Source organism: Wyeomyia smithii, chromosome 2 (assembly GCF_029784165.1).
Source record: "Wyeomyia smithii strain HCP4-BCI-WySm-NY-G18 chromosome 2, ASM2978416v1, whole genome shotgun sequence".
Lineage (NCBI taxonomy): Eukaryota > Metazoa > Arthropoda > Insecta > Diptera > Culicidae > Wyeomyia > Wyeomyia smithii.
Window position 1 is genome coordinate 118,530,442 of NC_073695.1, and position 288,358 is coordinate 118,818,799.

Below are 288,358 nucleotides of genomic sequence, written 5' to 3' on the forward strand. Positions count from 1 at the left end.
ATAAATGAATGAGTAGAGTGATGTTTTAGGTATGTATGTTTTTGGGCTTTTCTATACAAAAATGCACAAACTATCTGATTAATGAACGATGATTTGTGAAGTTATGAAACAGATAACTCGCAATGCTTTCAAAATTAGTCTTCTAGACTTTTGCGCTTCTTCTGATAATCGGCCTGATGGAATATTGAAATAGTTAATAATGTCCGCACCGTGAAATAATACTTCATGGCAAGTAAAGCCAAGGATATATGGACATCAACAAACGAGCAGTTTCCAACAATAGTGTTTGAATTATGATGCGGTAATTTTCCGGCCAGATAAAATGATCTGTAGTATTGTAGCGCAACGTTGAATTGCATGCAGATCATTTGCTGGTTTCCATATATCCTTGGTTACTTACCAGCTACAGTCCATATGTTATAATACATAACTGGAATGGTCAGTGGATTAAGACTGTATTTTCCTATTGAAATTTCGCTAGTGAGCGAGAGAGCACCATTCCAATCAAAAGGAAGACAGTGGCACTTCGATCCCGCGGATAAAATAAATAAACCTAAGAAGTGTTCTCACTAATTTTGAAAGTATTGCGAGTTATCTGTTTCATAAATTCACAAATCATCGTTCATTTTATAGGGAGTTTGTGCATTTTTGTATAGAAAACCCCAAAAACATACATTCTTAAAACATCACTCTACTCATTCATTTATGAATTGTCAGGTATCAAAGTTTAACTAGCTTATAGTACAAGGTCTAAGCTCTAAAAAAAATATTCGATGATGTGCACCGGTTCGCCTCTTTCTCCCCTATACGCATTTAAATCTGGGAAATAATTTAATGAAAAAACGCTCTAACTCAGTATAGAACGATTGTAGCAACATGCTGTTTTCGAAAGAAACCTGTGTTTTTATGTTGGTCATATTTGTCTAGAACATTATGTTCTTGAAAAACAATTTTTAAAAAGTTATGCTAGAAAAACTAAATTTGAGGGGGTTACTAGTGAAAATGCTTTGTATTTCAGTAAATAGACGTCATAGAAATTCGATATCTTCTGCAAAGTTTCAAAATTTGTAAAGTTCTACAACTTTGCCAGAGAAACTATTCATCTTCGCTGTATCAAAAGTTAGATTTTTGATTTTTATGATAGTAGGCCATGATAAAAAAAAATTTCTTATCAAGATTTCCGTTATATTTTTGTGAACAATTCTTTTGAACATTGTCTTTGGCTAACATCAACCGTTTAAGCACAAATGAATTAAGTTCGTCAAATTGCCTTTTCCGACCACTGTGGAATGGAGTTCCGGTTATCGTACAAGCCACAGGAGCATTTTGAAGAACAAGCACAAGGTCTAGATTGAATTTTCGCCACACCAAGAACTTTGATAAATTGCAATGCGCTTGAAATTATGACAACTTTGGTTATACTTTTTCGATTCAGATAATAATTGAATTTTTATGAAAACATTCCTAGAAGTATCTATTTTCAATCCAAGCTAAATAACTTTTGTTATTCGTGTAAGTAATTGTTTTCGTTTGTTTAACCAAAACAGATCAAAGTGGTCCAAATCTTACAAAACACAAGCAATAAATATAGCGATATGACTATTTACAAATTAAAAAGTTAGCGATTAGCGATTAGCGAAAGTTCCGCTAATGTGGGTTTAGCGTTTAGCGTTTAGCGTTTAGCGATTATCGAGCTAAATTTTCCGGTTAGCGACTTACCGGTTAGCGTCGCTAAATTTTCGGTTAGCGGTGCCCACCACTGTTTATTTTGAAGTTATGGGCATGTAATACTTCAGAAAGTAAAGGTTTTTTTATGGACGTATTCATGGCCTAAACGCAGTCATTACTGCTATTTAGTAAATTCAATTGGTACACTCAAAATATTTTTCACGTTATTGTTACATGAAATTTCCTGTACATATTCGTTTTCTGTCATTTTGCATGATTTATGTGACAAACAAAACATCTACGTGAAAATCACATGCATAGAGGAAGGGGTGATAAAATGGACACCCTAAGCCATTTCCCAATTTCCACCACTGTTTCACACTGCAACTATGAGTCGATAGCGCACATTAACTGAGCCACTAACGGTTTATACAAAAAATAAGAAGAAGTAATCAAATATACACTCAAAATATTTTTCACGTTATTGTTACGTGAAATTTCCTGTACTTATTCATTTTCTGTCATTTTGCATGATTTATGTGACAAACATAACATCTACGTGAAAATCACATGCATACTATGTTTTATCACGTATCATCTACGTCAATTTGGCAACGTCAAACAGAATGAAGTATCGCGTGAACTCTCCGTGCGAAAATACACAGAAATCAAAATGGCGAAGCTGTTGTTTGATTCAGTCTTTAAACATGAAAGAAATTCCTCGATGACTTCCCAATAAGTGAGCTTTAGAAAAACCATAAGAATCTGGCATCGAGATTTCACACAGATTTAGTTCAAATTGCGAGAAATTTCCTGAACATAAACAGTTGTAGCTAACAGTGATGATCGCCAACGAATGTCGCAATATCATTTTGCCATTTTGTATGTCGCTTAATTCATTTACGAATTGGCGATTTTGCATGCCCGTGCGACTTATCAAGCAACATATTCAGATAATTTCTGAAAACTATTCCTAGTCTCTAAAGAATTTGGGAAACCACAATTGAAAATTATACGTTGTATAAAACGTGGAACCTATCAGACAATCAAATGCTTTTCACTTTATAGGTAGTTAAATTCTACGTGAAACTCACATGAAATGCATATGTCAACTGCATAAGATTCATAGGATAAATCATCTCACCAGTTCATGATGAAATTAAATGACAATCACGTAAAATCTACGTGAAAATGACAGTGGAAAATATTCACATAACTTTTCCGGTAATTATAACGTGAAAAACGTCATTCGAAAACAGTCGCATCATAATGGTGCCGCATTAGGAAATTAGTTGTTTTTTTTCGTATTGTGCAAATGTTACACACTGCAGAAAGGTAGTATTCAGGATTTTCTTAGAATTCGATGAGACCTTTCTTGGCATATGTTGGTATGTGAAATTGGTGCATTCGACTCAAAGTTACAATAGGGTCAAAGTTATGGTGTCGCGTTACAAAAGTTTTATGTGTTTTTATAAAGTTACGGACAGTGAGTATCTAAATTAACCTATTTTTTGATTTTGCGGTAAACGGAATAAATTGGTAGAAAAATTTAAATATTTTTTGTATCAATTCCTTTTGTGAAAAAAAAAAAAACTGCCCAGTCATTTTCATTGGGGGCCCACATTTTTGTTACCGCTACGCCACTGCAAAAAATTACTTCAACAGGACAATTCTATTTTGGTTGTATTAATGATATGAACCCGAAACGGTCGTGGTTTCATGAAAATTCATGGGGACCGATATTGGTCTGATGATAAAAAAAAGGAATAAATAAAATAAAAATAAATAATAAAATAAAAATGCATATTCATGTTTGCATGATTTTGTTCAAAGTTGTACAAAATGCCTCATCTTCGGATCACATTTACGGAGAACAGGATTTCAGGCAATTAGGAAAATCTATCGTGTTACTGTTGAAGCTGATTTGAAAACAGATACAGTAAAGTCTTTTTTTACACGGTTTTTTTTACACAGTTTTATTTTACACGATTCTTTTTTACGAAGATGTTCAAAATAACGCGATTTTTTTTTCACGTCGTTTTCTCAAATAACGCGGTTTTATTTTACACGGTTTTTTTAGCACGATTTTTCGTCTTCGCGTAAAATTGTTACAGTAAGTAACAGTAACGGTAACAGACTATAGTAGGCTGGTTTTACACAGTTTCATTTTTACACGGATTTATTTATCACGGTTCTTTTTTTCGAACGTTTTTCCAAATAACGCGGTTTTTTTACGACGTTTTTCCAAATAACGCGGTTTTTTTTTACACGGTTTCTTTTTGCACGGTACGTAAAATCGTGTAAAAAAGAACTTTACTGTATGATACTAAATGCTGTGATTACCGAAACCGAAAATTTACCGAATTACCGAAATCGGATAAAAAAATTATAATGCTACATTTGATTTGAAGCAGAAGTCGATTCAGCGTTTATGTTACTTATTTCATACCTGTTTCAAGTAGCATTCAAATAAAATATTGTTTGTAACCAAAATGGCTTTAAAATACGTTGAAATTTAATATTTTTGAATGCATTTTAGCGTACATTTCATACAAAGCCTTTGTAGCTCCGAAACCTTTCTTCGTGTAAAAAGCTGTTGTTTCAGTTGCAGGAAATTTATAGAGCTTTGTAAAATCAAAATAAACATAAAATGTGTTGGACTTTTCCATCAATTTTGTGTGTGGAAACTTAAAGTTATTTTAGTAAATAAATATCATTTGGTGTCCGTACGAAAGCGTACCACACGAGATAAAGTGAGCGGATTTTAATAATTCCTTTTGTGTTTGCTTTGCTTTATTCTGTGTGGGGTCATCATACCATAAAAATAATGAAAATCAACCGAAAAAAATGAAAAATCTTAAAAATCAATTTTCATGCTTTCCGCCATTTACTGCAAGACCAACGCCATCGGATTACTATGATTCGATTGTAAGCTTTATGCGGTAGCCAAAAAATTCAAGCTTTTGTAGCGTCGTTGTAAGGGCGGTTGTTAAGCAAACAAACACGGGTTTATAACTTTGAATAACTTGGTGTAAAAGTGTTGTTACACATCACCGTATAAACGAACTCAACATACCTACGTTTGGATTAAGGATGTAACAAATATCCGCATCCGCATCCGCATGAAAATTGACATCCGCATCAACATCTACATCCGTAATCACATATCCGCATCAGCATCCGCATCATACCATGCGAATATTGAAAAACAATATCGCTTCATAAAATATTGCAGAAAAATTTTCCTTGGTGTATTTATTGCTCGCCCAAATAACTTTTGCACTGGGGAGGGGCATGGTTATGTGAAAAAAAGCAAAATATAACACAAGGGATGCTACGGATATCCGCATCCGCGAATGCGGAACATCCGCATGAAAATTGACATCCGCATCAACATCTGCATCCGTAATCACATATCCGCATCCGCATCCGCATCTGCAGATGTCTGAAAAATCACATCCGTAACATCCCTGGTTTGGATATTCACAACGCAGCTTTGATTTTGAATAGAGTATATATTCGAAGATGTCTACCGAAACTGTTGTCTCAATCAGTTTAATTAAAAGATAGATCAAAGTTATGGTTGCGATGATGTGAATCATGCTGTACATATGAATGTTTTACCGGTTTTACTATTAAATCTCTATTGAAGATATGTGTATGATACCTTGGTAAAAATCGGTGGTGATCGAATTGATGGAATTTATTTCTTGGATGCAGTCATAGAAACTGTGAAAATAAGTTTGATATCTTTGCAAGAATATTTTTGCAGTATACAGTCATACCTCGATGTAAGGCAACTTTATTTTTATTTTCGTTTTTTTTTTCCTGTATGGGCTTCCTCACTGCGACCAGAATCGTAGATCTATTGTGAGATATGCCCGGGTGTCTGCTGTATCCCGCACTTCTGTTAATAGCAATACCTCTATTGAGAAAGTGGCATACTTATAATTATTGTTCATCAGTGCTTGTGTGTAATGTGCTACTCTTCCTTACACGCTTACTGTTCTGCTATACCGATACTCGTTCCTCTTGCCAAATATCACCAATTATAATTCCCTGGAGAAGTTTCGTCGTGCGTCCTTCTGGCTAGTTTTATTGATAAAAGGGACTTATTTTTTGTTAAGAGGAAGTCACGCAAAGGTATTTGTAGATTTCAGCGTAAAGGAAGGGTAACTGGTGGGGAGCCTGAGAATAAACCCATGGCTTAAGTCCTTTTTGACATCGGATATCCTGATTCTACTAAGATTCGAACCCATGACCATCCGCTTGACAAAGCGGACTCTGTAACCTTGCGGCTACGCAGCTCCCCATTATTTTCGTTACGTTATACAGAGTGGCCACTCAATCGGGAAAACGGGGAATGCGGGAAAAAGCCGGAAATCAAAATACATCGGGAAAAATGCGGGAAAACGTCGGGAATTTTTTTATTTTATCGGGATTTTGTTACCAAGATTTTTTCAAAGTATTGTGTATAATGAAATTAAAAATATTGGGGAAGTTACAGGACTGCAAGTTGGTCCCTCAAAAGTCACATTTTTCTTCAGCAGTCAAATTTTTAACCAAAAAGTCACTGAATATACTTTTTTTGACCCGCTGACCAGCTGACTACTTTTATCAGTCCTGCTTTTCAAATGAAATAAATATTGACATCAAATGTCGTAGAATAGCATAAAACGTCGAAATCTGGTGTTATCTAAAGAAAATTGAAGGGATACTCATATACACACATTCTCATTTCTACAATAAAAACTGTTTCAATTTTCTAAGAGCAATGCAAAATAAGTTCCACTGTACAATCTTACTAACATTGCTAGTTATTTGAATAAACAATTTGAGGATAAAATAAGTGGCACACAGTTCTGATTCTCCAGTTTTTCGAATAGATTTTTATTTCAGTTAGTCTTTTAGAAGAGATATTTGGCGAACTCTAGCGAAACTAGCTACCATTTTCGCTTAGGCACTCAATGCAGGGGAAAATTTGGGTTTGGGACGAACTTGCTATGTGGAGCAGTTAATTGAAAAAACATTTGAAACTTGCCACAAAATAAAGCAAACATTATTTTGGAATTTTTCGAAAAACTAACTTTTGTACATATTTCAAATTCGTATTTTTTCTGTACATTATACAATTTGACTGTAAAAAAAAACTATTTTTGATGTAAATACATTTTTCAAGAAAACATTTAATTTTTTTTTTTTTGTTTCTGCATACAACTTTTTACATGCTTTTTGTTTTGTAACTGGTCTTAGGATACGTTGCTGGCCTAACTAGTCAGTCGTCGTAGGTTCGTGTCTCGGCTCGAGAGAGACTGTTAGCAAAAACATCATATCAAGAAGACTGGCATCTCTGGATCTATCCCATATAAACGACAAGCGTCAAATCAAACAGCGCACTCCATCTATTAAAGGTGGAAGGTTGCTATGAAAGTGCTGTTAATTACATCGCTGCGAAGACAGAGTGTGCGTATGTGGTGGTCCAGTCTGTGGGTTCGGCTTGCGCTCGCATCGCCAGCACACACACTAGCATGCGTCAGTTCCACTTTTACTCAACAGACTGCACTGCCGAAAACGTCGCTCAATCGCAGGCAGAGTTCCCAGTCTTCTTGATATGATGTTTTTGCTGTTAGTGTCTGCACGATCGTAGCGCTCAATGAGGTATACAAAGGTGAGGAAGAAGAAGACATTTATCTGTATTAGTAACGAAAAAGAGGTAAACAGAAGCACGTGTTGGGGTTGTGACGTAGATCTCCAAAAACATGAAAATGCCCTTTGGAATTGTGTTCCGCATCGTTTAACGACGCAGGTAGGCATCTTCAGCCTTCAGTAAACTGTCATAACTTGTGACAATTTCTTGAAAAAAAATCTACCGGGCATTGTTTTTTGACTTCTACGTCATCACTGTTAACAAAAAAGGAGCCCTTTAAACCCGAGACTCAAACCATCTCCGTACCTTTCTATATTCCATTGCGTAGCGCTAGCCCTGAAAGCGCCCTTTGCATTGAACAGTTGGCTGCTGAATCTGGCCACAGATAAACAAAAATACTTGAAATATTTTTAAAGCCAAAATAATTAACTTGATTGGTGAGATGTTTCCGGCAAAGCTGTAGATAGTAATCCTGTTAAAAAATTGATTGAATATCTTAAAAAGGTTAATTTTTGAATTCTAAGTTGCCAAATGTTACAACGTTGATTATATGAACACGAAAGAAGTTAAAATTTCTGAAGGTTTTTTTTCGAAGCCAGAACGATTTGTTTGATTGATGCGATGTTTCCGGCAAAGTTGTTGGCAGTAGTTGAGTATTAAAAATATTCTAACTAAAACATTTCAAAGAGCTGATTTTTGAAAATACTAATATATTTTTTAAAAACTGCATAATGTAAACTGAACATTGATTATCATGGAGAAATAAAAACTAAAAATTCTTTAAAAAAAAATCCTAATAAAAAGGATTTGGGAAAATTTCAGAAAACTTTTTTTCTTGAAAAGTTTAAAAGAGAAATAAATTTGTTTCCTTTTGAACGGTTTCTGCAAGACATGTTCGTGCAGTAAAAACCTTTCAATTTGAAAACTAAAAATTTAAAGTCATTTTTCTAATTTTAGGTTATTTTTTAAGTTTCGAAATCTGGAATTCTGGTCCCTAATATCATTTTTTTTATCAACTTGACCATTTTGAGCGCTGGATGCAAACAAGTTGAAAATGTTGGCAGATGACCAGAGAGATGCAACTTTGATGGACTAGCAAATCGAAATGCTGAAAAAGTTGTGAATTCACTTCTGAAAAGTTTTCAAAATCTTTGTAACGCGTGATAAACGAAATACAGTTAAATCGCAGTATTTTTCCTGAACGTGAAATAATAATATCTTTAATTTGAGAAAAAAAAATGCAAATCCATGTCACAAGGTTGTTCCTTTAATAATCAGTTCAATCAAAAGATTCGTTACTCTTAGATTAAGTATTTTTATGTTTACCCTTAACTTCGCATGACTTTTACCGATGATTTGAACAACGGAAAAAAAAAACTTTTGAACGAAGAGTGTTGTTTTTTGTTGTTGTTCCCCTCATAGGTTGTTATGCGTTAAAAAAGGGTGCTTATATCATATTTTAAGAAGACAGATAGACAAACATAATGAATGCACAAAATAGCTAACACGACTATTGAGTGCTTAATGGAAGATTTGCAAATTTGAGAAAATCGCAAAAATCGCATTTAACCCGTCTAAATTTTTAAATTGATGCAAGACTGTTGACGGTTACTCAAAGATGCGCGAAAACCTATTCCCCATCACCTATCAGTATTTTTAAACCTTTCTTATGCCCATTTAGAGAAAATTTCAACAAGCAAAAAAAAATTTTTCTAATTGATGCAAGACTGTGAATTGTTACTGAAGAATGCGTGAAAACCTATTTTCCATCACCTATTAGTATTTTTAAACCCTTTTTATGTCCATTTAGGACAATTTTCGCATTAGTTTCATTAGTTTTAAAACTTAGTACAAACACTTTTTTGAAGCAATTTATACCCCGAAAACAGTTGCTGTGTTATTTATTTTCAATTTCAATACATTTTCAAAGTTACGTTATATCGAGGTAAAAGTTACGTTATATCGAGTTACGTTATATCGAGGTTGCCTTATATCGAGGTTGCCTTATATCGAGGTATGACTGTATTTGATGGTGCAGTGATTCTGTTAAACGGTTTTGGTGAGTGACTTTGACTGCAATAAAAAAAAAATTCATAATGCGAAGTGAAATTGAAGAACTATTGTTTTGTATTTGTAACTATTGTATTGATTTGCAATGGAATATAATGTTGCGCAGTATCCAATATATTTCGGTTGTGCAAAAACACGCGATGATTCGCAAACATAAAATAGCTTATCTATACCAATGAAGCGATAATTTACGAAGAAAAAAACCAAAAAGAGACGTAAGATTTCAGCGTATCCCGATACTTCCCACCAACTTGCCAAAAGTACCCATGTACATCATATAAAGGAACAACGGGCAACACGGACAAAGCGGGCAAGATGGACCGTTACTCATTTTTATATAAACCAGTTACATACCAACAGGATTCTGGAAGTTTCGTAATGTTATGTAGATTGAAACAATAGTTATTATTTTAGAAATAATCACCTAAAAGTCTTTTCTAAATTACTGGAAATTATTATATAAATTATTACAATTTTGAGGTGGTGAACTCATTTCTGATGTCAGAAAATGTTGAAAATAGCAATTTACGCCCCTAAAGTGCCGTTAGGCCTTTTTCATGGTCAGATTTTTTTCTTTGATCCGATCATGCTTAAAACTCTAACAGAACAATTGCTCTTGTATATTAATCTCAACACCTATATTTGGGCTGACCAGACGTACCGTTTTGAATGGGACAGTACCGTTTTTTTGACTATTTTAAACCGTCCCGTCTTTTTGCCATTTTGTACCGTTTTCGGATACTGCTTGAAAAAATCTTAAATAGAGCTTTGCATTGAAATTTTCCTAAATGCCAAGCAGTAAAGATTTTTTTTCTATTACTGAGCACTTTTTGTGCCTTCCTGACAGTACCGCACCACTGGAAGGGCATCCCCTATCGTGAACTGACGAAAAAGCCGCGATTGAAAGCTGAGGCCATGATAATTGTTAGTCAAAATCAAATTTCAGGAACTCATTGCAAAAAATCACACTCTTCAGGATCGGGTAAGTTTATCAAAGCAATAAATAACTGTTTGCATGATTTGGTTGGTAAAAATTTCCACAAATCAAATTTATCATGTGTCCCGTTTTTTTTAACCCATTTGTCCCGTTTTCATCCCGAGAAAATCTGGTCAGCCTACCTATATCCATCTCATTATCTTATTTGTCCAATTTTAATAATAATACCTCTCAATTCAGTTGAGTAGTCGGAAGCTAAGATCGAAATGAGAGCGATGAGAAGAATATATATGCTAAGATGATTATCAAAGTGGTTCCCTTACTTTTTCTTCTTCGAAAAATGTTAGACTCGTATTTTTTTGTTTGGTTTTTGGAGTACTCCTTCATGAATTAGTGTGATGCAGAAATCGACATGCGGTTTTTTCACGCGGTTTCCTTTTGAGCGGGACGTATCCCCCGCGTAGAAAGCGACTTAAGTGTATTTCAAATTATTTTATTTCGAAAAATTTGCAGCTTCTAAGCCGCTTGAACAAATTAAGATCTTTCTACGACAAACTATAGGTCTCTCAAGAAAAAATTTTATATCGCACGGTAGTTATTTTGATGTCATTGAAAATATATAAACAGCGATATATTTTTTTCTCTTCAATTCATTTTTTTTTTGTTTCTCAAACAACTTGTAGTAGTGGAAGCGGTTTACAAGTTTATATAAAAATGCTTGAGACTACTGAAAAAACTGTTTAACCATACTAAATATTTTACATACCATAATTTTTATTTTTCGAAATATCTTACTGTGAGCAACAATGTGCAAAACGGGACCCAAAAATCTGAAAAGTACAATAAATTTCCTGTTGGTTATCCGCTCGTTCCGAACAGTTTCACAAGATTATATGGAAGGAATGAAATTAGAAATACATGTTTTTTTTTTTTTTTTTGGCAAGTCTTGAAAATCAACAAAAAAGTACATAAATTCGCCTTCAAAATGAAACTTGTCGAGTCAAAATCGGATTAAGACTAAGGTATTCGAAGTTAAGCTAAAAATTGTGGTTTTCAAAGATGAAAATCATCGAAATTCTATATTTGGGAATTTCAAATTGCGACGATATCTCAGCCGATTGTCATAAAACTTTGGAAAAAGGTTTAAAACTATATCGCGTTGCACAGTGATATATAGAATCTTCGGAGAAATGCAAAACATCAAAATATTGACATGAAAAATCAAGGGTTTTCCGGCTTCCGACCACTGTGCAACGCGATATAGTTTTCGCCGGTTCGAATTTAAGCTTCTGTTACGGTAAAACTTCAGAAAAATATAGTTTTAAATGACATTGAAATAATTAAGCATATTTAGAACATGTGGGGTTGGTGAAGATAGTTTAGTGAAATTTTTTTTTTTTGGAAATCATAGTGATACAAAAAATGTTTGCCTTTTGGGCAAAACGGTCAAATGTTGTGTTTTGAGCAGAATAATGAATGATTTCCTTAGGGTGACCGTCATGCCCGTTGTTCCCCTACATTTGATCAGGAAAAAAAACGAAAAATCGTTGACCGTAAGATGCTGCAATAATTTTCTATAAATTTTCATTCGAAATAAATAGAAAAGTTTCTAATTTGGTCGTGAATCATATTTGGAGTAGGGAACATATTCTAAGCAGCTTTAGGAACCGCCTGTGTATTGAGACGAAATACTCGAAAAGTATTGGGTGAAATTCAAACAGAAGTATATAAAGCTGTTATCCATCTTTTTTCTGTCAGAACTTGTTTTCAGATTGTGAAACTAAGTTAGCAAACTTTAACAATAACCAATTAAAGTTACCAATTGAGGGGCACTATTCCAATCACCCAGAACCTATTTTAGGCAGTTTCCATCTGTTTTGCAGGCGTTTTTTTCAGCACCCGAAGTGGCTCCTGAATGGCTGCAATATAGATCGATTCGTTTCGAATGGTGTTTGTTCAGAAATTTCTTTGTGATTAACGGTATTTCTTATATTCGTAAGACAGCCAGACAACCAAAGTTTTCGTTTCCATCATTGAAATTGTCGATATTGGCAAAATCCAGGAGTTTAAGGCCTGTTTTCTTCGACTGATTCAAATAGGCGCCACTGCTTAAACCGTTCCTTACCCTACTTTAATTCTTTTTACCCACACTGAAAGAAATCGACACGATATTATAAAGTGTTTTGCCCTATTGGCCAAAACATATAGAATTCATATGCGAAACACTTTAGAATTATTTATCGTGCAACACCTCATTTTCAAAAGGAAAACACTTTCAATTCTCGTGTTATGACATATGAACATAAAGTGTTTGGATTTTGAATCTCAAAAGAATGTTATCGAGCTTCGAATGATTTTTATTCGATACTTAAATGAAAACAGTTTTACATGGAAATTATTGCATATAATGCAACTTTTGTTTTATTTATAAAATTGGAACTTTACTATAAAAATTCATCACAAAATAAAAACTATCCTTTTCTGTTGAAGAAGCCTGTAATGTAAACAAAGAATTAAATTAATTTAATTTAAATAATTGATGTTTTAGTAAACAAATACTTGCCTCTAGCGTAAAGATGTTTCCATCAGAATCTCTATGATCTTGTGCTGGAAGGACGAAAAAAGATTAGAATTCGATTCTTTTACGTGACATAAATCACTTACCTTGCAAAAATTTACAGATTTAGTCCGGAAAATCGTCGAACTTCTAAGTCGTATGACACTCGCTGACATCTGTCGCCATATTTCTACTTTTCAGCACAAACGGCACTTCATTTGACATATAAAAACAAAACAAATCATCTGAAAGTGTTTCGCACATGATAATCACTGTGATGATGCTGTGATTTTTAGTAAAATCGACGTAGCATTTTTTTTTTGAAAGACTGATTCTTTTGCAGGAAAAATGTATACTAGAAATACACATTGCACAAAGTTTTGCCGCGATTGCTGTCGAAATGTTTTTTTCTGTGGCATTCTGAAATCTTCTAAAAGCTCTGCTACATAAACAATCACTTGGTTTTCCATACACACAGTCCGTTTTGAAAAGAAAAATCGTTTCTTCGTTGTGTGGAAAATTACAAGATACTAGTTTCATTTCCGGAATAGTCTCTGTGTTTTCTGTAGACGTGGATCATAGTAAGTTGTTCAAAAATCTTTACTTCACGTACCAAAACACAAACTTTTCGAAGCAAATTTTTAACAGATGCTTTGCACTAGCATATTTTCCTACGAAATGGAAAAATGCCAAAGCCACTCTAATTTTAAAACCCGAAAAGAATCCAGCTGTGGCATCAAGTTATCGACCAATTAGTTTACTTTCCTCTATTAGCAAAGTTTTTGAAAGAATAATTCTTAATAGAATGATAACACATATTAATGAGAACTCAATTTTTGCAAATGAGCAGTTTGGTTTTCGCCATGGGCATTCCACTACTCATCAGTTACTTAGAGTAACAAATATGATTCGAACTAATAAATCTGAAGGCTATTCGACTGGAGCTGCTCTTCTAGATATAGAAAAGGCATTCGACAGTGTTTGGCGTAAAGCTTTAATAGCTAAAATGTCAAATTTCAGTTTTCCGCTTTACCTCACAAAAATGATACAAAGTTATTTAACTGACCGCACTCTTCAGGTTAACTATCTAAATGGTAAATCTAATAGATTGCCTGTTAGAGCTGGTGTGCCTCAGGGGAGTATCTTGGGCCCAATCTTATATAACATTTTTACTTCTGATCATCCTGATTTACCACCAGGTTGTGAGAAATCTCTGTTTTGTGACGATACAAGCATTTCCGCAAAAGGAAAAATGACTTCGTGTTATATGCAGTCGGCCTCAAAAAAGTTTAGATATATTTTCCTCACACTTACAAAAATGGAAGATTTTCCCTAATGCTTCTAAAACTCAGGTAATTATTTTTCCTCATAAGCCAAGAGTTTCATTTCTCAAACCCACCCATAACCACGTTATTAAGATGAACGGTGTGGTCTTAACTTGGTCTGACCAAGTTAAATACTTAGGGCTTATTTATGGGGGAAAGGAAGTTCTAAAGAAAATTTGTAAATATTTAGGAGTAAAATTATTTGATAACGATTGGATTATGCAATCAAATAGCCAAAAAAATAAATGCCATGTGTTCTGCAATATTTATACTAAACAAAATAAAATTAAACCAAATATTTTTAAATATATTGTTTATTCTGTGGAGCAGTAATTGTCTCAGTTCAACCGGAATTTAGAATATAACATTACGTTCAATTTGGGGCAGTACGAAGTTTGCCGGGTCAACTAGTAACAAAATGAAGTTCTAGGATGGTACCACGGTGAGATTTTTTCAAGGTTGAAATTTGAAGCTTTTTTTAATTTGAAAGTTTTTTAGTAGATTATTTGAAATCATAAAGCGCACAGCAAGCTCGCGTCACCGTTAGTTTCACTCATGAGGTAATTAATGTTTACGGAAATACACCAAGATTTCGGCGTCAACGGAAATGTATATGATAGACAGTGTCGTGGGTGTGTGGTTTTGGAAGTGCAACCTTATTACATGTATAAGTCACCTAATGAAATTACATGTATGAGCCAACGGCTTGGGTTAACTTTGAGAACAGAGATGAAGAAGCTTGCATACCAGCATCGTTGTGGGTTTATTTGGTATATAGAAACTAAATAAAACGCACGTTTTCATTTTTTTTTCAATTTTTTTGCAGATTTAATCCATTTTTTGTTTGTTTTCGTAAATCAATTACAGTATGCTGTTCTGATGTTAGATTAGCGTGGTCTTAATTCGGCAGATGGTTAATAGGTCTCTTGCGTTTCGTTATTCTTGTACAGATGTATGCACTCTCAGCGTTTATTTTCAAATGTACTGTAACCTTATTTCTTATGTATGTTTTTTTTCGTGGAGCAATCATCAAACGTGTTTTATCTTTATTACTAGTTCAAGTTTTTTCTTTCTTATTAAAGTAGTTTACTTGTATCATTCCTTACAGTTTATAGCATTGTTTATAGAACTGGTTTTATTTTCACTCCTTAAATCGTGTTGCTTGTTATTCATTTATTATTTCATGTTGCATCTATCCATATCGACAAGTACATTCAATGTTGTTTTAAAGGATTTGTCCCTAGCATATGTTTGCCGTTGTTAAATATTTTTGGTTGAAAGAGGGGTTAGATAATTTTCTTAAAAATGATATTTCTACGCATCAAAGAACATCGATAAAAATGCTTTACTTTATGTCTGTAGTGATAGTGTGACGTGTGTAGCTATGTAAAAATGTTTTAGACTGCTTAAAATAAAAATACGGAGCGGGTTTAGCGCCCCGATTTCAAATACTAAAAATATCCTGCTCGTGACTGTGTGGTAAAGCAAACACAAAACAGAAAAGTAACACGAACGATACTAGAGTTCACGATAAGAAAAAGAAATTTGGTGGCTTGACCCGGCGGCGGTGGCGGTAAAGATTGCATCTTTTTTACCAGCTTCCTAACTAGCCTGACGATGCTTTAATGTTCTCTCTTTCTCTTTTTGCGAGTTTATGTACCTTACCTTAAACATTCTCCACTACTTTTGCTGTTTGGTTAGTTTTTATTTTCGTTTCAATGGATATTGTAAGTTTTTATTATTGTAAATTTCTGCTTCTCGGTATTACTTTAATTACTTTTTAATAGTATCAAATCAGAACCTTTATTTTGAACCAAACCGAATATTGGTTGTTTCGATATTTTATGTTTCACAGTTTCAGTTATTAACTTAACGCTAATTTAAACCACTCGGACTTTAATGACAATCCAAGGCAACAAAACTGTTTGAAATTTTGGAAAACGATACGAAAAAACAGAATTTATTAACGATTGTACGGGGGGTGTTTGCGTCGTTTGACTACCGTGGACTGAGTTAACCGGTACTCCTAACTGTGTGACAAGGTTTAAACCTAATATCGCCGCTAAACAGTTATTCTGACAAGAAAATCCATTCTTAGTGCAAGGATATTAAAGTCCTATGATGTCGAAAGGCCTTAAAAACTAGACTTTCTTGTTTGAGATGTTTTAGGTACGTAGATGGTTTAATGATGGTATCATGCTATATAGGGCATTAAATGCCAAAGGACAATCCGTCCGAATTACTGTTTTTTTTCAACTATTTCAGCGATACTTTTGCGCATGGTTAGAGAACAGCCTAATCAGCCAGCGTTAATAGTAAAATTCGACCTAACCCGACGTGCTTCGTCGCACTCCTCTTCCAACGAGCTGCTTTTGCTTTGTTGATATTACAGTGTTTTTATTTGCTTTTCCGATTCGATTCAAAATTTAAACTTTTCTTTCACAACACGATCCAATATTCAATTTGGTTGTCAATTGAATAGTTACATTTAAAATAGTATAGGTTGTTACACTTCTCTATATTCTATATAGTTTGTTCCATTTACGCTTCAAGAGCCTTTCTAAAGACACCAATCTCACCAGCAGGCAAAATTGCTGCTTGCTTCTTTTTGCGAATTCTGATTGTTCGCATGTGAGATGGTGAAATTTGTATTGATGATGTTAATTACCAATCTGCTATGTTCTCATCTTGCTTATGCCATCGATCTAAGCGGAACTCTCCGTAGTGGTGTTTTGCACAGCATTATTGTTACCACCACCTGCTCCGTCATTTCGTGGTCTTTGCGTGTTTCGTGCTCCACGGCGTGGATAACGGGGACGTCCACCGCCGCGTCCCGGTGGCATACGACGTGGTTGTTCTGGCCCATTCTGATGATAATCATTTTGGTAGTCTCCACGGTATCCACCTCTGCGAGGAGGGCCGCCTGGACCACCCATTGCTCTACCTCCATTACGATAGTTACGACGGAAGAAACGTCTTGAACCACCACCACGTCCACCCCGAGGACCGTTCTGACCATCAACCAATTGATTTTGATCAACTAATCCGTTGTCATTCATCGGGTTACCATCTCTACGTGGACCTCTAGGAGGAGGACCCCGATAATAGGAGTAACCACCGCGGCCTCGAGGCGGAAAACGTCGCTGTTGTTGCGGTGCTTGATGTTTCACTTGTAGTTGCTGAGGTTGCATTGGGGGTGGGGGCGCTAAATTTTCTAATGGTTCATCTGTAAAGTCTTCATCATTTGATCTTGGTGGCCCGGGGCGACGTTGGCCACGTTTTTGCCACCATTGCCGATAACCGCGGCGTTTCTCTGCGGCATAAGGGCTTCCCTTCACCGCTTCACCCTGCGGACCAGTTACATTGGCAGCCTCATTACCTTTTTCACCAATGACAACATCGAATTCGACAACCTCTCCATCGCCAACGGAACGGACGGCTTTTTTAGGATTGTTACGTGCAATTGCCGACTGATGGACAAACACATCTTCTTGAGTATCACCCCGATTGATGAAACCGTATCCGCTTTTGACGTTAAACCATTTAACCACACCGCTTACCTTGACAGCAATAACTTCTTTTTGCTGCTGTGGGACCACTACCTTGTTATTGGCCGGAACTTGTTCCGGAGGTGATTGCTGCTGTTGTTGAGGAATTTGCTGCTGCTGTTGTTGTGGCGGTGCTGGCTGTTGCTGTTCTGGCGCATTTACTGCCTGTTGGTCAGCCATGTTGTTATACCTCTGCCTGCTGATTATATGAATAGACCGCACTGCAATTTTTCAAATTGGAAAAACTGAGATGTTAAGATTCACTGTTCTGTGACTATTTGATGTTGGTTGCTAGTTGTTATGATGCAGGAATTGACGTAATAGTCATGCTAGTTTGGATCGTATTTTCGGCAAATTTATGGATTTTATTCTCCCATCTAGAAGCACAGTCACATTTTTACTTTTTCACCAAGGCAGCTGCTGGTACCGCATGTCGAGACACACGACTAGGGCAAAACGGAGCGAAAAAATTTAAGCTAATATGTGATGCTATCTCGTCTATGCACACAAGCGCCGAATGAAAGTGAAAATGAAATGGAAAATCATGCGAACGTATGTCGGGTAGAGACACACCGGTGTGGTGACTATAGCGCTCATATATACAATAAAATTTAGATGTATGGTGCGGCAATGCAAACAATTTTCAAGCAAAAATTAGGATTCGATTATTCCTATATACCAAAAATAACCTCAAAATGAAAGCATCAAACTCATTGTAGTTTATTCAATCGTTGATGATTTTGTAATCAACATTCGAGAATTAAATAATGCATTATTCCATTTTCAAATTATTTAACCAACAAGCACGTTACTCCGCACCTTCCAAATATGCCACTGCTCTATGTTGATATGGACTTGGCATGCGTGTAAGCAGTTGTCATTTGTACTTTTGACACTTGTTTAGACCGAGGCGAATAGTTGCTTTAGAACTACACGCCTTTAAAAAGTAGTTCATAGACAGAATTGTTATTACCTTGTAAAAATGTTGTGGTGGCTAACAATACTTCTAAAAACCGAGAAACAATTAGTTTTGAATATCGTTAAAATGCAGAAATCCCATATCATTCCAGCCTAATACGAACATTAGGACACACAAATAAGAACATTGAATCATAAAATACGAACTTAAATATACATACCCGAACATGGATACACACGTTCGAACACATACACATATACGAGCATACATATACACATACGAACACACTTAGCCTTCGTACACAAATAAGCCAACGCTAAAAATTTAGATTTCAGACCAAATCCGTACAACTAGTACTAGTTCAATAGAAATATCCGATGAAATAGTAGTTTGATAACTTTCTAGAAGAAAGACAAAAATGTTTTGCTTGTCTATATCAGTTTTATAATCCTTCACCGGGTTTGTACGCAGCTGTTGTTCATATCGCTTACGACTTGGTTAGCGAAGAAGGATAGTTTGTTCAATAACACAGTGCAACAATTTTTTTGCCTTGGCTTCTATGTATGATTTTGTTATGAAGTTTGATGCGAAACAAGTTTCCCCGAGCTTGAACATATTTTAACTTAAGGGGCAATAATGGCGCCATTTTGAATTTTTGAGAAATCAGAAATTTTCGATGTTTTTTCGACGCCATTTTGTTATAAGATCAAACATCAAAATTCTATGAGTTAGTCCACATATTAGCATCTTCCTCCTATCTTAAAAAAAACAGATCTTAAATCGGATAAAAACTGAGCTCAAAACAGTGATTCTACGAAACCGGTTTTGGCATGGTTTTAGTATATTTCACAGAGCAAAATAATATCGAGTATGTATGAGCATTATTGGTAATGCGCTAATATCTAAAAGTGGTAGTCAAATTATATCTCATATGTATTGAGTAAAAAAGTCTCAGAAATCGATTGGTATGTGTCTGATCTACGTAAAATGTCAGCAACATGTCGATTTTGCCCCCAATTCCCCTACAACACTAAATTAGGTTAATCTCGACGTTAAATTAACCTATTTGAAATCTGTTTAATGTAATATCAAGAGTGTAAGCGATACTAAAAGATACAATAACAATTTGGCATCACATGATCCTCGCTATTTTGCGAGGAGGAGGTCGCATTTGACTTTATCGAAGACGCGATGATTCCGTCTCATAGCTGAAGCGAGATTTTTATGTTTGGACCTGTCCTGGCCAAAAATACAATTGTATACTAAAACCATGCTAAAACCGGTTTCGTAGAATCACCGTTTTGAGCTCAGTTTTCGTCCGATTTAAGATCTGTTTTTTTTTTAAGATTTAAGATGTTGCTAATATGTGGGCAAACTCATGAATTTTGATATTTGGTCTTAAAACAAAATGGCGTCTAAAAAACCTCAAAAATTTTCGATTTCTCAAAAATTCAAAATGGCGATGTTGTTGCCCCTTAAGTTGAAATATGTTCAAGCTCGGGGATATTTGGTTTTGCATCAAAACACACAAAAAATTAGGTATAGAAACCAAGGCAGAAAAAAAGTTAATTTTCGTTGCACTGTGTAATTGAGATATGATGAGTAGATATGACATATCTGCTTAAATATGTTAATACGTTGGACCAAACCAAGCTAGCTTTTTAAAATTTTCGTTTGACCAGAATGAACTGAATGCATGGCTTCAAGAATAGACATTTCTTTACGAGTAATTCGTCTGATTTAAAATACATGGTCGAGTAGAGTTGATTTGTCTTCTGTAATAGGGCCCCCACATAATCAATAACCATAAAACGTGCCTAACAACTAGTTCGGGATATAGTACCGATTGTATGGGGTATTGTTGAACCATATGGATTATCATCCGTTTATGCTTATTGATTATGCGGGGCCTATGATATTAGAACATCAAGTTCTATTCATTACGTGTCAGCGTTAAAATTATTAATTACTAGAATTCATAAAAATTTTATTTCTAGCGCTTGGTTCATTTTGGGTTGCACGCCGATCAATTAAACGACGAAACGAAATTCATGCTCTTCTTAACAAAACATTCCAATAGGTAATATGAACTTTTACATGTCGTTTTCGTTTATTTGCACTGAAAAAAAACGAAAATTTTTAATGTAGTTGATTACTGTGCCATTGGCTATTGTTATTGACACAATAGCAAACCCTTGTTTGAGTTTTCTCTTGTAGCCAATTCATAAACAGTTGAGTTGTTTAGGTAAAATCTAATTTTTTTTTGGATTTTCTCACGCAATTTTTCAATTTAATTTGAAATTTGTCGTCTATTTTTGTAAGAAACATACCACAAATACACTATAATTTTAAAAGTATGTTCAATTCCGAATCAAATGAAAGTAGTTTTGATTCAAAATCGGTTGATATTTGGCTGTGTTATATATTTTTCAAGAAAATCAGAATTTTTGGCTTCTACCGCACAATTATTTCACGGTGCTACAAATGATGAAAAAATGCAAGAACTTTTGATGTGACTTAATGTGGGTTGTAGCTTTAGCCAAGTGTTACTTGCACGTTCACTTGAAGTTTTTCAAATACCCCGAAAATTATAAGTTATGGTCAAAACCCTGTTTTTACCTTAGCTCACATTTTTATGTTTAATACGGTTATTTTTCAACCGATTTTTTTTATTTTGGCTGTTCTGGAAAGACGAAAAATAGAGCTTTATTTTTTTTTTTATGAATAGCACCCAGCTGGTCTCGAGGTACGATGCTGGCCTAACAAGCCAGCCGTCGTAGGTTCGAGTCTCGGCTCGGGAGAGGCTGTTAGTGTCCAGTAGGATCGTAGCGCTAGCCCCGAATTGTCCTGTACACTTAACAGTTGGCTGCGAAGTCTGTGTATAATAAACAGAAGGTCGAGTTCCGATACGGAATGTAGCACCAAGGCTTTGCTTTGCTAGCTCCGTGAAATAATTTTGCGATAGAAGCCAAAAATTCTGATTTCCTAAAAAATATATAACTTAGCCAAATATCAACCGATTTCCACAAAACTTCTTTCATTTGATTCATTATTGAATATACTTTCAAAATTATAGTATATTTGTGGTATATTTCCAACAAAAATAGACGGCAAATTTCAAATTAAATTGAAAAATTGCGTGAAAATATCTAAAAAAATAGATTTAAACTCAAATAACTCAACATCTTTTATTGATATTAATGAAAACCTGTATATATTTTGAAAGCTCTATTTGTCCCCTTTCTAAAACTGCTTAAATATTTAAAATCGGTTGGTAAATATTATATGCGCTGAGGTCCAAAAAACCGTATTTTGACTATAACTTTAGATTTTTGGGGGTGTTTGTAAAATTTCTAGTATGAGGGAATGTTATACTCAACAAGACCTACAACCTACACTTAGTCACTTCAGAAGTTCTAAATCGCTGTGTTAGAAATTGAGCAGCACTTCCACTACGGACACGATTGCTCCACCAGAAAAGAGTACAGAGTCCAAAATGTTAACAAAGTTACCACTAACTGTCAGAAAAGTGAGGTTAAAGAGGTTCAGTGAGATGGTTCATAGCACCTGTGACACTTATGCTTCCAGCGGCAGTATACCCACAGTGATTAGAACTCAGAACTGAAATTCTAATCAGACTTTCTTTAATACAATTGTGAAACCGAAGTGAATAATATCGTTTCAAAATATATTTTAGCAAACAATATAAACAACGTATTAGTGTTATAACAGAATATTTGAAGGCAAATTCAAAATTCTAAACTGTTTATTTGAAATGGTGGACAGATAATCGAGTGAGAATTGGGTGATACGTTTTTCAGTATATTTTAGTTTTTCTTCGTATCTACTACTTCTATTCGGTTGGTTGATTGACGTGTATATTGGATATGTTTCTGTTCTGTTGCAACAATAAACTTTTTTCCGGCTTCATTAGATTTATATGCTTTTATTCACTGTTTTTCATGTGATTTTCTTACTTTCGCACAAAGATTCTTAAAAACTTTCGGAACCTTTACTTGGTTTATCATTGCATTATGCTTTTGCTTAGCGAACTAGATGATCATAATTTATAATTAGGATAAATTCATAAATTAAACATAACATATTACTAGTAAGTATTATCACACAAATTTTTACAGAACGCTGATCTGTGAACATTTTCCCTGCTATATTCTTTTCGATTTTACTACCAACCACGCAATGTTTTTTTAACCGATTAAACTCTTGCTTTCGATACATTCTTGCTTACGATAAACGCAGTTGTGAATAGAAAACAATGTTCTGTTCATTAAATTTTGAATAATTTACTGACAGATATTTCTCGCTTAGCATAACAAACAAAAAAATACGAAAAAAGTAGGTATAACACTTCGAAGAAAAAAATAAAATTTCTTCAATCTGATTTCTGTTTTTAATCACAGTTCGATAAAAAGGTGAAATCATATGTTTGTCGATTGAGTTTATTGGTGAAAAGGGTGAAAAGGGTTGTAGGGTTGCTCAAACCCAGCATACATTTTATTAATATATACGCGTAGAAATTTTAAAAGTGTTTTATCGAGCAGTACATTCATTGTTTAAACCATTACGATAGAACATTTGTTTAGGATAAGAAAACAATACCTCGGTGGTAAATTCGTTAGAAGAGCTGTAAAATTCTTCTTCACTTTTACTCAATCGCAAACCGATTTCATTTGAGTGATTGTGAAATTAAACATACACACACATCCACAGACACGCATACGAAACATACAAGCTCTGTGCGAATCTTGAGATCATCTGAAATTATGGTAAAAAATTGCTTCGTTCACGTCCGAAATGAACTGCATATCATTATTTAAGAGTTCAAAATTTTTTTGGAATAAATCTATAAAACAATTTGAAAGTATCTGATCCCAAGTAACATCGCTACAGTGCATTGCTTCTTACATACAAATGCTTATCGTTTTTTATATGCACAAGCGTATGGGCTCTAGAAAATCTTTAGCTGTGCCTACCGCACCTCTTGCATAGAAAAAGTGGCGGTTCAGAATGGGAGCAATTTGTTGGTAAACTAAAAATATATCAGCAAACGTCATGTATATCGTAACCCACCAGAAGTTGTGTACTAATTTTCATGACAGGTGTTAAAAATATAGAGCCCGAAATAAACAGTTGATTCGTTCTATCATTTCTTATTTCTTGGACGTTTTGCAAAAAATGTTAGTATCATATGCTCGTATGGAAGAGAAATTTTATATTTTGAAGTGAAGAAAAGCAAAATCTAAAGCGTGTAATTACTTTAATCAAAATCATCCAAAAATAAGCTGCTCTTTTGTCTTTGCAATCTATGGGAGCGCACAGTCCATCATTTTCATCACCGATTAGTTTTCAACTTCTTCATCTTCAGCCATTTTAGGGATCCGGCTGGGAGAGATTGTACTTTCTATTCTAGTACTGTATGTTCTACTTTATATTTTATGTTAATCCTTGTTTGCTTTGTTCTGATTTTTACAATACTTAAACTTCTGAATATAGCCATGTTAGTAAAATATATCTTGTTGTCCACGATTGAAGTTTTCTTTTATTGCAGCAATATCCTAGCTGTTGTTGTTTTTGATGTTTTAATGCTGACATTCGCGAATGTATCATTATGTATATTTTACGCTAGCTTTTATGTTTTATTTGTTCAAGTGTCACAAACCGTAATTTTTGGTAAGCGTTCTCATTTGTTATTTGCAGTTTTGATCATTATTTCAATCTTCATAGAACAATACTTTTGTCTATTTTGTCATCATTGGATTTTATGTATATATATATATATATATATATATATATATATATATATATATATATATATATATATATATATATATATATATATATATATATATATATATATATATATATATATATATATATATATATATATATATATATATATATATATTTAATATATATATATATTTAATTACAAATTATTTATATTTATTGGATTACCTAAAATTTACTGGTTTCCGTACATAAAACTGATTTGATTTTCACAATGTGATGTCATCGACATGAGCTGTAACCAGAAATTGAAGTCTACATACTGTTGAATTAAGACATGGTTTCACCATTGTCGCCATCCAAAATAAGTATAAGATTTTGCTTCAACGTAAAAAAAAAAATTAAGCACTTTTTCCAGCATGTGCTTCTAACCAGTTCGGCGACTTGATTCCGTTCGTTTATGAGTCTTTTGTCAACTCCTTTTGGTAGGCGATGGGACTTTGTATTGCTTTCAGAAAATCGTTCTGCGTCTGCAGAATGTTGCGTATGGTATTGAGCCACTCGTTGTGCAGCTCGATCGTTGGTGCAGTGCAAATGAAACTGAGACTGGACCGTTGCGGATCGATTGAGCAAAGCGAAAACCGATTTCCATTGGTTTGGTCTGACAAATCCTGCAGAGTCATTTTGTTGACCTAAGAAGAGAAATCAAAGTTACAATGAACTCCTTATTAATCAAAAATAAGTTGGTGTCCGTAAATCACGGCATCACTCGCTGCATTTGAGAGTACCTATCTACATTTATTGTTGTTTTTTCCGTATTATTCACGTGCTATACTTTTTCAGGTGCAGGTCTGGCGTAGCTTGATAACCAAAAACGAACAACTTCAGTGCAAAAGTCCTATACCAATGCAATGTAGCACTGCCGCGAAAATGGTATCGGAATTAGTGTGAATATCACGAGGATTTGATCGCAAAAAATATATTTACTTGATGATGTCAAGCAAAATTGCTAATACAATTGAGCAATGAATAATCGTCCAATACACAAAGAATTTAACCCTTTCTCTACCATGGTTACTCTAGAGCACCACAGGTTTGGATGCAAAAAGCCCTTCGAAATATTTACTAATGCAACGGATATATTTATACACTTGAGTAGGATTGGTAAATACACTACCCGTCATAAGTTCGGAATCGCTTTACTGAGTATTGCAACACCCAGTTTGAATATTGCAACACCACGAAAAGTTTAGCATCACTTAAACTGGGTAGATTTATGTAACTATATCTTTTGATTCTGGAAACCTAGCGAGTTGCGGTCTTTAGCAAAGTTGCTCAGGAGTTCAAAAGCTTGTAATTGGCAGACAGTATAGTGCGGAATTCAGCCGCAACCACGCTAGTATGCATGTAGTTTCGCGTGTTTCGAACGTTATTTAGCTCAATAATCCCGCCATTTAGAGACTTGCGATTTTCAGCAAAGTTACTCAGGAGGTCAAGGGCTTGTAATTGGCGGACAGTATAGTGCGGAATTCAGCCGCATGCGTTGCGCTAGTGTGCATTTAGTTTTGAGCGTTTCGAATTCAGTTTAGCTCAATAATCCCATCGTATAGAGAGTTGCGATTTTCAGCAAAGTTACTCAAAAGATCAAGAGTTTCTGGTTGGCTAACAGTTTAGTTCGGATTTTTTTAATGTGCTGCTAGTGTGCATAAAGTGTTTAGTGTTTTTAACTTACTCTATCTTAAATACTGTTTAGATAGTTGCAATATACTCTCCCAGCTGGTCTCGAGGTACGATGCTGGCCTAACAAGCAAGCCGTCGTAGGTTCGAGTCTCGGCTCGGGAGAGACTGTTAGTGTCAGTAAGATCGTAGCGCTAGCCCCGAATTGTCCTGTACGCTTAACAGTTGGCTGCGAAGTCTGTGTATAATAAACAGAAAGTCGAGTTCCGATACGGAATGTAGCACCAAGGCTTTGCTTTTAGATAGTTGCAATATTCAGTAACACAGTAACACTTTTATTTATGCAATTCTATAAGCATTGAATGTTTATCAGGGATGTTACGGATGTGATTTTTCAGACATCTGCAGATGCGGATGGGGATGCGGATATGTGATTACGGATGCAGATGTAGATGCGGATGTCAATTTACATGCATATGTTCCGCATCTACGGATGCGGATGCGGATATTCGTAGCATCCCTTGTGTTTTATTTTGCTTGTTTCGCTTGACCATGTCCCTCTTCAATGCAAAAGTTATTGAAGCGGGCAGCAAATACACCAAGGAAAATTTTTCTACAAAATTTTATTAAGTGATATTTTTCCTCAATAACCGCATGGTATGATGCGGATGCGGATGCGAATGCGGATGTCAATTTTCATGTGGATGTTCAGCATTTGCGGATGCGGATATCCGTAACATTCCTAATGTTCACACATGACGAAGTGAAATCAATTTGACAGTTTGATCACTTCACACAATACATAAGCTTGTGTGTGTTTATTATATAGAAGTGCTTTAATTTGAGGAGGTTACAACATGTAGCATGCGACTGTGTTGGTATGTTAATAGTTTGATCACCAACATTCACAACCCGTTCTACAATAGGGAAAATTGACGATATCGCGACTAAATTGATTACCTCGGCTGCAAACAGTTGCAGTAGACATGCCTCTAATCCGATGATGAAGGATTTGAACACCAAAGAGTGCATTTCGTATTACCGTAAGGCGCCCTAATTCTGCGCGGTTCTTAATTCTGCGCACTTCGTAATAAAATGTTAAAAAATATTAATTAAAAGCAGATTTTCAAAAATGAAGTTTGGAAGTGATTTCCTATATGGTCGGCGTGCGACCAGACCGAACCAAACGCCAAAAACTTTAATTCGAGTAATCGGCGATCAAAGTTTAACCACCCCGTATGTTTCCTGCAAACTGCTGCAAAGTAATTTTGTTATAATACCATTATAAACTGTTCAAATGATTTCGTTTCAGCATAAAATATAGATTATCAAATTTAACATCCACTGGTGTTAAAAACTCAATTTTTGAAAAAAATGGCGCTTGGTTCGGTCTGGTCGCACACCGACCATATATTACCTGTTAACTTTCTGCTTATATTTCCTTTCTTACTAAAAGGCATCAACATTTTGGTACGAAATGCGCAGAGTTAGAAGCCGCGCAGAATTAGGACATCTCACGGTACTTTCCGCTGCAAGCTGAAGACCGAACACGCAACGCCGTCGGCTTATATGCAAGCTGAGTGGTTGTGACTTCAGTACAAGGCGCGTTCGAGAAGGCGCGTGTAAGCCCCATCCAATGAGCAGACACCCGAAATGTATACACCGCAATGAAAACCGCAACTTTCTAGGTTGTCAAAAGCACGAGATATCCGCCTATTCCAGGTGATGCTAAACATTTCGGGAGGTGTTGCAATATTCAAACTGGGTGTTGCAATACTCAGTAAAGCGATTCCAAACTTATGACGGGTAGTGTACATATTTCGAAAGGTTTTGCTACATCTAAACTTGTGATTCTCTAGAGAGGGGTAATAAAATGATGAAACAAGTACAACACTGTAACCGCGATGCTTTGAGTCCAGTGCATATGAATGTCCCACCGAAAACCAGTAAAATATTTGTATGACAAAGCCGTGGATGATAGAAAAGATAGAATTTATTTCTTAGATGAATCCGCAGGAACTGGGAAAACGAATTTGTTATCTTTGATTCTGGCATTGAATCGCTCTTAAAATAAAATTGCACTGGCTCTCACATCAACTTGCATTACGGAACTTACGTATTTTTGTTGGAAAATGATAAAACGCATATAACAAGTTGCAAAAGATTCCACCTTCTCGTGGTGCAACTTGGGTTACGCTCAATGGACTCAACAATCGTTTGCTTATGCGAATCTTATCTAATCCCACAATTTCCTTCGATTTCTTAGTATTTACGGGAGTGTCGATGAGTCGATGGCCTCCTATTAAATCGATCGGAAACCCGACATTTGATCTGAGCCATGATGGCATTTCATACATCATTTGATTCAGTTTGACGAAACCGGAACATGTCTGCAGTTATTTTTCAATTTATTTAATTTATCAATTAACCCAACGGCAGATAAAAATAATATTAAGAGGAAAGCCCAAAAATTTTGGTGCTCATCATACGACAACTCGAATAACTAAGAGCTCAGATCTAATCTACTCTAGTAAGTCAAATTAGGTGCTCATGACCCCATTGACCATATGCACACGTGCTCCGGATATCCTGAGTTTTCCACTTGAACCATCATCATCATTCATCATGCGACACCTCAAATTACCCCGCAGAGGGTTAAAAAACCGTTTAAGCTTATTTCCAAGAAACGCAATCGAATAACTATGTATGGTTTTATAAATTTACCTGTATATGTGCCTTGTAGATGTAACTCGGACTAGTGAACTGAGTTTTTTTGCCGACAATCTCCGCAAAAATTATATTTTGCTCAAACAGAAACACATGAAGTTCCTTCGGTTTTTGCGTGTTGTAAGAGTTTTTATCACTACTGCTGGCACCTTCGACACAGTGAAGCGGACCGTGTAGCAATAGTTTCCCCTGTGCAGTAATCTTACCCTGAAATAGCTTTTTCGTGTGAATAAAAATAAGTGAATAATTTCATTAAAACCCTTCTCTTCACCTACCTCGAATTTTTGCAACCGCCCAACATCCATCATGTCATTGGCAGCCTTAGGAACTACGCGCATTATATGCATTGCATCTTTCAATCCAGGTATCTCCTCGGTGAGACCGGCCCTCTGAGTATGTTTGAGGATATCTTTCAACAGTAACTCGTACTTCATTATTCTTTGGACAGGTTTAATGAGCATATCTCCTAACTAGAATGATTTAAAGAATAATTGTAATTACATTCAAAAACCAAGCCAACTATATACTTACACATAATTTGTATTTCAATTTTAAGCGTAATTCATCAAAATAATTCATATGTTCTTGTACAATATGCTCTGAAACTGGTTTATTCTGACAGTATACAACATACATGTGCAACTTGCGTTCGCTACGCTTTATCAATGGGCCTAGCTCATGAGGGTTTAACAGACACTTCTGTAGCGACTTTAAAAAATGGCTAAATAAAAAAAAAGAGAAAACAATTGATTAGTATGTCGTTAAATTACAGCAACAAAACAATCATAATCGCCAGTCAATACGACGTGTCTTTTTGTATACTGATTTTTGATTGTAAATAAATGTGACCTTTCGTGTAGTGATTTGAAATTGTAAATAAATAAAACATTTGCTCACTCTCTGTGCCATTCGTAGATTGCCTCTATGTTGCCAAACACCATTCGCTCTTTGCCTCCTTTAAGGTCCTCTGGGATTGGAACAACACTATTTGGATTTCGTATCTCTGCAATGTAGCTGAAGTATTACAAAAATATCATTAGAAACGAAAAGTTCACTCAATATATATATATATATATATATATATATATATATGTATATATATATATATATATATATATATATATATATATATATATATATATATATATATATATATATATATATATATATATATATATATATATATATATATATATGTATATATATATATATATATATATATATATATATATATATATATATATATATATATATATATATATATATATATATATATATATATATATATATATATATATATATATATATATATATATATATATATATATATATATATATATATATATATATATATATATATATATATATATATATATATATATATATATATATATATATATATATATATATATATAAGGATAAACACAAACCGACAATACAACCCGGTTCTTGAAATAACTGGAAGTACTTAAGTGGAGTACCATAAAAATAATGAGATAGGTACGCGTAAGTCTCTGTACGTGTTATCAACTTGATGCACAGCCACACTTGTGCAATACAATGATGTCGGTTTGCATGCAACTATTAAAACTTTACTCCTGGTGTTGGATCATAAAATAGCTTGCACGTGGCCAGTTGCCTATGACTTCTTTCTAATTCTCGGGTTTAAACAGACTCAATTCTAACTGCTCTCCATTTTCCAAAAAATAAAAATGAAAATATCCAGCACATAGGTCCTCATCATAAAATCATAAAAATCATCATAAAACATCATAAAATAATGTGCTCTAAACAAGTTTTGCAGAACACTATTTTGCCTTTGTGTTGCCTTATGTTTGATCAAAAGTGGTTCGAACGTTCGAATTAATTAGTACGAAAATGGGAATGCAAATTTTCAATATTGGCGCACGAATGTGGTATGACCATAGCTGGATTCAGGGGGGGAGGGTCCAGTTGGATACACACAAAATTTTACTTCTCATGACTCCTTACTTAATACAACAAACTAAAAATCCAAAAAAAAAATCGTGACATTCTAAAACAACTGAAATTTTAATAAAATCAATACCAACCTTCTATAACCTTCTTTTAACCTATATTTTTGCATGACATACTGCTTTATTGAAATTTTGACAACTGAACAGGGCCCACCACAAAGCTAAATACGACTCTAGATACGGTCGCTTTTATCTCAGTTGAGTACAGTTAAAAACATTGCTCACATTTTGTAATGTTCAAATAAACAACTCATCATTTCGAGAAGAATGTTAGGATAAACTCTTGCTTCGTAACGTTTAATAGATAAAACAACTTACCCATTAACGATTTGTGAGAGATCATTCACGTAAGCCTCCTCGGTGGCGATTAATTCCCGCAGAGCAAACATTCGTTTTCGTAAAATGTCGTCAAGGCCCTGCTCGTCAGTCAGATTCTCGTCATTGTTCTCACTTTCAGAAAATTGCGGAGAAATCGCCGGCTTCCCGAAAGCTAAGCCGCTCATCATGACTGTACTGCTACTGCTTCCTCCGTTGCTTACTAGTGACATACCTATAGTAGTATTATCTAGTTGACCTATGCCGACTCCTGCATTGCTCTGTCCCTCTCCAACACTGTTGAGTGCGCTAGGGTCATTTTCCAAATATCGGAAACTTTGAACTTTCTCCTTTACTATTCGCTCAATTTCGGCCATATCTGCCGTCTGATTCACTGCGGTAGACGGTTCTTCTAGTGACTTCAGGGATAAAGCCTTGGTTATTTTGGTGCTGGCACAAGACTGGTCTTCTGTAGCAGCTAGAGTGGAGGATGGTGAACCAGTTAGTGCAGTTGCTGCATCCTGGATTGGTTTCATTGGTGGTGGTAGTTCAATAGTTGGCTCTTCATCGGCTTCGAACTCATTCTGTGAGATGGTGGTAGATGGTTCCACTTCTTCTGGCGGTTTATCCTGCAAATAAAATGATAAATGATAAATAGATTACAATATCATAAACTAACAATTTTGTTTGTAGCATTGCAGTTCTTAAGTGGCAATGTCAAATTTGTTAGTAAATTGTATTTATTTTACCTTAGGCTTTTTATCAGACCCTTTCTTGCTGATTAGTGATTTGTCCACTGGTGGAAGTTTATCCGATTTGCCGTGAGACAGTTTCCTCAGTTGAGTCGGTAACCATTTTTTCCTGCAATAAGAGTTTTTATTTCAATAAACTGTTTAAAATATAAACATGTAAACCATTATTATAGCACATGAACAAATTACAATGTTCGCAATTTTTAAGAATGAAAACAGGTAAATAAACTGGTGAACCTTCAGAATGATAAGATTACGCGACCTACAAAAGAGCCCCAATACAGAAAACTCCAACATGAACATTTATCTATGCAACTCGGACTTTGACAGAAAATTCATTAATAGCGTATATCCTCTTATTCCACAGTAACTGCTAGGTTAGTGGACGATTTTGAAACCCACATCTAGAATAATAGGGGTCTTCACATCGAGCTCGTATACAAATACTCAGCCGTAAACTGTGTATCTTCCATTACTCGTCAATGGAGGTGAGTATTTTTACGGCTGGGTATTTGTATACGAGCTCGACATGAATACCCATAATGTCTCGCTGTTTATCATTGGATTACCTCGATCTATCGTTGTGGTTACGTGGTCGCCGAACTTCACAGTGGCAACTTTTGAAACAGCATAAATATTGAATTAGACACATTATATCGCATTTTGAAGCGTTGGTTAGTCAGCGCGAAAATATCTTTTTTTCTTATCAATACCGGGCAATAGCATTGAACAACAAGTAAGCACGTACACTGTTACCAGAACGAAACCAATACAAATTTTGCAACACTAGTACTAACGCGGCATTCTATAGGAAATTTATTCGGATCTCCTGAGCCATGCGGTAATAAAAAATGCTGTATAATAGTTTTATTAAATATGTAATAATCAATCATCTCTTGGACATTTTGAATATTCGCTGTCCCGTATCATTAAACTAACAGTTATGGCGTTCACAAAGACTTTTACATCTAAAGCTGAGCAACACGTTAAACATGACGACTATTCCACGCTTTATCGTTCGAATGAACCGAATTGCTAAATAAACACGTGTATAGGCGTGCTACTAAAGTGTATATATAAGTTGATAACACCTACTCTATAAGTTGCCCAGGTTTTCAAGTAGCCTACAACTTGAGCTTGTGACTAACAAAATTACAATTTATTGTTTTTAATAAGAAGCAAGACTGTTTACCCAAAAAAAAAAGACGAACAGGAAAATAGATATTTTTGTGGCAAGGATACATCGGAGGCTTGGTCTAGCAATCGGCTGATATAGCAAAGTTGACAGAACATCTTTTTTTTAAATCAAGTTGATTACTGAATTGCTATTAGCAAAGTCACATTCCGTGTCACAACGACACACACTTCACAGTCAACTATACAACAGGACAAATACGGGGCTACGATCCGATTGACACTAACAGTCTCTTACAACCGAGATTTGAACACGATGACTGATTCGTCAGATTATTTCGAGATCACCTTACAGTTGATGTAAATGTTCTTCATTTAAAATGTTTCTTTTGCTATCATGCTATTCATAGTCACCCTACATAGTGAGAAGCAAATTTACAATGTGCAGTCCTTAGGGTCCTTAGGGTGACCGCAAGTGAATAAGTTTTTTTATTATCGCTTATTTTCCGTCGATCTAGTTCCCCGCACGGTGCTCCCACAGACCGTTTAGTTTAGTCAAAATTGGCTCGAAACTCATCCAAATACTTGAATTTATTATGAAATGACTTTTCAGTACACTTTTCATAGTTTGAAAAAGTTTTATTTTTGTAACCTGGCTTCAACTGTCCAAAAAGTGAAAAAATAGGAATTTCTTGATTATTTTCACAGAGCGATAAAGCACGAAACCTGAAGCATCCGGAAGGTTTTTCTTCACCACTGTAATCAAAAATATTAGCACTTTTACGTAATACAAACTGTTCAACCGGATGTTACCGGAAACATAACTTATCCCATTTTAAGTTAACTTATAAAAACAAATATTTTTGGTTTTATTATATTGATTTTGACAAACCCCTGGGTGTTTGGAGAAACTACCTTACATAATAAGTACGCATTCCTGTTCGATTTACCTTCCTTGACAATCACCATGGTTGTTTTATTTTAAAATCACTTGTTTATAACCGAAACGTTATATATTAGCTCACGGTAACAAAGCGTCACTATCATCCACACAAAAAAACTGTTGAATTGCGGTCGGTTCAAACCTCTCGTTACGACCGTAAACATAACTTTTGGATGTTTACAAGCTGTCAAATGATCGAGCATACATCACACTTCAAAATGAAGCACTACACAACAAAGTTAACTTACTTTGAGTTTTTCACTTTTGATCAGGTTTGAAACATATTTACTCCTATGTGTGACGTCCAGAATCTCTGGTCAAATTTTCAAAAGCATCGTACGGTACATTTTTGAGTAATGCCCTTTTGAAGGTCGTAAAGTACATAAAAGTAATATAAAAACGACGAAATGCTTATTATAACGCACGTTTTTAACCACCATTTTATGAAATAACTTCCAAAATAGTTTCTACACATTCCAAGGGTTATATTTCAAGACATTAACAATTGGTGGAACGATTTATTTGAAAATCCCACAGTGCACAGTAATCTAAACTCGAAAAATCGTGATTGTTCTAGATTTGACTGTGAAAAATTGATTTTATGTACTCAATGTCTTCAGGGAAATTATTTCATAGAACAAGGCCTTACTTTTGACGTTTTCGGTTTTTCGATCAATCCACCTAACAGTTAGATAAAAAATATATTTTTCTAATTTTCAATATATCAGATTGCTTCCTTCAGCAAAGTTGTGGAAACTTTTAAAAGAAAAACAATTGTTGAATACTGCGATGCCCTATCTGTACGTTGGACACGACAAAATAGTTTTTTGTGGAACACTCCTCCTTAAAATCAGTTGTTTGGCTATAACTTTTTCTGTGATTATCAAAACAATAAATTTTTCAAAGTCTTGAGGGAAGCTTAGTTGAATGAGTAAAATCTTAGAACATTTTGCATTGTTTTGACCATTACAGACAACAAATTGCACTAGTGGGTTGTATCAAAACCGTTCACAAGCAGACTATATCTTAACCGCGTCGCACGCAAGAATTGTATTCATTTTACACAAACCAGAGAAAGAGAGTACCGTGGAATGGGGTGAAATTGATGGATAGATTGATTGATAGATAATTCTCGGGTTTTGTTTTTCATAGCGCAAATTATATAAATTTCACTCATAGTCGTAGCGGTTTTTTTTTGGTACATACATTTTAAATTTAAATTGTTTTGGAAAAAATCAACATGAATATGAGTTATTCGGAAAATAATATATAAAGTGATTAATTTCACCCCATTCATGATACTTTATATTACAGCAACGCCATGATGCATTCGTAGGGCGTCGCTGAGTAATTCGACTTGCAGCGATTAGATGCGCAAACCTTTTAAGGGCCGCATATCTGAGTGGATTCAGCACAGTTGAGTACATTATGGTAACAGGTTAATATCGAATCCATTTTTACTGCGGTCTACTCTCAAAATTTATATTGATTTTTAAAAGGCGCTGTTAAAAGGTATGCTTATGGAATCCGTTGCATCTAAATTCGTTCAGATATCTCTGAATTAAATAAATTTTTATTATTATTATTATTATTATAGGTACTTTAAAAACGTAGCTTTTTTAAGGGGGGAAGGGGTTCGACCCTCGACGTTGTGACCGATTATGTACAAGGCATAGATAAACTGGCGACGAAGGTGAGAAAAGAGTCTAGAATTATTCAAAAATAATCTGTCATTTAAGTATGCCACTTTGAAACTTTTCCTACACCTCCTACATTGAGTCCCTCTCTCTCTCTTACTACGTTCATGTTTGCTCAAATAATCATATTTTTAGCTTAGTTCTGCTTGTACTGTTGCTCTACTCCGTGATCCTAAATACTGTGCATAGCATAGCATAGCATAGCATAGCATAGCATATTTGATCGCCCGTGTGTTTCCCGCGATTGAATCCTAAATACTGTGGTTGATGAAGTATTAATATGAAGTACTATTGACCAAATAGTAGTTTTTTAGCAATAAAATCTAAAAAATATTTGTTAAAAAAAACCAAAAAAAAAAAGAGAAAATAATACTACGGGTAATCGAGTTTGAAATTTCGTTTAACCGAACCCTGGATAATCGGATGTACAACCTGGATGTCTTAACTTAACATTCATTAATTCAGTTAACATAGAGCGCAAAAATTAGTAAAATACCTTAAATATATTGTTTGATGCAGCTAGAGCATGGTGATGACTATTGAATAAAAATCCGAATTATTTTTGACACTTCATGTTCGGTTTACTAACTACTACATGTTCAAAGCAGATGATAAATTAGCGCAAGAAGCTTTATAGCTAACTACCTTAATTTCACATGACTAAACCATATTTTTTCATTGTTATCATAAAGTAAAGTCATTTTTACTGCTGATGAACAGGTACCAAGCATTCCCATCATTGCGCAGCATATACGAGGTTGATAGTCACAATTATTCAAGAGAGATTTGATAAGCCGTTCAGCATATGCTAGTTGAACATCATATAATAAACACTATGCAAGACACTGAAGAGCATCCATAATTTCTTTAGGTCAACCAGTTCCGCTGAAACCCGAAACGATCCTTTTATGGAAACTGATTCAATTCAAACCTTCAACTTCCGAATTGAAGAATTGCTTACTAACACGTACGGAAGCAATAACTTATATCATTTGAATATGAGAGAAGAAAAAATATCCGATACACCAAGTTAAAGCTTGCAGTTTGACCAGCTAACACTGAAGTGTGTTGCGGTTTCTTCGTAGATACGCGATATACTGATCTCTATTCTAGAATTAGTACAATATTACATCTACGAACCATCGGATGCTAATGGATATAGGGTGTCTGATAGTAGGAAGGAGAGTAATTGTATAACTATTATATAAATGAACTAAAACATTTATCTCAAAAAAACAAAGATTTACCTAATATTTAAGGATTAATTTCATATTGCAATACAACTACATTATATCATAGTTGGTGGTGCTAGTATTATCATCGATATAATAAATCCGCTCTGAACAAAAAACCTTTGCAATTTGAGCTGAAAATCTGTTCCACATTTTTTTTAGAGCGGAGATAGAACACCACCCTATGACAAATACCTGTATAAGTAACAAGCGTGTCAGGTAAAATTATCTCATCGGCGCTTATTGTGCTGGAGCTGGATCTGACGCGACGGCCATGACTGTCTGTATGTGTACATGGAGACAATCGATGATTGCAATGAAGCAGTTTAACAGATTAGCCGCACACTACTGATATTTCCAATTCATCTCAACTAAATGAACTGTTGTATACATCACATGGATAAAAGAAACGAGATTCTGTTTTTAACAGATAATGAGTGGTCAATTCAATAACTGGCACAGGTTGGAAACGATTATATTGTGCGGTAAACCACATTTTATTTTGATCTTTTATTTGATATCGAATATAACCAGCAATTTAATACTGCCTACACAACATTTTTTCGGATTGGTTTATTTAATAAGTTACATTATCTGGTGAGTCACATGCTTGATTGACTGAAGCTAGAAATATTTGAATACTTTATAATTTTCGTCTATGTATCTGACAACAGTAAAATTTTAAATGTCTTAAAATTTTAGAAAATTTATACTAATAAATATTGCTATTAATTTATAAAAATATGTTGAGATTTACTGTCCGCTATTGAGAGTATATAGATTCGATCATGTTGGTTTCAGGTAAATGTTTTACCGGTTCGAGCATTCCGTAGTTCAGCGGTTCTCAACCTTTTTTTGTCCGCGTACTCCTTGGTTTTATTTTTCATATCGATTGTACCCTCTGGCTTGGAATGTTGGAATGTCCAGTTCAGGTTTCTAATTAAACTATGGTTTGTTTGATTGCTACAGTCATGTTTTAAGAGCAACATTGAACAACAAGTTAAGCATTATAAAGAAAAATGGCTTTGTCCGCCACTTTCGCTTACCTCCTGTAGGCTTTCGAGTACCCTAGGGGTACGCTTACCCCAGGTTGAGAACCGCTACCGTAGTTAGTTCTGAAACTGACTATATTGAGAAACATATGAGACTGAAGAGCTAGTCCGCGGGTGTTCCCATGCAAATGACTAAGAAACTCGGAGCAATCAATATTGTATGTTAATAAATCTCTGATAAAGCAGGCTTGAGTGATATCTCTTATAACTTTGAGTGAACCCAGATAGATTAACCTGCAACGTTCTCAATAACTGTTGTCGTGTGACGGCAAATGATGAGGCACAAAACGGATGAACTTGCTTTGGACCTCCTCTATTCCGTGAATTCCGTTTTTGTAATACGACGCCTATAAAAGGACTGAATAGTCGAGCGTTGACACACTTGATTTTAGAATGTTATCGACTAACGTCGACAAACGTCGAGTAAGAATTCTGATTCTGAATGTTGATCTGATTAAATCTAAATGCTCGCATTTTTGTTGTGAAAAGTTCGGGACAATCCGATCGAGATGCCTCGACGAGGCAAAGGTAAAAAATCTCAATAACTTGAACTGGTATGCTTGTATACTTGTAAAAAAAACAAGAGCTCTTCCAGTAGGTCATAAACACCAGTTTAATTAATTTACAAGGAATCGAAAAACATCGTTAACCCTTTCTCGCTCATGGTGACTCTATAGCACCAGGAATTGTATAATGACCATATGTTGCCAGGAAATAGTTCGCCTTGATTATCTTTTTCTACAAAATGTTACATTTAAAATACACCTTCAACTTGGCAAATGAAATGACAGCTAGATTCAATATTTAAATTGTTATCAAGAAAAATGTAAAAGAATGTTTCGAAAACCGTTTTCAAACAACATTCATTTATCGATATCAGAATAAAGCAAATTTTAGGTAGATCTATTGTTTATTGCGTGTGACGATCCAAAAATTTGCATTTTTTTATTATTTTTCGCTTGTGCCATAGACTTTTATATGGTGCTTCGGGCACCGCTGGGCACACAGAGAACAAAAAATTACAACGTGTACCTGCTAAATATATTCGTTATGATTAAATATCAGTGGCCAGCATTTGGAGACACACAGAGATGTTTCGTCATCATCGTGATCACTTCACCACGCACTCTAGGTGTTCGAAGTGCAATGTTTGTCTTTGTATAACAAAAGAGAGAAATTGTTTTTTTTTCATATTCCATCATAAATAATCAACAAAATGGTCGCAAACTTGGTTTTTCTTCGAAAACTACATTATGTATTTCTTTTTTAATAAAATTTGAGTAAATACTTCAAATAGTTAAATATTGCAGAAGAAAATTTTTAGCGTGTCTTTAGCATCATGTCAAATTTCCCTTTTTTCCTCAAATTTAACATTAATTTTAATTTGTGTACAAAGCGTTTTGCCTAAATTAAATTAGTCAGTTTATAATTTGTAACACGATGCATTTTTTCATTTCCTTCACAACTGAATAATGTATCAATGGTTTTTTTTATTGGCATATGGGAGGCTTTTAAGCATGATGCATTTCATTTTCTAAAACTTTGGAACCGATGTTAAACTTTTGTTGATATCTAAACATACAAAAATGCAGTTTTGTCTTTCTGTCTGCTTGTCCGATTCATATAGAAACTATGGAAACTACTGAACCGGCTGAAAAAGGATGATGGTTCGAGACCCCTTCCTCCTCTGGAATGGGGGAAGGGGCGGTTCTCATGCAAATGAAACACAAATTTCTGCATAACGTGAGAACTAATCAAGTAAATAAAACTAAATTTGGCATGTGGAGGTTTTTAGGAGCAAGAAATATTTTGTGCTAGTTTGACACCCCTCCCTCTTCTGGGAGGGAGCGCGCTCATACAAATGACGTAGCATTTAAAGGTTTTTTTTTTGACAATCCCGAAGAACCTATAAGAATTTTCCCGGTTCACTCGCACCCAATTATTCCAGAAGTTCTCCTGAACAGTACATACAATCAATATTATTTTCTGAACAACTCGTGCTCGTCACTTCTAGATTGTATAGACTGCAACTAAAGAGTGACAAAAAACACTTAATTTTACCCTCTCACTTCTAAATACGAAAGATAAATTTTAAAATATTCTGGAAATTCATTTGCTGAATTTTTTCAGCTTCTCGAAACTCTACTACGTTGATACTGCTACTGCTATCATTCCCAAAGTTGATAAGATAACAATTTGTTGTAAACTTACACCTACGCTTGAATATTCTAGATATTATTTAATCAAGTAGTAAGTCAAACTTTGTTTGTTTGACTGTTCCAGATCAGAAATTTAACAAATGAATAAGCGAAGTAAGCTGGTCGATATCTAATACAGGTCGGACGCGATTATCCGGAATATCAAAAAAATTTTTATTCCGGATAATCAAGTTTTTCGGATAATCGAATCACACAAAAAATACTGAAATTTTGCGATTAACGAACATAAAATAAACATTTCTTTTCTTTATTTTACTTGTATGATGCAGTGGTGTAACCAGAAGTTATTTCTGAGGCGACAAGGGGTAAAATCTTGAGAAGCAAAAAAATTAATTGGACATTGATTATTTTCACTCAGTTCGAACGTTTCCCAAACATGCCGGAAGTGACTTAAATGGCAACAAATATGCCAAAAAGGATGGCAAAGGCAACATTTCGGAATAAAAATTGAAAACGGACACCAAAAAAACATAAAATTCCGGATAATCGAGTCTAAAATTCCGAAAATTCCGGATAATCGAGTCTCCGGATAATCGAGTCCGACTTGTATAGGAGTGGAGATATAAGAGTTTTTGAAGTCATGTGTTCTGTTTAACTTTGAACGGTGTTCATTTCATAAAATTTGAACCAGTAGAAGATGTAAAGCACCAAATTTAGTAAAATAACAAATATAATCAAAAATGTTGAAAATTGGAAGGGGGAAGAAAAAAAAACTTTCAAGCCGTTTTGTTACTATTTTTGGTTTTTTGACCGCGTATATGATCAATTTGGCAACAAACAAGTCCAGTGACAGTGAGAGTGTCGTTAAAAAGCAAGCCAAATACTTAATAATAATGATAAAGTGTGAATTTTCGCCACGTCGTAACTTGCATATAAATTTTCATTGAAGATATTCCTTTTTTTCCCGGGGTTATTTATTTATCACCCCTCCTTGGCTAACTTTGGTTACCTTGGACATAAACAAATTTCAAAATTTGTATCAGCCTAACTAATGTTCAAAAATTATAATTACAAACAAAGGTAAACCCTTCAGCTGGTCTCGAAACCTTGTCTGAAAAAACAATCGGTATGTCTTCGTATTCTTGCTATTTTCCTCTAATAATTGGTTGAAAAATCAATGTCTAAAAAAAAGAAAGATCAAATTTCGAAAGCGTATATAGCTAAACTTTGCTCTTTACAAACAAATTTTATTTTACGCAGAATATTCAACAGTTCTAAGAGAAAGTGAAATATTCAAGCATTTTATTTAAAAAAAAAAACCTAAATTTATCCACCTAGCAGTCAGCCTCAGCTTTCTCATTCAACCTGATTATTTGTTTAAATACGAACACTTCAATGTTCAGAAAAAAATACACCTCGATAATATTTGCTGGACTTATTTATCACTCTAAATAACAAAATTTTGGTAGTAAACAGTGAAACTATACCGAACATTTAAAACAACATTCAAACACATATGGACATACATAACCACATGCAAATATTTAGGTTGGACTCGATTATATATCATTCGATAGAATATCATTTTAAATTCGATTATTTATAGTAGGATTTTTTTCCATTTCAAATATGACTTTCTTTTCACAACTTTTGACCCACGTTTTCAATTGTTCAATCATAACAATTCATTATTGTATTGTTCAAATCGGTTGTGTAGTTTCTGTGATATTGAAGTTTCGTGATTTTCACATTTTGATACATCACAGACGAAGCTACAGTCCGATTACAGTAAAGTTCAATCAGCCATCTCTGAGGAAAGTGAGTGAGTTTAAGTAGTCTTCGGAATGTGTTTCTCTTCAAAACTGGATTTCACATTTAAAACATGGTCGGTAAAGTAAAAGTCCGATTGCAAAAAAAATCAATAGGGTCTCACCTATGGGGCAATTAGACCTTCCATATGACGCTGATTTTATGAAAATCGTTCCAGCCAACTCTGAGAAACATGAGTAAGATTAAACAGTCTCTAAAACACGTTTCTGTAAATAACTTTTGAACCACATGACCGTTCCATACGCTCGGTGGCAGATGATACGTGTTAATAAGGCTTGATTTTTCTCTCACGTTGTCGATTCGTGCCTACATTAAAACGTTTAATTTAAATTACTGTCTCTGAAAAAAAAATGATAAGAAATTAAAGTGTTGCAAACTATTTCATTTGCGCTGAGAGCTGTGCTCGTCAAATATCTTTGAAATAGTGACTTTAGTGACTGTTTGGTGAAAAATAGTGACTTTTGTGACATTCTGATTAAAAAGGTAACTTCTAAGTGACTGGCCTTAAAATAGTGACCAAGTCACTATTAAGTGACCCACTTCGAGCCCTGCTATGAAAATAGAGAACTGCCTTAGTGTACCAACTTAGGGTTGCCCTATGTGTTGTTTTGAATCCTTTAATTGAACTGATCTCCAGAAATCTTGAACACTGTGACAAATGAGATTTGTCAACAGCGTTGCTACTATGCCAGGTAAATGTGGATTTTACCAGATTCATTGGGTGCCGAACAAACACATAAACCTCAAAATCTTTCAGATATTTGACAAACAGTCAGTATTGTGACAGATTTCGCCCGCGTTGTCTCGCAAAAAGCACTACTTCAAAGTTTGCAAATTTGTTATTTGAAATATTGTATACCTTCACGATTTTTTTTCCAAAAAATGACATATTATCACACTAAAGTGCTGCCCGAGTATTGCCAGACTTTTCATTTGCATTTTGATAGATTTTTTTGAAACCAAGTGACAACCCTGTTTGCTAGAAAGCAGGGATGGTCTTCTAAAAAGATGTAAAATTGAAAACCTGTTTTTATTTTTATTTTTTTTTTGAGGTGGCGACTTGTAGTTTTTGGATAACAGCCTGAAATGGTTAAATAACACTCGATCTGGGTGTCTTCAGAGCCTGAATAGGTCGTCTTTTAAAATCCAAGATGTTTTTAAAATCCAAGATGAGCAATGAAATATAATTTTATCATATTTCACTATATTTTTAATCAAATTTTAGCATAGGTCATTTTAGGATGGAATCTCATCTCAAGTATATTTAATTTTTTTTTATTGGGCCATATACATTCGCACAAACATAACGAATCGTTTTTCAATATACTCATATAAAAAGCAAAGCAAAGCCTTGGTGCTACATTCTGATTCGGAACTCGACATTCTGTTTATTATACTACACAGACTTAGCAGCCAGCTATTAAGTGTACAGGACAATTGCGGGGCTAGCGCTACGATCTTGCTGACACTAACAGTCTCTTCCGAGCCAAGACTCAAACCTACGACGACTGGCTTGTTAGGCCAGCATCGTACCTCGAGACCAGCTGGGAGGTCAAATAATACATTCATATACTTGAGCTTAAATTACCTTCGACAGAAACGTTTAGTACTTTTCAAATTACAAAAACTATTCAAAAAAATATGACATTCAACGTCACGTTTTTTCAATAAAAATAAGCAACAACTGTTTTATTCAGTAGATACACCTTATGATTTATGGTTTCTTAACCTTCATTGAACCCTTATGTGGAAAACCACACAAATGAATTTTGATTTGATTTTTTTTCGAAAACTTCTCGATCGATTTTGATGAAATTTCTAGACAATTCCTAAACCATCAATCTTACACAAAATACATTTTCTCCAAAGAAAAAATATTTTTGGTTGATGAGATATTTAAAAACTTACGTTGTTCACCCTGGTGTGTGGATTTCCCCACATACAACATTCGAATTTATTTTGGACAAGAAACAACTTAGTTTTGCCCCAAACATATTTTTTGAGTGCTTTCATACCTGAAGCTATAGGTACCAATTAATCCTGTTTCAAAAATCGAATAAGGTGTGTATGTGTGCGGAAGTATGTGTATGTGTGTTTATTTTCATTCTTACGACCAATGTATCTCGATTTTCTCAGCAACGGCTGAACCGATTCGATTGTTCTTAGTCGCGTTCGAAAGAGCTAAAAGTCTAGTTAGTTGATGGAAAATATCGTTTTGATCCGAAGGTTCATTCAAAAATGACGTAACAAAAGGTGATCTTTACATGGGAACTGATAAACTAATTGATTTTTTTCATCGGTTTGACTGATTTTAGAAATGTATAAAGGTGCATTCTTGTAATTCGCATCAAAATCAAATCAATCAAAAGGCTACGTGGGACATGTGTAAAAGTATGTGTTTATTTGTTTCATCCCAGTGTGAGAATTTTCACACATATGGGTTACGAATACGCTAATGCTAAAAGTACCTATTTAGTGTTTGCACAGCCTGGTTGAGCAGTGTTCAACATTTACACAGTTTTATGTCTACTGCAAGACAAGTATACTCGCACTTTTAGGTATATTGAAATAAATTTAGAATGGATCTCCCGAGATGGTCTAACAAGCCAGTCGTCGTGGGTTCGAATCTCGGCTCGGGAGAAACTGTTAGTGTTAGTAGGATCGTAGCGCTAACCCTGCAATTGTCCTCTACACTAAACATTTGACTGCGAAGTCTGTGTATAATGAACGAATCGGAGTGTAGCACCAAGGGTTTGCTTACTTTGCTTAGCATAGATTTCAGAATATTCTTACGAACATTTGCTTCATTTGGTCAAACCGATTTTAGGATTTTTTTTGTTCAATTGCTATCATAGCATGTTTAATTGGTCTCATATCATGTAAACACGTTTTGTTTTGTAACTTTTGCATGAACCATCGGATCAAACAAATGTCCGATGATGACCTAATGGCCTTCAACAAGCCCTTCCAATTCATTGCTTATTCGGCAGCCGAACAGATAAGTCGAGATTTCTGTTTGCTCTGCAGTTTACCGTATTAAATTTCCGCTTTATTTTAGCGTTCGCGTCGCAGTGCAGTGTTGTGGTGGTGATACGCTGTGGGTGCTAACGAGTGCGCTACGATCAGCGTTTGTGTTAATTTTCCCCCCAGCAGCTGAGGAGTGCTGTAGTGGTGCTGCGCGTGTGCTGGTACGTGTCGTGCCGGTCCGAGTGTGGATATTCCGTCTCGCAGCAGTGAAGGTCAACTCGATTGGTGGAGGATCCCCACAGGGGAAAAAGCAAGCGGTTTCGCTGCTTTGCTGTTGGAGCGACAGCGTAACCGGTGCTGGTTCACATCTACATATAAAAGATAAGTGTCAACCATTCTTTTCTCTGTTCCTTTCCTATATATATATACATACATATTTCGGTTTTGGATTCGCTTAGTCATTTTTTTTTTTCTTATATATAGTCGCTTTCTTTACATTTAGGAATATAAGTATTCAACTGCATATATCTTATAACTCTTAACGACAGATAGTTCACAGCCGCTCCATGGCGGCGGGTGGATTGTCTATCCCTCCGGACCTCTCATCCGGTTCAGGGGGTGAAGAGTCCGAAATGGATTTCTCTGACATCCCGAAAAACGATGTAGATGGCTTCTTTGACGTTATAAAAAAACGAAAAAGAGCGCGCAAAACTGTCTCGCCTGTGCCACCCACTAATGATGAAACAGTTCGGGTGAAGAAATATAAGGAAGACCAACTTGGACTTCGTTGGGTAGTTTTCTTCCGGCCCAGAAACAAACCCCTAAAGGTCGTTCAGATTTGTAAACTTCTGCGAAAAAGATATACCAGCTTGGTAGAGGTTTGTAAAGTTAAAGCCGATAAACTGAAGGCCACATTTTCTGATCTTCAACATGCAAATGCAGTTGTTGAAGATCAAAACTTCACGATCGAGTACCGGGTGTATATTCCGGCTCGAGCAACTGAGATCGAGGGCGTCATAACGGAACCCGATCTCACAGAGAAAGAAGTTATGGAAGGAGCGGGTCGTTTCAAAAACCCGAACCTCCCAGAAATTAAAGTCTTAGAGTGCCGGAGAATGTACTCTAAGGACAACATGGGCAGCTACTCTCCGAACGATTCGTTTCGAGTCACCTTCGAAGGGAAAGTGCTCCCAGATTTCTTCGAGCTGTACAAGCTCAGACTACCGGTACGACTTTTTATCCCAAAAGTCATGTCGTGTACAAATTGTCTGCAGCTAGGGCACACGAAAACCTACTGCAGCAATAAAACCAAATGCTGCAAGTGTGGGGAAATCATGGAGAGTAACCATGCTTGTAGTGAACAGGAAGCAAAATGCTCCCTATGTGGCGGTAGCCCACACAAAGTCGAGACGTGCGAAAAATATAAGCTACGGTTTGACGCACTGAAAAAATCGACAAAACAACGTAGTAAGCAGTCTTTCGCACAGATGCTAAAGACTGCCCTACAGCAGGAAGAAAATCGTTACTCCAGTTTGGAGAACGATGATTCGAATGATGTTGAGGAGGATTATCAACCACTCCCGTCAACCGGAGCTGTGCGAAAACGGCCAAGTGCATCTTCTCCTAAACTCCCCAGAAAGGAGCAGAAGAAGACGCTAACTGATACTCCACAAGGTTCCGCTCCAAAGCAAAATGCTAAAGCGACTCCTCCTGGTTTCAGAGTTAACTACGATCAGGAGTTTCCTAAACCTCCAGGGAAACAATCTGCTACCACCCCTAAACTGTCAACGGAGTCTGAAATACCGTCTACTGATGGGCGTATTTCATTCAAAATGATCGTTGAATGGATATTCACCACTTTTGGTTTATCCGATGCTCTTAAAAGTATGATTTCGGCTTGGCTTCCAACAATTTGCATGTTGGGTAAGCAACTAAGCACCAAATGGCCCCTCCTCGCGTTCGTATCCTTCGATGTCTAAATCAGACAGCCGAAGTGACGAATCGACAACAAGGATCATACAATGGAACTGTAGAAGCTTGATCCCCAAATTAGATAAATTTAAACTCCTGCTTCACGATAGCAAATGCGATATTTTCGCGCTATCTGAAACATGGTTATCAACGGATACGACAGTAGCCGTTCATGATTTCAATATAATTCGTTTAGACCGAGGAAACTCTTATGGCGGAGTGCTCCTTGGTATAAAAAAATGCTACCCATTCTTCCGAATTCCTCTCCCAACAATTGATGGCATAGAAATTGTTGCTTGCCATATAACAGTTGCTGGTGAGAGCCTTACGGTCGCATCAGTCTACATTCCACCTAGAGCTATTATAAACCGGTTGCAGCTAACACAAATAACGGAACTGCTGCCGACTCCACGCCTTATCCTGGGAGATTTCAATTCTCACGGTATAGCGTGGGGAGCACCTGGAGATGATAACCGGGCTATTCTTATTGAAAGCTTACTAGACGAGTTCGATATGACCCTATTGAACATACCTGGGTTAGCTACAAGAATAGCAAGGCCTCCAGTACGAGAGAGCACTTTAGATTTATCTATGGGTTCCTCCTCAATAGCTTTGGATTGTAAATGGGAGATTATTCAAGATCCCCATGGTAGTGATCATTTGCCAATAAGTATTTCGATTATGAGCAGGCTCCAGTCTGTTACCACAGTCGAAGTAGAGTATGATCTCACCCGGAATATTGATTGGGAAAAATTCTCGAACATGATATCCCAGGAGCTCGAAACAACCGACGAGCTTTCTCCATCAGACGAATACAACTTCCTTGCGACATTAGTTTTAGATAGCGCGTTGCAATCTCAGACGAGGCCCGCCCCTGAGAACAAGTTGAAAATTCGCCCTAACAAACAATGGTGGGACAAAGAATGCACCGAGATGAAAAAAACTCTGAAAAAAGCATACCTAGCATTCAGGAAAGATCATTCCATTCAACTTTTTGATCAGTTTAGAGAGCTGGAACTGGAACAGGCTAAACTGCACAAACTGAAAAAAAGATCATACTGGCAAAATTTCATAAGCACGTTACCCAGAGATGCTTCTATGAGCTATCTCTGGAATACGGCTCGAAAAATGCGCAATAGGTCCGACAGTAATGAGGCTAATGAATACTCTGAACGTTGGATCTATGATTTCGCGAAAAAGGTATGCCCAGACGCTGTCCCACCACAGCAAAAATTTAGCGATACAACGGCTATTGAAGAACCAGAATTTACCATGTTGGAGTTTTCAATTGCCCTCGCGTCTTGCAAGAATAAGGCTCCAGGTCCGGACAGGATCAAATTTAATTTGATGAAAAACCTGCCGGACTCGGCCAAGCTACGATTTCTTAAACTGTTTAATAAGCTAATCAGGAACAATATGATTCCGGAAGCTTGGAGACAGGTTAAGATTATCGCAATCAAAAAGCCAGACAAACCTGCCGCAGATCACCGCTCGTACAGGCCGATTGCGATGCTCTCATGCATACGCAAATTGCTTGAAAAAATGATCCTGCGTAGACTTGACAACTGGGCAGAAACAACTGACCAACTTTCAGAGACCCAGTTCGGCTTCCGTAGGGGCAAGGGCCCTAACGATTGCCTGGCATTGCTAGCCACAGAAGCGGAAATGGCTCTTGGCAGCAAACAACAAATGACCTCGGTTTTCCTGGATATCACAGGCGCATTTGACTCAGTTTCAATCGAAATTCTTTCCGAGAAACTGCATCAGAGAAGATTCTCCCCTATATTAACAAACTTTTTGATCAACCTGCTGTCTGAAAAGCATTTACTTTTCAACCACGGTTCTTCAACAATAACACGAACAAGCTACATGGGTCTCCCCCAAGGCTCTTGTCTGAGTCCGCTGTTGTACAACTTCTACATCAGTGACATCGACACATGCTTGACGGACGGCTGTACAATGCGCCAGTTAGCTGACGACTGCGTTGTATCAGTCACGGCGACTCTAGCTGTAGACATGAAAAACAGCCTGCAAAATACGCTAGATAATCTGACCGGTTGGGCCAGTTGTCTTGGAATCGAATTCTCGCTTGAAAAAACGGAGATGGTAGTCTTTTCAAAAAAGCGACCACCACCTCGCTTCGAGCTAGTTCTGTCCGGAATACCCATCACTCAGTCACCTAGCTTCAAGTATCTAGGAGTATGGTATGACTCTAAGTGCACATGGGAAAAACATATCAATTACCTGAAGCAAAGATGCCAACCGAGAATTAATTTTCTTCGGATGGTAACAGGAACACCATGGGGAGCGCATCCAGAGGATTTAATACGACTCTACCAAACCACTATTCTGCCCGTAATAGAATACGGCAGCATATGCTTCAGAGGAGTCGCAGCCTCACACATGCTGAAGCTAGAGAGGATACAATACCGTTGTTTGCGTATCGCTCTAGGCTGCATGCAATCGACACATACCATGTCTCTAGAGGTCATTGCGGGAGTACTACCACTCAAAGAGAGGCTATTCGAGTTGGCTCTTCGTTTCCTCATCAGATCGGAGATAGCAAACCCAATGATAATCGAGAACTATGAGAGGTGTTTGGAAGTTGTTCAGAAACCCTGTATGTCAGTATACCAGCGGTTCATGACCATGGAGATAAACCCTTCGGTTGTTGCTCCATCCCGTGAGATTTCAACATCGCTCAACAATTCTTCTGTTGTATTTGATTTGACGATGAAACTAGAAATCCATGGAATTCCCGAACACCTTAAACCAACAGTTGTGCCATTAATATTTTCGGCAAAATTCGGCCACCTCCCAGAACAGAACTCCTTTTTCACGGACGGATCTGTGATGGATGGACAATCCGGATATGGCGTTTTTAACACAGATCATCACATATCCCGCAAACTGGCACAGCCTTGCTCCATATATGTAGCTGAATTAGCTGCCATACACAATTCGCTGCGAATTATCGAGCTCAAGACACCAGGCAATTATTTCATCTTCTCGGACAGCCTCAGTTCTATCGAAGCTCTCCGATCGATTAAACCGGTCAAGCACCCGTCCTATTTCCTTCCGGAAATTAGACGGATATTAGAAGTGCTGGTTGATCGGTCTTTCATTATCCGCTTTGTGTGGGTCCCCTCTCATTGCTCAATCCCAGGCAATGAAGAAGCTGATTTATTAGCGAAAAGGGGTGCCATAGAAGGAGATATATTTGATAGACCGATCATCTATACCGAGTATTTTCACTTGCCTCGACAACTGGCCCTGGCAAACTGGCAGGAAAAATGGGATAAAGACGATCTTGGGCGATGGATGCACTCGATTTCGCCCAAAGTGTCTACAAAAGCTTGGTTCAAAGGGTTAGATTTAACTCGAGATTTCATTCGAGTTATTTCGCGCCTAATGTCCAATCACTATGTTGCAAACGCACACCTTTATCGAATAAACTTAGTCGATAGTAATCTGTGCGAATGTGGAGGGTACGAAGATATAGATCATATAGTCTTCGTATGCCCTAAGTACCACAGAGCAAGGACCAAGCTTATTGATTCTCTCCGAAAACAGAAAGTGACATTTACAATGCAAGTACGGGATGCACTTGCTAGCCGCAACCCAGCGCTTGTAATACCTATTTATGACTTTTTAAGAGATATCAAGTATCGAATTTGATTATCTCCTTGCTTCTTCTTCTTATTTTTCCAACACAACCTCCATAAAAAAGTTTCACACTAATTCTGTTCCTTTTTTTTTCTTTTATTGATCTTTTTAGAGACACATGAATCATCGCTTCTTTCTGAGAGACATGATCCACCAAACATAGATATAAGTTTTGATTTCTAAAGATATAAGGAACCATCACACCTTAACGAATAGTATTAAGAATTGATATTTACTCATACAGAGAAGAACTTCATTTATTATTGTTATTGTTAGCCGTAGGTTTAAATGATATGTATTTTTAAATTGTATTTATAAAAGAGAAAAGATGAGAGGGTTTTTATGCCTGTTTGAGGAGGAGCAGTCGGGATACAGGCTCTACTCAAGCTGGCTTTTCCCTACTCCAAAAGATATTCGGCCCCATTATGCTTTGCGGTTGGGCCTAAATAAATATTAGAGTTATAAAAAAAAAAAGCCCTTCCAATTGCAGCCAAGGAAATCAAATCAATACATCCATTGCTGAGATAATCCAAATGTATTTTTCAAGATTGCTTTTGTACACTACGCATAATATTCTTCAATTGGTTACCTCCAAAATACTGCAATGTACTAGGCGTTTCCACAAGTTTTGTTTTGTTTTTTTTTTAACGTACCTTTGGAAATTATCATTTAATTATAAGTATATCTTTGAATAAAAATCTACCCTCCAAATCCTAACAAACGCATCTAGCACCAACAGGACTCAAATCAGTCAAACCGCTGAAAGAAAATATCGGTTAGTTTATCAGTTCCTATATCAGGGCTGAAAGTGGTCAAACTGGTAAGAAAAAGTGACTTTAGTGACCAAAATTTCGAAAAAAGTGACCAAAAAGTGACTTCAAAGCTTGAAAAAAGTGACCAAAAAGTGACCTAAAAACTTGAAAAAAAAGTGACCAAGAGGTTTTTTCTGATTGTCTTGCATAAATCTTTCAAAAGGGAATATTTTTTTCCAAAAATCATGTGGATTTTTCAAGAAATTAAACTAAATATTTGCATAACAGAACGTTACGCTAAAATATGAAAAACGTTGATAAATCGATAAAACTAAAAGCGGTGATGACAATTCAACAATTCAGGAGGCCTCTCAGTATAAAAAAAGCAGAAATAAAAGACACTAGAGAGCATTTCCAATTTAAAGCAAAAAGAATCGAATCCAACACAAAGGAAAGAATGTTTTTGCTCTGCCAATCAAAAATTTAAAAAATATCCGCTAAAGCGAAGTTTTATACTGTTATCCGATGAGTTACTTATTGTTTCACGAGAAAAAAATATGAACTAATGAACTAATGAACACTTTCCAGATTTTCTAATGTTATCTAAGGACCCTAACCCTGTAAAACATTGAATAGGGAAATTGCAAAGCTAACACTTGCATAAACTTGCACATACAACCAACTCTTCATGATGCAGCCGATCGATTACGGTGCCAATGGAATGTATAGGAACGAATCGAGCTTCGAATTTTTTCATCGGCCAAAAAAAATAAACCTTTGATCACTACGAGCGTGAAAAAATCCAATTGAGCTGAAATTTTGCATCCAAAGGTGAGAACACGAAACTTTTAGCTCTACCGCTAAACGATACTCGAAGGACTATATTTTTTCAGACATTCCATTGGCCTCAGCTAAAAAGTTCCCAGAAAGTCAATTTTTTTCAAAAAAATAAAAAAACTCATAGACTTTTTAATAATTTTATTATTTTAATGCAAGACATTTAGCATAAAAAATATATTTCGACACATTCATGCAAATTTTCTACTTCGGAAAGTCGATTTTCGTCTTTAATGTTTGGTTCTGAAATGAATTGACTTGGTACTTAGAAAATTATCGAGCTTGGAGAGTGAATGGAGGATTTGATTGCAATTGCTGAGATTTTTTTTTCTTCATCTAAAATTGCTGAGATATTCATGACAATCAGTGGCAAAACCCGGGCGGAAAATTTGCAAGTCAACAAGTAAAATCATCTTGTAACCAGTAATTGTAATTTATTATATTTTCAAATGAACAGCATTTAAAGCAAAGCAAAGCCTTGGTGCTACATTCCGTATCGGAACTCGACCTTCTGTTTATTTTACATAGACATTGCAGCCAACTGGTTTAGTGTACAAGACGATAGCATTTTTCAAACGGGTCGCAAGTGTCAATCCGAACGTTTCCGGATGAGAAATTAACAAGAATATGCTCGTGATGAACTTTCATTCCCACGAAGATTATATAATAGGATTCCACGGAATTTTTACCTTTTTGCCTTTCTCCTAGAAAGGTATAGCAATCACTTGCAAAACCGAAAGTATAAAAGTGCTCCAAAGGGCCGAATGGCATATATCACTCGACTCAGCTCGACGAGCTGAGCATTTTCTGTATGTGTGTGTGTATGTGTGTATTGTGTGTATGTGCAGATTTTTATTCTCACTCACTTTTCTCAAAGATGGCTGGACCGATTTTCATGAAATTAATTGCAAATGAAAGGTCTTGTTGCCCTATAAGACCCTATTGAATTTTACTGTAATCGAACTGTAACTCCATTTGTGCCGACTTGTGAAAATCACGAAACTTCATTATCTCGGAAACTACACAACCGATTTGATTATTATTATCAGATGAGCGGGCTAGTTAAGGGTTAACTGATGAATTATGATTGAACACGTGGTTTCAAAGTTTGGCTGCCCTATACGTCCCCATTTCATTTGATTATAATCGAACTTAAGCAACCGTTATGTATTAAATTGTTAATAAAACAACGAAAGCCTATTATTTCAAAGATTACATGACTTATTTGAACATAACTAGTGTCATACGAACGAGTCATCTCTCAAACTTACAAATAACAAACTTCATAACAATTTGATATGTGGCTCAAAAGTTATGGAAAGAAGAGAAATTCAAAGACTATTTAAAACTATACCTGCTTTGATCGATATATGTGGCCTCAACATAATTTAAATGTGGTGTCGTACTATTTGAACGTTCCAAGTTCATTGATTCCTTGCGGTTTGTTTGAAGTCTGCAAATGCACGACGAATCGGCCATAGGATATGATCAAAGTCAAATAACAAATCGTTTGAAATGATTGGTTTTATCGAAATGACAACATCCTCGTCTTTTGGCTTCTGTACATCGCCTTAATCCTGAATATATTCATATTGGGTAGTATTCTGTCATTATCAGCAGACTTTCTGGCATCAATCTGACACCGGAAATACCCATATTGGGAGGTATTTTTCACATAAGCACTGAGGAAGACTGTATGTCACAGTCGAAATATATATTTGCGGACTGAATTTCAATATTTATTTCCAAAAAATTTAGTAGAGTATAACGGAAACCGATAACTATTTCTTTGATTGATCTCAATCACTCTGCTAAGACGCTCGTTATAGATTTTCTAAATTTGAGGTATTTTTGGTTGTTTTCCAGAAACTAAAAGTGGTCGTCTTCAAATTCAAAATAGTGTCCAGGGTCAATGTTTGGTTTCTATCCATCATCACGTTTACGGAAATATCCATATTGAGTATTATTCGGTCATTTCCGACTGTTGCCTATAAGTTGCCATTTAGCAATTCAAAATGGTGCCTGAGGTCAATTGTTAGCTCCTTGCATCATTCTGGTTCCAGAGATACTCATATTGGATAGTGTTTGTTTATTTTAGGCTGTTTTACACAACCCAGTAGTCGTCATCTTGGATTTCAAAATGGTATTTAGGATACTGGTTAAAGAAAAACTCATATTGGGTGATATTTGGTCACTTTTGACTGTTTTTCAGAAGCCGAAAGTCGTCATTTTGGACTTTAAAATTGCCTGTGAAATCAATTTCTGTCATCTGGGCGTAATTCTGGTTCCGAAAACATTCATATTGAATGGTATTTGGTCATTTCCGGCTGTTTGCCAGACACCGGAAGTCACCATCTTAAAATTCAAGATTGTGTCTGTGATCAATTTTTAGCTTCTGTGCATCTTTCTGGTTCCAGAAATACTCATATTTAATTGGAATAGTCCATTTCAGGCTGTTTTCCAGAAACCGGAAGTTGTCATCTTACAATTCAAAATGTTGTCTGAAGTCGATTTGTGGCTCCAGTGCATCATTACGGTTCCGGAAATAGGGGTACCTGGGGTAATAAGCACCGTTGAGGCAAGATGCACCCCCTCTGATTTACAATGGAGAAACATTTTAATAACAAAATAATAATTCTATTATTTGAATCTATGTTTTCTATAGTCACCCTGTCAATTTGGCAGCACTAAAATGTCAGAAAATGTGAATAAATACAAAAAAAAAGGTTTTCGTTGCATACGGTCTATTTTTTTTTTTCAGCTGAATTAAGTGTTTTTAGCTCTTACATTGATGTTTTCCACCAACGAAAAGTGTTATTGCATCGAATATACGTCGAGCAACATATTTCTGATGAAATATCGATAAGTTTCAATGAGAATTACCGTTATGCAGCCAGAAACATTTTTTTGTTACGTTCGGGGCATAACGCTTCCCTTAGCTCGGGGCAAAAGGACTCTTTGTAAACAATTCTTTTGTTTACATTTCATCTCGTTTCCAGCATTGTCCAGGAGTCCAATCGGCGGTCATGGATCGTTAAACAGCTACGATCGGTGCTAAGGGCAATCGAAAACGGTGTTTCCCAAAACCATGTCGCTCGAGTGTATGGAATTCCATAGAAAACCTTTTTGCCTTTATTTATTAGATGACAAAATGAGTCGTACTGCCCCAATATTGTAGTGCGTTCTGCCCCGTAGACGGGGTGCATTTTACCTCATTCGCATGGTGCTTCTTGCCCCTTTGTTGCAGTGCATTTTACCCCAGAAAGAGTGCATTTTGCCCCGATTGACGAATTTTATAAATATATTACACTCTCTTAAAAAATGTGTATTATGCATTTTCTATAATGTTTTAGCATCAGATGCGAGTTTTAACGAATAAATAAGGGTTTTTATATATTGATCAGTATAAAACATTGGTTTTATCTCTCAGCTTTAACAAGAATATACTCTGCTTTCGTTAACTGGTGCGTTTCACCCCAGGAACCCCTACCCATATTGGGTGGTATTTGGTCATTTGCCCCTGTTTTTCCAACACCGGAAGTCGCCATTTTGGATTTCATAATGGCATTTGGAGACAATTTCTGGATTTTAGACGGCATGCTGGTTAAAGAAAAACTCATATTGGGTGGTATTTGGTCATTTTCTGCTGTTTTCAGAAACCGGAAATCGCCATCTTAAATTATTCTATTATTCTAGATCCGGATATTATTATATTGGGTGGAAATCGGCCATTTTCGGCTGTTTTCCAGAAACCGGAAGTTGCCATCTTACAATCCAAAATGTTGTCTGAGGTCGATTATGGAACATATTTGTTACCACTAAAAACATTCACCTGCCAATATGGTTCCATTTAGTTGATTAGTTCGCGAGATGTGCAAAAATTTGTGAAGAAACATGTACTTCCAGAAGAGGGAGGGGCGTCAAACCATTATGGAATTATTTGTTACCTCTAAAAAAATTCACATACCAAATTTGGTTGTATTTTCTTGATTGGTTCTTGAGCTGTACGAAATTTGTGTTTCATTTTCATGGGATCCCTCCCTTATAGAAGAGGGAGTCGGATTTCAAACCATTATGTACATATTTGTTACCACTAAAAACATTTACCTGCCAAATTTTGTTCCATCTGGTTGATTAGTTCTCGAGATGTGCACAAATTTGTGTTTCATCCAACTATTATGGACATATTAGTTACCCCTTAAAACATCCACATGCCAAATTCGGTTTCATTTGCTTGGTTTGTTCTTGAGTTGTGCAGAAATTTATGTTTCTTTTGTATGGGACCCCTCCCTACCAGAAGAGGGAGGGATCTCAAACTATCATAGGAACCTTTATCGGCACCAAAAACCCCTACATACAAATTTTCACGTCGATCGGTTCGGTAGTTTTCGGGCCTATATGGATCAGAGAGACAGACAGACTTGTCTGCATTTTTAGATGTAAAGATTACAACATCAATATTTTAGAACCTAAAGAGTGAATATACATTTATTGGATTGAAGCGTTCATGTAAATCTATTTTTACAAATAAAAAATTGAATGAGAAAGGCTGGGTCTGACCGCTAGGTGGATTAATTTAGGTTTTTGATATTGCAAAAGCTTGAAAATACAGAAAAATCACTAATTTCGAAAAGTTTCTAAGAGTAGTTATAATTTTTTAGTGCCGGAATTTCCAACAACCGGTTTACTGGAATTGAACATAGAGAACTCATTTACTGCAAAATATTGATCAAATGTCTTTTTTTGACGCCTGGCACAAGTTGTTAGTATAAATGATTCGATTCCCAAAAAAGAAGCTTGAAAATTTGTCAATGTTTAAAGCACTCTCAGCATATGTAAATGCAGTTAAAACTTAATCGAGTGATTCCATTTCGTAAAGCATTTATTCAAGCTGCAAAAAAAATATAGCGGCACCAAAAAGGCTAGAAAAACTTTTTTCTTATTTTGGCCAGCTTTTTGTTCTAGGCACTCCTCTGATCGTTCCTAAAAGTTTTGAGGCCCCTAGTAAATGTAGAAGTGCGTCAAAACGCCGCAGAATAATTGCGCGCCGGGTTCGTCGCTTCTACGTTCGTTGCTTACGGGAAAACTTATTTAATTCTCTAAAAAAGTTATCTTTGCTAGGAGCATCAAAATTCAAAGGAATGGTTGAAAAGCTAGAATCTTTCATTTTTTCCAATTTTGGACAAAACCTGAGTTTACCAGTTTAATTATTCTCCCTGATGGCACCCATGAAGATGACACTCATGAAAAATATTCTCATTGATTTCACGCAATTGACCTTCTTTTTTCAAAAATTGAGAATTGGGCAAGGCAAATATTTGTCGAAAAAGAGGAAAAAATAAAAAATTGTCGACATTTAAAATTTTATCATGATGGTTAACTTATTGTACATAATGAACCATTATTAAATTCGATTGAGATATTGAAGTCAATAGCATAAACCCATTGCCTATATCGTCGTAGGACGTGATATTTCTTTGAAACGATTCCCTTATTTTTCTCCGAGGTGGTCCTTTAGGTTGAAAATTACAAAAATATGTGTTTAGCAAGTGTAAACAGTCAACATTTCCGTATAGCTTGAACATTACGTTTGGAATGCGACACGACTTCAACTGAGGCGTATTTGCAGTCTTTTTTTTTTTTTTTGAAGAAATAAATCTTATCTACAACTTAGCCAAAACCGTTCTGGCTTTCAAAATATTTTTAATCATCCATTACCATTTACCAATTTTACTAATTTTTTTTCGAAAGTTAGTCGTGACTCAAAAAAAATAATACCGCAGAATAATATGTTTAGCCTATAGGAAGATCTGTGCAAAGTTCCAGCCAGATCAAAAATGACAATTGAAAAAATATTAAAATTTTCCTATGTTGCTAGTATTCCTCAACAGCAATATCAATATCACAGAAATATACCTCTTGTATGAGTATCCTTGCATACGAATCGGCACGGTGATCCTAACTGGATGTTTAGAAAGAACAAAGTCAATGATCCTTGCGCACTCTAATAAGATGGATGAAAATTGAAATCATTCAGCACAAGCTACTACAGAGCCCTAATGTACAAGATTCAGTGGTAATTGATTCAGCAATTTGAAAGCAAATAAAGTTTGCGACCGCTTTCCTTAACCACGCCTCTGGAATGCAGCAAAGTCAATGTCACAGAAACACGCTCCATCTTCGAACTGAGAACAAATTTAGTTGACACGACAAGAACTGTACAAAAATGACCTGGATTGCATAGTTGAACGCAAGATCAGTTCCAGTCGCTTATCAAGTCCATATTTCGTCAAGCTTTTATTTTATTTTTTTTTTAATAAGGGGATTGTTAGTAGTTTAGGTATTTATGATAAATATTAGTAAAATGAGTATGTGTTCCCAATAGGCTGTCCCAAAAAAAATCGATGTTGAAAAAGTCAAGGTGTTCAGCCCTAAATTGAAAGATAATGTTATTTATAGCAATTCTGTAGAACATTTCGACTTTCTTAAAGGTCGTTTTCAGATTGCCCAAACGTGATTTATGAAAAAATTACTTCTTTAAGCTACAAAACCACTCTTTTGCACTTTTTTCAAATCTATTCGATTCCTTAATTTTTCCATATATTTTTTTATTTTTGTGGGGTTGTTTTTGAATATTTTGCATGGTTTGGTTCAGCATCGTATTCAATTATTTGACTCACAGAGCCCACTGAACATCACAAAAAAGTGAATTTTCCTTATAATTTTCAGATAAAACCCTTCAAATCACATATAAAAAATTTTTTTGATCAAGAACTGAAATTTTTACTGCAAAGCGGAATTCAAGACGAAAATTTACATGAAAAAAGATCCTTGATATCTTATCGGGGGGCTGAGATATCGGCGTTTTTACATGTGATGGAAAACTATGCATTTTGTCAAAAATGCCACTAAAGCTCAATATCTCCATTGCACAGTGTTTTATTTTGCCGTTTGTGTGTATGATTTCCTAAATAGTGATTCAAATGTTGATTATAGCCATGAGGTATGTTCGGAGAAGTTTCAGGATATTCAAAAATGCATTTTTTTATGTAGAAAGAAGGGTGATCAATCCACCAATGAGTGAGATAAAAACCTAAATTAATCCACCTAGCGGTCAGACCCAGCCTTTCTCATTCAAACTTATTATTTGGAAAAATAGATTTACATGAACGCTTCAATCCAATAAATGTATATTCACTTTAGGGGTTCTAAAAATTGATGTTGTAATCTATACATATAAAAATTCAGTCCGGTCTGTCTGTCTGTCTGATCCATATAGGCTCGAAAACTACCGAACCGATCGGCGTGAAACTTTGTATGTAGGGGTTTTTGGTGCCGATAAAGGTTCCTATGATAGTTTGAGACCCCTCCCTCTTCTGGAAGGGAGGGGTCCCATACAAATGAAACACAAATTTCTGCCCATCTCGACAACTAATCAACTAAATGGAACCAATTTTGGCAGGTAAATGTTTTTAGTGGTAAAAAATATGTTCATAATGTTTTGACACCCCTCCTTCTTTTGGAAGGGAAGGATGCCATACAAATGAAACACAGATTTCTACACATCCTGAGAACTAACCAACTGAATGGAACCAAATTTGGCAGGTGAATCAGGCACCATTTTGAATTGCTTATTGGCAACTTCTAGGAAACAGTCGAAAATGACCAAATAATACTCAGTATGGATATCGAGATGTTGCATAGAAACCAAACATTGATCCTGGACACCATTTTGAATTTAAAGACGACCACTTTTAGTTCCTGGAAAACAACCAAAATAACTAAATACCTCCCAATATGAGTATTTCCGGTGTCAGATTGATGTCAGAAAATCTGCTGAAAATGACCGAATACCACCCAATATGAATATATTCAGAATTAAGGCGATGTACAGAAGCCAAAAGTCGAGAATGTTGTCATTTCGATAAAACCAATCATTTCAAACGATTTGTTATTTGACTTTGACCATATCCTATGGCCGATTCTCCGTGCATTTGCAGACTTTAAACACATCGCAAGGAATCAACGAATTTGGAACGTTCAAATAGTACGATACCACATTTAAATTATATAAAAACAATATCGCACGCTAGCCTGGGGGCTAAGGCGGTCTCGATCAACTAGATTAGTTGAGAGAATTCGTTATCGATATTGTTTTCGGCACATTATGCATGTGTAGGATAAGTACAACGATACACCGTGCCCCAGTGCTGAGTCGAGAAAATTTTCAGCTCGAAAAGATCCTCGACATGATCGGGAATCGAACCTGATATCACAACCGTGTGGGAGAGCTAGCCGACCGACATAGCTAACCACGGGGACCACTTTAAATTATATTGAGGTCACAAATATCGATCAAAGCAGGTATCGTTTTAAATAGTCTTTGAATTTCTTTTCTTTCCATAACTTTTGAGCCACATAACAAATTGTTATGGAATTTGTTATTTGTAAGTTTGAGAGATGACTCGTTCGTATGACACTAGTTATGTTCAAATAAGTCATGTAATCTTTGAGATAATAGACTTACGTTGTTTTATTAACAATTTCATAACGATTCCTCAAGTTCGATTATAATCAAATGAAATGGGAACGTATAGGGCAGCCAAACTTTGAAACCACGTGTTCAATCATAATTCATCAGTTAACGCTTAACTAGTCCACTTGTCTGATAATAATGTTGATCAATTCGGTTGTGTAGTTTCTGAGATAATGAAGTTTCGTGATTTTCACATTTCGGTACATTACAGACGAAGTTACAGTTCGATTACAGTAAAAGTCAATAGGGTGTTATGAGACAGGTATACTTATCAATTGACACTAATTTTGTGGAAATCGGTTCTGCCATCTCTGAGAAAAGTGAGTGAGTCCAAGTAGTCGTCGGAGTATGTTCCTTTTCATAGCTGGATTTCACATTTTTAAACATAACAGTCAAAGTAATATTCCGATTGCAAAACAAATCAATAGGGTCTTAAGGGGCAACAACGGTCCAGCCATCTCTGAGAAACATGAGTGAGATTAAACAGTCTTCAGAACACGTTTCTTTTCGTAACTTTTGAACCACAAGTTCAATCTTTATAAAATTCAAAAGTTAAGGGTTTTTCAGGGAGCCCGTTCATTTGTTCAAATCGGTTGTGTGGTTTTAGAGATAATGATGTTTCATGATTTTTACATTTTGATACATAACCTCCAAACTATAAATCCGATTACAATAAAATTTAATAGGGTCTTATGGGACAACAAGACCTTTCATTTGCAATTAATTTCATGAAAATCGGTCCAGCCATCTCTGAGAAAAGTGAGTGAGAATAAAAATCTGCACATACACACACACACACACACACACACACACATACATACAGAAAATGCTCAGCTCGTCGAGCTGAGTCGTGTGATATATGCCATTCGGTCCTTTGGAGCACTTTTATATCTTCGGTTTTGCAAGTGATTGCTATACCTTTCTAGGAGAAAGGCAAAAATTTACTTTTTAATCAGAATAAGATAGACGCAAGGTGTCTTCGACAAAGTTTTAGGTTATCTTAAAACAAGAAACTTTACCGAAGACATTATGTTTCTATCTCTTACATATTACGAGCAACATTAAGTTTTCTATTAGAAGGCACGAAAAATTATAATTTTCGTTCTAACTTTTTTCGCAGATTTTTCCAAATTTTGAAACCTTCTATTAAGTTATCAGCCATCAAAAAATGCATTTGTTTACCGAACATTGTTATTTTTTATCTCCCAAAATAAAACAGTTGTTTAACATGTTTGTTAAAATGCATAGTTTTCCATCACATAGAAGAATGCCAATATTCCAGCTCCCCGATAAGATATCAAGGATCTTTTTTCGTGTAAATTTTCGTGGTAAATCCCGCTCTGCAATGGAAATTTCAGTTCTTGCTCAAATTTTTTTTTATTTGTTTTGAAGAATTTTATCTAAAAATTATTAGAAAAATTAATTTTTTTGTGATGTATAATGGGCTCTGGGAGTCAAAAAACTGAATACAATGCTGAACCAAATCAGGCAAAATATTCAAAAACAACCCCACAAAAATAAAAAAAATGTACGAAAAAAGGTAGGACTCGAACAGAATTGAAAAAAGTGCAAAAAAGTGGGTTTGTAGCTTAAAAAAGTCATTTTTTCATAAATCACGTTTGGGCAATCTGAAAACAATTTTTTAGAAAGTCGAAATGTACTACAAAAATGCTATAAATAACATCATCTTTTAATTTAGGGCTGAGCATCTTGAATTTTTCAACATCGATTTTTTTTTGGGACTCCCTAGTGTCCAATCACAAATGAAACTGTTAAGTCAGCCTTGTGTGTCACTATTTAGTCCTCAATTTGTTTATTAAAAAAATACATCAAATTAAAAATAGTTATAAATAGTAAAATAAATAGTGAAACTTGTATTGAATTGTTCTTTTTGAATCAAACAGTTTCTAACATGCATATATGAATTTATGATTGATTCTTTCACTAAAATAACGTTTTATTGAAATCATTGGCAACATTCGTTCCCATATTATAGACCGTACCGGACTTGGAGCCGAACCGGAACGAAACCAAACGAACTGCACCCTAAACGGACCGCAACAGAACAATAAACAATATCGCACGCTAGCCTGGAGGGCTAATGCCGTCTCGATCAACTAGATTATGAGTTGAGAGAATTCGTTATCGATATTGTTTTTGCAACATTTTGCATGTTGTAGGATAAGTACAACGATACACCGTGCCCCAGTGCTGAGTTGAGAAAATTTCCAGCTCGAAAAGATCCTTGACCTGATCGGGATCGAACCCGACAGCACAACCGTGTGGGAGAGCTAGCCGACCGACATCGCTAACCACAGAACCACGAGGACCAGGCTCGTTCCGATTTTCAATCAGACCAGACAACAACAAAATCCAGACCTAAGTTTTCGTTCCGATGTCGAGCGCTTTAACACTTGCGTACTCCGCAGCCGAAAAAATGAAAATTCTTTTACCTGCCATTCCACGAGGTTTGAACCGATTTTGATCGAACCTTTTTCAAAAGATCACAAATTTATCATAGTTTTTAGGACAGTAGAAGATATTTCGAAATTTCCCGTTGTTCCGGATTTATCGAGGGGAACCGTGGGGTAAGTACCCTTCCAGAGACACAGGCTAGAATAAAAATGGTAGCGAAACCTTGCTTGCGACTTATCAAAGTTTAAGTTTTGCAAAGCAACACTATTGGCGATCGGTATTTGGCTGTATAAGGAATTGCATTCAAATCTTTTATGTTTCAATTCACTCACTCACTGTCAATTCACTCTCCCGTTTCGAAAATTTTCTTTTAGTTTAGTTTAGTATTTTTTTTTGAGAGAACAGATCTCGACGTATCATGCATATCTGAGATATTTGGCATCAGAAATTTTATTCAAAAAAACAGGGCTGATGAGGGCTGGTCAAGTTGGTAAAAAAGTGACTTTAGTGACTATTTTTCGGAAAAAAGTAACTTTAGTGACCTTTTGATGAATAAAGTGACTTTTGAGTGACCAGCTTAAAAAAAGTGACCAAGTCACTAAAAAGTGACCAACTTGCAGCCCTGCTATATAAGCTGACTACATTTCGTTAAGTCATTTCTGAATGAACCTTCGATCAAAACGATATTTTTCGTCAAATAACTAGACTTTTAGCTCTTTCAAACGCGACTAAGAACAATCGAATCGGTTCAGCCGATGCTGAGAAAATCGAGATATGATGGTCGTAAGAATGAAAATATTCACACATACACATACTTCCGCACACATACATACCTCATTCGATTTTCGAAACAGGATTATTTGGTACCTATAGCTTCAGGTATGTACGCACTCAATGAAAAAAATAAGTTTGGGGCAAAATTAAGTTGTTTCTTGTCCAAAACCTGTTGGCCTAAAGTACAAGTTGTGTCTCCAGTCATATTGTAGCGTCAGCGCGGACAACGAGGACAACTGCCCATATAAATTCTAAAAATTTTGTATGGACCGTGGACATTACGAAGAACCACCCCCACACCCCCAAAGCTGTCCACGTGGTATGTGGATGGCCCCTAAAGAAAATCGTTTTGAAATTATTTGCTTGTACGCCTGCAGTTCATCTTGCCACATCGATTTTATGGCTGCACACCTTGGAGTTCCATCATGCAAGCCATCAATCGCGGAAACTTACGAACCGCTCGAATAAATTTAAATCCAGACTGAAAAATTGAAATGTTTAAAATAAAATAGCGGCCTTTCGCGGTTTTTTGTAAATTTTGCGAAATTTGCGGCTTTCGCGAAATCGCGATTTTCTGCTGTCTCTAAATTGGTTCGGTATACTGCTATACTTCTCTATTGAAAAGCATCAGTTGAATCAAAGATTTTAGGAGTTTTTGATTCCAATATTGCACTATTCTTTTACTTACCCACTGAAACCCTTTCGTTTATTGACAGGTGATGTATGTTGATTTGATAAAATGCAGTCATTTTCCTGAGGAACCTCTGCAAATAAAAAACAAGAGTAATTTATTTGATAAGCGTTTAACAAAAACATAGTTTTTTTTTTAATGTGAGATGTTTACTTATATTTTTTAGCCTTGAACCCTCCAAAGCGACAACATACGGTTTGTATCGTGATTTTCGTATAGCTATTGTTATTGAAAGCACAATTTCGTATTTGTTCTTGAAAGGCACATATTTCCATCAATTTGAAACTATAGCTATAGTAATTTTGAACATGATCGGAGCAAAAAAACGGAGAGGACTTTTTCGCATGGAATTTTCATTCCAAAGAAAATGTAACTAGTTTTGCCTTTTCTATACAAAAACTAACTGCATTTCGTTTTTTTTTTCAATCAGAGGCAATCTCATTTCAGTCGTCTTAATGCATGCTAACAAACTCTATTTTTGCAAAGTTTCCCACTTCTATTAAAATGTACTGAAAATAATTCTAAAAAATGTACTAAAAGTTACAATAACCGAGAACAACCTAACTAAACAGGAAACCACAAAAACGACCACATTCTTGCTGCGATGAATCCTCCTATACTAGAAATTTCTAAAACGCAGTGAACAAACTTTCTACCTTGAGACGATTCAGGCGAGAACGATCGCTGTAGGCATCTATATATGAGGCTACATATTATGGGTATTCATGTCGAGCTCGTATACAAATACCCAGCCGTAAAAATACTCACCTCCATTGACGAGTAATGGAAGATACACAGTTTACGGCTGAGTATTTGTATACGAGCTCGATGTGAAGACCCCTATTGTGTTGTTTTATTCTGACGACAAAATAACTTCCATCGTATTTCAATGCCGCTTGGCTAGGCAGAAATCAAATGCAATTTATCAATCCAATTTCAATCCCCTTCTATTGAATGCATTCATTCAATTATAGAAAGATATCTGAAATGGATCACATTCTCTGACCTAGTTTTAAATTCGCGTATTCTGTATATGTCAACTCCGGGTTACGCTCTTACAAACGGACATTATTATTTTGCTATGGTAGTTCTGCTTGACTATTTCTGAAGATACGACCTGCTAAAAAAGTGAAATATATATTATTAAATAGTTTTGCGGGTTTCTTTTCGTAAAAAAATCAGGCATAACTACGCTTGAGCTCATGGTAGCGTAGTATAGCATGAAGGCTTTCAAAGTATTGTATCACATATTTCAATTTCACAAACTGAACGAAACATCAACATTACCACTATACATTTTGTAATACTCTTCAAGACTCTCTTCAAACTCAATTTGCTGTGCGCATTAATTGAACTGTACGTTGTTAAACTGAAAAGGTTTTACTCTAACGTCAATTATGCACTAAAATCTGATCACATTTTAATACTTGTACAATTTTGAGGACAAGTTGAAGAATAGATCAGTTTGAAACGTCTTTATATGCCTTAAACAAATAGCATAAGAGATAAGAACGATCACACTCCAAAACATTTGACCTAATTTTCTACTTTTTGTCAAAGATTGTATAGCTGTTTTGACACTTGCGCAAATTTTAACATGTTCACTTAGTCATGTAGTACCAAATAGGAGAAATCCTTTCAAGGCGTGGCATCAACATGCCAATATGTACAAAGACGGTAAATGAAGTTTACAACTGTTGTGTTGTACTTGTTTGTTTTTTTTTTTCATTTTGCTGGCAAATAATAATCGCCACTTTATATACTGCATTGTATTTATCTATATACACTTATTTGTCCTTCGTAAATTGAACTCAAAGTTGACTTTGCATACAAAACGTAGCTCCGTATATCTTGCGGTCAGTAACACTTACACCAGAATTCTTTCAGCATTGTTTACTGATTTCAGCGCTTTCTTTATTTAGCTCAACTTAGCTGATAATAAAGGATGCAAAATATGGTCATGCATAAATTCACTTATACCTTAACCTTGACACTTTCAACGAACGCGTCTACTAAGGGTGCAAACAGCTTTTACAACTGATCCATTCACATGTTCGACCAACGTATCAACTGTGAAACTGCACTTCGTGTTTCGTCTAACTCATACGGAGAGTAAATATATCTGCTGAACTGCTACACAAATAATACGATCGTGAATAAGGTGTGTTTCCGCTGAATTTTGACGACCACAGAAAAATCTACGCTTTGCTATAACTCATGTCACAAAGAACAAATGTTTGAACATAGTTTAGCCGATGGATGAGCACAGTTCAACCAGTGTTAATTAACGAGAAGCGTTTGTTGGTAGTTGATAGTACCGTATATACCAATCAATTGTTTTGATCTTTGTTTTGCATAATTGATCGTTCAACGAACTAAGTTTTATTAAATTAAAAGTTTCATATACGTTTGATGACTTTCCTCCACCTACACATTAATATGCGTGTTAAAATTCATCAGCAAGCAGCATCATAACCTTGAAATACTTTTGTTTTTTGGTATCTTTTCGCTACAACACCATCATTTTTTTCGAATGAAATAGCATTTATTTTTGGAATTTATGTGTTTCTTCCTCCGTGCCACCCAGATCTCTATTCACAACATAAGACTCTTGCCACTTTCAGGTCAACCCCAATAGCAAGATATATAGTGAGCGTGGGAAATTCATTAGAAGTGGTAAACGCGTGATTTGAATGTTTCTTTACGGTTTATTAGACTATTGAATTATTATATTCAATATTGAAGATTCATTGAATTCTTTAATCTTCGCATTTTATTTATCGGAATGTATATAGTTTCGTAAGCTGTCAGTGGTCACGCACACGCCAAACGCAAGTTACTAAAACTGTCTTCTTTCCTAGCAAACTATGAACCTGAGGTACACAAATGTTTGTTATTTTTTTTATGTGTAGCAACTACAAGCTACCATTGATTGCGTTTAGTCCTCTACACACCTCCTCTCGCCTGATACGGACCCAATTGAAGCGTGAGAAAATCAGAGTGAACTAAGTTTTAACTTTCATCCAAAAACCAGGGAAACCAGCTTCTAATCACAACTCTTATAGGCCGATTGCAATGCTATCCTGTATCCGGAAATTGATGGAAAAAATGATACTCCGTCGCTTAGACCACTGGGTCGAATCAAATGGTCTACTATCAGAAACTCAATTTGGCTTCCGCCGTGCCAAAGGGACGAATGATTGTCTTGCGTTGCTTTCAACAGATATTCAGCTGGCGTATGCTCGTAAAGAACAAATGGCGTCTGCGTTCTTGGACATTAAGGGGGCTTTTGATTCCGTTTCTATTGACATTCTTTCGGGTAAACTTCACCGACAAGGATTTTCTCCAATTTTGAACAATTTTTTGCACAATTTGTTGTCCGAAAAGCACATGCATTTTACGCATGGCGATTTGGCAACTTTTCGCATTAGCTACATGGGTCTTCCCCAGGGCTCATGTTTAAGCCCCCTTCTTTACAACTTTTATGTAAATGACATCGACGAATGTCTGGCAAATTCATGCACGATAAGACAACTTGCAGACGACAGTGTAATCTCTGTAACAGGAGCCAAAGCTGCCGATTTGCAAGGACCATTGCAAGATACCTTGGACAATTTGTCTGCTTGGGCTTTACAGCTAGGTATCGAATTCTCTCCGGAGAAGACTGAGATAGTAGTTTTTTCTAGGAAGCATGAACCTGCTCAGCTCCAAACACAATTAATGGGTAAAACGATTTCTCAGGTTTTGGTACACAAATATCTTGGTGTCTGGTTCGACTCTAAAGGCACCTGGGGTTGTCACGTGAGGTTTCTGATGAAAAAATGTCAACTAAGAGTGAATTTTCTTCGTACAATAACCGGACAATGGTGGGGAGCCCACCCAGGAGACCTTATAAGGCTTTACCGAACAACGATATTGTCTGTCATTGAGTACGGGTGTTTCTGCTTCCGCTTCGCAGCAAACACACATTTGATCAAACTGGAGCGAATACAATATCGTTGTTTGCGTATCGCCTTGGGTTGCATGCAGTCGACCCATACGATGAGTTTGGAGGTCTTAGCTGGAGTACTACCATTGAAAAACCGCTTCTGGAGCCTGTCTTCTCGCAGCCTTATCAAATGTGAGGTCTTGAACCGTCCTGTGATTGAAAATTTTGAAAGGTTAATCGAACTTAATTCTCAAAACCGTTTTATGACATTGTATTTCAATCACATGTCCCAAAATATTAACCCTTCTTCGAATATTCCAAATCGTGTCAACTTATCAAATACTTCGGATTCTACTGTGTTTTTCGATACATCCATGATAGAAGAAACTCGTGGAATCCCGGATCATTTACGCGTGCAGCAGATCCCCAAAATTTTTTCCAATAAATATCGAAACATCAACTGCGACAATATGTACTACACTGACGGATCACTTCTTGATGGGTCCACTGGCTTCGGTATCTTCAATAACAATTTAACCGTCTCCCATAAGCTCGATAATCCTGCTTCTGTTTACGTCGCAGAATTAGCTGCAATTCAGTACACCCTAGGGATTATCGAAAAAATGCCCACGGACCATTATTTCATCTTTACGGACAGTCTCAGTTCCATTGAGGCTCTCCGATCGATGAAAGATGTTAAGCACTCTCCGTATTTCCTGGGGAAAATACGGGAACATCTGAGTGCTTTATCCGAAAAATCTACTCAGATTACCTTAGCGTGGGTCCCTTCTCACTGCTCGATACCGGGTAATGAGAAAGCGGACTCTTTGGCTAAGGTGGGCGCAACAAACGGTGATATTTATGAAAGACCAATTGCCTTTAATGAATTTTTCGCACTTGTACGTCAGAATACGATCATCAGTTGGCAAAATGCTTGGACCAGAGGGGAATTGGGAAGGTGGTTACATTCCATAATCCCCAAAGTATCGACGAACCCGTGGTTCGAGGGGTTGGATGTAGGTCGGGATTTCATTTGCGTGATGTCCCGGCTTATTTCCAATCACTATAGATTTGACGCGCTCCTCCGTCGTGTTGGGCTCGGGGAAAGTGGTATCTGTGCCTGTGGTGAAGGTTATCACGACATAGAGCATGTGGTTTGGTCATGCCCTGTACACCGTGACGCCAGGTCTAAATTGATAGCTTCCCTGCAGGCCGAGGGTAGACAGCCGGCTGTTCCTGTTCATGATGTCTTGGCGAGCCGTGACCTATCCTACATGTCCCTTATATACGTTTTCCTGAAATCCATCCATGCCCCAGTCTAGTCCCGTTCCCCTCCGTCTACACCTAACAAAACGACAAGAACACGTTTGAACCTTAAGCACAAAACCAGCAACCAGACCCCGCACAATACAACCAGGACCCAAGGACTACGAGCCTCTGTCCCAACTCACGACATCGTGGCTCAGCAGAACGAATCCATACATGCCATTCGACGATTATCAGACGACCATTGAACAACAAAACACTGATTGGAAATCCCATGCTAGTTTTAAGTTAGACTTAATTTCAGCTCGTAGTCGGCAGCGAGGATAAAAAATTTGCTTTAGTTTTTAAGTCATCAGATATAATTGGCGCCGGTAAACATTAAATTGTATTTGTGCCGTGTCAAATAAATGTTATGTGAAGAAAAAAAAAAAAAGTTTTAACTTTCTTAGGCACACGTGTTATTATTCGCACATGGCTAAATTTTCTGATCCAGTTGCATCGACAAAACCGCCAAAAATATAATGCTTCGCTGAAGACAGAGGAGGATGATTTCGGAATGTAAAAGTAACGTAGTGTCATAAATATTCAGCATGTCCCAGAGATTCGAAATTAACCAAACCACTATCAGTTGATTATGAACTGTCGTTCATCTATGGTAACATATCCAATAATCAAAATTAGATTGTTAAGCGATGGCATAAGACAGTACCCGACTATGAAAAAGTCAAATACATGATGGGTTATTTGAAACAAGAGCTCCAACGTAATCCTTTAACTATACTCCGACGTTCAAACTGTATGGTGAAACCGACAATTCATTTACCGATATGTAAAAATATCACCATTTACTTTATTAAATAATAAGATATTATGGCAATGCTTTATAAATACAGATACAATAAAAGCTTACACTATTTGTCATTACTTTGAAACATGATGTCAAATTTGATTAACGTTTTTTATTTTAGATGTTTAAAATATCGCTATATAGTTTTCGATTTTTCTAAAATCCAGTATAGGTACTATCCTACAAAAACCAAGCATTTGATTTGATGTTCTGACTTTCTGTCACCTTAACTTTCGCTCTACCTACTTCTACCTACCTACACGCATATAAAAAGGGGGTTACTCAGTTATGCTCTTCAACAGCCCACATAAGCACTAATGATGGTTGTATGTAGCAACCGAAATACGTATCTGCGGACGGTATTCGATTAAAGGGTATTCGATTTTTTGTAGTAGAATTGAATGGAAACATAACCTATTCTCAACATTCATATTCCTTTGATTTGTTAAATACTACAAGGTATACAGCCCTAGGGTTGTATGAAATGGTGACGTGGGACTAAACACAGTAATTAGGGGATTCTTTGTTACAAAATATACAGAGTCTGCAGACAGGACCAATGTGTTTGCTCAGCGACTATACGTATTTTAATTTTCAGCCTCCCCTGGAAATCAATTTTCGGAAAATATTCAACAACACCCGAAAGAATGTCATTTATATTTGGCGATATTATGCCTGTAGTTTTCTTTGTGCGAAAAATATGTATTTAACAAGGCACAAGCATATCGTGCCTGTTAGAGAAGCACCAAGAATTTCTCGTAATGCGTCAACGTCAGAATTAACCCTATATCCTCAAAAACCAAATCCAATAATACTTACGTTATCATAATGAATGGGTTTGTCTTATTTAACTCTAATTAAATCAAATCTATAGTATGGATCTTACTTATAATACTTAAAATAATATGGAAGCCCCCACAAAGGTTCATCAATTGGCAAACAGAAGAAAATATTTTAAACAAAATTATTAACAAGTTCCAGCAAAAAATCGTAGCAAACCACAATTACATTTTTATTTTTTGCTTGACAATTTTTTTCATTTGCCTACAACTACATTCGCTGTATTACGAAAACAGGAAATATACGTTTATTATGGTAAAGCTTAGAATAATCATATATCATCTAACAATTTTGAAATGTAAAAAGAGATTATGTACGAATCTTACTATATAAACAAAAAAACACAAGCATTCGCAGGCTCTTACTCTTCTATAAATGTATATATTTAGGAATTTACTCTTTCGATTTATCCGGTCACGATTATTTAGTGAATATCGAAGACAAAATTAAATAAATATCCGTTGCAAAAATTTACAATTCTTGTTGAGTAATTTATGGTAATCATATTTATGAGATAAACTTTCAATTACCATCAACAGCAGCATTGCAGTTTTTCCTCAATTGCATACGAATAGAAATGTACGAACAAAAGTGTACCGCTGCAGCTGGAATGTACGAATAGAAGAGTACCAAAAAACTTATTTTCAAAGAGCACATTGAGAGTATACAAGCCAAGTGCATCAAATATACGAGATGTTTATATCCTCTCATTAACAGGAATTCTAAACTTTGTTTAAAGAACAAACTTTTGATTTACAAACAAATTTTTAGACCAGCAATGCTTTATGCTGTACCGATCTGGTCAAGTTGCTGTTCAACAAGGAAGAAAACGCTCCAAAGGATTCAGAATAAAATTCTGAAAATGATTTTGAAGCGTCCTCCTTGGTTTGGTACACTCGAATTACACAGACTTACTGGTGTTGAACCATTAGAAGCTATGTCAAATAAAATTATTAACAATTTTCGACAAAAATCGTTGCAATCCTCAATTGCTACGATAAGCTCTCTTTATAGCCAATAAGTTAGCAATTAAGTTAGTTGTAAGTTTACTTCCCCTTTTCTGACAAGTAGGTTTAAATCCCTACGAATGATAAGTCCTAATTGCGAAAGCAAACAAATCCTAACAATTAAAATTACAAATTTCTAACAGTGTTGAGAAGTCACCATTTGTGATTGGACACACATACTCATTATTTACTAATATTTATCATAAATACTTAAGCTACTAACAAATCCCCCCTTTAAAAAAAAATGAATCGTTACCTCCCCGAAGTTCCCTTAAAGAAAAAAAAAGAAGAAGAGTACCACTGCAATCATAGAAGACGAGAGACCTGCGGTTCTTTACTCCACTGGTACTCTTGCTTTTACCTGCATGTTTTCTTTCAAGACATCAGTTTTTATTAGGTTCTTCAGAACCTAACACGCAGGTTTAGAAATTGTTCAAGGTTGGGTATTGTTTCAAACTTTTAGGAAAACTTTTACCTTCGAGACATCATATTAGTCTAAGCTCATGGAAGCAAAAATAAATTGACCTATTGGGACGGGGAGACTCTGTCAATTTTTATTTCGAAATTGATACAGGGAATATCACATGGAACGGATGGTGTCCATTCACGTCGTCTGTGCTAGGAATGCTTGCATGTAATTGGTTCATTATTCGCGTAAATTTGTTATTGAATTTTTTTATCAATTTCACCGCTTAGCAATGAAATTAGAGTGATAATTAGCATATTACAAAATTGTTATACATTTTATCTATCCAACAACATATTGGTTATTATTATCTATCATGTGGTTATGCTGTTATTAACGTTTGAAATCTGACGCAACATTTGCCAGTTTCATTTCCAATTTTACAAAATGCATCCCAGTATAGTAAACAAAGACGTGTCCCACGTCAAAAAAAGAACAAGACAAATTCCAAAATCGACGTAAAAAACCGCTTAAATTCCGTAATTCGCGTAGAAAACTTAATTTTCTTAAGATTTTTAAACATTTCTGCTAAATACTTAAAAAAAAATGAATAAACAGCAGAGTTATTTTCATTTACGAACTGAGCTGAACATCAAGGAAAAATGTAAAACGAACGATCCTCAGACATTCTAAATAAGCGATTTTAAAATGAAATGCCAATAAAAAAACGGCGACAAAAACGACTATTCTGAAAAATCTGCGCAGAATCCGAAATGCGCATAATAAACGCGTTAATTTCTAAATCTGCGTAAAAAGACCTTAGTGTATTTCCCGGTAAAAACCTTATACACATTCAAGGCTTACACCACACATTTTAGGTTCAAAACCAGGAACAAGGGAACGCGGGGGACAGGCTTATCATATGTGAGGTTATACCGGAGTATCACAGAGTGATTTGAACTGCCCAATAATGATTAGGAGACGTCAGTACACAGTTATTCTAGGCTTTGCCATGACTATTATAAAGTACGGAGGCAAACTTTTGCACGAATGAATGATTTCTGGAGTAGTTCAGTATCGTAGGCAACTATTTTGCAAATTGGTATGTTTTTCTCAATCACATTTGTTTTTGTTTGTTTTGTAAGTTTTACTTGAAATGTAACATCATACAATTGAAAAATTTAACTCTTATTAAAAATATACAACTTAAACGAAAATTAATAAATCATTAGAATTTTTTTTCGAAAATCGTTAAATAATGGAAAAAAATGTTCTGTGCAGTGGTTCCGTATGGGAGGCAAGATCGTCTTCGTCTTCGTCTTCAAATGAACGATCAATCCAAGCATTTTCATGATACACCGAAAGAAGGTTGTTTCTCACAGTTAAGGTTAACATTTGAGTTTCAAATTAGCGTTGATCATCTGCATCGAATTGTCGAATTGTCATAGTTGAATCTTGCTTTCAAACTAGATTTTTTGAAGATGCATCATCATTTTAGAATAAATACAGTATTTGTAGTGAGTCAAAGAATAAGTTCAACTTGCATTTTAAAAGTGGCTAGGCACTACGGGTCAACTAGTTATATATAAAAAGTAACTTACTAAATAAATTATTTTGCCGTTTATTCAGAAAGTGCGGGGCAAAAGTACTCACCTAATTGCTTTAGCGACATAACTATTGCAAGAACACTATCATAAGATTCGGTTTAGTTACCAAGTGGTAGAGTAGTGAGGGGCAAAAGTACGCACTTAATTGTTTTTGCAACGGAACTATTGCAAACAATTATTATGAAATTCGATTTTGTTTCCAAGCGGTTCATGAACCTTTTGTCTTTGAAATATATTACCAGAGTTTTTCGAATTTTGTTTGTAACATGAGAATTTCACTTTTTATAAAAAAATCAAATGCGAAGTTTTACCCAGCATGCGGGGCAAAAGTACGAGTTTACGGGGCAAAAGTTCGCACTGCATGAACAGTGTATTTATTACACTCCTCAATAAAGTCAATTGTTTTTTGCTAGTTTTGCACTGATTATTTTTAGCTGCGTTAGAGCGGGGCCCCGAAACAATTTTCTTATTTCCGGAAATCCGGTTTTCTGGGGAAATGTTTCGAATCATAAAAACTTTATGAATATTTGAACAGAATCTTACTATTATTGATTCAAAGGTCATAAAATTACTTCCACAGGCCGGTTTTTGGGTGTTTTGGTGATATGCCCCGAAAATGGACCATCCGGAATAAATTCCACTGGGGCTTCTAGAGAGCCGAATACTACACCAGATGCCATGCTAGATTCCAAAATAGCGACTTCCTGGTTTCCGCAAAACAACCATAAATGATTGAATACCACCCGATATGGGTATTTCTAGAATCGGATTGATGCTCTGAGGTCAAAAATCAATTTGAGACGCTAATTTTAAATTAAAGATGGTGACCTCCGGTTTGCGGTAAACAGTGAAAATTGACCAAATACCACCCCATATGAGTTATTTCGGATTCGGAATGATGTCAAGAGACCTGAAAACGATTCCAGACGCCATTTTGAATTCCAATATAGTGACTTCCGGTTTCCGGAACACAACCCAAAATGGCCGAATACCGATGTGTGTATTTCACGGATCGGGATGATGCGCAGACACCAAAAATCACCTTTAAACGCGATTTTTAAATTCAAGATGGTGACTTCTGGTTTTAGAAAAAACATCCGAAATTGACCAAATACCATCTCATAAGAACACTTTTGGATTCGGAATGATGCCAAGAGACCTGAACACGACACCAGACAAACCGAAAGCCACTATCTAGAATTTTAAAATGGCGTCTGAAGTCGATTTCCAGTCTCAGGGTATCATTTTATTTCCAGCAATACACATATTGAGGGATTCTCGACCATTTGGGGTTGTTTCCTAGAAACCGGAGTGGACATCTTGGAACCCAAAATGGCGTCTGGTGTCATTAAATAGTCTCAGAGCATCATCCCAATTCCGAAAATACCCATATTATTTTCCAGAAACCGGAAGTCGAGTCTTGGAATCCAAAATGTCGTTATCCACGCTCTGGACATTATCTCGATTACGAAAATACACATATTGGAGGGTATTTGACCATCTTAGGTTGTTTTCTAGAGACCGAAAGTTGACACCTTGAAATTCAAATTGGCGTCTTGGCCATTCTCCGATCTGTGGGCGGTTGCGAAAATAAATATTGAATGGTATTTGACCTTGTTTTTCATTGCTTTTATGGCTTCAAGAAGCCCCAATCTATCGCGGAAGGACCATTTCAAAGGCATACCAACAAAACCATTAAAATGGTTGTAAGATTCTATTGATTAAATCATAAAGCCTTAGTTTCGGAGCATATTCGCATATCACTGATTATTCTTGAGTAATTTCTGTACAAAAACATTGTTATTAAACGCATTTTTTTCATTACGGTTAATGTCATTTAGTGGGTACTTTTGCCCCACGCACTATGCGTACTTTTGCCCCACAATGAGTTTTCCAGCTGGTTTGAGTTTTATGACAAACTTCAAAATATTTTCGGCAAAACAAATTCACACTACAAACCACAATTATACAAGAATTTTTTGGGTTTCTGCTAATTTCGAGTTTCTGTAGTTTTCCAATAAGTCAATCATGGTTCCCAAAACTAAGAAAATTAGATCAAAACAGCTCAAAACACAACTTTCTTAATAGCTTTGCACCATTGTTTAAATGTGTGATTACCTGACGTTATAATACTGGGGGATATCGGGAGTGTTAGTTCAATACTTGTTGCTACTAGAGACCGAGGAATCCTCTGCATCATCCACAAGTATCAAAGGAAGGAATTAGTGTTAGTGGAAAGGAATTGATCTCGATCCATTGAGGTTGATGGTGCGAACTTTTCTACACAAATTCGGTTACTTCTCGGTCTCTGGGCAACCGGCCACCAGGAGACAATTTAAATAGAACCGCGCCTCGATCGCTGTATCGGCATACAGAAGATTCGAAGTTACTAGTTATTTTCGGCGACCTACCAATCGTTAACAATCTACATCACACCAAACTTCGCGTTTCATCCCGTGAACTTTTTAAATTTATATAAAAACGGATGGATTTCGTAAAACGCAACAACCGCACGCCGAACACAAACTACGCAAACTACTGGTACCAGGGGCAAATATCATACCGCGTTGTTTTGTGACATGTTGGATAACGCGCTCAAATAACCGATAGAGCGAGTAAGGAAAAAAACCGCGAGTAAAGTTTCTGACCAGAGAGCCACCACGAGGCACATCTGATCTGTGCATTGTACGATGTAATGGTCATTGATGCGTGGTCATTGAACTTCGAAACCGCTGTATTATGATAGTCACACTAAGCGCAGTCGAAGTACCGCGCGCGAAACTGAACTGCCCTCTCCGAAAGCAAACAAGGGCGTGCCGACTACTGGCATAACGAAAAAGTCAAAACACCCGCTTTATCAAAAAAAGGAACCGACAAAATTCTATGCATCTAAAGTCTTGTGGTCTTTGCCTTGTTAGAGACCTAGTACACCTCTCCATCCCTACAAAGACCACGGAAGGGAGTCCCTGCTAGTGTGGTGGGCCCCCGATCAGGACTCACCCTGACAAGTGATATGACCACGATTCAATTGGAATAATGTAACAATATGTAACATGTAACATGTTAGTGGTCCCCGTGGTTCTGTGGTTAGCGATGTAGATCGGCTAGCTCTCCCACACGGTTGTGATATCGGGTTCGATTCCCGATCAGATCGAGAAACTTTCGAGCTGGAAATTTTCTCGACTCAGCACTGGGGCACGGTGTATCGTTGTACTTATCCTACAACATGCAAAATGTGCCGAAAACAATATCGATAACGAATTCTCTCAACTAATCTAGTTGATCGAGACCGCATTAGCCCCCAGGCTAGCGTGCGATAATGTTGTTTGTTGTTGTATGTAACATGTAACAATATATGACCATGCGCACACAATGTGAAAACAATAGAAATGAATTTTACAAAAACCCCACGAGGAGGATTAGGGCATGCAAAGAAAATTTCGATTGATAGCTGAAGTTTTTAAATTTTTAGCGCAGAAAACGCAAAAAATTAATAAAAGCGATTGGAAAAACATACAAAAGTGTTGTATTATGTTCCCAAGAAAAAGTGACGACCTTTTTTGAGACTAGTTCACGACATATCAATAGGTTATTGTACTTCTTTCGGCGGCAAACCTGCTGAATTGCCGTTGAAACATGAATTAAAATAAGTTATTACAACAACATTGCAGCGCCCGAACAGACGAATCGCTCTCCTCCATAATCACATTCACCGCACAAAGCCATCCAAACAAACCATCCACACGCTCACGCAAAAAAATTGCTATTCATTTCGTTTATTGGCATTCATATGTAAAAATTTGATATGAGCGTGTATTTTTTTTAGTGTATGATGAATATCGTAAAAAAACGATATTGCAATCCACGCATGCAAAATTTTCTTGCACTTACAGGGCGGTGTAAGATAGGCGTCGTTTTTTACTGGGTATGAGCTCGATATCAACACAAAATAAAATCGAAACGAAAATTTGTACTTATCTTGCTGAATCCATTGAAATTATTGCCGATTCGAGCGCCTCTACAGCCTGCAGCAACTACTCACACCAAACACACTAGTTTTAGCAATAAAACTGATGGAAAATACTTAAAATGTGAACTTGTACTAGGCAGAGAATTCACACGTACTGACAATAGCCGTGCTGTCAGCTCTCCTCACTAGTTATTCTCTGTTAATTCCTGTACAAATTAAATATATTTTTTCTTTGCAGCTGTAGCAAATTAGTGCGTACTTTTGACCCACAATAAGTTTTTCAGCTGGCTTGATTACTATGACAATCGCCAAAAAACTTACTTAGTTTTATGAAATTGAGTTTGTTAAAACTATATTTACTGTTTTTTGTCCAAAATCACAAATTTTAAGTCCAAAAACTTTATTTTAATGTTTATTCATATTGAAATCTGCGAAAAACATATTTCAGGGTGCCAGATCAGCGGCATTAATTTAGTGGGAGTTTGGGTCCGTTTTTTTCCCAGTGTACAACGCTTTAAATTTATCAATTGATTATTGTTTCTATTCGAATCAATCTAAATTTATCAATTTCATTTTTTTAATTTTTCTTAAATCTCTTTCTGTAATCTTAGTTGATGATTGAAAACTCATATGAATCTGCCAAGGAAATACACAGTTATGAGCTTCTCAAATCTGGCCACTGTTTGTGACGATCGCGTTTTCATTTTTCGGTTTCACACGCTTATTTTCCCGCAAGCCGTAGTAGCCCCGCGTCGAAAAAAATTAAGTTTGTTTGATATCTCACTTACCTCCCAGTGCGTCGGCGTCGCGCTGTTTACTGTTTAGCTTGCTTTGTGATGAAGGCAGCGGTTTAAGAACCGAAACTGGTACTAGACCCTCTTGACTATCGGTCGAGTTGATCGGTAGCCGTACTAAACAAAACTCGGGTGCTGCAGTACAGTTCATATCGACAATCTCCACTTGGGCTCCCTTAGTAACAGTCAGTTCTGATGTTCCTTGGGTTGCAGCATAATCAGCTATCACCCACGTTACTTCTGCCAAGCCACCCTGAAACAAATAAAAATAAATTGCTACATGAAATATATATATATATATATATTTTTTGTTCACACAAATTTTTTTCGATGCAGGTAATTATTTTGAAAATTTTGTATAATTATGTGATTTGCATTCAATGAACGATTTTGCCGCGGGTTCGTTCAAATAAACAATTAATTACTAAATTGTTGGTTTTCGGCACGGGATTACATAAGAGAGTACAATTCATTACATTTAACTGGAACTTATCACAATTCAGAAGGAATCTTTCAAAGGGTATATTTCTAAAAAAAATATTGCATTGGCCACCCCCGGAACAACCTGGGTTCCCCGAAGGACTCCGTAAGGGGACAATTGCATATCTGCATCAAAATTTACCATGCGACACCCTGATGAAAAATTCTGAAGATAAAGGTGTTCCGGGAGTAGCCAATGCAGCCTCTTTTAGAAATATATCTTTTGAAAAATTCCTGATGTAAGATCCTGAGATGTCGCACGCTTATTTTTTCAAATGTAAATGTCCCTACTACAGGTTCCTTCGGAGCATCCAGATTGTTCCTGGGTGGCCAATGCAGCCTATATACAGGAATATGTCTTTTGGTAGATTCCTGATAAAAAACCTGAAGATAGAGGTGTCGTATGCTGAATTGGAATGCAAAAATGTAAATGTCCCCTACTACAGGTTCCTCTGGGGACTTCCGGATACAAAATAGCCATTTATTGATGAGTTTTGGGCCGATTCCTGATCTTAATGAACCATTCGCTTCAGGAATGGTTCTCTCATCTATGCCCATTATAGAAATATGTATCTTTATCAGAAAATCCATTACCCAAGCCATCGGAAAATTAGCAGGTTTGCCGGGCCTATTGGAACCCAGGAATATTTCCTACATCCGGTGGCTTAGACCACATGTGTCGTCAGCAAATGAGAATATAAAAGTTTCCCAGTTAAATGATGTTCGAATTATTAAAACCGGAAATCGGTTTAATAATAGTTACAGCATTTCAAAGTTTTGCCTATCCTACTTATTTTGGCTATTCCCTGTAGTTGTGCTCACTTAGAAGAGTTGCATCAACGGCGGGCATCTGACAGTAAATAAGTAATTCACGCATATATATATATATATATATATATATATATATATATATATATATATATATATATATATATATATATATATATATATATATATATATATATATATATATATATATATATATATATATATATATATATATATATATATATATATATATATATATATATATATATATACATATATGAACCAGAAATAAAAATCCAACGACATTTTTTAAATTCAATATGGCGACTTCCGGTTACAGAATTTTTTGAAAAACGAATATATGCTCAGCAATATACATATTTTCTATATCAAGATGACGTCCAGAATCCAAATATTTACGTCCGGCGCAAATTTTCAAATCGTACACGGCGGATTACATGTTCTGGAAAGGTTACTAGAATACAGAAGAAGGCTTGGACGTAATATTTAAACGTTGTTTTGAAATCAATTTCGCGATTTCTGCTTTCTGAAAACCTGTGAAGCTGAGTAAAATGGTGAAATCATGTCGATATCTCTAAAAAGAGAACTATGTTCAGAAAATGACAACGGGTGTCCAACGCTATTTTCAAATGCAAGAAGAAAAATATCCATAGGTCAGAGCTGACTCCCCAAAACCGAAAATTGGTCTTCGAACGTTTGGTATAGTGAGGGTTGTTTTTCTGCATTGGAAGTGATTCAAAACTTGCGGCAAATGTGGAGATAGTCTCCCTATCTCTAAATTGTTTATCAATTCATGAAGACTGATGTTTAACTATAGGGATGATATTGATATTGTTTACACAAAAAGCAAAACAAGAAGACAAAACAAGCAATAATTTTCTCTATCAGAGGTGAGCTTAGGCCATTGATTATGTAATTTTAGTGTAATTTGAGTTCATTGTAAGGTAATCGATACCCTCGAATATGCTGATAAGGCAATCCATTTTTCAACAGAATTTTTGAACTCACTCGACCCAGCTGGAATGCCTCCGCATCGATTGTTAATCATAAAAGGATCTTCAATCATATTGCACAGGAATATAATATGGGTTAGAAAAAATATATGAAAATATAGGAAATTATAGAAAAAGCAGAAATTTTTACACGAGCAAGGCCGGGTACATTCAGCTAGTATATATATATATATATATATATATATATATATATATATATATATATATATATATATATATATATATATATATATATATATATTTTTTTTTTTTTTTTTTTTTTTTTTTCAGGTGGAGGGGAAATTTGCATCCAAACCCCTGAGGTGACCAACCTCAGGGAGTGTGGGGTTGGTTTGAATCAGTGACCGGACCCACTAAAACCCCTCCAGTCTCCAGCCCATAATACTCCCCGGGACCACCGCTAGGTATTGCTTCGGGGAGCGGCTTTTGTGCTCTGTGCACCCTCTTGGTTCTATAGATCTCTTTGCTAACTTAGCTAACTAACCTGGAGACTGGCCGTTAGCTAACACTGGCGTGTCGGTGGTCAACCTGTCGCCTGTTTTGCAATTCTAAAACTATTTGAGAGGCGGCTGTACAAACCGCCCTCCAAATGTTTGGGTCTTTACACATCCTCCGAACTAGGTTGTCCGGAGTGGTGTCTGGCCCGCTCACTACCATCATGTCGCTCCGCGCATGCACAAAACGAGGGCAAAGAAGACATGCTCAGCAGTTTCTTCCGCATCCGCGCACTCGGGACACATGGGGGACCCCGCATGCCCGAATCTGTGTAGATACTGCCTGAAGCAACCATGACCTGACAGAATCTGTGTCAAGTGGAAGTTAACTTCTCCATGGCGCCTCCCGACCCATCCGGATACGTCCGGAATAAGTCGATGCGTCCATCTACCCTTTGCGGAATTGGACCATTCCTGCTGCCATCTGATCATCGAGAATGACCTTCTGGTGCCTCGTATACCCCTTGTCACGTTGATCGAAGCATTCTACGTCCTCCTTAATGGCTATGCTGATAGGCATCATGCCGGACAGGACGCAGATTGCGTCGTATGACACTGTACGGTACGCGCTCACAACCCTCAGGCACATGAGCCTGTAGGTACTTTCCAGTTTTCGACGATGACTGTTGGTACCTAACGCTTTGGACCACGCTGGCCCACCATACCCAAGTATGGACGAAACCACGCTGGCAAGAAGTTTACGCTTGCTGCCATATACCGCTGAGCTATTGGACATCATTCGAGATAGTCCTGCAGCGGTCGTTGAAGCCCTCTTACAGGCATAGTCGACGTGACTCTTAAATGTGAGCTTATCGTCAACCATAACCCCCAAGAGCTTCAAGGAACGCCTTGAGGTAATGGTGCAGTCACCGACTCTGACCACCGCCTGTTGCTCTAATTTGCGGTTGTTCACAACCGTAACCTCCGTTTTATGGTGCGCTAACTCCAGTTTCCTAGAGTGCATCCAGTCTTCGACCTTGCGTATGCAGTGCGCGGCCGTCAACTCGACCTCTTCGATCGACTCGCCGTAGACCTCTAGCGTGATGTCGTCTGCGAAACCGACGATCACAACCCCTACAGGGAACTTTAGTTTCAACACCCCGTCATACATGACATTCCACAACACCGGGCCCAGGATGGAACCTTGCGGTACCCCTGCGGTGATTGGGACGCACTTCTGACCCTCCTCCGTGTTGTAAACTAGTACCCGATTCTGGAAATAATTTTCCAAAATCTTGTACAACGACACCGGTACGTGGATGCTCCTAAGCGCGAGCGCTATGGAGTCCCAACTGGCGCTATTGAATGCATTCTTCACGTCAAGCGTGACGATTGCGCAATAGCGAATGCCCCAACTCTTACGCTGGAGTGCTACCTCTGCCGTCTTGGTGACAGAGAGAATAGCATCCAGCGTGGATCTACCTTTCCGGAAGCCGAACTGGTTACTTGCCAGACCGTTTACACCCTCTGTGTACTTCACCAGTCTGTTGAGGATAATCCTCTCAAGCACCTTGCCCGTAGTGTCCAGCAGACAGATAGGTCTGTATGCCGATGGGTCCCCTGGCGGTTTCCCAGCCTTCGGCAACAGCACCAATCTCTGTCGCTTCCACCTGTCCGGAAAGAGGCAGTCATCCAGGCACTTCTGCATGACTGCTCGAAATAGATCGGGGGCCACTTTCATGGCCGTCCTGATGGCCAAGTTCGGGATTCCATCCGGTCCCGGTGCCTTGCTTACCTTTAGGGAGTTGGCGATCACGATGAGTTCCTCATTCGTAACCCTTACCTCCTCCACAACCTCTGCACGGCTGCCGTCTCTCACGGATTGGATGCCCGGCAGGTTGGCCGACCATCCCTGGTCTGTGTCTGAGATACTGGAACGTCGGACGTGAGACTCAGCAACCGGAGGCCAAGGATTTGGCTCGTGTCGTGGAAAGAGTCCCTCGATGATACGCTCCAGCATCGCTGGTGATCGCTCTGCAGGCGCCAACACGCCTTTGGTCTTCGCCATTACGACTCTGTAGGCGTTGCCCCACGGATTCGTATTGGCACTCGCGCATAGCCTATCGAAGCAGGCCCTTTTGCTCGCCTTTATCGCACTTTTAAGCGCCGATTTCGCTGATCCGAATACTACACGGCGCTCTACCCTCTGTGCATCGGTACGTGCACGTTGCAACATCCGTCTTGCACGGAGGCACGCGCTACGGAGGTCCGCTATCGCGTCGGTCCACCAGTATACCGGTGACTTACCATTCCTAGGTTGGCGGGTCCTAGGCATGGTGGCGTCGCACGCCCGCGATAATGTAGCAACTAATTGGTCAGCACTCGGGCGGAGCCAACTGCCCCCCTCGCGCTCTCTTCTCATTGCTTCTGCAAATACCTCGGCATCGAAATGCGATGTCTTCCACCCGCGGACGGTCGGAGTATTGGCTCTACCCGTCGCCTGCCGCCTCACGTTCTGGACTACGCTATAGCAGACCGACTGGTGGTCACTATAGGTGTAGCCATCGTCTACCCTCCAGTTCACGATCAGTCCTGGGCTGGAGAACGTCACGTCGATGATCGACTCCGCACCATTTCTGCTGAATGTACACTTGGTTCCAACGTTGGCCAGATCTAGGTTGAGCTTTGCCAAAGCTTCCAACAAGATCTGACCCCTCTGGTTCGTGCGGCGGCTTCCCCACTCAACAGCCCAAGCGTTGAAGTCGCCCGCCACTACTAAGGGTGTTAGTCCCGTCAGCTCCATAGATAACAAATCGACCATCTGGGTGAACCTTTCGATAGACCAACGCGGCGGAGCATAACAACTGCAGTAGAACACTCCGTCCACCTTGGCAACCGCGTATCCTTCATTTGAGGTTGACACAACCTCCTGAACCGGGAACTTGCTGGTCGTGCATATGGCCGCCGTACTGGGCTTATCTGCAACCCAATTACCGTTTCCGGGAGGAATGCAGTAGGGGTCCGATACGATTGCGATGTCCGACCGCGACTCAGACGCTGCTTGGTATAGCAGCTGCTGTGCCGCATAGCAATGATTCAGGTTCAATTGTGTCACCCTCACGCCCGTGGTTTCGTGGCCGCCTTACCGGCTGGGCACCGTGGGCCTCCCATAAAGTGCTTGGCGTCCCGTTTTCCAGTACATACCAAGCACTTGGGAGGCTCCCCGCAGTCTTTAGCTTTATGGCCAGCACCACCACAACGCCTACATAACTGGCTCCTATCGGGCCCCTTGCAGGTCCAGGACTTGTGTCCTTCCTCGAAACACCTGAAGCAAACGTCCGGCTGCTGGAGTATGCTCAGGGGACATACTGACCAGCCAACCTTAAGTTTGGCTGTCTTCAGGGCCAGAGTTGCATCGGCCGATGCAAGCCGGAAAGTGGCCACCTGGGTCCCCGCTGGACCCTTTCGGAGGCGAATTACCTCAGTGGCTACTTCCACTCCGCACTTCTCCTTGAGGGCCTGTGCAATATCGCACCTCTCGGTGATTTCATCCAGGTTTTTGAGCTGGAGAGTCACCTCTGAGGTGAGTGCCCGAATTTGCACATCTTTCCCGAGGACCTGCTCGGCTACCATCTTGTAGGCAGCGCCCTTGTTTTTAGCATCCTTACGGAGCTCAAGGATCATCTCGCCGGTGCGAGAACAACGGATGGTCCGCACATCCGCTCCCAGATCCTTGAGCTGGGTTTCGCCTCTCATTTTCTTCAAGACTTCGGAGTACTTGGACCCCTCCGTCTTGAGTATGAGGGCGTCGCCCCTGCTTCGCGCCTTCTTTCCCATTTTTGGACGATTTGTCGCCTTCTCGTCGTTGCGCTTGCTGTCTTTTTGGCGCTTCCTTCCTCCCACGGTAACCCAAGGGTTTCCCGTAGCTGCCACTTCGGCAGACTTTTCGGCGGACTTGGAGGCCGTTGGTGTGCTATCTCGCGGGCTTAGCACAACCAACCGTTTCTTGCTGTTCTCGGGGGCTTCCCCCGGAGACTGCCTTGCTCTTTTTGCGGCTGACCCGGAGGCGCAAACCGCTGCAAACATGCAGGTGTCCGTTTGGACCGACTTCGTCGCCCTTCCGGTCACCTCCGTTGCATTCTTCTCTGCAGCCACCGCTCTTGCCTTGAGCTCGGCGTGCTCCTTCTTCGCAGCATCGACGGAGGACCGAAGCATGTAGAGAGCCTGCTTCAGGTACTTCGTCGTGTTGGTGCGACTTTTCGCAAACTCGATTATGGCATCGAGCTGCTCCGACAGCGCTACTACCTTCGGTAGCGTGTCTCGCTGTCTTCCGACCGCCTTTATCAACAGTGGACCAGCCACTGCGATGTCTTGCGTCGATCCGGTAGGCGTACTGCCTTTGCCGTCTTCGCAGGCGTCCTTTACTGCATCCATCTCCGCCTTTCTCGGCGGAGACCTCTGGATGCCTCCTCGTGCAAACGGGTTTTTCAACCCATCTGCGCCCATTTGTTGATTATTTTCAGTTGAATCCATTTTTGTTTAGTGGGTCCCCCTTCCAGCCGCTATCCTTATCCATACTGGAGTGGTCGCCTATCTGGTCCCATGGTAGTCTATGCCGAAGCAGTGAGGCCATGGCTAGGGGCGGCTGCCATAGCGCCTTATGAGCAACTATGACACCCCCGACCGGCGCAAGTCAGGAAAGGACATCTGATCCCACTCCTGCCCGGTTCCCACCGGGCAATGAATTTGGAACGTACTGGAAGGCCTGCCAGGTTTTACGGGACGGAGACCCCTGCACCGGTTGTTGTCTCGCCGTTTCAAGCCGTTGTCACACGACCTTACTAAGGGAGCTCGGCGCAGGTGCCAGCCCAGAATCGTGGTACGAAAACGAAATCCGACTCTTATCATATGGCGTTGCGACCAGTTACCGTAATTGGGAACTTACTGGCATCAATCCCAATGGGCGAATTAGTGCATTTGGGTGGTGGGAGCGGCACTATTCGCTCCGTCAGAGCTGCTTCCGGATAATGTGGCTTTTGTGAGAATTCGGCGGCCCAATGCCTGAGTCTCACCACAACCTAGGCTAGCTCTCGCTGATGGTCCGGGACTGCGTTCTTGCAGTTAGCACTTCCGTGGCCTACGGTAATCGCCAAATACCGACCCGTGGTGGCATACAGCTCTGCCATATATATATATATATATATATATATATATATATATATATATATATATATATATATATATATATATAGGAAAGAGGAAGGAAATATTGATCGGAACTTGCGTAACGTATTTATTGGATGAAGAAAGAGGGAAAGAGAGAAAGAAGTGATTCGTTGATATTAGCCGAAAGGAATCAAGTGAAAATAAAACTGTTCGAATCGAAAGCGCGAGTATATCAGTTTCATTGTTTTGTTTCGAAAATGTAGAGCCCTGATTCGCATAACAGTCCTATATAGGATTTTGTGTTTTCTTGTTTTTTTTGTGTGGGAATGGCTTCAGAAATAGCCGTTGAAATCGAGGTTGTGGGAATCAAACCTTACTTTTTCAGTGGTTATTCTTGAGGGACATGTCAGGATGGACCCATTCTTGCGGAAAACAGAAAGACACCCAAATTTTATATACTACTGTTATGCAAATGGCGGCAGTATATAATATTGCTGTTTTCGTAATACAGTGAATGTAATTGTTGCAAATTGCAAATTTACAAATGAAACAAACTTGTGAAGCCAAAAACAAAAATGAATCTTTTAAACTTTAACTTCGCCGTAATTGTTAAATGTTGTTTGCACAATAAAAAACACTACAGGCGCAACATCACCAAGTGTAAATGAAGTTCTTTCGAGTGTAATTAAATATATTTCTAAAAAATGAAGGGCTGAGAATTAAAATACGTAAATTTTTAAACAAACGAACTCATTGTGTCTGTAATTACAGTAAATGCAATGTTTAGTCCCACGTCACCATTTCATACAACCCTAGGGCTGTATACCTTGTAGTATTTTTATCACAACTAATGTGTGGGGCTAAAAGGTTCACGTAAAAAGGGTATTAATGATTACAAATATTTTCAGAACCTTTTTCTTTCCGACAAAAATATACATCGCGAGAAAATATACGCCGTGAACAAAAACAAAATAAAAAAATTGAGCATAATTCGCTCAAGTTTTTTAAATATTTTTGTACATAAAATCTATGAAAAGTAGCTAAACATTGATTGAAACATTGGTACTCCATACCTGGTATGGAGTCGAGAGGTAACTTTCGAAGAAATTGAACAAAAGCCTCGCAAAAGCACTGCAAATGCACTGAGTTCTAAGATTCAGCGTTGCAAGAGCGATATATGTCTATTATGACTTTGCCGATTTTCTTTAAATGATGAAGAGCAAGGTTGTGTCCAGTGAGGAGTCCCGCGATGATGCGTAGATCATCACGAGTTAAACTAAGTAGCCTTTTGATAATCGCAGAGTTTGGATAGATAAAGTGTTTTGCTTGCACCCTGCACATGCTTTATGCAGAAATGCAGAAATGAGAAACGCGAAAGTTAAAATTTTCAAGAAGAGAGGAAAAAGATTAAAGTCAGAACGGCTTGTTTGATTGGTATAACGGCTCCAGCGATGTTGTAGACAATAATTTGTTTTTCTAGAAAGTACACCGTGAGCCAGAAAAACTAATTTTAGAAATTAAAACTCTAAAGTATAATTGTAAATTAAACATCTCCAAAATCTAACTTTTTAGGAATATAATTGGTTTCTGCAAAAACTGTACAAACACTACAAGCTTTGAGTTTTTAAATAGTTTATTTGACACGGCACGATACAATTTATGTTTAACTGAGTCTTCATCGATCGCAGAGCCTCAATGGCACTGAGACTGTCTGTAAAGATGAAGTAGTGGTCTATGGGCAGGGTTTCGATGATCCCAAGAGAGCATTGAATGACAGCAAGTTCTGCGACGTACACGGAAGCAGGAGCATCGAGTTTGTAGGAGGCGGTAAAATTTTCGTGGAAAACACCGAAGCCAGTGGACTCATCTAGATTAGATCCGTCAGTGTAAAACCTTTTATCATAGCTAACATGTTTAAACTTATTGGAAAAAATCTTAGGGATCTCTTGGGGTCGTAATTGATCCGGGATACCAGAAATGTCTTGTTTCATGGTGGTGTCGAAGAATATAGCATTATTAGAAGTATCTAACAGTGCGACATTGGAGGAATCGTATGAAGAAGGATTAATATCTTGAGCCATATAGTCAAAATATAAAGTCATAAATCTGGATTGAGATTGAAGGTCGACCAACCTCTCGAAATTTTCAATTACTAATGGCTTCATAACTGTGCATCGAATTAGCAACCGGTAAGAGAGATTCCAAAAACGATGTTTCAACGGAAAAATACCCGCTAGCACTTCAAGACTCATCGTATGGGTCGACTGCATGCAACCTAAGGCAATACGCAAACAACGATACTGTATTCGTTCCAGTTTGATCAAATGTGTGTTTGCTGCGGAGCGGAAGCAGAAACACCCGTACTCAATTACAGACAATATCGTTGTTTGGTAAAGCCTTAGAAGGTCTCCTGGGTGGGCTGACCACCAGGTTCCGGTAATCGTACGAAGAAAATTAATCCTCTGTTGGCATTTTTGTGTCAGATACCTAATATGACAAGCCCAGGTGCATTAAGAGTCGAACCAGACTCCGAGATATTTAGCGACTAAAACCTAAGAGATCGTTTTACCCGTTATTAGGAGCTGCAGCTGAGCTGGATTATGCTTCCTAGAAAAAACGACCAGCTCAGTTTTCTCCGGAGAGAATTCGATACCCAGCTTAAGAGCCCATTCAGACAAATTATCTAAGGTATCTTGCAATGGTCCTTGCAGATCACTAGCCTCGCTACCAGTAATGGATACAACGCTATCGTCTGCAAGTTGCCTTAGCGTGCATGAATTTGCAAGACATTCATCGATGTCATTGACGTAAAAATTATATAAGAGAGGACTTAAACATGAACCCTGGGGAAGACCCATGTAACTAATTCGGGAAGTTGTCGAATCGCCATGTGAGAAATACATATACTTTTCTGACAACAAATTGAGCAAAAAGTTATTCAAATTTGGTGAAAGTCCCTGCGAATGAAGTTTCGCGCTTAAAACTTCTACAGAGACAGAGTCAAAAGCCCCCTTAATATCCATGAACGCAGAAGCCATTTGCTCTTTTCGAGCAAAGGCAAGTTGAATTTCAGTAGAAAGCAACGCTAGGCAATCGTTCGTCCCTTTGTCCCGGCGAAAGCCAAATTGAGTATCTGAAAGTAACCCGTTTGTTTCGACCCATTTGTCTAACCGTAAGAGGATCATTTTCTCCATTAATTTCCGGAGGCAAGAGAGCATCGCAATCGGCCTATATGAATTGTGATTAGAGGCAGGTTTTCCGGGTTTCCGAATAGCAATGACTTTTACCTCCCTCCAGTCATGCGGAACAATATTTAGCTCAAGAAACTTGTTGAACAAATTCAACAAGCGTCTTTTTGCATAGTCGGGTAGATTCTTCAACAGGTTGAATTTTATTCTATCTAACCCTGGAGCCTTATTGTTGCACGACAGGAGAGCCATTGAAAATTCCAACATGGAAAATGGAGGCTCTTCCGTAGTTACTAATAACGCGTCGCGAAAGGTTTTCTGTTCCAGTACAGAGTCCGGACAGACCTTTTTGGCAAAATCGAGTATCCAGCGATCTGAATACTCCTCGCTTTCATTCGAAGCGTCACGGTTCCGCATGCGCCTGGCGGTATCCCAAAGAGTGCTCATCGCTGTTTCCCTCGACAACGCGTTTACGAACCGCCGCCAGTACCCGCGTTTTTTCGCCTTAACTAAGCTCTTCATCTGCCTGCTCAGTGCCTCGTACTTTCGAAGCAGGTTGACAGTGCCGTACTCCCGGTAGTCCTTATACGCCGCGGACCTTCGCACGTACAGCTCAGAGCACTCTTTGTCCCACCATTTGTTGGGAGGGCGCTGTCTAATCGTTACCCCGGGTATCGGGGTCGATTATCAAGCCAGCTAAGAACGCGTATTCTTCCTCCGGAGGAAGTTCCTCGTGAGTCTCGATAGATTGCGCTATAATAGACTCATAACACTTCCAATCAATATTACGTGTAAGGTCGTAGGAAATATTGATTGGGTTCGGGGGAGTTGAACCATTAGCAATTTATATAACGATTGGAAGATGATCACTACCGTGGGGATCGTTGATTACTTTCCACTGGCAATCTAACGCTAGTGATGTCGAGCAGAGGGATAGGTCAAGCACGCTTCCACGTGCTGGAGGATTAGGTACGCGTGTCGCTTCTCCAGTATTCAAAACTGTCATATTGAAGTCGTCGATCAAGTTACAGATTAAAGAAGATCGGTTGTCGTCGTACAGCGACCCCCATAGCGAACAGTGAGAGTTAAAATTTCCCAAAATCAAAAAAGGTGCGGGAAGCAATTCTGCTATATCAAGGAGTTGCTTCTGTTCAATCCGCCCGGATGGGGGAATATATAACGAAACAAGGCAAAGGTCTTTTCCTTTCATATTCGTTTGAATGGCAACAACTTCAATATTCGAGGTCGAGGGGAGGTCGATTCTGAAAAAAGAATAGCACTTTTTGATCCCTAAAAGTAGTGAGTCTCGATCTCGACGAATGATGTTGAAATCGTGGAAATTAAGTTGGTCATTTGAATTGAGAAAAGTTTCACAGAGCGCGAACGCATCACAATTGTATGTGTTTATCCAATGTGAAAATAAATCGAATTTGGGGATGATACTTCTGCAGTTCCACTGTAACACAATGACAAAATTCCTAACCTCTTTCGACGTATTAGTCATTGAAAGATACGATAGCTGAAATGAGGGGCCAAGTTGCTGTGAGTTGCTTCAAATAGGTTTTCACTGTAGGGAGAAGGGCAAGAAGAATATTTTGAAGGGGATCTGGTATGTTGAATGTTTTAAATATCCAGTCCACAATATCAGAGAATTTTATGAACCCTGTTTCTTTTATGTCTTCTGATCGAGAAATGGGTGCACGAGGGGTTTTTGGTTCCCTAGGAAGCGGTGGGTACTCCTGGTTTGATTTGAAATTAAAACCGGGGGGCACTTGCTTCGGTTTTTCTTCACCGCTTCCTTTTTGTGTTGTCTTATTGGTCATTCCACTAGGGGTTATCTTACGACCTTTGCGAGAAAGATTAGGAGAGTTGAGCATTCTCCTCTTCCTAGATCCCTCTGGCAAGGCATAAGAACACCCTTCGACGGGATCGTCAGATGTACCCTGTCGTTTCCTGTCGAGGGTGGCTCAGCCCTCTTAAGCATTTCTGCAAAAGAGCGCTTTGATCGTTCCTTAAGGGAACGCTTATTTTTTTCCTCGCGCTGTTTGTACGCGGGACACGCCGAAAGGTCATGCCGGGTTCCCTCGCAGTAAAGACACTTTTCAGTATCCTCACTGCAAGCGGTCTCAGCATGATTGCCTCCGCACTTGCTGCAGCGTGCCTTGTTGCAGCAGTAGGTGGCTGTATGACCTAACTGCTTGCAGTTTTGGCAATGAATGACCCGCGGTACAAACAGGCGTACAGGCAGACGAACCCTGTCCAAAGAGATGTAGTTCGGCAGTGCAGATCCGGCGAATGTTACACGGAAGGAATCCGAAGGGAGGAATTTCTTCTTCCCTTCTTCGATGGATACTGAATGCAATTGCTTGACATCCAGTATCTTTACATTTTGAATCAGGGGGTTCTTGAAACAGCCAACCCCGTGACGCAAAATGTCATCGACCGTGAGGCTTCCTTCGGTAACCACACCGTCGATCTCCACGTCCTTGGCAGGGATGTACACGCGGTACTCCCTTGTAAAGAGCTCGTAGCTAGCAATTTCGTTTGCTTGCTTCAAGCTACTCACGACAACTCGCAGTTTGTTCGGCCTCACCTTCGTAATCTCGGTTACGGCCGAAAACTGTTTTGCCAGGTCCTTGCCTATTTGTATAATGTTAAGAGACTTCTTATGGGCCTAAAGTAAACTACGAACGGACCTTTCGAAGCATCTGGGTAAGCTTTCACCCGTGTTGCCGGTACCCTTGGTACGGGGCTAGGTAGCGGGGAAGGTAGAGGGGAATTGATGGGGGAGATCTCAATCTCTTCCCCAGGAATCTCTCCACATCCAGGAATAGTTGCACCTGCATGTCGTCCATTTTGCAGGAGCGTTACGCTCTACCGCACACAAACGATAAATATATTAAATATTCGAATGTGGGGGGGGGGGGGGGGGGTGGGGGGATCAAGTAGTTGTTATTAAATTTTAAAAACAATTTTTCAAACTACAATGGATCAAAATAAAAAAAGACAGTAATAACAATACTAATAACAATAGTAATAATAGTAATAATAGTAATAATAATAATAATAATAATAACAATAATAATAATAATAATAATTATAATAATAACAATAATAATAATATTAATAATAATGATAAAAATTCTAAAGTAAATACTTCACCGAACGTCTAAGTCACGTCCTCACGGCTGATAGTTGGATTAATCGAGTGTCTCCGCAGAACAAACAATGACGATCCAGCTTCGTGTTGTGACACAGTGGCCGTATCTTACACTCGACCTTGTAGATGCCACTTGTAGTTGACTTCCACTCGCTCGGTCGTATGATGGTCCGTGCTGCTAGCGGGGTAACAGCGGTGCGGGAGAATTATTCTTGCTGATATATCAGCTGCGTATCGGATCACTGGCGGGGTAGCCTGCCCCTACCAGTGTGCAGAAGATGTTTCTGCCGATAAACTACCGGCTATTGTTATCGCGCAGCAAAAGAACTAATCGACAAAAAAAAAAACACCCGTACGATAACTCGTGTATTGTTATTTTGCGAATCAAACGGAGATGAACAATTTGCGTCTAATCGAGACGAAAGCAAAACAACGAATCGGCACTACAAGCTAACTAAACATGAAAAATAAAAAAAAAATGAAATTTATCAGAAAAAAAAACAATTTTTTTTTCTAGGAAAGAAAAATGTTTATGTAGCACTTCGCCGATCAAACAAACCGTTTTATTCTATCGATAAAATTGCTCTGTAGTTTAGAAATTATACTGAAACATCATGAATGACAAAATGCATGCTTTGCTCTGGTAAACTATTTTCTCCGGGCAGATTGCATTTATAGTCATTTATGTTAATAATAATCTTCAGTTTGTGCATGAAGCTTTCCCTCTGAAGAACGATGCTATTGCATCGGCGGCTTTAGGCATTTAGAGTATGCAATCTCAAAGGCAAACAACGCTCTTTGGGCTTGCAGCAATACATTTAGCAAGAAGTGGGGACTCAAGCCGAGGATGATCCACTGGATATACTCAGCAATAGTGAGACCCAGAATAACATATGCTTCGCTAGTGTGGTGGCCCAAAACCACACAAATATCAGCTCAGAAGAAGCTAGATCAACTACAACGTCTGGCATGCTTATCAACAACAGGAGCAATGGCCAGTGCACCATCCAAAGCCTTAGAAGCTCTTTTATATCTTCTACCCTTGCATCAATATGTACAACTTGAAGCCGAAAATGGTGCTCTTAGGCTCAAACGTGTTAAATTTTTTCAGGAAGGAGATCTACAGGGACATTTACGAATCCTCAAAAGTTTCCAACTGAACACCTTAGTAACCATGAATGAGGATCGGATGGACTCTAGGACTAACTTCAGCAGAGCCGGATTTACGATTTTGGGGGCCCGGGACCCAGTTTTCAGTGGGGGCCCCAAAATAAAACAAACCCGTTTTTTTATCGTACGAGTTAAAAACATTTATTTGTTATTGAAAAGTTACCAAAAATTTGCTAGAATTTTTTTACGAGTTTTTTTTGCAGAGAACTTATTCAATCAGAATAATAATTATTCAATCAGAATAATCAACATTCAGCTCCTTCATAATATAGTACTCTCAACTCAACAATGCTAAGTTTGACAGCCTTCCACTCTTCATAGTCGTACGCAATCTATTTTCAATCGGTTTCATCTTCGAAAAAGACCTTTCTCCAGTTGCGTTCGAGATCATTAGGCTCAAATAAATCCTTAAATAAAATAATTTTTGCAAGGCACTAACGAGTTTTTGATTTTTTTCTTCATGTAATCATCTTTTTTGAGCTCCACTTTGATATACGCGAGGTTTTGTGGTGACAGCTCATTTTGAATAAATATAATAATAAATTCGGTTCTTGTTCACTGTTTATAGCCAGATCTAACTGAATTGGACCAGAGATGCCAGATGTTTTCGAAAGATGTCTGCAACTGCTCGAAATCCGGAATTTTTTTCTTGATATCTGAAAAAAACCTGCCGCAATTTGAAAAAAAAAAATGCGATCCGCAGGCAAAAATTTGCACACAATTCGAGTAAGACTGCGCAAATATAAGGCTACGCTGGCAATAATCTACAGGAACTAGGAAAAAACTACACACATCTGCAGGTCAATAAAATCTGCGCACGGACTCTGAACATTTGCATTTTACAACGCAAATCTGGTATCCCTGATTCGGACAAGTAAACTTATTTTCGGAATCAACAGCAATGCATTAAAAAAACTTGTGGATTATGTATTTTCTTTCCTGCTTGATCTCCCATGCGCGCTGCTTCGATTCAAATGGTGTGTTAATGTGTGTCATTCCAAGAGAATCGAAGGATCTTGGATGTAGTTGTGATATTGGCGCTCGCGAAAAAAATAACACTGAAGAAAAGTTTCAAATTGAAATGGTCTGTTCAAATTTTCTTGCTGTAAATTGAACTTTTGATTGAATCTCATTTTTGATAGAGAAAAGAACTTTTTCTCGTTTTGTGGGGGCCCGGGCCTCCTGGGCCCCCCCTTAAATCCGGCTCTGAACTTCAGTGTTCTTTTCAAAGTGATTGAATCCAATCGCACCGAATGGGAAGAAGGAGGTCCTAAAGTTCGTCCAGGATCAGTCATTTTTTATACAGATGGCTCTAAAATGGGCGAGTCTACAGGCGCTGGGGTCACTGGACCAGGAATAAATGTATCAATCCTAATGGGACAGTGGCCCACAGTTTTTCTAGCCGAATGCTATTTTAACATGCACAAATATTTGCTTAGCTAGGAAATATAAATATGCCAATATCTGTATTTTCTCAGATAGTCAAGCAGCCCTCAATGCATTAAAAGCATATACATGCCAGTCGAAGTTGGTATGGGATTGTATTCAATCTCTACGACAACTAACTGCAACAAACGTTGTTAATCTACACTTGGTGCCTGGTCACTGTGGTATAGAAGGTAATGAAAAAGCCGATCTCTTAGCAAGAATTGGTTCTTCAACTGCATTCATCGGGCCGGAGCCATTCTGTGGGGTATCTTCATCCTGTTTGAAATCTGAGCTCAGAGGCTGGGAATCAATGATGATTGATGCCAACTGGAAGGCTTACTCCAAAGCAAGACAATCTAAACTATTCATTACACCATGTAATAGAATCACACGGAACCTACTCAGTATGAATAAAGCTGATCTGAGTACGTTAACTGGCCTACTGACTGGACACTGTCCGATTAGGTATCACCTTAAAAAAATAGGTAAACTGACAGATGACATGTGTCGTTTCTGTAATTCTGAAGTAGAAACCTCGGAACACTTACTATGCCAATGCAGCGCATTGATTCAGCGAAGACTGCGTATTCTTGGAAAAGGTGTCCTTACGCCTAAAGAGATATGGTCTGCTGAACTAACGAAGGTAAGGAACTTAATCAAAGAAGCCATACCTTCTTGGGGTGAAATGCAAAGTCTGGGGGCAACTATCACTGATACCCATAGTGATGGAACGCACTGACAGTGCATATAAAGTAACGCGGAGTATACCGCAATATATCTAACTAATGGTAGCAGTGGTCAAAGGCTTCTACAAGGGAAGAAGAAGATCGGCGGCTTTCTTACATCACTGAGTATCGCCAATAAAATAATCGTGCTCACTTGAAGAGCGAGAGATCCTACAATATTGTTTCTGGCTACTAATTCGCAGTTTTCTATCCAACCAATAAAGATAAATTTATTCGTGTTCCGTAGCAACATCTATGCTTCTCTGCAAAAGCGAAACAAGCGGATATAAACAGGCCAAGAGCTGACAAAGAAGTAAAATTAGCGCCAATGAACGGGAAAATATCGATTCACCTGTTTATACTGCCAACTTACTCCTGATGATAGGTACATTTATAAACAACAGCACCCATAACTGAAAACGTACAGCTTGACAGCTCGTCATAGCCTTATTACCCAATCATTCGTAATAAACTGAAAGTATTCAAGTGACGGAGCATGAAGCAGGGAGGATGATACCGACGATAAAGCAGGCTTGCAATATTTTTTGGTATAGAAATCGACTTTGTCGTATGTAGTAGGCAAAGTTGAAATAAATTCTATGATATTTTTTGCGAATCCTGATAATTTTTTTGAAATGTTATCCAATAACCAATGTAACATTATAAACATGTTTGTTTGAATAAATAAACTGAGTTTATTATTCGCCTATTTGGTTCGATATGGAACTGCAGCAACTACTCTATTAAAATTTGCGTAACTTATTATTTCACTTAGAACTAACTGAATTTATTCGGCAATACTGACTTCAATCCTGGTGTTATTTAACACATATGAAATGTCTATCATGAAATTGAAGGTTTTACTCTTCTCCTACACAGTAAAAAATTCTGAATATCATACGTCACGTGAAATATTTTCTCGTTCGAATTTCTGTTGCTTCCGACGCAAACCACGATTTCAAATGAAAATTATATGCAATATTATTTGAATTTCAGTTGCTTCTGAAGTAAATAATGGTTTCGTTTGAAAACTACACGCAATATCATTCAAATTTACGTGGAATGTTATGGAATTTTCTATTATAAGCGATGGAGGCAATTCTTTACATGCGATTCGACATAAAGTTTTCTTACTGTGTAGAATTCAGCACCAAACACTATCGTCAATTATTAAAATACTATTTTTGCTGAAATCAACAGCAAAAGGAAAATATGTATTTTCATCATACGAAGGATAATCAACATAACCCTCACTTTTGTTGAAAATTGTGTATGTAAGGTCAAAAATTTTTTTGAAGCCGTGAATCAGTGCAATACAGTAAAGGAAATACTAAGTTATCATATAAAATAAAAGAATAAACACGGCCCCATCTATTTCAACAATTCAAATTATTGAAGAATTCTGGAAACATTATTATTAAATAAAAATTGCTAGCAAGATTTTTTCAATAATTCAGGAAAAAATAACCTATAACAAGTTTGCGAGTAGAAAAAATGTTGCGAAAAACGGAAACATCGCCATCGTAGAAAAAACTTCGAATGATTATAATTCACATCTTTTCACGAACTTACAACTATTCGAAACAAACTTGTGCACATTAATCATAGGCATTGCTATAATAGAGCATTTGCTATATAATTGCCACGAAAAAGCGATGTGAAAGCGCAGACAGTCACAATCTTAACAGCCACATGCAGCAGCAGCACCATTCATTATTATTGCTATTGTTTAAGTTAGATTTAAGATTTGATATTACTATTTTGTCCCAGCGTCCATAAGGTATACTTAGAACATGGGACAATATGCTTGGAACGGCTGTATAGAATTTACTAAAAAAGTATTATGTTAATTATTTAATGATTACTCTCTAATAGACTTGAAAATATGTTGGGTAAACCATAATACCATATCGTACCCGGTAAAAAAATTTCACCGGGTAAAAATTCTTTAAAGATCTACGCAGTTAGAGAAAAGTGCCAAAATTTATGTCGAGTTGCATATCAAGAATCGCCTCCATCGCTTATAATAGAAAATTCCATAATATTCCACCCCAATTTAAATGATATTGCACATAATTTCAAAACAAAATCGTGGTTTACGTCAGAAGCACTAAACTTAAATGAGAAAATAATGTACGTGATGTGTAATATTCAGAATTTTTTACTGTGTAGTGAGTTTTATAATATCGACTAATCTTATTGATCGTCTTTTTTTTCAGTTTGGTCATGCAGCGATTGAACCTTCAATAAAATAACCAAAAGTCAGGATTATAAGTGAATTAGAATGATTTCTGATTTCCTGGCTTTTCGCCTACTTTCAAACTTTATATCTCATGATGAATATCACACAACGATTGTGTTTTACTCAGCAGTTTTATTTCAATTGCATTCCTTTTTCGAAGAAACTTCGAACTCCAGATTTTCTTTCTTCTTTTTGTTTGTATATTCATGACCACTACCAATAGGGGAGAGGGGGGCAGGCTCGGACACTTTTCTACCATGATTTTTAATATTTTTTTGTTAAAATCTGTATTCATCCTGGCTGTTGCTTGGACATCATAGTATCATATAAGCGTGTTAGTAGTGTGCGATGATGCGATTTCGATTGATTTATTTGAACTATTCAAAATTGCTTTTTTGTCCGAATGTGCCCCGTGTGTGGGGTAGTTTCAGACAGTCCTGGGGCACTTTCGGACAGTGTTGAAAAAGTTTTCAGGATTAATGAAAATTTTGTGTTTTTCAACAGGGTGGCCACTGAAAACCCCAAATTAAATTCCCGGTTTTTCCCGGTTCGTTCAAATATTGTTCCTGGTTAATTGTACTTTTGAATTCTGTAGTTTTCCATGCAGTTAAGGAATAAAAAAGCGTGACTTTCGATTTACATCTCAATATGCTCTAAGTCACTTTTTGACGTGTTCAGCCTGTTTGGAATCAAGAGATATAGCCGCAAAAAATCGAAAAATGCGACGGATGTCACCTTTCCCAGAGGAGATGTCTACAAGTATCTTATAAACAACGCATATGATACTCATTACCGAGGGATTCTAGGCCAAATTAAGTTTGAAGGAATCGTTTTTACTTAAACCAGATAAGATTCAATATATAAAAGAGTAATATAAAAGAGTATTTTCATAACACTTAACACACGTTACTTCAGCAGCTCACGCATCTCCTCATCAATATCAATTTCGTGTCCTCCTCCGGCAACCTGTACTGTATCGTACACCAAGCGCTGCGCTACAAGTCTGTCTTTTTCCAAATTTATGACTACGCACTCCTTGTTCACGGAGAAACCTCGCTCTAACGTGGCATTACCATGCGATAGAATCAGAATCTTCTTAATAAACACAATAAAGTTAGGAAGTTTCTTGCCTGAAGCAGCTAAGAGATCTCTACAAAAAGTATCAAGGCAGGAAGTCAGCAGTGTCTTCGTCGAATGCATACTCAATAGTTGTGAGTATTTTTGGCGGCATCTCAGCTACAGTTCCCGCGAGCCATTTGAATGCTACTTCCGGCGAGCTTACCTTGGTCAAGTTAGCTTCCAAGAGAGATGAATAAAAACAAAAACTGTTTTATGCGCTGTAAGATATGTCAGCCATCTTTTCCGGGTCACAGGACTAGTCTTTTTTTTGGTTAAGTATTCGAGGAAACTTACTTAAGAAATTTTGGTCTTGTGATCGCCATGAGATGGCTGACAAAAAAATGATTTGTATGGCACAATCTCACCCCCACTGGCACAATCTCACCCCGGCTTGTAATGTTCAGTGAAATTCCCGGTTTTTTCCCGGTTTTTCCCGGTTCCAAACGATTCCAGGTTTTTTCCCGGTTCTCCCGGTTTCCCCGGTTGGGTGGCCACCCTGATTTCAACTATTTTTTTCATATAAACAGAGACTGAGATCAGATGCTTTGCAAACTTCGAAACTAATCCTTTTATTTCAAATTTATTTCATAAAATAAAAATCGTGCAAACTGGCTATGAGGGGGAAAGGATACAAGAACTATGCCATTTTCTCGGCAATATCTGATTGGTTCAAAGTACAATGGCATTCGTGATTGTCAAGCAACAGCAAAATTGGTTCACTTACGCTGCTTTCTGGAACCTCATTCAAGTGTTCCAGAACATTGAGAAACAATTTTCCAATCGCCTTGGCAAACGGTACGTCGTCAAATCATATAAGAACTTTCGATCAAATATTTCTCTAGAAATGTTTCTTCCACGTTCGTCAATACTTGTTGATCTGAGTTGATCTGATTTTTCCGTTTTTTCGTTTCTTCGATTTTTCAGACGACAGTCCAAGGTACTTCTTTTAATTCCGCAGGTACCAGAAGCGTGTCTCAAAGACATTGTTCCATTAGAAACTCTTCCCAGCTCAACTTCGTTGATGCTTGCTCTATCGGTTTTCCTTTTGTAATTCCGAACCATTTTTAGGACTGAGAATCAGTCTAAATGATGTCCGAGTGTGCCCCACCATCATCTGAAGACAAATCTGAATTTTATCTAATAAATAAGATCTTTGTTTCCCAGATTTTATCACGAACTAAGGTGGTGTACCTAAATTTTTAAATCGTTCACAAAGAAATTAGAGAAATACTTACAACTTTATGCTCAAACGGTTGAAAACATAAATGGAAAATGGAACTGTGTTGTTTTTGTAAGTAATAAACAACCAAGAGCTATCAAACTATATGGTAGATGTTGGTGGAAGGGCTGCCAACTTACTTATATTTTTACTTGGTCGAAAATTGCACCATTTGTTATTTTAGGCTCTGTCCGAAACTGCCTCCGTCCGAAACTGCTCCCCTTTCCCCTATAATGAATCACCCGTTTAGTATGATGATTCTTTTGCTAACACACTTGTTTCATGCCCTCCGCAGTAAGGTAGGACTACGACTAACTTTATTTATAATTGTTATGATTTATTGAAATTTATCTGACAAAGTGTGTGTCTTAATGGATAACTTTATACTAGATAATATTGATATCAAATGAACGGGCTAGTTAAGTGTTAACTGATGAATTCTATAATAATTGCACACTTGGTTCAAAAGTTGTGAAAAGAAACGTGTTCCGATGACTTTTCAAATTCCCTCGTTTTCCCAGAGAGTGGACTAATCTCAACAATCTTATTGTCAAATGAAAGGTTTGGCTGCCCTATAGGTTGCCATTTCATTTGATTATTATATTTAGACTTTTCTTTCAACCTTTATGTATTAAATTGAAGAAATAATGGAAATCTATCATCTTAAAGATTACACGACTTACTTACGGGCTGTCTCTCAAACTTGCAAGTAACAAATTTTATAGTAAAATGATTCGTGGTTCATAAGTTATGGAGAGGAACGAAATTGTTCGATCAAAATATGTGGCCGCAACATAATTCAAACTTGGTATTGTGCTATTCGAACGTTCCCGGTATTGCTCGAGATTAAAGTGTTTGAAATTAGGAGTCATTTTTTTATTTTGTTATTTTTTAGCACAAATATTACGTCAAATTTCACATTTTATACGTCAGTTATTACTTCAAATACAACATCAATTTACTAGAACCCAAAGAGTGAATAAGAATGTTTTACAGAAACCGGAAGTCGCAAATGAAGTATGGACTTGACTCCCGGCCTTTGATTACTATCCCGGTTCCTGAAAAACTCACATAAGGTAATGTTTGTCCTTTGTATGGTGTTTCCAGAAACCGGAAGCTTTTATCTAAAAATTTGGTGTCTGAAGTTGAGTTTTGGTCAGTGGGTATCATACGGTTCCACAAGTACTCATATTGGATGATGTTTGGTCACTTTGGATTGTTGTTCAAAACAGAATGTCGCCATCGAAATACCCAGATTAGGCAATAATTGATCATTTTAGGATGTATTCAAGCAGCCACAATCAGTATTCTGGATTTAGAATGTTGTTCGAAGTCGGAGTCTGGCTTCTGGGTTACATCCCGGTTTCAAAAACTCATTTCCTCATTTATCTCAACCAAAAAGGTATATAACCCCTTAAACATGATTCCTAGTTGTCGATCTTAGTAGCGTGACATACTGTAAAAAGAATATAAGTGTGTATCCTAAGAATCAACTTTGCTCAAAGTGATTCGAATTGCCGTTTCATACCTAAGAAACGTCAGTACCTTTCAATGGCCAGCTATGGCAAATACTAAAGTCCTAATACTTTTAAAACGTTTGACTGTCGTCATGTCCGGTGTCTGTTGGGATGCTGCCTTATCCCGCACATTGAATCTGCTTTCGTGAAGATGTTTAACAAGGAAAACGAGAGAAGGCAGCTTTACTTTTTGAAAATTAGTATTCTTGTTAAACACATTTATTTTTCTATGTTATGTAAACTTTACTTGAAATATTCCTACATCGAACTCATATTGAAGATTTTGTTTTGAAAATGATCAAATCATGAGTAAAAGTTTTGTAGTCCAAGCAACCAATTAAACCCCGTAATTGAGACCAACAGTTGCATTTAAAATCAGTTATCTGCATCGAATTGTCGATGTCGATCAGCCCAGAATTCCCCGTGAATATTTTACTTTTGTCAACTTTGGATAGCTAACGCGTCCACGTACAAAACTAAACTAACTTAATGTGATTTTCTCATTCAAGTGGCATTTATTGGTGTTCATAAAAGCTAAAATATGTAAATGTCGTTGAATTTTGTTTTAAGTCGAAAAATGTTTAATGCTATCATTGGGTTCGGCTTAGTCGGATTTTATTGTATTTTTGCTTTTTCTAATATGAAAGAATAATTGAAGCAAAAATTTAAATTAATCTAGGATGTTTAATTAGTAACTTTTTAGTTCTTAATTTTGAATCCATGCGGGCACAGTTCATGCTATCAGTGGCAGCATTTTGATGCTGCTTCGTAAGGTAATTTTTGAAATGTTAAAGATTTTCTGCAATTGTCATCATAACCTCAAACATAAACAGACAATTTGCGTTGGTTCGTCCTTAAATGAAGAATCAATCATTCCTCTTTAAACCGACGTGTTGTTTGTAGAGGGTTTAATGAAAAAATTGAGAGATGCAGATCAATAAAAAGACCAGGATTCGCTAAAAATACAACTTTTTCAAAAACCGATTGACCCGAAATCTAGTTTTTTAGCGTTACGTAGTTTGTGTACGACGTTTCATATAAAATTACATTGTGAAGATAATTGAAATACGCAATTATTTCACCACAGTAATTAAAAACATTTTTTATTGCATTTGTTCCAGGATAGTAGCGGAAACAGAGCATTTTGAATAAATAATTTTTTTTATAAATATTTTTGGACAGACTTTGTCAAAAGTGCATGATTGTATTTTTTTTTCTGATGTTCCAACTTATCTTGAATGCAAAAGATAGTTTTTTATGTCGCTTTTTTCACAAACAAAGTTAAAAAAAAAAACCTGAACTCGATTTTATGATATATTACTTTTTGAAGCAAAGTTTTTTATAGTAAATAAGTTACAAATCGAGTTGCAAATTCAACCAATCACTAGCCCGCTTCCGCTCACTTTCGGCAACTTCCAAGTTCACTATATAAAGACTGCGAAAATCTAATATCTCATGGAGTATAGTACTTTCAGACACACAGCACCTGTTACGTGTTGCATCCTGCGGATGCGGTTTGACAAAAATCGAACTCATTCCGTGTTCGAAGCAGACAGCTGGAGCGTAGCATTCTCAGTAACACTGCAATATGCTGCGGCAGGTCTGAGGTAGGACAACCAAGTTCATTTCGTGTTGGCAGACAAGAAGGTAAAAATACTTAGAACGAAGAGTTTGTTATGATGCTGAAGCCAAACCAGCCGTCTTTATCAAGACGATTTAATATTAAGCAAAGTATAATGATTTTTTAAAACGAATTCTGCATTCTCAGTAGGACACGCTAATCTTGATTACAATCTCATTGAAGTTTCGAATATAGCACTATCATTATGCACAGTAGAAACTTTTGATGAATGTCATATTTATTCCACAATTGTAGTGGAATTAAATCACAGTTTTAATTTGTTAAAATAACTAAAGAGTTTGAAAAATACCAATTTGTGTAGTCTTACGTCAAACCTGCGTTTGTGAGCTTTACACTTTTTCAAACATAGAGAATACAAAACTAATGACGTCATTTATGTAATGAATAAATAATTACTTTTCGAAAAAAACGGAATGATCCTGGTGAATCTATGGTATGTTGTCGCGCAAGGGTAGCATGCGAGGTGATGCTGCTTTGCCGGAACCACGGTAGCGAAATTTTCCGACCACTTTTCTTGTTTGATCCAGAACCACTACTGGGGCTGTTACTCTGACTATTTCCTCCAGTGAAATTAGAGAAAAACGACAGAGGACCTCCCCCACTACCACTGTCATGCCCATCGACAGCGTCCGGCGATTCGCTACCATCTTTATCTATATTGCTGGACTTTAACATACTGTTAGCGCAGTTTCAGTAAACATTTATATTTGTGCATCAACAATGGATTCACTCAAGATGCTGTATTTTTCCTGTACATTTTACGACTCTTCACTCGGATGTAACCGAGCTCTTTTTTCTCACTCACTTCTATGCTTTCTGGCACTGACATGTGCTACTTGAATTGGCAGTTTTAACCGGTATGTACATTTTCTTCTTCTTTCTGTTATTTACTTCACTCGAACCAAGCACTTCTTTTCCTTGGATATACATTTTCGATATAATTTCTCATCGACAAATTTAATTTAACACTGCCACAAACACTACATGATTCTAAGGTTAAACGAAAACAACAGTAGATTTAAGTATAGGCATATTCATATAGGCCACTGTGACATCGTGTAACATATAATTCTTTTCGTATTCTCTGCGACATAACTATCATAAGTGCACCATGATATTTTATAATATTTTCTTAGTATCGCTATCGCTATCGCTATCATTTATTACTGTATTGCGAGAACTAAAAACAGAGAACACTGCTTTTTTTATTTGAACCCGTATCCCCAGAACAGAACCATTTTATACCGGCAAACATCACGAAAAACTTTCATTACTACTCAACTGTTAGCTCAATTGACACACTATATATTTTAAATAAATGATAAATCTATTGTTCGAATGTTATTAACTTTTCGGTTTCTACAGGATCAGACCCAAGAAACTGAACATATTATGAAACACTGAAATTAAATTGGGAAACATCTAACACAACCGTAACTCTCCAGATTAACATGTTAAACACTACTCGACTTGCTATTTTATTATACACAGACTTAGCGGCCAATTGTTGTTGTTAGGATAATCGCGGGGCTAGCGCTGCGATCCTACTGACACCAACAGTTTCTTCTGAGCCGGGACTCGAACATACGCCGACTTCTGGCTTCTTTGACTAGTATCGTACCTCGAGACCAGGTGGCAGATTGCCTAATAAATTATCAAATATAAGAAAAGCAAAGCCTTGGTGCTACATTCCGATTGGGAACTTGACCTTTTGTTTATTATACACATACTTCGCTGCCAACTGTTTGATGTACAGGACAATTGCGGGGCTAGCGCTACGATCCTACTGACATTAACAGTCTCTCCCGAGCCGAGACTCGAACCTACGACGACTGGCTTGTTAGGTCAGCATCGCACCTAGAGACCAACTGGATTATCAAATATATATACTATTTTGGGATCTCAGCATAATACTATGCTTGAAAACGATCCCTAATACTTAGTTTATGGCTTGGAGTCATAGCGAACATTAGTTACCAACTTAGTTCGATCATAATGAGTCCAGCCTAATGACAGTTATCAATCCACAATACATCAATCGATCATGCTAGGCAGTTTATCATATATTTGAATGTCCAGTTTCCTGTCTGTTAATTTCCACACTGCTATCAGCGCGACATTCGAACACAATTGTCGTTGTAGTATATCTTATGTGCTGTTCTAAAGTATGTTTGTGTGAACGTGACTGATTGCATTCCGTTATCGGGAGGCAGTTTGTTTAGTGTGGTCTACCACACCGCGACATGATAAGCTTTTCTGATGAACGCTATAGCAAAGAGTGGTTCCCCGAGAACTATCCTAGCAAAACATGTGCTGTCCAGTAAAATGGACAACGATGCACCATACCATCTACTATACTTAAAATGACACGTGAACGTACACATAACATGTCGATTTTTAACCAATATCTTTGGTCTGCACATTGTACATTAAAGTATAGTTTTGACTCGTTTTGTTTAGAAAGTCTACTTTGGCACACATTAAATATTCATGGAGGCATAATATCAACAAATGTTTGATAGTAACCTTCAGCGCTTGTTTCAACGGTGCTTAATAGATTGAATATCAGACGATAGCTCATATATAATTGAATGAATCGAACTATCGCGCACGTACACACATTTCATGAAACTGTTTACTCTCTAAACGTTTCCTTCCTCAGAGTATAACTATCCTACATAACAGAAAATACTTTGGTCATACAGTATATTGAAGCGTGCCCTACATTTTGAAATGCGAAAAACAATTCAATTGAGAAAAAATATTGAAAAGCTTTATTACATCATTCACATCTATCTAATGTTTAAGAAAAAATACAAAAAAAAAACATCATCTGATTAAAAACCGGGCCCACTAATAATTGCTCACAGTTGAAACACACTTGCAATAAAATTAAATAAACTCTCGAAACCGCTACTTCGATAGACATATTCGCACGCCCTGTACACACTGCAAAAGACACGCAGTTGACAAACAGGGCAAAGGTGGGACATTCACAGACGGATGAAATAAGAAACAAACTAATGATTCTGCTCTCCTACATTCAATCAAAATTCTATTTTCTCACCGTTCCACCGACTGCAAGGCTGCAAGTGCAATGTGAACAACGAAGTGTGAAATCAAGTGGGTTTGCGGTAGGCAAATACAGAAACTTTTAAAACAACTACCAGATTGACAGTAGTAATGCTCGTCTTTGAAGAGCTTAACTAATCAAAACATATTTGATCTAATATTCTGGCAAGGACATAAGCAGCTGCAAAGCCCATGGAATGCATCAAATAAAATATAGAGTGAAAACTGTAAAGTAATTCTACAAATTCTGGTCGTAATAATTTCAATCAGATATTTGCAGATTTTTAGTTGTATTCAGTCAATTTCTTCGAAGACTTTTCATCGTCCCCATCTCAGGTAATGTATTAACAGGTAAAACTGTTAATATGATACGAATTTCTGCAAAATATACATGACATCTATTCGGTACGCTTATTCTATGTATGTTATGTTGAAAGGCAACAAAAATGACATTTTACCGAATGTCTAGCACACGCATCACTGATTTTGCGAGAGTTATCTTGACTCTCAGTAAATTGAGCTATCGTGAAAATTCCATAAGAAATATAGAATATTTCGTTTATATTAATTAGAACCAGAGAGCGTAAGCTTTCCTCTTCAAAATTCATTAGCACTTCCACCAGTTTTTTTCTTCAACTGTTTCCGACCCACACATCCTGCTACTGTTATATTCGAAAAAATTTTCACACCCTGACATTCTGGAAAAAAAATTGCTTTTTTAGGTTTTCAGGTTGCCGTAGATAAGAAAACGACATATTAGTATAAATCACTCGCAGATTTAGTATTAAACATGCTTTGCCTGGTAGTTTATGCAGTCTTGAAACAATTTTCGTCTTTTCTCCATTTCACCATCTATCTGAACATTTTCCAAGTTATTTGTATAATAAATTTGCGTTTGGAATAACTGATAACACTTAAAACGGTTTTCAAAGGATCAGCTGAAAGCGAGTCCATATTCACCGACTAGAAAAATCAAACGCAATCTGTAGGGTCATCCTTAGACCCATGCACATGTAACAAAATGCCACTACTAATACATTTACATTCAAAGTTGATGATTTTTTCACTGCTAGTTACTACTGTATAAAAACGTTTCTAAATTTTCATGATAGACTGCGGATTTACACTTAACATAATAATTTGCTTGTTCATTCGAGAAAAAAAAACCTGCAAGATGAGGCCACTAAACTGAAGGGTCACGTATGATTTCGTTCCGACATAATTAACACGATACGCCCGATCAGGCATGGCCCTATAACAATACTGATTTATGTGTACATGGGGCTTTGTTAGAAGCTGCGAAAAAATCAAATGCAAACGAATATTCGTTCGGCATCAGTCACTACAAACACGCCACAAATAGTTAACCTAGAGCAAGAAATAGCCAAAGTTCTCAATACTGTGTGACAGTAGTACCTATAGCGAGTTGAGTAGAAGGCATACCCACGATAAAAACTCAGAGAGAAGAGGAGAGCAAGTAACCTTAGAAACTAATTGGTCCTCTGTGTGTCGAAGGGAGACTATATATAATGTTCGGGGAAACGTGCGAAACATCTCTGACGCTCACATACTCCAAATTGCTTTCTCTCAACCGTCTGATATCAAAGTTTATTGGAAATACGATATTATTATTAATATTATTGCAATACAGCTTATAGTATGCGTATTCGATGTATAGGCTGCATTTAAAATGACCAAATAGAACGATCCACCATCTATAAACAACATATGACTTTCGAAGTTTGTTATTCACGGCTATTTAGCGGATCATTGGAAAATTGTTATGACGAGCCTTTATTTATTTTATGCAACACACTTGTGTCGCACGATTTAGGTTCATCTATATAACGTTATAGCATTCCATTACTGAGAGTTCAATTTCAATTGCAACGTTACCATACCACTTTCATTAATCAATAAAAATCGAACATCGACAAACAAAGGTCTACTTAGGTTTGATTCAATATTTCCGCTAAACTACCAATGAATTCAATGTTACTGTATACTAATTAGTACAGTTGATTAGTTCAGTATGTTATTTCATTTATCCATTGATGGGTTGCAAATAGTCATTTCATAACAACATACAGATACTGATTGCACGGTGAAAAGCATAACATCGTGTGGGAGAGCGTAAAACCAAATCTCGAAAAAAGTCAATGCGCACACCACATTGAGCACTCCATCTGATATGACAGAGAATGAGCAAAGTTGTTCGTAATCATGAGCGAGAGAATCGTGCATGTCAACGCATTTGATGAGCTGTAGAAAATAATATTTCGTATTGTGTAAAGAGAAATTGCTCTGTAAAAGAATCATTAGACGCCATATCCACTTAGATTTTCATCAATGCAAAATAGGTGTTAACATTCTAATCGATGCATTTTTTTATGAGGTGTCGGTATAAAATATATTTGATTATTCTAGTTTATCATTGATTTTCCTGTATGTAACAGTTAAATTAATAATGATTATAAAATTTCACTTTTTTATTACATTGAAATTGAAACATTTGTGTGCTCTTCTTATAATACATCAAAAGTAAACTCGGTTTAGCGACTATAACAAAATATGTTCGATTTTGGCACGGTTCGATTTTAACACATATGTGCCTAAAACGAACGGTTTTGTTTAATCACATTACTAAGTTTCCTCGTTTTTTTTTTTTTGACGTTGGACTACGTCTAACCGCACTATATCGAGATACATTCTGCGAAAACTAAAACCAAGATGTAACGTCGGAATGAAAGATTTCAAACGTCAATACTGATATAACCACTTGATGGATCACAATAATCAATATATCGTTGGGTTGATAAAATGATGGACAATTTTGTGATTCTTCAGTTATCATTATCATTTCATTTTTAAACAGTGAAAATTTCATAAAAGTTTCAAGGTCGAATTTCTCCGAACAATGTACCAATCACATGCGAGCACGCCTGGCACAGACTTCATGAGTAGACACCAACTGCCTGCTGTGATATACTGTATAGCAGTGGCAAAAGAAATTGACAGAATCACCTCGTCCCAATAGGTCAACTAATGTTAGCTTTCATGAGCCTAGACTATTTTGATGTCTTGAAGGTGAAACTTTTTTGGAAAGCTCGTAACAACCTCTTCTGTCAGACATTCTAACGATCTGCTGTTAGAATGTTATTAAAACTGATGTTTTTTCGAACTGAATTTCTATTTTTAACAACGGCTTTTTCCCGTTAACACGCAAGTTCATTAAGCAGGCAGTATGTGAGTAGAGGAAGAACGAAAAATAAGCGAACTGGATATGATACAGATTTGGAAAAATATACCGCATCCCGACGGGACTTGAACCCGCAATCTCCCTGTCTCCGGCATGGTGTTTTGACCAATTAAACTACGGGGGACGGTGGTACTGTTCCACAATCTATATCGTATCACATTCCGCTGTCGACTTATTCTATTGCTCATCCCTAACTACACACACTGCTGTGCAAGCGTTATTTATTTATAGACTGAAGGGAATGTCTAATCACACACAGAAGAGTCAGCTGATGCTGATAACTCTTATAGACCTGTGTGATCGAGACCGAAGTCAGTCTGCGTCGTGCTTGCAAGTGCGACACAACTACGGAAGGTGCTCCGTACGGCTAATTTTTTCGAACTGAATTTCTATTTTTAACAACGGCGTTTTCCCGTTAACACGCAAGTTCATTAAGCAGGCAGTATGTGAGTAGAGGAAGAACGAAAAATAAGCGAACTGGAAATATGATACAGATTTGGAAAAATATACCGCATCCCGACGGGACTTGAACCCGCAATCTCCCTGTCTCCGGCATGGTGTTTTGACCAATTAAACTACGGGGGACGGTGGTACTGTTCCACAATCTATATCGTATCACATTCCGCTGTCGACTTATTCTATTGCTCATCCCTAACTACACACACTGCTGTGCAAGCGTTATTTATTTATAGACTGAAAGGAATGTCTCATCACACACAGAAGAGTCAGCTGATGCTGATAACTCTTATAGACCTGTGTGATCGAGACCGAAGTCAGTCTGCGTCGTGCTTGCAAGTGCGACACAACTACGGAAGGTGCTCCGTACGGCTAATTTTTTCGAACTGAATTTCTATTTTTAACAACGGCTTTTTCCCGTTAACACGCAAGTTCATTAGGCAGGCAGTATGTGAGTAGAGGAAGAGTCTCGATCACACAGGTCTATAAGAGTTATCAGCATCAGCTGACTCTTCTGTGTGTGATGAGACATTCCTTTCAGTCTATAAATAAATAACGCTTGCACAGCAGTGTGTGTAGTTAGGGATGAGCAATAGAATAAGTCGACAGCGGAATGTGATACGATATAGATTGTGGAACAGTACCACCGTCCCCCGTAGTTTAATTGGTCAAAACACCATGCCGGAGACAAGGAGATTGCGGGTTCAAGTCCCGTCGGGATGCGGTATATTTTTCCAAATCTGTATCATATTTCCAGTTCGCTTATTTTTCGTTCTTCCTCTACTCACATACTGCCTGCTTAATGAACTAAAACTGATGTCTTGAAGAAAAACATGCTGACACAGGCAACAATACTGTACCGAGCAATGTATGATTAGAGCGCTGGCCACTCGTCGTCTATCAGTGCAGAAGAACTACGCTGCCGGAGATCACAAAATATAAAAAAAATTGATGCATTGTACGTATAAAATGTGTTGTTTATTTTTGAACTCTACACTCTGTTTTTCTCAGATTTATTAAAATAACTAAATATAGGGTATTTAAAAGACAATAGAAATCCAAAATGCTCCGTAAAGATCTTTGAATAGGTAGTTAAACGGGCTGTGCTGATGATTGTATTTTGATAGCTAAATGAATTCAATATGACAATCCTAGTTGCATCCCGCGGTGGCGGTATAGAGGAAAACTAAATTCATTCCATCTTGGTATTAGAGTTCCGACATTTGTGTTTGTATATTTCAATTAATTTTTTTTTGCATTATCTACATTATCTACAAGAAAATATTACTTTCCATAACCTTACTTGTAATTGAACAACACTATGCAAACATTAATTACTGGGACTAATGTGCATCACTCTAGCCCGGTTTATTTTTTAAGATACCTTGACTGCGGGTAATTCCGCGCAGCACATTTTTCCGCGCACTCATCTTAAAAAACTATTTTCAGCACAGTAAATTTTACTAAAACACAACTAATTTGTGTGGTTTACCATGTACATAGCATATCCTGCTATGATAGTACAGAAATTAGGTATGTTTTAGTAAAAACAGTTCAAAAACAGTTTTTTAAGAAGAGTGCGCGGAAAAATGTGCTGCGCGGAATCACCCGCTGTCACAGTAACAGACATATGACTTTCAAATATAGTATTTTAGTTGTTTTCTGGTATCTTGAAACTGATTAATTTTTTTTTCTGATTGATTTTGTTTAAATTGACCCGAATTGACCTGAATATTCATAAAATACTATGTTAATTTTGAATTTTTCTGTGAACATACATTTTCGACTTAAAACTATGATTCTTTATCGATATTTTTTCCACGAGCTTGTGACTGCAGGAAAAAAATATAACATCTTTGCCGTTTTGTGGTTATTATACGGAAAGTTGCCTTTTCGCGTATTAAAGAAAATTGACTGTATTGGAATGAAAGGTATTCATCAATGTTAAAGAGAATATTTTTTCCCCGTGGCTCTGTGGGGCACGATGTCGGTCGGCTAGCTCTCCCACACAGTTGAGATATCGGGTTCGATTCCCGATCGAGTCGAGGATCTTTCGAGCTGGAAATTTTCTCGACTCAGCGGGCACGGTGTATCGTTGTACTTATCCTACACATACAAAATGTGCCAAAAACAATATGGATAACGAATTCTCTAAACTAATCTAGTTGATCGAGACCGCTATTAGCCCCAAGGCTAAGCGTGCGATATTGTTTTTATATTCCAGTCCAGTCAAATCAAATACCTTCAAAAGGAGATATAAAACTATTGTAGTCCTACGTTAACGTGTGTTGGATACCACCCTTCTACTATTTTTTAATTTAATCTCAACACCTGCTCAAAGAAGAGTAAGGTCCTTTGTGTTGCCGAAGCCGGAAGTCGGAACATGTTCTGGTAAATGGGCATGATCAGAGCAGTACTTAAAACCGTACCATGCTTCTAATTACTCAGGTGGTCCTATCAAGTGTCTAGGTCGTCATAGGCCACTTCACAAGTGAAAAAAAGTATTGCTAGAATCCAAAAGGGGAATTCATGAGGAAAAAATATTATGTTCGGTGGGAATGAAAATCGACTTTTCGAATTTCGCTTATAAGTAGTACTCAAAAGTTTCGTCTTCTCGAAAAAAGCAGTCATGCAAAATTTCAGCTTTATCGGACTTTAGGATAACGTGCCTCAAAGCGGTCAAAGTTTCACTTTTTTGATCGATGAAATAACACAGTGCAAAAAAAATACTTTTTCTTCTGCCTTCTATGTATGATTTTTTATGTATTTTGACGTAAAAACAAATTTCCCCGAGTTTGAACACATTTCTCCCTAAGGGGCAACAATGACGCCGTTTGAATTTTTGAGAAATCGGCAATTTTCGATGTTTTTTCGACGCCATTTTGTTTTGAAGTTAAATATCAAAATTCTAAGAGTTTGTCCAGAGCATTAGCATTTTCTTACCCATCTTAATCTGGTCTCGAGATACGATGCTGGCCTAACAAGCCAGTCGGCTCAGGAGAGACTGTTAGTGTCAGTAGGATCGTAGGGCTAGCCCCGCAATTGTCATGTACACTCAACAGTTGGCTGCGAAGTCTGTGTATAATAAACAGAAGGTCGAGTTCCGATACGGAATGTAGCACCAAGGCTTTGCTTTGCTTTACCCATTTTTAAAAAAAAGATCTGAAATCGAACAAAAACTGAGCTCAAAACAGTGATTCTACGAAAACGGTTTTGACATGGATTTAGTATATTTCACAAAGCGAAAGAATATCGAGTATTCATGAGCATTAATGGTAATGCGCTAACATCTAAAAGTGGTAATTGAAGTCTGTCTCATATTGAGTGCAAAAGTCTCAAGATTCGATTGACAGGTGTCTGCTCTACGTAAAATGTCAGCAACATGTCAATTTTCCCCGATTCCCCTACAATACCAAAATAGGTTTATCTAACGACGTTAGATTAACTTATTTAAAATCTGTTTCCAACCAAAATTTTTGACGTTTTATCTAAATTTATGAAGGCAATTCTGCATAGAGCGTTTCCATACCGAACGATCTGAAAATACGCAAATTTTTGATATGAATGAAACTTTGCACTCGTATTTTACTTAATCTTTTCCGCGGCTGGAAAAAAATTATAGACCTGAGAGTAATGTTCTAAAAAAGCGTTCGCATTTTAGAATAGACTTCATATGATGCATTGTACCTCAGAAATGTTTGGTTGTATAGAAAAACTGTTCGAGAATGAATTGTGGGGAACTAATGACACAGATAAACAGACATACCACTCCATTCAAAGTTTTAAAAAATAGCAACTTCTTTGCTAAAAATCATTGAAAAATTGTTCGAAAGCAAACGATTTGAAAGAAATAAGAACTATGAAAATAATTTTAGCAGCATGAATATTTAGTTCAGAAATTCTAGACGCATCCTGTAGCGAAAAATATGTAAACAATAGATACTCTGGCATTAATATGTTGCAGCTGTAGTCGACTAGTAAATTCAACTTTGATCAAAATATCCTTTAAATTTGTTTGTTAGCTTTCTATCAAAAATAAAATTTTTACTTTTTGAGTTTGTTTCATAATTAAATAATTGTGCACCAAAATATTTATAGAGCGTAATATTCGATAATATTATACACGTACATCCTGCCGTAGGCGAACGATGTATCCACATACCACGTGGATAGATAATAAACGATTTTGAAACCCCTCTTTAATCATAACACCATATCATTAGGGACATTCACATGTTACGTAACGCTCAATTTTAGGAATACCTTTCACCCCTGAAAAACACAATTTTGCATGGGGGCCTCGCACAAAAGAACTCTTCATTGAATATCCCCTTCTTCTGAGTACGTTACGTAATAAATGAATGATCTCTTGTATTCGTTAGAGGATTTGAAGCTACCATTCAGTGATTATATCCCTATTGAACCGTCAATTTCGGATTGGTGAAGCAAAATTATTTAAGTTATTAAGAGCTCTTTGTATGGATTTAATGTTAGTTTTAGTAGTATTATTATTATTTTTTTCTATGAAACAGTTTAGCACTAGTTATCTAAACTCACTAGGACGGTGATTTTTTTTTTCAAATAAAGTCGGTAGATCTCATGTTGATCAAATTGCAATTTTTATGAGTTACGATGGACCAGAAAAGTTCTTAGGCGCGCTTAAGATTGATTCAAGCTCCGGTAATAATATCGCCTAAGAAGTTCATAATACGCTAGTGGAATATTTCGGAAAAGTTTCGGAAACTAACCAATATTACTTGTCCTTCATATCATATCTATGAACTTTTATGCGAAATATATTACATGACAAAGCATCAAACGAAATTATTCACAGCTTCAATGATCCAAAAGTTCGCTCGAAATGGTTCGATGAAGACTGCAATCAAATCAAGCAATTTTATGCAATCAAGTTCGCGGCGATTATGAAATGCTCTTGGAGTTAGCATTTACATTTCTTGGTTGTAAAGCGACCCTTTTTCACTTATCACACGCAAGATTCATGGTAAACAAAATGTATTGCCTGAGGAAATATTTGCTCTGATCGTTGACGATAAATTGCATTCGAGACATGTCCCTTTTTATAGTCGAACTTTACATTCAGGTGTTTTTCGGGTGTACGAATTATTCAATTCATGAATTTTCTACGTGATTCTTTCGCATATTTCAAAATTGATAGTCGTTTCAGACGTTTTAACTGAAAAGATGAAGAATGGCGTGTGGCATTTAAGCGCAGAATAAGTTGAATTGGCTTGATACCCCGCTTGAAATTAAACAAAAAATGATCAGGCGATTAAAAGCGAATGGTCCTTAAGGTGAAACGATATTGAAGCCACAAACAGCAATTTCGAGTCATCACTTCGAATTTTCAAAAGTACAAGACTCGGAAATAGATAATGCATTCCCTGTGAAAACGCTATTTTATGTTTGCTTCACCACAGCAAACATAAAACAGCGTTTTCACAGATGACGCATTACCTGTTACCGAGTCTTATGCCTTTGAAAATTCAAAGTGGTGGCTCGAAGTCGACCATTTTTGGTTACAATACCGTTTGGCCTCAAATAGCTGATGTCGAATGTCGCAAGCATTAAAATCCTAAACAAAACAGTATGTAATTTATCCCATCTCGTTTTATATAAAACCAATGCTTCCTTCTCGAGTTTTGAACTAAATATTGATTTTTTCGACCGTAAATAGAAAAATAATGAGGAATAGCAAACTTCTGTTGAAAATTATTCGCAATAAAGACGCCACAGAACATGGTGTTAAATTCATGAAAAATTCTAACCATATCCAACACATAATGAAGACGAACTTTGGTTTATATTGCATGTTGTTGATTCATATCGTAAAAATACTCACCTCATTCAAATTTCGAACTTTTTAACAAACACCAAAAGTTTTAGATTATTTTAAACTTAAATTAGGATAATAATATAACGGTTTTATAAAAATACAAGTGTATTTGAATACGTATATCGAGAGATATATGTTAAAAAAAGCAAAAACTCCGTAAAATTTTCATGTAAATCGATTTCTAAAATATAGGCGCTTTGTGGGTCCATTAAATAAACTCCGATCAACTTCAAATTTTCGTGGCTTATTGTAGAGGTCAAAAGGAAACTTTTTCAGCCCGGCGCTCATTAAGATCGATAGTTTCAAAAACGGCCATATGAAAAATGGCAACTCTAATGGAAAAGTACCATACAGAGCGAACATGGTTAGTATTGAAAATGAGGTGAAATTGTATCAAACGATATAGGAGCATGCGTGAGAAAGATTTTTTTGTAAGATTTTTACCACTGGGACCATTATTTTGATCTTTTGTGGTACGTGAGAAAGATATGGACATTATTCTTTTTTTCTGAGAAAAGTATATAGAGTTTTTCGGTGCAGGACTGTGTCTTAAGGAAAGTTGTGTGTTCAAAATTAAAATCTGAAAATGCGACCGATACGACAGGCACATACAGGGTGCGTGCGATATTTCTAAATACTAAATTCTAAGACTTAATGATCATGGTGCTAAAAAAATCAAAAAGCAATTCTTCAATGAATCTCTGGTAACCGTAGAGCTACGTTCGGAAAATTCGAATAATTATACGTTAGAGGGTCGTTTTCGACCCCCATATACTTTGTAAGGAAGTCGCAGTCTAATAAAGTTAGCACCTTCGAGATTTTGAACTAAGTAAAGCGTTTGTTGTTTGAGGAGCTCCAAGTCCGCACTAGAAAGAGTTCAGTAGATTAAGGGCCAAACGTCCTTCTCCCAAAATTCTGGAACATTTTTTGAAACCATTTCTTCGCTTTTAGCGGTCTCTTAAAAGTGCACGCTGTTTCATCTCTTCCACAGGCCTGTTCAATTCAAAATATTGTTGATCTCGTTTCATCCACAAGCTAAACAATTTTATTAAAACTTGTTCGGGTGCGAATAAAATCGACAATTGAGAAAAGAATACTCTCTTATTTTGCTATCACTGTATTTTTGACAGTTCCTTCATTTTTTGCAGACAGTTTGCTTTACATTGTTGCCAAATAAGCTAGGACCTTGCTACGCCAGAATTCAATATAGCAGCGGACTGTTGCCGTCAAAATTTTTTCCTACCAAACATAAATTCATCATGACATCAACATTTTGTTTAAAATGCCTACACACAACATCTTATTCATTGCAAGTGCACATTGTACTGGAAACAAACGTTAAGTCTTGTTTTTTCCATTTACAAACACCATTATTCGAAAATAAGTCGATGGCAATTGTTGGACGTTTACTCTATTTCAGTTGTTTAAGGCATTAGGGCAAACCAACCAAAAACGCGGTACCAAAAACGGTGGTACCAGAATCAATGATGGAAAATATAAGCAGTTTGACAGCCACACAAATCCCTTGCAATATAGCGGTTAGAAATTCGGTGGTACCAGAATCAATGATGGAAAATATAAGCAGTTTGACAGCCACACCGGGGCGGGGTTTTCAAAATCGTTAAAAATCTGTCTACATGGAATGTGGATGGCCCCTTGTATAATTATTGCTCGAAATTTTCTGAGGTTGCATGACGATATTTATTTTGTCGAATTAGAGTCGCCTGCTCGCACTTATAGCGAATTTTTTTATCCCACCAACTCACCTCGTTTTGATCTGAAAGCAACCTAACTGCTGTCAAATCCCCTTTTTTATTCGCTCGATTTTGACCTGATGTGCTGCCCGAAGCGCACTGTAAAATTTGTCAGCTTCAATCCACCACCGCACTTGCTTAGTTCGTAAACAATTATCTGGCATCATACTTGCGTCGTAAATCGCGATGTCGCGATGTCCGATTTTTTCAACTGCCCGATTATTTTTCCGGCGGCGCACAGTGTGTCCAAATCGAAAAACGGACGGCAAAACTATTTTTTCAAGTCCTATGTTATCCATATCTTCTAGAAAGTTGCTTCGTTTACTGCAGTCCTCCATATGCTTTAATGGAATTAGTTACAAATTTCGCCGTATGCCTAACTACAAATAACCCAGTTTTGTGTTTTTCTGTTAGTCAGAAAGGTACTCTATCGGATGGCTTCATAGAAGCTTGGATTCGTTTGCGCCTTTTTAAGTTTCAACTCAAATAAAAAAGCCTTGAAAAACACTTTTTTTCAGTTTTTATTCATGAATACTGTGTAAAATAACCAATATATCACTAGAAATTGTTCATTTTGATTTACCGCTTTACTCTCAATTTCATACAGTCATGTTTTAGACCTTAGAGTTGAACATATTACTGAAACACTGATTTTGAAAAGCCTTTTTAGAAAACGTCTTGTAGCTCTGAAATCTCAATTTCTAGAGGTTTGAGGTGTTCAGCAAACAGTTTTGTAATAAAATTTTACACAACTTTGCAGAAGAAACTATTCGTCTAGCAAGTCACGTTCAAAAGTTAGGTATGGCGCCCTCTATACGGCGAAATTTGTAACTAATTTCATTGAAGCATATGAAGGACAGCAGTAAACGAAGCAACTTTCAAGAAGATATAGATAACATAGGACTTGAAAAACTAGTTTTGCCGTCCATTTCTCGATTTGGACACATTGTCGGGGGGCAATCGATTAATTATCGATTAATGTAACTTGTTTATTATATGTGAATAAATCTCTGGAGATTGTCAGTAAAAAGGCCGGAAAACCTATTGAACTTTCTCATTATAATATATTTAGGCGTCGTACACAAATTACTATTATTAATTTTTTACTTGGTTTTCACCTTGGTTCACAAATGGATTTCTTCTAGTGCTAGTTGTAAGCAAACTCAGCTCCTCGGTTTTTTAAGTGTTTAGTAAGCTTCATGCAAAAATTTTCACATGTATGTTCGTGGATATTAAAAGACATTTAGGATTCTAGAATGTATGCTGTTTTCAAAATTTATGTGGATTTCGGAATTTTCGTGGATTCACGCAAATTTCGTGGTTCACGCGTTTTTCACGGTTTCTCTCCCCAAATTATATTTGATTCTAGGATGATGAATCGTTTGAGTAAAAAAAAAATTAAAAAGTAGCATAATCAGGATTGGAATGTAGTACCTGGGCTTTAGTACTCTTATTGTTTTACTAGCTTTATTGCATAAATTCTTTCACCAATCGGACATTAATAGAGGTCAACTAATCGATTATCTTAATTTGGATAATCTAGTTTTCATTTCTTACTTCGAGTTCGAAGTAATCCTCGATTTAATGCAAAAGCGCAATTTCATGAGCAATTTCGAAATTTTTTGTTACACTTGAAAGTGCGATCGGCAATAAAAATGAAAAAAATAATCATAATAAAAAATATACAGAGTGCGTGAGGTATCTCTGGACTACAGAATCGTGCAACTGAAATTATTTTCGAAAAGTAATTCTCTTATGAACCCTTGTCAAATCAGTTTTTTTTTATTTAACTATTCTTAGAACCCATTATGGACCAGGTGTTCGATTTATCGAACATTAATTTAGAATTTTTTTACGCATAACTGAAATGAGATAAACGTATTCCGTTTTCTGTATATGATAACTGGGAATATGAACCTTAAAACTACCTAAATGTGTTCAAAAACACAATTCTAATAATTTTTTTGAGGCTGAAAAAAAAACAATAGAAACTATAGATAATATTAAAAAAAAATATTCTAGTAGCTAACAGATGACATTGTTTTTGCACCATTTGCCAATGTTCTGCAAGCATATTTTTTCACGCTTGGATCCACTGTAAAACGACCAGTTAAAAAAACCGGTTGTTGAAAGTCGAATTTTTTTTTATCATTTTTTTCTTGATTAGAACAGACAAGCCCGCGTCATGAAAATCGCGTTGAAGAAAAATCGGAATCTAGGTCCGGTCCATAATGGGTCAATGACCGTTTTTCGAAGAGGTCGCCTGTTTTCTCGACGATTGAAGTTATTCGTTTCGTCACGGTATCTAGCTTTTTACGCACCATAATGGCGGTCGCTAAAATGTATGTTCGTAATATGCGAACCTTTCTGCTCACGTCAGTTTTGGGATTTCTGAAGAATTTGCAACACAGATGTTTTCAGATTTATTTCTCTTTTGACAAAATACATGAAGACTTCACACTGACGCACGTAAGCAGAGTTGTCAAAGGGGTGGGTAATTCAATACGAACTTTGCATTATAGCGCCCACCATTATGGCGCGTAAAAAGCTGGATAATAGAGTCATCACTTCCAAGTCTTTGAACTTAAGCGAAGCAATTGTTGTGTGGAGAGCTGAATAATTTTTTTGACACTTGTTCCGGCCCGAAGAAATCTGACTACCGAGAAACGAATGCTCTCGTGTTTTCTCATCTGTATTTTAAGGGGGGGGGGGGGGGGTGGTTAGCTTAAGTATTTATGATAAATATTAGTAAATAATTAATCAGTATGTGTGTCCAATCACAAATGGTGGTTGTTAATTTAATGTGTTGATTTTAATGTTTGCTTTCGCAATTAGGACTTATCATTCATAGGGATTTAAACCTACTTGTCAAATAAGAGAAGAAAACTTACAACTAACTTAATTGCTAACTTATTGGCTAAAAAGAGAGCTTGTAGTAGCAATTGAGGATTGCAACGATTTTTGTCGAAAATTGTTGATAATTTTATTTGATATAGCTTCTAATGTTTCAACACCAGTAACTGCCGGTAACCGCAAGACAGTCTCATCTGTAAAAATATGAAATCGAGGAAACAGCTTCAAAAGACATTTTATTTACGCTCAGTTATCACTTATTTAAGAAGAATTATTTTAACAATATTCATGCTCAAATATAGTTTGCATACTAGCCTGCACTAAATACGTTGTAAAAACCACTGAAATCATTGATTTCATGAAAAAACATTGAGTGTGACTGACTAGCCGTTACATTCTACACCGAAAAGAAAAGTAACCGCAAGCTAGTCACATTTCCATGTTGATGCTAAAGTGCGTGTTGACGTGTTGTTATTCGTTGCCGTGAAAAACCGTCAATCCTTCGCAGTTCGGAAGTGTATGTCTATGAAAACAGTTTTAAAAATGTCGGCGTTGGAAAATCTCGAGATGTACGGAACCGATGAAAGCTCATTCGGTGAGGATTTGGATGAAGAAACTTAAGCCAGGACTGCAGTTGGTTCATCCGACAACAAATGTCAAGATGATCGAAATCCGTTTGAAGTTCGAGCATCACTTTTGAAGGTATCTTGAAACGATTCTCTGGATTCTGATGGAAGTTTCTTCGGTAGGTACTGATGATTTTCCGAATAGATCCAAGAAGCAGCGAACTATGAAAAAATGAACTTGAATGCACATTAGCAGGAAATTGCTGCATAGAAATTCATCACCAATTGTTACTAGATAATTCATTTTTATATAAACGGTCATATCAAACTTCTCTTCTCCAACCCCCATCAATTTTATTGTACCTATTATGCATGTTTTTCTTTTTTAATTGGGACTGACTTTCGATTATTTTTCCTCTGGGACTGACTTGCGGTTACTTTTCATAATGGAACAATTCTGGAGTACTTTATGATAAGGTCGTATGTCTAAACGTACCGTCTGCCGGGGTGAGATTAAGCCACGGGGTGAGATTGAGCCAAAACGGGAATTGTTTGTATGTTAAATTACTTGAGATTTCTAGAACCTAATGCTTCAAACTTAATACTGTATGAAACATGACATATTTATTCACAACTTGAAATAGAATATAGATAATATTAGTGAACTGTTTTACTTAAATAATGTTTCAAAGTACAGGTTGAAAAACACGCGCAAATAACGTTACCAAAAAATGTCCCATGCAAACCAACCCGATCAAGAAATCACATCAACTTACTGCTCAGATGGTACGTAAGGATGTCGTTTCCAATGTGTTGAGGAAATATTATGCATTGAAGCTGTGATGGCTCAGAAAATAATGTTTTTCCAAACTGTACACTTTTCGAGCCCTTCTGGGGTGAGATTGTGCCAAGCTATAATGAATGGTACAGGGTGCGGAATTCACATTCACGACAAAAAAATATCAGTGTAAACCAAAACACTTGCATTGTTTGCATTGTATGTTGTCAAGTTATGGTATTATTTGAAATAATGACTAAATGCTTGAGAACAGTAAGCTAACAACTGTTAGATGGAAATTTACAATGACTGAAATTACTTATGGAATGTAACAAAATTTTGTACACCTCTTCTATGTAAACTGATGACTTTAAAAGCAAGGAAGGAGGGTTGTGGATATGTTTCCAGCGGTTTTGAGATCTCCAATGGAATATACAGTGGTCAATGACACATAATAATTGAAACGAAAAGTCTTCTCAGGCTTTATGTCCTAACGTTTTCCCTTTCTAAGCTACCAGGAGACGCCACTATGTGTTTAGAGACTGTCCATGAGCCACGTTCTCATAACTGGTTACTCCAGATATTGATTTGATCCAGTCATACATTTTTCTATAATTCATATGAAACGTAGTTTCTGGTCAACCCCCTACAGCCCCTTAATAGTCCACGTTGTTTATGGTCGTCTCTATACTTACTGTTTAATCATGTTATTCATGTGAATTATTTGTAGATACACTACTGTTCATTTAACAGGTATTAAATTCAAATTTTTGTTTTTGGCACAATCTCACCCCATAGAAGGGGTGAGATTAGGCCAAAGTTCATTCAATTTTAACAAAATCATAGTTTATTGTAACTTGACCATGTTTGCAGCAGTCGTTAACTAAACATTTAAGTGTGCATTGACGTGATATGGATCAATCTCATTGCCTAAATGTGTGCATTACAAGCTAAGAAACAAAAACGTGTAATTTTTTGGCACAATCTCACCCCGGCAGACGGTAAGCAAAACGAGTGAGAGATGATTTGTGCTTGTGAAGTAACTTACCTTACCAAACAGTCCCAAGCCGTGATGTGGCCTTTGCTGTACGTAAGAGTCGTCTCCATTCCACTCGGTCCATGGCTGCAGTTCGCCAGCTCTGCAGTCTGCGTAGGGTCCGCAGGTCGTCTTCCACCTGATCGATCCACCTTGCCCGCTGTGCACCTCTCCGTCTCGTCCCTGACGGATTGGTTTCAAGAACCATCTTTACCGGGTTGTCGTCTGACATTCTTACAACATGCCCAGCCCACCGCAGCCTGCCTATCTTAGCGGTGTGGACGATAGATGGCTCCCCAAGCAGCTCCTGCAGTTCGTGGTTCATTCGCCTTCTCCACACTCCGTTTTCCATCTGAGTCCACCGAAAATGGTACGCAGCACCTTCCGCTCGAACACAGCAAGGGCGCGTTGGTCCTCCACAAGCATAGTCCATGTCTCATGCCCGTAGAGGACTACCGGTCTGATCAGCGTCTTGTAGATGGTTAACTTGGTGCGGCGGCGAATTCTACTCGAGCGAAGCGTCCTCCGGAGACCAAAGTATGCACGATTTCCTGCCATAATGCGCCGTTGAATTTCTCTGCTGGTATCGTTGTCGGCAGTTACCAGTGAGCCCAGGTACACGAACTCATCGACCACCTCGATTTCATCACCACCAACTTGAACTCGAGATGGGAGGTTAGCACTGTTTTCTCGTGAACCCCTTCCTTTCATGTACCTCGTCTTCGATGCATTGATGACCAGTCCAATCCGTTTGGCTTCAGCCTTTAATCCGATGTACGTATCCGCCATCTTCACAAAGGTCCGGGCCACAATGTCGATATCGTCGGCGAAACCAAACAGTTGAACCGACTTTTGGAAAATCGTGCCACTCGTGTTAATCCCCGCTCTTCTAATGACACCTTCCAGGGCAATGTTGAACAGTAGGCACGAGAGACCATCACCTTGCCTCAGCCCTCTTCGGGTTTCGAAGGGGCTCGAGAGTGCCCCCGAAACACGAACTACACACATCACTCGATCCATCGTCGCTTTGACCAACCGCGTCAGTTTGTCCGGAAAACCGTAGTCGTGCATAATTTGCCATAGCTTGTCCCGATCGATTGTGTCGTACGCCGATTTGAAATCGATGAACAAATGAGTTAATTCTTCTGCCACAAAATCGGGCAAAAAAATATATTTTTTTGAGCTTCTGCTCGTCTATCTTTATTCACTTAAGACTTAAGACTAAACTACAATTCTTTTAATACTCTTATATATAGCCTCGCAGCGAGTGTTTGTTTATGCTTTGTATAATCAAAAGATAGTGCTGGTGCAGACTAAACACTACTGGTGAGAAATAGATTATTTTCATTCTGGGAATTCTGCTTTATGCTGATTTGGCGACGATGATGGTGGTCCTGATGAGATAAGGTGGCTTGCCGGATATTGGTGACGTGTTCTGCTTAACAAATGATGTGTGGGCACGTTATATTCGCGGCATTTCTGTATAACCTGCCAAACCGCGAATATCTGATCCGTGGTGGCGCGGGCACCCATAAATCCCGCCTGGTAATGCCCCACGAACTGCTTCGCAAATGGTGATAGTCGACGGCAAAGTATTTGGGAGAGTACCTTGTAGGCGGCGTTCAACAGAGTGATTGCCCGATAATTGCAGCACTCCAGTTTGTCGCTCTTTTTGTAGATGGGACACACAATACCCTCCATCCACTCCTCCGGTACGCGTTCTTCCTCCCAAACCTTGACAATGACCCAGTGCACGGCTCTAGCCAGTGTTTCTCCACCGTATTTCAATAGCTCGCTGAGAAGTTGGTCCACTCCAGCAGCTTTGTTGTTTTTCAGCCGACCAATCTCCTCCTCCACCTCCAGAAGATCGGGGGCTGGAATTCTGATGTCTCCTGCTCGTGCACCAAGATCAGTTGCCATACCGTCCTCGCGCTCTACTGCATCGCCGTTTAGATGCTCGTCAAAGTGCTGCCTCTACCTTTCGATCACCTCACACTCGTCGGTAAGGAGGTTGCCGTCCAAGCTCCTGCACATATCGGCTTGCGGCACGAAGCCTCTACGGGAGCTGTTCAGCTTCTCGTAGAACTTCCGAGTGTCGTTAGCTTGGTACAGCTCTTCCATCGCTACGCGATCTCGGTCCTCTTGCTGGCGCTTCTTCCTTCGGAGGACTGAGTTTTGGCTGTTCCGTGCCTGTCGGTACCGTTCCACGTTCGCTCTCGTGCGGTGTTGCAGCATTCTCGCCCGTGCTGCATTCTTCTCCTCGACTAACCGTTTGCATTCGCCGTCAAACCAGTCATTTCTATGATTCGGGGCCCTTGTACCTAGTAGCGCTACAGCAGTGCTACCTATGGCGGATCGGATGTTCCTCCAGCCATCTTCAAGAGTAGCTGCGCCAAGCTGCTCTTCCGTGGGTAGCACTGCCTCCAGCTGCTGCGCGTATTCCTGTGCAGCCTCGGCGTCCCGCAGTTGCTCAATATTTGGTCGCGGCGTTCGACTTCGGCGGGTGTTATACACCGTCGATAGTTTTGAGCGCATGCACACAGCTACTAGGTAGTGGTCCGAATCTATATTCGCACTGCGGTAGGTGCGAACGTTGATGATGTCGGAGAAGAACCTGCCGTCGATTAGAACGTGGTCGATTTGGTTCTCTGTCTGTTGGTCGGGTGATCTCCAGGTGGATTTGTAGATATCTTTGCGGGGGAAGAAGGTACTTCGGACTACCATACCACGGGAGGCCGCAAAGTTTACGCACCGATGGCCGTTATTATTAGACACGGCATGCAGGCTATCTGGTCCGATTACCGGTCTGTAAATTGCCTCCCGGCCTACCTTAGCATTCATGTCCCCAATAACGATTTTCACGTCCCGTCGCGGGCAGCTATCGTAGACCTGCTCCAGCTGCGCGTGGAACGCTTCCTTCTCGTCGTCGGGTCTTCCTTCATGTGGGCAGTGCACGTTGATGATGCTGTAGTTGAAGAACCGGCCCTTTATCCTCAACTTGCACATCCTTGCGTTGATCGGCTGCCACCCCATCACGCGTTGGCGCATCTTACCCAGTACTATGAAGCCGGTTCCCAGCTCGCTGGTTGTGCCACAGCTCTGGTAGAAAGTAGCCGCCCGGTGCCCGCTTCTCCATACCTTCTGTCCTGTCCAACAAAGTTCCTGCAGCGCTACGACTTCGAAGTTGCGTGGATGTAGCTCGTCATAGATTATCCTGTCGCATCCTGGAAAGCAGAGCGGTTTGCAGTTCCATGTCCCAAGTTTCCAATCGTAGTCCTTATTTCGTTGCCTAGGTCTATGCCGATTGTTCCGATCCGTATTATCTCTTACGTTGTTTGTAACATGTTGTTTTCCGGGGCGGCTTGTTGGGCCTTCCCCAACCCCCTGTCTCGCCGGGGGACCATCGTGTCAGCTCTGTTTAGAGTCCCACGCTGCCACCAGGACGTTGATCAGCTGCTCCTAACATGGAGATCAGACGCTGTTTTGAGCCGCACCATCTTGGTGAACAGACGCTCGGGTTATCGAAGCATTTCCTCTACCGCCGGAATATGGTTTACGCGCCAATGATCGCGTCGCACCTTCTCACTTAGCTATTGTCGGGTGACAACATTGCCCAGGCAACACCAACCAGTTGTATCCATGTTCCAACCGGCAGTCTAGTGTAATCATATGACTCGCGGAGGTGTGAGATAGGAACTTGTAAGGGCCGAAGCTATGTTTGACGCTCCTTCTAGGTTGTCAACTCACCATTTGTTGTGCTTGTGAAGTACAAGGGATATAACTCGTTTTGTTTACGTTTAGACATACGACCTTGTCGCAAAGTAGTCGAGATTTCGACTTGGTATTGATTTCCACTTTTGTAGAAAAAACCACTGTTTTTTATCGGTACATCTCAAAATACACTCAAAAATAGGCCAAAATCCGATGCTAACTCAAAATCGACAAAATCCCAGATGGGATTGACTTGCAGTTATCGGCAGCAGTAAGTCTATGTAATTCGAGTGTACCAAACCAAGGAGGACGCTTCAAAAGCATTTTCAGAATTTTATTCTGAATCCTTTGAAGCTTTTTCTTCCTTGTAAAACAGCAACTTGACCAGATCGGTACAGCATAAAGCATTGCTGGTCTAAAAAATTGTTTGTAAATCAAAATTGTATGTAAATCAAAATTGTTTATTCTGAGCTTGAGCATGAGCATGATTGACCGCCCGCGGTTGCTACTTCGTTATTGCCAGATCAGCTGTAATTACACAGAGAACCAATGGATGATGCTTGGGATTAACATTCATCCTCAGTGTGAAAAAACTGGTGACCCTTATCTTTATATTAGGCAATACCAGCGCCGGCCGCATCCGAATGCAGGTCAAAGAAGGAGTGTGTATAGGAATATGTTGACGTGATACTCGCTTTATTGGAAGCCGAGAACACCTCTGCACTTCCACGAGAAATCACTGGGATGTTGGAGAAAAGGGTAAGGTTTGCTGCAGATTTCGTTTTGGTAAACGATGCGCTGAGTTCATTATATCTTTTACGGAAATCATAACGCGATCCGAACTCATTCCGGTTGATGATGTAACACCGCAAAAATAAAGCGCACGCAAGGATACCGGACCTAAAACCTAATCAAGACAGACTCAAATATTCGAAAATCTGTTTATGAAGTCCTTATGCAATTACCGAAACGTATCTCTCATTGATTTATCTCAGCTGACTACACAATGTTACGAAGCAACCAGATATGCATTAACCAAAAACAAGAAAAAAGTAAATATTTAGGCCCTCAACACATACTGCAAGCGGTCAGCAAGAGAACTTCAAAAACGGCCTATTTGCTTGGCCATCGCCGTTTGAAACGAACGAAAAAGAAAGAAAAGGAAAAAAAAGTATGTGTGCGTTGACAGACGAGTCGCGTATAATCCTGATATTAATTGCAAATAATTGCGATATTTGGTGGCGATTAATTACTATGTTTTGTCGCGATTAATTATTTACGATATTTATCGAACGAACGGAGCCTACTCCGAATCACTGCGTGTTGAAATAGAATCTACGGGTGGACAGTCTGCGAATAAATGGTTTGGTACACCTCGGAAGTCACAACACACCGAAAATCCATAGTTGAGCAAAGCTCACCTGGGCCGAAAACACGTTTACCCCGGAAAGTTATGCGCGACCGCTCTGATCCCTCTTACCATACGCGGAGACACGGTATTTCGCGTTGATTACCACTTACTTCTAGAATAATGAAGCGAAGATACCTATTGAGTATGAAAAACTGGCAAAGTTTCATGCATTCATAGCTAGAAAATTTTTAAAAAATGCAAATATGCATATCTAACAAGACCGAGTATTAATTAGATTCAACAAAATGCCAAAACAATCGCAATCGAAATTTATTTGCCATGCTGACCGACAAGATTTCTACTTAATTAAATTAAAAATTGTCTATGTGTTTCAGTATTTACTCAAAAGCTAGAAAAATCATAAAACAAGGGCATAAAACTGCTCAAAATGAAAGCAGAGAAAAAAAAAACAAAAAAAAAAACATTGGTTCCCTTTTGCCATGCAAATCAAACAAAAAACACAGGCAAAACGTCACCAACACTAATACTTATCCTTTAATTCCCGCGTCCTCTCTGAACCATCATGCTAGTGCGAGAACGTGCCGCACGCAAGAGCAACGGTCATCCTGCACTCGCACTTCTCTCACTTTTCCTTGTTCATCTTGCACTTACTCACACACACTTATGACAAGGCAAGGGCTAGCGGGAAACGTGCTTTGCCACCGAAAAAAAAATGCAGCTCTCACAAATTAGCCACAAAATTGCACGAATCTTTCACGGATTTCAACATTGACGTCACTCTCACCGATAATACGAAACCGCCACATTTCGTATTACCTTTTACTCCACCCCTTGCACTTAAAATATAACGATTACGCGACGGGAAGGCTAAATAAAATACGTCGACATTATTGCACTATCCCCAACCGTACTCGACAACCCTCGGAACACTTCATCGCGATTCAAATCAAACACTCGGAATTCACACCGAAACCTGTAAATCAAAATTATTTATTCTTTAAACAAAGTTTAGAATTCCTGTTAATGAGAGGATATAAACATTTCGTATATTTGATGCACTTTGCTTGAATACTTTCAATGTGCTCTTTGAAAATAAGTTTTTTTATCGTAAATTAGTCCTAAGTACTTAACCTTGTCAGACCAACTTAAAATAACCCCATTCATCTTGACAACTTTTCTCATCTGTTTATTTCTGACAATATTTTTTTATCTGTAAGACATTGATAAATGTTTAATATACAGTGTTACTAAATATATTTGGGTCGTCCTTCCCCAGAATGAATTACAATATAACGATTTTATTTTCGGTCCGGAAACATCATAGGCTCCCTGTATATTTTGTGAAAACGAAAAAAATGTGGTAACCATACCTGACAATCCTTCATGAATCCCTCAACAAGCCCCCACTATTGATTTTCAACGATTTATTTAGGAATTTAAAATTTTTGAATTTCGTAAGCCATTTGCCAATAATACTACATCACTGCAAACGAAAACGACAAAAACATCATTTTCATTGTCTCAAGTTGAAACTGACCTTAAGTGTTACCCGTATCATTTTCCAATGAAAGTCCGGTCATTGAAAGAAATGAGATGTTTGATTTAATATCATGTCATGAGCCAATTCATGACATGATATTGATAAACTAGATAGGCATCTACATTCTCAACCACATAAACATCGCTTAAGCAACACAGCGTGTTTCGCAGAAACTAGGCCTCTTTCATTGTTAGCTTGTTCGTAGAAAATTGAAATTCAAAGGTCGGTCTGCGCCAAACAGCGAGAATGGAAAAAATTAAAGATTTCAATTTCAACTTCAAATCCTTTCATGACAGGGAAAATTTACAGCGCTGACCATTACATAGAAAAAAACACACTCGTGGCCTTTGGCCAACTCGATTGTCCGGGGCGCATACTGTCCTTACTCACTATCGCTTACGCACTATCGCTCGTAAACTAAAGCCGTTTACATACTGGCGCGTTCTGCGTTGCGGAGACGGTTCGCCTTGCCGTGGGTTAATGTACATCGCTAAATAGAGCTGTACATTAACCCGCGACAAGGCGAATCGTCTCCGCAACGCAGAACGCGCCAGTATGTAAACGGCCTAAGGGTTAACCCCTATGCTCCGGTAATCCTAGCGGTAATCCAGCAGATCAGTTGTTTCCGACGGCGGGTCGGCGGTCAACCTTGCCCTCGATTATGCGGCAGAGTCGCATTGATATGGACGGCGGGCCGCCTTGGTTCCTTGCCCTCGATTATGCGGTAGAGTCGAATTTTTTTGTTTTTTCACACAACATTTATTTGACACGGCAAGGTATAGTTGCACTGATATGGTTCACAATCAGGATGTTCAATGAAAAAAAAATAGTCACTTATTAACGGCCGCCATGGTTCCTTGGCTTGGCAGAGCCACGTTCATATGGATGGTCAGACGTCGTTGCAAATAGGTTGTCAGTCAGTCAGAGAGATTAAATTAGAAGAAGTTTTAACAGCAGCAGATGATCATTACTGCTGTTGGTTTTAACAACGTCGTTCAAATTGCTCGATAGTAGAATGCGTATGAAATTTCGGTAATCGAATTGTGAAAGTTCCCGGTAAAATTGATAACAATGGCCGACTCAACGAGAGTGTTTCGAATATAATTTCATGGCACTCCAACTTTGCCGGTACGGGCGATTTCGCAGCCGCTTAGCAATAATTCCCCCAGCGGAGCTATGCCGGTGTGGGCGATTCGTAACCGCTTAGCATGATACATTCAGCTTCTGGATTCACTGGTCTCGGATTCAGCGCAGTAGTAGGATGGTTCTACGGTATCGAGGCTTTCAGCATCCGAGAATGTATTCAACCCAGTAAGCGTTCAACGGAAGGATCATCCGGAGTCAGGTCGGGATACCATAATCAATCATCATCGTTAACGGCGATCAAATCTAATTATTGTATATCAAGACGATCAGAAGAAACACACAATAAACCAATTCTAGTTAGTTTACTCGCAGCCACCGCCGCTGGCAGCTGGTCGTGCTACCAACAGCAGCTATTGTTTTATTTTATATCACCGTTCCGTCTGTGTGTTCGTTTACTGCTGTTGGTTTAACAACGGGTCTTATCGTGCGCGATCAATTAGTTATCACAAATAGTTAATTATATATAATTATTGCATAACAGTTTTCGTTATTAAAAAATTTAAAATAATTTAGAATTCAGGAGGACTTGCGAGTACTCGGAGTTTTTGAATGTCGGGTGCTAAGAACCATCTTTGGCGGTGTGCAGGAGAACGGAGTATGGTGGCGTAAGATGAACCACGAGCTTGCGCGCCTCTACGGTGAACCCAGTATTCAGAAAGTGGCTTAAGCTGGAAGGATACGCTGGGCAGGGCATGTAGCTAGAATACCGGATAGCTACCCTGCAAAATTGGTGTTCGCTTCAAATCCGGCGAGAACGAGAAGGCGAGGGGCGCAACGAGCGAGATGGGTGGACCAGATGGAGCACGATCCGGGTGCCCGCAGAATTGGAGGCAGGCAGCCATGGACCGAGTTAATTGGCGGAACCACGTTATGCAGGCCATGTCTTTGGACGTACGGCCATCTAAGTAAGTAACGGAATACAAATGTATTTTTTTCTGATCACGGTTATTCTGGAGAATAGTTTTCTGAGCATTAGTACATTCTAGTGACAGTTTTCTTGTAACTAGTACTTTTGGGGGTTTGAAATTCTGGTGACTATTACATTCTGGGATTTGGTATTCCGGAGAATGATTCATTCTGAGGAAAATTCTTCGGCACTTTGTTTTCTGAGGAATGGTTTTCTAGGAAAAGTCGGACAACGAAGATCATCACTAAATGCTAATTAAAAGTCGACTCCAAACAGCTGCGGTCCTAAATTGCAACCTTAAGAACCACCGGAAAAGTTGGTAAGCCGGGGCGAGAAGCAGGAGTTAAACAGCATACGAATAACTCTTTCGCACAAATATGTGTTATTCTGTTAATTTTCGAGAAACACCAAGCTGTGTAAATTTTCGTAAGTATCTTGTGGTCAATACAATCAAAGGCAGCTTTCAAATCAGTGTACACAAAATCAATTTACGGTTTCTACTTCATGTGAGAAATACAGGTTAACGTGAGCTTCAGTAGATTTGTGCAAACGGATCGGCCAGGCATGAAACCACGTTGGTCAAGAGAGATAAAGCATTTTGTTAGTGAAAGAATAAAGTTTGTTACCACTATCCAAAATAGTATGAATGTAACAAAAGACCCGTAATATCACGATAGTTTCTCACATTGCTATCGACCTGACTTAAAACCAAGTTAAAAAATACGTTATTGAATGCACACTAGACTGGAACATGGTTATATGAGAAAAAGCGATGGTGTTATTTTTTCGCTCCCGTGCACTTTTCGTGTTCCTTATGGGTCCTATAACAACCGTGTAACCTTCCAGATCGATCGGTGGAACTATATTTTTGCGCCCGGTTTTTAATGTTTCCATACGATTTTATATGGGAAAATCCACTTTTCCAAAAACTTATTCTCTAGAGATATCCAGTTGGCTTCTAAAAATTCATCGATGCATGGTATTTGTAGGAAATTTTCCTGTAAAAAACTTTTCTGAAGACTGTAAGGTGCTACGATGCTTGTAGAAAAAGTTTTTCAGCCCAAACTGATTGAATGTCTGACGAACGGCTCACCATTGAATTTTTCCAGCAACACTGCTACAGCATGCTGATATTGCAAACTTGCTTAAGGATGAGAAATAATTTCGCGTTGGAATAAACTTAAAAGGGGCCATCCACATACCACGTGGACAGCTCGGGGGGGGGGGTCCATGGTCCTTAAAAAAAAAAGAGTTTATCTGGGCATTTGTCCACGGGGGGGAGGGGGGCGGGTAACAATCGTTAAAAATTTGTCCACGTGGTATGTGGATGACCCCAAAGTGTAATTTTTGCGCATAGTATCTTCGGAGAAACCTCCAAGATAAATATTACACGATATCATTTCTTATCACATGATTGAATTTGCAACAGCAGCATGCTGCAGCAGTATTGCTAGTAAAATTCAATGGTGAGTCATTCGTCAAACATTCAGTTTGAGCTAAATAACTTTTTCTACAAGCACCATACTGCCGGTACCCGGATAACTGTCCCATAATGAAAAACAACATGTTGAGAAAACGGCGATTTAATATTATCCGTGAATTTTAGGATTTCCAGCAATTACATCCAGAACCAATGACCATAACAGTTTCATGGCACAACAAGTTTATCATTGAGAACAAAAAACCATGGATGGAATTGGTTTTACGTTATATAACTTGAAAAAAAAAAGATAAAATGGGACAAAATATGCGGGTACATTTCAAAAGTACTCGCATATTTTGTCCCATCCCATATAAATTCAACTAGCAACCGGCAGTATCACTGGCAACGTAGATTGTACTATAGAAAAACAACATTAGTCTAAATTAAATGACATATTTCTACATGCCTAAAACAACCCGCTATACATTCCGCGTCGAACACTCGACAGAAACGGACGTGCAAAGTGGTCGTTCTATTACAATCCGGTCCGTGTGTACGAATAGCCAAACAAAAGAGTGTATTATTCAAGGCCATCAGTTGACAGTCGAGTCCGTGTCGCTGTGCTGAGTGATCTCACACCCGGCTCACTGCTGGTGGCTGTATTGGTGCTGCTGTACTGGTGCTGCTGTACTGGTGCTGCTGGCTGCTTTGGGTGCAGCTTCGAACGATCGGACAACCACTGCTGGAAGGAAGAAGTAAAGAGGTACGTGTTCTTGTCGGCGCTAGCTCGCTAGTGCGCTACATTTAGCGCGATGGATATAGATCCCCCGCCTCCCGTGCCACCATCCCCGAACCCCCCTGACCCTGACCCTTCTGTTACCCCCTCCCCTGTTCATTCTCCAGTCCCCCCTCGCCCCAGGCTTTACCCGGACGGATCTCAACAGGGCAGCTATACTGTTTATTTTCGTCCAAAGGCAGGAGTGAATTCAAAGCGATTAAACATACTGCAAATTTCAAAAGACCTGACGAAGGGGTACAAGGCCGTGACCGAAATTTCCAAGGTCCGAACTAACAAGCTCCGTGTCGTGGTCAGTGATCTGGCACAGGCCAATGCTATCGCTTGCTCTGAGCTCTTCACGCGCGAGTATCGCGTTTACATACCCGCACGAGACGTGGAGATCGACGGTGTCATAACCGATTCGAGTCTGTCTGTCGAGTGTATCCTAAAAAGCGCAACCGGTTGCTTCAAAAATACCGAAACACAGGCGAAGATTTTGGATTGTAAGCAATTGCGGTCCATGTCTCTCGTCGGCGGTAAAAAAGTTTACACTCCGTCAGACTTGTTTCGCGTTACGTTTGCCGGATCTGCACTCCCTAGCCACGTCTCGATCGACCGGGTTCGTCTGCCTGTGCGATTGTATGTACCCCGTGTTATGAATTGCACCAATTGCAAGCAGTTAGGCCACACAGCCGCCTACTGCTGCAATAAGGCACGATGTAGCAAGTGTGGGGAGACTCATGCGGAAGATTCTTGCAGTGTTAATGCTGAAAAATGTATTCACTGTGGGGAAAACCAGCATGAGCTCTCCACATGCCCGGTGTACATGCAGCGCAGAGATAAAATCAAGCGGTCACTTAAGAAGCGTTCAAAGCGTTCTTACGCTGAGATGCTGAAGAAGACCGTGACCACTTCTACCATAACATCGAACCCCTTTGATCTGTTGCCCTCCGATGAAACCGATTCTGACGATTCATCAGCGGGAACATCTTATGCCAATCCTGGGGAGTCTAGGAAGAGGAAAAATGTTTTTTCTCCTAAACTTCCCCGTAAAGGTCCTAAGATTTCCCAAAGTGTAATGAAAAGTACGAACAAACCAAACAGTGCTGCGGAAAAACCGACGCAAACTCCTCCTGGGCTTGCAAATTTAAAGTCCCAGAAGGAGTTCCCAGCACTGCCAGGAACATCTAAAACCCCAGTTGTTCCGTTTGCACATCCAGTTGATGAAACAAACTCTGGATTAGTGAAATTTTCTGACATTGTGGACTGGATTTTTGAAAATTTCAATATACCCGATCCAATTAAAATTTGTCTTACAGCATTCCTCCCAACAGTTAGATCATTTTTGAAGCAGTTGACTGCCCAATGGCCCCTCCTTGCAGCGATTGTATCCTTCGATGCCTAATTCAACTGCGTATATGAAGGATTCTATCTCTGTCTTACAGTGGAATTGTAGAAGTATTTTACCAAAAATTGATTCGTTTAAAGTTTTGATAAATAAAAACAAATGCGATGCATTTTCCCTTTGCGAAACTTGGCTTACTTCAAATATTGATCTCAACTTCCATGATTTTAATATTATTCGCCTTGATCGAGACACCCCATATGGAGGAGTACTTTTAGGGATTAAAAAGTGCTATTCTTTCTATCGTATTAACCTCCCCTCGATTCCAGGCATCGAAGTTGTCGCATGTCAAATGACAATACAAGGTAAAGAGCTTTGTATTGCCTCAATATATGTTCCTCCCAGAGCACAGGTTGGGCAACGGCTGCTCTTTGATTTAATAGAACTTCTTCCCTCGCCACGTTTGATTTTGGGAGACTTCAACTCTCATGGCGTGGCTTGGGGTTCCCCATACAATGATAACCGCTCCTCTTTAATCTATAACCTTTGCGATGACTTCGACATGACTATTTTAAACAACGGTGAAATGACACGTATCCCGAAACCTCCAGCGCGCCCAAGCGCTTTGGATCTATCATTATGTTCGACGTCGCTACGGTTGGATTGCACATGGAAGGTAATCCTTGATCCTCACGGTAGCGACCATTTGCCTATTCTTATTTCAATTAATAACGGGTCGACTCGCATGCGACCAATTGACATTCCGTATGACCTCACACGGAATGTCGATTGGAAGTTATACGAGGAAATGATTTCAAAAGCGGTCGAGTCGATTCAACATCATCCACCACTTGAAGAATACAACCTCCTCGCGGGCTTGATTCTCGACGCCGCGTTGCAAGCCCAAACGAAGAAATATCCCGGCGTAACGATCAAAGAACGGCCTCCCACTCCGTGGTGGGACCAAGAGTGCTCCGATGTCTACACGCAAAGATCCGACGCGTTTAAGGCCTACCAGAAGGGAGGTATACCTGGCGACTATTTACGGTATTCGGAGCTTAATACCAAGCTTAAAAGTTTGGCTAAAGCAAAGAAACGCGGATATTGGCGTCGGTTCGTGAACGAGACGTCGAGGGAGACATCGATGAGCACTCTTTGGAACACAGCCCGAAGAATGCGGAATCGCGTAACGGTCAACGAAAGCGAGGAGTCTTCAAGTCGGTGGATATTTGATTTTGCCAGGAAAGTATGTCCGGACTCTGTTCCTGAGCAAAACATTGTTCGCGATGCGTCTCCGGGCCACGACGCGATAGAATCACCTTTTACGATGGCAGAATTTTCAGTTGCCCTCCTGTCCTGTAACGATAACGCGCCTGGGTTAGATAGAATCAAATTCAACTTGTTGAAGAATCTACCCGGCAATGCCAAGAGGCGCTTGTTGAACTTGTTCAATAAGTTCCTGGAGCAAAACATTGTACCGCAGGATTGGAGGCAAGTGAAGGTGATCGCCATCCAAAAACCAGGGAAACCAGCTTCTGATCACAACTCTTATAGGCCGATTGCAATGCTATCCTGTATCCGGAAATTGATGGAAAAAATGATACTCCGTCGTTTAGACCATTGGGTCGAATCAAATGGTCTACTATCAGATACTCAATTTGGCTTCCGCCGTGCCAAAGGGACGAATGATTGTCTTGCGTTGCTTTCAACAGATATTCAGCTGGCGTATGCTCGCAAAGAACAAATGGCGTCTGCGTTCTTGGACATTAAGGGGGCTTTTGATTCCGTTTCTATTGACATTCTTTCGGGTAAACTTCACCGACAAGGATTTTCTCCAATTTTGAACAATTTTTTGCACAATTTGTTGTCCGAAAAGCACATGCATTTTACGCACGGCGATTTGGCAACTTTTCGCATTAGCTACATGGGTCTTCCCCAGGGCTCATGTTTAAGCCCCCTTCTTTACAACTTTTATGTAAATGACATCGACGAATGCCTGGCAAATTCATGCACGATGAGACAACTTGCAGACGACAGTGTAATCTCTGTTACAGGAGCCAAAGCTGCCGATTTGCAAGGACCATTGCAAGATACCTTGGACAATTTGTCTGCTTGGGCTTTACAGCTAGGTATCGAATTCTCTCCGGAGAAGACTGAGATAGTAATTTTTTCTAGGAAGCATGAACCTGCTCAGCTTCAAACACAATTAATGGGTAAAACGATTTCTCAGGTTTTGGTACACAAATATCTTGGTGTCTGGTTCGACTCTAAAAGCACCTGGGGTTGTCACGTGAGGTATCTGATGAAAAAATGTCAACAAAGAGTGAATTTTCTTCGTACAATAACCGGACAATGGTGGGGAGCCCACCCAGGAGACCTTATAAGGCTTTACCAAACAACGATATTGTCTGTCATTGAGTACGGGTGTTTCTGCTTCCGCTCCGCAGCAAACACACATTTGATCAAACTGGAGCGAATACAATATCGTTGTTTGCGTATCGCCTTGGGTTGCATGCAATCGACCCATACGATGAGTTTGGAGATCTTAGCTGGAGTACTACCATTGAAAACCCGCTTCTGGAGCCTGTCTTCTCGTATTCTAATCAAATGTGAGGTCTTGAACCGTCCCGTGATTGAAAATTTTGAAAGGGTCATCGAACTTAATTCTCAAACCCGTTTTATGACATTGTATTTCAATCACATGTCCCAAAATATTAACCCTTCTTCGAATATTCCAAATCGTGTCGACTTATCAAATACTTCTGATTCTACTGTGTTTTTCGATACATCCATGATAGAAGAAACTCGTGGAATCCCGGATCATTTACGCGTGCAGCAGATCCCTAAAATTTTTTCCAATAAATATCGAAACATCAACTGCGACAATATGTACTACACTGACGGATCACTTCTTGATGGGTCCACTGGCTTCGGTATCTTCAATAACAATTTAACCGTCTCCCATAAGCTCGATAATCCTGCTTCTATTTACGTCGCAGAATTAGCTGCAATTCAGTACACCCTAGGGATTATCGAAAAAATGCCCACGGACCATTATTTCATCTTTACGGACAGTCTCAGTTCCATTGAGGCTCTCCGATCGATGAAAGATGTTAAGCACTCTCCGTATTTCCTGGGGAAAATACGGGAACATCTGAGTGCTTTATCCGAAAAATCTACTCAGATTACCTTAGCGTGGGTCCCTTCTCACTGCTCGATACCGGGTAATGAGAAAGCGGACTCTGGCTAAGGTGGGCGCAACAAACGGTGATATTTATGTAAGACCAATTGCCTTTAATGAATTTTTCGCATTTGTACGTCAGAATACGATCATCAGTTGGCAAAATGCTTGGACCAGAGGGGAATTGGGAAGGTGGTTACATTCCATAATCCCCAAGGTATCGACGAACCCGTGGTTCAAGGGGTTGGATGTAGGTCGGGATTTCATTTGCGTGATGTCCCGGCTTATGTCCAATCACTATAGATTTGACGCGCATCTCCGTCGTGTTGGGCTCGGGGAGAGTGGTATCTGTGCCTGTGGTGAAGGTTATCACGACATAGAGCACGTTGTTTGGTCATGCCCTGTACACCGTGACGCCAGGTCTAGATTAATAGCTTCCCTGCAGGCCGAAGGTAGGCAGCCGGCGGTTCCTGTTCGTGATGTCTTGGCGAGCCCTGACCTATCCTACATGTCCCTTATATACGTTTTCCTGAAATCCATCCACGCCCCAGTTTAGTCCTATCCCCTTCCGCCTACATCCAACCAAACGACAAGAACACGTTAAGACCCCGTATCCGGAAACAGCAATCAGACCCGCACGATACTCTCAAGGCCCGATGAAAACAACCCAATATGCCAGTCCATAATATCTTGGCCCAGCAGCGGAACAAATTTAATATGCTGCTTACCTATGGCAATGAAAACCATCAAACAGCAAACCTGTGCTTTTAATGCAAAATATTCTAGCTTTAAGTTAGATTTAGTTTCAGCTCGTAGTCGGCAGCGAGGATAAAAAATTTGCTTTTAGTTATTAAGATACTTTAGAAAGTAAGCTACCAGATATAATTGGCGCCGTTAAACATTGAATTGTATTTGTGCCGTGTCAAATAAACTATAGATGAAGAAAAAAAAACCCGCTATACACTAATCTGGAGCAAAATTATATGTTTGCAGTTTGTACCACTATGCAGTGGGACTGTAATGCGGGTACTTTCAATATGGGACAAAAACAACTTGGTATTTTTTCCATGTTTTTCCATACAAAAGTATCAATTTTAGTTTTTTTCCAGAAAATATGATAACAATTAAGTCGATTCCCGATGATAACTCAAAAGTGACCAAAATCAGTATGGGACAGTTATGCGAGTACCGGCAGCATAGCACTTTACAGTCTTCAGAAGAGCCGATACTGTCGAGATTTCGGATATTTTGTGCCGAAATTTCAGTTGGAAGAACCGAGATTTACGATATAATGTGACAGCTGTCATTATTTTTTTAACCGAGCACTCAGTGGTGCCGTTCTCGGCAATAAGTTACCGAGACCCGGCAAAAAGTTTTAAGTGTGCACTCTGTCGGGAAACCATGACATCAATCTGATTTTTTTGCTTACTGATCATGATTATGACCAATGGTATGTTTATCATGCTGCAAAAAAGGCTTAAATAAATAGCTACTAACCTTTTCACTGTCGGTGGTATTTCCCGAGCCAAAACTAGCCAAGGAGCTTCCGTCTTGATCGTTATCGTTCAGAGTATCGTCAATATCTTTCGAGAGACGCTGGCCTAACTGTTTACTGCCTACCTTTGCTGGAGACTTTAGCAGCGAGAACGAAGTACCAGAAAAATATGTTTCTTGTATTACTTCACGTAGTCGCTTAACCCACATCTGTTTCGTTTCAAGACTAGTTGCTTTCAATACGATTCGGTAATCGGATAACATGGGTGCGCGGCCGGTCCAAATGGCGAATTTACATTCGTCTCCTTCAATATGTTCGGTGACACCAAAATCTGCAAGAAATAGATATTGATTACATCCTATTTCACTACGAAGTACAAGTGCTGTTATGACATAATTTCATTTTAAAACATTCTTCATTTCCAAGCTGTGTTATGCATGTTCAGTGCTACATAGTTGATGAAAACCAGATTTGGATTTAACAGGTAAATTCCGAATAAATTGAATCTCGATGCAGCAAAATCACTACAAAAACATATTAAACCTTAGAGATTCGATCTAAGCCTGCCTTAATGCACCAGCTTTTGCTTCTTGTTGCATGTGAAAATGTGAAAACAGCTCTTTGTTGCCGTATGTCGTAAAGGTTCTCAATAAATCATTGCCTCAATAGAAATTGACTCAAAAAATATATTATATTTTCATATTTTCAAGTAGTAAATCGGATATGAAACCAAATAGAACTTTTATGCTGAAAAATTTCATTTTCCCTAAATGTTTTTCAGTTTTTCCTGATATTCTCTGATTTCCCTGATCGAAAATAGATTTCTTTGGCCTTCCCTGACTTTCCAGGATTTCGCAGCACTGTTAATTCGTATCGGCCTATAATAGTGATCACATGATTCGTTTCAAGTTTGTTACGATTGCATACAAGCATACACATATAATAATGGATTTCACAGTAATTGTTTTTTACGCGTAAGTCATGTGATATAGATATAAGAAAACTATACTCACCAGACGTTAACAACTTGCTCTTGTAAATGTATTTTACTGTTCCACTGGTATCTTTGACTTCTTTGGAGAACAGTATATACAACTCAAATAGGAAAACATGCCTCTCTCGTCCTTTCTTTATGAGAATTTGCTTGTTATCCCATACCAAAAACGAATCTTGCAGCACAACATCACCCAGATTATCAATCGGAATATCACACCCTTCCAGCAGCGACAGGTGCATTACGTCGTTGGCCTTCTTTGGTACGTTCAACATCACTTCAAGGCCATCTTTAATTTCACCCTGCCCTTCATCGCAACAAGATTGTAAATCCTTTAATAACAGTTGGTATTTCGTAATTCGCTGTACCGGTTTAATCAGAAAAGCAGGTAGCGAATGTTCGAGCTTGTGTTTCCGTTGAACTTCTTCGAAATATGTTCCACCGTACTGTACCATATAATCGTTAGATTGTGGTTTATTCTGGCAGTAAAAAACATACATATCAAATTTCGCTGCCCATGTAACGAAGCAATGGCCTACATCTTCTGGCATTGTTTCATATTTCTCCAGCTCTTTCAAGAAAATTTTCTCGTGGAACTGGTGAATGTCTACAATATTACTGAATAGAATATGCTCCTTGCCAACAAGGTTAGGAGGAACATTCACGCCACTTTTTAGCTCACTAACAAAAACATTAATGCATGTTTCCAGATCCTTCACGTATGTCCGTTCAGTTTGTAATAGTTCTGCCATAATAAATTCTTTTTTTCGAGCAGATTTCCGTTTTTCCTCATTCATCTCCTTAGGAACCCCAACTGATACGGCGCTAGCAGCTGCTGCATTAAGTTTAGTTTCTAGTGATGGATCTGAGTGACGGTATTCGAGTACTGAAGTATTGGCCGTGGTGGAAGAAGCAGACGATACACCGCTTGTCGATGCAGTAGACACGGACGTCATCGAAGAGGAAATGGACTTACAGTTAAGACTACTGTTGCTACTGTTATTACTACTACTAATACTATTATTGTCATCTTGTTGCTGAATACCAGGTAGGCCTAACGATTTCTCCAAATTAGTCCGATAAATTTCCATACGACTGCTAAAGTCTTTATAGCGATTATCAACCGTAGCTACCCATTGCTTTATTGAACTAGCATGCGCGTGACCTTTCTCCACCAGGGAGTCTGCCAATTGAATAAGCAGTTTGACGCGTTCGCGTGTTTCCTTAGCAGTTCCCTTAAACTCATTATGCTCCCGTAGGAGTACCTCTGTTTCTTCACGACTACTACAGAGCTTATTGTTTCTTGATGACAAATAGGCTTCACCAGTGTCATGGATCCATTCGATCGCTTGTTTGGCTGATCGTTCGAATAAAACAAATTGCTGACATTGATCCAGTCGCTTCTTTCGTTGAGTCCAATACTCTAAAACCTGCGTTTCTTGAGTTAACAGTTTATCTAAAATTGCCTTCACGCGTGATTCGCTATTAACAGTGCTCTTAATATGATAAAACTGCAGAGAACGAGCCGCATATTTTAGGAATGTTTCCGCTGTCCGCCGGGCCAATGTACATGCTTTAAGAAAAGCTTCTTTCTGCTCTTGATGTTTCGAGATTAACTGTACAATTTGCTGTCCCTTATCAGTGGAGCCTCCTCCTCCACACCAATCTTCTTCCCTGCGGTACTCTTTTTCTAAACTATCCAAAACACTACAGACTTGTTCTGCTGTTTTGAAAAAGTTTAACGAGGCCGTTACAAGCTTATGACGTTCCTCGGCACATGTGACTAGTTTTTGCCACTTTTTAGTGACTTCATCTGCAATATCTTTTATACTTTGCGGATCATAATGATTAGCATTCATAAGTGCATCAGCACGATACTTCACTTGTACTGCGGACGTATGAGTTCGTTCGATGGCGACCTGAAATTGAATTTATTCCAAATGTTTTTACATGAATTTATTTTAGCACAAGTTTATTATTTTGAGCGTGTAAATGAGGTGACACTTGATAACGTTTTAAACGCGTAGAACATTTTTTAAACAAGGAATTAAAATAACTTAGAAGTATTTTGATAAACTTACTTGGAACTGATCGTGTTGTTTCCTTAGTTGTTCTGCTTCTTGGTAGCTGTTTGGAATCGAAAAATTTGCCATCAACATGGCCTCACCATTGCGGATCCAAGAAATTACTTGGTTTGCATCGTTTTGGAAGTGACACAACTGCATTGACTGTTCCAACTTAATTCGTTTTGCCTCGGCTAGATCCTCAAGGTCTAGTTCTCGCTCATGCAGAAATTCTAGCAAATACTGAACCCTAGTCTGAGCTGTTGTATGCGGATCAGCCATTAATAATACTCCGGAAGATTCGAACAGTTGCATCAATTCTTGTCCAGTATTTATCATTTGGTAGGTAGTGGTTTGCATTTGACTAACTGATTCATTATGAAGCCTTAAAACTTGTTCTGTTTTTTGGAAATCGCACGACACATCGGTGTGCTGCAATTCTTCTGCCCACATCTCTAACTGAGAACAAACTTCCAATGCATCTCGTTCGAACATTCTTAGTCGGAGATACATATCAATTTTCATTTTTCGTGTCTGCCAAAGATTTTCCAAATCCAAACGATTTTTTTGAATACGATCCAAAGCATTTTGAACGGCAGTTAATGACCCGGCAGAATCGTCCTCCTCAATAGCACCCAGTTCTTGCAGAAGAGCTTCCCCTTGAGCAATAGCTTGTATGCAGGTTTTAAGGGTATTCTCTTCCTGCTCCTTACATTGTTCGAGCATTCGTTCTGTTCCGTCCAAGTGTTCATTCGCTAATTCCATGGACTCTTCGTTAGACACTTCCGCATGTAACTGTTCTAACCATGCAGAAATTTTCTTTTCATTCGTATAAAACAATACCGCCAAATCTAATCGCCTCCGTCTTTGTTCAACACGTTCCGCAAACGAAGCCACGTTAGTTTCTAGCTCTCTTACAACCGAGTATATTTCCTGGGGAGCTACTTCACCAGAACGTGCCAGTTCTTTTGCAGCTGCAAGCAATTTTTCTGCATTTCGATATGTGTTTTGAGCCACATTCTCAAAATGCTCATGGCTAGTCTGGTAAATACGAGCCTTTTGTAAACTTTTACCAATGCCTCGATTTTTTCGAAGAAATACGTCGCCATGATTTTGTAACCAATCAAGTACTTGTTTTACATCCTCTTGAAACAATCGAAGAGCTAGTTTCTGATGAAGCCTGAGTTTACCAGCGTGCCATTTAATTTCTAGTTGCTGGTGATGTCCAAGAATTTGATGGATAACAGTCAGTACGTGAGATGCACCTCTGCTGTAGTCAGCAGCCGGGTTACCTCCGTTGAATTGAGTATTATCCTAGAAAATAGGTAAATAGTTTTTATTTATTTCAAGTATCATTTCCAATCATGTTTAAATTTACGCATTGATTCAAGAAAAATCTTGGCAATATATTATTAATACTGAACTTGTAGATTGTTGAAAGAAGCCTAAATAAAATTCCAATTGTGAGTATGTTATATCTATGCATTATAATTATTTCACCATACTAAGAAAATATATTGCACAAAATAAAATAAATAAGAGTAGTTTTAAAATTCTTACATTTCTTCGTGTGTTAACTGCAGGCGGTTGATTGCAGACTTGCACAAGATGATCAAGTTGATACAAGAGTTTTTTGCTAGTTGAATGAACCTCTGTGTACGCTTGACACATTGCTTCATACAATGACTGATGGGTTCGAATCGCTGTTTCCAGACTTTCAACGCTAGTTGGAGTTGGAATAGTTGCTTCACACGCTGCTGCCCAACTACTAACGCTTTCGGTGTACTGTTCAGCCTTGTGATGAAACACTACCGAAAGCGATAACACTGCTGTCCGTTCGTCCAGCATGGTCATAAAGTCTTTGCATGTTTTGTCCAACCTGGTCGCTAATGTACGAATATGTTGCGCTGCGTAGTGATTACTCTCGATGAGTTTTCCAGCAACAACCAATATCCTGCTAGTGTTATCTGGAACGTTTCGCGAAGGCATTACAAAGCGTTCCTGGTGATCCTCTTGCACTTTGTTTGCTTGCTTGTGATTATGTCCAATCTCGATGTATGTTTGTTGAAATACATCCCGATTATGTAGAAACCAATTGAACATGCGTTCGCAGTCCTGTTCGAATAATCGCAACTGAAAGCATTGATCCAATGTAGTCTTCCGATGTTGCCACATATTCAAAAGCTGTTGCTGAGCGTTCCGGGCAGTTTCTAATTGTTGTAAAACCTATTACCGAAAGATAAAAGAGAAGAAATAATGAGATACAATCATAAGAATGCGAGGACGATGTAAAAGTCATTGACAAATGAAAATGCAAAAATTATATGCAATATTGTCTACAGTAGAATGACAACGCTTTTGAGCCAACAAATGGTAGAAGTAGTCAGCCTATACACCAGAGAGGCGCCAAGACACTCACCGTTGAGGCAACTGTCAACATCAAAACGGGTGAGCTGCTTAATTTTGCAGTGCCGTTATTCGTTTTGGTGTGACAGGCGCTATAACGGTGAGTTCTATGTCGCCTCTGATTGTATAACAATTCCTCGAAAACCATTCCCCAGAAAATAAAACGCCGAAGCTTTTTCCTCAGAAAACAAAATCCCAGAATGTACCAATCACCAGAAAACTGCTACCCAGAAAGTACTTATCCCCAGAAAGTTATTATCCGGAATGAACCAATGCCCAGAAAACTATTTCCCAGAAAATACCGTTTTCCAGAAAACTGTTATCCTGAAACGAAGAAATACGCATTCTTATTTTTTCAACATGCAAAATCTGTTAAAACTGAGTTTTTGTATATCTGAAATGTATACACACTTAATTTATCTCGGCAAACTTCCCAACAGCTGATTGAGCTCGGCGAAATTTTTAACGAATGTCAGCAATATATTTCGACGAACATTCAGCAAATATATCGATTTACCTTAAGGGGTTATATACCTTTTGGTCGAGAAAAATGAGGGAAGTTTAAATTTATTTTCAAGTGCATAGCACCATTTTCATTGCATCACAGGGGTATTTTTCTGAAAGTACAGTTTATCAATAACAAGAAATTACGTTTGGTTTTGAGATATACCAATTATTACTGGAGTAATGGCCGTTTCCCCGAAACGCTATTTTTTGCAGAGGCTTGCGGTGATCTTGATAGAGACTCAGCGGATCAACCGAAATCAAAAAACTCATATTATTTCATTAGTTTAGAAGTGTGCCGGGTCCTTGAACGATCGCTTCTATGAGTATTTTGTTTTCAGTGCAAACGGGAACGTTTTTCCCAAAAAATGCGCGTTTTGAGCGCAAAAAATTGCATTAAAATTTTTTTGCGGTAAAATGTAACTGTATGTTTCAAAAAGCGATCGTTCAAGGACCGGCGAATTTTATAATGAAAATTAAAAAAAAAAAGATGAAGGAAATCGGTTTAGTAGTTTTCCCGCAATCAGGATCACGGCAAAGTCATTTTCCGGAAAAAAAACTATTCCGAGATAGAAAGATTCAAGTTTAGCTTATGCGGCCGTAGCGAGGCGCGTTGCAAATCGCTCTTACTTTTTACCTATTGCTCATATCTTTATGAAAATTTGTGTAAATATTCTCAAGATGTTGTATTTAAAGATAATGTAATAAAATTTTTTTCGGTTTTTTGAAAACGATAAAAGGTATACAACCCCTTAAACCAGCATGTATTGACATTTTGTTTGCCAAGATTCTTGAAAAATTCTGCCGAAAACTTGTAGAAGATTTCGCTGAATTTATCAGCTGTTGAATTCTTGGCAATAAAATCTAAGTGTGTATAAAATATGTGCTTAATCATAGAAAACTGAAAATCGAGCTGAAAGCCTGAAAAGTTTTGTGTTTTGCGATTCTATCATTTGAATCAACTTATTGTCAACTAATACATTTGTTCTTTCATGGAGTAAATAAGTAAGCGCTTGACACCAGGCCCTAGTCATAAAATCAGAGAACTTTCAGTAATCGTTTTTGGCTGAAGGAACATCACAAGTCGACCACAAAACCACAGTAGCGAATTGATTTCTGAGGCTCCTTGACCAGAAATCTAAAATACCCCTTCTTATCTTAGTTCGGTTAATCTAGTTTACATTGGGAACAGCCCCCCTGCTGAAATTATCTCTGTATAGGTTCGTTCGTTTTCCTGGGTTGATGCAACATCCACTAGTATATATTAAACGAGCGAAAGGGAACCCGGTTACAATTCCGGAGCTTGTTGAGTATACGTTTGCATTGGCGTGCACACCGGAAACTGTAGCGCCTTTGTAATCATGGCAACATGAATCCTTTCCTCCGAGAAGCCAACAAGAGATATCGGAAGAGTTTTCTTTTCTGTTTAACAGTTATACTAGCCATGGAAGTCTTTCATAGAGAGATATGGTTGGACAGGCTGGTAGAGCATGATATTAAAATGCTGTGTCGATATTCTCTTCTTAAACCTTGAAAATCAAAGACTGGGGCACGCAAACTCTCAACAGCTTGTACCGAATCCGCAGCAGGTCTCCAAGGTTTAGAGTCTTTAGTCGATAGATCAATGTAGGTAAGGGAAGTCGGCAATTTAGATCCGTAACTTCGGGATAAGGATTGGCTCTGAAGACTGGGATGACTCAGGCTACGAGGCTGCCGGGTCGCGGGTCTGCGCGTGCTCCCAGTTCATGCGGGTGTTGCGCCGTGGACTTGCCGGCGCTTCTGCCTCAACGCACTCCGGGGCGTACGGCCGTGTGGTGGAGTGGGCCGCCCGTTCATCCGCTCGCGCGGGCGTGCGGTGTGCTCGCTCGCCCGTCGTGCCAGAGTTCATACGCTTTCCGGCTTGGGCTGCAGTCATCGATAAACAGTCAATTCAGAACTGGCGCGGCTGAGGGAATCCGACTATCTAATTAAAACAAAGTGGCGGAATACCAATCGTTAATAGTGTTGTTTTGCAAAAACCTAAAGCTTGATATGTTGAAGCAAGGTTTCGCTACCGTTTTTAAATTAGCCTATGTCTCTGAAAAGGTACGGGTCTACTACGAAAGGCTGAAACTCAAACTGAAACTCGAAAGGCTGAAATCACGAAAGGCTAAAAACTACAAAAGGCTGAAAAACACGAAAGGCTGAATCACAAAAGGCTGAAAATTCAAAAAGCTTCTTATTTTCGATTTCAACGTTTGTGTGAATTATTTGTATTGACTATCAGACTGTCGCCAACGTCGGTATATTTTCATGCGATGTTTACCTATGAAATAGCCCAATTTCTGCATGTAAATATAAGTTTATATTAAAAACTATATATAATGCAACACACTCGTGGCCTTTGGCCAACTCGATTGTCCGGGGTGAATGCTGTCCTTACTCGCTACCGCTCGTTCGGACGTAAGCTAGGGGATCACCCCTATGTTTGGAATAGACCTAGGAAATCCAACAGATCAGTTATTTAAGTGCACGTGGCCGCCGCTTCCGACGGCGGGTCGGCGGCCAACTCGGGCTGCGGGAGCAGTGCCGGCCTTGGTGGCCGTCACAGTCCCTTGCCCTCGATTATGCGGCAGAGCCGCATCAGGTATAATACCTATGGATACGAGAATACGAATACCTATGGGTATGGTATACGAAGTGGTAGATTGTCTAGGGGTGGTGAGGTTTGGAGACTAGGCCGTCGATTAAACGCAGAACCACATTGGTATGGTTTTCAATCAGTATGTTCAATGAAAAAAACTTGTTATTTTACACTTTTGTGGCAGGTTTTCACTTCTTCCTTAATCTATTCCATTGCCATTAATTCTTTATTTGCCTCAAAAGCATGTTACTAGAACAGATTATTTTTGGTTTATCAAGGTGCGACCAAAAAAATTATACTTTGTCACCTTAGGAAAATTATGAATTCAATAGAGTCCAAAATTTTCAATTCTGATTCAAATTACAAAACTTTCAGCCTTGCATGATTCAGCCTTTCGCACATTCAGCCTTTTGTGAAGTCAGCATTTTGTGCATCCAGCATTTCGTTTATGATACATACTTTTCAGCCTTTCGAGTTTCAGCCTTTTGAGTTTCAGCTTTCCGTTACTAACCCAAGGGTACTTACCCCACCGTTCCCCTCGATAAATCCGGAACAAATGTCCCCTACTGTCCCGAAAACTATGATAAATTTGTGATCTTTTGAAAAGGTTCGATCAGTTTTCATGTTTTCGGCTCTGGAAGGGTCAGGTACGCAAGTGTTAATTGAAAATGTAAAATAATTTAGAATGTTAACAATATAAGAACTGAATACTAATATTTTTTTTCTGGTAACGGTGATGCTGGAGAATAGTTTTCTGGGCATTGGTGCATTCTGGGAAACGGTTTCTGGTAACTAGTACTTTCAGGGGTTTAGAACTCTGGTAACTAGTATATTCGGGGATTTGGTATTCTGGAGAATGGTTCATTCTGGGGAAAATCCTTCGATACTTTATTTTCTGGGGAATGGTTTTCTAGGAAAAGTCGGACAACCGTCGCCTCTCACCTGTACGCCATACTGCTGACTAGGTAGAAGTACCGTAACTCAGATCAGAGATGAAATGCCTCGTAATGTTTTATCGTACCGTCTGCCGGGGTGAGATTAAGCCACGGGGGTGAGATTGAGCCAAAACGGGAAATGTTTGTATGTTAAATTACTTGAGATTTCTAGAACCTAATACCTCAAATTCAATACTTTATGATTCATGACATATTTATTCACAACTTCGAATGGAATATAGATAATATCAGTGAACTGTTTCACTTAAAGAATGTGTCAGAGTACAGGGTGAAAAACGTGCGTAAATAACGTTATCCCAAAATGTCTCAGGCAAACCAACCCGATCAAGAAATCACATCAACTCACTGCTCAGTTGGTACGTTAGGATGTCGTCTTGAATGTGTTGAGGAAACATTATGCATTGAATCTGTGTTGGCTCAGAAAATAATGTTTTTCTAAACTGCACACTTTTCGAGCCCTTTTGGGGTGAGATTGTGCCAAGTTATAATGAACGGTACAGTGTGCGGAATTCATATTCACGACAAAATTATATCAGTATACACCATAACATTTGCATTTTTTATATAGGGTATGTTATCTAGCTATGGTATTATTTGAAATAATGACTAAAAGCTTGAGAACAGTAAGCTAACAACTGTTAGATGGAAATTTACAATGACTAATATTACTTATGGAATGTAACAAAATTTTGTACACCTATTCTATATAAACTGATGACTTTTTCAGCGAGGAAGAAGGGTTGTGGGTACGTTTCAAGCGGTTTTGAGATCTCCAATGGAATACACAATGGTCAATGACACATAATAATTTAAACGAAAAGTCTTCTCAGGCCCTATGTCCTAACGTATTTCCTTTCTAAGCTACCTGGAGACGCCACTATGTGTATAGAATACTGTCTATAAGCCACGTTCTCATAACTGGTTACTCCAGATATCGATTTTATCCAGTCATACATTTTTCTATAATTCATATGAAACGTAGTTTCTGGTCGACCCCCTTCAGCCCCTTAATAGTTCACGTTGTTTATGGTCGTCCCTATACTTACTGTTTTATCATGTTATTCATGTGAATTATTTGTAGATACGCTACTGTTCATTTAACAAGTATTAAATTCAACTTTTTGTTTTTGGCCATAGAAGGGGTGAGATAAGGCCAAAGTTCATTAAATTTTAGCAAAATTATAGTACATTGTGACTTAACCATATTTGCGGCAGTCGTTAACTAAACATTTAAGTGTGGATTGGCGTGATTTTGATCAAACTCATTGCCTGAATGTGTGCATTACAAGCTAAGGAACAAAAACGTATCCTTTTTTGGCATAATCTCACCCCGGCAGACGGTATACCAATTACTGGTAATTGTTATGCAGGTATTTCTTATCGTTTGACTTTCTCAGTTTTTTTTTAATAAGCATACGACAATCTAGTCAAATTACCCGCGTTTCGGCCAAATCAAAAGGTGACCTTTTTTCCTAAATTTCTTTTGAAAAGGCCACTGAAAACAGCCAAAACGGCCGGCAATTCGACGAGATTGTCGTGTCCTTTTTTTCAAGACTGAGTATCCAATAACCAATAGCTTGCCAAAAACGCAAGAAAATAGAAAGGTTTCTCTCGGGCAACCTAGTTCGGAAGCGAAAGATGTTTGAGGAACCAGACATCTAAAGCGCGGTTTGTGCAACCGCCTCTAAGATTCTAAGATTGTCCTGAAGCTACAACGTGTGTGGCGGGTCGACCACTAGCATTCCAGAGCCAGAAGTAGCTAACTGCCAGTCTCCAGGTGGTTGGACGTTGGTATAAGAGTGAAGAGGCTGCATCAAGCATAAAAGACCACTCCCCGACGTAATACTTAACCGTCGTTCTGGGAAAATAAGGGTTGGATACTAAAGAGGTTTGAGTGGGTTCGAAGCGGGCCAAGTAGATGCTTCGGCAGAGTTCAATAGTCCCAACACCACTCCCCATAAATTCAACCTCACTCCCTGAGTTCCCTTCTCCGGTGCCTGCGAGCAGATTTTCACGCAACCTTGGAAAAAAGGCGTTTTTATTCAAAAATATTATCTTGCGAGAAACACTGGAGTTTCACTGTGATTGTGTGGTAACTGTAATGTTAGTAATTCTCTATAATCCCAACTAGTCTGAGTTCAACTCCAGCCGATATCCGTGAGTTTTTTTTTTTTTTTGAGAAAATTTTTTTATTGTATGTCCTACTAGTACCGAAACGTTTTTTTTTTTGTGATTCGTTCGTGATTAAGGTAATACCTGGAGATCTCTGAGTTTCTAAGAGTGTCAGAAAATATGTCGACGGAAAATTTACTAGAATAAAAAAGTATGAGGGGTGCCTAAGTGCACAAACGCAGGTTTGTCGTGGGACTACGAATGGTATAATAAATTTAGCTGGTGGTCAGCAGAAAGACACGCACACATAATACGAAGCATTTTACCTATTCGGTTGATGTAAAATCCACTTCCCCGCATACCTACAGTAACAGTTGAAGTATTTGTATGTACAAGGCCAAAAGAATAATAAAATCCGAGCTTAAAGTAATTCAGAACGCAATGAACTCAACCCATTCAAACACCACAAGAAAGTCACCCATAATCCGTTCAAATAGCCAACTGCAGTACGCAGTTAGAATATCGATTCACTGTGGATACGCCAAATATGCACTCGTCGGTAACGGATTCGCCAAATATGCGCATGGCGGTAAAGAGAGTTTGCCAAACAGTTTTGGGAAATCGGCAGTACGGCAATTGTCAGAGATAGAGGAGCTGTCAAAAGTATAATTTAAATGCAGAGCAGACAAAAGTTCTTTCGCATTGTAGTGCCGGAACGTCGAGGTTGGTTGAAAAGCTGCAGCGCATCGTGTGCCAGAAAATTACGGAAGAAACAGCGGCAAACGCAAAGGATAATCTTTGCCCGTCAAACTATTCGAGAAGCGAACAAAAGGCCCTCAGAGGAGAACCGATTGGTTGCAGGGTTTTTGTTCCTGGTTACGGTTTTGTCGGCATCCTGCGCTGTCGGTCTTAGGCACGATAATCTTCGCGAATGGTTCCTCCGGAATTAAACACGAACCAGCACCAAACCAAGGTCGATCCGTAGGCACACCAAAATCTTCCACATACTTGCCAAAGGGTAGGCAACTTGGAGCTGTCTTTTGCCGTAGTATCGTCACAGTTGCTTCGCAGAGGGAATTAGCAATTGGCGGCCGGTTACTCGTTGCGCTTGGCCATTGGAGATCGACTCCCAGCAGCAGTTTTTATTATTATTCAATTTACGTCGTCATCCGTTCAGAATCCCGTTCAGGACCGAGCAACCTAGAGCAAGCGAAGAGTCGCGCGAGCAAGTCCAACCGGTGGAGCGTTGGACCGGTGAGGAGCGCAAAAGCCCGTCGAGAAGGATAGGTGGCAGCAAGCTCGAAGACGGAGAACAAAAATGAGAAGGGTGAGGGAGTGAATGTGAAATGAGTAGCTGTAGAATTTTAAGCTCAAGAAAGTGGGGAAATGAATAAAACAAGGTATGTTACCAGATTTCTTGATTCTTTCTTTTGAAGTTTTGTGAAAGCCATGACTCTTGATTGGCAAGCAAGAGATCAATAATTATCACACTACTGTTATTACTTGAGAAATGGATTCGTTGAATGCTCCAGAAAAAACCGTCCGCTATGCCGGCATATGAACGAAAAAATAATTCAATTCGATGGTATGCGCTTTTATAAGCGACCAATATTTGCCACCACCCGCTTTCTGCTGCTCCAGTAAGAACCGTCCGCTTTGTCGGTCAATGAACGCATGAGAAATTCAATTCGATGGTGTGCGCTTCCATAATCAACCGATATTTGCCACCGCCCGCTTTCTGCTGCTTAAGGAAGAACCGTCCGCTTTGCCGGCCAATGAACGAATAAGAAATTCAATTCGATGGTGTGCGATTTTATAAGCGACAAATGTTTGTCACCGCCCGCTTTCTGCTGCTCCTGAAAGAACCGTTCGCTTTGCCTTTCGAGTACTGAATGATGGAATTGAAATAACGAGCAATCTCACATAGCTGCTGGAAGCAAAGTACCATGTATGTATTCATTGAACGAACGCTTGGACTCGTTTTATCCACCTTTTTGATATCTGCGTTAGGGAAATGCGCCAATCGTATGGAATGTGTATGGGAAAATTCGACCTTTAAACTTTTTCATAATTTTCATCATGTAATAAAGAAATAATGGTGATAATTATCATTTTACAAAATGCTTGTGTGTTTTAGCTATCCAACGATATAATTATTATTGAATTCGGTATAGTTGTGTGAGAGCTATTCGCATTTGAAATCTTCCATTTCGCCAACCCAAAACGTTACATGCAAGTATTACAACAGAAAGGGCTTAGAATTTTTACATTGAAATCGACTTCGAACTATAAGAATTACTATATCTATAAGGGGCTACTCATCTGGACTTAATCTAAAAAAGATCCGAATCCTTATTCATTCGACAATGGGAATAGTTGATACAGAAAGATAAGCATGCGTTTGTTACAAAAGACGTGAAAACTAGCAGGTTGCAATGCAATGTTCACCATTTCTAGCATTACTTTTCAAAAGGACCTAAGTATCAATAGAGTTTCTCTACTCTTCCACTCTGTTTCGTTGATACAGCATAATTATTCATTATAAAAGTTTTCAACGATTTCTTACCATAAACTGAAAGATTATAACATTGCTTAACTTACTATGCAAATAGTATCATAAAATGTGTGGATAACTTAACTATTAATCAAAGAGAAAGTAAACAAAGAGTGTCTCTCAAGGTTACTAAGGTCCTTTTGACTAGCAATAAGTCATTCTAAACGAATTGAGGAAAAAAAGTGAAGAAGAAGAAAATTCCGAAATAATTTTTTCAAGAACTGGATTTTTTCTCTTTAACTGGTGTTTTAACGGGTCATTTTAACGGATCCTGTCACACACGTTCGTAAAATTTCAACCACCATCGTGATAACTCTCCTTACACCAGATTCAAATTTTCGTTTATGTCGTCAAAGTAAAGGTTAAAACTGAACGTTTCAATTTGAACATAATCTAAAGTTTCAAAACTGATGTTCAATTATTGTAATGTTAACGTAATCTTCTACGATCCCAACTGATCTACGTTCCTCTCCAGCCTTTTCTTGCAAGAATAGGGAAATCTGGGAAATAGGGGTGTGCGAAACTGGCTTTTCTGGTGTCGAAACGAAACGAAACGAAATTAACCCTTAATTTCGGTTTCGCCAAATTAGTCGAAACGAAATCAAGGTGGATTTCGAGTTCTCGATACGAAACGAAATTGGGCTCTAAATTTCGCGAAATTTCGAAAAATAAAATAAATGTTTCTGAAACATAGCATTACAATGATTTGTAACGTTGGAGCGTACGCTAACGAAGTACGAAGAGTAACGATATCGATAAACCGATAATGACGAGAAAATCAAAAATGTTAAAAACTGAAATCTTGATGCATTCATTTATACAGATTATATTGCAGGTAATAGCACCTCGATAGATACAAATGATATAAAGGTCAAACTCGAAATGTCTTTGTAAATAATAATTTAATAAACTTCTGAACTGATTCTTTTGGTTTGAATGCAACTATGTTTAAAATAGTAATCCTTCTTTCATAGCACTTTCATCATTCAAAATCCAAGTGTTGTCCTTGAGCTCGAAGCGACGAATCCGATAAGCAATTCCTCGGCGGCCTTCTGATGCATTTCTGCATTCTCTAAAAGCAGCAAAATTCACAGGAATGGTTAAAAAGCTGTAAAACCTTTGGAGGGCAACTTTATTGTCGCTTTTGTCGACCAGTGTTATTGATTTTTTTTTTAACACCGTTTAGTCAGACTAGACTAAGTGACATTTTTATCAATTCGAGGAAAACAAAATTTAAGTTAACTATTCTGTAAACTTTTAAGTTTTCAATATTTTTGCACATTTTTTAATATAACTTAAAATTACTTCTTAACTGAGCAGTTCCACAAAAAATATCCCAGTTTCAATATTTTTTGTCATTTTAGATTTGGCCTAAACTTTGCATAAACGTTTCTTTAGGCTGAGAAGCTATTTAAAATGCTATTTTGGGAGGGTTATTGTGATTATAAATATTTTCAGAGCCAAAAGTTTTTTGATCAGTGTGACGTCTCTGGAAAAGTTTTAGACAGTAATTTTATCTTTCCGATAAAAAAAACTCTAAAAAATTAATTTTTTTACATTGTAAAAGAAACATTAAAATTAAAGCTTATTTTGCAAAAATCTTTTTTTTTTTGTATAAAAATTACAAAAAAATTATCGAAGCGATGAAGGAGTCAAAAAAAAGGTTATATTTAAAAAAAAATTTACAACATGTTTATTTTTGGAAGGGCAATATTATTATCTACAACTTTGCCAAAGCCACTATGCCAATCAAACCAACTGTTTCGATTATAAAAATATTTTAATTACCCACAGAGTGTCCAATTGGAGATTAAAATTATTTTTCCAGCTAAATAGGTTTGTTTGACTGGCATAACTAGTGTCTCTGGTAAGGTTGTAGAAAATAATTTTGTCCTAAAAAAATATGCCCTGTGAGTTTCTGCGAGACCAAAAATAATAAAATGCATTTGGGACCATTCCTAAACTACGTGGTCATATTTTGATCCCTTTTATACCCCCCTACTCCCCCGTGGTTTTTCGTGGTCTTTTGTTTTGTGATCTTATTCTGCAAATATATGTACAATAAAGTATGAAAAATTTATAAAAAAAAATTAAGGTTCAAGAAAACTGATTATTAGTTATTGCGCAAATTGTAAATAGAATTTTCAGTAATATCATTTTCTCACAACCAAAATAACAAATAGATAATGGTTGTTAAATTTTTAATAATATTTCATTGTCTTTAACAAATATAATAATTTCCTTACCTGAAAGTAATTTAAAATATGTTTTTCTGTTGAAAATTCAAAATGATTTTTAATTTGTTGTTGATTATCAAAATAAAAAAAAATTGTTTAAGTAGTTTGATCATCTACGATAAATTTTTCGCTTATAGTTACGGTAAATTGTATACTCATCTAGAAATCATCTAGAAAAATATTTAGTTGATAATAAGTAAAACCTTACTTTTAGTGGTTTTTAGATATCGGATTTGTAACTTAGGTTTTTTTTTAATAAATTACAAAGTTTTTGAATGTCGAACAAAATATAAACATCTTTTTTTCTTCCTTCAGTTCACGAACATCCAGGTCTTATATATTGTTTTTAAGACCAAAACGTTGATTTGTTTTACCGGTCGTTGAGTATTGAAATATACTTCCAGGAAAATTAACACAAATCCCGACGCATTGCAAAATAGAACTATTATTCTAAAGAAGAAAATGCCATATAAGGCAAAGCCTGTTTAAAACAAAAAAAAAAAAAAATTCTTCGTTCGGATAAATTTGAAATATGTTTCAAAAATTTGATTACAGTTAATTGCTGACAACTCTATTAATTAGTCGTGTCAAATAAATTTATTAATTAAAAAATTGCGAAAGCTTCGTCTTGACTTAGTGGCAATACAAAATTATAAGTCAGAAAAAAGACTACGTGGTCTATTCGTTAACCCCCACACCCCCCACGTGATTTTTCGTGGTCTTTTGATAACCTCCCCGTCTCCCTATATATGACTACGTGGTTTGGGAACGGCCTCTTTGGAACAAACCTTAAATTATTTTTCTTTCAACCAATCAACAGTTAGAATGGAATGTTGTAATGCAACAAACAAATAGTTTTCTCTTTACTCAATTAAGTTATTCGTAATCATCTTGGTTCTCTTATTTCTCGTTCTTTCTAACCTTTCTTTTCTTCTACCTTGTATATTCGTCAAGTGCAAAGTCAGAATCACTTTTATGCTATAATCTGAACTTGTTTTTGACATTGTAAAATTTGTGTCCCCTAAAACAAGAGTAACATTTCTAAGTTATGTGTTCAACGAGAGCGAACCATGTACTTTATATTCATTCATTGATAAAGTATACTTTTTTGGTAACACGTTTAAAATATTTTTGATAAGGTACCTGGCAATTTTGAAACCTATGGTGACTTTGAAGTCAGAGTGTTTTGAAACAGTACTAAAAATTCAGGCAATTACAACTTTTTCTGCTTGACACATCGATCACTAAGTCTGCACACTATAAGGCATGATATCCCGTCAGCCTAGTGATAGCAATGAACTATCTGAAAAAACACATTTAAATACACTACGGTGTGCGAAGAGGAGTCCTCTAACACAGAGAAATCCGAAAAAACGCTTAAAAATTTTTACAAGTCGAGTAGCATAGAACATTTGGCCTGTAAGATAGAGCTTCAGAGCTTTAGTTTTGACAGAAACTGCTATGCCCTTCTAAACGAAAGACTAAAAGTGACCTCTTTAACCTTGTGGGCTGCAAATATAACCACATTTTGATGTACGTAAAAGATGCGTAAAATTTATTCCTACAAACAAATTACTAGATACCTTGTAGTGCATTTGGACGGCTTCATATTCCTCGAATATGACTTCAGTGATGACATGAATTTTATGCTCTGCGTGAATAAAAAATATTTCCCGCATGATGTTACGGTTTTGTCTTTAAAAACAAAAATTACCGGCTGAGAGTTTATTCTTCTATGTCTGACTTAGTATACCAGATATCTGTTGAGATATATTCAATTTAATTTATAGTCGCAATGAGCACAAACCAAAATAATATAATAATGTGCATCGGAAATTTGGTCCGAAATTTCGCGAAATTTCGTAATCGTCGAAATTGGAAGTTTAATTTCGCGAAATTTTAGGTGGAATTTAGCGAAATTCAACGAAATTTTTCGGCAATTTCGCGAAACCGAAATTTCGCGAAATTTCGGGAAATTTCGAGTTTTACGAAATTATACGAAATCATTCGAAATCTCGCACAGCCTTACTGGGAAAATTAACCTGAGATATCAAACCTGGTAGCGTTGATGCTCACTAATCATTGCTACCATAGTTGGGGTTCCTGGGTTTATATGATAAACGCAATAGTGTCGAGAAAGATACCTACGGAAAATTATCAAACATCTAATATTCAAAATCATTGGCGATGTGTTCAATCAGTCGTCAGAGCCAATCATAAGAGTTGTAATGTGATTTGAGAGGCTCGATAGTCTTCAAATTAATGTACCGATTACTGAAACTTTCGGCTCTCCAACATACCAGTTTTATGGTACAAGGCAATAAGCGAGTGTAACGTCAACATATTACAAGCGGAAAACGATTTTCACGTCAACATTTTCGGTTGCCAATTTTTTATTAACCTGCATTCAGATGCGGTATTGTCTAATAAAAAGATTATGGTCATCAGTTTTTATACATCCTTAGTAGCACACATCATCTAACAGTTTTATGTGTAAACAAATCTGTCCAAGCAATGACGAAAAAGCACCCGCAGGCAGTCAATCACGTTCAAGCTCACGGCTGGTTTTCGAAAAAATACAGTAGCCCAACAAGTCGAAATTTCTTTTTTTCGCGAATTAGTTATTTTTTTTTTTTTACGCGGCCTTTAAGATTGAAAGCAAACTAAAAGGAGTTCTATTTAGCTAGGACTGCGGTGTCTAAATATTCTAAAAACAAATTACCATTTTTAACACAAACCGGACACACACACATAATCTAACACACCAAATATACAAACACACAATGACTCTTGCTTTGCGAAACGTAATAGACAACCTAATCGAATATGTAACTTTTTCTCGATATCAAGGACAAGAAACGTTACATGGCTTACACATTTCACTATTCTGTTCGCAAACAGCTGACGGTTATTTTGAAAACATCAGCGAGTGAAATGATTAGATAATTTCCTGTGAGAGTCATTCATATTGTACCTAATGGTTGTCTGCTGTGTTACAAGCTCCTCTTCGCTCGGACCATACAGTTCTGGCAAATTGCATGGACAGAAACTAGCTTTTTAAAAAGCGCTAGTCTGTATACAAAAGAAAACGGTGTAAATCCAAATTAATTGCCATCGCCAAGAGTGAAATTTTCGTGCTTTTGCCGCCATTCACCGATTGTACAGTTTATGTTTTGCTCGTTTTAGAGCGATTTTCACCTAGTGCTTGTTGCCCGGCCCTTTGTAGTGGGGTAGAGTTTTTGAATTTGCCAATGTTTCATTGTTTACCTTGGTTGAGAAATGGGGTTTCTTGTATTCTTAAATGAACTTTTCACGATAATCACACTAACCTGGTTTAGCGCCGCGGAAATGTCTGGGTTGTGACATTTCGATGGTGATGAAGTTGAATGGCAGCTTTCATCGTTCCGATTGGAGTATGAAGTGAATTTGCCTAACAATTTCTGTCCCAATAGGTCCAGGTCTTCGATAGGTAATTTTAAAATTTTACGTCTCATTTCGTTGTGGTTTTCGCTACTATAGTTGACACTATTGGCATCTTCCGGAAAGTCCGAATGTTGTAGATCCTCTTGCAAATCGTCGATTCGGTCAAGAATATCACTTGCTTGCCAAAGAAAATCTTCGAATGCGACTCGTAGATCCATCCACATGTTATGATCATAGTACAGAAAACCATCAAAATCTGACGTTAACTGGGAAGGTTCGACTACCTTATTAAGCGATTGTATTGAGATAGTTGTAGTCTCGAACTTATACTTATTGCTGGCAATTGAGGAACGCTGCTTTTGCCAGAAATTATCTGGTTTTATAATGACGGCTTGGTGAATGATGTCCGATCCAAAATTCTCTTGAAGCACTTTGAGGATCATTTTTGCACTAGCAGCCGTATTGCTGTTGCCACGCATGTCAATAATTATTGTAAATCCTTGCTTTTTACAATCATCGCTGTGAAAAAAGATGAAATAAAAACAAAATTATCACATTATACTAAAACTAGTAAATCTTAAAATATTTTTTAGAATTGCTTAACAATACGAGTCATTTAATATGAAGTGATTACGAAAAGGCACAAACTAGGCAACGACCATCACAGATTTTTCTCAAAAATTTTTTAAGTGTGTACAATAATTAACGCTTATTGTTAGGGTTTTTGTACGAAGATCTATACTGTGACTACTAACCAACAGAGATAATCATCAATGATTTTCTTGATATATCAGGCTTTTTTCAATCATACATACTGTGAGAATAAACTAAACAGCGGTGGTGGTAAATTTTGGTGTAAATTATTTCAAAAATACTAAATTTGGGTATTTCTATTCATTTCTAGTATCAACCATTGATTTTATCCATTTTATATGGAATGCCTCTTATCATGAACTTTCACGAAATAGGGCTAAGAAAAATCAATTAAAGCGACATCGAATCACAACAGCAGCACAAAAGTTCGAGCGTGCTTTCTAAGAAGTTTAAGGAAAACGTAGTTATTCTGTCCTTGAATCAACCTGAGGTTCACAAAGATAGACTGCCGGTACCCGCATAACTGTCTCATACTAATTGTTGACACTTTTGAGTTATCATCGGGAATCGACTTAACTGTTATCATATTTTCCGAAAAAAATCTAAAATTGATACTTTTGTTTGGAGAAACATGGAAAAAATACCAAGTTGTGTTTGTCTCATATTGAAAGTACCTGCATTATAGTCCCATTGCATAGTGATACATATTGAGAACATATAATCTTGCTCCAGATTAGTGTATATCGGATAACTTTAGGCATATAGAAGTATGTTTGTTTATTGATCAACTTAAATAATAAATACTTTTCCATTACAGAATTCACCAAAATAAAATTTGATTTGCCAATAACTGACGAAATCTAAAGCTTCTTATTCATTTGAAAAATGTGCCCTGTTTCAAACACTATTTACAAAGATACACAAAGAATATTAAACATAGATTTCCGGCGAGCAATTAGTCTGCGACCTTTCGACGCACTTCTACATTTACAAGGAGCACCAAAATTCACAGTAATGGTTAAAAAGCTTTAATCTTTCTTCTTTCCAGTTTGAGCTTTAGATCAACTTTTTTTCCCTTTTGTCGAATAGTGTAATGCTTTGGATTGCGCAGATATTTATTCGACAGTCAATGGAAGTTTTTTTAATTTAAGCAGTTGAAGGTTAACACAGTCTATGTTGCTGATATTTGGTATGAATTTCTTTTAATACATAAAATACATGCCATGCAGAAATGAGTTCAATTATAAGTTATATATGAATATGAATTCCACTTATATATATTTTTGGCGTATGAGGAGTCAAAACTTCTCTGGTATTAAAACCATCCTTGTAAGAATTCAGGGTGGCGAAAAAGTTTTCAAAATTGAATTCCCAGATTTTTTCTGATATTCCCTAATACATAACATTAATTTCTCTGATATTCAGCACAAAAGAATGCAACGTAGATGAACGCAATTCAGAAATCTCAATGAGAAAAGTATTAACGATTGTATTATTACAAAATTTTCAGATTTCAGGGCGGCATACGGCTCAGTGAAAAGAAACGAGCTGTGGCAGATCATGCTGGAACACGGTTTCCCTACGAAACTACAGTAGCCGTTCGATAACTGCAAGACTTTTAACTGCAACGCTTTTTAACTGCAAGACCGATAACTGCAACAATAATACACAAATCAATACAACAATCCGTCAAATCTGATGTCAAAGTCATATTTGACATTGAAGTGATAGATCTCGCGGGGGGATTCTAAATGCATTCGAAAAAAAAAATAAAAAATTGTTGAATTTCTAGAAACATTTCAAAAGGACTCTTTCATTTCTCTCGATTTTTTTTTCTACTTCGTTTACTTGTTGTCTCTTCATTCTCGATGGGAGATTATAGATCTCCACTATTAATCACTGAAGCAAAATCACCATGTTATGTGGTTCACTTTCCGTAATTATTATAAAAGAAATAAATCCTTTGTGCAATGCTTGGTTAGCTTTCACTACTCAGTGAGGCAGTGCATAGTAGATCACAAACAATATTTCGTGACCTAGCGTTAAATAGACCATTTTACGAACCGACAGGTGTCACAGATCTTGCTGACTTTGATGTTGCTTTTACTTGCGTTATGTCAGCGGTTCGAAGCTTCCTGTCCAAATTTAATTCATGAATTGAGTTCCAAAACGTCTCGTCTATTGGTCTATTGTAGTGATGAACTTTATCTTCGCCTATATATCGGTTATGTAAAGTAGATACTAAAACGCAATAAATTATGATGCGGAAATGTGAATATCAAATTGATTAATCGAAAAGCTTGCCTATTTTAGTTTTCTGCTATTATTTGCCACTATTCCATTAAAAAAATACATATCGACATTATTGAAAACAAAAATGGTAGTGACGGACCCCCCTCTAAATTTTGGCATGTGTCAAGTGTTACAGTTATCGAACGGTATTCGATAACTGCATTGTAAACATGTTGCAGTTATCGAACGACGACTGTAACTAAGCTGAGTCGTATGACGCTGGAGGGATCGAAATCGTGCGTGCAGATAGCTGGCGAGACATCAACCGCGTTCGTAACGTTGGATGGACTGAAGAAGGGGGATGCGCTTTCCAACTTACTGTTCAACATCACTCTTGAAGGTGCAGTACGAAGAGCAAACGTGGAAAGAAACGGTACGATCATCACGAAATCTTACATGCTTCTTGGTTTTGCGGACGACATCGTTATCATTGGTATCAACATAAGATTATTTAGTCCCTAGATAAGTAATGTCGCTGGCGTCGCTGGATTTTTACAGGTTATGTATAGAGTTGATCTGCTTGGGAACGTAACGTCAAACGTCGTTACACTGAACGGAATCGTCGAGTCCTTATTAGAGAATTTATTATTCAGAAGTATCAGACGGGTGAAAAAAAAGTCATATGAAATACTCGATGCACTAATAATTCACATTAAATAATATGATTCGCTATCCACACTTGTAAAAAAATATCATCAATGAAAAATTTTGCATTTATATTTTCAGTGATAGTTGTCGATGATTTACAACATGAATTCAAGCGCATATGTGGAAGAAAATCATCCATTTCAGCCCCATCAACACATTCCCGGCGGGTGGCCCGTATGGCATCACTTGACATCTGAACTTGGATTACTACTTAACAATTAAACTTGTAACAGGGGGTCACCCTGTACACACTTAAATTTGCCCGGCGAAACCCTTACAGGGCGGCCAGATACCTCTAACGGACTTTCGGATCTTTGCTAGAACACTGAGAAAAAAAATAAACAAAATAAATAAACAAAAACTCATCCGTTTATTCCGGTTTCTCTAGCTGTCAGTCGCGGTGAGGGTCGCCGATGGTGGCCGTCCGGGGCTGCTTTCTGCTGCTCCTGCAGCTCGAAATATCCTCCGGTCGCTTCTGCTGCAGTGGTCGTCGGCGGGGCGGTGTCTTCTCTGCTCCTTTGCACTTAGCCGAGGGTAGCTAATAGCGCAGCTTACCCTATCCGGCGAGCAAACACCACTCGTAGCACTCGCACTCACGGGCCAGCGGAACAACCTTCGCTGGTCTTATAACAAAGAAGCGGAACAACCTTCGCTTCACAGGACACAAATCGAACACAAACTGTAAATATAAAACAGTAAACGCGCACTGAGAAAACAATAACAACACGCGACGTGTATGTCCTACCGTGGTCGAGGCTAAACTCAACTCTTCCCGCGATGGATGCTTCTGTTGCCGACCACAACAAACCCGCCGTGACGTCGAAGTCAGCACTCAGCACACCACTTTTCCACAGCTAGAGGGAAATTCCGGCCCATCTAATCCTAACAATTTTTTCACAAACATGACAAAAAAATTATCGAACATAACTAACGCGACAATATCGTTCACAAACGAAAAAACGAACGAATTTAAACGAATTTACGTGAACGATATTCAGCGCAAGTGGTGAGAACTGTCATAATAAATACACGCTGCTGTGGGAGTGTCCAAATGTGGGTAATTTTCACTTATACACTCTCTCGCAGAGGCACCCAAAATTAGGGTTATTTTTACGCGTACACGTTCTTGCAGCGTTACACATAATTAAGTAAATTTTCCACTCGATGCTAAAATTGTAACCGCACAGGTTACAATCTCGCCCACACCGAGTGGAAAAAAAATTGACAGCAATTTTTTTTACTAACCTAACACCTAACACCGATAACAATAATAAACGGGGAATGAATAAGTTAATGAACAAATAAATAAATTAGATAATAAATAAACAAATAAATTAATAAATATGTACAAAATCTGCTATCCATATCATTCCTTTCGTAATTTACAAGCAAACAATTCCAAAAACTAATCGACCGGAGTTCCGAAACGTTGAAATTGTTTGGTCTTGGTGTGAAGTGCTAATTCTGAAAGCATTCGCAAAGCGAGAAGCAGTCAGCTATCATCTGACCCAATCAAGGCCTGAACTTGAAACCCAATTCTAATCCATTCTTCAAGACAACTCATCTTTCCAAAATACTGCAAGTCCCAGTACTAATTTTGTACGGTTCTGACTTGCAGGGGAACGGTTGTCGGTTTTTTATCGACTGTCCAACTTTTGTGTTCTTACGGTGCCAACACTCGATTCCTGAGCTAGAGTTAATTTCCGAACCACTCATTCTATTTCCTTATTCAAACATATCCTTTCATTCCAATCGCCATTTGCAATTCGACTCACATTTTGAATTAACTATAGAACATTGCTTCTCATTCAACCACACCAACTTTTATTCGTTCACTCATGTATATCCAATCACACATTCACGTACTCCGTCTGGCACCCATCCCACGTCATCGTCAACATTCTGGACCATGTCTTTCTGTCCCTGTTCATCTCAAAAGCATCTCCCATACTGAGACGTTTGAGAGGGGCCAAAGAATGTCTCTCGCATAATGCGGTAAATAATAAAAATATTCCCTAAGGAATTCAATTTTATCACCCTGGTGGTTAAAATCTGAAACCCCAGTATTATGCAAGACTCCGAATACACAACATTCGGTTCCGATGACGCACATTCATACATACCCACATTCGGCCGCACCGTACATACATTACATTGCCTTACCACAAACAATCAGTTTCTAATCCGAATCCATCTCATCGTTTCTGGCAGCACGGCGTCGTTTGGAGACGTCAACCGGCGATGACGTCATTCCTATGCGGAATGATCAATGAATATTTTATGTAAACAAACCGGAATGGAAACTCGCCGTTCACATTCCGGTTTTCACGATTTTTTAGGTTTTTGCGACGGTTTCTCGCGGCGAAAATACGTTGCGCGTGCGTGTTTATCCCCATAGAAGAGGAAAAAAGTGTTTTGTGCGAAGGAGAAACGCCCAAACAAGGCAAAAATTTGTAAAAAGTCCCCGCTGAAGAGGGGTGCAAACTAAGTCAATGGCACCGAACAAGGTGAAGTGATGTGTTTTCGGTTGTTTGCCTTCTGTTTCCTAGTGCCAGGTCGTGGGTGTTTTCCAAAAGGCGCGGAATTCTATTCCGGCAAAAAATTAAAATTTACACCGTCACGACTGATTTTGGAACAGAACGCAAAACTTCAGCAGAACGATTTATTACTCCGCCACTAGTACGAAGCACGCAAAACGTTAACGAAGGTAATGAAGAACCTTCTAACAGCAGTGTAAGTCTCCCTTTTTACTATTCACTAGAAGAAGGTAGAGCAACGCATAAATGGACCGACAGTCCAAATGTAATCCGGCGGTCGCCCTTGGAAAGTTCCCAAATGAACAATCCGTTTGAAGGCAGGCCGCCGGTACAAAATTGTACCAGTTTATGCTGGTTTGAGAAGATTTGCTGGCCAGACACCAAGATTTTTCCCGGTAGGATCAACCAGCTCGTAGGACGAAGACCCCTTTTTGGCGAGAACTTTCGCCGGTAAGTATTGTGGTCCAATTTTAGCGTTATAAGGCTCGAGAGCGTTTGACAACTTCATGTTTCGTCGGTAAACAATTTGACCGACTGCGAATGGGTTCGCAAATTTGCGATGTCGCCCGTTGTATTGCTGTCGAGCACCCTCTGAGGCCTTACTAAGATTTTTAACCACAATACCCCGGATTGTCTCTAATTGGTCCTGTCTTGATTTCAGATCACCCTCTCCGGAAATCCTGGAGTAGTCATCCCCTGATGCCATTTCGCAACCATGAACGACGAAATGAGGACTAAGCCCGGTAGAAGAATGAACCGTAGTATTTAGGATGCGCTCCACATCAGAAATGCGGGCATCCCAGTTGCGCTGGTCCGTGCGGGCGTACGCGCGAATTGCCGTATTTATAGAACGATTCGTTCGTTCTACCGGGTTAGCCTGCGAATGATATCTCGAATTCAGCCAATGTGTAACATTTGTTTCTTTTAGGAATCGCCTGAATTCTCTGGAGATGAACGTCGAACCATTATCGCTCAATAGGATTCCCGGACTTCCATGGCGGTTGAACCATTGTTCGCGAAGGGTCGCACAAAGTGAGGCGCTACAAATTTTGCGAACGGGGGTCAACATTACGTACTTGCTGAAGACGTCGAGGACGACTAGCAAGTGTTGATTGCCCCGTTTGCTTCGAGGAAGTGGGCCTATGTAGTCCACCGAAATCATCTGCCACGGTGCACCGGTTGTGCGTGATTGACCCATTTCTGGTTGGACTGAGGTAAATGGTGCTTTTATCTCTTTGCAGGTCCCACATTGGCGAACATATTCGCGAACTGCTGGTCATGCTGGCGAACTGGGTACGTTGCACGATTTCTTCTCGACACTCGGGAGTTGGGACCAATTTCCAACTAAACCGAGAGTCGAATGGTACACTTTTCGAGGCCACGTATTTGAAAAGTTTACCATCTTCGACTTTAAAGTCAGGATAATCATCAGGATTAACTGAAACTTTAGACTTCATGGAACAATACCAGTCTGAAGTGGACAATGCCGAAATGGCTGCTACAGCACGGGATAAGGCATCCGGAACGACATTGTCCTTACCTTTCCGGTGCTCAATGGACATGTCGTAGAGTTGTAGTTCCAAAGTCCACCGACTCAGGCGCGACTGGTTTTCCATTTGGTCTTCAGTATCCAGGTAATGGCTGATGAATCAGTGACAAGTCGAAAATGATAACCTTCCAAGTAACCTCTAGTGTTCAATCGCCATAATCACCGCCAGACCTTCCTTTGGGGCCATTCCTAAACCACGTGGTCATATTTTGATCGCTTTTTATACCCCCCGTACCCCCCCGTGGTCTTTTGGCCACCCCCCCCCCCCTTGCTACTTTAACCACGCTGTCTTTTTATTTGTCACGTGCCAAAAATTCGCCTAAATTTTTTACATTTTTATTAAATATTAAACTTTCAGTACATTCTATATTTCTAAAATGCAAAAGCTTCATTCTTGACTTGATGGCAACAATAAATTATAAATCAGGCAAAAAACCACGTGGTCATTTCGTCAAGTAACCGTCACCGGTCGCTCGTAATCGAGTATCGGCTGGATTTTGTCAGGATTGACCTTTAGACCTTCCTGATTCAACAAATAGCCAAGAAATTTTAACTCTGGAACCCCAAAACGGGATTGAGCCAGGTTTATCGTCAGATTGGCTTTGGCTAGACATTTGGCCACCTCTTCGAGTAATTGTAGGTGATGCTCGAACGTTTCGCTTACCACGATGATATCATCGAGGTATACAAGGACGTACGGTTCCAGTTTCCCTCGTCCTAACACCTGGTCCATCAAACGTGTCAAAGTGGCAGGGCTGTTAACGAGACCGAAGGGTAGACGAGTAAATTGGAACACACCCCTGCCGGGGCTCATTTAAAGATGGCTTGACAAAGTATTTTTTTTAATTCTTTTAGTACCAATATTTAGTGGTTAATTTGTGGTTTCGAAATCCAATTTGTGGTAATTTGTGGTTGAGTAATTTCTGAGAAATTTTCAAAAAACTGAGTCAAGCCATCTCTGAAAATGATTTTGCTTCAAATGAATCGGACAACGATGATATATACATCAATCGAAAGCTTTTAATTTGTGGTTCACGAAAATGTAGTTTTCGTAGGCATAGTTCATAATAAAATAACTAAAAAACTATTATTTAAATTTTTGAACATTTTTTAACTCTTGTTTCCAACACAGACCGTACGCGGCGCTGGTAGACCATCAAGAGCGAAGAGATCTAGAGCATATCGAAAACCGGTAAAGCTTTGTGTTCCCATAGTGGCAAGAGTGATGAAATCGAACTGTCCCTGTCCGAAACTGCCTTATCATTTGACAATCCATATCGGGCTTATCCTTTGCTTACTGATCTGACAGTACCAACATCCTGTTGAAGATGAAGACGATCACAAGTAAGACGACGAATTAAAACTAAGCAGCGAGCAGCGCGTGAATTAATTGAGTCTTTAATAATTTCTAAAATTACTTGAACATTTATAAAATTATTTACATATTCGGATCTATTACAAAACTAAAGTGGACTAAAATTGTAAGTCATATGCAATCATACCTTTTCCCCTCTTTAAAATCAATAAATTATAAATTTATAGTTTCGAGCAAACTCCAACCTAAAAATAAAAGAGTTTCGACTACGAAGACGTCCGAAATACAATTAGCTATTGTAATCAAATAAATTTCTTTTTGAGCGTCTTAGTAGAATGGAATTGAATATTGAGAATAGGTTATGTTTCCATTTAATTCTACTACAAAAAATCGAATACCCTCTAATCGAATACCGTCCGCAGATACGTATTTCGGCTGCTACATGCAACCATCATCAGTGCTTATGTGGACAGTCCACATAAGCACTGATGATGGTTGCATGTAGCAGCCGAAATACGTATCTGCGGACGGTATTCGATTTTTTTGTAGTAGAATTAAATGGAAACATAACCTATTCTCAATAAGCTTTGTTTGAATTCTATCATCTACCTGCGCCATCTGCACGTAACGTTTTCCAATTTGTCATTTTCGTGTAGTGCGTATTGTTGGAGTAACGTAAAACAGATGATTTTTTCTCAGAAAGCTTTCGTGTAGCGTTGAGTGTGGTGAAACTAGAGATACTCAGAGGGAGAGATATGCGGTGAGCCAAACGAACCGTCAAAATTGGAGCCAAACAAACAAGAAAGGTAACACCACATTGAGAGGTATTGCAATCAGGTACAAAAAAGAACGTGTTTATTTCTATACGATTTTTTGTTCTATTGCCAATGAATGAATTAAGAATGCTGTGAGTGATTTTTACCCGGAGTTCAACAAATCTTGTGTATAGGTAACAAAATAAGTGAAGGTGTATAAATTTAAACATAACCATAAAATATATCACCTTAACAGTTTTTGCGAAGCACTTCACTATTTTTAAGGACTTTCACCATCACCACCGATTATACAAGTCGAATGTTAGTCGACATTGCGCTTTGAGAAGAGATCTGGCACCTCTGACATATGAAACCCAGTTGCCGAATTGGCGATTTTTTTCACCGCGAATCTCTTCCTCTGAGTATTACTAGGTGAAACAGTATGTAAACAGCAGGGATACTATATGTGCAGATTTGCTGCGAAATGCAAATGTTGATCAATTAGCAGATATTTGTAGTTGACAAGCCTTCGTGTGTTTTACGTAAATTTCCTCAAAATAAATGAAGTTTTACGTAGACATGCGTGCGTAATTTTCTCGATCTTCGGTCGGATCATTTCCGGAAATGTAGTTTTGCCGTTTACCGATTGTTTGAAAAAAAAAAAAACCTAAATTATTACACCTAGGGGTGTGATCTGGTCTTTCTCATACAAAATCTATTATATGTTAAAATCTATTAGCACATACGTTTTAACTCTTGGAATAAATTACAGCCTGATAATAATAAAGAACAATTTTTTGTTTCGATAAATATAATAATATTTTGGTAACCAACTACGCAACTGTATTCGACTGTTGGGTATTTTAGAAACCGGAATGATGCCTGAAGGTCGGGAATGGGCCTTAGAACTGTAGGGAATGGTTGAAATGCATGGTAAATGCCCAAAGGTGTGAGTCCTGACTAGAATTAAAATTCGATATTTTCTCGTCTCAGGAATATGTTACTACAATTACCCCCTGAATAATAAAACAAAAAAGCTTTCAACGGCAGCGACAACTGTATGTCGTATATATGAACGACTGTCGATATGTTATAGATAACCCACTAGCACTAACATCGGCAGGTGCCAGCACTATACTCATCCAACGCCGCGTACGGTCGGTGTTGACAACAAGAGGTAAACAATGTTTAAAAATAAAAATAATAGTTTTTTAATTATTTTAATATGAAGTATGCCTACAAAAACTACATTTTCGTGAACCACAAATTAAGAGCTTTCGATTGATGTATATATCATCGTTGTCCGATTCATTTGAAGCGAAATCATTTTCAGAGATGGCTTGACTCAGTTTTCTGAAAATTTCTCAGAAATTACTCAACCACAAATTACCACAAATTGGATTTCGAAACCACAAATTAACCACTAAATATTGGTGCTAAAAGAATTAAAAAAAAATACTTTGTCAAGCCATCTTGAAATGAGCCCTGCCGGGCACACTGAAAGCCGTAAACTTACGACTGCCCTTAGCCAACGGAACCTGGAGAAAAGCCTCCTTTAAGTCTATTGTAGACAGGTACTTGGCTTTAGGCAGGCTTCCTAAAATGCGCCCGGGATGAGGCAGAGGGTATGCATCACGTACTGTACGCTCATTAAGAGGCCGGGCATCTAGACAAAGCCGAATAGAGTCGTCTGGTTTGGTCACAGCGACAATATTCAAAGACCAATCGGAATCTGACTCTTCAATCATACCCATAGAACGCCAACGGTCGACTTCTTCCCAGACTTTAGACAGTTTTCTTGGGCTCTTTTTATAAGGATATCGGCAAACAGGCGCAGCACTTTGGAATTCTTCCTTAATTACGATCCTGTGCTCTGCTAGCGAGGTCGTATTCAATTTTCCGGGCACTACCGCCTGAAAACAGGTAGTAACCTGTTCGATACAGGCCATCTGTTCCGGAGTAAGTATAGACTCACTCGGAGCATCAATCTCTACTTCTTCGTCCCGTCCCGAACCTGAGTTCAACAGAGCACAAGTTTGCAACTCGGGTGTTATTCCAAAGGCGCGCCAAAAGTCCATACCGAGTATTGAAGAAACTGTTAATTGCTCCACTACAAGAGTGCAAATAACCTTTGTCTTGTTTTGTACTGCGACAAAAACGAAAGGACGATTATCGGACGGATCATCGAGGATGATGGTTTCAACAAACAACGGATCCCGATAATCCTCATCATGAGCTGGTCGAAAACTGTTGTAAATTTGGGGGTCTAATTTTAGGCTTTCTATGGGGCGCACATCCTTACACAACTGCGACTTTAGCTGGTACGAATCCCGTTTTTTAAGCAGTAGGGACAGCGAGAGACATCGAAACCCTTGAATCCACACAAAATACAGAAGACTCGTCTTGGATTTCTGCACGCCTCATGCTCGTGTCCAGTACCACCGCAGTTGTAACAGACTCCGAGACTAGGAGGTCGATGCTGTTCCACCAGATAGTCGAGACAAATCAACGGCTTTTGTTTGGATTCCGGTTTCGAATTTCTCTCGACAAGTTTCTTTTCCGTCTGAACAACTGGCTTTTTCTTCGTGTTTTCAGACGGCGTTTTGGAAGCAAAATTATCCTTTTGGGAATTTTTGCTCCAAAATGTTTTGGTTTCAACGTGGCTGTTATTCGAACAACCTCCCTTTCTGTTTTGTTGGTCCTTTTTCGAGGTGTTAATTGGTGGATTTACCGAATAAGCAGCGACTTCCTTTTGAGAACCGAACACTTTTCGGTAAATCGGTGTTTTGTACGCGTCAATCGATTTTCCTAGAGTCATCAATTCTGCAAGCGTACTCACTGGCTTTGAAATTAGTACTTGCTTATAGTCCGGCCTGAGGTTCCGCTTGAGCACGTCGAATTTTTCGCTCGGTTTTAATGGGAACCGTCATAGCACGAAATATTTTTTCCATTTCCTGGAAATAATCCAGGAAACACTCATTTCGCATCTGCAGGCGCTGGGAAACCTTTGATTTGAGAGCGGCGTCAAGTTCCGGATGAACGAAATTTGCCTTAAGCTCACAAACCAAATGGTTCCAGTTGTAAAGCCTGTTCTGCGATCTCATAGCCCGATACCAAGTGAGAGCGTTGTCAGTGAGTAGGTGCATTACAGAATTGAACAGCTCCTCCTCTGAAATTTGCTCGCACTGAGCATAATTTTCAACGGAGTCCAGAAATTCATTCAGCCCTAGCCCATCATCTGTCCCAGCGTATTTCTCAATTTTCTAATCGGAGACACGCTGTGGTCGACGATTATAATGGTAGCCCGAGCAGGATGGTATTTCATTACCCGTATGATTGGGCAAAGGAAAACGCCCACCTGTCGGGCTAGACCTTCCATTCACATGGTGTTGTGGGGCCTGGGACTGAATGACTGGTAAAGCTGGTTCCGTGTTCTTAATCGGAAGTGACGGACATCGTTCTTTCAGGAAGTCCAGGAGTAGCTTTTCCACCACGGTTTGGTTTAATGTGGGCGCCAGTGGTGGATCAGGTACTTCCGGTTCTTCTGGCTCTTCGATTTCGTCCGTCTCACGTCTTTCGTCCAGATCGGTCTGCAGATCATTCTCGGGAACGCCAGCTGGTTTAGAATGTACCAGCGCCCGAAGTTCACTGACGGATTCACGAAGTGAGACAACTTCTTGAACCGTCTTTCTTAAAACTGAAGCAATAGTGTTCAGTGAAGCAATCCCGCCCATTAGCTTCTGAGAAGCTTCCAAAAGGCTATCAGACCTCTCAGCCGCTAGAGCTTTATCTCGTTGGGATTGCTGACGTAAAAGTCGAATCTCGTCCCTTAACTCGCTCAAGACAGACCCAACATCTTCTCCTACGAGCGGACCAGATCCTACACTTTGCGGGGAAATGGGTGCCGTTTGTGTTGGTGGCACGTTCGTGTCCAGCAAATCACCCAAACCTGCTCCACCTTCCCCAGTATTTTTAATTGGAGGAAGCACTGCTGACATATCAAAATATTCTTGATATGTAGCAGCAACTTCCGCCAACAGACCCAAAATTTCTTAATTGACCTCCCCTGCTGTGTTTTTGTGGATTATCTGGAGTCTAGACCCCAGGTGGAGTAACCTTGTTCGGTAGGCCTCCTTGTTTGGGCATCTGTAACGGAGATCTTCCTTAATGGAACTCAACTTCCCAAGGCAGATCTCCATTTCTTCCACAGCATCCCCATGAAACACGCGCAAGCGTTCCACCGGAGAAGACCGTTCTTCGGCCAACAATCCCCGTAAACGACGCTGCCGCTGAACCCCAGATGGATCCGAATCAGCCTAGATGACAACATTCCGCGAACTTAACTCAAAATCTAGCTCGTCGAAATGCAAATGGTCGACCCGCATCAACCAATAAGCTCTGTTGAGCTCTTCCACAATCATCGCCATTCTCTCGATTTTTCCGGAAAAGAACTCGAAAGCACAAAGCATTCAGTATCGACACGGTAAGAAACTTTGTATTATTTTTTCGCCCACTAACGATTCCCTTATATTTCAGGAATTTGAGCTGAATTAAAAAATGTTTCGAATCGGATCGGAAAATTTTAGGGTTGGCAACCACCTTGGCTGGGAAAGACTCAAGCTTTCTACAACTCGTCTGGCAGTTCCACAAAAACCAACGCGAAATCACCGATTCAAAAAACAAAAATAAATAAATGTATACAATAAATATTTAATAAATAATATAAATAACAATAAAATTTAAATGAACAATACGACCGCGAACAATATTGCGGAAGAAACCTCACCACTTGCGTAACAAAAATTCTAGCAAAAATCCGATTTTTGATAGAGGTACCCCACACTCAAAAGGAAAAAAAATTGTTTTTCGTAAGAAAAATATTTTTTTTAGTGCGGTTTTTGCGCTGTGCGCCAATTGTAACATGTACCTCTATGCACTTTCAGATTCTTGCTAAATGCAAGAACAAAAACCAAACAATAAATAAATAAATTAAAAACTTATCGGTTTTCCGTTTTCCTCTAGCTGTTAGTGGCGGGAATCTCCGGAGTCCAAAATGGTCCCCTTGCTGGTGCTCTGCTGTCCGGGTATTAGGCAAATTCTTCTATGGTCCTCGGCGGGCGGTGTTTTTTTCCTCCTTGACGATTAGCCGGGGTAGCGAACACTGCTAATCCGGCGAGCAAGTAAACACAAAAACTCGCGCACTCGATCGTGACACAACGGAACAACCTTCGTTGTAAAGCGGAACAACCTTCGCTTTCACTACACACAAACTGTAAACAACCAACAGTTTAAACGCGCACTTGAACCGGACAAAAAAATGACGCGTGTGTACTTGATCACGATCGAGGCTAAACTCAACTCTTCCCGAGATGGATGCTTCTGTTGCCGACCACAACAAACCCGCCGTTACGTCGAAGTCAGCACTCAGCACACCACTTTTCCACAGCTAGAGGGAAATTCCGGCCTATCTAACCCTAACAATTATTTCACAAACATGACAAAAAAATTATCGAACCTAACTAACGCGACAATATCGTTCACAAACGAAAAAACGAACGAATTTAAACGAATTTACGTGAACGATATTCAGCGCAAGTGGTGAGAACTGTCATAATAAATACACGCTGCTGCGGGAGTGTCCAAATGTGGGTAATTTTCACTTATACACTCTCTCGCAGCGGCACCCAAAATTAGGGTTATTTTTACGCGTACACGTTCTTGCAGCGTTACACATAATTAAGTAAATTTTCCACTCGATGCTAAAATTGTAACCGCACAGGTTACAAACTTGATATTTTGAACGATTAAACTATTAAATACGGATTGAGAACAAATCAATCTACAATACGCAACCCAGTTTGTGTTAATTGTACGCGTAGTTGCTGAGTAATAAGAGTTTGAAGGTCATTTTCGGGGTAAAATCTGATTACTCTCCGCCGGGAATGGGTTAGGGGGCCATCCACATACCACGTGGACAGCTTTGGGGGGGGGTCTGTGTGATGTCCATGGTCCATACAAAAATTTTAGAATTTATAAGGGCAGTAGACCACGGGGGGAGGGGGGTTAAAATCGTTAAACAACTGTCCACGTGGTATGTGGCTGGCCCCTCAGGAAATCATATACAAACATGAACTGTTTTACGATTCAGTTTCACTCTCGATGTGCTCATTTATAATCTTTCCCATAGTTAATAACAATCATTTTAACTGTTTAGTGTTGCCCTTATTTGTTTGAACTGCGCAAACAAAGGGTGATAATCAGTTCTAAAATGATATACAATCGTTAAAAGCTAAAGTCAAGCAATGATAACACATTTATGTGCGAGCAATTTGGTTCAGTGTAGTCTGCTTTTCTTTTGGCAATACAATGCAATGGGCACACTAGCGACATTACTTATCTAAGGACTAAATAATCTTATGTATCAACCGTAAGGCCGTGGAGGAGGCCTTCGTACTTTTTAAGAGGGAAGCAGCGAGATTGGGACTTGTCATTAACTCTGCTAAAACGAAGTACATGGTAGCTGGCAGGGAGCGTGGTAACCCCGTGGTGTTGGTGCTGAGGTGGAGATAGATGGGGAACGATTTGAAGTTGACGAATTGACGAGTTCGTTTATCTTGGTACGCTTGTTACATGTGACAACGATATGAGCCGTGAAGTGAAACGACAAGTTGCAGCTGCGAACAGGGTCTTCTACGGACTATGTCACCAGCTAAAGTCCCGTAATTTGCAAACCCGCTCATAGCTAGCGCTGCATAGGACGCTGGCCCTTCACGGACATGAAGCATGGACGCTGAAGGAAGCTGATCGACGAGTGCTCGGAGTTTTTGAGCGTAAAGTTTTCCAATCGATACTTGGCGGAAAACTAGAAGATGGAGACGCATGAACCACGAGTTGTACCAGGTATACAAACATGCTGATATAGTGAAGGTAATACAGCGGGGTAGGCTTCAGTGGGCTGGACAAGTGGCCAGAATGCCTGACGAGAGAGCCGCTAAAACTATCTTCAGTAAAGAACCAGACAGAGGCCGTCGACTCCGTGGTAGGCCTCGCACGCGGTTGATGTGGTGTACGAGGAGACTGGAGAACGGCTGCCCAAGACAGAAGAAGCTGGACATCTCTATTCGTAAAGTAATTTAAGTATTATTACAAAAAAAAGATCCGTGATTTTTCTAGAATATTGCAAAGATAATCTTCTGAATAATTTTTATTATTGTTATCGGTTTATTAATTCATTTGACTGCATTTGTCTACATGAATAAAACTTAAACTATTAACTATTACGCATTCGATCAGATATGACGCCAAACAGTAGAGGTCCCGCATTAGACTGTTATACTAAAATCCGTTTTAGCACGAAAATTAAGGTAAGTTCTTTACAATTTATCAAAATGTTGATAGTTGATTACGATTTTTCCGTAAAAAATATGTAACTTTCGAAGTAATCCATAATAGGGACCGAGACAAGCTAGTTTTTCACAATCATGGATTACTTCGATTCAAATGTGATTTTCACCAAAGTTAACACGCTCTCAACATCTATTGAGATCTAAACGGAAGCTAAACAGTGTTGAGTCCTTGGAAAATGCTGTTTCCAAAGTATGCGGAACAGGAAAGCTACGTGAAGCGGCAAAACGTTATGATGTACCATGTACAACAGTTCATCGCTACCTTCGGGAGCGACAGACCTGGACTCTCGATCTTACTGCAACCTCAAAAGCCACATCAAATGTGGCCAGACCATGCGAGATCTTTAATACGATTTGAAACATGTTATTTCTTCATATTACATGATTTGAATAAGGTTCATTGAATGAATTCGTTGGCAAAACAGTTTTTATTATGTTGACCCATAATAGGATGCAAATTGTTTCACAATTGGGATCGCTCTCAAAATAGATCAAAATTGTGTATTTGATGAGATATAAAATAATTATATTTTCTGAGAAATATTCACAAAACATGGAAATAAATGCTCATGTGAGTGAAAGACTACATATTTCTGTGACTGATAACATTTATAGATTATTTATAAACAATAAAATTGGCCAGAAATGATTTTTTGAATCCATGCATCTTCTTAAGTGATCCATAATTGTGGGGGGACTGTACTCCGTCTATCTAATGTGTCTATGCCCAGTAACCGACAGCGAGCTTCAAACGGTATTAAAAAAGTTGATCTCTCCAAGCTGCCTTAGCCCATAACGGACGGATTTTCGTTGAACACTTTCAATTCTGTTTGACCACATTATCTCGTGAGAACACCAAACAACATTTGCGAATTCTAGTGTCGAACGAACGATGGAACAATAAAGCGCTTTAAAACAAAGTGGATCATTGAATTCGTCTTTATCTTGAAGATGAATTCAAGACTCCGATTTGCCTTATCGATCGTAGCCGAAATGTGAGACTTCATAGATATCTTCTCGTCAAGTATAACTCCGAGATCGTTTACCTGGACTACTCTGTCTAGTTTTACTCCAGAAATTTCATAGTCGAAGCGGATAGCATCTCTGGTTCGATAGTAGCTGATGACAAAACATTCCTCCACACCAGCGATGTTACGGATGTGATTTTTCAGACATCTGCAGATGCGGATGCGCATATGTTTTTACGGATACAGATTTTGATGCGGATGTCAATTTTCATGCATATGTTCTGCATTCGCGGATGCGGATATCCGTTACCTCCCTACTCCACACTCAGAAACAAGCAATTTCTCATACAACTAGCGAACAAATTTGGAAATCATTGCAATTCGCTGCAGTCCTCAATACGCCTAATCACATAAGTAAATTTTTAGATCATCAGCAAAAAACATTCTTCCACCTCGGTTGAGGAGTATTGCTGCGTCGTTTATATACAAACTGAATAGCGGTGGCCCAAGATTGCTACCCTGAGGTACACCAGAGCTATTTATGAATGGGTTGAAACGGCAGTTATAAAACTGTACGAAGAGTTGCCTGTTCACAAGGTATGTCTCCAACTATTTACAGAAACGTGTTACAGTTAATCTATTCAAAAGAAATAGACGGTGGCAATCTATCATGTAGTTCAACAGTTATTGTCTTTTGAAATCAGATGTAACATCCGTGGTTATTTAATTTTTGCTTTCACAAAACGTATTATAGTATAGAAAACACAGACGTGGTTTTACTCGTGATAAACTCAGGAAAAGTTGAACTGGCAAGTTGCGCAGGATTTAAATCCAAATCGAGTGCACTGCACTTTTAGCGGAGTTTTTGCGGAACCGAGAAAAATAAGCGCAAGCATGATTTAAAACTCTCTGTTGGATGCAAAATCAAACTGCCTATTTCGGGGGATATTTTGGAGGGTATAGCAAACACTTCGTGAAGAGTCACAACGGACCAATTATTCACCTTGCATCAGATTCATAATAGTTTCGACGATATCAACCTGTAGACAAATCATCTGCAGCTCAGTACAACGAGTCGTGGTGAATTATTATTGAACACTGTTCCCAACAACACTCATTCGATGTCATCCTCGAGTTTCAAATTATGTGTTAGGATAGCGGGAGTAACTTTTGGACTGTTTAAAGTGAGCTGACTTGCTATTGTGTCTACTGTTCAACATTACCTTGGAAAATGTAGTACTAAGAGCGGGCATGCAAAACGTGCGTGTAGGAGAACAACGTGCAACACAGACAAAATGGACTGTTGCTCATTTTTATATAAACCATTGAAATTAACACAAATAATTTATGCCAGTTACATACCAACAGGATTCTGGGAGTTTCGAGATATTATGTAGATTGAAACAATAGTCAACAGCAAATCAATGTGATGTAGTTTGTGCCGTGTCGAATTTAAGCTTCTGCTGCGGTAATCCTTCAGAAAAATATAGTTTTGAATGACATTGGAATAATTAAGCATATTTGAAACATGTGGGTCAAGAAAGTTTAGTGAAAATATTATTTTTCTGGAAAACACATCGATGCAAAAAATTGTTTGCCTCTTGGGCATGACAGTCAGTTGTTGTGTTCGAAAAATGGGCAGTCTGAGAAAATGACGATAGCACCATTTAATATTCTTTTTTCAGCATTCTTAGCATGCGAAATGAACCTGAAGTCATTAACTCTCAATCGAAATAAAAATCATCATAAGAAATGTTGTTAAAACTTGTTAATATACTACATGTAAATGATGTAAATGATTCCATCTGCGCAGCGGACGGTGAGCTTTAAACACGTGCTTTTTTGCGCAGTGCGTCGTCCCGTATAGAAAAGAAATTTGCTATAGTCTTTCATACGAGGGAATGTGCTATGAGCTATAACATCGAGTACAACATAGAAACGTCAAAACTAATGTTTTTGCTCTTTTCTGTTTTTTTTTGCTTGTATTTGCTGTAGATACAGAAATCTCGTCGTTCCTTTTATTTTTGAACGGAAAGCTCATATATGAATTAAGAAGAGTTTTTCACTTAGATTACATCATTTTTTTGGATAATAATCAGATCCACTGTGTCTACCTAAGAAACGTAAGGGCTAAGCCCCAACCGAAAAAGCAAATAATGGAAACAATCCGACCGACATTGACGTTTTTGTATCAGGTTTGACGTTTTCGGATCTTCGATGTTATACTCTGTCAAATGTACAGCGAGGGATAGGAAAAGGCATTCCCTCGCTTTCATAGGTCCGTCTTACCAGCACACCCGGTCCGTTTCATATGCACGTTGTAAAATAGTGGTTTCTGGAGACTATTACGAATTTTACGAACATCGTTGGTTGAAATGTTGTTTTTTGAGCAGAATAATGAATGATTTCCTTAGGGTGACCGTCTTGCCTGTTGTCTCCTACCATTAATTCGAAATCTCATATGACGCTTAAATTTGGGGCTAATATTCATTTTGTTTATATTAGCACCAGTGCAAACGGAGAAAGCATACGGTGCGATTTGGGAGCAAAACATTGAGATTTTTACTTATCATCAATTGAATAAAAACGTAGTACATATCGGGGTTGGTAGGTAGCATGGTAGTTCGCCGGGTGTGGTAATGAGATTTTTGAAATAGTGAAGTTAGTAAATACGTAACATGTGACAACGATGTTAGCAACGCAGCGAACGGCGAAACAAGAAATTTTACGTTTTCAGCAGTCAATTGCAGTATGTCCGCCAGAACTTCGCGCTCCACAAATGCTTAGTTAGTTAAATTAATCAAAAGTGTTGCACGTTGAAAACAGTTCATGGACAAGAAAAAGTTAATTGTTCGAAATACTTTGTGTCCTGAATAGTGCCCATCATGAAATGTTTCAGTGTTTGCTGTTATTTGATAAAAATAAAACTTTAGTTTGAAAAAAAAGTTCCCTTTAAATCGCTAACAACAACCTTGTCTCATCTTTTTGACAGGAGCGTTACTATAAAAGTGTCCACGAATCAAGTCATTTTTCGGTAGAATTGCTGATTAGCCAGACAATGTACCATCGAACGAAACAAGTAATAATCGAACACCGCAATATCCGGGAAAACGACTATGGCAGTAAGAGGCCGAGCGTTGTCATGCAGTGAAATTATTTTTTCGTGTATCTGTTCGTATTGTGGCTCGGCTTAATCGTAGCAATTTAAGCCGATACCGCTCCCCAGCAATTCCTCCATTCGGTTTCAACAACCTAAATAAACCTAAACGAACCTCAAATTTGTTCGTTGTCAAGTCCTAAGCCCCAAACATGAACACTCTTGTATACCAAATATGAACATTGTGTAATTTCGTATATGTGGGTTCCCAAATACGAGGTATATTCACGTGATATTGATTTTTCTGTACCTCAATGACGTAGTTAAAGGGAGGGTGGAGTTACAACAACCTGCCTCATTTTTGAACCGTCTAGCTCGTTCATCTTGAAAACTTGTTTCTAGGAGTTTTTGCGTATCGGACATGTTTCTTACATCTCAGTGTCGCTTTATTCCACTAGCGTATGCGAGGGGAAGAGGGGAAAAGTGAATTTTTCGAATTGCAAAGAAGAGATCGTTTATTCGTATCCTTCCAATCCTATCATATCAATTTAATTGTAAGGGGTCTTAAGCTTAAAGGGTGTTTTCATGATTCTAATATCTATCGGACTATCGGATTTCATTTGTTTCCAATCAATCGGTTGGGAAATTAGTTACGCCCAGTGTTGCCACAGGTACAGATTTATCTGGAAAGGTACAGTTTTTTTTCGTTTTCGACGTAGAACTACATCTCTCAGGAAGTTCGGCTACATACTCGACTGTAAAATGAAAGTCTAAAACCAAAAAAAGTAAAAAATATGTCCAACTTCTAATGCCATTAAATCGGTTAGTTTTCGATGGATTCCCTTCGTTCTTCCAACAATAGATTGGAAAATCTTTTAAGATTTCTCCCAAGTGCAGAAAATTGTAAGTTTATTTATTATACTATTATACTATTGAAAATTGTCAAGCCTTGTCAAAACGCAAAATTTGACTTCTGATTGATTGCTTTCCCAAGCACGGTCGACAGAATTATAGGACTAGTAATTCGGAATATGATATTAGGTCTATATAAGAGCCTGTTTCAGCCGAAACACTGCTCATATTATTTCTAGACAGCGACTACAACAGTTCTTACCTACTAGCAACAGCATCGCATTGCAACGGATAGCAATGGCAGCGGATAGCAGCAGCAGCTGTGGAAACGGATAGCAACAGCAGTTGCAGCGGGTATCAGCATCGATAATTCTTTAGTAAAAGTTGCCTTTGTGCGGTAGCGTGCAGCATCAGTAGTAGGTACATTAGCCGGCAGTTTTTCTAATGAGAAGTTGCCGTATTCTGGCAACATACAAACGTTTTGAGATGCTGGTATTCAAAATAAATGGGTCGTCAAATTTTCAGTGTTATGAAAACAGCTTGCAACTGTATTATCAGGAAAATGCATTATCCCCTCTGTCGGGGAGCACACAGATTCGTTCAACATAAAATCCGATATGAAATTGAACAACAATTGTCCTTATAAGGACAGCAAACAAATTATTGAAGATTTAATTTTTTCTCGTTCTGCGCTAGAACTAAGAGTAAAATTTTAATCTGCATGCACTCTGACTGAAACTTGTTTGCGTTGTGTAATGTTCATTTCATTCCTGTTCAGTGATGTATGTGCAAACTAAAATTCGGTAGCACTTCAACTCCTATTTTGCACAAAATTTGAAACATTTAATACAAGTAATGTAACAAACCACCCCTTGTGATTTTTTTTCTGGTTCAGATTCTGTACGGTAAACTGAAATATTTTTCTCGGAGTACTTAAAATCACTTGAGGTGCATCTCTTGGAAAACAAAACAAAAAAAAAACAAAACATTTCTGTAAAGCTTCGTGCGAAGGGCCGACTGGTGTTTTCATGCAAACGCTGCTGTTGTCATACTTCTTTTCTAGAAAATGTTGAAAACAAATTCCAAATTTAATGAAAATATGTGTAAGTATTGACAACTAAATGAATTACTTGTAACTTTTGTAATGTTTTCAAGGTGAACAAAAGTGATCCATTTATGCAACACAAATTTTACAGGTACAGATTTTCGGAAGAATAAGTACAGATGAAAAAGATTTTTACCCTTCCAGTACAGATGAAAACGTGGCAACACTGATTACGCCTCCATCAACATGCGGAAAAATTGTAATGTTGTGATAAGAACTATGGAACTATTGAAAAATGTCGAGAAATGTTTTGTGCTCAGATTTCGTCTAATTAGAGCTGAAAAGAAGGCAAATACAAGGTTTTTTTTTAGGGTGGGGGATTTGTTAGTAGCTTAAGTATTTATGATAAATATTAGTAAATAATGAGTATGTGTGTCCAATCACAAATGGTGACTTCTCAACACTGTTAGAAATTTGTAATTTTATTTGTTAGGATTTGTTTGCTTTCGCAATTAGCACTTATCATTCGTAGGGATTTAAACCTACTTGTCAGAAAAGGGGAAGTAAACTTACAACAAACTTAATTGCTAACTTATTGGCTATAAAGAGAGCTTATCGTAGCAATTGAGGATTGCAACGATTTTTGCCGAAAATTGTTAATAATTTTATTTGACATAGCTTCTTATGGTTCAACACCAGTAAGTCTATGTAATTCGAGTGTACCAAACTAAGTAGGACGCCTCAAAATCATTTTCAGAATTTTATTCTGAATCCTTTGGAGCGTTTTCTTCCTTGTTGAACAGCAACTTGACCAGATCGGTACAGCATAAAGCATTGCTGGTCTAAAAATTTGTTTGTAAATCAAAAGTTTGTTCTTTAAACAAAGTTTAGAATTCCTGTTAATGAGAGGATATAAACATCTCGTATATTTGATGCACTTGGCTTGTATACTCTCAATGTGCTCTTTGAAAATAAGTTTTTTATCATAAATTAGTCCCAAGTACTTAACCTTGTCAGACCAACTTAAAATAACCCCATTCATCTTGACAACGTGATTATTGGTTGGCTTGAGGAAAGAAGCCCTAGGCTTATGCGGAAAAATTATCATTTGAGTGCTAGAAGCATTAGGAGAGATTTTCCACTTTATTTATTTATTTATTTATTTATTTATTTATTTATTTCGTCAAGCAAATGTAGACTACAGTTATAATAATACAATGCTTTCTTATATTCTATACATTATTTCCAGTAGTTAGTCGTTTTTTTATTTGATTTCTGCCCATGGTGATGTCGATATTTTCGCAGTGCTGGTTATAGTGACGCATCATGCGATTTATTGGGCCATTTTTTGAGTAGTTTGTTCTGTGAGAATTTTCCGAAAATATTTTACGATTTCTTAATTGACGACTGGGTGCATAAAAATTTAGTTGTGATAATAATTGAGTAGATTGCACGCGTTGAGAAATAATGTCATTGATAAAATAAAGCATTGAAAGATCGCGGCGTTCTTTAAGTGCTTGTATGTCTATAAGCATGCAGCGTGCTTCATATGATGGCAAGGGAAATGATGTCCAATTTAGCTTACGAAGCGCGTACAAAAGAAATTGTTTTTGGACAGATTCAATGCGTTCTTCATGTGTGGCAATATAGGGATTCCATACAATGCTACAATATTCCAGAATTGGTCGGACGTATGTAATATATAATAGTTTGATTGTATATGGGTCTTGAAAATTGTGGCCGAAGCGTTTTATAAAGCCCAGCATACTATTTGCTTTGTTGATAATTGTATTATAATGTTCTATGAATGTGAGTTTGGAGTCTAAGATTACGCCTAGGTCCCTAACGATTTTGCATTTTTCTACTGGTTGGTTTCCTAAGAAAATGTTTGTTGGTGGTGTTACTGTTTTTCTGCTAAAGGCTATTGAATTACATTTTTTAATGTTGAGTTGTAATAGGCTTTTGTTGCACCAAGTGTAGAATACATTAATTTCGTTCTGGAATATTTCGAAGTCTTCTGCATTGGTTATTTCTATAAAGAGCTTCATGTCATCAGCATATACAAGCACATGTATTGACTTAAGAAGAAAGGAAATGTCATTTACGTATAATATAAAAAGAAGAGGGCCCAGGTGGGAACCTTGAGGAACCCCAGAAGTTACTTCTATTGGGTTTGAAAAGGAATTTTGAAAGCGGACTATTTGTGTTCGTTTTGTTAAGTATGACTGCAGCCTTTTGCAAGTAGGAAGAAAAAATATCTAAACTTTTCTGCAATCGACTGCATATGACACGAAGGCTTTTTCCTTTTACGGAAATGCTTGTGTCATCGCAGAACAATGACTTTGTGCATCCTGGAGGCAAATCAGGAAGATCTGAAGTGAATATGTTGTACAGGACTGAACCCAAGACTGAACCTTGAGGTACACCTGCTCTGACAGGAAATCTATCAGATTTTGAATTCTGATAGACAACCTGCAGAGTTCGATCAGTAAGATAATTTTTTAAAATTTTGATTAGGAAAATTGGAAAATTAAAAGTTTGCAATTTCGCAATCAAACCTTTATGCCAAACACTGTCGAATGCTTTTTCTATGTCTAAAAGAGCAGCTCCAGTGGAATAACCTTCAGATTTGTTAGCTCGTATCATATTAGTAACTCTGAGCAATTGATGAGTTGTGGAATGCCCATGGCAAAATCCAAACTGTTCATTTGCAAAAATTGAATTTCGTTGATGTGTGACATCATTCTGTTAAGAATAATTCTCTCAAACAGTTTACTTATTGAAGAAAGCAAACTGATTGGTCGATAACTTGAAACTTCAGCTGGGTTCTTATCCGGTTTTAAAATTGGAGTAATTTTTGCATTTTTCCATAATTTGGGAAAATATGCAATTTTGAAGCAGCAATTGAAAATTTTCACTAAAAATTCCATTGTGCTCTCAGGGAGATGTTTGATTAGTATATTAAAGATTCCATCGTCACCAGGTGCTTTCATATTTTTAAAATTTTTAATAATTGATTTAATCTCATTCAAGTTAGTTTCAATTATTTCTGCAGGTAAAAAAATCTGGGAAGAAATTAAATCAAATTGACGTGTGACTTCATTTTCAATTAGACTCACAAAATTCAAATTTGAGTTATGAACACTCTCAAACTGCTGAGCAAGTCTTTGAGCCTTTTGTTCATTGGATACAAGAAAACGTTCACCATCTTTTAAAACTGGAATAGGCTTTGAAGGTTTCTTAAGAATCTTCGACAGCTTCCAAAAAGGTTTTGAATATGGTTTCAATTTTTCAACTTTAGTCTCAAAATTTTGATTTCTCAGAAGAGTATATCTATGTTTAATCTCTTCCTGTAAATCTTTATAAATAGTTTTAAAAACAGGGTCACGAGAACGTTGATATTGACGTCTGCGGACATTTTTCAAACGAATTAGAAGTTGAAGATTTTCGTCAATTATTGGTGAATCAAATTTCACTTGAGCCTTTGGAACAGAATAATTCCTGGCATCAACAATTGCACATTTTAATGCTTCCAAAGCGGAATCAATATTCACTTCGTTTTGCAAATCAAGTTCAATCAATATGAGTTTTGTATCTTTCCCAATTAGCCTTGTTATAATTAAAAACAGAGCTCATAGGGTTTAAAACTGATTCATGTGATAAAGAAAAAGTTATTGGAAGATGGTCAGAATCAAAGTCAGCATGTGTGATCAAATCACTACATACATGACTTTGATCTGTTAGCACCAAATCAATTGTTGAAGGGTTTGTTACAGAAGAAAAGCATGTAGGACTATTCGGAGACAAAATAGAATAGTATCCTGAAGAACAATCATTGAATAAAATTTTGCCATTGGAATTACTTTGAGAATTATTCCATGAACGATGTTTAGCGTTAAAATCGCCGATTATAAAAAATTTCGAACGATTTGTGGTGAGTTTTGTAAATCACCTTTAAAATAATTTTTGTGCTCGCGTGTGCATTGGAATGGTAAATATGCTGCGGCAATAAATAAAATCCCAAGTTCAGTTTGAACTTCAATTCCCAAAGTTTCAATAACTTTCGTCTCAAGATGGGGAAGAGCACGATGTTTGATTCGGCGATGAATAACAATTGCAACTCCACCGCCGGAACCCTGAATCCTATCATATCTATGAACCACGTAATTGGGATCATATTTTAATTTAATGTTAGGTTTCAAAAATGTTTCAGTAATAATTGCGATATGCACATTATTTACTGTTAAAAAATTAAAAAGCTCATTCTCATTGGCCTTCAATGAGTGAGCATTCCAATTTAATACTTTAATTGTTTTATTTAAAATCATTGCTAAATTTTAAATTAGAAACAATTTTAATGGTAAAATTTGTGCCTATTTGAATGGCTTCAAACATTGATTTTGCCTGCAACATGGCGTTCATAAGATCGAACATTGCCTGTTGCAAAAAAGGAAGTTTACCTGCCGTAATAGGCCCCAGGCAGTTGACATTAGAAAAAATATTTTCGGCAGCAGTATTATCTGGAGTAATAGGTGTACAATTATTTTCTGGCGTGTTTTGCTTACCCATATTAACGGTCATTTTCGAACTACCAACACTAGGCGGTATAATGTTCGAACTACCTGTAAGTTGTGCATAAGTTGAACGGGTATGCAAAGGAGTAGGTAAACTATGCGTCACTGGTACGCTTGGAGAATTTTGTTTTGAAGTTGGTTTCAATTGAGAAATTGAATTTTGTTTACCTTGCCTTGCCTTAACAATTGCTAAACGGACTGGGCATTGATAAAAATTTGACATATGGTTGCCGTTACAATTCGCACAGCGAAAATTTTTACTCTCTTTCACAGGACATGTGTCCTTTTTGTGAGCAGAGTCTCCACAATTAAGACATTTCTGGTCCATGTTACAGAATTTGGAACCATGGCCATAACGTTGGCAAGTACGGCATTGGGTGATATGCTTTTCACCTCAGCCATACTTCCTATAAATTTCCCACTTTACACGCACATTATACAAAGCATGTGCTTTTTCAAAAAAATTTAAGTTGTTAACCTCATTGCGGTTAAAATAAATTAAATAATTAACAAGGGAAATTCCAGTTCTCTGACTGTTATCGCCTCGTGATTTTTGTTTCATTAGAATTACTTGGGTAGGGGCTCTGCCAAGTAATTCTGTTAAAGTAAGTTTGATCTCATCAACGGTTTGATCGTTGGTGAGACCTTTCAATACGACCTTGAACGGCTTGGCGTTCTTGGTGTCATATGTAAAAAATTTATACATCTTTTCAGTTAAATACTGAATAAGACGATTACGACCCTTTATAGAGTCGGCTAATAAGCGGCATTCGCCTCTACGACCAATTTGATAGGTAACTTTAACGTCAGAAACAAACGTTGAAAGTTCCTTTTTGAAAATATTGAATTCAGAAGAAATAGTTACCACAATAGGTGGAACTTTTTCCTTTTTTAAAGAATTGACATTTTGTATAGTTTCATTACTCATAACTTCCATTTCACCAGCTTCTTGCTCAGGCAAAATATCAAAAGGATTGTCACTACAGACACTCGAAGTGTCAGAAAGAGATGCCTCTCTTTTCCTCCCCGCAGCGATACGTGGTTTCTTTTTTCGTCCAGCCATTTCAAGTGATACGTAAAAAGTTAAAACAAATGTTAAATTCAAAACTAGGTAGCCTTGAGAAAGACTGATGGGAAATAACTTTCAGGTAGTCTTTAAAAGACACACTGACAAAACACAAACTTTGAAGCTATAGGCAGTCAAAGACCAGTCCACAAGCAACCGAAAAAATGTCTGATCTGTAGAACAGTTCAAGACGCACTGTGCAAATACAAGGTTGCATATTCAATTTTCGGGTCCATTTTGCCGCTTGCCGATAGCTTGCTCCACAAGCATAATTTAAAAAAAAAACGATGTATGACAAACTTGTAGCCCCTAAGTAGTACTTCAAGTGTGTTGAACTTGTATGCCTGAAGCGTGAGAGCCCATATTCAGCCAATATTCGCGGTGAATATTATAATGTTCACCACGAATATTGGCTGAATATCCCACTGAATATGGGCTCTTACACTTTAGGCCGACAAACTTGTAGTATCCTTTAAGGACTGCAAGTTTGTCGTACATCATGTTTAAAAATTGTACCTGTGGTGCGATATATCGGCACGCTCCCAATCGAGTTGAATTGACACCTCAAAATTGAACATGCAATCTTGGGCAAATATGGGTATTTTCGGAACCGAGGTTTTATTTAGAGACCGGACATCAACGCAAGATGTCAAGATGACGTTCTCCGGTTTCTTGAAAACATACAAAAATATAAATATTTCTCAAACAGAAATAGTACCGGGACCGGAAACAAATTCCAGTCGCCATTTTGAAATCCAATGTGGCGACATCCGGTCCAAGAAAATTATCAAATACCTATAACAATTGATACCCAGAGGCGGTTTTCAAATCCAAGATTGTGACTTCCGCTTTCCTAAAATGACCTAATACCACCCGGTATGGGCATTTCTGTAATCGAGATGATGCACATTGGTCAACAATCGTGCCTAGACGCCATTTTGAAATTCGAAGAGGCAACTTCCGGTCGCTGGAAAAACAGCCAAAAATATTCATTTCAGAACCGAGATTAAATGCAGGATGGCGACTTCTAGCTACCGGAAATGACCGAATACTACATTGTATGGTTATTTTGAAAATCGAAATGATAGCCGAGAATCGACTTCACAGACTATTTTGAAATCCAATGACCAATAATGACCAAATACCACCCAATACGGATATTTCTGTAATCGAAATGATGCCGAGACACCGTTTCGAAATCCAAGATAGTGGCTTTCGGTTTCCATAAATCACCAAATACAACCCAAAATGGCTATTTCTGCAATCGAGATAATGTTCATCTGCCAGAAATCGGCCCTTGACACCACTTTTTATTCCGAAGTGGCAACTTCCGGTTATGGGAAAAAGGCCAATTTACGAATCGAGATGATGCCCGGATACCGAAGAACAAATTCAGATGCCACTTTGAAATCCAATGTGGTGACTTTCGGCTTTCGGAAAACAGCTTTCAATAGCCAAACACTATCCAATATCGGTATTTTGAAAATCGAAATGGTGCCCAGAGATCAGAAATCAAATCCAGACGCCGTTTTAAAATTTAATATGGCGATTTCCGGTTCCTGGAAAAGACCAAATACCGCCAAACAAGGGTATTTCCGTAATCAAGATGATACACAGAAGCCAAAATCGACTCCAAATGCCATTTTGAAATCTGAAGTGAAAACTTCCGGTTGCTAGATATCAGCCAAAATTGGTTGTTTCAAAATGGTGACTTCCGTTTGCTGGAATACAACCAAAAAAAGACCAAATACCTAACAATATGGTTATTCCCAAGTAACAAAATAGGTTATATCTAAGTTTTCTAGCGCTAGATACAACCAAACCATAAAACCTTCAATGATGACCACGCAGTTATAACAACCCACTAACAACAGCTATAAACATGTGTCATGGCTACTTGGCCCAGCTTTATTGAAGTCATCAAAACTTCATATGCGCTTTACCATAGGACCAGATGTTTTCAACAGGCCGATTTGTTCACCATAGAATGATCTCGAAATTTTAACTAAGATATATTCTCCAAATTCAATGTCAAGCAATAAATTTTATCTTGGCTTTCTTTTCTCAATGACAACCTTATATTCCGACAGTGTCGTGAGAACAGAAACGTGTGAGTTTTCGCTCTATAATGATTAAATATTATAATCATTCAAATCGTTTTCGTGCATGTAAAAACACATGCCGTGAAATATTTATCATTTTATCATTTTGTAGAAAATAAATATTTAATCAAAATTTAATTCCTCTGAACTAAGGTGATAAGTAAATAAATGCCATGATTTGTCATATTTTGGTAAATATATGACTTTATTCATCATGCGAATTTCAAAACTGCTCTGTGGTATCGGTGATATTGTAAAATAAAATGATAAATGATTGAATTTCATAATGTTGCATTATTTTATTCAAGGCGACATATTGTTTTCGGATAAACCCTCGGACGCACTCTAAATTCTTGATCATAACTCATTCTCTTAATTTGATCAAAATATAGCATATATTAAACCAAGTAAGCCTATCATGGTATTAATTTGACTTAGTTACGACCATCAAGTTTTATTTCATTCACAGTTATAGTCTGCAGGTTTTTAGTTTTATTTTATTATCAGAGGGACTATCATACAACTTCATGTATATAACGGTTGGCTTAGGATGGCTGTAAATGATACTTGCGGATCATATTTTATGACTATCAAATAAAACCAACATATAATTAATGACTTCAATTCAAGTCGATATAAATTAAAAACAAAACAATCCTAAGTCTTTGAAGCATTTAGATTGTTACTTGGGATTTTATGGCTATCAAATAAAACCAACATATAATTAATGACTTCAATTCAAGTCGATATAAAACAAAAACAAAACAACCCTAAGTCTTTGAAGTATTTAGATTGTTACTTGGGTTGCTAAAATCAAAAAGATGTTCAAAATCCAGAAATCAGTCCCATTCCTTATATCCAAGGCCACCACACAATTTCTAGAGAGTTATTTCATTAGTTTTTGGAGTGAGAAGTTTGCTTCGAACTTATTCTTGACGATCATTATCGAATGCAATAATGCAAGTAATATAACAAGCAGCATTTTACTGAGGTAGTTATCAAAATGGATGGATACCCGTTTTATTTGCAAAACAAACACACTTCACAAATTAGTTTAAATCAAAATAACAGATTTCAAATTGTTATATTGTTATAGTTTATGGGATGGTGCTGTCAACATCTGGTCCAGTTGGAGCGAAATCCGTCATAAATGGAAATAATAGATAAAAAGAGAAAATATCAAATTGAAAATAGGTATTTATATACCGATTCATAATTCATAATTGTATGTTTCATATTCATAATTGTATGTTTCCATTAAATTCTACTAAATTTGAGAAATAAACATTGAAAATTTATTTCAATTAGTAATATTTTCAATACTTCTCTAATTTATTATGAAAACATATAATTCTTTTTTATAATTTGAATATAACTTTTTTGATATCCTGAAACATTGCGCGATTTCGTTGAAACATACAGTTTTCAGATTAGTAGTTCAAAAAAGTCTTAGTAGTAGTTAGTAGTTAGTAACTTACCCCGGTATTCCGATGAAATAGCTAATGACACGTTTTATGTCTTCCGGTTTCACTCGTTCTCGCTTAGTGGTGGCTGGGAAGCAAATAATTGGACCTCCTCGATTATCCCGTCCACCAGAGAGGAGCGCGAAACGTTCTTGCAGCAGTGGCAAAATGTCCAACGCTCTTACGCCGTCCATGGCCACCGCTGCTATTAACGCAAATCCACGTGGAGAAATGGCCTTTTTATCCTATTGGTGGATTTGCACCGACCGATCCGCAACAAAAAGTAGCATGTAACGTGCTCACTGGACTGACCCGGCGCGTTGTGCTACTGCGATTTTAATTATTAAACCCACTCCCACACGCGCTAGACTTGTCGAGGCTTGCAACACATTCCGGAACAGGGAGTACGCACATAAACACAAACATATACACTCATCATAACAAAAAAAATCTTTCTCCGTCCCACAAAGTCCATCGGCTTTTCGTTAAAAACGTTTTACTTATTTAGCCGGCTTTGCAACACTAGTTATTCGAAGGTGAAAATTACAATTATGATTGTTGGCAACATATGTCACATGCATAACAGGCGCCAAATTTCAAATAACTTGTAATTCTTCTTGCTATATTTTGATTCAGATATATTTTATTCCAGTTTAAATCCTTCATTAGCCAGTTAGACAGTTTTTCTATAGCGTAGTCACTATTATACCAAGTATATAATTTGATCTGTCATATTCACTCACCATTATTTAAGAATCATTAGTTTGTACAGCCGGTACAATTGCTTCTAAACACAATTATTTCGCATTGTCAGTCATGATCCGTTTTTTCGATGTAATAATTGATACACCTTTATCTCTTCGGAGCAAAATTGTTTTACTGAAAGACATGTTGAAGCAAATAATTTAACCATACCTTGTTTTATACTAGCTATACTGATGTGACTATCAAGGTTAATAAATCGAAGATAGAATAGGGATGATATATGTACATACAAACCAAGGTTTTTCAAATATTTTTTTTTTTTGTTTCTGCCAATTAGAAAAGGAAATTGTGTAGAATATGAATATGTAGAATACTATTTTGAAACAAAGTGCATACAAATATAATACGATTCTCAATAACTATTGTATTGAGTAACGCCTCATATAAGGTAAGCAATGAATGGCTGAAAATCATATAGCATGTACAGGAGGCTAAACGCATGTAAGACTAAATGAAAACTGTTCGTATTGTTCTACTGATAAACTGAACGTTTTCTAGACATATTTCAACGATAGCGGATAGCAAGTATCAAAATCAATTGACTCAACCAAAGATCGCGAATGTTTTTCATGTGAGTAGAAACACAAATCAGACTACGAATGTTTCCTTTATCTAAAAATCTTCAGTTTCCTCATAGAAACTGTTTGCACTTTTGTTATTTTCAGATGTTCGTATTTTGAGCCTTTCATATCTTTCAGTTTTTTTTATATAGCTTTCGTATGAAACTCTCCATAATTATTCCGGTGATCAGTCAAATGCATCGACTATCTAGATTTTGTTGTCTTTTTTTACTCCATTGTTCATTATGAACTGGCTTTAAAATTTCATGCAGAGTGAAAAAGCTAAAGGTTAGATGTTCATCGACTTACAAATAATCATGAATTTTTGTTTAATTTATAACTTTTTCTACATCAGATCAATCGTTCAGAAAAAAAGCAGTTGCCAATATATTACCAACAATCAATAAACTACTATTCAGAGTGTACATAAACATGTCTTCATTGCAAATAATTTTCAATATGTAGCATAAACACTTCGACACAATATAGTCTATCTAATTAACATACTAAAAGCCACAATAACACATTGAGGCTAATTTATTCGATTTTTTATCACATAGTTCCAATTTGCGTACGCAGGTTTAATCTATGAAAACATTTCCGTTCGTAACATTTCGTAACCGAGTATTTTCTATTGATTGCACACTGAATTTGATCGAATGATGGCTTTCCATCCAGTTCTCACACACACGTAGTTGCTTATATTGGCGTAGCGAAACAAAATTATTGAATGGATCATAGACAAGAGCCAACCCACTAACTGGTAGTAATTTGCTTTCTCTCTTTTAAGTGTACGAAGCAAAGAATCTCCAATCCACATACGATGGTAGAGCAAAATTATTCGTTATCCATTAGCATTATGTTGGGCAGAATGATTTTTATTGCGAACTATGATTTCTATTAGATTTTTGCACAACGCGTTTTCTTCCTGCATATTCCTTGTTGAACTGTTTTCACCGTCAAACCTCCTATTTTCTATGTTCAATATACGAAAAGTCTTCAATGTCGCAAAAATTCACCGACTAGCTCCAGAGAGAGTTACTGGAGCGCTACCGACACCCGTTCATTTTCTTCTTCAGCCGCTACTCAACACATCACAGCAGGTTCCGCACGTCCCACACGCCTTCTGATTGCACACCAAAATAACCAAGCATTCAACAAAATAATAAAAAGCAGACAAAATTTGCCGTAGTGTGCGTTACAGCGTATGGAAGCGGAAAAAAAATCACTAACGATCCGTCTTTATTTCAAAATCGGTAGGATGCTCAATATGCCTGATTTCACATTTTAATCACAATCCACTTCTCAATGCATAACATTTTTACCAAATTTCATGCAGTTTAGCACAAGAAAACACAATTTTAAAATCGACAAGGAGATCACCATCCACTTTTATCGCTTTTTCTCGCTATTCTGCGTTTGTTGCTTTGCGCTGTAAATTCTTCAGTCATTGTATGTACACACACAGATGAGAAATACGAGAGCAAAAAGTATAAAATGCAACTTGTCAGATACATTTTGTATAAAATGGTCGATCTGTCAAACTTATACCAGTTTATATATGTTAGACCAATCGCACCAGAAAGTTTCGAAACTGAAATATATGAAAATGAGCACGTTGATTGAATTGAATTAAATAATTTGCTGTTGAATTCATAGATCATCGCATGATGATGTCACCGCATGATGCGAACTGTCATATGCAATAGAGTGTTTTAGGGATATGTATACTATTCTTTCTTTCAATAAGAAATGTCAAAAAATACATATTCCACTGACTTTTTTTTTCAATTTAAGCAGTAGAACCACATACATAAGACATACGTAACACTGGCGTTTTTTTTCTAGTACACGTTGCCCCATAGTACTCCGTGCCTCGCCCTGTCAAACTGCTCGATAAATAATGAACAAAATGAATATTTTTTTTCTAGGCCTCATCGAGCCCCAAAGAAAATCCCATAAGGAACTGTCAAAAAGTTATTTACAAAATCAATGCAGAATTTTTCGAGTAGGAACGAGACAAATGCAGGGCTGCGCAAGTACACTGCCTTCAAAAACAACTCAAACAGAGGTTTTTTTTACGTAGGTTGGTACTTTCGAGTAGTTCATTTTGTAACAACTTTTTCGGAAGATTTCTTCCTGAGTGTTACGTATGTCTTATGTATGTGGTAGAACTATTGAAAATAAATCGATTTCGAATTTTAACAACTGTAAGTGATTTTAAGACAAACCCTGCCGCTAAGAAATCATGACACAGGAGTGTCAGGTCATTTTTCAAATGTCTTCACACTCTATAAAAAATGTATTCACACATAAGAAATCTGTAAACATGGTCCCCAATGAAAGTTAGCAAAAATCCCAGTGAAAACATTAAATCGGGTGCGGGTAGTCAACCTACTATTGGGCTTCCACTTCTTCACACGAGCTCTAATGTCTTAGATTTTAAGACATGTCGTCACATTTGCATCCCTGTCATAACAAGCGAACCAGGGTTATATTTCCACAGGCCAGCAGTATTAATGTCACTTTGTGCTCTGTCAGGGTTACATTTTCCATAAGCCAGCAGCAGAAATGTCATTTTGTGCCCTACCAGGGTTATTTTTTCCAGCAGCAGAAGTGTCACTTTGTGCACTATTTGCCAGTTAGTGAAAATTTGAAAAAAATCAAAATTTTCAATTTAAAAATCAAAGAAAAATCGTAGAGATTTAAGAATAAATACGTAGTGCCTACTGAAGGGCCGGTCATCGATTAGTATAAGAAAAAGCAGATATTTTTTCAAATTAAAACCCCCTATTGCATATGAGAGTTCGCGTTGGTGCGAGCCAACAAGCTGATATTTCTATCCTAATCCCATTGCTCTTGTTGTCTTGTTTTAGCTTTAGCTCTGTTTTTGTTTTCTTCTCTTTCCAATTACCAAAGCAAATGTCAAATCATATCAGCTCACTGTAGTGTGAACGCTCGATGTGATATCCGATATCATCTGGCTATATCAGGTGATATCCGGCGTAGTCTGAACAACCCAAGAAACAATTTTGTTGATTTAGAGCTTGTTAAGTTGCTATTAGGTGGATTTCGACTAAACTAAAACTGAATAAGTTGTTAAAGAACAAAGTTGTTTGTTGAGAAGGCATTATACTTTTATACACTGAAAAAAAGTTGTAGCAAGTTTATCTATAAATGGGGTTCAAATTAACTAAAGAGCACCGACGATTTCGAACCGAACGCGTGGAACATTCATTTTAACTATGCCTGTAGTATTTTTAACGAAAGCAGTTTTCGATATTATGCAAAGGCTAATCTCTCCAACCTCCGCTCAGGCATTAAAGCAAGGCCAAACTCGTAACCTTTGTTTGATGCATCAGCGAAAGTGGAAAAACCAGCCTAGAATGAAAACAAGTTATGTAACAAAACAACAAACAATAACATTTATTTTTTCACTACTCACTATTTAAATTACTAAAATACTGAACTTTCTTAGGCCACCATAATACTTCGAGACGAGTTGGAAGGATTGTGTAATCATACCGATCAGTATCCAGCTTTTTACGCACCATAATGGCGGGTGCTATAATGCGCGTTCGTAATTTGTGAACCTCTCTGCTTACGTCAGATTCGTGATTTCTGCAGTTTTGGCAACATTAATGTTACCAGATTTATTGTTTTTCGTGCGAAATATATGAAGTGTCAATCTGACGTAAGCAGAGTTGTCAAAAGGGTAGGTAACATATTACGAATTTTTCATTATAGCGTCCGCCATTATGGCGCGTAAAAAGCTGGATAGCGTATTTTACCTGATTCAGTCCCCAAGAATCGATTATGAGTTGCCAAAGTGCAGGATTCTTATCCGCTTCTGGCATAAGGAAAAAAAACAAAACTAGTTTCTAAGAAATTTGGTAATTTGCAGTGTTTCTACTCACCGGCGATGTCTTCGGAGTCACTAAGCGTTTACAATAGCACTGGAAATGACTCACCACTCAACAATGTTTACTTAGAAATAGTGTTTTTTTTTTCGGAGCAGATCGATCGATGTTGAATTTTCACGGGTAATTTAACTACACTACAGTTGTCTCAAATAAAAGTGTAGTTGTTTTGACAAGAAATACATATCCGGACTACTTCGTGATTAGGGGGAATCTTCCAATGGCAACAAAACTCAAAAAAGGCAAACAAAGTTTTCAATCACTTATTCAAATCCTGAATAACTATTGAACAATATGTTGTTCATCCAAATATTCTAATAAAAGCAAAATTGCTCTAGCTTTGTACATGGTAAACCTAAAACTTGAATTTCAGTCGCTTTAAATGGTATATTCAAGAATTGATTGTTTCGCCCTTTACTATGCGCCGTTTTCGATCTGCTCGACAGTATCGCCCTATACTTTGCGCCTTATTCTGAACTACTCGACAGTATCGCCCTTTACTTTGCGCCTTATTTTGATTTGTTCGACAGTATCGCCCTTTACTATACGCCTTGTTTTCCTTTTGATATAAAGTAGTTTTCGCCGTTAACAAACATCGAACTTTTCAATAGTTATAAAAGAGATACAATATTTTCTCGAAGGTTAAAGGTAGATAGTAGTTCACTTCATACGTTTTCGGTATAATCTCATTTTGTTTACAGTTTGTTAGATTCGCCCTTATCACGAAGTATTCCGAATATGGTAAATTTAACTACCAGATCACTGTCAATCTTAAACGATATTATTTTCTGTGTTCCTGAGTTTATACCGTTTATATGCCCCTGGTTTTTGAGCGGTTGAAGCTGTTTTTTTTTCAAAGCATCTGGCATCTCTGCTACAGTCCAATTTTGACAGCTCTCAATTTTACGAATTTGAATAGACTGCGTAAAGCGGCAATTTAATACAAACGAAGCAAATACTTTTAAAAAATTGGGTTTCAGAAATCTCTTAACATGAATCCGGAAAAACAAGAATATGAATTACAACATTTTAATTTTAGTTCCGATGAAATCATTGAACAAAGTAAGTTTTTGTTAAAATGCATCATGCAAAAAGTGGATAATCACGCTTATGATTTTAGACCGTTTCATGGTAAAAACTGTTATTCAGCAATCGTTAATCGAGTTCACCGATGAATTTGTAGAAGCTAACAATATTCCTATTGATCAAGCTATGGAACTTCGGGCCAAGTGCTACACCACAGCAGCAAAAATGTTTGAAGATTGTACGCAAAAACTTGAGGAGTTAGCCGCACTATATCAATCTACTTTTACTATTCCTGACAATGTCCTGCTTCCGTCGGATTTAATGCAGAAGAAAAATTATACTGCCGAGTACGTACAGGAGCTACAACAGGAAGTATCATCGCTGGACAAACAATTTCGTCAAGACTGTGTTTTCCTGGCCCATCTAGAAGAAGAAATCAAATTGCACCAGCATTTGGCTCCGTTTTTAGACAGCGAAACTAAATTGAATGAACTAGTTGATCAATACCGACGGGAAGAAATCGTTCCGGTTGAAGATGCCGCAGTAGTGCAGGATTTAGCCGAGGTAATGCAGAATGTTCTGAACTTGTAAGGAAGCTGTTTGAGGTGTATGATGCAAACAAATAATAACATTATTTCGTTCATTAGCAACAAAAACGTTATAAAGTTGTTTGGAATATAAACTATAGTAATGTATCAGTATCTCGAACAAATCTCAAATAGTGTAACTACTAGAAATGAATATGTCATATTCATGCCAACAGCTTGTGGATTTAGTGATATTGTGTAAAATATATTTTTTTATATAAATTTTTTTCTATTTTTACATAATAGATCCGGCACTAATTTTAAAATATTTGTGTTGAAACACTTTTTACATATTGGTTGCATGCCATTATAACCTTCACCTTATCAACTATTCACATGCATGTGCACGTTGATAATCCACTACATGTTTGGTGCAATCCAGTTCAAAAAATTCATAAACACTTCAAATCCTATAAAACAAGCAGCGTTAGCTGGAAAAGCTCGCAGCATTACCGGTGTCACCCCTTTGTAAAGTGCCAATGGACCTTCGTTTTTCATTAGTTCCTTGAACACATCTCGAATACCGTTCTTGTATTTTCCTTCGGGTGCTGTCTGTAAACGTGACTTAAGCACATCCGCTGGCATTCCTATTGCCCAATTCGCGATACCTGCCATTCCTCCGGCGAAAATTGTTCCTAGTAAACCAATCGCTGCGTCTTGTTTTTCGTTTCGCTTTGGAGCTAAAGCTTTTTTTACATATTCGTATGTTAAGAAATACATTCCGGATGCAGGAACATCTCTCAATAATGTGGCGAAAGATCCTTTGTAAATACTACGGATTCCCCCTTCAGCATAAAGTTGTTTTGCACAATCAACCATGCCGTTGTATTTTTGTGGAGAATTTCCGCCCTGTTGGATTTGCAAAAGACACTTAATTCGTTCTCCCGGTGCCATTACTGTTGTTGTAAATATACCAGAGAATGCTCCCGCCGCAAAAAGTTGCATGTTACTCAGTTCTTCATCAGAAGTTCTTTGCTGTAGTTTTTTCCCCACTCCAAATCCAAAAAAACTCATTGCAAATATGGGAGCTACTCCGGCTATAGGCGCCGACATACCTTTATACAAACCACGAAAGCCCTCATTGCGAATAGTTTTTTTAGCGCAATCTAATGTTCCGGCATACAGTGGAACTTGTCCTTCAAGTGGTAATGGCATGGTTTGTAATCGAACTTTTATCGTGTCTAACGGATGTCCCGCCAAAACGGTACAAATACCACCGAATCCTCCCGAAAGAAAATATTTGATAGGACTAACATTTTCTGACATTTTTCTGAAGCTATTCTAGAAGACGTACTTTTTTCTTCGCAATATTATGTCACTTAACTCACTTTTGGGAATATGTAGCTGCTGGGCGCTATTCTTCAATCTATCAGTGAACTAATGTATGTACAGACTTTGATTTCTTGGCCGCACACGTCATTAACACAGTTCCAATCACAGCGTGCGATAAAATTTTTAAGGATCAAAGTCCAAAGTAACACTTATCTGTTTTTTATGCTAGCACCTTCGGAATAAAATTGTACTGTCCCAAAGCACATAAAAGCTGAAAACAAACTGTTTTTCTGATTTCTTTTTTCCATAATTCGTGGTGCTGTGATGCTGACGTATTCCAATTACAGGCATACCCACTGGTTGTGATCAGGGTTGTCACATTAAATATATCCCGTCTGTACCACTCAGCAAAATCTGGTCGAAAATTTCTACAGAACATTTAGGTGAGCGAACGGCTCACGAGCCGTTCATATGATCCGATTCGTTGGAAAGAACGAAAGAACGAGCGGCTGACGAAAATTAGTCACGGTTCTTTGAGCGCACCAAAACTGATGGTATTGTTGTGCAACTGACGTCGTGCACAAATAAATTTGAGATCAGGATATATAGTCACTGTATATTTTACTAGTCTGGCGTCATGGATTCGGGAACCAATTTAAACTGTCGAAACAGGAAACAATCGTATAGAAAATCCATTGACTGGTTCCCGTTTTGGCAGTTTAAATTTGTTCCCGAATCCACTGCGCCACACTAGTAAAATATATAGGGACTATACAGGACATTAGTTCACTGTCATTTACTGTTACTCGGTATAGGGATATCGATAGTTCGGACTAAACCCATACGTAGCCCAGCTAGCGAAACTCGTCACTTGTAATACTGAGCTGTTAAAGTACCCAAACGATCGAGAAACACACCGATTGTTAGTTGTTAGTGTTACTATAGACAAATAAAATAACTGTTCGACTGACAGCTGGCGCTGTACTAAAACAGATGATGATTATGATGATGATTTGCAGGCAGCGTTTCACCAAAAACATCATATCAAGAAGACTGGCATCTCTGGCTTGATATGATGTTTTTGGTTTTATCTATCAAGATTTTATTTGCAGAGTTATCACGAGCTTACGTAGCGGGAAACTTGAAATACTTAAATTTTTCCTTAGACGGTAGATTTAAACTAAGAAAATGCAATTCCAACACGCTATGTACCTACCAGCTCATGTAAAAACATAGCCTCAAATTTAAAATGAAACCGGATCTTATATATTTCCTATTTCATATGTATTTTCCTTTTTTTGACAGTAAGCAGCCTTAAAGTTTAAATCCAGAAGTCGCACGGTCGTTTTTAGTTTTGCGTTAAATCGCCAATAGGATGTTTTAGGGGTATGTATATTATTCTTTCTTTTAATAAGAAATGCCAAAAAAAAAATACATATTCCACTGACTTTTTTTTTAATTTAAACAGTAGAACTATTAAAAAAATCGATTTCGAATTTTAACAACTGTAAGTGATTTTAAGACAAATTCTGCCGCCAAGAAATCATGACACAGGGGTGCCAGGTCATTTTGAAAATGTCTTCACACTCTATAAAAAATGTCTTCACACATAAGAAATCTGTAAACATGGTACCCAATGAAAGTTAGCAAAAAAACCAGTGAAAACATTAAATCGGGTGCGGGTAGTCAACCTACTATTAGGCTTCCACTTCTTCACACGAGCTCTAATGTCTTAGAAATTAAAACATGTCGGCACATTTGGCATCCCTGTCATAACACGCAAACCAGGGTTATATTTCCACAGGCCAGCAGTACATATCTAATAGCGAATTTCTTTATTCCACCAGCTCACCTCGTTTTGACCTGGGAGCGCACTAACTGCTGTCAAAACCCTTCTTTATTCGCTCGATTTTGACCCAGTTTTGACCTGGCGTGCTGCCCGAAGCGCACTGTAAAATTTGTCAGCTTCAACCCACCACCGCACGTGCTTAGTTCGTAAACAATTATCTGGCATCTCTTTTTTACTTGCTTCGTAAATGGCGATGCCGTTTTTTTATTGCTCGGAAAATTTGCCCTGACGCAGTTGAATAAAGAAATTCGCTATTGGCCCTGACACAAGTAAAAAAGATTTTTAGGGCTGTTCGCACCTACGCGAATTCTCATATACAATTGTCAATTTATGTGTGAAAACTCAACAATTGTTCAACATATTCGTTAATGATCTATATGCACTGATCTCGTCAAGAAAACTATCTTTCGCTGATGATTTGAAACTCTTCCGTGTCATCTCATCCTTGTGGAGCGTTGCAAGAAGATCTGAATATTCTGATGATTTGGTGCGATAACAACGGCATGCGTGTTAATTGCAAAAAATGCAAACTTATATCCTTCACTCGCTGCAACGATCCAGTTGAAAATCGATATTTACTGGGTTCCGAGTGTCTCGACCGAGGACAATCCATCTGTGACCTGGGAGTCACAATTGATTCAAAACTTAAATTCAACGAACACATTGGAATCATCACCGCAGGAGCATTTTCTGTGTTGGGATTTATTCGCCGTCATACCTCAAATATTACTGATACTTATGCTCTTAAAATCTGTATTGCTCGTTAGTGCGCAGTATTCTGGATCTGGAGTACGCCTCTCCTGTTTGGTGCCCGTTCCAAATGACACAGATTCTCAAAATAGAGCGGATACATAAAAAGTTCTTACGACTTGCTTTACGCGGTCTCCCGTGGAACGATCCAAATAATCTCCCGCCCTACACCGATCGATGCCAACTTATTCAATTAGAGCCCTTGTCAAATAGACGCCTCAATCAACAGAGAATGTTCATCTTCGACCTAATCAACGGAACCATCGACTGTCCTGCCCTACTTGAACAAGTTCATTTCAATGCACCCTCCCGACGATTCCGTAGCACATCATTGCTAGTTATTCCTCACCACCGGACCTGTTATGGTTATCATAACTCACTAGACGCGTGCCTCCGTGCATTTAACGACATTAGTGATATGTTCGATTTTATGTTGTCAAGAACCGTTTTTTTTTTCAAATAGAATTAGGAATAGTTAAAATTTATGTATAGGTTATTCAGTCTGTATGACTTGTTCAAAGACGGTGTAGAATAAAATAAAAAATAAAATAAAATAGAAACAAAAGCAAAAATATTTCCCTTCTTCACTTTCGCAAGTAAAAACCAAACCAATATCAACAGAGTCGTCAGGGCCAATAAGGGGAGACATCTGGCTTTTTACTCTTCTTACTCACTCACCTCAATGATCCCTGTTGTATTTTTCGTAAGTAATGCTATTCATTCGGAAAATACTTGAATGTTTTTAATGCTTTTTATCAGCATTATGTACCATTCCTCCTGAGACGATAGTTTTACCGCCTGAGGGTTACCGGAGAATCTGAATCTTTAATATACTTAAAATATAACGTGTCATCCATCAATGATTATGATTCTTTCATTGACCCATCTGAATTGTACTCTCCGCACAAGCAATATGCCTCAACAGGTATGTTTCAAACTTAATCCAGAACGGATTCAAAAGTAGAAATAATCCACTACACTATTTACTTCCGACATTGATAGGGTTACCATACGGTCGGGGTTAAAAATCAGGACAAATTTTTCTGGTACAAATTTGATATGGGGTGTTTTTTTTGTTTGAAGTATCAATAAACGAAACACGTTATTTGAGATTTGCACTTCAAAATACGCCAAAACACTCATTTATTTATTTGCAGTATTTCTCGGACGATCCAATTTTGCAACTTTGATTCATTGGGCGTTAGAAGATACCTCAAACATGAGGCACACGTAAACGGTTTAAAATTGAGTCCTAAGTTTTACACGGTTTTCTTCTTTTTATACATCAGTTGAAAGAATGCAATTTTTTTTAGCAAAACGTGGCTCTAAAATATGTTTATCGTTGTCCTTCAATTTTTAAATGAAGAATAACAAACTGCTTGAAATACCTTAAATGACAGTTCTCCCATATACTGTACGTGTGCGAAATGTCATTTAAGTCATTTAGAGCAGGTTTTTATTCTTCATCAAAAATCTAAGGAAAACGATCAACATTTTTTTAAAAATCACGTTTTGCTCAGAAAACGCGGCTTTTTCAAATGATATATAAAAAGTGGTATCCGGCTTTTTACGCGCCATAATGACGAACGCTAAAATGCAAAGTTCGTATTAAAACATCCACCCTTTTGACAACTCTGCTCACGTCATTTTGAAGTCTTCACGTATTTTTTCAAAAGAGAAATAAATTTGACAACATTTGTGTTGCCAATACCTCAGAAATCCCAAAACAGACGTAAGCAGAAAGGTTCGCATATTACGAACACGCATTATAGCGACCGCCATCATGGTGCGTAAAAAGCTGGATAGCTTTAGGACCCAAAAGTCAGATAGTTGAGGGTTGCAACGACTAGACAATTTCTCTCGTCAAAATTCAACCGAAGAAAAAAAATCGTTCGAAATAAGTCCGCTTCGTTCCGGAGTCGAAGTAAAAGTACTGAACAATTTTCAACATTTCTGAACATCCGGCATAATTCAGAAAAATCAGGACAAATGCTAAAATATGAAAAATAAATCAGGACGCTCCAAATCTGCCCATAATTCGAAAATTGGCTAATATGCCATAGGCATCAATTCGAGAAAAACGCATTTCAAAGTTTTTTGTCGATACAAAATGTTTTGACCGTCCATGTCAACATTTTTATTGAGTGTATCACCCTTCATATATGCTGTAACCTTGCCGTTGAGTTAAAACAGAGAAATCTGCAGGAAAATTCCACCTGCTAAGTATTTTTCGCGCAGTAGTCGTTTTTTCAATTATTAACGAAAGGTCAGTTGACAAACCGGTGTGCAATTTGGCTAATATCCATACGATGTGAATTATATCGTGTTCGTTGATGATAAAAATGGCTTCAAATTCAATAAAACAATACGGAAGCACAAGTGAGGACGTGAAGGACGACGAGACATTTGTTTCTTGCAACAATATAACAATATAACAAAAATATTATTAATTCATGATAATCTCACAATCCACTTTCCTACTTTTTCTCATCAAATCCAAAATGAAATCTGAATCTTCTCTCTAATATAACCTCTAATCAAAGAGCTAAATAGCATGTCTAAAAATATAAATATACATGACAAAAGGAAACAGTCACGCTTTTTGACCATTGGGTTTTGCGGCACAACGAATAAATTCTTGTTGCATCAAATAATCTTTCGTAAAAAAGTAAAATTTGATGCAAGGGCCTTACGATCCCTTACCTGAGGCCAGTGACCAACAGGCTACCACACACTTTCGAAAGTTAGACGAAACAAAGTACAGTAATAACACACTGGTTTGTATACAAGTCACAGGTTGAAACTTATTGGATATTAGCCAACTTCTCAATTATTTTGGATATCAGCCAAAATTGTTTCACATTTGCTGCCTTTCCAAATGCATTTTTCGGCAATCGGCTTTCGTAGGAACCTTGTTTAGGGTGTGTACCAACACGAGAAACTGATGGTATCCCTAGACATTGAGCAGCGGTATACTGTTCTTATGCTTCACGCAAAACCGTATTATCTCCTTGAGCACTTTTAGATCTTTTGGTAATCGATATAAGTGATGATCCAAGTCGGATCTCTCACTACACCCGTATTTGTATGCTTTGTAGTTTATTTTGAATGTTCACTTGAAAATATTTTACATTATAACTGGTGACATCATAAAAACATAAATCAAAACAACGAAGCATATTGTTCAGCAACACTGCCAGCAAGCCTGATGATAAATTTTAACGCACTCGGGGTTTTCAATTTCAACCAATCAGCGAGTGGTTCCCAAAGTGGATGCAAATCTATACCCAGTTGTCTCCCCTTAGGTACATATTAATGTCACTTTGTGCTCTGTCAGGCTTACATTTTCCATAAGCCAGCAGCAGAAATGTTATTTTGTGCCCTACCAGGGTTATTTTTTCCAGCAGCAGAAATGTCACTTTGTGCACTACTTGCCAGTTAGTGAAAATTTTAAAAAATCTAATTTTTCAATTTAAAAATCATTGAAAAATCGTAGAGTTTTAAGAAAAAATACATAGTGCCTACTGAAGGGCTGGTCATCGATTAGTATAAGAAAAAGCAGATATTTTTTTAAATTAAAACCCCCTATTGGGAATGCAGATTTTTTTTCGTAAAACCGTGAGTTGGTCGAGAAACATGCGTTCCACGTGGTAAAGTGTCAGGTAATTTTTTTTCAGCACAATTGCGATGGACAAATGAAATGGAAACGAGACAAATTGACGATGGCGATAATGACCAAAACAAAACAAATTGACAGCTATCCCTATTATTACGCATACCAATGCAACTACACTGAAAATATTTTATTTCAAACTGCAAAGTGTAGTCCGGAAAAGTGTAGCTACACCGTGAAAACGAATCCGATATGAGAGAGCAATCCTACTTAGTGATAAGGGCGAATCGTATCCTTGTTTTTATTATCTAGTTTCGCCCTAATCACGAAGTAGTCCTGAACTCATTTCGTAAATTCGTCGATTTGTTAACATAAGTGTGAAGAAAAGTGTAAGTAGTGTCGTTTTGCTAAAATTGCTTAAAAGTGTCGAAAAGTCAATTTTTAAAAATTTCTTCAAGTGAGCGCCGTCATTTCATGTTACATAATAACATAACGTTAAACCTCGTTTGTTTACATTTTGCGACCTACGCCGGTTTGACAAATTGCGTGAGATTTGTCAAAATTTGGGAAAAAATTGAAATATATAGTAACGATGGCAGCCTCTGGTATCGAAATATCGATAATATCAAATGCATCAAGTCGGCAAACAAACAATATTTCAGAATCGAATATCGATAATGTCAAATATCGATGAATGTCAACAACCCTAAGTCAGTAGATTCGTGAAGCTCTTGGCGTATGGTTGTTTAGTGCTTTGTTTCTTGTTGTTTATTCTGATTATTCGGCATTATTTTCTGTTTTTGTACACATAACTAACAACTATTCCACAAAAGCCTGTTTAATAGTGGTTTATATCGCTATCTAAAATAGCGGAAATATTCGAAAATAAGAGCTATTGGAACAAATTTTCTCTTGGCTCAAGCAGTAGAAAATGGTGACGAAACTTTTCACAGCACTGAAATGAAATGGGCTGGTCGCGAGCGCGTTGAAGGATAAACGATAAGATTTTGGAGAACCTTACTGTTGTTGTGTGAGTGTTTCCTTTGGTTTTTTTTTTACATAAAAGCATGCTTCAAGTAAAATGTCTAGCAAGACAAACACCTGCAAATGAAACCTCGCAGAATCTGTTTTGAAAGTGTCTTCGATTTGTTCAAGTTATCGTATGTTGTTGTCATCATGTCCAAAAAGTAACTAATCTATATAACAAAAAAATCCCTGCTTAAGTGTAAAAGGAAACATATTGCTACTGTCGGAAATATCCTGAAATCCAAACAATACATGTTGCAGTATAATGGGTTTGCTTGTTGCAGATGATGAAGAATGATGATATATTCTACTAGTGTTAACTGTAGTGTAATGAAACATTGAAGAATATTAAGTTATTTCCGAGTGCTAGCGGATATCGCTTTTCTGCAAACCAGAAAATTTTTCTAATTTAAAGCAGGCTAACATAAATGAAAATATCGTTAAAGATCTGCTTGTGCGAAAACCAATCGTCAAAATGTTTTGTAAGTAACAACACAGTATTTGTTCGGTGTTACAAATCATTTTTCTGACATTTCATACTTTGATTTATATTTCTGAAGAATGAATAATCAAACATAAAAAAAAATATTGCTAGTTAAATATCTTCTAAGGAACATAGTTTACATTTAAGTTTTGACGAGGGTTTCAGGGAATAGTGACCCAAGTTTTATAGTTTATATTTGATAGTGTAAATTAAACATTCTGGATTCTTTGAAGTTTCATTATAACGCTAAAGTCACGCGGTCTTCCACGCGTTTTTACGCCGATTCTGGCATGATTGTAGTATATTCAGAGTGCCGATTAAGTTTTCTTAATCCAATCACTGATCCAACATTGTTTCTTGATTCTCATCTTGGTTCGCAGGTTGACACTAGACTGGGACACAGTTATATGGAAAAAAAGCGAAGGTGCTATTTTTTCGCTCCCATGCATTTTTTGTGTTTCTTATGGTCCTACAACAACTATGTAAATTTTCAGATCGATCGGTGAAACTATATTTTTGCGCCCGATTTTTAAAGTTTCCATACGATTTTATATGAGAAAATCCACTTTTTCAAAACTTATTCTCTAGAGATGTCCAGTTGGCTCCTTAAAATGTATCGATACATGATGTTTGTAGGAAATTTTCCTGGGAAAAACTCTTCTGGAGAACGTAAGGCGCTACGATGCTTATAGAAAATGTTATTTCTCTCAAACTGATTGAATATCTGACGAACGACTCACCATTGAATTTTTCTAGCAATACTGCTGCAGCATGCTGCTGTTGCAAATTCAACTATGTGATAAGAAATGATATCGCGTAAAATTTATCTTGGAGGCTTCTCCGAAGATACTATGAGCAAAAATCACACTGTCAAGCTTAATTCCACAGGAAATTATTTCTCATTCTTGAGCAAGTTTGCAATAGCAGCTTGCTGTAGCAGTGTTGCTGGAGAAAATCAGTGGTGAGCCGGTCGTCAGATATTCAATCAGTTTGACGGAAATAAAATTTTCTACAAGCATCGTAGTGCATAACGGTCTTCAGGAGAGTTTTTCCCAGAAAAATTTCCTACAAATATCATGTATCGATAGAGCGGGGGCCTAGTGTGGTTGGTAACGTCTCCGCCAACCACGCTCGACGCCTGGGTTCGAATCCCACCGCCGACATAGGTGTCGATGGTTGTGAGGTGGCGTGATCCACTCACAACCAACCCAACTGGTCTAGATTCAATCCTAATCTCTGGGATCACGCCTTCCATCGCATGAGGAAGTAAAGCCGTTGGCGCCGGGTCCTGGGTGTGGAGTCACCTCCCTGGGCGTCGGTGATTGGCCACAACAGTGGCGGAACTAGACCGACGGAAAATAAGCGAGAATAAAAAAAAAATCATGTATCGATATATTTTTAGAAGCCAACTGGACATTTCTAGAGAATAAGTTTTGTAAAAGTGAATTTTCCCATATAAAATTGTATGCAAACTTTAAAAATCGGGCGCAAAAATATAGTTCAACCGATCGATCTGAAAACTCACACAGCTGTTATAAGACCCATGAAGAACACGAAAAGTGCATGGGAGCTAACATTTATTTTTTGTCCCACCCTAGTGGACACTATTCTTCAGACTTTTTCGAAAAAAGCGAACTGTAATGGAATAGTCAAGTAAGCCTTGACCTGCTGACAAGGCTGTGAAATAACAGCTGTGAAAAATTATCGTCATTCATATTCCAGCCACCAAAGAAACTAGATTAATAAAGTAGCTCTTAACAGTTATTAGTCATTATATTTCCTTTAAGAACACAACTTATTTTGGCGACGAGGATGGGATATTCAAGTCATCTCCGAAGCAATCCTCCAGTTCCGCTTCTTGAAGACTTCAAGCAACAGTGAATTCAAAAATGACTGACCAGGATTTTCGTTGCGCGATTATACGGCTCACGGAACTGTAAGCTACTCAGCAGATTGCGGATCCCCAACGGACGAACGCCAATCCGGCTGGTAATGAACGAATCATCGAGTCTCTCGCAACTGGAATCGACGAGCTCCGGTACGACCCTGAAGGCGGAATATATTTTGTATCATGGTACCCTCGTTTCGACGACGGAAAACAGTTGGACGAGAACGCGAAAATAAGGTTACTTCTACGCAAGAATGGCACGCAGTTCCACGAGCGCTACGTGAACAGCATGCAAGTACCCCCGAGAATTCTAGTTTGTAGAAACAATCACAAAATAAAGAAACTTTTTGGACGTCAAACTTCTCTATTCAACGTTCGCTATCAGTGTCTCCAGTACACGAAGAACGACGCTGATGATTATTCCTCCAATGCTGCTTCAATCAACAAGCACTGCGAAGCATTCCAGTTATCAAAGCTCTCTAACGATCAATTTAAAGCGCTCCGGTTCGTTTTGGTCTCCAGTCACCACGCGACGCGGACATACGCACACGATTGATAGGCAAGTTGGAACCAAAAAAATTTGCACCCGCTGTCGGTGATGGAGCTGGAACAACTCTGACACTGGAAAACCTGGTGAAAGAATGCAATCGGATCATCAACATTAAACAGGACACCAAAATGATCGAGAAAAGTGTAAACGACAAGTACGTCAACGCCATCGCTAATCATCCGAAACCTGCTAGCAAGAAGATTTCGAAAACACCCTACTGGTTGTGTGGAGACCCTCCTTATGTCAAGGAGTGCTCATATCAAAACCGTTATTGCAGCCAGTGCATGAGGAAGGGTTACAAGGAAGTCTATTGTTCCTCCGCTGAACAGAAGTCATCCAGGTCGATCGACAAAACAAGGAAAAAGGACACAGTCAAGTCCAAAGGCATCTCATTTGTTAAAAAATTCGACCTCTCAAAGAAACGGAAGTTCATCAAGTTGAATCTCAACGGCTTCCTGGTCCAGTTGCAACTAGACTGTGCGTCGGACATCACAATAATCTTCGAGCAAGTCTGGGAAACGATTGGCCAACTACCAACTCAAGAGACTGAAGTTGTAGCTGTTAGTGCATCAGGAGACGAGATCACTGTCCATGGCATCACCAGACAAGGCTGAGTTAATGTTTCAAGCAATCCGGATCTCAACGTTTTCGGCATCGAGACGATTGATCAATTCGATCTCTGTTCAGTTCCGTTCAACACACTGATCCAGTCCGTACAGCAGAAGCTCGAGCCCTTGGTAGAGAAGCTGTGTTCCAGATTTCCTGATGTTTTTCAAAGTTCTCTTGGTCGTTGCAGCAAAGCACAAGTAAAACTGTATCTCAAACCCGATTTCATCATTTTTCATCATTCTGTGCCGAACACGCATCAGTACTGGACGTGTTTGGTGATCGGTCCGATAGAGTATAAAACAAAAGACGTGTGAACAAGTGTTGGCATTGTTTGCCTGGTCGAGTGAAATAAATCCGGGTTCAAGGTCGTTCCTTTGTGCAACTGTTTCGCATCGTGACTGCCAGCTGGTGCGTAAGCCGATTTGGCTGCTGGCTGGATTGTGCTACAGCAGTGGACGAGACACAAACGAGGAAAAAGAAGAAGCCATCAGTGTCAGCGAGTCGTATCGCTGTGTGGAGTGATCTCACACCTGGCTCGCTGCTGGTGGCTGTTTGGTGCTGCTGTATTGGTGCTGCTGGCTGTAACGGCTGCTACTTCGAACGATCGGACAACCAACCTTACTGGAAGGGAGAAATAAAAAGGTACGTGTTCTTGTCAGCGCTAGTGCGCTAAACATAGCGCGATGGATGTAGATCCCTCGCCTCCCGCGCCACCATCCCCGAACCCCTCTGACCCTGACCCTTCTGTTACCCCCTCCCCTGTTCATTCTTCAGTCCCCCCTCGCCCCAGGCTTTACCCAGACGGAGCCCAGGGCAGCTATACTGTTTATTTTCGGCCAAAGGCAGGACCGAAATCGAAAAAGTTGAACCTCTTGCAGATTTCTAAAGACCTGACGAAGGAGTACAAGGGCGTGACCGAAATTTCCAAGGTCCGGCCTAACAAGCTCCGTGTCGTGGTCGGTAACCTGAAAGAGGCCAACGATATAGCTTGCTCTGAGCTCTTCACACGCGAGTATCGCGTTTACATACCCGCACGAGACGTGGAGATCGACGGTGTCATAACCGATTCGAGTCTGTCCGTCGAGTGTATACTGCAAAGTGCCAAAGGGTGCTTTAAGAACAAAACGTGTCCCGAAGTAAAGGTGCTCGACTGCAAGCAATTGCGGTCAGCATCGATCATCGGTGGCAAAACAGTATACACTCCGTCAGACTCGTTTCGAGTTACGTTCGCCGGGTCTGCACTACCAAGCCACGTCTCGATCCACCGGGTTCGTCTCCCTGTGAGGCTCTACGTGCCCCGCGTCATGAACTGCCTGAATTGCAAGCAGTTAGGCCATACAGCCGCCTACTGCTGCAATAAGGCACGTTGTGGCAAGTGTGGGGAGTCTCATGCGGAAGATTCTTGCAGTGTTAACGCTGAAAAGTGTATTCACTGCGGAGAAAATCTGCATGAGCTCTCGACATGTGCGGTGTACATGCAGCGCAGGGATAAAATAAAACGGTCTCTCAAAGAGCGTTCAAAGCGTTCCTACGCTGACATGCTGAAGAAGACCGTTACCACTTCTCCCGTTACTTCGAACCCCTTCGATCTGTTGCCCTCTGAGGAAACCGATTCTGACGATTCACCAGCGGGAGCATCTTACGCCAATCCTGGGGAGTCTAGAAAGAGGAAAAATATTTCCTCTCCTAAACTTCCCAGAAAAGGTCCTAAGATTTCTCAAAGTGAAATGATAGTTACAAACAAACCAAACAGTGCTGCGGAAAAACCGAAGCAAACTCCTCCTGGGCTGGCAAATTTAAAGTCCCAGAAGGAGTTCCCAGCACTGCCAGGAACATCTAAAACCCCAGTTGCTCCTTTTACACTCCCAGTTGATGAAACAAACTCTGGATTAGTGAAATTTTCTGACATTGTGGACTGGATTTTTGAAACTTTCAATGTACCCGATCCAATTAAAATTTTTCTTACAGCATTCCTCCCAACAGTTAGATCATTTTTGAAGCAGTTGACTGCCCAATGGCCTCTCCTTGCAGCGATTGTATCCTTCGATGCCTAATTCAACTGCGTATATGAAGGATTCTATCTCTGTCTTACAGTGGAATTGTAGAAGTATTTTACCAAAAATTGATTCGTTTAAAGTTTTGATAAATAAAAACAAATGCGATGCATTTTCCCTTTGTGAAACTTGGCTTACTTCAAATATTGATCTCAACTTCCATGATTTTAATATTATTCGCCTTGATCGAGACACCCCATATGGAGGAGTACTTTTAGGGATTAAAAAGTGCTATTCTTTCTATCGTATTAACCTCCCCTCGATTCCAGGCATCGAAGTTGTCGCATGTCAAATGACAATACAAGGTAAAGAGCTTTGTATTGCCTCAATATATATTCCCCCCAGAGCACAGGTTGGGCAACGGCTGCTCTTTGATTTAATAGAACTTCTTCCCTCGCCACGTTTGATTTTGGGAGACTTCAACTCTCATGGCGTGGCTTGGGGTTCCCCATACAATGATAACCGCTCCTCTTTAATCTATAACCTTTGCGATGACTTCGACATGACTATTTTAAACAACGGTGAAATGACACGTATCCCGAAACCTCCAGCGCGCCCAAGCGCTTTGGATCTATCCTTATGTTCGACGTCGCTACGGTTGGATTGCACATGGAAGGTAATCCTCGATCCTCACGGTAGCGACCATCTGCCTATTCTTATTTCAATTACTAACGGGTCAACTCGCATGCGACCAATTGACATTCCGTATGACCTCACACGAAATGTTGATTGGAAGTTATACGAGGAAGTGATTTCAAAAGCGGTCGAGTCGATTCAACATCATTCACCACTTGAAGAATACAACCTCCTCGCGGGCTTGATTCTCGACGCCGCGTTGCAAGCCCAAACGAAGAAATATCCCGGCGTAACGATCAAAGAACGGCCTCCCACTCCGTGGTGGGACCAAGAGTGCTCCGATGTCTACACGCAAAGATCCGACGCGTTTAAGGCCTACCAGACGGGAGGTATACCTGGCGACTATTTACGGTATTCGGAGCTTGATACCAAGCTTAAAAGCTTGGCTAAAGCAAAGAAACGTGGATATTGGCGTCGGTTCGTGAACGAGACGTCGAGGGAGACATCGATGAGCACTCTTTGGAACACAGCCCGAAGAATGCGGAATCGCGTAACGGTCAACGAAAGCGAGGAGTCTTCAAGTAGGTGGATATTTGATTTTGCCAGGAAAGTATGTCCGGACTCTGTTCCTGAGCAAAATATTGTTCGCGATGCGTCTCCGGGCCACGACGCGATAGAATCACCTTTTACGATGGCAGAATTTTCAGTTGCCCTTCTGTCCTGTAACAATAACGCGCCTGGGTTAGATAGAATCAAATTCAACTTGTTGAAGAATCTACCCGGCAATGCCAAGAGGCGCTTGTTGAACTTGTTCAATAAGTTCCTGGAGCAAAACATTGTACCGCAGGATTGGAGGCAAGTGAAGGTGATCGCCATCCAAAAACCAGGGAAACCAGCTTCTAATCACAACTCTTATAGGCCGATTGCAATGCTCTCCTGTATCCGGAAATTGATGGAAAAAATGATACTCCGTCGTTTAGACCACTGGGTCGAATCAAATGGTCTACTATCAGAAACTCAATTTGGCTTCCGCCGTGCCAAAGGGACGAATGATTGTCTTGCGTTGCTTTCAACAGATATTCAGCTGGCGTATGCTCGTAAAGAACTAATGGCGTCTGCGTTCTTGGACATTAAGGGGGCTTTTGATTCCGTTTCTATTGACATTCTTTCGGGTAAACTTCACCGACAAGGATTTTCTCCAATTTTGAACAATTTTTTGCACAATTTGTTGTCCGAAAAGCACATGCATTTTACGCATGGCGATTTGGCAACTTTTCGCATTAGCTACATGGGTCTTCCCCAGGGCTCATGTTTAAGCCCCCTTCTTTACAACTTTTATGTAAATGACATCGACGAATGTCTGGCAAATTCATGCACGATAAGACAACTTGCAGACGACAGTGTAATCTCTGTTACAGGAGCCAAAGCTGCCGATTTGCAAGGACCATTGCAAGATACCTTGGACAATTTGTCTGCTTGGGCTTTACAGCTAGGTATCGAATTCTCTCCGGAGAAGACTGAGATAGTAGTTTTTTCTAGGAAGCATGAACCTGCTCAGCTTCAAACACAATTAATGGGTAAAACGATTTCTCAGGTTTTGGTACACAAATATCTTGGTGTTTGGTTCGACTCTAAAGGCACCTGGGGTTGTCACGTGAGGTATCTGATGAAAAAATGTCAACAAAGAGTGAATTTTCTTCGTACAATAACCGGACAATGGTGGGGAGCCCATCCAGGAGACCTTATAAGGCTTTACCAAACAACGATATTGTCTGTTATTGAATACGGGTGTTTCTGCTTCCGCTCCGCAGCAAACACACATTTGATCAAACTGGAGCGAATACAATATCGTTGTTTGCGTATCGCCTTAGGTTGCATGCAGTCGACCCATACGATGAGTTTGGAGGTTTTAGCTGGAGTACTACCATTGAAAACCCGCTTCTGGAGCCTGTCTTCTCGTATTCTAATCAAATGTGAGGTCTTGAACCGTCCCGTGATTGAAAATTTTGAAAGGTTAATCGAACTTAATTCTCAAACCCGTTTTATGACATTGTATTTCAATCACATGTCCCAAAATATTAACCCTTCTTCGAATATTCCAAATCGTGTCGACTTATCAAATACCTCTGATTCTACTGTGTTTTTCGATACATCCATGATAGAAGAAACTCGTGGAATCCCGGATCATTTACGCGTGCAGCAGATCCCTAAAATTTTTTCCAATAAATATCGAAACATCAACTGCGACAATATGTACTACACTGACGGATCACTTCTTGATGGGTCCACTGGCTTCGGTATCTTCAATAACAATTTAACCGTCTCCCATAAGCTCGATAATCCTGCTTCTGTTTTCGTCGCAGAATTAGCTGCAATTCAGTACACCCTAGGGATTATCGAAAAAATGCCCACGGACCATTATTTCATCTTTACGGACAGTCTCAGTTCCATTGAGGCTCTCCGATCGATGAAAGATGTTAAGCACTCTCCGTATTTCCTGGGGAAAATACGGGAACATCTGAGTGCTTTATCCGAAAAATCTACTCAGATTACCTTAGCGTGGGTCCCTTCTCACTGCTCGATACCGGGTAATGAGAAAGCGGACTCTTTGGCTAAGGTGGGCGCAACAAACGGTGATATTTATGAAAGACCAATTGCCTTTAATGAATTTTTCGCACTTGTACGTCAGAATACGATCATCAGTTGGCAAAATGCTTGGACCAGAGGGGAATTGGGAAGGTGGTTACATTCCATAATCCCCAAAGTATCGACGAACCCGTGGTTCAAGGGGTTGGATGTAGGTCGGGATTTCATTTGCGTGATGTCCCGGCTTATGTCCAATCACTATAGATTTGACGCGCTCCTCCGTCGTGTTGGGCTCGGGGAAAGTGGTATCTGTGCCTGTGGTGAAGGTTATCACGACATAGAGCATGTGGTTTGGTCATGCTCTGTACACCGTGACGCCAGGTCTAAATTAATAGCTTCCCTGCAGGCCGAGGGTAGACAGCCGGCTGTTCCTGTTCGTGATGTCTTGGCGAGCCGTGACCTATCCTACATGTCCCTTATATACGTTTTCCTGAAATCCATCCACGCCCCAGTCTAGTCCCGTTCCCCTCCGTCTACACCCAACAAAACGACAAGAACACGTTTGAACCTTAAGCACAAAACCAGCAACCAGACCCCGCACAATAGAACCAGGACCCAAGGACTACGAGCCTCTGTCCCAACTCACGACATCGTGGCTCAGCAGAACGAATCCATACATGCCATTCGACGATTATCAGACGACCATTGAACAACAAAACACTGATTGGAAATCCCATGCTAGTTTTAAGTTAGACTTAATTTCAGCTCGTAGTCGGCAGCGAGGATAAAAAATTTGCTTTAGTTTTTAAGTCATCAGATATAATTGGCGCCGTTAAACATTAAATTGTATTTGTGCCGTGTCAAATAAATGTTATGTGAAGAAAAAAAAAAAAAAAAACCCGATTTACGCCCTGTGTATTGTCCAAAGAGGCCGGTGGCCTACGCTGCACTTGCAAGATTGCAAGATAAAGGTATCATTTCACCAGTTCAATTCTCCGACTGGGCGGCCCCCATCGTGGTTGTTCGCAAGGCTGACAACGTCTCCATTCGTGTCTGTGGTGATTACTCTACGGGTCTCAACGACATGCTGAAATCCGATTGCCATCCTATGCCGCATTAGGAAGACATGTTTGCTGAGCTAGCTGTTTCCCACCTTTTCTCGCACATTGATCTCTCAGATGCATACCTCCAAGTGGAAGTCGGAGAAGAATTTTGTAAGATGCTGACCATCAACACTCATCAAGGATTGTTCCAGTATAACCGTTTGCCGCCCGGAGTCAAATGCGCCCCTGTTGCTTTCCAGAGAATTATCGATAGTATGGTAGTCGGAATTTCAGGTGTCAAACCATATCTTGACGACATCATGATTGCTGGAAAAACTCAATAGGAACACGATCGCAGCCTTTACGCCGTCCTGGAACGAATTCAAGACAATGGGTTTCATTTCCGCATTGAGAAGTGCCGTTTCTCACATCATTGACAAGGATGGTCTTCACCCTGATCCTGAGAAGACGCGCGAATTTGCCAGATGCCAGCCCCGAATAACGTTTCGCTGCTGCGATCTTATTTGGGAGCAATCAACTACTACGGACGATTCGTTGGCCAGACGAAGGAGCTTCGTGCGCCACTGGACCGTCTACTGAAGAAAGACGCTCGCTGGGATTGGACCGCCGAACACTAGCGGTCTTTCGAACGTTTCAAGACAATCCTTTTTTTCCGATTTGTTGCTGACTCACCACGATCCAGATAAGGAAATCATCGTTGCAGGTGACGCTTCCAAAAATGGTCTGAGTGCAGTTCGCAGGTTGACACTAGACTGGGACACAGTTATATGGAAAAAAAGCGAAGGTGCTATTTTTTCGCTCCCATGCATTTTTTGTGTTTCTTATGGTCCTACAACAACTATGTAAATTTTCAGATCGATCGGTGAAACTATATTTTTGCGCCCGATTTTTAAAGTTTCCATACGATTTTATATGAGAAAATCCACTTTTTCAAAACTTATTCTCTAGAGATGTCCAGTTGGCTCCTTAAAATGTATCGATACATGATGTTTGTAGGAAATTTTCCTGGGAAAAACTCTTCTGGAGAACGTAAGGCGCTACGATGCTTATAGAAAATGTTATTTCTCTCAAACTGATTGAATATCTGACGAACGACTCACCATTGAATTTTTCTAGCAATACTGCTGCAGCATGCTGCTGTTGCAAATTCAACTATGTGATAAGAAATGATATCGCGTAAAATTTATCTTGGAGGCTTCTCCGAAGATACTATGAGCAAAAATCACACTGTCAAGCTTAATTCCACAGGAAATTATTTCTCATTCTTGAGCAAGTTTGCAATAGCAGCTTGCTGTAGCAGTGTTGCTGGAGAAAATCAGTGGTGAGCCGGTCGTCAGATATTCAATCAGTTTGACGGAAATAAAATTTTCTACAAGCATCGTAGTGCATAACGGTCTTCAGGAGAGTGTTTCCCAGAAAAATTTCCTACAAATATCATGTATCGATAGAGCGGGGGCCTAGTGTGGTTGGTAACGTCTCCGCCAACCACGCTCGACGCCTGGGTTCGAATCCCACCGCCGACATAGGTGTCGATGGTTGTGAGATGGCGTGATCCACTCACAACCAACCCAACTGGTCTAGATTCAATCCTAGCCGACACCGGAAGATTTTCTGAGGCGAAAAATCTCTGGGATCACGCCTTCCATCGCATGAGGAAGTAAAGCCGTTGGCGCCGGGTCCTGGGTGTGGAGTCACCTCCCTGGGCGTCGGTGATTGGCCACAACAGTGGCGGAACTAGACCGACGGAAAATAAGCGAGAATAAAAAAAAAATCATGTATCGATATATTTTTAGAAGCCAACTGGACATTTCTAGAGAATAAGTTTTGTAAAAGTGAATTTTCCCATATAAAATTGTATGCAAACTTTAAAAATCGGGCGCAAAAATATAGTTCAACCGATCGATCTGAAAACTCACACAGCTGTTATAAGACCCATAAAGAACACGAAAAGTGCATGGGAGCTAACATTTATTTTTTGTCCCACCCTAGTGGACACTATTCTTCAGACTTTTTCGAAAAAAGCGAACTGTAATGGAATAGTCAAGTAAGCCTTGACCTGCTGACAAGGCTGTGAAATAACAGCTGTGAAAAATTATCGTCATGCATATTCCAGCCACCAAAGAAACTAGATTAATAAAGTAGCTCTTAACAGTTATTAGTCATTATATTTCCTTTAAGAACACAACTTATTTTGGCGACGAGGATGGGATATTCAAGTCATCTCCGAAGCAATCCTCCAGTTCCGCTTCTTGAAGACTTCAAGCAACAGTGAATTCAAAAATGACTGACCAGGATTTTCGTTGCGCGATTATACGGCTCACGGAACTGTAAGCTACTCAGCAGCAGCAGATTGCGGATCCCCAACGGACGAACGCCAATCCGGCTGGTAATGAACGAATCATCGAGTCTCTCGCAACTGGAATCGACGAGCTCCGGTACGACCCTGAAGGCGGAATATATTTTGTATCATGGTACCCTCGTTTCGACGACGGAAAACAGTTGGACGAGAACGCGAAAATAAGGTTACTTCTACGCAAGAATGGCACGCAGTTCCACGAGCGCTACGTGAACAGCATGCAAGTACCCCCGAGAATTCTAGTTTGTAGAAACAATCACAAAATAAAGAAACTTTTTGGACGTCAAACTTCTCTATTCAACGTTCGCTATCAGTGTCTCCAGTACACGAAGAACGACGCTGATGATTATTCCTCCAATGCTGCTTCAATCAACAAGCACTGCGAAGCATTCCAGTTATCAAAGCTCTCTAACGATCAATTTAAAGCGCTCCGGTTCGTTTTGGTCTCCAGTCACCACGCGACGCGGACATACGCACACGATTGATAGGCAAGTTGGAACCAAAAAAATTTGCACCCGCTGTCGGTGATGGAGCTGGAACAACTCTGACACTGGAAAACCTGGTGAAAGAATGCAATCGGATCATCAACAATCAACAGGACATAAAAATGATCGAGAAAAGTGGAAACGACAAGTACGTCAACGCCATCGCTAATCATCCGAAACCTGCTAGCAAGAAGATTTCGAAAACACCCTACTGGTTGTGTGGAGACCCTCCCTATGTCAAGGAGTGCTCATATCAAAACCGTTATTGCAGCCAGTGCATGAGGAAGGGTTACAAGGAAGTCTATTGTTCCTCCGCTGAACAGAAGTCATCCAGGTCGATCGACAAACCAAGGAAAAAGGACACAGTCAAGTCCAAAGGCATCTCATTTGTTAAAAAAATCGACCTCTCAAAGAAACGGAAGTTCATCAAGTTGAATCTCAACGGCTTCCTGGTCCAGTTGCAACTAGACTGTGCGTCGGACATCACAATAATCTTCGAGCAAGTCTGGGAAACGATTGGCCAACTACCAACTCAAGAGACTGAAGTTGTAGCTGTTAGTGCATCAGGAGACGAGATCACTGTCCATGGCATCACCAGACAAGGCTGAGTTAATGTTTCAAGCAATCCGGATCTCAACGTTTTCGGCATCGAGACGATTGATCAATTCGATCTCTGTTCAGTTCCGTTCAACACACTGATCCAGTCCGTACAGCAGAAGCTCGAGCCCTTGGTAGAGAAGCTGTGTTCCAGATTTCCTGATGTTTTTCAAAGTTCTCTTGGTCGTTGCAGCAAAGCACAAGTAAAACTGTATCTCAAACCCGATTTACGCCCTGTGTATTGTCCAAAGAGGCCGGTGGCCTACGCTGCACTTGCAAGATTGCAAGATAAAGGTATCATTTCACCAGTTCAATTCTCCGACTGGGCGGCCCCCATCGTGGTTGTTCGCAAGGCTGACAACGTCTCCATTCGTGTCTGTGGTGATTACTCTACGGGTCTCAACGACATGCTGAAATCCGATTGCCATCCTATGCCGCATTCGGAAGACATGTTTGCTGAGCTAGCTGTTTCCCACCTTTTCTCGCACATTGATCTCTCAGATGCATACCTCCAAGTGGAAGTCGAAGAAGAATTTTGTAAGATGCTGACCATCAACACTCATCAAGGATTGTTCCAGTATAACCGTTTGCCGCCCGGAGTCAAATGCGCCCCTGTTGCTTTCCAGAGAATTATCGATAGTATGGTAGTCGGAATTTCAGGTGTCAAACCATATCTTGACGACATCATGATTGCTGGAAAAACTCAATAGGAACACGATCGCAGCCTTTACGCCGTCCTGGAACGAATTCAAGACAATGGGCTTCATTTCCGCATTGAGAAGTGCCGTTTCTCACATCATTGACAAGGATGGTCTTCACCCTGATCCTGAGAAGACGCGCGAATTTGCCAGATGCCAGCCCCGAATAACGTTTCGCTGCTGCGATCTTATTTGGGAGCAATCAACTACTACGGACGATTCGTTGGCCAGACGAAGGAGCTTCGTGCGCCACTGGACCGTCTACTGAAGAAAGACGCTCGCTGGGATTGGACCGCCGAACACTAGCGGTCTTTCGAACGTTTCAAGACAATCCTTTTTTTCCGATTTGTTGCTGACTCACCACGATCCAAATAAGGAAATCATCGTTGCAGGTGACGCTTCCAAAAATGGTCTGAGTGCAGTGGTTATGCATCGGTTTCCGAACGGCGCAGTCAAGACCATCGCACACGCTTCAAGGTCACTGACGTCAGCTGAACAGAACTACGGACAGATCGAGGAGGAAGCTCTGGCACTTATTTTTGCAGTTACTCGTTTTCATGAAATTGTTTTCGGGCGTACATTCACTCTTCAAATCGACCACAAGCCGTTGCTAAAAATATTTGGAAGCAAGAAAGGTATTCCAGTTTACACCGCAAATCGCCTACAAGGTTGGGCACTCACGCTGATGCTTTATAACTTTGACATCCAGTTCGTGCCTACTGCAAGTTTTGGTCATGCTGATTTGCTGTCACGCCTGGTGAGTTCAAACAGTAGACCGGACGAAGACTGCGTTATCGCTGCTTTGCAAATCGAATCGGATGTGAAAGCGATCCTCGACGACTCCATCTCTGCTTTACCGGTCACATCTGAAATAATAGTCAAGGAAACAAGCCGTGATCCAGTCCTACAAGAGGTGATCCAGTACATCAATCAAAAAGTGTTCCCAATCTAAAAGATTTATAACACCAAATGAGAATTATTCGAAAAAGCTCCTAGAGCTCAACAAAAGAGATCTTTGTACATACGTCGGCCTAGTAACGGGGCACTGTACGAGCAGATACATTTAAAGAACATTGGCCGGGCTCAGGATGATATCTGTCGCTTTTGTAATATGGAAAGCGCGACGTCGGAACATCTGATGTGCAGTTGTGGTGCATTATTTAAACGCAGGTCAAGGTTTCTTTGCAGGGGCTGTTTACAGCCCAAAGAGATTTGGTCTTTGAATCCTGGGAAGGTGATCGGCTTCATAAACCATATTTTACCTGACTGGGAGCGTGTCGCTGCAGGTACCTGATCACTCAACAATAGTGGTCATTGTATTTTGCAAGGGAACACGTATAGCAATTGACTGGGATTTATTACAAAAGTTCACATCAATGGACAACGTAATTCTAATTCTCTAACAAAAAAAAAAAAACATCAATCAAGGTTAGCCGCAAACTGCAACCCAACCACAGGATCCAGTCATTCGCCAGTTCTTCACCAGACGAGATAGCCTGCAGATCGTTCAAGATAGCATAATGTTTGGTGATCGAGTCGTCATTCCAGCACGTTTCCGTAAGCGCATCATCCGTCTACTGCATCAAGGAAATCCTGGGATGAATCGCGTGAAAGTGCGCTACGCTTCTACGTTTACTGACCAAACATAGACGATGACGTAGAAACCTGTGTTCGTCATTGCAGTTCCTGTGCAGAAGTCGCCAAATCCCCGAGAAAAACCGAGCTGGAGTCCTGGCCGATTCCGTTGAAACCCTGGGAGCGCATTCACATCGACTACGCTGGCCCCGTGAATGGTTACTACTATATGTACTTTACGAACTAATTTCATTTTTGTCATATGACTTACATTTTAAGTTTCAGTAAAGCGGGCAATGTATGCAGTTTGCGAGGATGCGAAAATGAACGGGAATAGAAGGTGTGACTTTTAGGCTTAGAAAAAATTTTCCCTCGTCCAGACGGGACTCGAACCCGCAATCTCCGTTGTCTCCGGCAAGGTGTTTTGGCCAATTAAACTACTGGGAAAGGTATAAATAGTTCTAAACCAAAGTCGAATCATCCTCTACTATTGTGTTTCCGTATCTCAGCACGCCAACGATGAACTGCACACACTGCACGGTGGGAGTTTATTTTTTATAACTGAGAGAGTGATCTCTTCACGCACACAGTGTATAATGACTTATTATATCTACAGCGGCGCAAGCGATGAGACACCTCAGTCGGTGGCTAGACTCCGAACGCGTATCACGGAAGAGCTCCGTTGGCTAGATTTACTTTACGAACTAATTTCATTTTTGTCATATGACTTACATTTTAAGTTTCAGTAAAGCGGGCAATGTATGCAGTTTGCGAGGATGCGAAAATGAACGGGAATAGAAGGTGTGACTTTTAGGCTCGTTGGCGTGCTGAGATACGGGAACACAATAGTAGAGGGTGATTCGACTTTGGTTTAGAACTATTTATACCTTTCCCAGTAGTTTAATTGGCCAAAACACCTTGCCGGAGACAACGGAGATTGCGGGTTCGAGTCCCGTCTGGACGAGGAAAAATTTTTTCTAAGCCTAAAAGTCACACCTTCTATTCCCGTTCATTTTCGCATCCTCGCAAACTGCATACATTGCCCGCTTTACTGAAACTTAAAATGTAAGTCATATGACAAAAATGAAATTAGTTCGTAAAGTAAATCTAGCCAACGGAGCTCTTCCGTGATACGCGTTCGGAGTCTAGCCACCGACTGAGGTGTCTCATCGCTTGCGCCGCTGTAGATATAATAAGTCATTATACACTGTGTGCGTGAAGAGATCACTCTCTCAGTTATAAAAAATAAACTCCCACCGGGCAGTGTGTGCAGTTCATCGTTGGCGTGCTGAGATACGGGAACACAATAGTAGAGGGTGATTCGACTTTGGTTTAGAACTATTTATACCTTTCCCAGTAGTTTCAATTGGCCAAAACACCTTGCCGGAGACAACGGAGATTGCGGGTTCGAGTCCCGTCTGGACGAGGGAAATTTTTTTCTAAGCCTAAAAGTCACACCTTCTATTCCCGTTCATTTTCGCATCCTCGCGAACTGCATACATTGCCCGCTTTACTGAAACTTAAAATACTACTATATGGCTATCGTCGACGCTTACTCCAAATGGCCCGGAGTTTTCCGCATCCGCAATACAACAACGACAGCCACTCTGGGAATTCTTGAAGAAACCTTCGCAAGGTATGAAAATTCACGAACCCTGGTGTCAGACAACGGTTCTCGGTTGATCAGTTCAACATTCAGGCAGTTCAAACGAAATCTGTCACCTCACCATAGCTCCGTATCACCCGCAGTCGAATGGACAAGCTGAAAGGTTTGTTGACACACTAAAGAGGGGACTCTAGAAGCTTCAAGGGGGAAAACATGGCAACATTCCAGCATCTCCAAATCTTCTTATCCACGTACCGCTCAACCCCGAGTCGCGCCTGAAGGAAAGTCACCTACTGACCTGTTCCTAGGAAGATCGATCCGTACAACACTCGATCTTGTCAAGCCACAGATTCCAAGTCCAACTGAAGTAAACACAAAGCAAAACACTCAGTTCAACAGACGCCACAACACCATCAAACGGGAATTCGAAGCAAATGATCTGGTTTACGCAGAGGTTCACCGACGCAATGCAACCAAGTGGGTTCCTGGAACGATTGTGGAGCGCAAAAGCCGAGTAAACTACAACGTTCTATTGGATAATGGGCGTCTCATTTGCTCGCACACAAATCAGCTGAAGCAACGTCATGGCGATTGTAGAAGCTCTCTAGTATTACCCAACCTGCCGCTCTCTATGCTGTTAGATGAGTTCAACCTCCAACCAATGAGGCCAACTGTTTCTGAGATTCCAGATGAACCAGGTGCCCCTGTAGTTGAAGGAGCTTTTCCAATCGGTGCTGAAGGTGAATCAGATGATGATTTCCAGAATGCAGAGTTAGCCAGTAGCCGTTCCCTGTCTGCTGCCCAGCCAGACCGTCCAGTTCGAAATCGTAGAGTCCCAAATTAGCTGAACCCCTACGATCTCTTTTAAAAAGGGAGACCTGCTTTCAAGGCTATGAAATAACAGCTGTAAAAAATGATCGTCATTCATATTCCGACCACCAAAGAAACTAGACTAATAAAGTAGCTCTTGACTGTTATTAGTAATTAGTATTTCCTTGAAGAACACATCACAAGCATAATTAGAAACTTTTCACAAGTAAAGTTTTTTTCACGAGGATTCACAAATTACGCTTTTTTTCACGTAGACTGGAATTTATGCAGTTTTTCACGTGCTACGTAGCCTCCGCGTAAAATATGACTAGTGTATTTGATGCAAAGTTTGGATGTAATGAATAAATTTTTAATTCTATTTAACATTGAGAGAAATATTTTGTGATTTGTTTTTTTTTTTTTTGCTGTATGCTGTCATTTTCGTAGAGCAAGTTATTGCTATAGTTTTAGCTACAAATGTTTTCAAATTTATTCATTTTTTTCAATATATACGTACCCCACCTGATCTAAAAAGCCAGTCGTCGTAGGTTCGAATTTCGACTAACCCCGCAATTGTCCTGTACACTAAATAGTTGTCTGCGAAATCTGTATATAATAGAACAGAAGGTCGAGTTTCAAACCGGAATACAGTGTTGTGTACCCTAAGGCTTTACCTTTTTATGTATAACCGCCTCCCAGCTGGCCTCTAGATTTTTGGCGTTACTTAATTTGTGTACGACGCCTTGCCACCTTGTTTAGTGTTAGTTTAGTATTGTCACTAAATTCATACTTTCGTTGAACCAAACGAACAAGAAAGGTAATACCACGTTGACTATTGCTAAATAATGAATTACAATGCTCTAAAATTACATTATTCCTGTGATTCTTATCCTTATTATGTATCTTTTTATAATCAACAAAACATTGATAAATCGTGGTAAAAGTTAGTACAACTAAACATAAACATAAAATTTAACACCTCCACAGTTTTAGGGACGTTGCGATACTATTAAACATCGATACTTAGAATCGATACTTGTATCAAGAGCAGGTACTGATATTCCGATAATATTGAGGCTTTGCATTGGCAAAGATCTGCAAAAGTATCGATACTCGAGCATGGATAATTTTTTTCTGATCGTATCGATACCAATTTGATATCGAACGCGGAGCATCGATATCAGATGTATCGATATTCTACATGCTATTTAAGGGGTTATATACCTTTTTGGTCGAGAAAAATGAGGGAAGTTTGAATTTATTTTTAAGTGGTATTTTTCTGCATCAAAGTGGTATTTTTCTGAAAGTACAGTTATTCAACAACAACAAAATACGTTTGATTTCGAGATATACCAATCATTACTGGAGTAAAGGCCGTTTCCCCGAAACGCTATTTTTTTCCAGAGGCTTGCGGCGATCCTGGTAGAGACTCAGCGGGTCAACCGAAATCAAAAAACTTATATTATTTCATTAGTTCAGAAGTGTGCCGTGTCCTTGAACGATCGCTTTAATGCGTATTTTGTTTTCAGTGCAAACGGGAACGTTTTTCCCAAAAAATGCACGTTTTGAGCACTAAAAATTGCATTAAAAATTTGAAAATGTTCTCAAGATGTTGTATTTGAACATAATGCAATAATTTTTTTTCGGTTTTTTGAAAACTAAAAAGGATATAACCCCTTAAAACAGCGGCCGAATTCCGAGCACACATTTTTTCGAAGAGAAGGAAATTTCTTCATTAAATACTTTCAATGAAGAAATTTTCTTCTCTTCAAAGAAACGTGTTCTTGGAACTCGGCCACAGGTCTATGAAAAGCGGCATTTTTTTTATCTACATTACGGTCTGTCAGAGATGGCAGATGTTTTTTAAAAAAGTTTGCAACTGCTCGATAAACTGGCGAAATCTGCTTGAAATTTGAAAATATCTGGCCGTGATTTGAAAAAAAAAATGCGTTTGCGTAGGCAAAAGTCTGCAGAAATCTGCAAAGATTTTGAGAAAGTCTGCGCAAGTATAAAGAGACTCTGACAAAAATCTACAGAAACTATGGAAAAACTGCAATTATTGCGAAAAGAAAATCTGCGTTTTGCAGACAAATCTGCACATTTGGTATTCCTGCGGTCAATATACCTAATGGGACCACGGTGGGAATTATATGTCACATACAAATCAGTGGAATAGCATAAGCGCGTCTGCGGCCTGATTTAAAATTTCGGGCAGCACAATAGTTCTGGCGTTTTATCCCTTATTGTCTGCCTTTCTACAAAAAAATTGTTACGAGTCCCTGCAGTGTTGAGGAGATGACTTATTAAAGGAAGAAGATACAGTTCAACAATGTTAAGAATATTTTAAATAGGGAACAAGAAACACTCTGCAGTGCTCTAAAACGGTACAAGACATTGCCTTAATTTTAGTTAAGCTTCCGTTTTATGTTTAGAGTTATCTGTTTTACAAACAAATCACAATTTCTGGTGAAAATGTTGCATTTTGGTCTTTAAACTGATCACTCTTAGATTCAAACAAAGCTAAAACATTTTAGAACGGTTTTCTAAGTTGTCTTTTCTACTCAATTTAGTCATTTTTTACGCGTTTTCATAAAAATTTGAGACAAAACCCTCGCATAAAAAGACTGCTGTATAATTATTGGAATACTAAGCCATTCACCACAAAATGCTTGTCAGGTGAGTGTTGCGGCGATTACGATTTTGCTCTACGTAAACAGTATTGTCCAATAGAAAATCAAAATGCTCCGTACAGATTTTTGAATAGGTAGTTGAACGAGCTGTAGTGATGACTTTATCTTGCTAGCTAAATGAATTTAGTTCCATATGACAATCCTAGTTGCATCCCGCGGAGGCGGTATAGAGAAAAACCAAATTCTTTTCATCTTGATATTAAAGTTCCCACATTTGTATGTTATTTGTATTTTTCAATAATTTTTTTTTCATTAGCAGCTTCAAAATAATACCTTACTTGTATTTGAACAACACTATGCAAACATCAATTGCTGAGGGATTTTTCTGATTCTGTTTACTGATATGTTTAAATTGACCTGAACTGAATGTTAACATGTTGATAAAAATCTATGTCAATTTTGAATTTTCTGTGATTTTTTCCACGAACTTGAAACTGTAGAAAAACAAATTTATGTGATATCTTTGCCGCTTTTTGAGTGAGCTGTCTTTCACAAGACAAATAAATATAGAAGGAAGTTTAATTTCTACTAAATCGTACTCAATTTAGATCTGTATAGAAAGTAGCCTTTTCGCGTATTGAAGAAAATTGACTGTATCAGAATGAAAGGTATTTATCAATGTTAAAGAGAATATTTTTTCTTTTAAATTAGAGTACTACAAATAAATAATCAAAATACAGACCCGTTCGATTTGGGCAACACGCCAGAATTTTTTCTGTTGCCAAAGTCGAACCATGCCAAAAATAAACGGTTCTCTTTTCATGACTTTTTTACCTATTAATTGGCCAAAGACGACCTTGACAGTTGATATGTCCACCTATGAACTAGTTTTATTTCCAAATCGTTTGAGGTATCGCTTACCGAATTTAGACTGACGACCTAGATTCTTGATATTACCACTCTAGTAACTAGAGGTATATTACTGCTTTGATCATGATCATTATATTACCGAAACATATTCCGGTCATCCGCTTCGGCAATATAAAGAACCGAAAAACCTTTCTTTCGGAGGATGTTGAGCCTAAATTGGTTGAAAAAAAAAAAAAAAAACAAGAAAACTGAAAAATGCGATTAAACATAATCGCTCGTTTTTGGCACATGTGTGTCAAAATCAAACCATGCCAGAAGTTTAACGAGCTCAAATCGAACAGAGCCTCAAAAGGAAATATAAAAATATTGCAGTCCTACGTCAACTATGTAGTCGTGTCTTGGATACCACCCTCCTACTTTTTCTTTCAATCTAAATTATCATAATAAAATTTATAGTTTCAACTTAATAACCTAAAACGGATACCTACGAGAAGAATTTCGACGGTGATATATTGAACCTAAAATTTGTAAGTAATTAATTAAGAAACAAATACCTATATAAAAAACACAAAAATTTTACAGCTAAAGCTGATTCCAGCAACCTTGGTCTGCTACGGAAATAGTTCCAACACCGGGTTAAAAATAATCATTTTATGATAATGTACATGAATCAGTTTTAAAAATTCATTTATTCTCTTATCCACTCATTTGTCTTGGCAGTAATATATATGACCACCGCTGATGTTGGACGTTTAGCCCAGTTAGCGAACGCTCAAGGGGCCATCCACATACAACGTGGACAGATTTTTTACGATTTTGACCCTCCCCTCTCCCCTCCCCCATGGACAACTGCCCATATCGATTCTGTTGACATTACACAGACCCCCCTTCAAAGCTTTCCACGTGGTATGTGGATGGCCCCCAATTAAATAGCAGCTGAATTAAAATGCACTTAGTCATCATCTTTAACATCTTTACACAATACTGAAATTTTGTGAGACCTAACTGGAATTTGGAATAACTTGAATTAAGGGTTGAATCTTAGACTACGCAGTATAAAAAATACTACCAATACTACGCAGTCTTGATTTTTATAGAGTAATTCTAAAATATTCAAAGTTTAGTATCATCAGCTTAAATCTACTTACTTTAGCATTCACACACCACCAGTCACCAGCAAATTTTTTACTGAAGCTTATTAGGATTTTTTAAATTTGCAAAGTGTTAGCTTCTTTGAAATTCTTCATGACTTTGAATTTCAAGTTTCATCGGAAAGCACCTTTACGACTTCAGCTTTTTAATGAAACGACGGACGAGGCTGAATGGATGCGAGGCCGCATTACGCGAGGTCGCATATAGTTTAGTCCGAGTGCACGCGAGGCCGAATGTGCCAGCATCGATAAAAAAAATTCTAGACAGATAACTCAAACACTTTGCTGACGTTTTTTATAGAGATTTTATGTTATTAGCTAATAAAACACCACAAATAGGTATGTTTTCACTGATTCTTTTTTTTAAGTCGTCTATTCAAAGTGTTGAGCAGTTGGCAAAATTTCAATATATTCATATATATATTTTCCATACTTTTTTTCAATTTTTCATCCTGATTTGCAGATGGAACTGCACAGTTTTCGGAATTTAAATTAATATCAGAATTTACGCATATTTATGCGGACTTCAGAATATATACGTTTTTTCCTTTACCCAGGTTCTGAAATTTGCGCGGTTGTACACTGAAGTGACTTCAGTGTAATAATTTAAAAAAACTGCAATTTGTGAAAAATAATATTTTCGATAATTGTCCTGCATCCATAACATCTAATAAAAATGTCTGGCTGTTCCAATATCATTGTAAACTACAGTTTTAAACAATATGTTTTAAGCAGCGGTTCATCCACCCTGTACTTATGACCAGCTGTTTCCATTTACAGATTGCTGGTATGTTTTTGGTAACAGTACTAAGCCGTTGTTTTTTTTTTATCGAATTTTTCATTTTCTTTTTCCTATTCATTGTTTATAGTTTTCGAACAACATTCTTAGATTCACTTAACCCTCTAGTGCCCAGTGCCGCCTTTAGACGGCCTTCAGTCAAACCTCTAAAAAGCTTCAATAAGGACTTAAAAAATGTTTATAAGGCTTTATAGTGATTTTTTCGAAGTCCGTCTAAAAATTAATTTGAGCACTAGAGGGTTAATGCTCATTAAGCCTCGAATACCTCTACTTAATAGGCAGCAGTCCACTTTTTGCTAATGTACCTCATACAAACGCTATAACGCAGCCATGACACACGTGAAATCGATGGCAGGCTTTGTTACCATTGCTAACAGTAACGTGCTATCGCACCATGCATTGTGATTGCTCAAGTCACTTGAATTTCTATTTGATTAGATAAAAATGAAATTGGGATGCTAACGGGTGACAATTTACAACTTAGAATTGCTCTTAAGGAGAAAGTAGATGTACATAAAAAATGGGTTTATTCATTATAAACGAAAAAAAATAGGATCAATTGAGAAAGGTCCATAATCATCATTCCAACGAAGCTTTTTCATCATGCCGAAACAAGAACGGTGTCAGCCAGCTGCACACCGACTTTTAGAAAACAACTCTTGATTCTTGTTTGATATTCTTTGTTGCTCTGTCTCAATTTTTTCCCACCAAAGAACACTTTTTTTTTGCGCAAAGTATGATACTTTATGTGCGCTTGACTTTTTTCGGCACTTTATCCCAACTCTTTTCAACGTTTTGCGGATGTAGAATTGTGTGCACTTGAAATTGAATTGAATCGTTGTTGAAGTCACGACAAGAAGAACGAAGTGCTGAACACATTGAGTACATAAAATCGATTTTTCACAGTCAAATCTAAAACGATCACGATTTTAGAGTTTATTGTACCTAAAAGTTATAAAATATAATACTTGGAATGTGTAAAAAATATTGTGTAATGTGTAAGAAATATTAGCGATAAGAGCGCAACTGGCAAAAGATAAATATTGGGGAATATCAGTTTGAAAATTTGCAAGTACATTTTCAAATCGTAATTTCAAAGGAGGTGACTAACATTTACATCAATAGCAAAAATCGACGTAAAATAAAACTGTCTTATAGTTTCCTAACAATACTACATTAAATTTGTTCATTTATTTTTATTCGCCCACCTCTATTTCGCCTTAAAGCATTCTGACAACGAGATACGCCCACCTTTATTTCGCCTTGTTTTTATTTTTTCTCCAGTTGCGCCCCTTTAATTGCGCCTTTTTTTGAAAACAATATTGATCCGCCCTTTACTGTCGCCTGTTTACGAAATATTTCGCAAATAAGCCCGTTGTTTCAAAACAATGTAAAGGGCCTAGTTCCAAAGTATCTTTTGTTTCGGGTAAACTGTTTTGTCGCCCTTCACTAGAAACTTGATTTAAATAATTTTATCGCTTTATATAAAAGAAAGGATTCTCGCCATGAATTTTGTAAGTCTTTTCGAAACAAATAGTGTAATAAAACGATTTGTTTACATTTTGTTAGTTGCGCCCTAATCGCGAATCACTTGTACTTTACGACCTTCAAAAGGGCATTACTCAAAAATGTACCGTACGTCGATGTTGACCCGAGATTCAAAACGTCATAACGAAGCGAACGGTGTTCTCAAATCCTTTGATGTTTTTTTATAATGACGGTCTGTGGGAGTACCGTGATTACGTTATCTTCAAAATTTAAAAGGAAGGTGGGAAATATAAATTCTTTAGAAGTTAGGATTAATGAAATTTTGAAACCAGGTGAAAATAAGGGCGAAGGTGACAAGACGATAAATTCAAAATGTACACAAACGATGCATGCCTTTGATAAAAGGTTCTGAGCTACTTCGGTCGAGAACAAATATTCGATAACATGTAGTCAACGTTGAAACGTAATAACCGAGATTAAACTTAATGATCGACTTGAACTGTCCTACAGTACGGTCGCATTTTACCAACAGCTCGAGGCTAAGTCTTAGACTACCGAGAGATATTTAAATTTTGTTTTTCGCTTTCAACAGGCAATCTTCTTGAAAGACTACCTGTTGAAACGCAAAGTAATAAATTTGTTTTTAACGTTAACGAGTGTTTAGTGAGTAAATTTGCTTTGAGATATTTCTACTTAAATTCTATAGTGAATTGAAAGTGTAGTGAAGTTTTCCAGCTATGCCATGAAAAAATAAAAAAGCTCGCTTTGGAGCGGCTTTAAGGAAACGTGAGGCATCTCCTCCAAGTGACACTGAAATTTCGACTAACAGGTATGATATTCTTTCTTCCGTTGGGGATCAAGAAATTCAAACTTCTCATACTGAGCATAAAGTCGTTATGAAGAAGGTTAAAGTTCCACCTATTGTGGTATTTGTAGCCAATTTTTAAAGCATTTCGATCAGAGCTCTCATCGTTTCTGTCGGATGTGAAATTTAATTTTCAGATTGGCCGCCAAGGCGAAATTCGTATTTTGGCCGAATCTTTTGATGGCCATAAACATCTTTTACAGTATTTGACTGAAAAGATCTATAAATTTTATTCTTTTGATGCCAAAAACGAGAGACCGTTTAAGGTTGTTTTAAAAGGTCTTTCAAATGACCAAACTATTGAGGAAATTAAAGAATGTTTGTCAGAATCACTTGGTTTTGCTCCCAACCAAGTAATTTTGATGAAACGAAAGGCAAATGCCAAAATTAATCAAACTGGAATACACCAGGAAAATTACTTAGTACATTTTGATCGTACCAAAGTAAATAATTTGAAATGTTTGGAAAAAGCACGTGTTTTATTTAACGTACGAATAAAGTGGGAAAATTTCAAGAGACATGGAGAAATCCATAATCTTACTCAATGTCGGAATTGTCAAGCCTATGGTCATGGAACTCGAAACTGCCATATGGCGGCAAAATGTATGATTTGTGGTGACACTGGTCACACGAAAGACATCTGCCCCGTGAAAGAGACCACCAATAGTTTCAAATGTGTAAGTTGTGGGGGAAATCACAAATCTAATTTCTTTAATTGTCCTGTAAGGTCAAAAATTATTGCTTCCAGACAACGTAGGAATTCTAAGCCACCTGTTGTCAATGTGGGTATACAAAAGACTTTCAATACTGTTCAGGCATCACCAGCCCTTTCATTAGCAGGTGTGTCTGTAGGTAATAATTTAAATTCAGATAACAAATTTCAGACAAAAAATCCTGTTCAGACAACACCAGGCTGTTCATATGCCAGTGTCCTTACAGGTAATATTTCAAATTCAAACAGTAACAAACCATTCGTGTTTGGTGCTGAAAAGTCAGCCAGTATTGATTTAGGTAGTCCAACTCCAGAAAAGATTGAATACCTACAACAATCCATGCTGCAGCTAATGTCCGTTTTGTTGAACTGTAACTCGATGTACGAGGCTGTTCAAGAAGGTATAAAATTTACAACTAATATTGTTATGAAATTGAAATTCAGCAATGATTTTAAATAATGCTGTAAATTTTCTAAATTGGAATGCTCGCTCTTTAAAAGCGAAAGAGAATGAATTTTTCAATTTTTTAACAGTCCACGATGTGCATATTGCAGTTGTGACTGAAACGCTTTTGAACCAAATATTAAACTAAAAAAGAACCCAAATTACATGGTTCATAGGTTTGATAGAATTGATGTTGCCAGTGGTGGAGTTGCAATAGTTAACCGTCGAATAAAACATCGTGTTTTACCCCATCTTGAAACCAAAGTTATCGAGAGTTTGGGAATTGAAATTGAAACACGTATTGACACTTTATTTATAGCCGCAGTGTATTTGCCTTTTCAATGCACTGGTGAGCGAACAAATTATTTCAAGGGAGATTTGCAAAAACTCACAAGAAATAAATCTAAATTTTTAATCATCGGTGATTTTAATGCGAAACATCGATCTTGGAATAATGCTCAAAGCAATTCCAATGGAAAAATATTGTTTAAAGATTGCTCGGCTGGATTTTATTCAGTTTTATTTCCAAATGGTCCTAAATGTTATTCTTCTATTAGGAATCCATCTACAATTGATTTGGTACTAACAAATCAAAGTCATTCATGCAGTGATTTATTAACTCATGCTGACGTTGATTCTGATCATCTTCCCATAACATTTTCTATTTCCCATGAAACTATTTTAAATCGCACTAGATCTGTGATAAATTATCACAAGACTAATTAGATAGATATCGTTCTACGATCGAAGAAAATTTGAATGATGATATTATTTTACAAAACAGTGCTGACATTGACAGAGCATTAGATAATTTTAGCAGCTTAATACTCAATGCCCGGAATTTATCAGTTCCTAAGGCTCGAGTGAAATTTAATGCACCAATTATTGACAGTGAACTTCAACTTCTTATACGTTTGAAGAACATACGGAGACGTCAATACCAAAGATCTCGTGATCCTGCTTTGAAAATTATTTTTCAAGAATTGCAGAAGGAAATTAAACATAGATTCACTCTTTTGCGAAATGAGAATTTCATGAGAGAAGTTGAACAACTAAAACCTTATTCAAAACCTTTCAGGAAGCTTTCGAAGGTTCTTAAGAAACCTTCGAAGCCCATTCCAGTCCTTAAAGATGGTGATTGCATTTTTCTAACGAATGAACAAAAATCTCAAAAACTTGCTCAGCAGTTTGAGAGCGTTCATAACTCCAATTTGAACGTAGTAAGTCCTATTGAAAATGAAGTAAACCAAAAGTATGATCAGATCACTACCCAAGAATTTCTTTCTGAAGAGGTATTGGAAACAAACTTGAATGAGGTGCGAACTATTCTCAAAAAATTCAAAAACATGAAAGCACCAGGAGATGATGGGATTTTCTATATCCTTATTAAAAGACTTCCCGAAAACTCTTTAAATTTCTTGATAAAAATTTTTAACAGATGCTTTGCAGTAGCACATTTTCCTACGAAATGGAAAAATGCCGAAGTCACTCCAATTTTAAAACCTGAGAAGAATCCAGCTAAGGCATCAAGTTATCGACCAATTAGTTTACTTTCCTCTATTAGCAAACTTTTTGAAAGAATAATTCTCAATAGAATGATAACATATATTAATGAGAACTCAATTTTTGCAAATGAGCAGTTTGGCTTTCGCCATGGGCATTCCACTACTCATCAGTTACTTAGAGTAACAAATATGATTCGAACTAATAAATCTGACGGCTATTCGACTGGAGCAGCTCTACTAGATATAGAAAAGGCATTCGACAGTGTTTGGCATAAAGGTTTAATAGCTAAAATGTCAAATTTCAGTTTTTCGCTTTACCTTACAAAAATGATACAATATTATTTAACTGACCGCACTCTTCAGGTTAACTATCAAAATGGTAAATCTGATAGATTGCCTGTTAGAGCTGGTGTGCCTCAGGGGAGTATCTTGGGCCCAATCTTATATAACATTTTTACTTCTGATCTTCCTGATTTACCACCAGGTTGTGAGAAATCTCTGTTTTGTGACGATACAAGCATTTCCGCAAAAGGAAAAAGCCTTCGTGTTATATGCAGTCGGCTACAAAAAAGTTTAGATATTTTTTCTTCATACTTGCAGAAATGGAAGATTTCCCCTAATGCTTCTAAAACACAGTTAATTATTTTTCCTCATAAGCCAAGAGTTTCATTTCTCAAACCCACCCATAACCACGTTATTAAGATGAACGGTGTGGTCTTAAATTGGTCTGATCAAGTTAAATACTTAGGGCTTATTTATGATAAGAATCTTACTTACAAGGAGCACATTGAAAATATCCAGTCAAAGTGCAATAAGTATATCAAATGTTTATATCCTCTTATCAACAGGAATTCTCGACTTTGTCTCAAGAATAAACTGTTAATTTACAAACAAATTTTTAGGCCAGCAATGTTATATGCAGTTCCCATCTGGACAAGTTGTTGTGCAACCAGGAAGAAGACACTTCAAAGGATTCAGAATAAACTTTTGAAAATGATTTTGAAGCGTCCTCCCTGGTTTTAGAAAATTTAGATTAGAAAATATGTCAAGCCAAATTATCAACAAATTCCGACAAAAATCGTTGCAATCCTCAATTGCAACGATTAGCTTACTTTATAGTCAGTAAGATAGTTTTAAGTTTATTTTAAGTTTTGTTTTATTCCTTTTTTTCCCTTGACAAGTTGGTTTAATAATTTTCCTACAGTTACATTAACTTAACTGCGAAAGCTAATAACATTCAATAATATAAAAAAGCGTACAAATATATATATATATATATATATATATATATATATATATATATATATATATATATATATATATATATATATATATATATGTATATATATATATATATATATATATATATATATATATATATATATATATATATATATATATATATATATATATATATATATATATATATATATATATATATATATATATATATATATATATATATATATATATATATATATATATATAATAGTGTTGAAATGTCACCATTTGTGGCAGAACACACAATACTAATTCTGAATAGATATTAGTACATAAATAAATCATTACAAACATTCCCCTCTATTAAAAAAAAAAAAAAAGAGATTAAACTTAAAGCGTAATATAATACCAAAAATTTGTGTTCTCTGATTCTGAATACGAATAACGAACCCTGATAAATTAAAATCGAATCAAGTCTGTATTCAAAATTATCGGATTAGATGTTATTGCGTTAAATGTTTCCTTACACAGTAAGTAAACGATGAACGCCACACATTTTAACCTGAATGCCAAATTCGTATGACTTCCAAACCTATTATTATTAATTCATGTTTTGTGGCAAAAGAGAAAGACGATTGAAATTTCTCTTTCAAACGTGCTCTCATAATCTGAATATATGCCATTTATTGTTCATCTGTTCGCCTCTTATTTTTTCCGATCGAAATTGATTGATCATAAACTTCAATTCCTCTTTGCTATATGTTACTATTACGTGTTATTTCCCTCTCGAGATTAAAAGCGAGAGCGATTCTCTACTCAAAAACAAAATGTTGAGGTCTTTGCTGTGTATGGCATTTGTGAATCATCGATAGTGAAAAAATAATTGAAAATTTTTCGAAATTAACTATAATTAGGCATTCCGAAACCGAACATTGAGAAATCAAAAAAGGACAGACAGACAGGCATATACACTCATTTTTTTGCATCATTGTTATAGTCAACCGTATTAGCCCTTAAACTTTTCATGTTCATCAATATCCTTCGAGCTTGTTTCAAATGAGATTGATTTTTTGTTAGCTCCTGATTGTTGTCTTAGTGATGAAAACACGAACTACAGCACTTACGTCAATTCCCACAATATTTTTGGTCACATGAGTTTTACACGTTTTACACTACATTGGTCAAGCAAAAAAAAAAACATAAACATGCATAAGATTGCCTGTTAGCACCATGGATAGTAACGATTATTCAAGAGAAGACCAACAAAAATCAAGTTTACTTATATATAAAAAATATGGTGCAGCATTATCTTAACCTTCTCATAATAATGTAAATTTTAAATCCATACGAATGGGTTCGAACTAACTTTCATTTGTAAACGTTTGAAATACATACATTTTTCGAATTCTAGGAACATGCTAATTGATTTTGAAATGTAGCTGTTTTATGACATCATGTCATTTATGGAGCAAAGGGTAATAGTGCTTCGTTAGTTTCATATTTTTCTTTAATGTTAAAACTAACAGTCCGATTGTAATTAAATATATAGTCAAGAATATTCATACTAAACATGTCTTTTGCTGATGACTTCATCACAGTCTTTTATATCACTATCGATATTTATCAAATGGATGGAATCTAACATGTCGTCGATAAGAAAACACTTGCGGCTGGCAATGAAGGAGGCCAAAAGTGGTGTGCAATTTTGTGATAACGAAGAAAAAATCACTTACCGGACCGCTTCCTAAATCTGTGACCTGTGCTAAAATTTTTCTTCTTGCGTCCATCTCACAAACACTAGAAGGTTCCATAAATCTTCCAGTTTGTCTCGTGATAAGATGCTGGCCTAACAAGTCAGTCGTAATATGTTCGAATCTTGGCTGGGATATATATTGTTTGAGCCAATACATGTTGTATAAAACTACACCGAGCAATTCTCGCTGAAACCGTCTCACTGGCGACATGCGGGCTTTCAGAAAGGATATTTTGTATCTAAATGATTGAAAATAGTGGAAAAAATGAGAAGATATGGTTTGTTAAGGCGCGACATTCTCTTTGCGGTAGCTCTAGCATCTCGGTATCTTTATTTGATATGAAGCGTCACAGCTGTTGGCATGTGCACTCAAGTACTGTTGTAACCGTTTATCTTTCGCTGAAGTTGTACCTCACCAAACAAAATAGGTCTAACGATTAGCTATACAGATACACACATTCAGCGATGAAGGCGTGATCTTCGTATCATTGTTGCTGGTGGTGCAGTTAATGTTCTTCCGCCCAACATAAAAATTGAATCAACGATGATAGTCATGAGTTAAACTCCGTTTTTCAAGGTGTTCATAAAATCAACCAGCGAGTTTATATAACATGTTCAATATATATAAAAAACATTCGTTGAAAACTATGTGATAACAACAAAACTAACGTCAACATATTTTTTTTTTTTACAGAATAATTTTCGTTAAGGGACTTTCAATTAGGCATGATTGAGACCTAGATCAGGAACGTTACGACGCTCAAATAAAAAATAATTGTCTTCATACATAGTTGTGTCATCAATTTGTTACCGGCAAGGCTGCACGTAATACGTGACGTTAATGACGGAATACATCCAAATGCATTAGTTCAACAGCTCATGAAGATGACAAAAAAGACACACGCTTGTAACTTGTAATACAATTGTCATACAAACCGTCATCGTGATTATTGTTATTGTGGTCAGTCAAAAATGGTGTTGCTGAAGATTTTTTCGTATATTCAAGATAAACGGAGAAAATGGCGTTGCATAGTTGGACCCAAATGTGAGTGTATTTTGATTTACCTAAACGCAAATCAATCCAGACCAACCTTTTTAACACTCACGGATTTTTGACGTAAGATTGTAAATTTGTCTACTATACTGGGGTATGCTCTGTGAAAATTAATATGAAATTGGCCAGATGTGAGGTTAGATTGCAAACGGTAATAAATAATCACCACATAATGGACTACAATAAGAAACATGTCGTTGGATAGATGAAATGAAGGACAGTTTTGTGGTACATTAGTTATTATTGATACTTCATTACTCAATAGTGAAAACTAATGAAGTCGCTTTTCGGCGTATAATGAATCAATCACGTGAGAAATGCCAAGTGTAGACAACTAAGGCAGACCCCAACCGTTTTCTGTGACATCCATGAAATGAAAGCTATTTGTGGGCTAGAACTCAGAAGACTCGTTTTTAATATTCTTAATCAGTTTCCATTGCTAATACACTGGGTGTACCGCAAGGAAGTGTTTTAGGGCCCATTTTGTTTATAATTTATATTAATGACATGAAGCGAGTTTAACGGTTTTGCGATGTAAATTTATTTGCCGATGACACTGTTTTGTTCATTGCGGCTAAAAACCCAAATGATGTTGAAACACTTTTAAACCAAGATTTACATTATCTGGCGAATTGGTTGAATTAAAAAAAAAACTCAAACTAAATATTAGCAAAACAAAATACTTGATCATTTCTTCGGCCAACTCCAGACCAGACGTAAATATTGCAATTAATGAGGAGACGATTGATCGCGTGAATGAGTTACAATATCTTGGAGTAATCTTGATGACAAGTTAACTTTCAAGTCTCACATTGACAACGTCATCAGGAAAATGGCTAAAAAATACGGTATTCTGTGTCGTTTGAAAAATTAATTGACTGTTAGTAGTAAGATTTTGTTGTATAGGTCAATCATTTCACCACATATAGACTTTTGCTCATCCATCTTATTCCTTGCAAATAATACAAAAATATTGAGATTACAGCGGTTACAAAATAAAGTAATGCGATTAATATTAAGATGTAATAGATACACTTCCTCAAGTTTCATGCTGGACGTGTTGCAATGGCTTTCTGTGAAGCAACGAGTATATTTTTTGACAATGGTGTTTCTTTAGAAAATTTTTTATAATATGCTGCCTCGATATTTGTGTGATCGAATTGATAAGGGAAGTGATTTTCATAGTTACAACACTAGAAACGCGGAGGACGCTAGAACACCACACTTTTTATTTAGTAGATCACAGAACTCTCTGTTGTACAAAGGAATTAACTTTTTTAATTCGATGCCCAGACAAGTGAAACGTGCAGCAACAATGGCGGAGTTTAAATGGCTTTGTAATTCACACATAAAATCTGTTTTGTAGACAGATTTCAACGAATTTTTTGGAAATTAATGAAGAAGATTGTAATATTTGAGTTTTTTCAAATTTATCTGGTTCACTAAGTTATTATGTTCATTGATGATGATGGATGATGATTTTGTTTGAATATAGCTAATAATAATAAATAGTAGGGTTGAAAAAAAATGAGTTGACTACACATGTTTGAGCCACGCGCGCGTAGACTGACATAGACAATCTGGATACTGAGTACATCAGGGTTAAACCCCTGAAATTGAAACAAAAGGCATATCGGGTTGATAGATTGCTTTTTGGTTTCTAATAGTATATATATCTTCATCAAGATTTTTATTATTTATCTGTTTTCACGATTCAGAACAAAGGGTTGGGAGAAAAAACTGAAAAGGCTTGGGTTTGCCTGTGGACTGTAAAGCTCGTTATCGAGAACTATAGTATCATAGGATCTCTCTCGTAGTTCTGGATCGATATCCAGAACCAATTCTGATTAGTTAAAGCTCATAAATGTTAGGTTCGATTCCTAACCAAATCCAGATAATTTCCGGGTTGGAAATGTTTTGGATGAGCCTTGGATCAATGATGTTATTGGAAAATCGTTTTTTTTTTATTTTCAAATTATTGGTATTCTTTTGAAGGGTTACTAGGGTTCATATGCTAGTAATGGACCCTTTAGTAGATGTATTGCATAATTTAGATGTAAACGGCTCGAATTTATTATATTTTTGAAGCAGTATTCTTATATTTGGTTAAAATATAAAGTCTTTTACCTAATCTAATAAAAATTCTATGGTCAAGTTCCATTTTTATTGCCAAATATCAATAACTATTACCGATTTTTACCCTCTAGTGCCCAATGCCGTTATTTGGCGGGCTTCAGTCGAAGTTCCAAAAAGCTTCAATAAATACTTAAAAAATGTTTCTAATGGTTTATAGTGATTTTATAGAAGTCCGTTAAGAAATTAATTTGGGCACTAGAGGGTTAATGTATTATATTTGGTCATGAAATGTACATTAGTCTTCATCCCAGATATAAATTCTGAGAACCCCAATTTCAAATACTTTCACATATTTTAAAAGGTTTTTTTGAAAGTATTTCGATGGTTTAGCTTTGAAAATAGCCAAAAGAGCTAAAGCAGAAAATTATTGAATTCATAGACAATGGTTTTGTTTGTTTGAATTTCAAACAGCATTGGGGCGCGCTGGGTCACGATGCTGATTTAACGAGCCTGTCGTCGTATGTTGGAATCCCGGCTCGGTTTAGACTGTTCGTGTCAGTAGAATTGTTGCGCTAACCCCGCAATTGTTGTGTACATTAACAGTTGGCCGTGCAGCTTGTGTATACTAAACAGAAGATCGAGTTCCGATAGCGGAATGTAGCACACAAGGTTTTAGCTCAGTTGGAGGGCCCTTCCTTGATTTTCCAGTCCAAGTTTCAATGCGATACTCTACGGTTAAACGTGAGAGCTCATGCAGCCTATATGCCTCTTTTATCGGAACGTGATTCTGGATCGCTAAAATATACTGTTGCACATCTAATTTCATGTAATAACACTCACACTTATTGGTTTTCCCCATTTTGCTCACGAATATTCACTTCAACGCACACGCGAACGACAGATTTTGTTTATGAATGAACAGAAATGAAGGGTTGTCAAATACGCAACATAGTAATCTGAATTATGCCTTTGATGGACCCTCAGTGAATAAGTGTTATTTATTTTTTTTCCCCGTTCTCAAGGTTTTCAAAGTAAAATTCAGTATAAGTGCTTGGTATCAACATGTTTAAAATCATATTTGTAAAACACAATTCGCTTGGAAAACAATAGAATATAATTTGTCTCTGCTTACAAAATGGCTAACAAACCGCTGTGTTATGCTGTGCTGAATGAAAATTAGTTATTTTTCCTATTTTCTTACAGAAATTTGGAAAATTCATATCATCCTTATCTATAGCATGTTATAGTTATTCGTGAAAGATAGATAATGGCATAAATATGATAATGACAAGAAACAAATGCAAAAATATGCGAGAGGGGTCCACTATACGCACAAGGCCCAGTATACGCATACGGTCCCTATGTCTGTATTACTAACCAGTCCGTTATTTGTTTGCCTACTGGTTATATTGTATGTCTCTAAATAATATCTTTCATAGATTAGATTTCATAGATAATCGATAGATCGACCAGCTCAAACCGATGTAGGGGTATGAGGTGGGACCATCATCATCAATTCTCCTATTCCTATATTAATCTCAACCAAGGATGGAAAAACTCGTATCGCATAACAATCATTCGGGTATCATTTCTGAACGAGCTATTTATAAGCTTTCAATCGTAGCAAACCATCGCTATTAAAAGTTACACATTCTCAAGCTTGCAAGAGACAACTTAGAGCAAAGAAATATATGGTAGCTTTCTTTGATGATTTTGTTTCAGTATTGCCTGCTTTAGGCGGAGCAAGCAACATATAGCGAGTGTTTCACGAAAGAATCGTAAACGATTGCACTCAAGCGATCGCAATGATTCTTTCAAATGTTGGTTGCTTGTAGGCGTAATTCGGCTACTCCACGTCATGCTTTCACCGTGATATACCACGATGATTCTTGGTGATTTAAAGTATCAGATGCTAATGCACCATGCTACAATTTCCGTAAGCATTGATGATACCTATTTGCTCCGGCAAGCAAACAATTGAACGCAATCTAACGTTCATTTGGATTCATAATTTTGTATCACTGGCGATAATATCTCAAAGCTTCTCGCGATAATGTTGGATGCAAGTGAACTTGGATACAATAAATACTATCGTGTTTGAATCATTAAGTCTCCTTCTATGGTATTCGGAACTCTTAGAAGCGAAAAACAATGAGCAGCGTTTCTATGGAAAACTTGTACGCGAGTGGAAATAGTTGAACGATAACTGATAAATCAAAGAACACATTTGCATGAAATATTGCTAGTGAGTGAACTTTTCCATGCTTGATCTCAACACCTATATTTATCTCATCGGATCGCTCTTATTTATTGAATTTGCTTTTTCGACGTAGGATTGTGCTTCTGTTTCCTACGAGCCTCTGGCATCCCTATACTGAATAACAGTGAATGACAATGAACTCATGTCCTGGGCTCAATTTAATTTGTGCCCACTGTCAACAGTAGGATAAAGATGTATGGCAAGAAGCGGTGATATGCTATCTCGTTTACACATATGTTGAGATGTTAGCTCTTAAAACATGGCGTGATGCCAAAGGGGTGGTTTCCTATACTGTGGTACATTCTGTGAAAGTGAAAATGAAACCGGCTAAATGTTAGGTTACATTTCAAACGGTAATTACTGTGTAACCACGATGGATGGATCCTAATAATTTGTCGTTGGATAGATAAAATGTTGCAAAATTTTGTCACATGTCAGTTATCATTATTACTCTATTGCTCAGCCAAGGAAATTGATGACAGGTTTTAAAGTCGCATTTCCGCGAACAATGTACCGATCACGTGCGAGGGTGAGCACACCTAGCACAGACGCCAAGACACCAACCGTCTGTTGTCATATTCTCTATACCTATAAAAAAATTGACAGAACCTCCCCGTCCTAACAAATCAACTGATGCTTGCTCTCATGAGCCTAGACTGTTTTGATGTCTTGAAGGTAAAGCTTTTCTGAATAGTTCGTAGTAAACTCCTTGAGCGGGCAATTTAGTGATCTGTTGTGAGAATATTATTAAAATTGAGATTTTGAAACAAGTTCTTAGTTCTTTTATCAGGATATAGTCAAAGTCTTTAATTTGTTCTGTAACAAATGGTTACATAACAAAATGCTAGAAGAATTAATTTTTATTTTGTACGAATAATATATCTGTATTAGTTACTTTCGTAATTAGATAAATGTATTTCTAGAAAAATAAAACATTGCTACGATTGTTTGTCGAAATTTTCTGATAATTTTGTTTAACATATCTTCTAATGTTGCTATATAGTAAGCCTATATGAAGGTTTCAAAATTATTTTCAGAGTGAGACTTATGTTATAAATAATCCTAAGTATTTAACTTGATAAACCCAATATGAAACCACATTGTTAGTCTTGGTGGATTTAAGAAATTAAACTATTCCGTAAATAGATATAACTTGCATTAGGGGAAATTCTTGATGTTCATTTAAGGGCGGACCCTTCTCTAGAGCGTCGAAAAATAAAAAAATTCTCGTGATTTTTTTTTGATGTTTAGAGTAAAGTGAAATATTCAGGTATTTTGGTTATTGATTAGGGTATATTTGAAGATGTATTCGCCTATTCTATTGATCACCCCTTTCAATTTAACATATGCAGACAATAAAAAGTTCAATCACCTTTCCACCGCATCAGCTGGTAATAATTACTTTTACACTACACTTTTATTTCACTTCACTTTTTAATTCTATCACTTTTCACTTATCACTTGCAAATGCGCATTTCAACGCTTACATAGCGCCTTCTTCAGTGCTTAGATGGACTGCTGGTAATAATCCTCATTTTCGTAATATATCGTAATATATATATCGAAACATATACCACAATAGATCTACTATCAATAGTCACAGTGGTTTAGTCTTCTACAGGAAGATTATCGAAACACGACTAAGCAAAATTCCTCTATAAATTATTCATTTTTATGTAATTGCATTGTGTTTTCCTTAGTTCAGGTTGAAAATATCCCATAACTTGTAGAATATATCATATGCCAATGCCAGAATCATGTGTCGTTTATTAAGGTTAAAAACAAAACAATAATGACAAAATATTTACATTTTTTGTTGTGACAATAAAATAGCAAAGTCTAGGATACTAACCCTCCGGGCTGGTCTAGAGGTACGATGCTGGCCTAACAAGCTAGTCGTCGTAGGTTCGAGTTTCAGCTCGGGAGAGACTGTTAGTGTCAGTAGGAGCGTAGTGCTAGCCCCGTAATTGCCCTGTACATTTAAATAGAATCGGAAAGTAGCACCAAGGTTTTGCTTTGCTTTTCAGGCTACTAACATGCTGCTGTCAGTATTTTACCTTTCTGTTTATAGGACAAGCGCTTTGCAACCAGCTAGTAACATACAAGACGATCTCGAAGCTAGCGCTCGGATTTCCAAGCTAAAATACGAACCTACGGTGATTAACTTTTTAGACCAGCATCGTATCGCGAGACCAAGTGGGAGGATACACAACTAGGTTAGCTACCGGCTCCGGCAGTGGTTTTCTTCGGAAAATTATGCGCAATCTTATGCAGAAACCTTCCGAAGAAAACCACTGCCGAAGCCGTTCGCTACCCTACCTTGTTGTATTGCATTCAGTTTACGGTATCAAAGTCTCCAAAATAGTTTTTCATGTGCTATCATTTTACGTTTTACTTAGTAAACAACGGAACCAATGCAAAAAGCAAGCAAAGCTTGGGTGCTACATTTCTATTCGGAACTCTACCTTCTGTTTATTATACACCCGGGTGGCCAACAGGGAAAAAGCCGGGAATTCGAAAAAGAACCGGGAAAAAGCCGGGAATTTCAATACTGAACCGGGAAATTTGTCATGTTTATTTTTCATTTACTACATGCTTGGGACCTGTTGTATTAATTCAACACGCTATACATTTTCTGCCATCTCACAAACACTGGAAGACTCAAGGAACCATTCAGTTGGTCTCGGGGTAAAATGCTGGTCTAACAAGCCAGTCTTCATAAGTAAGAATTTCCGCTAAGAGAGACGACCGTTAGAGTCAATAGGATTCGAGCGCTAGCCCCGCAATTGTTCTGTACACTCTAACAGTTGGCTGCGATTGTTTTTCTCTAATTTGTCTTCCTTCTCATTCGCACTGATTAGGGTTTTAACAGTAAGTGGCGATGAAACATCAAAACAATCACCACTTTACGGGATCAACGTCTAATGTCATTCATGTCTGAGTTTGTTTCAAAGTTATGTACCGAATTATTCATATTTGATGTAAAAATATTCTTTAACAAGAAACAAGATTTGAATCTTAGGTTACAAATCGCCAACAAAAACCTACAAAGCCCAGGGAAGGTTAAAATTTCAAATTACTAAAAAATATTTTGAAGGCCAGAGAAGTCGAGAATGATTTCAATCAGGCTTTATATGTTAACTCAGAATAGGCAAAAAATAAACTATGATAAAAAAAATATCTACAACCTAGAACAAGTCCCGCCTTCACCAACCACGTTGGATCTGGGTACGAATCCCAACGCCATAGGTGTCGATGGTTGTGTGGTGACGTTATCTACTCACAATCAACTAAAACTGATCTAGATTCAATCCTCCGGAGATTTTCTGAGGTGAAAAATCTGGGTTCTTCTATCGCATGGGAAAGTGAAGCCGTTGGTGCCGGTCCGTTAATCAACGGGTCATAAGTTAAGATTCTAGTTGGAGTCGCCTCCCCGGGTGTCGGGGATTGACACAATAGTGGCGGAAATAGACCGACGGAAAATAAGCAAAAGAAAAAAAATCTTAACCTAATCCGTTCCCGGCGGGTGATGCCATCCCGATCAGAAGAGCATAACTAAAAAATTTCAAAATTCTATCAACGGAAGATACAAATAACATATTTTGATACGATTTTGTTTTTTCTCATTAGCTTTTGATAACAAAATTGAATCTGAATGAGTTATAATAACGAATCATGAAATGGAGTTGTTCTGAAATAAATCTAACAATTTTTTCGTCTCTATCAAAACCTGTTGTTTAAAACAATGGTTGTTATTATACTGTTTTATGTGCTATCTCATTTTGTTAGAAAGCTGATACGTCAGTAACAAAGTTGGATATGGGTTTGATATTAGTAGAATATTTTTTGTTATGATTTCTGTTATTTTAACACCTAACGGGATCAACATTAAAACACAACCTGAAAGGTTTTTCACAAAACAAACTAACAGCCTCTGTTACATTTTTGTTTTTTCTTTCTGATTGGGGTATGGCATCACCTGACATTTAAACTTTGATTTGAGTTGAACAATTGTACTTGGAAATTTGCACGACGATACTATTCAGCTTCGTTAGAGAATAGATTGATGTTTAATATGCAATACAGTTTGTGTTAATTATGCATATAGTTAATTAGTAATAAGAGTTTAAAGTTCATTGTTCGAGGTAAAAACTGATTTTTCTCCACCGGGAATGGGTGTAGCTTAAATCCGCTTGAGAAAATGTCTTGAGGCCAGAAATTTCAGAAATTGATTTAAAAGAATTTGCGTTTTCAAAGACCAGAGGCAACGAATATAATTTAAAATTCAATTCAAAATTTATGAAATAGTATTCTAGAGGCTTAAAAATGCAGAGCCTGTCTTTGTTTTTTTTTCTCAAATTGCTTGCATCCCCTCCAAAATCAGAAAGACATATTTTTCAAATAAAAAAGTCAAAACTGAAAGGCCATAGCGAAAATTATTCGCCTAAAATAAACCTGGAACAATACCACGTAAGGATAACAATGGTATCAAATTAGTCCTTTCTATATTGTCGAGGCAATAACTGAGCCTCAAGAGATCCTTAAGAAAACGGAAAAAATATTTTAAACGATAGAAATACACATAAATTGTTCATAATTCAGCTCACAATTGCCATGAAACGTTTACAGAGACTAGAAATAGATAATAAATATGTTCAAATGTTTCTAGAGCTATAAAAGTCAGCAATCAGATTTTAATTTAAAGTCAGAAATGCACCAAAAACATAAAAAAAATTCAATTTTGTTATAGAAGTAATAAATTCAATTTTTTTAAATAGATTTTTGTTGAAAATTCTGAAATTTAGAACGCGGATTCAGAAAACAAGTTTCTTATTTAGCTCAAAACGGCAAAAATTGTTTCTAAGTAGCAATGAAATTGTATTGAAGCCTGGAAGAAACTAACGTCATCAATTGAAAATCAATTTCAAATCTGAATCTAGAAAAGTGTGTGAACACCAGAAAATGGGTAATAATTAGGTTGAAAATACAAAAATTTATTCTCAAACAAATTTAAAATTGCCAGAAACGGCTATCATTGCTGATTCAGACAAGACGAAAAACTATCTCGATTCGGGGTAAAAAAAAATGTGCTCTAATCATTTTAAAAACTCTGAAAAATAACTAGAATGTTTCCTCTCATTCACTAAAAATGACTATGAAAAAGTTATCAGGAAACAAGAAAAAAAAAATTAAAAAAATTTTAAAGTCAATTCAATGAAAAAATTTAAAGTCAATTCAATAAAAAATTAAAGTCAATTCAATTTAAAATTAGGTTTTAAAAGAGAAAATGATAGCTAAAAAATTGCTAAATTTTAGTCTGACGAAAATTTATGTGAAAATATTCTGAAACATGGAGCACAAATTGATTCTAAATTACATCTTGATTTTAGCTGAGTGAAATAATGAAAATTTTGAGAGAATGACATTTTCTGCACGTTACACGTTTCGAATAGCCCCAAGTGTGCCCTTTCTTCCAGACACAATATAATACCAGATAATACCTCGTTTAGAAATTAAACAATGGGCCGAGTTGCATTCCTCAGCCATGAAAAGTCGAAAAATCAACAGCAAATAGATGTTGGCCGAAGTAGATAGCCCTTTTGAATGTTTTGAAATGAAATAATGATATTAAAAACTGAATTCTCTCACAAACTGATTTTGTCAATTAATAAACGTGGATGAAGTTATATATTTATGCGTTTTGAAACCGGGAGAAATATCAATTTCTAACCGGGCTGACCACCCTGTTATACACAGCCTTTTCAGCCAACTGTTTAATGTACAGGACATTTGCGGGGCTAGCACTACGATTCTACTGACACTAAGAGTCTCTCCCGAGGCGACTATACAGAAAAACTCCTTAAAACGCTCTTTTTGAAATTTATACATATTTTTTTCACATTTTAATGCGAAGTGCACGGGATTAGGGCTGCACGGAGGCGCCCTACTCACGGTATATAGATTTTTGTTTTTCGCAAATTTTAGTTTTTTGATTTTTTGCTCTTGGTAGGATAAAAACAAAGCCATGGTGCTAAACTCCGCTATTGAAGGAACATGACCTTTCGTCATTATACGAAAAATTCGCGGCCAACTGTAAGTGTTGAGGACAATTGCGGGAAAAGGAAAAATGGGATTCTAATCATCAAAAAGGTTACAATTCACTTTCAGAATGAAAATCTGCCCAAGTAGATGATCAGTTGTGTGAAGAGAAATTAACTATCCAGGCTTTATTTGCTCGTGCTCATCATAAATTGCTCTTCCGCCTCAGGAAATCAAAACGAGAAACCAATATATAACAATGTTGGTCCAGAACGTTGTATAATATAATTTCGACTATCATAATCAGCGTGTTTCGTTACCTATAACGTATAAGTGAAAATATATGAAAATGGGCTATGCAAGTCTGGACAATGGATAAATTTGAGAAACTTTATTAGACTCACATATAACTTCTTCTATCCAGTGTCAGGAAGTTATATAAAAAGTACAGATCCATCATAAGTTGCATATGCCTTTTATATTGTTTTTTTTTTCTTCACAAATCATTTATTTGACACGGCACAAATACAATTCAATGTTTAACGGCGCCAATTATATCGGATGACTCAAAATCTATTAGCAAATTTTTTACCCTCGCTGCCGACTACGAGCTGAAATTAAGTCTGTCTTAAAACTAGCATGTATTATTCAATCAGTGTTTTGTAGTCTGATGATCATCGAATGAATATGCAGCATGTATGGATTTGTTCTGCTAAGCCACGATGTCATGAGCTGGGACAGGGGCTTGTAATCCTCGGGTTCTGAGGGTATTGTGCGGGGTCTAGTTGCTGGTTTTTGTTCGTTGCTGTTGTTCGCTGGTGTTCAAGTGGCCATATGGTGTGTGCCGCTGAGCCAAGATATCAAGAAAGGCCTCGGGTTTTTCCTGGCGAGTTCGTGTGGGGTTCAATTTGCTGGTTCCAAAATCGAGGTCTACGACGTGATCTTGCCGTTTTGATGAATGTGGGTGGAAAGGAATGGGACTAGACTGGGGCGTGCCATTTATATTAGTAATTAACAATTATCATATCGTAACAGTTGTTTTTTTTCCCTTATTTATCATACAGAGACAACCCCGACAAGTTTCAAAACACTTGGATAAATTCGTAAAAAGATTAACCTGAACGTAAGCTACAGAGCGTTTATAAATTTACATGTTTTATCACAGCAGTACAAATTAAGTTAAAGTTTACATTGAGTAGCTCGAACTAGCAGTAACTGATTATCATAATGGCACCCAGTCAGAAGGTTACGAAAAAATGGGAAATTTTTGCAGGCCGAAACAAATTCTACTGCGATGGCTACCTCATGACGGCTCCAAATTCCGGTGTATTTTATTTCACAGTAGTACTCATCACCGGAACCAGTGGTCTATTTTTCGCGGTTGAGTGAGTATTACCAGTGATAAATTAGCAAAAAAATACTAATTAGTCTTATACTGCCACAGTTGCCCCTTCCTAGCAGAGCGAATAACACCGGCTATACCGATCATCGGTGGTATTTTGTTCGTGTTCACCATGAGCTCTCTATTCCGCACTTCCTTCAGTGATCCAGGCATAATTCCACGTGCATCTCAGGATGAAGCTGCTTATATCGAAAAACAAATCGAAGTACCCAATTCACTTAATAGTCCAACCTATCGGCCGCCGCCTCGAACGAAAGAAGTGTTCGTAAAAGGTCAAACAGTAAAGTTGAAGTATTGTTTCACGTGCAAAATATTTCGACCTCCGCGTGCTTCACACTGTAGTTTATGTGACAATTGCGTTGATCGGTTCGATCACCACTGCCCCTGGGTAAATGCAATCGGGTAAAGTTACATTTCTATAACAAGACTTAGTATTATTTTCTATTTCAGGTGGGCAACTGCGTAGGAAAAAGAAATTATCGTTTCTTTTATATGTTTATAGTCTCTCTCGCCTTCCTAGCAGTATTCATTTTTTCTTGTACAACGACACATATAGTTTTGTGTAAGTACAATTGTTGAATTATATTAATATAATTAGAATGATAGGTTTAACACCAGTCAAAAGATATGAGGGATAATCACGTAGCGTTCGTGAACATATACTCATTATTCATTACATGTCAAGTATTTTTATGACTGGGTATTTGTATATGAATACTTAATGAACCCCCTTGTTATTATAACTCGTTACATGTTTAATTATTTCTAGTATTCAAAGATGAGGATCAATTCTTTGACATTGTCAAGAAAACTCCATTCAGTGTGATAATAGCGATAATATGTTTTTGTTCTGTGTGGTCTGTGATAGGCCTAGCAGGCTTCCATACATACCTTACAACCAGCGACCAGACAACGAATGAGGACGTAAGTTCTAAACTATTTTTCTTTTCACAATACACTACTGAATTTTTATTCACAGATAAAAGGTTCTTTCACTTCTAAAGGAGGACAACAGGCTGTCAATCCCTACTCTCAGGGCAATATTTGCCTAAATTGTTTTTACATTCTCTGCGGGCCGATAACACCATCACTAATTGACAGGTAACTGATTCTTCATATCATATATGGTAGTGTTATTAACCAATGTCTTCATCATTTACTGCAGAAGGGGAGTTGTAACGGATGAATATCGAACGCAAATGCAACCAGCGGACAAGTATAACAATGCACCGGTTCCACCATTAGTCGTTGTACAGCCCGGATTAGAAACGCTAAATAAACCCTATAATCTCGAAGTAAATATGTTGCATAATCGATACTGTCTGTAACTTACCTGACTTATTTTGTGTACAGAATAATTCGCAGGACATAACTGGTGGCGTATTTCGACAGCGCAGTTACGATAACTTACATAATGGTAAGTCGCCATCCATCAAGTCTTCACTTAGCAGTATCAATAATCTAACTAATCTGAATGTGATTAACTCGAACCAACTTAATATTAGTGATAGCAGTAGCCAAATTAAAAATGTTCAAATGCCGCAATCTCCATCACAGTACAATAATAATCTTTCATTGTCTTATGTGAATCTTTCGCAAAAATCTCAAACGCCACTATACCATTCTCCGACATGCAACGTAACATTGTCGAATCTCATGCCCACATACAACTCTACTATGCCAAATAATAATCTGACTACTACCAACTACCAACCAACTCCACGATTTATGCAAACGCAACACCATCTGCCGGCAGCAACGATTCCGACAAATTTCAAGTATTTTGCCCCGCAATCTAAATACAACACATATGGTGAAAGGCAGGATCAGCTGGTTCCGCATGTCCCTTCTGCTTCCATACTGCCGAACAGTCAGCAACCTGGTGACAGCCTTCAACAGCAACATCATATGATTCGGCAACAGCAGCAGCAACAACAACAACAAATCAATATTAATATAAACCTTACGTTGCCCAGGTATCCGTACAGTAAAAGTGAAGCTTTTGGTAGAAAATCACCACAAGACCTGCAGTTGCACGATCAATCAAGCAAGCTGTTCTATTCCAACTATCCACCATATTATAGCAACTCTAGTACTAACAGCTTGAACAATCACTGTAGCAGTAACCCATCCCAAAACAACTTATTAGCACTTACCGACTCGTCGTCGTCTTCAACTACGACTATCTCCTCGACAACGTCAACTAGTTCCTCCGTTGAGCAAAGCAACATGCTTCCATCCGGTTCATCATCTTATCTGAACAGCTATGACACAATTTCTGACCAACAACCGGCAAGTTCACTCCCACAGACTTGTCCAAGTAGTCCGCGAACGCATTGTACCAGCCCCACGTGCAATGAACTTGATCCAATGCTGCAGAAAACAAATAAACAGTACCGCCATAAACATTACAAACTCTATAAACATAAATGTCAACAACAGCAGCAACAACCAATTCAGCAACATATGTTGCATACAGCTGGTGGAAATCCTATATCTCCCCAGACTTCATTCAGTCAGTTTAGTCCAAGCTTCTGGAGTGCGAACAGCAACCGTAGCAGTGTGGTCAGCACTGGTACGCTCGAATCCATTAACTTCGTGGCTTCCTCTGGCGGCAACGATAATGCTACGGAATGCAACGGTAGCATTTTCGCCAGTGAAAACTTTCAAAATTATGCTGGCGTAGGTGTTATCGGTAGTAACAGCAACACTACTAGCAGTCCTTACACACAGCGCCGATCAGACAAGCAACGCTTCTCGAACGTCTACGATTACAGGTTCAATAATTTTGATCTGAATTCGATACATGAAGACGCTACCAATGAAACATAACACATATTGCATTTTTAGTTTTGTAATTTTTTATAAGCTTTGTCAGGAGCGTGTTTTGAAACAAATAGATTATATGTATTTTTTTGCATGTGCTCTGCTTATGCTAAGTAGAGTGTAGAGTACCGACATGCCTTCAATGTTACGTGATTGCTTTTCAAGTAGGCAATCCAAGATTATTTTTTAAATTCTAAATTAAAAGCTGCACTAAACATATATGAGCAATTCTCGCTGAAACTAGGCCACTAGGTGCACAAGATCTTTCAAATTTGATAAAAATGCACATAGTTATTAGAAATAGAGAAAAAATGATAATGTCGAATTTGTTGACCCCTTGGTCACCAAGGGGCGAAACCATCTTGAATTTGGCCGCCATCTTGGATTATATCAGAAAAATGCAATTTTGACCGTGTTCGCAACTACCGATTTTCGATCTGAGACCAGCACTGGAAAACTGAGAAAAAATGCTATAAGATGCAAGAAAAAAATTAGGTGAGTATCTGTGTTAACCCATCAATTGAACCTATTTTCCAAGCTGAGTTTTAAAATATTCAACGTGTCTACTGTGACCAAGTGGATGCGCATGTTATAACCGTACTAGCTCCATATATCATAATCGATTGATGCTACAACTAGTACGCCACTACTGTTTTTTTTTTTGAGTTTAGTGAGAATAATGAATTCAACACTAGCATGTTTGATACTAACAAAGCGATAGGTTTTTTATAACTGAGCAGTTCCACAAAAAATGTCCCAGTTTTAGTATTTTGTTTTAATTGTCATTTTTAATTTGGCTGAAACTTTGCATAGATGTTTCTATAGGCAAAAGAAGTCATTTTGTGCTATTGGTTTAATTTTTTAGAGCACGACTCATTTTTGAGAAGCTATTGAGAATGCTTTTTGGGAAGGTATTGATGATTACAAATATTTCCAGGGTCAGAACGGTTTGTTTGATCGGTATGACGTCTTTGATAAAGTTGTAGATAATAATTTTGTCTTTCCGAAAAAAATATACACTATAACTTTTTTTTTGATTGCATTGTTTAAATAATCTTCTGTAGTCTTTATAAAAATAAATTAGATTTAAAAAAAAATCACCTTTTTTATTATTGTCCGGGGGGTAAATGATGTCCTAGAGCGTTAATTTTTTGCATGACGGTTTCTCATAGATGCTCTGCATTCCTGCAAAAGATTAGTTCTCTATGACTTTATTAACCCCTCGGACGATAATAGGTAAAACCTGACGATAAGTTTACATTTTTCTTTTGATTTTTTTCAAAAAAAAAAAAATTATTATAAAGTGTATATTTTATCGAAAAGACGAAAATATTATCTACAACTTTATAGAAGACGTCATACCGATTGAACAAACCGTTTCGGGTCTGAAAATATTTATAATCATCAATACCTTCCCAAAATAGTATTTTTCAATAGCTTCACAAAAATCACTCGTGTTGCAAAAAATTGAACCAGAAGCACAAAATGGCATCTTTTGGCTATAGAAACATCTATGCAAAGTTTCAGCAGAATTAAAAATGACAATTTAAATGAAATATTAAAACTGGGACATTTTTTGTGCAATAAAAAAAAACTATCGCTTTGTTAATATCAAACATGCTAGTGTTGTATTCATTATTCTCACTAAACTTAAAAAACAGTAGTGGCGTACTAGTTGTAGCATTAATCGATTATGATATATGGAGCTAGTGGGGTTTATAACATGTGCATCCACTCGATCTCAGTAGACAGGTTACTACGTAGATCGCGCGGTGTACGTTGAATATTTTAAAACTCAGCTTGGAATTGTGCCGTGTCAAATGAAAATTGTGAGAAAAAAAAACTCAGCTTGGAAAATAGGTTCAATTGATGGGTTAACACAGATGCTAATTTTTTTTTCTTGCATGTTAGAGCATTTTTTCTCAGCTTTCCAATGCTGGTCTCAGATCGAAAATCGGTAGTTGCGAACACGGTCAAAATTGCATTTTTCTGATATAATCCAAGATGGCGGCCAAATTCAAGATGGTGGCCTAAATTCTGATTACTTCAAATGAAAGCTCTATCATTATTCTTTACAGAAAAGTGCTACTTGTAGTACTCAATATAACGAATTTTAGAGATATAGCTCAAGTAATACATCAAGAATTGCTAAAATTTCAACTTTTCTGAAAACTGTTTCGCCCCTTGGTGACCTAGGGGTCAACAAATTCGATCAAACAAAAATGGCATCATCACTTTTTCTCTATTTCTAATAACTATGTGCATTTTTATCAAATTTGAAAGACCTTGTGCACCTAGTGGCCTAGTTTTAGCGAGAATTGCTCATATCAACAAGTTGGTGGTCTGTGGCCAAAATCTAAAGATTGTCCGTCTTTTGATTTTTCAAAAGCCAGCCGACATTTGTTATCAGTTATTTTCATTATTATTAGTTTTTGAATAATATTATATTTTATAACTTAAGTCTTACAACCGATGGCTTCCATTAATATCTATAAATTACATAAATTTTAAAAATTATCACTCCAACTATAGTAATTTTTTGTAATTATCATTAAGGGCCATCCACATACCACGTGGACAGCTTTGGGGGGTGGCTAATTTCCACGGTCCATACATTTTTTTAGAATTTATATGGACAGTTGTCCACGGAGGGGGAGGGGGGGGGGTTTAAAATCGTTAAAAGTCTTTCCACGTGGGATATGGATGGCCCCTTAAGCATTTTTGTGTTTATCTTTTTGCACTCGTGCTAGTCCAATCTTATTCCCATCTTACGTTAAGGTCGATCTGCAAACATAATACTGAGCATTCAAAATAATAATTTAGTATTTTCGTAAATTTTTTTTTTGTGTAATTCAGTTCGATAATATGATTAATATGAACATATTCTCATCATACTTCACCCGATATGAAAGATTCCAACAATTTAATATTTGCAATCACTTCGAAGTGTTTACAATTTCAATCAAAACAGTAGGTCCTCCAAATGTGAATCGGTGCTGTTTCAATGTTTTGAACAACAACAAATTATAGTCGGTGCTAAGTCAGACCGGATGTAGTGACATTTTCATAATTTCGAGAAAAACTAATTTGAAATTACTACTCCGTGAACCTTTGAATTTTTAATATTTAACTGTAACTTTAACTGTATCATGCCTTTTGACGATTAAGAAAAAGTGTTACGAGTTCGACAAAGACAGGTTTACAATTGATTAGGTGAACTTGGTCCACTCTGATAGAACCAAAGAAAAATCTATAATGACCCGCTTCATAATGATTGAACAGTTGAAAAAATTGATTAATTTTACTCGTTTATCGTTGTACAGTTCAGAAGTTTTAAATTTTATTCTTAGTTTCTAAGACTTTATTAAAATTTATTTTACCAATAATAAAATTGTATTTATTTCGATATTTTTTTAAATTTTCTTCCAATGAGCATAGCACAGACTAACAGACGTAACACTGGAACCAAACTCCACCGCCACAAAAAACGATCATTTCGAATTTCCATTCGAACAACGGTCGTCGCGCGACAACTCCGTCTGAGCCGCTGTCATGCTATCTCATACATTTTTCGTAGTTCTTAATTTGACACATGTATGTACGCTAGCGCTGTTGTCGGAATACAGGACGCAGCACGAACACGGCATTAGGTGGTGCTAGTGTTACTTACGTAAACTATTGTTATAGTCCGAACGATGGATTAATTGATAATTTGTTCAAAGTGTTATGTCTGTGAGCATAGCTTATCATGTTTGACTCCTTGTGACATTCGGAGGGACTGGGAAAATAAACCGATATCAAATTATAAAATATAAACTAAACAACTTTACTTACTCTCATCAGACTTCTCTGGACAGTCGGTTATGTTGCTTTCAGCTTTATAATCTCTGTTATCAACTACAGACATAAATTGTACCTAACATACACTTACTACTTTTTACAACCTGCTCAGATTCGGTGGTAAAATCGCCAAGTTCGTAGTCGTTATCACTACTCTAATGTGAACAGGTTTTCAAAATTGTAAAATTTTGAGTCACCACGCTGAAGACTAAAAATTCTCAGTTATGTGCTAAATCAGAGCAAACCATGTAATCATTTTTCTTTACTGGTAAAGCATACTTTTTTGGCTAACGGGTTTCGGAGTTTTTTAGATAAAGTACCTGGTAGCTTTGAAATCAACTTATGCTGACTACAAATCAATGCTGAAAACTTCGGTAATTACTAATTTTTTCTGCTTAATTTTAACACAACATATGTAAGCAGGACTGCTTCGATCATCCCGTTTAAAATAAAGGTGTATCTTCTTTGGTAAGCATTTTAAGATAAATAAAAAGTTTGTTCAAAGCTAAATATATCTTTTTCTGTGTCCTTTGATTGTTAAAATAATGGTTGCCGAAAGGTAGGAACTCGCCTAGGTTAATGTGCGAAGTTTCATTTGTGATAAATATAATTTGTGATCAGAAATACATATTACCCGTTATGTTATAACTGCCAAACATGTGTTTTTGTCGTTTTTGTCCAATGTTTAGCATGTTTATTTTTTTTCTGTTATTTTTTAAATGTTTCATCCTATAGAGGAAATTCAATAAAATTTAAAAACCTAAAGGTAAAAAACATTTTGATTAATGTAAATTCGCATCTTTTTAAACAGTTTTGCACTTTTTAAACTTTGCAAAGCTGGCTGCCATTATTCGCTTGTCAATGCTCACCAAAGCGAACTTTTTACTGTAGATAGGTATATTTGCGCAATAAATTTGGTATAATGAGTAAAAAAGTAGAAGATAGTTTACTGTAATGTCATGTATTGGACTTGTCGATTCAGTTAAATTCAATAAAATACACGTTCAACTGTTGTCTTTTAAAATGCAAAGATATGCAAGATATGGGAATCTGAATTACCTGCTTTTGCATACAAGCTTCCCAGTTGCAACCAAGCATTATGTTGTTTGGAAATCTAGCAGTTATACTGAAATAAACAAAATATTATTTCAAATGGGTTCCAGTGTGCTTTTTTGAAAAAAAAAAACAACTAGGTATGTCTCAAGAATGAATTTACAATTTAATAAGACAGGCTTAGGGTAGTTTGGGGTAGTTTGGACCTTCTAAGGAAAACTTCTGTTATTTCGTAACCTGTGTAAACGTAATGTATTATAGTAATATTGATCTGTTTTCTATGTTTTTGCACGAAAAAATCATGATATTGAGGTCAGAAGAACAAAAAAATAACGAAGCTAAAAATAATGATTTTCGGACATAAAAAAATCGTTTGGGGTGAAAATGGACAGCTATTGGGGTAATATGGACAGTGTTTGGGGTGATGTGGACGGGGTCAAAAATGTGAGTTTTATAGTATCAATAGTTGCTTAACACACAGTAGAAGGTGGTATAAGGCATACGGAATGATAACTGCAATTCTTAGGCATTGCACATTGGTTCCACCATAGCACTGTGGTCCAGAAATGGAAAAAGGCGGTCAAAAGTCATTTTCTTGTAAACGTTACATTTTAGAGCAATACTGTCTTCGGGAAAGTTTTTAAGTAAAAAAAGATCATTCTTTGGACATTAACAGATCCGTGATTTATCCCCCTACAAGTGAGATAAAAGGAGTATTTTCTCTAAAAATCAATATTTTTTATCGTCGTCTTTGGCAAAGTTTCCAAAATAACATAACAAAAAACATTGCTGAAGACACTAGGTAGCTATTTTTCAATCTTACTGAGCTATCTGATTATGTTCAATGATGTTTTAAAAATAAAGTTTTTGCCGTTAAAATTCATATTTTAACCTACTATACCTCTGATATTCTCACTGAACTTTTGTAACAACATCAGACCTTTATTTTTTATATGTTACAGCAGACTTTAATTTATGATATTTAGGTTTCTATCAATATTTCCTGCCAAAAAATTTACTTTTGACAAGTAATTTTCGATTTTCTGCCGTTACCCAACACATCCCACGGCAAGATTACCACCAATTGAATTGTCCATGTGCTCTGCACACACGGCAGTTAAAATTTCTTGCAAAAATTTGCAGAAACTTATAAAATCATGGAACAAAACAACTTTAACGTAAGTTCATTTATGTCATGTTGATCAATAGCGGATCTTTGTTGCGAAAAACATAGCAAGCTTTGCATTTTTACATTCTGATGCATCTTTTGAAGTATTATCAATGCATGTAAACAATAACTAATTATTATTGTTGCCTACTAAAGATGAATGATATGAACGGTGCACCTATTCGGAAGTATTTGAGCTGAAATTTAAATTTTCAAAAACCACGTGTTTACATGCATCGATTATACTTCAAAAGATGCATCAAAAGGTAAAAATTCAAAGCTTGCTATGTTTTTCGCAACAAAAATCCGCTATTGATCAACATGACATAAATAAACTTACGTTAAAGTTGTTTTGTTCCATGATTTTACAAGTTTCTGCAAATTTCTGCAAAAAATCTTAACTGCCGTGCGTGCAGAGCACATGGACAATTCAATTGGTGGTAATCTTGCCGTGGGATGTTTTGGGAAACGGCAGAAAATCGAAAATTACTTGTCAAAAGTAAATTTTTTGGCAGGAAATATTGATAGAAACCTAAATATCATAAATTAAAGTCTGCTGTAACATATAAAAAATAAAGGTCTGATGTTGTTACAAAAGTTCAGTGAGAATATCAGAGGTATAGTAGGTTAAAATATGAATTTTAACGGCAAAAACTTTATTTTTAAAACATCATTGAACATAATCAGATAGCTCAGTAAGATTGAGAAATAGCTACCTAGTGTCTTCAGCAAAGTTTTTCGTTATGTTATTTTGGAAAACTTTGCCAAAGACGACGATAAAAAATATTGATTTTAAGAGAAAATACTTTTTTTATCTCACTTGTAGGGGGATTAATCACGGATTTGTCAATGTCCAAAGAAGGATCTTTTTTTACTCGAAAACTTTCCCGAAGACAGTATTGCTCTAAAATGTAACGTTTACGAGAAAATGACTTTTGACCACCTTTTTTCATTTCTGGACCACAGTGCATAGGCCAAAAAAAACCCTTTTCCAATTATTCATACTAGAAACTGAGTATGCGTTCGTGTGTTGCGCACGCGCGTTTGTGTGTGTGTACATGCGTGTGTGTGCTTGTGTGCGTGTGTGCGCATGTGTGTTTGCGCGCGTGAATGTGTGTGTGTATGTGTGTGTGTATGTGTGTGTGTGTATGAGTGTGTGTGTGTGGGTGTGTGTGTCTGTGACTGTGACTGTGTGTGTGACTGCGTGTGTGTGAATATGTGTGTGTGACTGTGTGTGTGACTGTGTGTGTCAATGTATGTGTGATGTGAGGTTCATGAGAATTGGGTGATATACCAATTTTTGGTAGCACTTTGAATGTTGCGGTGTCAGGAAATTTCAACGATTTTTATGTATTTTAGGTTTAACTTCGAGTACCTTTAACTCCCTCAATTTTGATCTGATTTTGGATCAACAAGTTTCGTTTTGAAGGGAAACTTATGTATGTTTTTTTTCATTTTCCAATGTTTACCAAAAATACAACCAGTTTTCAATTCATGTTTGCCTGTAAGTCAAAAATCTTGTATTTCAGAACTCATGTGTACCGTACAGTCTTGTTAAATAGTTCGGAATGATCGGATAATCAACAGCCCATGGGAAATTACCCGTACTTTTCGAGTTTTTGAGTCCCGGTTTGCATATAGTCGTTCGGTCGAAAAATAAGAAATCGTACTTTGACGTACGATTTCTTATGTTTCCTTGAGAGGCCTATCAAATACCTTAAATTTTCCATTAAATCTTTTAATCGGTTAAACGACTCAAAAGTTACAATTTTTTGAAAAATGATTGCTGATTTTTGGCAATGGTAATTCAAAAAGGATCACACTAAGGACCAAACCAAAAAATACGGCTATAAAGTTTTTTGTTTAAGAACAAGTTGAGCATGTTCTGAACAAAAAAATAATAATTCTGATAATAAGAAATATTTAACGGCATTTCAGGTGAATAACATTTTCTGACATCAGAAATGAGTTCAGCCCCAAAAAATTGGCATTATACGTCATTTTCAATCATTTTAGAAAAACTTTTTAAATTTGTCCATTTTACCCCAAACAGGACGCCTTTCTAAAAACCTAATTTCTTCCATTAGTTTCGATCAAACTTATTGCAATTTTTCATTAAAATGTTGTCTTTAACTAGACAAACATGGCTGTAAAGCTGATTAGACTGAAAACATTGAAGAAGTTTTTAAAAAAACCTTGAATATACGACCGTAAAATTTACAGCAACATCAACTTTTGATTTTTCCATTGTTTACATTGGCACTGCGGTGCACCTGTCACTGCAAACCATGAAATTTTTAGGTTAGTTAGGGTTTAGTAGTTCCAGGAAAAGATGAAGTAGTACATGGAACCCAAAGAAGTAATACTTTCCAAGATAAAGCACCTGTCCATTTCACCCCAGGGGTCCAAATTACCCCAAACTACCCTACTACTTAAGCACCAGACGTACGGATTTTTTTCCGGACGGTTCGGATTTTCAGCAGTGATGTCTGGATTTTTTTTAACTTTTATATCAACAGCATACTTGGATTACCTATCAGCTCTTTATTGATCGGGTTCGCACCGCCACTTTTGATCGGGATCTGACGGCAGAGACTCGATGTTTCGTCCTGTTTTTGAGCAAAGTAATTTCACTTACACTTGCATAGAATTTTATAAGTTTTTGAAGATGCAACCAAATTATTTAAAGAAAAAACCATTTCAAGAAAAGTATACATTAAAACAAGTACACAAAATACATTCTAACAGTACACAAATTACGTAATGCATGAAGGAGGGGGGGAATGGGGTTGAGTCTGCGTTACTTATTGTTACGTAGGGGGAGGGAGGGTAGTAGTAGAGACTGTTACGTAACTGTGATGTTTTTTTTTCGTCTGTGTGGACTCATCACTGCGACCAGAGACATTTTGATCTATTGTGATATTGCCCAGGTGTTTTCTGTAATCCGCACTTCATATTATTGGCAGTATCATTATTGAAGTGAATGATACGCTTTTTTTTATTTTTACCAATATCGCCAAATTACAATTGCCTGAACTGAGGCTACACCTAACGTTCCTCTCTGGCCAGGTTTATTCTAAGAGGGACTCATTATGTCAAGAGGAAAGAGACTTATCGAAACCTCGTTCCTCGTGCCAATATCGCCAATTACAATTCCCTGTAGAGGGTAAATATTTCTGAAATCAGTTTTATTATAAGAAGGACTTATTTTGTTAAGAGGAAGGAGTCTTATCGAACCTCGTTCCTCCAGCCAAGATCGCGCTATAATTACAATTCCCTGAAGAGAACTATTATACGTTACCCAGAACAGTTTTATTATAAGAGGGACTTTTTTGTTCGGATGAAAGTCAGCAAGGGTACTATAGAATTCAGCTTGAAGGAAGGGTATGTAGTAGAGAGCCTGAGAATGAACCCATGTTAAAGTCCTTCAACAACCAAATGGCCTGATTCTACTAAGATTCGAACCCACGACCACTCGCTTATCAAAGCGGACTCTGTAACCTTGCAGCTACGAAGCTCTCTAACTGTGATGTTTGCTCGAAATTGAAAATTTCAGAGGGAGGTCAGGCTGATCAGCGTTACGTAATTTTAGGGGGGGAGTCATGTCGAACGTTACCTATCGTTACATAGGGGGGAGGGGGTCTGAAATCTAGATTTTTAGCGTTACGTAATTTGTGTACGACGCCAAACAGGTTTTACTTCTAATTTTGTTCTTATCAAATTTTGGAAAAATATTTAACGTTCGACATAAGTCCGTTTTTCCTTGTTGGTTGTCCATTTGTCCATTTTCCATTCCAACTACTTGGAACGATTCGCTCCGAGACGCTATACGCGTTTTCCATGGCCGGTGCTATACTGAAAGTGAAGCAGCACGAATCGCGTTATTTCACCTTCAATATACCAAAGGTCTATGGCATCAACTCCAGCGTCTAAGGATAAACGAAAAACTTCACAGCTTGACTTTATATATCTAGTTCTTGTAGTGGCATTTTTATTATAAATCTAATATTTTGAAGATCCAGATATGATCTCATCTGAAGCTATGTTTGTTTATGCACATAATATTTATATTTATATATGTCTTTAATTGATTTTTTTCCTATGCGAGCCAATAATTGCGAAAGTCATAATACCATCAAACAGCAATTTATTTGAGATAACATATAAAGGACAGGCCTTCCAGTAGCTCCAATTTTTGAAGCAATACAAGAAAACTACAAAACACTAAAAATGCATATTGCGTTCGCTTACTGTTGTTGACATTTCTGTTTTTGTTGTTGTTATTTGATAGATTTTTTTTCTAATAACAGTTGAAGGGGAAAGACAATTGATTATGGAACATAATTGATTGGAACAAAGTATTTTATTTGTAAAGAGAGTATGCACAATCTCCTCTAAACCACAAAAAGATCTTATTTCATTGAAAACAGGACCGATACTGAATTTCTTCACGCGGATCGACGCCAAATTATTTCATAAAAATATAACGATGACTTAAATATAGTCTCAGTTTGTTTATTGGTTAGCCTCACGAACCTTCAATTAATGGTGTAAAAAGGATTAGAAAACTTTTTTATGTACAAGAAACTGACCACTCTCAATGATAAAACAACAAATTTGTATTTTCCAAACTTACTTGACAGGCCCGAAACTGCATACTTATTTACAAACAAAAAATATAAAGAGTCGGATTCTTATGAGAAATGATATAGATTGTAAACAGAGAGAAATATACGATGAGAAACTAAGACCGAAACGATATTAAATGTGAACCTGTAACTGGTTCAACAATTTCTGGCACTGCATGGTTAAACAGCAGATCGTATTAGTTGTATTGTCGTTCAAACAACAAAAATTTGTTATTCCAAAAAGGAATAGTTCTACCTGGAGCTATTTAACTAGCCGTTAGACTAGACAATTGGATATCTAGTTACAATATATTACGTTCCAAACACCATTCGCGGAATTGGTTGCGATTAATGGCACGTAAATATTTTAAACTAGTTTTATATTCTAATAGCTGAGAAAAAGATTAGCTTGCCATACCAACTAGAAAATGATCAATGGCATCGTTATAACATAAAATTCCAGTGCATTATTTACTGTTGGTAATAAATTATTTGATAGGCGAGTAGCATTTTAGGATTCGATTACTTATTTACCTTCGATTGTTACAAGTGCTGAAAGTACTGATTAAACTGGCACCAGGTGCAGTTTTTTTCATCTACGGGTTGTTGCTCATTTTTAGGAACAGAAAAAAATGAATCATCAAACGAAGAAAAGAATGTGCTTTGTTAAACATAGCTATATTTATTCACATTTTCAATTTTCCTAAACACATCGCAAACATTTGATCAATTTGATGTTATAATGCTATTGAATTGACAAAAAAAAAGACAAATAAAATGCCCTTTTCATTAACATCGACACTGGAAATTTCATTCTGTTTGACTGCTAATCGTTGTTGACTATGCTGCCCCATAAACAATCGAATCTTACGTTGATGAATGGTGGAAGTGGTCAAAGTAAATGTTTTAGTAAGCAATGGTGAGTGTTCTAATGAAGAGAGTTTGATTGGTTCCTGCTTTTCATTTAAAATAAACAATTAAGTTATGCATTAAAATGTTTCATAATTTTTAGTATGGTATGCAATACGTTCAAAGATTATTTAATTTGCTCTTATTACCAGTAAGCGTGAAGCACTGTACTAGTTTTGCATATTAGATAGTAGTTTAACATTTAACAAGTTTGCTTTTTATATTTATATTAGTTTATTTAGGCTAGCTTTCATAATTCAACTATCCAAATATTCAACTATCTTTTAATACAAGAACTCATTCGAACCGCCGCATGATTCATCTTAGATTGGTCAGTGTCATTTCAGCTGAGGATCGGTTTTGAAGTGTTACATTATAGATAACCTATCAAATATTCCTCCGAAAATAAATATAAGAACCTAAAAGTGATGCTATATGGTATGTGATAGAACGTTGAAAGCGGGTGAGAGATGCCAGATGTAAAGAGCTTTTAAGACACTTTTCAATGATGTTATTTATTAATATACTAAGTTTAGTATGGTGTATTATTTTTTTAAACTATGTTTCTGTGTTATAAAGGTTTCTTAAATAAAATTTTTCTTACTAAAGATTTTCAGATTGATTTTGACTCATATATTGCTTGCGATAGTAAATTGTGTGGCTACTATATTTTTCAAATTTTTGTTAATTGTTCGTCAGTTCATTCAAACTAAACCAAAAGCATTTGGAAAAAATAAACAAAATCATTAACACGCAGGTTTTTTCAAAATGGCATTTCTCTATATCATTTGATAAAATAAATTTAGAATCTTATAAATTCTTTATGACAGAAATTAACTTGAGGACCAAAAAATAAGCTTATCACAACAAAAATAACAGTATTGACAACAAAGTAAATTATGTTGACTACAATTTGCACTTAAGGTTAAACGGGATTGTGGCCTTTTCCTATACAATTTTGAGGTTAGAGTTCTTTTTACTTCTGTATTTTGATCGTAAAAAATTCGGCTTCCACTAAATAAACAGCACTCAAATTGCTACTTCAGGCATGCAACAGTTGTGAAAACAATTGATCAAAGTTTCATGTACGCAGTCTTCATAAATCAAGAAAAAATTAGATTGCAAAATTCGAGTTGATCGCGACCACGTCCCGTTTCACCTTAACACTAGAAAGATAGTCTGCGTCAATTTGACTCCTCGCTCTCAGTGACATTGCTCTCTCTCCTTTTTTTAATAGTGCGAATCCGTTCTCGTTTTTCTACAAACTAAATTCTAATATTTGTTATGTATCGATGTGTTGACATCGTAATGATAACTCATTATTAAATTTCAAACAAGAACTTGCATTTGAAAAGATTTAGAATTCATTCGTCAATTTAACGCTAGAATAAGATTATCTTTCCAGGGTTAATCTACTCATTTTTGACGAATTGGTTCAGATTTTTTTGAGTGTCACCTTGTTAAGGATGATTGATAATTATTTTCACGGATCTCCTCTTTAAAGATGACACGCATGAAAATTATTCTCATGTTTGTCTCCCCTCTGAGGGTTATCTTTGCATATTGAAGAAATGGAGAAAAAAATACTCAAAAAAAAACTGATGAAGAACTTTACATCAAACTGAAATGATTAATAATAGTAAATCAAATCTAATAATATTATAAATATTATTGAAATCGTTTTAAAAACTATACAAAAACAATGCTATTATTCTTGATTAAACGCATCCTATTATTTTATTTTATTTTTATTTTTCCTAAAAACGTACAACCATTAATTTTTAAATTATTTCGAATATAATAGGGTATCAGTTATATTATTGCCGGGTTTGTTATGTTATAGTCAGGGGGGTTGATGAAGTCGTAGAGAAGTAATCTTGCTGCGGATATGCTGTGAAAAAGTTTGAGTAAGATGGCGAACAGCATAGTTTCTAATAGCATAGATATCCTTTATATGCCACTGTTTTTTTACGATGAGAAGGTTTAAATAAATAAAATGTCTAATGTCTCGAATAAGTAGTATGTAACGGCTGTGCAATCTTCGCAGCTTCACATTAATTTTATATACCTCGTAAAGTGAACACTAACCTCTTTATAGATGATAGATGATGTAATAGAAGCTGGAACCACGGTATTGATGTGGTCAAACTAAGTTACAAAACAAACAATTTCACCCACAGAAAAATCTAAATCCTTGGCAGTGTCAAAAAAAAAAATGTTTGAAACAATCATTGCCTGCTCTCTGGGTCTCCCGTTAACAAAATTCCATTAACTTGTGGTACTCTAATAAAAATTTTATTCGAGAAATTACCATCTTATCTTACCAGATGTTTGTCAATCGGAATCTGGCACCCTGAATTATCGTACGGTAAAATAATATTCAAAGTTCAAAAAAAATTAAATTAATCCACCTAGCGGTCAGATCCAGCCTTTCTCATTCAAACTTATTATTTGTAGAAATAGATTTACATGAACGCTTCAATCCAATAAAGGTATATTCAGTCTTTGGATTCTAGAATATTGCTGTTGTAATAGAAGTATAAATTATGAAATTTGACGTAATGTTAGTGCTTAAGAAATAGCGAAATAAAATAAATGACTCTAAATTTCAAACAATTTAATCACGAGCGATACCGGAAACGTTCAAATAGTACGATAACACATTTAAATTATGTTGAGGCCACATATATTGATTAAAGCAGGTATAGTTTCTAAATAGTCTTTGAATTTCTTTTCTTTCCTTAAATTTTGAACCGCATATCAAATTGTTGTGAAGTTTGTTATTTGTAAGATTGAGAGATGACTCGTTCGTATGACACTATTTATGTTCAAATAAGTCGTGTAATCTTTGAGATAATAGACTTTCGTTGTTTTAACAATTTAACACATAACGGTTGCTCAAGTTCGGTTATATTCAAATGAAATGTGAACGTATAGGGCAGCCAAAATTTGAAACCACGTGTTCGATCATAACTCATCAGTTAACCCCTAACAAGCCCGTTCATCTGATATCAATATTGTTCAAATCGGTTGTGTAGTTTCTGAGATAATGAAGTACAGTTACAGTAAAATTCAATAGGGTGTTATGAGGCAGCTAGACTTATCATTTTACACTAATTTTGTGGAAATTGGGTCAGCCATCTCTGAGCAAAGTAAGTTAGTTTCAGAAGTCTTCGGAATATGTTTCTTATTATAGCTAGATTTTACATTTTTGAACATAACAGGCAAAGAGTTCGATTGCAAAACAAATCGAAAGGGGCTTATGGGGCAAATAGACCTTTCATTTGCAATAAATTTCATGAAAATCGGTCCAGCCATCTCTGAGAAAAGAGAGTGTGAATAAAAATCTGCACATGTACACACACATACAGAAAATGCTCAGCTCGTCGAACTGAGTCGATTGATATATGCCATTCGACCCTTTGGAGCACTTTTATATCTTCGGTTTTGCAAGTGATTGCTATACATTTCTAGGAGAAAGGCAAAAAAGTTTACCGATCTGGAAAAAACTCCAAATTCTGGACATTTTTTACTCCTCGAACACAGATATAACAGACAGACACCAACTAAATACGCAAACGTAAACGGATTATGTAATACCTATTGGACAAAATGTGGACAGCAGTCAATGAAATATTTTGTGATTTTTCTACACAGAATAACGAAAAAAATATTTTCTGATGAAGCATTTGTTTTTTAACGACATAATTTTTCATACCAAACAAGTTACAATAAGACAGCGAATCTTTATGCTCAATTTATTTGCATTATATATCGACAATACTTACCTTTACCTGTGGCATCTTTTTAATTAATGAAACAACAAAGTAAAATAGTTTTTTTTGTAGATTCGCGTATTTCGATTGCAACTTTGTATTTTTAATATACCTTTTTCTTATTTCTATTTTGAAGTTGAAAACAAATGAGAATTAATATTTCTGTTATTTTCCAGTGAAAAGTTGATTCTATAAACATTTTACATTTACACCTTACAATAGAAATAAATTCAAATTTTTGGCTGGGCAAATGATTTGTAAATAAATACATTTGAATTCTTAGGACATTAACGGTTGATTACATGTTGATGAAATGTAGAAAAAATATGTAAATATTGATGGATATTGCTTTAAACTATTACTCTAACGCAGTAACTGACTTTGCACGCACACATACATACATACATATACGTTAGGGTGCCAATGAAAATCGACTTTCAATTTTTTTTCCGAATAATTTATTTAAAAATTTGAAAGGCGTTTAAAAGTTTCGTCTTCTCGACTTTGTTATGTAGACCTTCAAAGCGTTCTACGTTTGAGTGTTTTACCCATAAAAAATATTCAAACCGACGTCGAAGCTGGAAGAGTGAGTTGGATTTGAAATGATTAATCAGACTTACTGAGATATTAATGATAATAGTATTGAAACATACTCTGTATCACCATAGACCACTGCAATTATATGTGATATTTTTAGTGTAGTTCACTTGATTTTCATTACGGTGGTTCATTTTGTCAAAAATTCAAGAAAATGCCAAAACTTGGAAGTTTTAATGGAATATTGAAGACAACAGTGTTGAGACATTTCGAATATCACCATAGGGAGATAAATAAAGCGAGATGACATCACATTTTGAGTACATTAGCATAGAAATATCGGAAATTTTATGCGCATATTCTTCTAGAGTCCAAAAATACACGCTTTGAAGGTCCACTTAACATCGCCCCTGTCCATTCCATTGGTATTCTGATACACACACGCTCACATATATAAATTATCATTTTTTTTGTTGTTTTTTGCTTGTTGGTTAATGCTCTCAATCTCATAATAATTGCTCGTTGTTATTCTTACATTAGAAACATGTACATAAATATTCTTATTTTATCTCAAAGATTTTCACAACATCTTTTGTTTTGCAGAAAAATCGAATAGCATAGCGCATTTGGTGGAAAACGAAATACCATTATCAAACACGGGCAATATGTCGACACTTGAGGACACGACGACAACTACAATAGTCATGGATGATGACGGGGTTATCGAAATGGAGCCAACAAAACTAACCAATTCGAGTGGTAGCTACAGTAATCTATTCCGTGCCGAGATTGCCGCCACCAATGGCAAAGTATCGAACGCTGGCGGTGCCGATTACAACGACAAAATCCACAATGCTGATAATAATATTAATGCCAGCGAACAACAGATGGTATCCAGTGTCAGTGGCCATGAAAACTTGTACAGTAACATACCATCTCAAGGAACCACTGGCAGTAGAGTGAGAGTCGCTAAAAGGTCAAGCGGTGGACAGCTAGCGACAATACCGCATGAAGATCCTACTGGCATTAAATCGAAGTATGATCCAAATCAACATTTATACTCTAATATTGGCAGCAGTATTTGTAGTACAAACAACGGTAATGTAGTTACCAGTCAACGACAAAGTTCTTCCAGTGGAAGTAATTTCCATCAACAGTCCAGTCATAGTAGTAGTGGTGTAAGTAACAAAACAAGTGGAACAGCAGATGATCCGTCAATGCTTAATGCTTCGTTTATAACAAGTGAACTTGACTTGGACGATCCGGTCGTAACTAGCTCGTTTACAAACAACTGTACATCTATACAACCGGCTGTTGACGCAAGTTCTTCTGCGGCTATAATTCCTTCGTCGTCTAGCCATGTACCGTTACCACCACATAAAAGTTCTCAACCAATTACGGCGATAGAAATGAAAAATGTCATCAAAACGTTAGACCCAAGTATTATTATTCAGGCTACCACCAACAATAACACCAACTCTCCTTCATTCGCTGTTACAGCAGGACCTCTGACGGCAGCCAATAGTCATAACATTAGCAATAATAACAATAGCAGTAACATTATTAACAACAATTCTACCAGTTTTACTGGAAATGGTGCATTTATGACAGGTTCAAATCGATTACGACTGTTGCAGGAATCGACCATGATCGATACTGCACTTGATCTCGATAGTCTAGATGGATCGATTGGAAACAACTCCCAGTCATGTCTAGTGAAAACAGCAATTGTGTGACTTCCTCAATCTGTCTTAACACCTATACATCCTTGAAGTTTAAAAAGTTAAAGACTTCCATTTGGAGTGGCTCAGTATTTGAATTTGAGCGGCTTTTCAAGCGCAACAACAAATCTATTTTCTAGAAATGCTTGCAACTGGACCACAGGTTTACCCTGATAATAATTAAAAAAAAACAATGTCCTTCCTACGCAACATTCTCTAGAAACAAGCAAAATAAAATTGATAAAATATAATGTGTTAGAATGTTGTTATTATATAGTGAACTTTTTATTTTAGTATGCGACGTAATTTTAAATCGCCTAATTGTACATTTGGGACCTAATAGTGAGAAAAAGTAATGACGCGATTATTACTATAATAAATAATACGAGTGATTGAATGAAGTAAAATAAGATGATAGATGGGTATGCCTGCTATAAGCAGAGTATTTCTGGCACTGTGCTGAACGAGTAAATAAGCTTTTAACGGAGACATATTTTTGGTTGGATAACATAAATATATGGATGTGCAACACTGTTTACAATGGTTAGCAATAAATATGCACATTGTTGCAGTAGGATCATAATATATTAAATGAATGATTTGTAGGTGTGTGTTCGCAAAAGATACAATACATGGCAACGAAAGTATGAAATTAAGCCATATATTGAATGATGACATCCTTTTGAAATGTAGGTGGTGTGGGCTATAAGTTTTTCTTAAGGTGAAACGGGATTGTGGCCTTTTCCTATACAATTTTGAGGTTAGAGTTCTTTTTACTTCTGTATTTTGATCGTAAAAAAATCGGCTTCCACTAAATAAACAGCACTCAAATTGCTACTTCAGGCATGCAACAGTTGTGAAAACAATTGATCAAAGTTTCATGTACGTAGTCTTCATAAATCAAGAAAAAATTAGATTGCAAAATTCGAGTTGATCGCGACCACGTCCCGTTTCACCTTAAAGTGGCTATAACTATACTATGAGAGTTTAAAATGGGCAGTTTTTTTCACTGCGATCTATTGTGATGTTGCCCAGGTGGTTTCTGTACTCCGCACTTCAAATTATTGACAGTATCACCACAAACAAACAGACTACCAATCCGTACAAAATTCTAAAAGAATTGTGGTTCCCACTAACTCACATATACGCGACATATACTGGACATATTCCGCAAAAGATAAATTTTCAGTCTTCAATAAATTTCGTGGTATGTCTGTTTGTCTGTGGAATCACTATTAAAGTAAATGACACGCTTTACATTTAGATCCGTGCTTGTGTGTGAGGATTTTACCCTTTCGCTTAATGCTTATTTCTACTATACCGAGTCTCATTCCTCATCTCATTACAATTCCCTGGAAAGAGACCTCACCTAGCGTTCCTCTTTGGCCTCGTTTATTCTAAGAGGGAGTTTTTATGCCCAGAGTAAGGAGTCTTATCGAAACCTCGTTCTCCGTGCCAATATCGCAAATGAAAGGATACATATTCCTATGATCATTTTTATTATAAGAAGAGCTTAGAGGAAGGAGTCTTATCGAAACCTCGTTCCTCCAGCCAAGATCGCGCTATAAATACAATTCCCTGAAGACAACTATTATACTTACTCAGACCAATTTTATCATAAGAGAGACTTTTTGTTTGTTTGTTAGGAACAAACAAGTCAAAGTCAACAGGGGTAGTATAGAATTCAGCTTGAAGGAAGGGTTTGTGTAGTGGAAAGCCCGAGGATAAACCCTTTGACATCTAATGAAAACAAATGTATAAGTTCTTCGACAATCAAATGGCCCGCGTTGCAAATCCGTACATTTTGATACACACTCTTGAAATCCGGAACATTTCCAGTGTCCGTTGGTCATGTTCTCAAGTACCATTAGGAAACAAAAATAATTTTCCAAGACAATGAAACCCTTTTCGTCATATTTGACTAATTTATCGTGAAGTCAAAATTTTGCCTGTTTCAAACATTTTGTTTACCCCCTGTTGTTATTCATTTACTGGTAAAGTATACTTCCGCGGAGGATATTCTCTCGATCTACTAGAAAACCTGACAGAGAGGGGCTTTGAGGTGATCGGTTTGCTGACGATATAGGTAATTCTTGTTAGAGGAAAGTTCGATTGCGTTATATCCAACCGAATGCAATCGACCATAAATTTCGCACTGAATGGTGCATTACAGAGGATTTATTTATAAATCCCTCGAAAACAATTATTCCCACGAAGGAGGAAATACTTAATAAAGAAACTACGGCTCGATGGAACTGATCTGAACATATCCACTGAAGCTAAGTTTCTATGAATATGTCTGGATCATAAATTAAACCATGAACTGCTACCCCCCTGTAGCTGTAGCAACCCTGTTCATTAATTCTTGGGAGATAGCAACACTGACTCCAGTGCGTTAGACTCGAACACGAGTTAGTTTTTAATGAGATGCGAACTACATAAGAGCAAACCAAATAAAGGATATTTTGTTACAGTAAATGTAGTGTTTATTTAACTGAAAACACAACATATTGGCGACGAGAAGTGTCACTGAAGAATTCTGATTAATAATACCGGTACAAGAATGGCAGAAGGTGGTGGAAACGACGATTTTTCCGGGTTCGCAGAAGCTCCCACACAAGAGTTGCTGAAGCAAATGGCGGATCAAAATTCCCGGCTGTTACTTCTTCTGGAACGCTTTTCAATGCAGCAGGCGGCACCGGCAACAAACAAACGGAGTGTTGAACAGATTGTCGAATCACTGTCATCGACAATCAAGGAATTTTCCTATAATCCAGCAGCTGGTATGACATTTGACCGGTGGTTCAATAAATACGAGGAACTCTTCAGTGCGGATGGTAGAGAGCTAGATGACGCAGCAAAAATACGCCAATTATTGCGCAGTTTAAGCGTCCATGTTCATGAGAAATTTACTAATTATCTCCTACCAAAACATCCACGGGATTTTACCTTCGAATAGGTAGTCCAGAAACTGAAAGTGATATTCGGTCAGCAGAAATCTCTTTTCAGTAAGCGCTACGAATGTTTCCGTCTGGTTAAAAGCGATGCCGATGATTTCGTCACCTTCGCTGGAATCGTGAATCGTCAATGTGAAGATTTTGACCTAGCTAACCTCTCAAACGACCAGTTCAAAGCATTGATTTTTGTCTGCGGTATGCAATCTCCGAAGGAGGCGGAAATAAGAATGCGTCTTCTATCCAAACTAGAGTCGGAAGCTGGAAGGGATAGCAACCTCGAAGTGCTTATCACGGAATGTCAGCGGCTGTCTAATCTCAAGCACGACACCAGCAACCAGCAGGGACACAAAGAAGGATACTGTAACTGTTTCAACAGAACTGCCAAAACGCCTGATGAAAACAGATCGTCACAGCCACCCCAGCCACCGCATTCGAACCAAAGTAAGCAAAACAAAAAGCGAAATAAGAAAGCAGACAAACAGAAACAGAACCAATCAAACAGCATCCATTCGGTCAACCAAGTGCGCAATGAGCGGAAGTATGTGACAACTCGGATCAACGGTCACACAGTGAATCTTCAACTCGACAGTGGCTCGGATATTACTATCATTTGTGAGCATGCTTGGAAGAAGTGTGGATCCCCTGTTTTTTCGCAAACTAAAAACAAAGCACACACAGCGTCTGGTGAACAATTATCGCTTCTGGGAGAGTTCACCTGTTCAATGCAGATCAGCGGTGAGCAACGTATTGGAACCTGCTACGTCACTTCAGTGGATGGACTAAATCTACTTGGGTTAGATTTCATAAACGCATTTAACCTCTGGGCGAAACCGTTAACCAACATTTGCAATCAGGCGAATCGTTCCGGCTCAAATAATGACGTAAACTGGTACCTTACACGTTTTCCGAAGGTTTGTAGTGAATCTTTGGGTCATTGCACGAAGGCAAAAATCAAGCTTTATTTGAAGGCCAATGCGCGACCGGTGTTCAGGCCAAAACGACCGGTGCCATTTCACGCTGTTTTCAAAGTCGCTTTGAAGAGCTCGCTCGACTTCAGCGGCTACACATTATAACGCCAGTGGACTACTCCGACTGGGCAGCACCAATTGTTTCGGTCAGGAAGCCGGAAGGCAAAATTCGAGTATGTGCGGATTATTCCACGGGGCTGAATGCAGTGCTCGAACCGCATCACTATCCGCTACCGTCACCCGATGAGATTTTTTCGAAATTGTCAGGAAATAAAATTTTCAGCATTATCGATTTGTCTGACGCCTATCTTCAGGTTGAGGTAGACGATGACTCAAAGGAAATGTTGACGATAAATACACATCGTGGTGCTTTTCAACAACTTATGAGCAAAATGATCGCCGGTCTAGAAGGTGTAGATGGCTTTCTAGATAATTTTATTATCTACAGCAGCGATTCTCAACCTGGGGTACGCGTACCCCTGGGGGTACTCGAAAGCCTTCAGGGGGTACGCGGAAAAAAAAATCAGTAATGGCGGACAAAGCAATTATTCTCTATAATACTTCATTTGTTGGTCAATCTAGCCCCTAAAACATGACTGTAACAATCAAACAAGCTACAGTTTAATTTGGAACCTTCACTAGACTACCACAACATAAATTACCTTTTCTTTCTCCCACTCTGCAAGAACATTCCAAGCCAGGGGGTACAATTAATATGAAAAATATCGTCAAGGGATACGCGGACAAAAAAAGGTTGAGAACCGCTGATCTACAGCGTTGACAGAAAGCAGCACGATTGTATTCTGGAGAAGTTGTTTCGTCGTATTCAAGAGTACGGGTTTCATTTACGACCAGAAAAATGTAATTTCTACAAATCTGAAATTCGATACTTGGGCTTCGTCATCAACGCCGACGGCATCAAACCTGACCCAGACAAAGTGGCATCAATCGTCAGAATGCCACGACCGACTGATGTCAGTGAACTCAGATCATTTCTAGGAGCTGCTAATTTTTATGGGAAGTTCGTCCGAGAAATCCATCGAATCAGGCAGCCACTCGACAATCTTTTGAAAAAAGACACGAAGTTTTTGTGGAATGCACAGTGCCAGGAAGCTTTCGATACTATTAAGAAAGTGTTGCAGTCGGACTTATTACTTACGCACTACAACCCGTCACTAGAGTTGATAGTTGCAGGAGACGCTTCGAAAACTGGCATAGGTGCAGTAATCATGCACCGTTTTTCCAACGGTCAGTTGAAAGCGATTGCGCATGCTTCGAGAACTCTTACAAGCACCGAACAGAACTACAGCCAAATAGAAAAAGAGACGTTAGCTCTTGTCTTCGCGGTAACGAAGTTTCGTCGCATGTTACTTGGTCGTAAGTTTACATTGCAGACGGACCATCAGCCATTGTTGAAGGTGTTTGGATCGAAAAAGGGAATCCCACTACATACAGCCAATCGCCTCCAGCGGTGGGCTCTATCGCTGCTGGGTTTCGATTTTAACGTCGAATATGTTCCAACCGATAACTTCGGGTATGCAGATGTGCTCTCTCGGCTAATTAGCAATCACATGAAACCTGAGGAAGAGTATGTCGTCGCAACCGTCAGTCTGGAAGAAGAGATTCATGCAGGTCTTGAAGAGTGTTTCACGTCCTTGCCAGTAAACTTCAAAATGGTCTGCGCAGCTACCAAAAGAGATGCAGTTCTCCAACAGGTGGTGCAGTTAATAGAAAATGGCTGGCCTCGCAAGATAAACGATCCGAAACTAACAGTTTTCCATGCTCGCCGTGAATCTTTGTCAGTTGTGAACGGATGTATCATGATGGAAAAACGTGTAGTTGTACCGAAGTTTTACAGCCAACGAATTTTAAAACAGCTTCATCGCGGTCATCAGGGCATAGAAAGGATGAAAGCCATCGCTCGTAGTGTGGTGTATTGGCCAAACATAGACAACGACCTTGTTCGCCGGTGTGAAATCTGTGCCAGTGCAGCCAAGTCGCCACCACATTTTCAACCTCAACCGTGGCCACGTGCAGATGGGCCATGGAAAATAATCCGTTTGGATTATGCGGGTCCGCTAGACGGTATGTACTACTTGGTTATAGTAGACTCGTATTCGAAGTGGCCTGAGATATTTCAAACACGATCGACAACATCAGCCATAACAATCAGATTTCTTCAAGAAACTTTTACCAGATTTGGGATTCCAGAAACCATTATCACCGACAACGGAACGCAATTTTGCAGCAGTGAGTTCAAAAAATGGTGTGATCAAAACGGCATTATCCACATTCGCACTGCGCCGTATCACCCGCAATCAAATGGGCAGGCAGAGAGGTTCGTGGACACGATGAAGCGGTCGCTACTCAAAATCGTAGAAGGAGGAGTTCCATCGGTAGAAGCTCTTCAAACGTTCCTACAGGTATACCGTTCCACATCCAGTGCAACACTGGCTGGCAAGTCTCCTGCGGAAGAAATGCTGGGTAGGTCCATGCGAACAACTCTCGATCTCCTGCGACCACCTGTGTTCAGAAGTACATCCGAAAAACATGTTTCTAAATATACCGCTGGATGCGCGGTATACGCAAAACTCTGCTCCAACGCAGAGAAATGGAAGTGGATACCAGGAACTGTGATTGAAGCCATAGGTGGAGTCAATTACAACATTCTCCTCGATAACCAATCGGGTAGGAGAAAACTGATTCGTTCACACGTAAACCAACTTCGACCTAGATTCAATGAAACTGTTGAACCGTTATCAACGTCAATCCCATTGGAAATTTTGGTGGATGAGTTTCAGTTTAAGCAACCAACAATACAGCAGACGATTGATCATCAAAGTGACAGTTCTTTTAGTGATGAGTTCTACGAAGCAGAAGCTGACTTAGCAGAGTCCAGCCAAACATTACAGCCAACAGAAGTACATAATTCTAGACCAACCAGAACCCGTCATCTTCCAAAGCACCTGGAGGATTACATTGTAGGTTGGCTTGAAGGGGGAGATGCTACCACCCCTGTAGCTGTAGCAACCCTGTTCATTAATTCTTGGGAGATAGCAACACTGACACCAGTGCGTTAGACTCGAACACGAGTTAGTTTTTAATGAGATGCGAACTACATAAGAGCAAACCAAATAAAGGATATTTTGTTACAGTAAATGTAGTGTTTATTTAACTGAAAACACAACATGAACCATGGAAAAAAGAAAATGTTGGTCCAAAGCTTGATCCACTCTGTCTTAACCCTTTATAAGGCCGTGAAAACTACGCAAGGAATCGACATAAAACACTGACCATATGGTCGGGATGCAACCGAACTGGACCAAGCGCAATAACATCATTTTGAGTAAGGGGCCATCCACATACCACGTGGACAGCTTGGGGGAAGGGGGGGGGGGTATGTGTAATGTCCACGGTCCATACAAAAGAAAAAAGAATTTATATGAGCTGTTGTCCACAGGCGAGGGGGGGGTCAAAATCGTTTAAAATCTGTCCACGTGGTATGTGGATGGCCCCCAAGTTATTAATTAATTAATATTAATTTCTGTATTCAGTGTTAGTAACTTCATTAAAAACAGAATTTGTCTCGGTTTTATTGCATCCTGACCATGTTACAAGCTTAGGCAACAGTTAACCTGTCTATCAAGACATTGATGCTTCGAGCAACCGTTCAGTATCATAAGCATTTGAAAGACTGAAAATAATATTACAACACGTGTTGCAGCACAGAACAGAAAGCGATCTCGTTATTGGTTGAATGCTGCGAAACTAAACTAAAGGTTACTACTGCGAAAGTCACTGTTCTATCAGACATTGATATTCGAATTATGTTTAGTCAGGTTATTTGTTTTGAAGAGGGCACATTTTCGTTACACTCTACACAGCTACTGAAGTTAGACGTAGTCCTACCTTTAAAATTATGTATAATTCTGGCATTTATGAATTGGTTGAATCATTATTTTTTCCAGAGTGATTCAATCCATAGCCCTAAACTGTTTTTGTCAATATACACTAAAGTCGCTTTTTACGCTTTTTTACGGATACGTGCCGCGTAAAAAGAAACCGCGTAAATTCCGGAATCCGCGTAAAAAAAACGCGTAAATTCCGGAATCCGCGTAAAGTAACCGCGTAAATTCCGGAATCCGCGTAAAAAAAACCGCGTAAATTCCGGAATCCGCGTAAAAAAAAACATCGTTAATTTTGCATTCCGAGTAAAGGGGAACCAAAATCCGGGCAAAAAAAAATACCGCGTAAATTCCGGAATCCGCGTAAAAAAAACCGCGTAAGTTCCGGAATCGGCGTAAAAAAAACCGCGTTAATTCCGGAATCCGCGTAAAAAAAACACGTAAATTCCGGAATCCGCGTAAAAAGCGACCTTAGTGTACCTAAATCTAGTTTCACAGGGAAAGTGATATTACAGCTACTTGCAAAAATTACAACATTTGAACTATGAAATAATTTGAAAACTGTATTTCAAACAATGACAATCCTGTTTAGCAACAGTGAGAAGAAGAGTTTGAGTTGTATTTGCTACTAGTGTAACATATGGTTTATGTAGTACAATTATTATCTGCTTTATTTTCGAATACATCTATGTATGTCACTCGAAAAAAAAAAAAAAACTTCGACGCTATATAAAACGATTAAATAAAAATTAAAGGAACTATTCGACTTTCTGTTGTTTTATGTATGTAAGTACAACGTAAATGCTTTGTGCTTTTTACAAATATCAACTTATTAAAAAACCTATAAACATAAAAATACAAATAGATCATGACCAGTCACCAAACGGTCGAGAAAGTTATTTAACTTTAGACAAATAATATGCTCATTCTGGAAGCTGGATAGTAAGGTGCTAAATGACTACAAAATGTTACGTCTTAAATGTTTTGACATTGATACTATAGATACTAGAAGGTGAATATTTGCAATCTACAAATACCAATGGGTTACGCCAACAGTTCGAGTATAGATGCAAAATGGCATAAGTCATAAATTCACGAGAAATACCAGCTAGATTCTGGAGTCAAACGTTAACTGCACCATCCATTTCACGTTGTACTTGATAAAAAACCCATTCTTCCATAAATGAGGGAACGAATGCAGAGCATTTGGTAAAACTAACCTTAGGTGATAATTTGGCTAGTTGTTCCTCATACATTTGAAGTGATTCTGGACAGCTGACTCCATTCCCCTGTAAAAAGAAAAACGTATTTATTGCAAATACCAAGCTAAAAATGCGGCTCCTCTTACATGAGTCATAAATTTGCCACCAGGCTTCAAAACTTGGAAAGAAGATTCCAGGATTGAGCGAATAAACTCCCATATTTCACCAGTTGGTGTATCCGAAATAGGAATATCAGTTAAATCACCAAAAACATAATCAAATTTGCGTTTCTCTTTAATGTACTTGCTCAAATAAACCATGCAATCGCCGACGATAATTTCGTAATTTTCGGCTTTGCGTCTTTCCAACACGTCACCACAGATCGAATTCATGTACTTGTTGCACGCTTGCATAACAAGCTCATCTATTTCAAGCATAAGTACATGTTTCGGGCTTTCTTTGAGAAGTTCATATAACAATGCGCCGTCGCCGCCACCAAGAATGCAGATTTCCTTATCCTTGTAGTTTTCCACACCACGACGCATTAACGTTTCTGTATAAATCAGATCGGCTTCCGCTATATCTATAAATGACAACGGAAAGAGAGAATTTAATGACTGTAATGGTCCGTAACATGTCAACTTACTTTGGAGTTCATCAAGGACGAGCATATTGCCCAAACTTTTGGAATGGACTATTTGAATTTTTTGGAAATCTGATCGTTTGTCGTACAACACCTTATCGATGTCATATTCAATAACGCGTTCATCTGTAATAATAAAAAATGTATGCTGTAATAATGACACGAAGAATATTTTGATAGATTTTGCTCGTTTCATTGATATGTGGTTTATTGAACAGTAGGTGCGAGGAAACCGGACGTTGTAAAATATAACGCAATGAATTCAGCAGAGGTGAAACAAACCATGGTGTATTGCAATAATCTGAATTGGGATTGAAACTAATCGCATTAGGAATAACAACCGTTGCTAGTGAATGCAGTAGCTGGACACTGGAAGCGTGGAAAATTCGACGATCATTTTCTCGGTTTATCAATCGAATCATCGTATTACCAAAATGGTTTGAGCCAAATTTAAAAGAGGTCACACATGCAATATAATATTAAACTGAAGTATGTTGTTCGGTATTAGGTTAATCGATTCACATACTTAATTGGGAGAATGTTTCTATTCCAATCGTACTGAATGTTTGTGTTAAGGGTCGCGTAAACTATTTTTTGTCTTTCTGTTCCCTGCTGATCTACCAAGCCAGATATCGTATGTTAAAATATTGGCTGGGTTGATAGGATTGTAGCATGTTTATTACTCATGGTCGGTAGCAAAGTCCAGACGAATACCCCAAAGGTCCGAATCGTAATGTGGCATCTAGGCTTAACTTGGATATTTCATTGCAGTTCGTCATTAATAAGACTACTAGTTATTGAAAAAACAACCTCCCAGCTTGACGGTTTCTATTTGTGCCAACCTTGACGGTTTCACATCATTTGTCAGGAATACGGGTGTAATTTCCGACCCGTTCTTGACGTTGGACTATTTAAAATAAAGTGAAAGGGCAAACCTGCTATTCAACATTGTCTTGAAAAGTAACAAAAGAGCAATTTGCAAAGATAGGGTACCGTTATCTCAAAGTCAATTTTGCTCCTTAATATTGTCAATAATATTGGCGTTGTTATCAACCGCATAGTAGTGGAAAAGGCATTCGTGTCTTTTAGGATCGAAGGAGCGAGTCTCCATGAAAATCTATGATTATTAGGCCGTGTCAAATAAATATATTAACTAAAAAAATAGCTAAAACTGAGGTACATGGTGGCTGGAACAGAGGGCGACGTTTTATCGAGTGTTGATAGTAGATAGTGATAGATGAATTCGTGTGCCTTTGTAACAAGAGATAACGGTGTTCATCGCGAATTGAAAGGATGTCTACGTGACACGAATGACGGAGAAATAACATTATGTAGAGAACTGTATAGAGGTCAGTGTGGACACTGTTAGGGATGGTTGGGAAGTTTTCTATATCTCCAAATATAAACAGAAACTTAACGTTTTGAGTTTTTTTACACCACACCATATGGTATAATTGGAATACTATAATTCAATAAAGAAAGAAATATATCTTGAAAGTATCCAACTACCCCAACTGCATATAAACTGTGAGTAATAGAAAAATCTTCAACGAATTTCTTGATTTGAGCAAATGCGTTAGACTACCAGTAAAAGACGTAAAGAAATAACAAACCACTCCACTGCCTGAAGAATTGCATTAAAATTTGTTGCAAGCTCGAATGAGATATCACAGAGGCGGCACGGGTAATTGCTATATCAAGTATGAACCTCTTGTCGTCCAATAAATAGAATAGTAAAATATAATGTGAGTACAGTCTTCGAGAAAGTGAAACCTGTAATAGGTGCAACTGTTTTATTTCCTTATACGAGCTGTTTTATTTCTTCCAGTTACGCGAAAAAAACTAAAACTAAGATGACTCTTACTATAGTTGCTATGTTGAATTTAGCAGTCAAGTGACATTGTAGAAATTGCTATCATTACAAAAATCTTGATATCGTTCAAAATGATTTGTCACTTTAGAAAACCATGTTAGAAAACCCTGGATCATTATGTTCAACTAAAACTAATGCAGTTGTTTTTGCGGTGGAGTTATACCTTAAATGGGTTTACTTCGAAGAGCTGAAACTCAAAAGACTGAAACACGAAAGGATGAAAACACGAAAGGCTTAAAGCTACATAAGGATGAAAAACACGAGAGGGTAAAAAATACGGCTGATGTTAATTTTTTTTTTCGATTATATTGTTTGTGTCAATTATTTGTATAACAAAAAATGTAATGATTTAGACTGAGCATTTATCTAATAGTTCTTTTCACCTTCATAATACTTCAATATCCCTTCACCTCTATATAAGTATTATGTACCGGCAGTGTGGAAAGTACACTAAGGGTATTCACGTACACTTCGTATACAAATACCCAGTCGTAAAAAAAAATCTCGGTAATTAAAAAAAAGTTACGTGTGTTTTTGCGAGTAAGTTTGCTCGTTCAAGGTTATAATTTGATCTGTAACAAAAAAAATCTGTCGTTTTTTAAAAATTCTTACTTTCTATCGCTCGCTCGAACTAAACAAGAGGATCACCCCTACGTATAGATTTACTGAAAATTATTATTCCATCGTACCATTTAATACTCCAACATTAAATTTTGTCACCTTATGAGGATTTACAATTCATATTCAAAATTTTCAACGACTCTGATTCAAGTTACAAGTTTCAGTCTTTTGTGCATCCAGCCTTTCGAATATGATACATACTTTTCAGTTTTTCGGGTTTCATCCTTTTGCTACTAACCCTCAGAAATAACCCTTTCGCAACAGTAGCTGCTAATTTTTTGCTTTAAAGCTACACTGAAACTATTATTTCTGCTCTTTGCAGCACGCGAATGAAACATAGTGTAGTTTGAAAACACATTTCTTCGAAAAATTCATATTGAATATCAATTTTTTGTACAAGCTTTTTAGTTTGTCAGCTAGTTCACCCTAGAAAGTTTTTTTTTCAACATTTAAAACGACTATGATATCATTACCACTTACCTGCAGTTGGAAAATACTTGGTCAAGGGTCCTCGTTGCAGAGTTGGTAGCGATTGGCCATGGTTTAGCTTCAGTTTTTGTACGAGATTGTTTTCGAGTTCACGTGTTTGCTGTTTGAAGGGTGGCAGTGGTGGTGATTGAAACAAAACATCATACCAACGACATTTGGTGATTTGATATAGGTGCGCATTTTGGAGGAGATAAGAACAAGAAACAATAAAACAACGAAGGATAAGGAAGATACATGTACAAAACTATACCAAAACATGGATGGGTCACCTGGATTCGACTTTGAGTAGAGTTTCAAATGTCATATACTGTTGACAATTGAAATTTATAATTTATTTTGTTTCCAATTGGATGGGGAATGATAAGAATTCAACTCTCCAACGTAAAAAGAGGCAGGTGCGGATCTAGAGTAATAAGCAGTCCAACGTTGGGTTCATGATTGCTTAAATTTACCAAAAAGCCCAGATTAGGCTATTTGCGCCAATATTTCAGTCGTAAACAGAAGATGAGACTAGATCCACTCCTGAAATGCAGTGTGATATTTATACAAAACAAAAAAATGTAAAGCAAAATAATTATTTCAACAAGTTACCTGTTAGACTCTGACAGTGCAACTAACGCATTACAACTACAGAAAACAACGTTCGAGTATATTTCTGCGCATTTACCTTAGCTCAAATGCAGAAGAAAAAAGTATTCGTTATACTCACAGTGGCATTTAGACCAAAAGCATAGCATGTTAGACAGGTAAATAAAAATGAACATGCTCGCATTGCAGGTCGACTAGTAATTATTAATAATTTGTAACGAACTTGGTGTTAATTTTTTGTTAACAATGGAATGCTACACATGATGAGTAGAAGAAAACGTAATTAGTACAAAGCGATAAAAAGTGATTATAAAAAGGATAAAACTATGAATGAAATACATATTTTCAATAAAAACTGTTATGTTCTAACCTGAGCTTGTTAGGTAAACATCAACGTTACTGCCTCTTTTTATCGGTGGAAGGTGCTTAGAACGTTTTGCTTCCAACTTAAGGCGCAAAACATTCTCTAACGATTTGATTTGCTTCAATCAGTGAAGGTAGCGAAAAAGTAAAGAAAATAAAGAGCTGTACATAATATCAAGTGAAGATATATTCATTATAGTAAAAACAATATTAAACAAAATAGATGATCGACGTATGTAAAGACTGGTCTCAATAAACCAATTCTCGTCAGGCTACGAAATTTTCGTATCAATCGGGTATTTGTAGACACATTGGAATACATGCACTGATGCACATTAGAATATTTTCAGATGGTTGTGAACAATTCACTAATTCAAATTAGAAGTAGAAATATCAAACGAGAGAAACATAAAGTCCGAAGTTTTAAAAAAGACCTGATATCAAAAATCAATCTAATTTTAGAAAATATGAGAACTTTACAGGATCATCTAATTAACAACCTTGTGAGCACCGTAGAATTCAATAACCTTGTGGCTACCGTAGACTATTTACAGTCTGCAAAATCGAAAGAACTTTTCAATTAAATGGAAAAAAATCTTTTAAAACGCATTAACGGAATATTGTAATCATGTGAGCCGTTGCGGAACAGAGTGGTCTATGTGCCTTCGAGCAAATTTTTCAGGCCATTTTCGAAAAACCTTTAAATAAAATTCTGTTCAACGAAACCTTCTCAATAAAATGTTTTAATATATAGGGTTGGAAGTGGTTCAACATGGGAATACATTATATTAACTCTTTCATCGTGAAATAAGTGATTTTATTATACTAATTTACATAGACCACTCTGTCTTCATATATATATATATATATATATATATATTTCACTGGAATCCTGCAATCGTTTCGGAATAGAGTGGTCTATGTACGCAAGAGTAGTAATAAAGAAAATGACTTTAACTCGTATAAAACATGATTATTACATGATACACATAGCATGTCACATGTAACATGACATATTACGTATTACATGTTATTTCACATGTTACTTTTTTCATGTTATATTACGTGTAACATGTAACAAATCACATGTGACAGGTTCTGGGTGGCGAAAAAATTTCATAAATTCAACAATAATTTTCCTGATATTTTTTAGCATTCAGCACAAAAAAGTGCAACGTAGATGAACGCAATTCTGAAATCCTTGTGAAATTATTGATAGGATATGAAATCAAACAGTAGAATAACCGGATTAGCCTTTTATGTTAAAAAAAATCCGTTTTAGCGCTAAAGAGCCGTTTAACAAAGAATTGCATCACGGTTACAAAATTTTCCCAGATTTTTTCGTTTTCCCTGACATTTCCTGATTTTCCAGGGTTTGCCGCACCCTGCATGTTACATATTACATGTAACATTACATGACACCGATCTTTTTATATAGACCAGTTTTTTTTTAATTTTCATAATTCCCTAAGTTCAACTTTTTGATTAGATGCGACATAAGTAATAAAAACTCATTTATAGGCTGACCAGACGTACCGTTTTGAACGGTACAGT

At 37.8% G+C, this 288,358-nt stretch overlaps 6 protein-coding genes across 18 annotated transcripts in view; 2 read left to right on the forward strand and 4 right to left on the reverse strand.

Annotated features, from left to right (window-relative positions):
* Positions 1-15,009: 15,009 nt before the first annotated feature.
* On the reverse strand, positions 15,010-18,208 carry LOC129723039 (Y-box factor homolog). The gene has a single exon (XM_055676978.1). The coding sequence runs from the start codon at positions 17,930-17,932 to the stop codon at positions 16,910-16,912; it is 1,023 nt and encodes a 340-aa protein (XP_055532953.1). The 5' UTR covers positions 17,933-18,208; the 3' UTR covers positions 15,010-16,909.
* Positions 18,209-24,609: 6,401 nt separating this feature from the next.
* LOC129725903 (triple functional domain protein) lies at positions 24,610-195,951 on the reverse strand. 7 transcript variants are annotated; one of them, XM_055682319.1, is made up of 17 exons: positions 194,796-194,939; positions 193,905-194,040; positions 193,177-193,683; positions 160,805-161,417; positions 145,644-146,309; positions 144,102-145,397; positions 142,040-143,939; positions 141,029-141,357; positions 79,203-79,461; positions 64,541-64,616; positions 31,885-31,996; positions 31,139-31,764; positions 29,721-29,837; positions 29,355-29,544; positions 29,099-29,293; positions 28,821-29,039; positions 24,610-25,111 (listed from the first exon to the last, which is right to left on the reverse strand). In XM_055682319.1, the coding sequence occupies exons 3-17, from the start codon at positions 193,353-193,355 to the stop codon at positions 24,878-24,880; spliced, it is 7,011 nt and encodes a 2,336-aa protein (XP_055538294.1). In that variant the 5' UTR covers positions 193,356-193,683; positions 193,905-194,040; positions 194,796-194,939; the 3' UTR covers positions 24,610-24,877. The 7 variants fall into 7 exon arrangements, with proteins under 7 accessions (XP_055538294.1, XP_055538292.1, XP_055538295.1 ...); XM_055682317.1 differs by lacking the exon at positions 194,796-194,939 and adding an exon at positions 195,812-195,951 and having other exon boundaries at positions 193,177-194,040; XM_055682320.1 differs by lacking the exons at positions 193,905-194,040; positions 194,796-194,939 and adding an exon at positions 195,812-195,945.
* A 3,346-nt stretch (positions 195,952-199,297) lies between these two features.
* On the forward strand, positions 199,298-200,241 carry LOC129721765 (protein MIS12 homolog). Its single transcript, XM_055674685.1, has 2 exons — positions 199,298-199,468; positions 199,527-200,241. Exons 1-2 carry the CDS (start codon positions 199,399-199,401, stop codon positions 200,021-200,023), a joined length of 567 nt encoding a protein of 188 aa, XP_055530660.1. The 5' UTR covers positions 199,298-199,398; the 3' UTR covers positions 200,024-200,241.
* On the reverse strand, positions 200,212-201,649 carry LOC129721764 (congested-like trachea protein). The gene has a single exon (XM_055674684.1). It carries the CDS (start codon positions 201,283-201,285, stop codon positions 200,380-200,382), a length of 906 nt encoding a protein of 301 aa, XP_055530659.1. The 5' UTR covers positions 201,286-201,649; the 3' UTR covers positions 200,212-200,379.
* A 6,581-nt stretch (positions 201,650-208,230) lies between these two features.
* Positions 208,231-273,834, forward strand: LOC129719503 (palmitoyltransferase app). 6 transcript variants are annotated; one of them, XM_055670886.1, is made up of 11 exons: positions 208,231-208,533; positions 208,814-209,011; positions 240,601-240,951; positions 252,400-252,720; positions 252,780-253,125; positions 253,188-253,299; positions 253,507-253,661; positions 253,717-253,838; positions 253,903-254,032; positions 254,091-254,154; positions 272,078-273,834. In XM_055670886.1, exons 4-11 carry the CDS (start codon positions 252,563-252,565, stop codon positions 273,208-273,210), a joined length of 2,220 nt encoding a protein of 739 aa, XP_055526861.1. In that variant the 5' UTR covers positions 208,231-208,533; positions 208,814-209,011; positions 240,601-240,951; positions 252,400-252,562; the 3' UTR covers positions 273,211-273,834. The 6 variants fall into 6 exon arrangements, with proteins under 6 accessions (XP_055526861.1, XP_055526865.1, XP_055526859.1 ...); XM_055670890.1 differs by adding an exon at positions 254,494-254,713 and having other exon boundaries at positions 208,231-209,011; positions 272,078-272,223; XM_055670884.1 differs by having other exon boundaries at positions 208,231-209,011.
* A 7,734-nt stretch (positions 273,835-281,568) lies between these two features.
* Positions 281,569-288,358, reverse strand: part of LOC129722814 (spermine synthase) — an 8,607-nt gene continuing 1,817 nt past the window's right edge. Inside the window, exons 2-5 of one of the 2 annotated variants that reach the window (XM_055676587.1) lie at positions 286,812-286,923; positions 282,874-282,996; positions 282,374-282,810; positions 281,569-282,314 (exon numbers count right to left, since the gene is read on the reverse strand). In XM_055676587.1, the coding sequence (XP_055532562.1) occupies positions 282,147-282,314; positions 282,374-282,810; positions 282,874-282,996; positions 286,812-286,923 (840 nt within the window). In that variant the 3' untranslated portion in view covers positions 281,569-282,146. Of the gene's footprint in view, positions 282,315-282,373; positions 282,811-282,873; positions 282,997-285,844; positions 285,954-286,811; positions 286,924-288,358 lie in introns of both variants that reach the window. The other variant, XM_055676588.1, reaches the window with a different exon arrangement.

Bases quoted from the DNA above. Each gene is read 5' to 3' on its own strand.
- LOC129719503 (XM_055670884.1), top strand. From the start codon at position 252,563: ATGGCACCCAGTCAGAAGGTTACGAAAAAATGGGAAATTTTTGCAGGC. The intron at 253,662-253,716 runs GTAAGTTCTAAA...TTTTATTCACAG, and splicing joins ACCAGACAACGAATGAGGAC to ATAAAAGGTTCTTTCACTTC. The intron at 254,155-272,077 runs GTAAGTCGCCAT...TTTGTTTTGCAG, and splicing joins TTACGATAACTTACATAATG to AAAAATCGAATAGCATAGCG.
- LOC129721765 (XM_055674685.1), top strand. From the start codon at position 199,399: ATGAATCCGGAAAAACAAGAATATGAATTACAACATTTTAATTTTAGT. The intron at 199,469-199,526 runs GTAAGTTTTTGT...TTATGATTTTAG, and splicing joins CGATGAAATCATTGAACAAA to ACCGTTTCATGGTAAAAACT.
- LOC129721764 (XM_055674684.1), bottom strand. From the start codon at position 201,285: ATGTCAGAAAATGTTAGTCCTATCAAATATTTTCTTTCGGGAGGATTC.
- LOC129723039 (XM_055676978.1), bottom strand. From the start codon at position 17,932: ATGGCTGACCAACAGGCAGTAAATGCGCCAGAACAGCAACAGCCAGCA.
- LOC129725903 (XM_055682317.1), bottom strand. From the start codon at position 193,355: ATGGACGGCGTAAGAGCGTTGGACATTTTGCCACTGCTGCAAGAACGT. The intron at 141,358-142,039 runs GTGAGTATAGTT...TATTTCTTGCAG, and splicing joins GAGCAAGTTGTTAACGTCTG to ATTTTGGTGTCACCGAACAT. The intron at 25,112-28,820 runs GTAAATTTATAA...TTCTCTTCTTAG, and splicing joins TCTACAAGGCACATATACAG to GTCAACAAAATGACTCTGCA.